The sequence below is a fragment of the Centruroides vittatus genome, unplaced genomic scaffold (assembly GCF_030686945.1).
Source record: "Centruroides vittatus isolate TY-2023 unplaced genomic scaffold, ASM3068694v2 scaffold_769, whole genome shotgun sequence".
In the NCBI taxonomy this organism is placed as follows: Eukaryota; Metazoa; Arthropoda; class Arachnida; order Scorpiones; family Buthidae; genus Centruroides; species Centruroides vittatus.
Window position 1 is genome coordinate 1,730,751 of NW_027122717.1, and position 235,691 is coordinate 1,966,441.

At 30.8% G+C, this 235,691-nt stretch overlaps 5 protein-coding genes across 6 annotated transcripts; 3 read left to right on the forward strand and 2 right to left on the reverse strand.

The window, feature by feature from the left end:
* Nucleotides 1–5,962: 5,962 nt before the first annotated feature.
* LOC136989871 (pre-rRNA 2'-O-ribose RNA methyltransferase FTSJ3) lies at nucleotides 5,963–34,679 on the reverse strand. Its single transcript, XM_067288161.1, has 18 exons — nucleotides 34,548–34,679; nucleotides 31,535–31,687; nucleotides 28,653–28,732; nucleotides 28,476–28,575; nucleotides 28,254–28,384; nucleotides 26,031–26,321; nucleotides 23,264–23,364; nucleotides 23,121–23,186; nucleotides 22,815–23,046; nucleotides 22,510–22,673; nucleotides 22,268–22,449; nucleotides 14,262–14,336; nucleotides 12,378–12,458; nucleotides 10,226–10,334; nucleotides 7,443–7,527; nucleotides 6,398–6,490; nucleotides 6,235–6,329; nucleotides 5,963–6,164 (listed from the first exon to the last, which is right to left on the reverse strand). The coding sequence occupies exons 1-18, from the start codon at nucleotides 34,612–34,614 to the stop codon at nucleotides 5,987–5,989; spliced, it is 2,283 nt and encodes a 760-aa protein (XP_067144262.1). The 5' UTR covers nucleotides 34,615–34,679; the 3' UTR covers nucleotides 5,963–5,986.
* A 173-nt stretch (nucleotides 34,680–34,852) lies between these two features.
* Nucleotides 34,853–41,522, forward strand: LOC136989924 (glycolipid transfer protein). The gene is made up of 5 exons (XM_067288229.1): nucleotides 34,853–35,017; nucleotides 35,141–35,196; nucleotides 39,370–39,494; nucleotides 39,582–39,732; nucleotides 40,593–41,522. Exons 1-5 carry the CDS (start codon nucleotides 34,918–34,920, stop codon nucleotides 40,776–40,778), a joined length of 618 nt encoding a protein of 205 aa, XP_067144330.1. The 5' UTR covers nucleotides 34,853–34,917; the 3' UTR covers nucleotides 40,779–41,522.
* A 1,913-nt stretch (nucleotides 41,523–43,435) lies between these two features.
* On the reverse strand, nucleotides 43,436–124,096 carry rudhira. 2 transcript variants are annotated; one of them, XM_067288159.1, is made up of 22 exons: nucleotides 123,870–124,094; nucleotides 99,784–99,838; nucleotides 96,533–96,608; nucleotides 86,256–86,341; nucleotides 81,914–81,995; nucleotides 78,959–79,019; nucleotides 72,462–72,569; nucleotides 72,309–72,385; nucleotides 72,157–72,233; nucleotides 71,984–72,067; nucleotides 71,755–71,916; nucleotides 71,430–71,660; nucleotides 67,313–67,406; nucleotides 67,091–67,237; nucleotides 66,718–67,023; nucleotides 65,666–65,822; nucleotides 65,479–65,555; nucleotides 65,335–65,411; nucleotides 59,704–59,900; nucleotides 59,396–59,490; nucleotides 59,135–59,305; nucleotides 43,436–44,029 (listed from the first exon to the last, which is right to left on the reverse strand). In XM_067288159.1, the coding sequence occupies exons 1-22, from the start codon at nucleotides 123,935–123,937 to the stop codon at nucleotides 43,890–43,892; spliced, it is 2,628 nt and encodes an 875-aa protein (XP_067144260.1). In that variant the 5' UTR covers nucleotides 123,938–124,094; the 3' UTR covers nucleotides 43,436–43,889. The 2 variants fall into 2 exon arrangements, with proteins under 2 accessions (XP_067144260.1, XP_067144259.1); XM_067288158.1 differs by lacking the exon at nucleotides 43,436–44,029 and adding an exon at nucleotides 54,849–55,385 and having other exon boundaries at nucleotides 123,870–124,096.
* Nucleotides 124,097–131,954: 7,858 nt separating this feature from the next.
* Nucleotides 131,955–178,763, forward strand: vib (phosphatidylinositol transfer protein vib). The gene is made up of 11 exons (XM_067288191.1): nucleotides 131,955–132,111; nucleotides 148,212–148,242; nucleotides 151,474–151,637; nucleotides 153,399–153,490; nucleotides 162,313–162,320; nucleotides 162,397–162,474; nucleotides 166,711–166,791; nucleotides 166,886–166,963; nucleotides 169,243–169,338; nucleotides 177,042–177,164; nucleotides 177,236–178,763. Exons 1-11 carry the CDS (start codon nucleotides 132,095–132,097, stop codon nucleotides 177,281–177,283), a joined length of 816 nt encoding a protein of 271 aa, XP_067144292.1. The 5' UTR covers nucleotides 131,955–132,094; the 3' UTR covers nucleotides 177,284–178,763.
* A 9,600-nt stretch (nucleotides 178,764–188,363) lies between these two features.
* Nucleotides 188,364–213,974, forward strand: LOC136989923 (T-box transcription factor TBX3-like). Its single transcript, XM_067288227.1, has 6 exons — nucleotides 188,364–189,930; nucleotides 190,140–190,407; nucleotides 207,963–208,109; nucleotides 208,199–208,275; nucleotides 212,905–213,023; nucleotides 213,117–213,974. Exons 1-6 carry the CDS (start codon nucleotides 189,563–189,565, stop codon nucleotides 213,668–213,670), a joined length of 1,533 nt encoding a protein of 510 aa, XP_067144328.1. The 5' UTR covers nucleotides 188,364–189,562; the 3' UTR covers nucleotides 213,671–213,974.
* Nucleotides 213,975–235,691: the final 21,717 nt, after the last annotated feature.

Genomic DNA, 235,691 nt, shown 5'->3' on the forward strand with positions numbered 1-235,691 from the left:
TCCGCAGCAACGAAACCACGGACAGCACGGTCCCTCAACTTCGGCGGCTCTCTCCTTCGACTCCTCCCCGTTCCGACTTCGGCAAGGCGGTGGCGTCGCCGTCGCGGACGAACGGGCAGAACGCGACCAACCAGAAAATGTCAGCTCGGACGAGCTGTCATTTTCTAGCATCTTCCACAGCAAGGTCTGTGGCCGGATGACCCCCGAAGACCTTGGCCAAGTGCACTGGACCCAGGGTGTAGCGTCGCATCATCCCGACTCCGGGAGGATGCCACGCCACGCGCACTTGGGGAAGGTCTTCTTCACCCGCTGCCTCTCGCTCGTCGAGCCCCCGCTCCTCCAACGGCACGGAACGACAGACTCGTTCCGCGTCGTCCGAGGAACCCCCTCCCTCCGGCGCCACCCTGCCTCCGCCGGAACCGCCTCCAAAGCCGCACCAACGTCTTCATTCTGTAAAAAAGAAAATTTGCAATTAGTCCAGTGAAAACAAAAGCTTAAATTAATATAGACATAGAAATATAACACCTTAATTTGTTGCTGAGAAGAATATATAATTGAAAACACAAACGTTTTCAGCCCGATTAACAGGCCATCATCAGGTCAAAAACAAAATGGAACAGATACGTTCCATGTATAGAATACAAACATTTAAATCAAAATTTAGAACAAAAACATTTTTAAAAATATCCAAGAGGAACGGAAGAACATATAAAATTAACACAAAATAAAATTGAAAATAAAAAATATCACAAATCTTCCAATAAACTAATTCTAGCTTAAATTAATGCTTAAATTCTTCCGAAAAAAGCAAAATGCTCACCGCAGCTGCTTTTTTAAATCCAAAAGATTCGAATCCGAAGCGCAAACGGACGACCATCGAACGATGTGCCGAGATGTCTTCTGGGACCGATTCTCCAAGTAATATTAAATAAATTCTTACGTCTAGGGTCAATATGCACTAAGACTTACCTGAAAAATCTTTAATCTTCTCCGCAAAAATCTGCAAACCGCAAAAAAAACCAACGCAATTCAAGAGCACAAGAAAAGCACGTCCGACCACGACCACAAACACAATCGAACTGCGAATCGTCATGTGTGACGTTTTTCGAACAAACGTTAAAAGACGCGTCAACAATGTTCGAATTATGTAAAAATTAGAATAAAAAAAATTAATTTAAATTTTTAAAAATTAATTTATAATTTTTTTTTCTTTTAAATTTTGCTTCAATCATTTTCTTGTGTTCGGAATTTGATAAATAAATTATCTTCTGCATTTACACGGTGCAGAATGTCCAACGTGGAGATCTTTTTTCAATTCTACGTCTCGAGGCTTGACCATCTCCGAAAATCGCCCGAAATTCGTTTGTATAAACATCTTTTTCGTCCATTTTCGGCCATGGTACGAAATAAATCAAATTCTTAGGATTTCGCCTAATATTATTTCGCTTTTCGGAAAGATTCCTCGGTCGCCGTCGGGGTTGCGGGTTTCGCGTATTAACGCAACATCAAACTGGATAAAGTTAATATTAAAAATACCGAAAAACCTTTACAATACGGCCAAACGAAAATGAAATACGAGACAACGGGGAAGTAGACACAGAGGTAAACAGACTGAGCTAGAGAGAAAGAAGTATTATATTTTTGAATTTCTGACTTTTTAAAGGATTTTTTTAAATTCTTAATTTGATCGCTTAAATCAGTCTGACATTTTCGTTCGACTTGTTCTGCAAGTGTTGATTAAACATTGAAACTTTCTCTCGTATCTCTCATGCCATGATATTTTATCTCCTGACGGCTGAGAATTATTTTTTTATTGACAACGCGACAGTTTTGCTTTCGGAGGAATGCTAGATTTATTCTCAAATTTTGTCATTGTAGACCAGCGGTTTCCAACTTTTTTTTGACTAGGGACCACTTTGATTTCATTGTTGTAAGAAGGGACCACAAGGTTTATGAAAAATAAACTGTCAATCTAAAAATAAACTTTAATCAAAACTTTTAACATAAGTAATCGTTAAACTCAAGAGTAACATGCTTTAACAGTACTATTATAATAGAAAACATAACATTTTTAGTAAAAATTAATTTCAGTTTGTATCAATGTGGGAATAATAATTTAAAATGAATAAAAGTTTTAAATCTTTCGCGAACCATATTTTAGCTGTTGCGGACCACTGGTTGGGAACCGCTGTTCCTACTGTCGTCCGTCCGTTTGTCTTAACCTCGAGAACGGAGTTATGTGAAATCCGAGACCAGATGTGGAAATTTTAGGGGCAGGAGGCCCCAATTAATTATATATGATCTTCCAATTCAAACTGAAAGTCACGTTTTTTTTCAATTCAAAACTTCATTTAACAGATTACCAGCACGACTCTTTTGTTAACGGAAAAGTGTGATGTACAGGGGCAAACCACTACTAAGTTGTGGTATTTTGAATTATTTCAAAATATGATTAAGAATTGCAACCCGGCATTGTGACCATGTCACAATAAACAATTGCTCGTAGTTATCGTTTGTTTGTGAACGCTTTGGTTTCCACTTGTGAAAATATATACGATAAAAATTACATTTTGATCTTTGTCGTGTTATGAACCAGAATATCGAAGTTAAAATCCTTCTGAGAGGTAATAAGGAGTTAATAATTGTGGGAAATGGCATTTTCCTATCAAAAATAAACAAAGAAAACATGCCAGTAAGTGCAAGTGATATGTAGAAACTACACTATTAATTAACTAGACCAGTATTCTGCAACCTTTTTCTACTTGCGGCACACCCATGACCCAAGACGGCACACCAAAATGTTATTCCCATCAAAAACGTGTGATATGATACTATTAATAAAATTACGTAATGCCACTAACCTACTACTATTATTATTATTATTAAACAGACATTAACACCTGTGAGCAAATTTATTTTACATATAATTTCTTAGAATACATAAAAATGCGTTGCTTGTAATAAAGAATAAATAAACATCTTATTTCACCAGTGCTGCGGCAGAGAATGAAATACAAGCGTAAGAAACACAACAACTGTGATAAAAACATATAAGTAAAACTTGAAATTAACAGAATATGTAATAGTTCACGTCACACCTTTCACCATGTGACGGAACACCAGCGTGCCGCAGCACACCGGTTGCGGAACACTGAACTAGATTGTAAACATTAAGTTGACTTTTTAAATTAGATAGAGGTAACTGAAAACCATATCTTAAAACAATAATCAATTACATAAGATGAGTCAGAAAGATGGCTACATGTTCGATCCCATAGTGTGCCGGCACTAAATTATATATACCGGGAACTGAATAGTAACATTTGCAAGCGAAGTGTGAAATCAATATTAAGTGTTCGGCAAGTCTTTCGATACAGACCAGTCTTTCACTACCCGACCGATCCATAACGAACTTGCTAAAGCAAAAATTAATTCTGGAAACATCTAGATTATTTGGACTCCCAGACTTCTATTTCAGAATTGTTTACTTCGACTCGTTCTATTTTTTAACCATTATAATGCCATTGTCCCATCTGATATCGCCCTCCGCGTACCGTCCCGTCGCTCATTTATATCTTGTATTCACATGAACCGCCACACCGTGTGGCCTCGATATTTCCAGTCGCACGATTTTATCGTGCTTTGTAAAGCATAAAAAAATTCAATATTTTTTTTACATTTAGAATTTAATAAATATACGGAAATTTGTATAAACTATCATTTTATTAAATTATATCCAGAGGCGAATTCTCTGGGCTTGCTTAAGAGAAAGTTTTTACTGTCAATATACTTTTTATATGAGAACAAATATGCCAATAATAATTTATTCTAACGTGTAAACTCTTTTATTATTTGTGTGCGCTTTTACATTGCCAGCGGCAATTACTTTACATTACTTAAAATTTATTGCATTATTAAAATATGGAGGATAAACCATAATAAAGTAACATTACTTTTCTAGCGGCTCCGTTTTAAGTCCAGTACAATGCTTGCGGGAACTCAATCCCTTGCTCATGTGAAGATTTGCCGCAGCAAACAAGTGCGCGCGCATGACGTCATTCGAAGCATTTAACACGGCCAGATTGTGTCGAAAGTTTGCGGTACCCAGTCAGCATACGTGTATCGTGTACAGAGGCGGATCTACATAGATTAATAGGACCCACAAAATTTGAATTATCATCATAAATTTTTAACTTTTTAATTATAATATATTTCATGTGTAGATATAATGGACTTTATAATAGTCCATACTTTTTTATTCACACCAAATAACGTTTCTGTCTATTGTTTAGTGATAGAGATAGGCCTAACTTTCAGCATACCCAAAAATTTTCGTCAGGATTCGCCCGATTATATCATACTTTCCTTTTATATTTTGTACTAATATTGTCTATCTTTTTTACCTTTTCTTTTCATCCTAATTTATTTTTAATTTTCTATTATTGTTATACTTTTTTAGCAAGTATAAATGCTTAATGTTTTTGAAATTAACAATTCTAAACATTTGTAACCTGTAAATTCCCACTGTAGTCCGTTGTCTTTCCTTAATCTCAAAAACAGTGCTAGATAGATGAAAATCAAGACCAGATATGGAAATTTTACAGGTGGGAGGTCCCGATTAACTATATAAGAACTTCTGCTTTGGCCCAGAAGTCACATTATTTCAATTCAAAAATTTTCTCATGAAAGGAGTTAGATATATAACTGGTATGGCTTCATTGTTAACTGGAAAAGTATGATATATAGGGGCAAGACACTTCAAACTTAAGTGCACAAAACATTGTAGTCTGGCATTGTGACTATGTCACAATAAATAACTGCTCGTTTATATTGAAATATTTTAGTAAGATTGATAATCAATACTTGTAAAGTAAATTATTAATGAATGTATGAATTTTTTAAACTCTTTCAGCCCTATCTGCACTAAGAGGGTCTTTTTAGCTAGCCCACAATGGGCAACCAGGGCCTGAAATATCTGCATGGATCACTCTGGAAAAATTTCTGGGATTTTTTGATCCCAGACTGAAAAACTGTCATCTTAACTGTTCAGCCATCTGGTCTACATGAATTAATATGTTTAGTAAGAATCTACATTCCTTTAGAGCAGCGACGGGCAATTTTTCTCTATGTAAGGGCCGCATTTTAAGACTTTTGAACTGATGTGGGCCACATACAAGAGAAAGAGAAAAAAAAATGGTGGTAAATCAAATTATTTATTCATATATAATTATAAATTAGCATAGGTATACTTAATTTAGCTTCTGGAACTGATGTAAACATAATATATTGGAAATATTTGGTTAAATATTTGTCACTGCTAATTTTAAATTAGTTTTGATGTGTCTGTTAGCCGGTTTCTTGTTTTAATTTTTACTAAATTCATTGCATGAAAAACTATTCACATACATAATTTGTAGAAAATAATGTTTGAATTTTTGCTGCATACTTCCTTAAGCTGAGAAATTGATATATTTATTCATATTTTATGCGATGCGGGCTGCAGGTTGCCCATCCCTGCTTTAGAGCTTGGTGCTCTTTGTTTTAGACTATTTTGGGCCAATTGGATAACACTTACACATTGTGCATGTTGTCTAGTAAAGCAGCTTTAAAAACAGTTGGATAAGCAAGCCAGTCTGTTTTAAATGAAACGCATTATGTTATGGGCTTGCTTATCCAATTGTATTAAAAAGTTGGATGTTGGATGAAATGAAGAGATTATTTTGGTGATTAATGTTAATATAGGCATAGACCCAAAACATCAAAAGTGTTAGGGATGGATTTAATTGTGATATTAAATCTATGTTTCCATCTTTGTGAAACAGTAACAAATGATTTTCTCTATCATACTCTCTAATTTATCTGAAAATGTTTCTTTTTTTTATTTTTTATGAATCATGCTCTGTTCGAAGAATCAATAAAGTAATTCAAAAATAATTTTTTAGAAATGAATAAACTTATTAAATTTTACTTAATATAAAAAATATATTTATTTATGTTTTTTTCTTTTAGCATCCAATGAACGTTTGTCCTTCTTCAGGCGCCTATCTACAACTTTAAATCTTCCTGAAACACCTGTTGGTCTTCTGACTTTTCTTCCCATTCCTTTCTTGGCTACTACATAAGTAATTTTGTCTTCTTTCTTCTTTAATGCTTTTTTGTATATTCTACAATTTAAAAATCACAAATTAAAAAATCCAGAAAAAACAATAATAAAAAACTTTATAAGTTACTAACGATTTTAAGTGCTGTGCTTTCTCTTTTTCACTCATATCCAGTGATTCCGTAATTGATTCTGCCTTCTTTCTAGCTTTTTCAAGTTTTCGAAGAGCCTGCGAGATGATAATGATTAAATGCATATGGCTTTACTTAGAGGCAGGAAAAACAATTGATTATTTACCCTTTTCTTCTTTCTTGCTTTAGCTTCAATAACTTTTTTAATTGGTCTGGCATTTATTGCCTTTAAACGAGCTTTGTAATCTTGTACAAGAGACTAAAAAAGGGAAAAAATTTATTGCATTATTAAAATATGGAGGATAAACCATAATAAAGTAATATTACTTTTGTCTATTCAACAATCTTTTATTGCCATATACAATAAATTATGGCCTAATAACTATTATTATATTGATAGCAAAATATATGAATATAGTATTCTTTACTTATCAGATTAAAGAATAAAATTGTAATACACATGGTATTTATTTTTATCAGACTTTCAGTGTTTTCATTGTATTTTTCCTAACATTATTGTTTGGAAAAATATAGTGGAACCCCAATTATCTGAACTACACAGACCAATGCTACCTCATATAACTGAAAATTCTGATAAAATGGATCACCATGACCATTTTGGATTAAAAATTACAAATATAAAAGATTTAAATGGTATCATTATGCCTCTTGTATACCTTAGTGAATTTAATCTAGTCATATATAAAAACAAAACTTTTTATATCATTTACTATATAGCTAATATGTACAATAGTTTTAACCGTAAATCTTTGCATTATTGTAGTTACATTTTATGTGAATGATTTGACTTATATTGAAATCATTTTCTAGTTACATCATTTTGTAATATACATTACCATTTCAAACTTTCTTTTATGAATTACAGCACATGACAAGTAGTGTAGTCACTTACAGGTTCATTTCAGAAAATGCAGAACCTCAGTTAATTGGGGTTGTACTATAATCAGATTGGACTGACATAATAACATAATGCAAACTTTTAGGCAAGAAGGGGTGCCTCCCAGTAAGACTTTCTATAAGAAACTGTGTTAGGTGTTACACAAACAAAAACAACTTAGAAAACTCCAAGTGGGCAGTGATTTATACACTTGACCACTAAAAGTAATTGTGGACATCAGGCCATAGTTGTTTTCACAATATATGCTATTGCATCTAATTTTAAAAAAATTAACAAAAATAATCATACTTACTTCACTAACTGGGAGATTTTTTTTATAATGCTTCTCTTCATCTTTAACAAACCAATCGGGTAAATTTTCATCATTGAAACTATATCTAAAAATATATTTATCTATATAATAAATATAAGCAATCTGATCTTTCTTCCAAAATATTCTAAAATTAAATTCAATTAATTAGTTTATTTATAATTATTAAGTTTAACAAGAGATGACAGCCTAAGCATTTATTTCCTGCCAAATTACTTAGTACTTAGCCTTAATAGCCCAATAAAGAAATCCAGCTGTTCATTTAATGTATTCATTGTAAGATTACTTTACTTTCATTCATTTTGTTCTGTTAATTTATTTTCATTTAAGATCATATATTTGCAATTCAACTAGCAAAAAATATCATAAATTCATAGATCTCATCAGGGACATATTTAACTTGATGTAGCCAAAATAATAACATATAAGTGTCTTTTCATACTCCTCCAAATAGTAATAAGTTTAAAAAAAAATGAGGATCTAAGCTTCATTTTTGCAGATGATGTGTGGCCACTTTAGCAGATGTGCAAATCTGACTCAACCTCTGAACAGTTTTCTCAGCTGTTTAAACTGAAAGAATAGTACAGGATATGGCAAAAGTCTCCAAACACAGTGTTTTCTTTTCCTCTTTTGTAAGCGAATGAATGGAGCAGATGCCATTGTCAAAAGACATCAGGGTTGAGATTATTCACCAGACCTCATCTATCAGATTTCTTTTACTGGGGATACTCAAAGGCCACTGTATATCAGTAGAAAAGACACTATATATCAGCATCCCATGAATATGAGGATTGTCGAGGTTTGTGATTCCATATTACCAGACACAGATGGATAAATAGAAGTGGCTAAAGGTGCTTAAGCCTTCCTCATTGACCAAAAAAAATTAATTTATTCAAACGAAAACACTTTTTAAAAATGTTTATATATGGCTTATTGGACCATCCACAATACAATCATCTTGCACATATTAATAAAAGGTATTGATAATTATTCAAATATTTTTAATTCTTGAGCTAGTTTCCCTTTGGGTTCTTCTGGATCCACCATTGACCAGATATATTGTCCATGTCCAAAGTAAGTGGAAAAAACCTCTCAACATCTGTATAACATGTAATGGTAGATATACAGGTATAGGACAAAATAATAGGAACACCTGTGAAAGAATGCAAAATATTTATTAGTAGGGAGTTGGCCCACCATTGGCCTGAATTACAACTTGTATCCGACGTGGGATTAAGAAATAAAGGTCATGCAGAAAGTTTAAGGGAATTTGCAGCCATTCCTCCTGCAGAGCAGTCTTGAGTTTAGGTAGTGTGCATGAGGAGGAAACCGAGCACGGACTTTGTTCTCTAAAAATCCCCACACAGGCTCAATGATGTTGAGATCAGGGGACTGAGGACACCACGTGAGATGTTCCACTTCATCATTATGCTCATCCAACCATGTTTGAATACAGCGAGCCGTGTGTACAGGGGCATTGCCATCTTGGAATAGAGGACGTTCTCCAGGAAACAGAGTATGAAGCATAAGGTGTAAATGATCTGCGAGAATACTGCAATAATGCTTGCCTCTGACCTTCTCCCTCAGGACTACGAGTGGCCCCAAGCCACGCCAGGATATCACTCCCCACACCATCACAGAGCCCCCTCTGTGCTTCATGGTAGGAACCAACATGTCAACATGAAATGCCTCTGCTGGAGTTCGCCAGACGAACACACGTCCGATGGTCTGAAATAATATAAATAATGATTCGTCACACCAGATGACCTGTTCCCATTGCTGTTGTGTCCAGTTTTGGTGGTCTCGGCACCACTGTCGTCGCTTCATAGCATTCTGTGGCGACACTAACAGCTTTGGGATAGCTACTCGGCCATGATTGCTCACAGCATGCAGCTCCCATTGAATAGTTTTGGTGGGTACAAGGTTCTGGAGAAGGGTGTTCATCTCAGAGGTTATCTGTGGCAGTGTAGTCTTACGTTTTCAGGCGACTATCCTCTTCAACACTCGTATATCCCAGTCAGTCAACTTTGACTTTCGTCCACTATTCTGCTTCGCAGACGACACCTCTTCCAGTTTGTGTAAGCTGTCATAACTCTTGACACAGTGGATCTTGAAACACACATAAGATTGGCTGTTCTAGACACAGATGCTCCAGCAAGGCGAGCTCCAATAATCATGCCTCTGCACGTCAGACAGGTCGGACATAATGGCGCTTTGCTGGAAACAGAATTTTCTCATGCAACTGTCACACCATCAAATGCTCGACTGATACCTTCCCTTTCACTGCCACTGGATGGCAGAGTGTTGCGACATGTGGCGGGGCTGTATTGGACAGTCGAAGTACAACACATTTTGAAAGGGGTGTTCTGTTCCTATTATTTTGTCCTATACCGGTATCAAAACGTATGTAACTTTAGTGCATATTTCCTATGTATGGAAACTTTTGCCACAGCCTGTATATCAAAATTCAAATGTTAATGCTAAATAAAAATAATCCACAATATATTTCTTGTCCGTAAAGATATATGTTAATATAAAGTTTTGTTTTTAATATAAAGCAAAACTTTTTAAGAATAAATGTTTGATCATAAAAGTTCACAAATTTGACATCATCCTTGCAAATAAATAGATAAATGATTGCCGATTTCAGGAAGCCAACTTTTATTAATTACTTGACAGCCTTGATAAAAACTATCCCATTAACTCTAATGTTCCAAGAAATATATTTAAAAATATTAAATGAATGCCAACTATATAACACATACCTGTTGAAAGCATCATCAATGATATCTCTCTTAGTTTTTTGTGATTTAATCATCAAAGAGCCCAGGGCAAGACCTTCAGGATCTAAAACTAATTTCTTTTTCTTCTTTTCTAAATTTAAAAACCATTTATTATTATTTATGTAGACATTATAACTCATTTAAGATGCACTACAAGGAAAAATTAAAGTATTGATGCTTATAAATATATCTCAAATATAATTCTTATAAAATATTTAAAACACGAATGAAAATATTTATAGTCCAAATCAGATTTCATAATTATTGTTATTTATTTCAATTTAAGTTTTAATTATACAATATATTTTTAAACAATTTGATTTACAAATATTGAATTTTCTTTTTGATTTTATATAATTTTATTCATTTTGATTTTCTGGTTGGTTGGTTGGTTGATGGAATAAGGCAATGCAAAATTTGGCACAATTCCAAGGAAATGTGCCTCCTGAAAGGACTTTCTATACAAAACTGGTCCCTATTTAGGAATTAGACACATGAAAAATGCCTGTGAACAGCCTTGGCTATTTTGTTCATGTTATAAGTCTTGAAATATGGTTGATAATTTACAATTGTTATAAGTTATCAGTCTAAACTAGTGCCTTTAAATATAATAATTATTTGCTCACAGTACAATAATTTAAATCTTGAAGAAAAATTAAAGTATTGACAGTAAGCATTTTATACTATAATTTAAATCTTATTTCTTACTTAAATTATATGCCAGCAGTTGTTAAAGACAGAACTGCAATAAAATAGAAAGCAAATAACACTGTATGAGTTAATTAAAATTAATAAATGTTCAAGTTATATATTGTTTTTAGTTATTTCAACATGATCTTTTAATGTTATCAATCAATTATTATCATAAGTACAGATGAGTCCCAAAGTGATTACAATAAAAACTTTAGATTGCATATATCTATATAATATGCTCTACAGTAGTTCATAGATACATTTGATGTATTCCAATCATGAAATATTGTAATATATTATGACTGACTATATTAAATTTTAAATATAAAGTGTGATCTAGAATTGTTTTATATAGTTTAAATTTGTATATAGTTTTTCAATTATACACAATTATTTGAATTTTATTTCATTCTTTTCTCCTTAGAACATGTTTCTCTATAATAATCAATGAAACCAGTATTTAAATTCTTTATCATTTAGAACTGGATGTAATACACAAAAAACACACAATAACCATCAAAATCCAGCAAAAATTTATTTTACCAAAAGAAAATAAACGTTTTTGACAAGTTCAAAATGTCTTCATTGTTAACATTTGTTAAAAAGCAATGAGGAAATAAGATTTCACTGAAGATAACACTTTCCCTTGACTAACTTCTCTTCCACGAAAAACTCACCAAAGGAAGAGATAAAAAAAAAATTGGATTGGACAAAGACAATGTTTTCATTCGATATTGTCTTATTTGGAGATACCTCAACACAGGAAATGGTCAAAAATGTATAAAAGGATCAACAAAAAGGTCAAGAAGGTTATCTTCCAATTTGGCAGTCATCCCTGTGGTCCTGTCAGCCACCCAGTTCCTATCAATCCAGTTACTGCCCAAATTAAAGAATAATGGAGTTAAACCAATCGTGACCATTAATATTATGGATTATTACATCTTCAGCAAAGTAAGAGACTTTCCTCCCCCTTTCTACGATGTCCAAGCCAGCCAACAATCACCGAACCTCAAGGATTCAGGTATTTAACTCAACCCACAAAATTTAGGTTAAACACTCTCTCCCCTGTGGATGTTAGGCACAAATAGATTATAGACTAGTCTGCTAGAATATAGTAACCCCTATAGATAAATGTTATGATGTCATATTTATGGTGCATGTATCTCAGGCTTACATAAATTAGATACTATTTGTTTTATTGTTAATTCAGTAGTTGAGTGTATTACTTCCAGGCCTCCCTATCTCTAAAATATCTTTCCTTCATCTCTTACTCTGTAAAAGTCCTACATACATGGCTGCTTGCGTGATTTGAAGGTTCCTGTCAGCCAGGTGGTGTCAAACCTGACCTGAGAGGGTGCAGCTGTCCCATTCACATTTATTTCACACACACACACACAAAATAATATGTAAATAAATAAGTAAAGGAAAAAACCAAAATTACTTTTTTGTGTTTTGGTTTTCTTATCATCTTCATCATCACTGATATCATCATCTGAACTGCTGGTCTCTGAAATATCACCACCTTAGAAAACAATATTTTTATTTAGAAAAGTTAAAAACAAATTGTTATTTTGATTTATTTTTATAAAAATATAAAAATGGTTCAATGTAAAAATTATATTTAAATACATGTTCTATTCAGAATATGTATTTAAATATAATTTTCAAAATAACTTACAAAATCTTAATCATTATTAAAAGCTAACTTAAAGAATATTTTTTGGAAATGCAGAAATAAAAATTCTATGATATTCAGTTATTTTAAAATATATGGTATATTTTTAGATGTATCAATTGATCTTATGAAAAATTCTCCAATACAATAAATATTTTTATTGCTGGATCAAAAATTATTAATTAAAGAATAAATATTTTTGGCTGCATTTTCTAGCCATCTTCAGGATTGTGGTATACCATAAAAGAAAAATGAGTAATTACAAAGTAGAACATTACATATATACATTTGATTTAATGCATGTCAATCAAATTTACATATGTAATGTTCAACTTATACATAAATATAGATATAAAACTAGTTTTAATATACTTATATTTGTATTTATATATGTAACTTTTTATTTTAATTAGTCTTTTAGCTTGAAAATAAACATTCATTCAATCAAATTTATAAGTATGACATTCTATTTGTAAGCTATTCGCACTTTTTTTAATTCTATTTCAAACCCAAAGATAACTTATAAATATAGCCAAAAATATTTATTATTTAAATTACAATTAATTGTTAGATGAATCTTCTATAGTTTAAAAATTCTACAATTTCAAAACATACTTGTGAAATTTGCATGAAGCAATAAGCAAAGAATATAATTTATCAAAATTATAATATAATATTGTCAATATACTAACATCAAAATCCATTCTAAATTTGTTTATTTTTTGAAAATTAAAATGCATTTCTATTATACAGGATGTTCACTTTAATATTTATCCAACCATAAAGGAGATCTTACCAGAATTGGACAAGTGTATGCATATGATTCATTAGTTCAATTGTGTATGAATGACTGATGACTTGCCATTGGAGGAACTGAAACATGCTTGGTACCAGCACTATGCTACCTCATTTCCAGCCAGATATGGATCAGTGGCTCACAGAGCTATTTGACAATCAGTGGCCAAGACAACATGGCCATCACATTCCCCACACTTGACTCCACTTGACTTTCTCTCACGGGATCACCTAAAACATCAACACATGACACATACCTAGGTAGCCTCAAGTGATGTTGATGAGCTGGAATACAAGAGGCACGCACAACAGGAATATTATGTATCATCCATAGTGTAGCCTTAACTGTGTACACTTTTGTATTGCCATTAAAGGCAATCATTTTGAACATGTACTATAGTAAAATAAAGCTAAGTGCTTTTGCATTAATTTAAGCAATGTTAATTTTTGTCCTTTACAGTTAGAGATTTAGCATAACATAGCAATTATATGTTATGCTAAATCTTAAAATGCTTCTCTTCCATTATCCTTGCCCTTGAGAGAGATGAAAAAATTTATGTATTGACTTGGACATACCATATGATTTAAACATGTCCTTCTTTTTGAATTAATTAACTTATTTTATTATAATTTAAAATTTATTTTGTATACTAGTACTTTTTATATATTAACAGGACATATTATACTGGAAAATATAAATTAATTATTTTATTATAAATAGCACAATGAAATCATATGCATATATCTATGCATTGCTGGAAAGATCTTTTTTAGTTGAACCTAGATAAATGTTAAAGTGAACACTCCATACAGTTTATGTATAATATAAAAATATTTAATAAGAAAATAATTTACTTTTATCAAAGGCAGATTTCTCATCTATTAAAACTTCAGATTCATTTTTAGTTTCATTGGAAGGTTTTTCAAATTCTGAAAATAAATGTTAACTATTTAAAATTGCATCATATAATATAATCTATTAAATATAAAAAATTTTTAAACTAGTGTAGATAAAAATACTACATATTACAGTTATCATCATCATCTTCATTATTAAAACTGTTTGCATCATTTTGAATATAATAATAATAACTCTCCCGTGATCACCACCTGGTCATGGGAGAGCCCAGTAATTTTACTGATCTATAGAGGAATTCAGAGTGGAGTACAAGCTCCTGGTAGGGATCCATGCCAGTAAGTTCTATGGGGAGAAATGAAGCTAAGAGTGACCACACCCACATTCTGTGGAGATATTTACTATGGTAGTAATCAGGTCTAAGTGTGATACCGGTTCAGATGTTGCCTGGATTAGAAGGTCCAAGTTTGTGGGTTAGGCAGGCTCACATTCGAAAAATAGGCCCCAGTCTCTTTTGGTCACCAGTGGCGAAAGCAACACCGGCTCAAGCATGGCTACTGCAATGTGTTCAACAGTTGTGAGGAACCAACCTAGCCTTGGTGTTTGTGGCAATGCATCCACAGACCATAAAGGCTGGAAAACCATGCCAACAGATAAAATGGACAATAGAAATAAATGAGTTTATCACCTGTACTTACTACACCAAACATGACAGCATACAGACAACAACTACACCATGAATTCATACAATTCCCTCCCTCACTGTCACTGAACAAAGAATTGTTGATCAAAAAAGAAAATTATACACAACAACCTTATCCCAGAAAAAAACACTTGAACTTATCAAACAACGGGTTGCTGATCAAATACAGTAGTGAACCGAAAATCGGAATCAATTGGGGACTGGGGTTGTTCAGATTAGGGATTTGTTCTGATTACGGTTTATGTATGAAAAAATATATTAACCTGTCCGATGTTCAAATTTTTCTCCGTTGCATGTCACTTCGTGTTGAATTTTCGTCGATTTTAAGCCTAACAAAAATTTTTATAATAATAATCGAGGCTATCGTATCGTTAAAAATTATTTCTGCATTTTGTACAAACAAAATAAATATATTGAAGAATATAAAAACATGAAAATTATACTTTAGAAGTAAATTTAGTATCAAAAACGTTCGATTCAGCACGACACAGTCCGACTGAAAATCGTGCCGATTACTGACGATTCTGATTACCGGGGTGCTGATTTACGAGTCTCTACTGTACATCAATAGATAGAAACATTTAACGTTAATGAAGATCACAAACCTGCCAGGATAATCCAGCAATAAGCACTGATAATAGCACATGCACAACAACTACCACTAATAATACTACAGACACTTCATCATCCACCACTGATAACCTAGACATAGATTTAGTTAATACACTCTCACTTTTATTTCAGGAAACACTTACTAAATATACAGGTACAGATCCTATGCAAAAACCAAATATCCAAAAATCAACCTGTCCAAGGTAGTAGGAAAAACACTAAATTATGTAAACACTCACTACCGACTACATTCACTTAACTTCCACTCAAAAACATTCATATATTAGTTTATGCTGGGGCAGTAACAGTAGTGACACACCATGGACTGAAAATACAATTGCAAGCAGATACACACAACACAATTATATCACAAGCCTACCTGGCAGAGAAGAGTAGAAACACAAATAAATGACATTAGACAGCAATTAGGCAGACTGACACAATACACTAAAAACAACATAACACCCAAATTAAAAAAACTACTCAAAAACATTTTTAAGAAAATCAAAACACTCACAAAACATGAACATCACAACACACATATTACAGAAAACATTGATACACTAAAACAAAAACTCACAGCCAAAGCACATACTCAAACAATACAAAACATATTTTCTATGAAAACAACAAAATAAATTATGTACAAACAATGAAAAACTCTTTAAGACAAATTAGAACCAAAACAAACACTGATACACAGCACAGTGGCACACCAACAAAAGAACAACTCACAACTTATTGGTCTTTTCTTTGGTCCAGTGCTGTCACACACAATACTGATTCAGGTTGGATTGAGGAGAACAAAAACTTTGCATAACATACCAAGTATGCCCTGTGTGAAATAAATGAACAGTACATGACATCTGATATGCTGTTAACAGAACATACAACTGGAAGAACCTGGTGCAGACAACATTCACAATTTCTGGTACAAAAAGTTTATATAAGTGTGCCAGGAACCAACTAAACACCTAACACACATATTCATCAATCCACAAGCCAAAATTTCTTACTCGGGGAATCACCTTCATGATACCTAAAAACAACAATACCACAGACCCCACACAATACAGACCAATTACATGCTTTCCAACACTCTACAAATTATTGGCATCCTGTATTGCAAACAAAATATACAAACATATTGTAGAACACATCTTACAGAACAACAAATAGGCAACCATAGAAATCACAGAGGATGCAAAGAACACTTACTCATAGATTCAGTCATTCTATGGCAAGAACACAAACAACAAACATACACATAACATATATAGACTACAGAAAAGCATTCGACAGTGTTCCATGCAGTTGGCTGCTACATATTCTACACATGTACAACATACATCATCACTCATTGCATTCTTCCAAAACAATATACAGCACTGAGAACAACACTAAGTCTCAGGATTCATAACATTCTGTACAAACAAATCAAATGTTCATTAGGCAAGGGATTTTTCAAGAAGATTCCTTGAGTCTTCTCTGAACCCATTATCTAACATGTTAAACAACACACATGATTACAGTATCAGACATCGAAAAACAACAGTTTACACTGTCACATCTCATGTACATGGATGACATAAAATTTTATGCATCAACACAAAAACAACTTCATCAAACAAACAAATCACACAAGGACATACAAATGGAGTTTGGCCTAAACAAATAAAAACACTTCACATAGAAAAAGGAATCCTGAAAAAAGGAGATTGTGCACTTGAAAATGGAGATATTGAATCCATGAAAGAAGGCAAGTTCTACAAGTATTTAGGATTCCAACAGGCTAAATTAACAGAATATACACAAATAATGCAAAGATTAATTAAAGAATGCCAAAGTAGGTTAAACATTATTTTCAGAACACAGTTAAATGCAAAACACCTAGTTAAAGCATAAACACATACATATGTTGTCCCAGTACTTGCATATTCTTTTGAAACTACACATTGGACTCACACAATCTTGAACAATTCTAACAGAAAACAAGAACAACACTTACTAAGCATAAACATAAGCAAATACATCATCCTAAATCTGTCATAGAAAGATTAACCTCTATATGTAAAGATGGTGGATGTGTCCTGATTGTCATAGTAAACCTCCACTACAAACAATAAAGACACTGAGAGTTTTTCTACAAAAAACAAGAAACATCACAGTTATATAGCAGACTCAAGTAACACACCATTAAACTTACACTTGCATCATATGGACATGACACAACATATAAAAAGCATAGGCATCATTAAGCAATCGTGGGCTCAAAAGGCACTCCAAAGTAGTCATCCCTACAACCTGACCCAGAATTCTGTTGACAAAACTGAATCAAACAGTTGGTTAGCTTGGGGATACCTCTTTGGGTAGACGGAATGGTTCATGATTGCGATACAAGATCAGGTCATAAATACCAAAAACTACAGAAAACACATACTCAAAGATACAACACTCACAAATGACACATGCAGAAAAGATCACATCATGCCAGAAACTAAACAACACATCACTTCTGGTTGCAAGCTCCTGGCATAGACAGATTATTTACTTAGACATAATCAGGTAGCAAATATAATAAACCAAGAGCTTGCAAACAAACATAAATTATTAGATGTCTACAAATCATATTAAAAACACATTCCACAGACAGTATCGGAAAACAACACTGATAGAGTACTAGCACACAATACACCAGACAACACTTGTCAAGAAGAAAAGTGTGGATTGTTGATGTCACAATTATTGGTGACAGCAGGGTTGATGATAAAGAACAAGAAAAAATTACAAGATACATGAACTTGAAGATTGAACTCCAAAGATTGTGGCACAAAGCAGCTGCAGTAAAACCAGTGATTATAGGCACACTGGGTGCCATTCCCAAAAGCCTGAGGCAGCACTTCAAGCAAATCAATTGACAAAATTAACATCTGTCAACTTCAAAAAGCTGCATTGCTTGGGTCTGCAAACATTCTATGCCGTTACATTATGACAGGGATGGGCAACCTTTCTCTACGTAAGGGCCGCATTTCAAAACTTTTGAACTGACGCGGGCCACACACAAGAGAAAAGAGGGGGGAACTGTCAGTAAATCACAATTCTTTATTCATATATAATTATAAATTAGCATATATATACTTAATATAGCTTCTGGCACCGATTTAAACGTAATACATCGGAAATATTTGGTTAAATATTAGTCACCGCTAGTTTTAAATTAGTTTCAATGTGTCTGTTAGCCAGTTTCTTGTTTTAATTTTTACTAAATTCATTGCGAAAAAACTTTTCACAAATATAAGTTGTAGAAAATAACGTTTGAATTTTTGTCGAATATATCATTAAGCTGGGAAATTGATATATTTACTCATATTTTATGCCATGCGAGCCGCAAAAAATATTACTGCGGGCCGCATGCGGCCCGAAGGCCGCGGGTTGTCCATCCCTGCATTATGACATCCTAGGTTCTTGGGAAGAACCTGATGCGAATGTTAATCAACACCAACATGTGATCTATTTGTTGATTCATCTAATAGAAATAAATCAATAATAAATTTAAAATTGTAATTATTAAGCCAAATATATTGACTGAAAAGCTGGATTTCTTTTGGTGTAGAATTAAGCTAATTATTAATTAAATTATGGATTATAGCTTAAAGATAGGACAAAATGGCAGCTTACCCGTGTAAGATTAATAATTAGAAATTAATTTTGAATTTTAAATAATTTTAAAAAATTTTGGAAAAAATATATGTTTGATTATTAAAAAATCAGAAAACGATTTACTGTATGTTTATATCTATATATATTGAGTATTGGTTTTTTGACCTGTCTGGATTCATTCCTGGGTCCCCAAGAATAGTTGGCTGATATTTTAACCATTTGGCCATATGACTAGAATGAAACTTTACAATATAACAGTCTGAAGAAGGAGCAAAAGACTTCAAAAACATTTATGAGCAATTATTAGCCATGTTAAAGTGACTTTTATCATAGTGCTTACTCAATTTAATTTTTGATTACATCAAGAATTCTCAGTAAATTAATTAATTACATATAATGAACTGAAAAAATTAAAACAATATATCAAATCTATATATATATATATATATTATATAAAAATGGACATGTTTGTGCCTATATTTCACTCTGCAGCCAAAACTACACATCGCACATGAATGGTGTTTGTGTGTGGTAGTAGTCCCAAGTCTCCCATCGTGCACTATGGTGGTTGCGTCCCGATAGCTATAAGGGTTTTGGAGATATGGGGGTTGAAAGTGGTTGACTTTGAAAATGTGTGACGCTTCAATGAGAATGTTCCAGTTTTTCCTAGAAAGTTCCAGAACCTAGAGGCGAAATTTGGTACACAGTTAAGGTACATCATGAAAACGCACACTAAGAAGGGATTTTTCGAAATTCCCCCACGGGGAGAGGGAGAGCATTAAGTCTTAACTTGAAGAATGGCTTCTACTGTACTATTTTAGATGCGATTTTTTGTTTTTAATTACATTTAGTCTTCATTGAGTACTTAGGGGTATTAAATTGATAACATTTCAGACATTGTTATAAATATTTTTTATATATTTCGATTTTTTAACCAAATGTTTGAGCCGTTTTAAATTCAAATTTCTTTTTGCATATTGGTTCGATTATAGAATGATTGTAAACGTTCCAGAAAATTTATCAAATTAAAAACAGTTTGTTTGATTCTCAGCAGTAGGTGTTAAATAACAATTACTATGGCTGTTGAAATATTGAATGTAAATAGGGTGTGCTTGCAAAATCTGCACGAGCGAAGCTGTGGGTAACAGCTAGTTTTAATATATAATAATTTGAAACTGAATATAGTGGGTGATCGGTTAACAAACATAATCCATTCCAAGACTTTATTTGTTATCTGAACTGTTCATTAACCAATTATTGATTTACCATAGGATTTTATGGAAATTTGATTAATTCGTTCTGGAGACCCCAAAAAATATAAAAATATATACTTTCTTACTATGTTTATTTATATGTAATAACTAACTGTTACCCGTGGCTTCACCTGTGTGGATTTTGCAATTTGATAGAAATAACCCTTCTTCAGTACTTCACTAAGATTCTCAATCATTAGTTGTCACTAATTTGGTAAAATTACTGATTTTTGTTTGTTTCAAACTATGGAATGCTAATGCACCTAAATTCAAGTTTCAAATATTATGGAATTCTGAGATATGATAAATCTGAGTTTAATTTTTTTTTGAAATATAAATGATGTTATCTAAAAATTCCTAAAGTATAAATAATTACAGAAAGATAGAGTTTCAGTTACCCCAGTAGCTCTCTGTAAACCATGTTTGTGGTACTCCTTTCAGGGCTAAGACTTTTTAAGCCTTAAACCTCTCCCTCTCCTCTCTGCAAGGGAATTTTCAAAAACCCCTTCTTAGAGTGCATTTTCATGATCATATCCTAACTGTGTACCAAATTTCACTTCTTTAGGTTCATCGGTTTGCTCTGGGCAATGACAAATCAATCAGTCAGTCAGTCAGTCAGTCAGTCAGTCAGGACATGTAATTTTATATATATATAGATAGAAATACGTATATACACAGCGTTGCATTTTTATTAGTCATGTTTTTTCCGTTTGTGGGAGTTAAAGAATCTATCTAATGTCAATTGCTTTTCTCTCTTCTTCAGCATTTTTCAGAAGTAATTAATAGCATTGTAATTGTAGAGATCCCCAAGCCTATTAACCTCAACTTGGTTTGGATGCCATTCTAAAACTATTGTTATGACATCTTCCCACTTCTTCAAAAGATCTTTAAATAGCAGATATTGGCATTAATCCTCTTGGTGAAAACATATCTCACCAAGTTTCTTGGTGTTCTTCATTCAAGAGTTCTTGGCATTCTTCTGTCATCAGATCAGTTTTAGGTTCCATTATGAGCTCTTCAATGTTATTTATTTCTCAGATGCGATTTTTATTACTCCTTTAGCTGCTTGAGTCTTCTTGATTATACTGTATCTTTCTTAGATAAGATTGAACTGTGGCCTACTGTAGACCTGTTCAAGCCATACTGCCCAGCAACATCTACCCACTCTCTACTTTTGCTATTATACTCTCACCTTTCGAAAATAAAAACCAATGCAAAACTTAATGAGCACCCACCCAACAGTCTCATGAATACTATAAAAGAATTGTTTCTGTCAGAAAAATAAAAGGCTGGAATTACAAGGGAGAGTTTCAAAGTTAAGAGGAATACTATCTGATCAGTATATACTGGGTTGAGCGTCAATGCTGACATCTGCACTCTAAAAAGTTTTGAATTGCTGCCTGAAGACAAGGGAAGACCAATCAGTATTCATTATTTTACATCACTTCTTCTTGTGTTTGTTCTGTGAGGTGTTCATTGTCTGAACATAAAAATCTTTTGTGAAAGTGTTCTTTATCCGATCAACCACTGTATTCCATAATTTATTAATTGAAACTCAATCTCAACACATAGTGAAGATCTGATAACCAGCATTAAGGTGTTAACTCTAGTTTATCAGATTACAGATTTAACTGGTGCCTAGAAAATAAGTGGGAGTGTTAACAGGGAATTGTTATATTTGGGGTGTTTAACGGCTGTTGAATTAACAGAATTGCAAATTGCACTTAATAAAAATAGTAAATTAAATAAACAGAAAAAACTTGATTTACACACAAACCTGTCTTTTTAGTTTTATCAGAAATGAATTCAAGTTCTAATTCATCATCGTCATCATCCATCTCTACACCTGTAAATATATCCTTTTCAAACCATCTTTCAGCAGCATTTTTCTTTTTATCTTCTAAATCCAATAGAAGAGGATTATTTTCTTCAATTTCTTCATTGCTTTCTTCTTCTAAGCTGTATGAATTGTGTTTAGTTAAATTGCAAAGTTAAAAATTACAAAATATATAAAATTACCTAATAACAGATCCATCATCATCTACTATTTCATTTTCTATCCAATCAGTTGGTTTTTCATCTCGACTATATACAGACCATTTTCTTTTCAATCTATCTTTTTTCTCATTATCAGGATCATCTGCTAATACAGAAGGATCATTCTCTTCAAGTTTATCCAAGTCCTGTGAATTAAAATTAATGTTATCATTTAATGACATGTTCTTCATGTGCATGTATTATATAAATATTATTAACTATGTATCATAAATTCATAAATAAATAAAAATAATTTTTAGATTTTATGACATTTCCTTAATGCATACATCTTTCTTTTTAATTTTGTTGAGTCGAAATAATTCAATATCTTCTTGTACAAGTGGTTCATCATTTTTAATGACCATTTTCAAATTAATTCTTTCATTTAATTTTCTTTTCTGTTTAAGTATATTTTTCTTCTTCCTTTTCAATTCACTTTCTTGTTCTTTTTGAAGTTTAATGGTCTCTTCTAAAATTTCCTCATCTGCATTTGGAATTTCTTCTTTTTCTTGTAATTCTCTTTAAAAATAATGCAATTATATTTGTAAATTGAAGCAATGAAAAAAATAACAGTTAATTATAATGAAACTTACTCTACTAATTCCTTCCCTTCTTTTTCTAAATACTCTTTCATCTTTTTTCTCCAATTTAATAGTAGTCTTTAAAAGAAAAAAATCATCATCATTAGCACCATATTTATTATCATAACTAATATATTAATAGAAAAATTACTCACTTTAAATCGCCTTTCCCTAATACTTTAATATCTTTACAACACTCTTTGATCTCACTTGTTGATAACAGATGATTTTCAATTTTTGGATCATCAAAAATAATCTTTTAAATAAAAAACATTTTTAAAATATATCTTATAATAGAATTCAGTGTTTATTATTCATGTAAAGCAGATTTTCCCAAACTTTGGATCATGATCTGAAATAGGCTTTTAAATGAATATATAAAATTTTTGGAAGATTAAGATGTCTATAAAGTACATTAATATTGTCCAATAATTACAAAAAAATTATTATTATTTTCTTATTCTTTGCTCTTTTCACCTCAAAAGCACTAATTACATTTATGAAAATTCACCAAGAATCCAATCCTGACAAGTTCCAAGTTCCTAAGTGACAGGTACGGTACATGTCTCAGTCATCTTGACCATCCAGCATCAAGAATTAGTTTAAAATTCCATCTTAAAGATGTTTCTTGATAGTGTACTGATGTAGTGACAATAATACAGTTTAACCCGATTATAATGTCATCAGATATAACGACAATCATAATATAACGTTAAATTTTATTGGTCCCACAATTTTACTATACTAGATAATGTTAAAAAAACCCACTTGTAATGACATAAAACCCTGTTTTAATGTCATATTTGAAGCACTCCCAAATTTTATTTAACAAAAAAAATACTACGTGTTCATTCCTAGGGTCAGAGTTCACTTTCCTAGAACGACTGTGGGTGGTGCTCTTTCCACCTGACTTTGGTGGGATGAAATTCGCCACTTTTAAACGACAATCGGTTATTATGTGCTCACTTTTAAATTACTTTATGCTAAATTGTTAAATATTCTATTATTTTTAATATAACATATTATATCAAATAGTTTATAAAGAAATAATTGAATTATTTTTAATTGGCATACATTAATTTAAACTGTATGTGTTATATGATGAGGGCTGTCAAAAACTTGGAATAGACTGGGGTAGAACATAATCCTTTTGCCCCTTAGCAAATCCTCTTTTTAAAGCATTTCCCTCCCACCCTGTGAGCACTAAGAAAATCTTTTTGTAGCAAGTCCATTAAGGGTCTGGCTAGGCCCACAATGGGGTAACTGGATGGTGAGGAATGAAGCTAGATGCATTCCAGATAAACCACCCCTAAAAACTTCCTGTGGTTTGAAAATTTTTAACCCTTCTGGATTCAATCCCATGCAACCAAAATGGTAGACTGCTGCTTTAACTGCTCGAGCATTTGGCCATTTCTTTTCACCTTGTTTTTCTTTTTTGAACAAATGAAATATGTAATGTTTTTTTTATTAATAAATAGCAGTTGTAAAGATTTTATTTTTTGTTAGTAAAAATTAATATTAATTTATTAGTAGGAACCACTATGAGTCTCTAAGTTTTCTCTAGGTCTGGGAAAACATTTTCAGCTCCTACATGGATTTGTGTATGATATCACTTGCAGCTCATAGGTTTTTTTTTTATTTTTGGCAAGACTATGTCTTGTCTATAAAATCGTACTGCCGTTTTTGTTACCAGCTTAGAGGTATGAAGGAGTACATGTCAAGAGTTGATATTTGGCAGAGTATTAGGTGCCCAAATGATTTGCTAATAAATAAAATCCAGACTTGTAGGTAGTCAGGGGACCGACAACAGAGTCAAAATAAAATACAAAATGGTGACCCTCTTCTACAAACAGGCAAAACAGGCATCTCACCCCACTGAAGTCAGGTGGGGAGAGTACCACCCACAGTCATTCTAAGAAATGAACTCTGACCTTAGGATTGAACACACAGTATCTTCTACATTAAATAAAATTTGTAATCTAATTTTGTAAATTTGGGAGTGCTTCAAATATGACTTTAAAACAGGGTTATAATTATATGTCGTTACAAGTGTTTTTTTTTTTTTAACATTATCTAGTATAGTAAAATTGTGGGACCGATAAAAATTTGACGTGATGGGGCAGAGGGCACTATGTGACTTTTGCCCTTTGACCTCACTTTGCACCTAAACTCTAATATTTCCCTAACAGTTCTATATGATTATTTGATTTGATAAATTCTGATGCTTTTAATTTATTAAAAGACATCTTTTCATTTCATTTAGTTAACCTTTCGATTCGACAGCCGATCTTGGATTTATATTATATCTCAACACTATTGTAAATATCGCGTAGCCGATACAAATTAAGTAAATTATTGGTTTCTCAGTTAATTTTTACTAGCAGAACAAAAGACGCAGAACACGTGGTCGAGGTCAACAGACAAGGTAAGATGCAACCCAGTATTGTTTGTGCAAAATAAAAAGTAATTTCGGACGATACAATAGCCACGATTATTTTTTTCAAAACCAGAAATTTTCATTAGTCATTGACAAAAATTCAACCTGGGTCGACATGCAACGGAAAGAAATTTCGACATGGATAGGTTAATTTCACCGAAAATGCATCGTGGATGACCTTGTGGTCTTGGCCAGCGAAGTTTGAATGATCGCACTCAAAACCAACAATATCAAAGAAGATTGGAGAATGAGAATGAGATCCGCCTTGAGCGTCAAAGTGATCCTGCTTAGTAGTGAGTCTCCGAGACATAGTCTTGTTTCAAATACGGTTTTGCTGTTTTACTTGGTTTTTATGTGATCAGACTTTTGAATTATGTATACAAAATAAAAATACCAAAAAAAATAATCTTTAACTATTTCAAGTTTGAAAAATTCTGCATTGGTTCATAAATATAAAATTACATAATAAACCATAAAAGGGTTACCTCATTATATTTCCCTAACAGTTCTATATGATTATTTGATTTGATAAATTCTGATGCTTTTAATTTATTATAAAGTGTATAATCTCCTTCTGGATAACCTTCTGCTTTTTTCTTTTGTTTTTCAGGATGGAGAACATTTAAAAAAGCTTTAGGTTCTGCTTCAACTTCTTCAAATAAATATTTAGGATTGAAAAATTTTGGATCAATTTTTGCAGGAGCAATATAGTTTTCACACACAACAAAAATCTCCGCTGATTCATGACGAGATGCTTGTGGCTTGGTGGCATGAACCTGTAATGTGAATTTTAACCAATCAGAATGGGTTAATTATTATTTTATAGATTATAAATGTAGATATAAATAGAGGATGTCCCAAAATTTAAAACCACAGGAGTTATGTTGACCTTTGTTACAAAGTTTTACAGTAAAACAAAACACTGATTAAGGAAGGATGAGTTCAAGTTATTTTTAAGGTGAAAACCTGCAATTGGTGAGAAGTCACCCAAAGATTTTAATAGGCTGCATCCAGACTGATGTGTGTGATTGGTGAGAAATCTGAATGCAGCATGTTAAACTATTCAGCAACTTTACACTGAATCTGCATCCTCACCATCAAAATAACTGGAATTTGATCCTTCTTACTCAGCACCATGCTTATAGAAGAATAAACAAAGATCAACATAACTGTTATGAATTCAAACTTTCAGGACACCTTATATAATTATATAGTGTCCTAAAAGTTTACTAGAAACTAATATTAAAGGAAAATGTTACTAGAAACTCTAAAATGTATTGATTCAGTTTATATAATTATAAACTGAATCAATACATTTCAGAGTTTCTAGTAACATTTTCCTTTAATATTAAACTAACTGTAAATATGCACTTATTATATTTGAATTATTAAATTTCTCTCTCTGATAAATGAAAATATTCTGCTGTCTTTAGTAGTTCAGATTTTTCACTTTTACTTGAAAATAAAATAGTCTATATTGTAATTAATAAAATTTGTATGTATTATTCAATTTCTTAATTATGTATTTATTTGAAATTTTTATGATAATGCTTAGTTATATTTATCTTGTTTTACATAAGACAATTATAATCTATCATGATAGTTATCTTGTGTAGAAGATAAAATAAGAATAATAATAAATATCTAATACATCAGAAAAAAATAGATTCAATAACATACAAATATAACATTTCTAATTTAAAACAAACATTTTCATAGCAATTAAAATTTTTTTTTAAATTCTCTTTCTATCTTGTGAATACCAAGAGGGCTTTTTTCAAATCCCACAATGGGACTTTTAGCCAAGCCTACAATGGGGCAATCGGGTGGTGAGAGACGGAACCTGACATATTAAAGACAGATCATCCACAAAAAATTTCAGGGATTTTTTGGTTGCTGGATTCAAATCCCAGGTCCTCAGAAAGATAGGTTAATGTTCGTAACCACTTCAGCCATTTGGTCTGGTTTAAATAGTTAAACTTAATTTGTCATTTACAATTGTGAGGATCTGAAATTCTTAATCAAGCTACTACTTCATTTATTCTTTAATTCTGCTATCTCATCTAAACTCAACATCCTCTTGGATGACATTTTCTGTTATCTTCAAGATTTTCTCACAAGACAACATCAATGCATAATCTCTCTTCCCCATAAACTAGGAACTAATCACCTAAATTTTAATTGGCCATACAATCAGAAGATTTTCACTCTGGTTGGTTTAATTTCATAAAACTCAATCCATATAAAAAATGAGATTGGAAGCTTTACATCATTGAGTTGAGGGCAAAAGGAAATTTGTAGTTGTAATGCAAGTTGATAAATATATAACAATTGTCAGTCCTAACCAAACCAAAATCCTTATTGTGAACATTACTTATTGATAGACCACTATACACAAGTAAGACAATTTGTCATTCTCTCTTCACATGTCCAAATTGTCAAGCATGAAAGTATGTTTAGGTGCAAAGAAATGCTTGATGTAAATCCTTTAATAATTTTTACTTTAAATAAATGTATTGTTGATAATAACATAGAATTATCATGGTCCACTCAACACTGGCTTTCAACAAGGCATAAGTTATCCTGATTTGTCTAACAGAGTTTGTAAAGGCCAACCACTCAGACCTGACTACAATTGTCAATAAAACCACAATCTCTCACAATTTAAAGCTTATTTACAAATAATTTCATCAATTTTAAAGACATACCCTTTTAAAAAGTAACTTGAACACCCATAACAGTGCATGATAATCTTTAGAACGAAATACTTTTGTTATAAACCAGCCACCTTTAGTTAAAAATTCTGAAGCAAGTTTCAGTGCACTCAAAGTTAACTGATCTGAAAAACAAATTACGTTAGAATTAAACAATAAAAAAGGAACTTTTTGTAAAAAATTTAAATATTGAAAAAAGAAATTAAATATATTTACTTTGAGAGAAAGCATCATGAATCCAACTTTTTCCAACATTAGGGGCTCCATCGTGAAGTATTACATCCGCTTTCCATGTTTTCAATTCAGTTTTTAAAAGCTAATAATTCAGACAATAATTTCCATTAAAAATAATTTTAAATAATCTCAGAATATAATATATTAAACGAATCTTACATGTTTGCATTTATCAGAAGTAATGTCTTCTTGATGCGTAGTCACATTAGGAATTGGTTTTATTGGGACAAGATCAATGCCTAATAATGTAATTATTTTTTTTATTAAAAGACTTATATAGTATCTTATATATGAACATAATCCAAAGTGCATCTAAACTTAAACCAAATAATGCTGGATTCCTTGGGCTGTAATTTTAAAATTGTCATAAAATTACAGCTATAGAAATTGAGCAATATTTGGCTTATGTTCAAAATAACTAGCTAAAATATCTAATTTATTATTAAATAAATAAATCAGTTTTCAAACTTATGTAGTTGCAAACAACTTAAACCAAGTCACAAATGAACTAAGACCAACTATGCCTTTGTCAATTTCTTTATCCAGTAAACATTGCCTTAGATACATGCCAAAATAGTTTGTCTAGTCAATAATCTAATATGACAGATAAGTGGCACATAAAAATAATCTTTCTACTGGATAAACAGCATATAACTGCAATTTAGAAAAATAATTAGGTCAGTGCACAGATCATCTAGCAATGCTTGTGATCACCAATGGTCCATGAACCATACTTTGAGAAACACTGACATTTGAAATGGAGTTTAGTAAAGTTTTGTCTATGTGGTTTATGGAACTGAGTTAGGCCGCGACTCCACTAGCCGTAAAAGGGCCGTAAAACCCCTCACCGTAAAAGCTTTTAATCACGTGACCATGATATTTTACACCTGAGCAGGTCGTAAAACCAACGTAAAAGCGAGTTGAACACTGCTCAACTCGCTTTTAACGTTGGTTTTACGACCTGCTCAGGTGTAAAATATCATGGTCACGTGATTAAAAGCTTTTACGGTGAGGGGTTTTACGGCCCTTTTACGGCTAGTGGAGTCGCGGCCTTAGTTCTCAAAATTTGATTGATCAATTCTGATTAACTTTTGACATTTTACAAAATATGACATAAGGAAGTTAAAAATATAATAAAAATGGAGAGTCTGTGATTTTGTTTTCAAGATACAATGGGGGGAACCCCATTGTATCTTGAAAACAAAAAGCCGAAGAAAAAAATGGAAGGATAGCAAAGATGTTCGTGAGGTTTTTATAATAAATTTTATAAATCTGCCAAGATTTTAAATATTTACTTTGTTTGATGTGTTTTATTGTAAATTTGGTTAATTTACTAGAGCAGGGATGGGCAACCCGCGGCCCTCGGGCCGCATGCGGCCCGCAGTAATATTTTTTGCGGCCCGCGTGGCATAAAACGTGAATAAATATATCAATTTCCCAGCTTAATGAGATATTCGACAAAAATTCAAACGTTATTTTCTACAAACGTTTATATTTGTGAAAAGTTTTTTCCCAATGAATTTAGTAAAAATTAAAACAAGAAACCGGCTAACAGATACATCGAAACTAATTTAAAACTAGCAGTGACTGATATTTAACCGAATATTTCCGATATATTACGTTTAGATCAGTGCCAAAAGCTATATTAAGTATACCTATGCTAATTTATAATTATATATGAATAAAGAATTGTGATTTACCGACAGTTTCCCCCTCTTTTCTCTTGTGTGCAGCCCGCGTCAGTTCAAAAGTTTTGAAATGCGGCCCTTACGTAGATAAAGGTTGCCCATCCCTGTACTAGAGGATACTGTTTCCATTTACATGATGTTGTGGGGCCATAGCCTCAAAAGAAAGATTGTCTCTGCATATAAGAATTCAGTTTGGACAGAAGGATAGCAAAGATGTTTGCAAGGTTTTTATAATTTGTAAAAAAAATAATAATATGTTTTGAATAAAAATGTTATTGCTTAATTAAAGTTGGGTTAGGTACAGTTACCTATAGCCTACTGAAAGACATTTAGGAAATTCAATAACCTGTGGAAGATCACAGTTTCACATATAATATGCATGGTGACTTTTTTAGCCTTCTTTTTCAACCATGATATATTTATTTCTTAGAAGATAGTTTTTTGCTTGTAGCGTATAACATATGTAATAATTTTTTTATCATTTATAACAATTTCTCAAGCCATTCCCACAATATAAATAATTTGCAATATTTAATAATTGATTTATTATATGCTATAATATATATATATACCATATTTACTCATGTATAAGACTATCTTGCATATACAATGAGGTGTGATTTTAAAAATCGAAATTTAAAAAATTTGATTTATTAATACAATTCTAATTTTATTTTGTTTAATCATAAATAAAATATCAAATGCACATAAATGCACACATTGTCCCGCTAAAATTACTGGCATTTTAAACTTTAAGGAAAAATTTTGTGAAATTGACAACATAATTCATTCCTGCAAAGCTGGACAATCGGGAACCTTTCTGCCAGTTCTTAACAGTCAAATCTATTCTCTGTTGATTATATTTATGAGTTTCTCCAGATTCTGATTTCCGAATAATCATCTACTTTCACATGGGAATGGATTAAAACTTATATTGCGCTCCCGTGTTATTTCGGAATTTCAATTTGGAATTCAATTCAAAAGCTATTGCTATTCATCTTTACTCCTGACAATACACAAGATCGATTCAAACGACCCAGATAAAATACTTGTTTTTAAACACTAGAGGGTGAGCATTTGGTAAAAATGCAAATACATAATTCACAAAATTATTGCAAAAACGCAAAAAGTTCTTCACTCGCATGTATAGGTATGTACTTAGGATAAATCAATTTTTGAAGGAGTGAAAATAAATAAAAACCTCGTCTTATATGCAAGTAAAATGGTATATTTAATATTACTGTAATTAATACTATAATACTAAAGAGATATTATATTATTCTAATCAACTAAAAATCTTTTATAATAGTTACAAAATTCAATTAAAATAAATACAAAAAAATTATTATTTACCTATTATAAGACTTGAAACAGGCATATATTTCTGTGAAACTTGTAGCCATCCCCCAGGAGCAGCGCAAAGATCAATTAGAATTCTAGACTTTTGTAAGAATTCAAATTTTCTATTTAACTGAATCAACTTGAAAGCAGATCTTGATCTAAAACCTAAAGTAGAAAAAATTATATTTTGGTTTTGCATTATTGAACACTAGCAGATGAGCCAAGCATTGCTCAGGCAAAAAATAACAACAGCAAATATTAAGATTATTAGATTCTTTCATACTTCTAACCCTTCTTTTATATTATATTACTTGATTTATATAACTATGAATGTTATCTTACGTAAGGGTTAAAAACACCAAGTGTCTAATGTCACACAGTTAAAAAATTCTTTAAATTGTGTACAGTAGAGAACAAAAATTTTTAAAATATGTTAGATTGGTCACTTGATGTGATAAACCCTTACATAAGATAATCTTTGTAGTTATATAAATCAAACACTAGGGGATACTATAGATTATGGAATTTCGGAACTTTAAGTATATATTTGACTCAGGGGACAAAGACGAGTTCAACGATACCTACCTTTGGACCAGAGACCAAAAATAAGAAAGTTAATCATATTTACGATTTCTTGTCTTTCAGAATGCATTCTATGCCATTTTAGAGTTTTCCACTAGGTGGTGCTGCTTGTAGTTCAGTATATGTTTCCTTTTTTTTTTTTGTTCAAGAACTACTATAAATCAATAACTAGTGATGTTAAACACTCGGCAGTCTGCTGGCAGCTCCCCTCCGGGAGGAGTCTGTCGGGAGCACGAACAGTCGAACCTAGTGAAAAACTCTAAAATGGCGTAGAATGCATTGTGAAAGGCAAGAAATCATAAATATGATAACTTTCTTATTTTTGGTCTCGGTCCACAAGTAGGATATCGTTGAACTTGTCTTGGTCCCAAGTTCAAATATATACTCAAAGTTCCGAAATTCCATATGGAGCAATCTATAGTACACCCAAATACTATAATATAATGAATATTAAAATGAAAACCATATAAAGAATTTGGTTATTTCAACCTACCATTGTCATATGTTTATCATGATACTTAGATGGTATGAAATGCCACAATTTCATTGGTCAAGTAGACAGGAATTGAAAATATATGCTAAATTTTCCATATATAATATTTTCTAATGTTAACTCTAAGAAACTGCACCATTCACAGCCGAATATCAAACAGTAATCTGCAAACAAATCAAATTTTGTGTAAAACGGACCAAATATTTAAACTTGGCACCCTCGAAAACCACTTAAATCATATTTTGTGCTCGCTGGTAACATTGAATTATGTAATTTTCCTATTCAAATGCCACCATACTGCTGGTCAAATAGAAAGGGACCATTACAGAAGAGGGTTGAAGTAATTCAACCAAAAGTAGTCATTCACCTTTTCCGGATGACAGGATAGTCAACTACTACTAATTAATAGTGGTCTACTATTAATATTTAAAAAGTTATCCATGTTGGATAGGTTGTGATGGACCTGCATGTGATCCAAGTTGCTAACCTTAACGTCTGAAAGACTTCATATACAACTTGTTTAAATAAAAAAATCTTGTAAAACTGCATGAATTAAAATTTTTTAATTCATGAAAAACTTTAATAACTTTTCAACTATACAAGATAAAAATGAAATTCAAAAAGCATATTATACAAAATTTATTGCCATTTAATGAATTAAGTTTCCAAAATGACTACTTTGTTATCAAAAATAGTTTTTAATCAATTTTTGAAACATTCAATAATGATAACTTCTTGGAATCATCATTATTTCTTTTTTGTTTTTTTATTGTGTCTATCAACACTTCAATAGTTGTAGGAACATTGTGATATACTCTGTTTTTAAGATAGCCCCATAAAAAAAAATCACATGGATTTAAGTCACCCACTCCACACCACCACCAGTATATTTTTCATAATCTAATCTGATAACATCCTTTTCAAACAAGCTGTAAAGGCTTTTGTAGACTTGCTTTGTACGATGGGGCCTTGTTGCACCATCTTGCAAACCAAGCAGGACAATGTTTATGCCCAACAAGCATCTTGGGATAAAACTTCTTTTCCAATCATTTAACATAAGGAGCAGAAGTAACTTTTTTGAAGAAGAAGTATGGTCCAATAACTCTGTTAGCACTGATAGCACACCAATTGAAGAATTAGAATTTTGATGATAATTTTTTACAATAAACACATGTTCTAAAGTGAGTGCCACCATTTTGAAAATGACTGTTAACATTAATCAATCTTTGACATTAAAATTGTAAATACTTAGTACTTTTTGAATTTTATTTCTATCTCATTCAGATGAAAAAGTTTAAAGTTTTGCGTGAATTAAAAATTACCCTTTATATATATATATATATAAAGGGTATTTTACCCTTTATATATATATTATAAAAATTACCCTTTATATATATATAAAAAAATTACCCTTTATATATATATGTGTGTGTGTGTGTAGGGGTTCCTCGAGACAAAAATGTATAATGGTGAAAATCCATTGCTACTTCAATCTGTAAGATTCTTAAATGACAAACTGCTGATATTTCATTCTATTCTATTTTATTATTATTTTTTAAATCGGTTAATATTACCCTAGGTATCGAAGAAGGCGGCTCGTCTCCGATTCCAGCAATCAGAAGACAGGAAACAGTGGGGACGCACGTTCTAACCTAACCTATTCTAATAATTTCGTTGCTAATAATTATGATAATTTATTAGAATAGGTTAGAACGTGCGTCCCCACTGTTCCGTCTTCTGATTGCTGGAATCGGAGAAGAGCCGCCATCTTCGATACCTAGGGTAACATTAACCCAATTTATAAATTCCAAATTATTCAATTTAAAGCATAAAAGAAAGACGAGTGACAATTTTTGTCTTGCCATTGGACATACTGTGTGAATAAATCAATCACTTTCATCTTCATTAAAACAGTTAGCAACGTAAAATAATTGTATTAATATTACTTACCTGTTTCTTTGGCAAGAAAATAAAATTTATCTCTTCTTTGCTTTCCAGTTTTAAACTTTTTACCCATTTTTCTTATTTACTAACGTACAGACACGTGCAACACACGCAAAAGAAATATCAAGTAAAAGCGCCACCAAACTTTGCAAAACGTTTTAATAATCAAAACAAAAATATTTACTAACTTTATTAAATTTATTAAATTTTAATTTAAAACAACGGAAAAATTATTAATTAATTTAAAATGATAATAATAAAGTTCAAAATAAAAATTTGTTATTTTCAAAAGTAATTAATAGCTCTGAGGTATTTAAAGGCAGATGTCGCTTTTTTTCGTAAGAGAACTCGTGTTAGTGGTGTGTTTGTTGTGATTATGTTTTTCGGTCAATATCGCTATCCGGAGGTAAATGCCGAAGGAAAAATAGATTTATTTTTATTCCTAGAAGCTTCTCGTGGCATAGAAAAATTTGTAGGTAAGTGGACTATTTTAAATCGTCAATAAACCATCCTAAAATTAGTAAAATTCACTTCAACTCAAAATAGTTATGGAGGATGTAAATTGTTTTCTAATGAACGTTCGAATTTTTTGCTCATAGAATTACTAGGAACTGCTTTTTATCCCGTCAAGAATGACATCCACGGAAATATAGAGGTAATTTAATAAGTATAATGTATTTATCAGTATTTACTCTAATTTAATTATAAATAATCATTAAAAAAAAATGTACTATATATATGTACTGTGATGATTGCCAAATTATAAACTTTTTAGACTCTCTGTGAAGATATCAACTAGTTCAGTTATTTATAAATTAATAAATAACTGAACTTCCTTATGGGCATTAAGAGGTCCTTTTTTTTATATATAAGCATTGGGTTCTGCCAGCTTCGCAAATGGGAGGAACGGTCCGGGAAAAATGAAAAATTACTGGGGTTTGTCTACTTCCCACATTTTGTATCGGGTCCTCGTAATGGCTGTAATCACCTAGTCTGTCCAGTTGTGTCATTTCTTAAGTATTGGAGGTTTCTATTAAAAAAACAAAGTTTGAATTTAGAGTTATTGAAATTGCATTATATATACATTTGTTAGACATTATATATACAGACAAAACTGATTTTTAATAGAAAATTTTAAATTAATGAAAGCATATTTACAACCAAAACAGAAAACTAATTAAAATAATTTATTTTTATTCTATTTATATTCTAATTTTCATTTCCCTTCTATGACATTTTATTTTTATGTCTTTCCATTCTTTGAGCATTAAGAGGGTCTTTTTTTCCCAGACCCATTGTTGTTTTAGCCAGTCCACAATGGGGGTGATGAGGGATGGGACCCGACTGCCCCCTCAAAAAATTTTTCATTCAGATTCGATCCCAAGTATTACAGATCAATAGGTTGATGCTTTAACCCCGGGGTCGGCAACCTTTTTTTTGTAATAAGCCATTTTAGGAATTATATTTACCAAAATAATATTTACGGAGCTGCAAGTCAGCAACTTTAATTATGAAATATACATTTTTGAAAATTGAGCATAAAATGTATTTTTTTTTGTTAAAGTGGGTTTATTTGTGCTTTGCTTAAAGGTGCTGTAATAAAATACACTGCAATTCAGTTATTTATTATCAATGTTACAATAGTTGTAATTATAAAATATAATTATTAATTTAAAGTAAAAAATAATAAGAGTTTTAAACAAGTAATTTTAAACATCCTTACATATCAAAACAGAAAATATTAAAATAATTCATTTTTATTCTATTTATATTTTAATTTTTGTTTCCTTTCTATGACATTTTATTTTTAAGTCTTTTCATTCCATGCAAGCAGCAAGTTAACATTTTTCTTCAGTCAAACAGTATGCTGGGAATCGTTATTTGTAGTTTAGCCTAGTGACAAGTGAATTTGGAAACGAGTAAATTCGATTTAAGTCGCCTTTCCTGGAACCAATTACCGATGTAAGGTGAGGTATACCTGTAGGCTCCAACACACACACACACATTGAATTTTTTTGCCATCTTTTTTGACTTTTTTGGGTTCAGTGGGTCTCAAAACATAAGAGATTTGCAAAAAACTAGGTCAAATTTGACATGATTTCAATACTTTCTCTTGTTATGTATACATAAGTTTGTTTGTTTGTTTTATTAAGTTATGGCAATGCAACACTTGGGTGATCTGCCTAGGGAAATGCCTTCCAGGAGGTCCTTTTAAGGATAACTGGCCCCTATTCAGGCATTACAGATGTGGGGAAAACCCAGGAAACTTCATGTGGCCAGCCAATCCAGGTGAAGTGCAAGCCCGCAACCAAACTCCCAGTGTTCAGGGAATGCAACTGCTTGGCCACTGGTGGGCATGTATATATAAGAGCCAAGAAAGTAAAAGGAATGTTTGCGCATGTTCTGGGTTCAAGTGTCATATATAGCAGTATACAATTAATTGGTTAAAGCATCAACTTATTGCTCTGTAGGACCTGGAATCGAATCCGAATGAGAAACTCCGAAGAAATTTTTCAGGAAAAGTTGGGTCCATCCCTCATCACCCCCATTGTGGCCCATATTTTGTTTATGTATTAGATGTATGCATCATTAACATATAAGAGCCAATCTCTTCCATCAAAGTAATTTTCTTTTATATAATCTTTTTGTCCTGTGAGCACTAAGATGATCTTTTTTCTAAGCCCATTGAGGTTTCAGCCACTATCCAATCGTCCCACCTTGGTTCAAACTCTTCAAGCCTGGAATATATTATACAGTAAAACCTGTCTATGGCGACCACTCATGGTTCCTTCAAAAAGTGGTCATCCAGTACAGGTGGTGCTGTAATACTGCATTTCTGTATGTATTTTGTGCACTTTTTAGCCATTTCCACTAAGCAAAACTCAAAGTGGGCAAAAATAAGCACATTTTTTCAATGATAGAGCTACATTGGTATTGTATTTTATTCTTATCGGATAACTTGATTAACAGGAATTGTAATGATTTTATAAGACAGATTTAATATTAATATTTTAAAGATTAATACAATACTCGCATTTTCTCGATTATAATGCACACTCTTTTTTCCGACTTAATTCAACTTTGTTCTTTTCATTTGCTCCTCAGTTATGTGTATTATGTCATTGATATACAAGCATGTCGTATCTCTCCATCACTTTGGTTTTGGCTTTCGTTAGTTTAATCTTATTTAACTTTAAAAATACTGTATTTGTTTAATATTTAATATTTTCTTATGTACAGCAAGAAAAATTATTAATTAATAATAAAACAATTTTATTATTTTTTCTCATAATATGATTTCATTACATTCCGTGATTTCCAATGACAATCGCGGAATCGAAAAAGGAAGGTTGCCTGTAAAACTGACTTTTGCATTAATGTGTTTATTGTTTTTGAATATTTTGCATGTGAAGATTACTTGGATATTATTTTTCTAAAAATAAAGTGGAAATAAGGTAGGTTGATACAGAAACTGTTTATTGTACACGTACTGTATATGAGCTTCAAAATAAATAAATAAATAAGATAAATTTTATCAAATGACGAGATCAGCCGATTAATTGTATTGTGTACAATAATTTATACCCCTAAGGGAAATACTGTAGGTCTACGGTAAAATAAATTTTGTCTTCCCACAGTTTCCTAATTGCCGTTCTGATAAACCACTTTCACTTTCTCTGATAACACAATCTTCTAATGACAGCACTTTGCATTTCTTTCGTTTTTCAGACAATTTTGAACAAACTGAAATGAATTTCCTTTGTTGCTAGACTAATTCATTAATACCTGCACCTAATTTCAAGGGTGGGAGAGTGGGTTCCAACAAGAATTTAGACTAATTCATTATATTAGGAGGGGGAAACGTTCAGATGGGTTCAAACAATAGTTTAGACCTGATATATTCGCAGAAGTGATCGCTTATTACAGTTGTTATATGTTGTTTCGGACCAAAAATCGATGCCCATGATCGCATTACACAGGTGATTGTTTAATACAGGTAACTTATATGAAGACTCTATGCATAAACTATTCCGTGCCAGAAATTTTTGCCCATTTTGACAGGTGCCTGTCGAATGCAGGTGGTTGCTTAAGTAGTTTTCACTGTACATAATAGCAATGAATTGAATTTTTAAAGGTTAGGATTCATCCCACTTTGGGGTTTTTTTTTTTAACTCTTTTGTCCTGTGGGCATTAAGAGGGCCTTTTTTTAGCAAGCCCATTATGGGTTTGGCCAGGCCCACAATGGGGCAGCTGGATGGTGAGGGATGGGGTTGACATATCTGGTCGGATCACCCCTCCTCCCTGAAAAATTCCTGGGGATTTTTTGACCCATTCAGATTCAATCCCTGGAGCAGTAGGCTGCCACCTTGACCGCTTGGCCATCCAGCCCCACTTTGGATCGCCCAGATTTAGGATGATGAGAGATGGGGCTTGACATATCCGGGAATGACTGCCCACTTATCTGATTTATAATCAAACGAACTCGTTGAGCTGCCATCTCATTTTAAATTTAATAATAAAAAGAAATAAATTTAATTTAGAATATTCTGGAAGAAAATTCTTAATTAAATTAGTTTACTTCAATTTATTAAATTTAACACGAGATATAGGCAGTTTAACAGCCTACCTCTAGCCAAATTGTATATTGATTGATTAGCCTTAAAGTAGCTGGATAAAACATCCGGTTTACAGATCTGTGATCTGGCTGTTTGTATAGTATTGCTTATATTCATTGTTTTTTGTAGTTATATAAATTATGTAATATATATATATATCTGTTTTTTAATAAAATTTAAATTATTATAATCCTATTTTCATTTTAATTTAGAAATTGCTTAATATTTACAATAAGGACAAGGAGAAATTTAAATATGTAAATAATATTGTTGAATCTGAAATCAGTTTAGAAGAAGAGGAAAAAATAGGGATAGATGCGCTTTTATGGTTGAAAAGGTATAAAAATAATTATTTTGGTGTCTTTAATAGTAGTGAAATTTTAATTTTACAATGCTTTGCGATTAAAATATTTTATTGAATTAGAGCCCTTGAATATATACAAGTGTTCTTAACATGTTTTGTCGAAGATTATCAAGAGAAAAAGAATACAGAAGATCTAACCCCATATTTTAAGAAAGCGTACGAGTTAAAATTAAAGCCATATCATGGATGGTTTGTCCAACAGCTATTTGCGGTGAGTTTATTATAATCCATTATTATGAGTAGGGGATCATTCAAATATTACGTTACCAGTTTTTGGGATAGGAGACATTCTTTTTTATCTGACAGTTGCTAACAATGGGGAGGAGGGTGGATGAATCTGATGAGATTGCACTCTTCTGTTTTTCTCCTCTGATGTAAAATTATCTGAAACCAATTTCTGTGTATTTTCAAATGGCTTTAACTTCTGTCTTGACGAGATAATTAGTGGGTGGGGTACCTTGATTTCTGATGACTGATGATGATGGGGAGATCAAAAAGGGCAAATTCTTGTTGATGTAATACTTGAACAACTCCTAGGAGGTCTTGGATATAAATTTTTAACATTTGTAATGGTGGATATTTGGATTTTAGTACTCTTAATCTTCATTGTCAGACTATTCTGTAGTTTGTATTCTATGTACTTGGATTTTTCAGTGTGGATAATGGGGAAAAAACAAATTTGTATCTGTATCTAAAAAGTTGATGAAAGAGATTAACTATGTGAGTATTTGGTTCATCCGTTACTGAGTGGATAAAACCACTGAACATTGGTAGTTAGTCTCGGGGTTGTGCCTCATCATGTTGGTTGTGTGAAGTTTTCTGAATTTTGTTCACATGTATAAATACACAAAAAAACCCGCAAACTCTATACGGTTAGTCCGTTCATCGGTGGAGTGCAAACTCACTATCAGCATTTAAAGTTTTTATTTACTCAGTTATTTGTGGATATAATATGGATTGCAGTGGCAATTCTCAGTTCCATTATATTTTTTCGTTAAATATAATTATTTGTAATAATGACAATTATTATTGCTAATATTTTAATTAAAAATTAATTTTTACATTTTTTAGCTATGTATAAAAGTGGCTCCTTTTAGGAAGGATCTAATTAAGTTACTGGGTACAGGTATGGAAAATTTCAATGAAGAAATCATTATGAATGACATAGAGGAATTTCTGAATTCGCTTAATTCTAACTTAGAAATTATAGTTGCTATGTATGACGAAAATAATTTGAATTCTACAAAAGTTGTATAAATATTGTAAAATTTTCACAAGTGCCTCCTCACTCATCAAAATGCTTCATACAATATTTTCATACCAATGATTTTATAATGGCCATTAATTATTGTTGTCAAATTTTTAATTTATGAACATATACTTTCTCAATGTAATTTCATTGTTTCAATATTATTTATTGAAATTTTAAATGTCAAATGTATAATAAAAATTTTTGTAATTCTAGATAGATGGAAATGAAACATGATTTGTAATTATTTGGTTATTTATGTTGTATGAAATTTAATTTCACATATTTAAGTTCAAATTAATAAAAGAACACTAAATGAATTTCTGATGATCTCACTTTAATAAAATATATCATATCTAATATCATATACAAGTATGTTCAGAGAATTAAAATAAAAAAAAGCAGCAGCTTCACATCACTATGTCCCTCCAAAAAATCCAAAAAACAACCATAAGTAGGCATAACACTTCTAGTGCCACCAATCTAATTTATGTAAGCAAACTGCTGCTTCGGCTTCTAGCACTCTGAAACTGAGAACTATCAAATCTGGTGAGAGAATCGTTTTATCTAGATTCCAAGGTCTGTAAGATATTTGCTTAAAGGTTGTGTGTGTTGTTAATTTTATCATCACTGCATTTTAAATCATTTAAATATTCATGATTGTACAATTAATTTTAATCTATTTTGAATATATTCTATAACTGTATTTATATTTATATATAAAAATAAAAATTTTATTTTATTAGTCTGAATTTTGTAATATTTTATCAAAATGTAAAATGTTTCCTACAAAATTAGAAGACTAATTATCACTGAGATATGCAATTTTGTGTATAAATTTTGCTATTTCAATGTAAAAATTCATTTTATAGCAATGAAATGAATGGATAGTTTATAAATAATGAAATCTTTTATTTTCATTATAAACAAATTTCCAGAATTAGTAGAATAGTAGATAAAACCACTAAACACTAGTTTTACAGTATACATAGGATTGCACCTCATCAAAGAATTGGGCATATGAAGTTTTTGGATTTTCCTTCCATTAGAAAGTTGTCCTGAGAGGGATTTCCCTTGGTAGAAGATCCATGTGTTACGTTGCCTTATCTCATTAATTCTATAATGCTGTAAATAGACTTTAAGAAATGTTTATTGCACGATTTAAAATTTTCTATATAATAATTTTTGCAAATTTAATTTTTATCTGTAAAAAAATTCTACTTTATTATTTGAATTTACTGTATGCAGCTTTTAACAGTATTCAACACGATTTATGGGATTTACATAAAAGTAACACTTGTCAATTGTGAATGAGAAATTTGTTGGTGGCATTTTGATTTAACTTGAAACTCTTTTTCAAAGGCATTCAAATATTATATTTACTAAGATAAATACATTAAATTTTCCAATTGCAAAGTAGTGGGAATGCTGAAATTAGTCCAAATCTTGATTTGAAAGATCTGGACTAATTTCAGCATTCATTCAGAGTTCTGGATCACTTGATTAGTTGCAGAGGATCTATGGATGACCACCACTCTCACCAGATACAATTCCTACAACCAACATTGCAAATTTGCAGAGTAAAAAGAAGCAGCATTTGTAAAGTTACTGCAGACATCATTCAAACCAATTATGATTCAATTGCCCAATTGCCTCCTGGGCTCAGTTGTGTACTGATATTGGACAGCATTTTGTGCTCTTCATTAATTTGGATGCAATTTTTTCTTTTTTTGTTATATTAAAGAAACTTCTCTGCATAGTATACAGAAGTCAAGCTACTCTGCACTGCTTTAAACATAAAGTTGAATTATTGTTTCATACCATTTTCTTGGAGAAAATTGATTTGAAGCAAGATTTAGACTAATTTCATCATTCACTACAACCTTAAAATTGGAAAATTTAATGTATAGCATATATTTGAATGACCTTGAAAATAAGTTTTAAGATTGTTCATGTTGTGTGCCTTATTCCAAACAAATAAACAATCTGCCATGCCTCCCTTGGGGACTTCTCATGGGAAAACTGGACCATGTTTAGGTGTTAGATACATGAAGAAAACCCAGAAAACTCCATGTAGCCATCCCATTGATCATCTATAAACCTGAGACCAACTACCAGTGTTCAGTGGTTTTATTCATTTGGCCACTTGTGTAGCATTGCTATTTTCCCACAAATCAAGTTTCAAAGCATTAAGGCTATACAGAAATTACTATGACCAATATCAAAAAGTTTGTAAAATTTTAAATTTTTCAGCCCTCAGGATCTGTTATGGAGGCAATTTTGATATGCTACATGACAGATACCTTTTTAATAATCCCAGAGGTTTAATCATGCCAAAAATAGCACAGTTAGGAAGTGAAGATCAAGGCCTGACATATCCATGCTAGACCACCCACAAACATTCTAAGGATCCAACTTAACCTAAACTCAGATTTCCAGTGAAAGGCCTTTGCTTTAGTTAGGTCTTCTAGAGCAAAGACATAGACAAAATTTAGCTACTTTATCTTAACCATTTTGATTATCCAGATACAACAAATTCTAAATTTTATTTAAATTTTTTTTAGATAAAAATTATCTAAAAAAACAATGTCCAAATTAATACACTAATAACTACAATTAGAGTATTTAAATAAATATAAAAAATAAATTATTAAAAACTCAGTAATACTTATCAAGAAATATTTATTTTGCAAAAATTATTAAATATGAATTGATAAAACACAAATCTTTTTTTATTTACAAAAAATTTACAATAATAGAATTTTCATATGGAGAATGACACAAATATTTAAATTTTTTTTTCTTCCAAAAATTTGCAATAAAAACATCGTTCTGCTTACGTTTAAAATACAGTGGTCCTTTACATAATGTACACTATGATAATTTATCTTTTAATGAACTGGAATTCATTATTTACTTTGATCTTTTTGTATGATTTTTTCTTTAAAAGAATTTTATTTACATTATTAAAGACAATTTGAAATCATCATTCTTTTTGTTTTTGTTTTTTTTTCCTTTAAAGAATAGCTGTTATATACAAGAAAGTGGAAAATTTTTTGACTATTTGACAAAAAAATTTATATGAATTTTGTTAATTTTGAAATGCGTATAAATTTAAATTAAGTATTTTCAAAAGATCCGGGAGATGCAGGAAAAACCAAGGGATGATCCAGATTATGTACAGATGAACTCCTCGTCAGATTTAATGATCCCGAATGTGAACTGCTCGAACTTAGTTCTTCGTAACTGCCATGAAGTTCTATAAAGAAACAGAGATGGTTAGTGGCAAAATAATAATAATAATAATAAATATTTAAAGTTTGTTTTTCTTACAGCTTTTATGTTAAATAATTGATAATGAGAAAGTTATTCCAGTTCAGCGTACTGTTAAATAGTAAAATTATCAGAAAATATTGCCGTTTGATAAATACTAAATAAATCTATTTGCATAAAAAAAAGACGTCTAGTAAAACGTTTTTATTTCACTGCAGAAAAACCCAAAGTTTCAACATGATGATTATGAAGACTTGATGTACTGTACATTAGGGTTTGTCGGTTTTGAAAAACTGGATTTTTGAAGAAATTTATATAATTTGAAAACCGGATTTTCCCATTTAAAAACTGATTTTTGAACCCAGACTTAATCAAATATGATGATGTTTTTAAACATAAAAATTAATTAACTTTTAGACAAAATTGTCTCTGGCATAAAATGGGAATATTGTTAAATACCAAGTTTTATAAAACTGACTACAAAACAAAAATTTTCTTATGCCTAAAAAGTGTCCAATTCTCCCTATAATATGGAGAAATCTTGTAACAACAGAAAAATGATAGATTTCTGCACTTAAAAGAATGTGTTGTTTTAGCTTTGAATGACATCGGTACTTCTCATACGTGGAATGAAGCAGCATATTGTAAAATTGTAAAGCTCCTTAAAGTTTTAGGACCAATACATTTAGCATCTGTTGCCTTAGGACAACACTATTTGCATCTTGTCGTCCTATTTATTAACAGAAATTCAAATATGCCGTCCCTTGTTACGTGAATTGAAAAATTTGAAAACTGAAATTAGTTCCAATTTGTTACATGCTGTAGAGGTACGAATTGAAGAGAGAAGACAAACGGGATTAGTAACACTTCTCCTTTATTTACAAAATCCACAAAATGTTTGGACAAAATCGTCTAGTGTATTTCTTCCACTAGCTGCAAAATCTGATATTAAGTTATCTGGACAAATATTATCGAGATTATATCCAAATTTTTCTATAGAAGATGACTTCGATGATAAAAAAGTGGCAAAGAAGAAAATCAAGTCATAGCTTTAAAACCTGCTAAGGAAAAATAAATACATAAATATCTTCACAAAACCCGAAGAAGTGACTTTGTCCAGCCCTAAGACACTAAAAAAAGGAGATTTTAATATTAGAGGGTACAAGCAGAAGAATGAAAAATTTAGATTTATTATTTAATGCTTTAAAGGACGATTAAACCCAGCTCAGTAGAAAGCGAGAAAGTTTTTTCTATTTCTGGCAATTTTGTGTGCAAAATAAGGGCACTGTTGAGCAATAGATCTGTAGACATTCTTTTCTTTCTAAAATCATAGTTTCCTAGGAAAAATGCCTAAAAATATTATTTTATTTCTTATTCGTTGTTATTTGTTTTTCTTTATGGTTTTCTATGGAATAAATTGTATAGTTTAATGTGATAATCTAGCATTTTCTTTTTTTGTTTTGTTTTGTGTAGACATTGGTTGATTTTATTTTGTTATATTTTTGAAATTTTATAAATATATTAAATAAATCAAAAAGTTTTAAAATAAATTGTAAATATTTCTTATCTCCAAGTTTTGGGGGTGAAAATTCAAAAACAGATTAAAATCGGTTTTTTTTAAATAAACCCTAATGTACATTTTGATATGTTCTTTTCTTTTTTTTATGACTCAAAACTTCTTGAATGCAGGATGGCCCAGAAGTCTAGAACAATAGGGTCTTTGTTTATTCTTCTGCTGGTAAAACTTGACTCAGAGTAAGGAAAGATGAATTTGAGTTATTTTGATGATGGATTTGTAGTCAATATAAAGTTGTCAGAGTTTGACAGGTTGCACCTTGACTATCATGATGATTAGTGGGAAGTCTGGATGCAGCCCATTAAACTTTTCAGTGACTTCAATGACTTCAGGTCCCCCACCATCAAAATAACTTGAAAATTTGTTCCTTCTCATTTGCTGCCATGCTTTACCTGTAAAAGAATAAACAAAGAACAACAACTCATATGGTTCTATACTTATTAAATACATCCTGTATATACATTTTTATGTTATTAATTACACAGATAATGTATAATGCTCAAATTCTAAATAAACATGACATCTGAAAATCAAGGATTGCCTATACACCCAAAAATTACAAGTTTCTTACATGTAAATATGATATACAGTATACTTCTGATTATCCGGGCTAATCATTGGTAATGGAGGCATGGATAACGCAGAAACATGGATAATCCGCAAGTCTGTTTTAATAAAAGCTAACTGATTTTTTTTATTTAATTTATTATGTTAGATTTAATATGAAATTAAAGTTTCTATATTATGAATAAAATACATTTTGAAACTTATAATTAATTAATTAATTAACTTTAGATGTGATCAGAGTTGAATAAAACTTTTGACATAAACAGAAAATTTAGAAAAGTTTATTGAACTAGCATCTTGCAGTTCATTATCAATTTCTTGTATTATTAACTGAGAATGACAGATTGCTAGCTAGATATCATAGTAAAACATCATTAATTTTGCAATATTAATGATTTATTGATAAGGAAATGATTCAAAATATTTTCTTCACACAATTTTACAACTTATTTAATGTAAAAATACATATTATACTCATAAGTAGAGGGATATTGTTCAAGAATAAACTACACCTAATGTACTTGTTAGGACATTTAATTTATGCCTTGATGTTCTGGAAATAGTTCTGATGCTCAATAAATCTTCTTGTTAACTATTGCTATTTAAAATATACCATTTTATATAGCAAAAATAAATCTGTGTTGTTAATTCTAATATTTGTATTCCTGGTGTAAATTTTATTGAGACATAAGCAAGCACAGATAATCTGCAAATGGATAATTGAGAGTATACAGCATGTTATAAAATCAGTGTTATGTGTTCTGAAAAATACATACAACTCTGTAGTATAACTTTTGTATTATAAAATGAATTATAAAATCTCTCAAGTTGAGGATAAAAAGTAAAAGTTTCCTTTTACTTTTTTTTTATAGTGAATATGCTTAATGCTTAAAACATTATTTAAAATGCCAAACTGCAGATTAAACAGAAAACAAAATAATTTTCATTGTTTATAGGGTTAACATTTATTTGCAGAATATTAGTTATTTAAATATGCTTATTAATAAAGTTTTATCAATTCCACTTGTTAATACTGATGTATCAAAGTTTATAGTGGTTAAGATGCTAGACCATAATCAATCTTTGGAATCTGGGTGTGCAACCCTAGAAATTTTTTGCATGGTAGTCTGTCCCAGATAAGATGGGCCTGTTCTATTGTAGTCCTGAAAGAAAGCCCTCTTATATTCACAGACAGAAAGAGTAAAAAAAAAAAAAAGTTGAGGACTGCTTTTATATAAATTATGCCAAATTATGCTTGTATCCAAATAATTGGATATAATAATTTAATTTATTTAATAACCAACTATTAGAGTTTTACATTAATATATTTTAACAAGCAATTATTTATTCATATTGTCACAATGCTGGACTGTAATTTTTAATTAATTAAATTTAATATATATGCTCTTGATGTTAGTAGTACGTCTTGTCCCTATACACCATACTTTTCCTGTTAACAATAAAGTCAAGATAGTCATCTATCTAACTCCATTATGGAAAAAACTTTGAATTGAAATAACATGACTTCCAGTCCAACCCAGAAGTTTGTACGTAGTTAATCAGGCCTTTGGATCCTAAGCTTTCTATATCTGGTTTTGATTTTCATCTATCTAACTCCATGTTCAAGATTAAAGAAGGACAGACAGGCAGTTGACACAATTGGGAATTTATAAATCTGCAATTTGAAAATTGCAACCCAATGAGAGATGTTACTCCAATTGTAATTTTATGTTATGTTCCAAATCAATTATATATATATACATACACACTGTATTTACTTGCATATAAGATAAGGTTTTTATTCATTCTTCACTGCTTCAAAAACAGATTGTCCTATACACATAAGCAAAAGAATCTTTGTGTTTTTGCAAAAATTTTTGTGAACCGCGTGTTCGCAATTTTTACCAGATGCTCACTCTCTGGTGTTTAAAAACAAAAGTATTTTAACTGGGTTGTTTCAATCGTTCTTGTGTATTGTCAGGAGTAATTTTGAATTGAATTCCAGATTGAAATTCCAAAATCACACAGGAGCCCGATATAAGTTTTAATCCATTCCCAAGTGAAAACAGATGATTATTTGGAAACCAAATTCAGAGAAACTCATAAATATAATCGACAGAGAATGGATTTGACTGTTAAGAACTGGCAAAAAGGTTCCCAATTGTCCAGTTTTACATGAATGAATTATGTTGTCAATTTCACAAACTTTTTCCTTAAAGTTTAAAATGCCAGTAATTTTAGCGGGACAATGTGTGCATTTATGTGCATTTGATATTTTATTTGTGATTAAACGAAATAATATTAGAATTATATTAATAAATCTAATTTTCTTTATTTTGATCTTTAAAGTCACACCTCATCCTATATGTGAGATCATCTTATACGCAAGTAAATACTGTATTTACTCACTTATAAGATGATCTCACATATAGGATGAGGTTATATATATATTTATAACATTTCTCACAATTTAAAGGAGTTTCAAATAAATTCTTTAGATTTTTCTATTTTTATCCTAATTATAAATCCAAAAATTGTCAATAGTACTGTACCAATAACAGATATATCAAACCGAAACTAATGTTTACAATATCAATATCCTAGATAAATACCAAAACTGATAAAATATTCAACATTATCAATAAAAGTTGCTATCAGTATTTGTTATCAATGATGAATATAGGTAATTTGATATTTATTAATTAACAATAATAAATACAATAATTAAATAATTAATTATATAAAAATAATTAATTACAATAATTAAAGTCAAAAGCCAAGTGATTGAGTTAATAACACGATCTTGTGTTTAACAATTCAAATAAGCAATCTAGCACAACACGGTTTCTCTACGACTGACAATTACAATAATTTCCAACTGTCAGAAAGTAATACTAGTGTTAAAAATTTTGAGGGGGTTTATTGCAGTTCTTACAATTAGTGCTGTGACAATAACAGACATAACAAACCAAAACTAATAAATGTCTGCAACATCAATATTAACTTCTGTATCAATTTTGTAAAATAAATATTTATTAGTTTTGATATCAATATCCTAAAATCTAAAATATCAATGTCATAAACACAAATTGATTTCAGTTTGATATATTGGTTATTGGCACAGCACTCTATACACTGACATGTGACAACAATGAAGATTACAGTAATTAGAATGAACAATAATAATTATAGACTGATCAGAAGAGTGCATATAGCAAAGACTAAGCATACAGTAAACTCAATTCAGTTAATTTGCAATTTCAATAAGTGGCATTCAGCTATTTTTACAAATGCATTCAATGTAATAAACTAGATGAATAAAAATGTGACTCTTTTCAAAAAAATGAAATTATTTCAATATTACAAAAATATTTCTAAATTAAGCAAACATTTTCCCTTAAGCACTCAAGCTCTTTCAAAGCATATAAGGAAGTTTTAACAGTTCAAGCAATATGTCAAATTGAAAATAAATTATTGTATTTTACGACATATCAGTCACTCTCCCATTTCATTGCAAAATATTTAGGAAAAGCATTTAGTGTATTTAAGTCTTTCTGTACCTTTGCACTGTGCTTCAAAATTCTTTTTGCTGTATTCTGGTTTTAAAAAAAAAGTAAAATTAGAATGTATATTTATCAGGGAAAAAAGCAGTTTGAATGAAGTTATTTACAATTAGTATTTACAATTAAAATATTCTACATGAATACATGCAAAATCTGCTTAGCAATAGTAGATAATAACAATAATAATTGAACACACGTCACATTGTTAGACAGTTTCTAAATGTTAACACATACCAATAACACAGAAACTTAATGTAACACTTGTTTGGGTAGCTGTGCTTTGACTTTAGTCTGGCACTTGGAACCAGTATCAGCTGAGCATAACATTTGCAAAAAATAATAATATGATTATTTAAACAATAACACTTTTTTTTCAAGAGTTGAGTTAGATAGAAGTTACCTGTAACCTACTGAAGGCTGTTTTAAAAATTCACTATCTTATGAGAGATTGCAACTTAACATATACATATAACTGTAATTATCTGTAATTTAACTTAACTATATAATTATCACATAATTAATGTTACTGGAATATAAAAGAAAGGATAATCTCCTGTCTCTTCCTTCCTATATGGTCATACAAAAATAGATTGAAAACCATGCATACTTGAATTGAGTTTGTCAGTTCATAAATTTTTCCACTTTTATCTAATGTTTGTCAGTCTTTAAAAACAACATTACAATTCCAAAAACATAAATACCGTGCATAGGTAATGTGTGTTAATAAACAGATCAATAAATATCTGCTTGAAAAACTGCTTCATAAATTAAAATACTTTCATTTTACTGTTAGTTGCTAATTGTTTTAAATTTTTTCAAACTTGTTATTGTTGCATTTAAGTTAATTTCATTGTTTTATTCTAAAATCTATATTTCAGGAATAATATCTTTAACAAAATTTCAGAGGATTAAACTTCTGGAAAAATATAAAACTTACTTAAATTGTTGAATTGAAGCACCAGAGGGAAAAGACAAACATACAAACAATTTTTGACAATTGTACCCGAAATGCATCCTTACTTAAATTTGAAAATGATTATTAAAGATTAAATTTTTTGTAAAAGATCTGGTCTTTTTTTCTGTCAGCCTTGGTGTGATAAAGCCCTCCAAATTGTTAAATCCTATTTATTAGGCTATCAAACTCTATCTAAATTTTTGATTAATTGGCCATTTTTGGGCATTGCAAATGAAAGAAGGACCAAATGGTTTTTGGGCATTATTCCAGATGGAGAGTTTCAAATAGAGAAACTGAAACTATAATAAAAAGATTAGAAGTTGTTGCTAAGAACATAACAGGGAAAGAGGCTGAAACAATAATGAATATACAGAAAAGTTTAAAAACTTCATGGTCCAAAAATGATTTCAGAAAGACTTAATACTGACAAAAGCCAATAAATCAAAAGTGGTAGTTAATATTGAGAGAACACAATATGAATTTGAATTTATAAACACATTAATCAGAGCTGTTATTCATTTTTCTTTCAGGGATGGCAATCATTGTCTTATGGTACTGCCCGTGTAATTTTACAATGAACTTTGCTGATGTGTGCTTTAAGAATCTGACAAGATAACATATACAAACATACTCGATACAATGAGTGACCAGTATGGTATATCTAAAATTAATTAATTAATTGGTCTGGAAGTGAAGATTGGAGGTCTGGGTAGTGTGCATCTGCACAATACACAGGAGTTGAGACTCTGGGCCAATCTTTTCTTCCAGAATAGTCTAAATTAAAATTTTTTTTTTCTAATTATTAAATTTAACACAAGATAATGACTTAACTGTCTACTTCTAGCCAAATTGTTTAATATCATATTAATTTAATATATACAGGGTGACAATAATTAACCCGTACAAAGTTTGTAGCAATGCTGCACCTGAACTTTTTTACTGTCACCAATTTACATAATATTGTTTAATTCTCCATGGTTTCCTGCCCGTGTAGATATACTTTCGATGTAATAAGGGTTAGTTCTTTATTTTTTTAATGGTGTCGAACAAATGTTGTGCAATTTTAGAGCTATTCCGGCAAGGAAAGCATCAATGTGAAATTGTTCGTCTGCTCGGTGTTCCAAAAATGACAGTCTCAGATGCAGTTCGGCGATTCAAGGAGCTTGGCCACAATAGTGACCATCCCGGACGTGGAAGAAAGTGCACTGTCAACACGTCTAGGAACCGCAAGATCATCACAAAGCGAGTTGACTGACATGCGAAGGTCTCCATGAGAAAAATTGCTCGTGAGATCAGAATCAATCGCAAATCGGTGAGGTTAATGGCGAAAAAGGAACTCGTACTCAAGCCCTACAAGTTCCAAAAGGTTCAGCTCCTCACCGATGAAAACAAGTGCGTGAGACTCCAAAGATCCCGTTAACTCAAGCGTCGGGCCACAGGTCGACAATGGGAGTGCATTCTCTTCACAGACGAGAAGCTTTTCTCCGTACAACCATCAAAACGACAGGAACTGGTCCGCAGGGGCTCCTGGACGCTTAGCTGTCATCGAACATCACAAAATCCAATGTCAGTCATGGTTTGGGGCAGAATTTGTGCGAGCGGCAAGACACCCCTTGTTTTCGTCGATCAAGGGGCCAAAATCAATCAAGATGTGTACCACCATGACATTCTCGAGGCTGTGGTACTTCTGTGGGCTCAGCAGCATTTTGGCAGTGCGAAATGGACGTTTCAGCAGGACTCGGTGCCGACACACAGGGTGAATAAGACTCAGGAGTGTGCAAGGCTCATTTTCCCGATTTCATCTCGTCTGCGGAATGGCCACCGTACTCACCGAATCTGGACCCAATGGACTACAGTGTGTGGTCCATTTTGGAGGCCAGGGCCTGTTCTAAGCGCCATGAAAGTTTGGAGTCGCTGAAGCAGTCCTTGCGCTGGGAGTGAGACAAACTGTCTCCAGAAGAGCGCGGCCCATCGCTGTAAATTTCAAAACGCATTTGGGCTCTGCATCAAAGCAAAAGGAGGCCACTTTAAAACTGGCTGAATATCTGATTAATACGTAAAGTATTGTCACTGTTATATGCTGTTGTTTTGCTAATTTTCATTTCTTTAATAAATTTATGATACAAAAAACTTGTACGGGTTAATTATTGTCACCCTGTATATTAAATTAACTAGCATTAATCTAGCCTGATACTAATTCAACAAAAATTCCTACAGATTGAATAGCAATTTAACTAAATTACCGGTAAGCTGCACTCAGGCGTACTGGAGTTCTTTTTCGTACATAGCACCAATTATTTTTGGTTTTGTTAAAATATGCAAAAATCATTGTGTTGGACAGCTACCATAAGAATTCAAGAATATGTTCAAACATTTCTTAATATTTACAGAATTATATATACCATCATAAATAGCATGCACTTAAAAAAAGCATTTTTAGCTGAATTGTCATTAAAAAAGAGAACATCTTTTTACAGCTTTGAGAAAATGCATTCATCAGTAAAAGTGAAACATGTTTTCATATTCCTCAGAGATGTGCCATCTTGAAACTTCTTGTTTCTTCTTCCAACTTGTCAGATCTCCATTTCATAGTACACAAATCTTATTTAAGCAAAACTTAGGCATTCTTAGACATCCTGAACATTTGGAAGAGTCAGCTAAATCTACAAGGCTCTCGTATACAATTTCTCTTCAGAACAACTGGATCTACAATTGAAACTAACCCAATCTCATCAAGATATATATATCCCAGAAACAGTCATTTCTAAAGGAACAAATAGAGATTTAAATCCGTTTTTTAATCCTCTCTTTTTCAAAAATCCATTTTCATACGAAATAATCCTTAATTAACATAACTTATAAAAGATGCTTAACTTCTTGATGGAGAATTAAATCATATTTGGCTCCTAGCAACATCTTACATCTTTAATAGTTCAATTTTTTTATAGTTTGAGTAAGAAAGTGGATGATTTTAAGTAGATAAAGTTGCAAGACCACAGTTGTAAAAAGAAAAAGCATCCTATCCAATTTCATCATCCTGTTATTCTGAAAAAGTTATAGTAGTACACACAATGATATAACTGTAATGTGCCAGTTAAACATAATTTTTTAACTCTCCAAGCTAGTAGAAATAATAAACCTACAGAAATGGAAGAGGAAAACATTGTAACTTGTAAGATTCTGATAGGAAACACTATCAATAGCTAGCTTAGCTTTTTTAGAAGCAATGACATCTTTGGTGTAGAATGAAAGCATATAAGTACAGTGTCCAATATGTTAATTCATCATACTCCCTATTGTAACAATACAGACAACAACAGAAATAAGGAAAGATAAGACAGAGCTGTTAAAAAATTCTACATGTTGGGAATAAAGCTTGGAAGGAGCTTTAACTGTAGAGATACTGTGTCATTATTAAATACATGGAAATGACACACTTCACATTTTTTAGAATGTTTCAAATAATTATACTGTATTTATTTATATTATTGAAAGAATGAAATTCACAGCAATTCAGTCAAATTGTTCTTTTTCACAATATTCCCAAAGATGATTGATTAGCCAAAAACAATTGCACATTGTTAGTACTACAATTAAACAGATCAACACTCAAAAACTGGAAAAACAAATTATCAGTATTGGGCTGAAATTTGAAAAAATTGTAGACCTATAAATTCCCACTGTTGTCTGTGCATCCTTAATCTTGAGAATGGAGTTAGATAGATGAAAGTCAAGACTAAATATAGAAAGCTTAGGGGCAGGAGACCCCATTTAATTATATACAAACTTCTGATGCAAACTGGAAATCATATCGTTTCAATTCTAAAATTTTCCCCTGAAAGGTGTTAAGCAGATGAGTGGTATGACTCTATTGTTAAAGAAAATGTATGATGTGCAGGGGCAAGCCACTACTAATTTGAGGTGGAGAGTATATATTTTAAATTAAAAAATTAATAAAAATGTTTAAAAATTGCATTCCGGCATTGTGACAATGTCAATAAAGAATTGTATGTGATTAAATTTATTTGTCAGTAACTAACAATGTCAAATTCAAAATATTGTACTGTACATGTTAGTAATAAGCAAAACGGTTATTGAAAAAGCTATAAACATAATTATTGTATGAATAAATAATAAACAACTCTTGAAATATATTCATTTATTAATGTGAAATGTATACATGTAAATTTTTCACAATGCAAAGTTTCTCAAATTTAATTTAAAAATTTTGAAAATTATATCTTTTGAGTATAAAATTCATTTATTGACTAATCATCTTAACAAAAATATGAAAAACAATATATATTTTGACGTATATCACATTTAAAATCACATTTTTGGTGTATATCACATTCATTTAAATTTAAAAAAACTAATTCAAGGCAAACAGAATATATATTTTACTTTTTGACATTTAAAATCTAAAAACAACAAATTTTTAATAAAATTATCATAACAGTCATGCAGATAACAAAATTTAAGTAATAAAAAAATTTTGTAGTGTGCAACAAAGTTTAATATACAAAATATTCAAAAAAATAAATGACTAAAAGTATAATGAATGCTGACGTAAAATAGATCAGAAATGTCCAATAAAACTGAAAAGAATCGTTGCTTTTGAAATAATCATAGTTGAAGTTTTGTGACATCATTTCCAGATGCTGATCATATAAATCATTTCCTAATACATAAAAAGAAAAACAAATAGTGAATGAAATCTCCCTAATTATTTGAAAAACTAAAAATTAAATGTTAATGGAAACAACCTAATCTCAAACTGGCAAGTTATTTAATGAAAATGGACATTTTCCATTAAATAACATGTTGGATATTTGGATGAAGACAAAATTGCATCTCGTACATTGATACGGTTACAAGACCACTTATCTCTGCACAAAAAATAGAATGTTTAATACCAGATTACATTTGAGCTATATATAACCAACTTATTCAACAATTAACTAAGATTATTTAGTAGAAAGGTCAGGCCACCTGGTTTGTTCCAAAATTCGTAGTTAGAAATTATATTTGAATTAAAATTTAGACCAAATTATCCTGTTTAATCATTCAATAAATAACCTAATTATAGCCAGCATGTAATCCAGCATTAGATGTTTGACTGATAGAAAATTTAGGCTGGTATTTGAATATGTAGAAGAGGCTCACTGATGGATTCAAAGTTTTTCTCAAGCATTAACATGTTAAAATTGCAATGATTAATTGTAAGAGTTGCAATGTATATTTTATTTTTGTTCTTTGCATCATGTATACATGAATTTAAATTTATTGTTTTTATGAAAACCTAATGATGATTACTCAAAGTGATAAAAACCTTTTATTTTTTCCATTTTATAACTTGCTGTTTGGAAATAGGTTGTTTATTTTGTTACATAACTACCAATTTCATTTAATACATATAAAATTAAATCTTATGTATGATGAATATCATTTCAGAATTAAAAATACTTTCTGATTGATAAACATAACCTTAATTACTTTTATATTGAAAATTTTAATTTTCAGACTTTCTACAGTAAATCACTGTAAATATTCAGGATAGTAAAATGGACTTTTGCTGAATTTAACTATTATCAATGATTATTTAAAATAAATATTATGATGATGATAGATTACCACCCAAATACTTTATTGAAATTTAACTACTTCTAGAACAGGCCTGATCTACTTTCATGAATAAAAAGTATCATATTTTAATTCCTTTGTTAAAGTTAATTTTATAAGAATGAGTTAATAATGTTGCAAATGTTTGCTGGACACATAGCTGAGTCAATTAAGGCATTCCAAGGATCTGAGATCAAATCTGTGCAGTCAAAAAATTCTAGGAATTTCTTAGGGATGTGGATCCATCCTGCATGTCAGACCTATCTTTCAATGCCCAGCCAAATCACAATGGGCCCAATAAAATGCTCTCTTAGGTCCATTGGGCAAAAATTAAAACCATGCTGCAAATGTAGATATATTTATGTATTTGAAATCCATCACTGTACTGTACAAGTTATGTTTTTTCTTTCTTTGGTAAATATATTGAAGTGTTATAAGTTATTTTTCATCATAAGAAAAAAGTATTTGATTTCTCATTCATCATGAAAATTAATTTTTCTCTTTTTTTTCAGTGCATGCTTTTGCATGAAACTAGAATTTTTAAGAGTATAACAAAGCAATTTCTAAAACAACAAAAGCTAGCTACAACCGTTTATACATATTACACATCCTCCCATTTCTCATTCAGTATATGCTACAAAGAATGACCACACTATCTCAGAGCTCAAAACTACTAACTCATAACAACAGTTTTAAAAAAGTGTGTGTAAAAATATAAAATTAATATTTCTGTAAAAATCACATATTTTTGTATCATGTTAACCATGATTGATCACAACTGACCTGCTTGCCAGACCTATGCTACAAAATTTGTTTCTATACCCAAATATTTTCAGACAAATGCATAAAATTCATTAGATTTTATCCTTGCAGAGTGCACTTTTGATGTTAAGAACTTCAAATTAAAGTTCCTAAAATTAAAAGTCACTCCAAAAGGATGAAATCTAATGAATTGCACTTCAAATAGAACTAAGGGATGATTGTGTGTGAAAAAATGTAAGCATTGAATCCAGTGTTGATTCACACTGCCTAACATGGAAAGTGAAGAGGTGTCTGATTTCAGTACCATGAGTGACAGTGACATATAACTTAATTTATTGAGCAATAAATTTGTTTTGAGTTGTCTATTTTTCGTATATGTGAGCATGTGGAAATTAAGGCATGCCTAGATTCGATGACATCTTATATTTGAGTAAATATGATAATAAAAGTCATTGCCTAAATGTAGATCAATGTCAAGTTCTCCTAATTTAAGTAAAATGATTTATAGCTTGGATTTTGATTTCTCAACTAAATTAAAAAGATGCCGTTAAAAATGAGCTCTTCAAAGAGATGCAGTTTTTAGACTTACAGATTTCATTCTCTAAAGGTTTATTTTAAAGATTCTATCATTATTTAAAATGCTTACATAGAATGGAGAAATTTAAAACCAAGCAGTAAAATTAAATTTTGATTTAATTTTAGTGCTTTGAATGTGGATTAAAACACCAAAGCCAAAAGAAATTTTTTTAAAGTTGTAACTAATGTGAAAATAAAACAAATAAAAAACCATAGCTGGCTTGGTGCTGAATATGTAGTGAACCGTGATCCATACAAAACATTAGTCTGTTGATATAAAAATTAAAATTATAAAAGAATTAATGGCACTTTCTTTTTTATTATTAAATATAAATATCTATTTATCACACATTTGAAGATACAATAATATTTAAATCAAAAAAACAACTTTAAAGTATATTCTTATTTGAATTCTTTCTGTGATCATAATAATATTCCCAGTGACTGTATTTTAATGATAGTGGAAAAAAAGATGGGTAAGTTTACAGAATAATTCAGGAAAAAGGTAAATTTTAGTAAAATTGGTTAGCATCATCAGATCAGTTTTCCAGTGGGTTTATTATTGATGAGCAAATTAGATAAAATATACATACATATATACTATTTTATTATTCTTTAATTATTATTTACAATCAGTGAAAATATTTTTAAGAATTTAATATATCACTTTCAAAACTTTCCAAATATAAAAAATAACAAAGGTTGGGAACCTCTGATCTACATTTTCTAAATCTGAATCTATACGGAAAATCAACAAAGTATTTTCAAAGTAAAATGTCAATTTGTTAAGTTGTAAATATGGAATTCATACATTACTGTTTCAGATTATCATTTAAAAATAGTATTATTTTGTATTAATAAAAAACTTTGTATAAAGACATTTTTCTGTATTCAGAAAACCTTACAATAGATTATCACTATAAATGAGCATTTCTCAATGTTAAAGCTATGTGTTGTTCAAAGCTGGAACTTAACAATAATTTCACACATTCCTCACATCTTCCAGCAATGTTTTAAAACAGAAATTACAAGTTATTGTGATGTTTAACAAGTAAATCTCCATTTAACAGTTTTGGTACATAAATATAAATATAGTTGGACTTGATTTAAAGAGAGAACTTTTTAATAAAAGCAGAATTTTATTTCTTCAAATTACTCATAAAAAAAATTTTGTTTTATACATCTAATCAGTGTAATTTATATAACCAAAAAATTAATAATAATTTTTAAATTTATAACTTAATTAATAATTTTAATAATGGTTATTAGTTAAAGGTATATTTTCAATTTATCATGAATATTTTCAAATTTGAAAGTAATTATTTCAATTCAATCAAAATTTAGTTATTCATTTTAAGTAATATTTTGAACAAATAAAATTGAATTTTTACTTTGTTTATTCTTAATAGTTTCTAAGAAGTTGTATTCATAATATGTTCATATAAAAAAAACCCATTATTATTGTAATACCTGTAATCTCTGCTTGTAAATGTTTATCCTTAGTACTGCTTTCTTGCATAGCATCTGCCAGACATTCTTTCAATTGATCTTCTATGTGTTCTCTTTTTGCAGTGTGTGTTTCAGTAGTTTTAGGCCAATCACCAAAAACTTCAAGAATTCCTGGAGATTGTTCAAAACTCCCTTAAATAACAAATATAACAGCATATGGTTATTGTCATATCACAGAAATAAATTGACATAATTGTAAATTTTTTATCATTTTTTATTTACCTGAACTTGCTTCGATAAGTAACAGAGTTGGCGATTCTGAATGCGACTGATGAGATGAAGGCATGGCCATGGGACTAGATCGGACCGGATGAGTTCTGAATCAAAATTATTTTCAACGTTAGAAATTAAAAAACAAATTTAAAATCTTTTTTATAATATATATTATAAATGTATTACCATTAGATGTGTAGGCATTAAAACAATAATTATTAAATGAGTTTTATATATCAATATTAAATCTATAATTTTATGTTATAATAGTGAATACTTAAGATACTATAGAGAAATTTATATAATAAATGGTTTACCTAATATTTTCTATATCTAGTTCTTCCGTATAAATATCTAATGGTGACGAATGAGGTACTTCTGGACTTTGTGATAAAAGAGCAGATGATTCCGGAGACAAAACTGTCGTGTTTGCCATGTGTTGAAATGTTTTAAAAGTAAATTGTGGCCCCATCCATAGTCGACGGTGAGGACCAGCATGAGTAATGATTTCAACCTAATTTACAAAATTATCATTAATTTCTTAGTTTGATTAATAACAAAAATTAAATAAAAAGTGTTTATAATTTGCTTTTACCACATGATATATCAATATATCAAAATACAGTAGAGCGTCGATAAGTGGAACGTCGGTAAGTGGAATGACCGGAAAGTGGAATGATTTTCAGTCGGACTGTGTCGTGCTGAATCGAATGTTTTTGATACTAAATTTACTTCTAAAGTATAATTTTCATGTTTTTTTTATATTTTTTTAATATATTTATTTTGTTTGTACAAAATGCAGAAATAATTTTTAACGATACGATAGCCTCGATGATTATTATAAAAATTTTCGTTAGGCTTAAAATCGACGAAAATTCAACACGAAGCGATACGCAACGGAGAAAAATTTGAACATCGGACAGGTTAATGTATTTTTTCGTACAAAGTCGGAAACTGGAACAAATCATTAACTGGAAGGACCCCAGTCCCCAATTGGTTCGACTTATCGACGCTCTACTGTATATCAATTGTAGCATCTTCAAGGGAAGAACTTACAATGAGCAAACATATTGTATGTTGGAATTAAATAAATTCATATTAATTGATTATTTTTTAAATATTTCAATTTCAGATTTGATAAAAATACAATACTATTGATTATGCAATAAATTTCAAATTAAAAAATCCAGAAAAGCTTTGTCTAACTTTCCTGGTTGTTATGTGATTTTGTTATAAAAATCTTTTTATATTATTAATTATTATAAAATGCAAGAAGCTTAATTTTGAGGGCAGGGATGAGTTTTTATAAAAAATTGTAAATGCTAATAACAAGCAAAATTTTAATTATGTCTGACCCCATCTCAAGACCCCGATATGTGACCCACTTTATCTCTCAAATCCCTTGACCTTTAACCACCAAAATTTAATAGCTTCAATGCCCCTTATACACAAGCTACCATGCCAAACATCATTTCTTAATCATTACCTTATCCTGAGATATTAAACAAAATAGATGACAACACACACGATTTTGGATTTTTTTGGTTTAGAAAGATCAAATCATCATGATTCTAAATACCTGGAGGGTCAAATGCGACACAATTACAATATTATATTATAACAGTTGGGAAGGTAGGGGGAGTGGGGCTAAAAGTTCCTGGGGTAAGTTGTTCCGATTGAAATAGCTCCATAAGGAAAAAAAAGAAATATAGTTAGTAAATACGTCATGAAATTGAACGTTTTTGCGCACGGATGGCAGCCATCTTAGTCAGGCCGATGACATGCAGTACATTGGAAAGGGAGCCTGTACATTGCTGATCCACATAAGTAAATATTTTTGTTTTTGATATTTTTGGTATATCTGGCAAATTTAAATAATTAGCGATCAGTTATTTGGTATTTTTATTCAAAAATATATTGAGTATCTTGATATGCTATGCTGAAACAGTGTATGTCTCATAACCTAATCTAGTAGTTGCTGTTTTGAACCCATGTGTTATTGGGGCTAGATGTTCCCTTCTTTGGGGGCATGTTGTGACCTTGGAACAACTTGCCCCAGTTCATCTGTACCTGTAATGCAGTAAAAATAATGTTTTTTTTCTTTTGCAGTATGCGGACTTATATTCGAAAAATAACATGGGGTTCTGTATCTCAGGAGTTGATGCAAAGAGCTCAGATGCAGTTATTATACATGGTAAAAAAATAAAAACTGTTGCCAGAGAATTAGATATTTGTCATATGACGTTATACAGATTTGTAAAGAAGTTGAAATCTGGAGTAGAAAATGCTGTGGTTGGCTACAAAAAAACAAGATTGGTCTTTAGTGAAGAACAGGAAAACAAGTTGGCAGAGCATTTGTTAAAATGTGCAACAATGTTCTTTGGTCTTCTACCAGAGGAAGTGCAAAAATTAGCATATGAATGTGCACAGAATTCAATGCCTCTGCTATTCCACCATCTTGGCATGAGAATGGAAAAGCTGGTCCAGATTGGCTGACTGGTTTTTTAAAGAGAAATCCTCAACTCTCGATTAGAGCCCCAGAATTGACAAGTGCTAGCAGAGAAACATCTTTTAATAAACACAATGTTAATGAATTTTTTACAAAGCTAGGCACAGTGTTGGATAAATATAAATTTCCACCATCAAGAATATATAATTTAGATGAAACTTGCATTACAACTGCGCTAAAGCCAAAGAAAATTATTGCCAAAAAGGGAACTAAACAAGTTGGAGCTATAGTATCGGCAGAACGAGGTACTGTACATACATTAGTCACTGTAGAACTGGCAGCAAATGCATTAGGACACACAGTTCCTCCAATGTTTATTTTCCTTCAACTTAAATACAAGGATTTATTTATCAAAGGCAAGCCACTGGAATCCATTGGTGCAGGAAATAGCTCTGGATGGATGACAGCTGTGGAGTTCCTCATATATATGGATCACTTCATCAGACACACCAGACCATCACCTTCAGATCCAGTTTTGTTATTGCTTGATAATCACCAATCTCACGTCGATATCAATGTGGTAGAAAAAGTAAAATGTAAGTCCATTGTAATGCTATCATTCCCGCCTCATTGTACACACAGTCTGCAACCATTGGACATTGGAGTGAATGCACCATTTAAAAATTATTGTGCAAAGACTCAAGACAACTGGCTACGCAGCAACCCTGGCAAGACAATGTCAATATATGAGATCCTTGAAATCGTAAAACATGCATTGCCAATTGCAGCAACCCGTATCAATATAATGAACTCTTTTTTAAAAAGACTGACATTTGGCCATATGATCCTAATATTTTCAGTGAAGACGACTTTGCTCCATCTTTCGTCACAGATCGCCCTTTGGCTCCAATGCACGATAGTGTCTCTGCAGGCATCACACCTATAAATGATATTGATATAATTGATATGGAAGTTTCAGAGACAGAAACTAGAATAGACAAATCCAACAATGCACGTGAAACTGTAAGCATTACTGACGAAAGACAAATCTTGGGTCAGCCAGGGCCATCAGGAGTTGTAAATTTGCCTGCAACTTCTGGTGTTATACAAGAACATGGAAAGGATGTTCCTTTCTCCCCAGAAACAATTTGTCCTTTTCTGAAGGCACCACCACGGAGTGGAACGACCAAGAGACGGCATAGAAAATCTGCAATTTTAACAGACATTTCTGAGAAACAAGCCCTGGCAGAAAAGCAAAGCAAGAAAAGGAAGGTAAACATTATCAATAATGAAGTAAGAAAAAATAAAGGAAAAGGGAAGGGTAAAAGAAATCAATGGAATAAAATAAAAGGGAACAACAAGAGAATGCTAAAAAGAAAAGGAACCAGCGGTCCCCAACCATTTCATCGCCACGGACCAGTCAACGTTTGATAATTTTACCGCGGCCCGCTGTGGGGGGGACGTTGATTGTTTATATTTTAGATTGTTTTGATTTAATAATTTTAATTTAATTTGTATTTAAACATGCCTTCAAAATAAAATACAGTTACACCAAAAAATGAATATAAAGTTTATAATAAATTTAAGAAAAACAACTAATTATTCATAAGATATTATTGATTAGTCCTTAAATACATACTTAGTTAAATAAATTATTGTTTTTTTTTACATATTACACCTTCCATAGATCTTGTAACAACTTGACCCACCCTGTTAACAACTAGCCCCGAACTGGGGGTAAGTTGTTACTTTCCGACTTTAGGTATTGTATTATTAATTATAAAAAAATCTTACAAAAAACAACCCCAAAAACTGTATTTATAGCAAAGTTAGATGTATTACTAAATTTTAATCTCTTAATACTTATGCTAGAATTATGTTTTCTTAACAAAATATGAAGTTGATTAAAAAATGGAACTTGTAGCCCCGCTCTCCCCTAACCCATGTTACATTAAAACTGCCAGGAAAGTAACAAGAAAGTAAAAATTTGAGATGATTGCAATACTTTCTTGTGTTATGCTATAGCAGTCAGGAAAATAAAAGTTCAAAGTTTTATAAGGTAATAATCTGACAAGTGACCTGGGAAACTTGGGAAATCAACAGGGAATTTTACTTGCAGGGAAGAGTCAGAGAAAATGTAGAATTTTATAATTTCAATAGTGTGTCAAAGTGAAATTTCCATCATGATCTCAGAATCCAATTATGCAGCATAACCAAACCACAACTATACTGCTTTTGACAACCATTTTTGACCCCATTTTGGCTGAGATATCGCTCCTCTGACAATGTAGAAATAAGAAGTTACTTTTCATATAGGAACTGTTATTTTTTAACATAAGGCTTTATATAATTGTCCAACCTGGGACAATTCAGAAAATTGAAAGGTTCCTTACAAGATAATCTATAAAATCACTTATGGTGTGCATATTAAAACCAGGTATCTATTATAAGTGCATTGGTTTAACTTTAAACTGTTGCTGTTTGACTATGTTTAGTTTCTGTGAATATCTAATTTTCATACTTAATTTTTCCATCATAGAAATTACTTATACTTTTAAATTCTTTATTCTATTTTCATGTGAATGTAATTCTATTCAAACTCAGCTGCTTAACCATTTAGAAACACTATTCTAATATCGAAGACAATGGAAACATGTCTTGTTGAAAGTACTTGCACCTTTTTAACAAATGGAGAGCCTATAAATTGGTTAAAGATATGTCGGATGCAATTTTCAAGAAATGAATCCTATAAAATGTTTTATAAAACATCAATGGAATAAGATGCTGAATTCAAAATTCTTCATTTATTACTGCATCAGGAAAAACCAAGAAAATTTAATAATATTGAGCTAATACCATTATATGGAAATTAATATTGACATACAAATACAAAGACATGATGGAGTTATTAGATTTATACCTACTGCACACCATGATTATTTCAAAATTCTCACACTTATTCAAGATGAGAAGACTGAATTTTAGATTATCAATTTAAATTTGATCTCTTAAAAAAATGAATGAATATTTAACTCTATGAAATGAAAACATTATTTTCTTGTTGGGCTGCAATTTGAAAAGACCTATAAATTCCCACAGTCGTCTGTTGTCTATCTTTCCTTAATTTCAAAAATGGAGTTAGATAGATGAAAGCCGAGACTGGATACAGAAAGCTTAGGGGCAGGAAACTCCAATTAACTATATACAAACTTCCAATGCAAACTGGAAGTCACGTTATTTCAATTCAAAAATTTTCCCCTGAAGGAAGTTAGATAGATGACTTCCTGGCAACAGAGCATGAGTCCTGCTAGCAACAGTCATGCCAGTGACCTTGTTGCTAGCAGGGAAAGTATGATGTACAGGGACAAGACACTACTAATTTGAGATGGAAAGCATATAATTTAAGTTAAATAAATTTAAAATATGATTAAAAATTGCAGCCTGCATTGTGATACATTCTAAAATCCAGAATTAGATATTCAATAATAAAATTATTTACCTGAGAGAGCCAGCTCTCTTCTATCTCTTCTGTTTTTGCTTGGCTGTCTTGCATTTGATTATTGGTTTCAGCATGACCTGTAAATTAACTTTTTAATTCTTTTTTTGGAAAATTCAAACTATTTTTTTATAAATTATCAACTACCTGAAGATGAAATTTCATAAGCTATTAGAGGGTTTGTTGTAGATAAAGGAGGTTTAATTTCCATTGAACTTAAAAGACTGTAATAAAAATAAAAAAACTTAAAATCTTCTGTAATGCTAATAATAATAATGCAAATTAGCATTTTATAAATTAAAAAGAATGTTAATTTGGTATGTGAATATTTTACCGAAACAAGTTCCACTGAGCATGCGCAGTAACATCAAGTTCGATGGGAGAATCTTCTCCCACTTTCCCAATACCAGAAGGTAGTCTTGGTTCAAGAATGTATTCTATTAGACAACCTTGACAGCCCACAACAAAAAGTGAATCAACTGGACGTTTTTCTAACAAAGTAAATTATAATTATGAATTTTATATACCTTTCATAAACTTTTCCTTAATTTTTTAATCCTATAATATTAACATTGAAAAAATATATCTGAAATAAGCAGTTTCTACTTGTTTAAAAAACAACTGTGAAAATTTTAATTTTATATCTTAAATATTAATAAATGTGAAATTCTTCATAATTAAAATTTTCTGTAATATTCTATGACAAAAATTTTTTTAATGTTATTGAATAAATTGTTAAATAGATATTGAATATTGATGTATTTTAATCATTCTTTATATATGTGTATATATGAGGTTCATTCAAAAAATCCATGGCCTAGCTGACACATAATGCTAATGTAAGAAAATTTTTATTACTGTTTATTACTATTGTTTGTTCTAATATCAAATATAACAGTAAAGTGTTATTCTGATACTTTATTGTTATACTTTGATGAACAGTCATTGTTTGAGATTTATCAAAATATACATCTGGAGTGATTTTGTAAACAAAAATATTGAGTTATGAATGACAATAAGTTACTTTCATCTAAAAAGGTTCTTTGATTTCACCAACTGAAATCAAAGCAGAGTTGGATTTGACACTTTCAGAGTCTATTTTTTCATTTTCAACGGTTAAGAATCAGGTTGTAGAATTTAAGCATGGTCATGTGAGCTCAATTAATGAATCACAAAGTGGATGTCCAAAAATGACCTATACTCCCAAAATGCTAAAAAAGTTCACTGTAGTAGTAGTGGATGGTCATAGAAATGAAAAGTAGCATCTAAATACTATTTAGATGCTACTTTTCATTTCTATAATTTGTTATCAAACTATTGAATTTCAAAATGTATTATATATAGCATAAACTTTATCATTTTACAATTTTTTTACTACTTCCTTACCTCTTTTGTCACGTGCTAAATTAGGACTACCAACCAACCAAGCTCTTGGCGGAGCAAATATAGAGACTACATTCATGCTTTCTAAACTACCAGACAAGCGCCTTCCACTTCTATCCTTGCCAGGAGAATTTTTCGACTGAGATGTGCTCGGAAGTGGAAAACTATGTGGTTGTCTCACTTGAGCTAGAGCAGAGATTGTTAATGGATGAGGATATGGAGGTAGTCGAGGATTTCCCATTCGTCCAGAAATAGTGGTCTGATACAATACACTCGGATGTGAATCGCAAGTACGAGCAACTGATATACCTAAAATATATAACAATATTCAAATGCTTACTTATATTTTTAATTTCAATAAATTTAAATTATATACCTGTAGAAGTTGGACTGCCTGAAGGAATTGGACTATTCCTTCCAGTTGATGGTGATGAATAACTCTCTTCTAAACCGGCACTCTTGTGAAATCTACTAAGCCTATTTACTACACGAGGAGACGTATGCGTTCTCACACTTATAGGTCCTTATATAATAATGAGTTAAATATTAAACACATAGAAAAATATAAATGCATAAGTTAAAATATTTCATTACATACCTCCATAAGGAGTTATAGGAAATATATGTGTTGTTCCTCTAAGTGTACTGACCGCCACCCATCTACTATCTAAAGAAAATGTAATGTCTTGAACCTAAAAGAAAATATTAAGACAACACATTGAAATTTTTATCTAAAATAATTCTACAATACGCATTTAATTTATTGTATTAATTTAATAAATGTTTTTGATTAAATGGCCAAAAAAGTTTTATCTTTAGCATACATATATTAAAGGATATGTAAAAGAACTGATAATTTGGAATTTTATGCTAACATACTAAGAATTTTACAAGTTTATCAACAATCTTTACATAATAATGTAAAATAAAAAGCTATAAAATTAACAAAAATTATTTTGTCAACTGTAGAAGTTTCTGAAGTACAAAAAACCAGGCTCTACACAGAAAACCAAATGCATAAATTTAATATGTTCTAACTTGGGCCTTGCCAATCTAAATCTTTGTCACAGTTACAGACAGAGAAGGGGGAACACCATCTAGGACTATTAGATTCAGTAGAAAATCTAACTTGATAACACTAGATAGGCCTATATAAAAAGTGCATAGTGTATCATTCCTTGTCTGAAATCCTTCTTGGCAACACTAAGATGCTGTATGATAAAGTGGGTCACTACAAGTAACATTCCTCAGAACAATAATTATATTTAAAGCTTCATACATATGGTTATTATGTTTCAAATCTAAACTGTTTATTAAAACTATTGATAGTGATGATGACATATCTATTTTAATCTTGCAAAACAAACATTATTTGTCTGGATATTTAATCAAACATAGTGCTAGTAAGAACTTTCAGAGGCTATAGGTTGGCTAGGCCCATTCTAACTCACACTTTACACAAATCAGAACAAAATCAGAAAACACTTTCTTCATTTTGCTTCTTTGCATAGAAAAATTATGAAGAGTTTTTAGTATGAGTGAATATTATTCCAATTTAATGCTATTTAATACCAATATTTTTATTTTTCTTTATCATAGTCATCCATAATTATTATACTAAACTAACATATAGTTAATACTAAAGTTATATAGAAATTTTAATTTGAAATATATTATTTATATAATATATATATAATATAATATAATATATTATATAATATATATATATATATATATATATATATATATATTGTTTATTTAAAATAAATGTAAATTGGTATGTAGCTATTGATTCATGGTTTTATTACAAAGAGGAATAATTAAGGTATTCAACATGAAATAATAAATAATACAGTATGATTAACACTTACCATTTTAAACTAAATCTATACAGAAAGCACTTAACTAATAATAAATTATATATGTGTATTCAATGGCAGACTGAAAGATTTTACCAGCTCTCGCAAACTGAAATAAACTGGCCCCATAAGTATATTAATATGAGTATATAAAAATATGTAAACAATTTTTTTTTGGAGGAGAGGGCGTTAATTAATAGTTAAGGAATTAGAGTAATAAACATATAAATATAATGAATATATTTGAATATTTTAATAAACTATCCCATTAAATATTTTTTATCCCAGGAACATTTTACAAATTTCATGTATAATATTTTCTTTTTTTTAATTGTGATAAATTTTTTCAATTGACATAATTATTAGTGCCTTTAAATTGTCCTAAAGATAATGAAGATCTCAACCTGCCTTTAATAATATTTAATTTTGGAAAGAGTTGCTCACACAGTACCTGTGTAATGATAGGGTTAAACAAAATTTATAAGCCATATACAAATTGCTATATATTTTAGAATATGAATTATAATTTGAGAAAACTTTAAAACAGCAACAAATGCAATTTTTGCAGTTTTACAAGTTTGATTCTCCTCTCTCATGGATTGTATCTATTGCATCTCTGTTCCTCAATATTATTTTCCCATTTACAAATTAAATCTCTTAATTTGTCCCATAATTAGCAGTATTACAATATTACAAAATCAGCAAACTTACGTATTTAAACAATTCTCTGAGCATAGAAATGAATTAAAAATTTACAAGTCTAAAACAGTTAAATTTTCAAATAATATTTCATGTCCTTCATATTTTTTTCAATTGAAGTTCTGATTGTATAATGGTGTTATTAAAAACATTTATTTTAAAACTTTCTAAATTACTTTGGTTAACATACTCCTCACAAGTGTAGTGAGGCATTCCTCTTCTCTTTCTTGTCCTTTGTTCCAGTAATTCTTCTACAATTAATTCACAATTTTCTTCTATTAATATTTTATTTGCATTTTCAATGGAAAATGGTTGTCTTTCTTTTAATTGAATTAAAATCTCTAGATGCTTCATGATTTTAATGTATTGACAGCCATTTCATAAGCTGTTAAATAATTCAAATTTCTGGTCTGCAAATATTACAATAAAATACCAGTAAATTCAAAAATTCTTAAATATGTGCAGTTAAGTTTATTTTAAATTTCAATAAAAAGTCCTTAATGTTCAATGCATTTTGATGAATCTGCACATTGAAAGACTTATTTTTGTAACTGAATGCAATAAGTAACAAGTCAGTATATAATGCACTTTTCTTTTCATATAATGCATTCTTTTCCAAATATATATATATTTTTTTTAAACTGTTTCTTTAGAAGTCTATCTCATTTCACCAATGGCAAAAGGCTTTGAAATCTTGTCCATTCACCAATATCTCATAATATATGATAAATACACTGGTAAGATTTTTAAAAAAATACTGAACCAATATTAATTAAAATAAAAAGGTTTGAACAATCCAGTACAGAATTTTCTGATTCATAATGTCAAGATTTTGGCATTCATTCAAGTACATGTGTGGGCATGATATCACACATGTACTTGATTTTTTGTACGTTTTCAGTCAACTATTTTGAAAAATAGTTGTAAGGTCTTTGCATATTTGCTCCATCATCTGTAGAACTTCCAATACAATTCTTTAAATCTAGACCAAAACTTTCCAAAAATTCAGTTATCGTGTTACATATTCCTTACACAATTGAATTTTTACAGTCTAATACTCCAATAAACTTCATTACTTAAAACATATTGGACAATAATTGAACTTTTTGTCATTTTGTGTAATATCAGTTGCAGTGTTGATCTGCAGTGAATGTAAAGTGGCCTCTGTAATTCCCCTTACTATTCTGTTTCTAATTAAATTTTTAATTTCAAAAATTACATAACTAATGGTGGTCTTTAAAAATAATGTTATAAAAAAATAGATACAGTAAGTGATCTTATAAGTATCTAACTTTTCTTTTCAGCTTTGAGTGAATTTTGTCACATTTGATAAATTTATTTTAAGTACTAAATTGATTTTTTTTTTTTTTAGATGCTAGAACCAGCTATAAATAGGCTAGGGACTTGACAATGGGTGAGAAAATGTATCTTTGTTTTTAATATAAAATGTCAGATCCTCCAATAAAAGGCTGACGTTTGATATCATTTTTAAACTTTGTGAATTTTTATCTATTATTATATGTCTTTTTAATGAAGTTTTTCTTCCAGCCAATTTTACTGTTACTTCTGTGGTTGTGTTAAAGGATAAAGAAAAGACTTGAAAATATTGTATATTTTTGTAAAGGGTCTTAACTTCAATATACTGGATTGTATTTGGAAAGTAATAAAATTATCTCTAGGAAATTTCCATTGTCTGGTTTGTTGGTTTCTGAGCTCATGGTATGTTAAACATAAGTTTGGAAGTTATTTTGACACTAATGTCAATTTTTTTCATACGGTGTGGCAATACTAGTCTTCCTTTTTGCACCTTTTCTCAGAGAGCTAATATGTTATGATCAATGTGCAGTTTAACAAATAGGTAACAATTAGCTTTCCACTTGTGTCTCTCTTCCAAACATTTGTAAAAAGGTAATATAAGTGTTTTTGAACCAATGAGCTCAAAAAAGCATATCGTCTTTTACCAATTAACTTAACATTTATTACTCTTTCCATAACTTTTTTATTTCCTGGACATTTTTTTGTTGCAATATTGAATCTATGGAAAATAATGCATTATAGATATCTCTATTTTTTAATTTTAACATATGACTTTCAATATTTTTACATGAGATTTGCTTTCTTCATGTTTCTAGACTGCCAATTCACTCTACAGTTTACCTTAGCAGTGGTGTCTCCTCGATGCAAAGTATAGAGATGATGTACAGCACCCAAGGTAGAACTGGCAGGATGAGGAAATATACAATATATGTGAAAATTATGTCCTAGTCTACAGGCAGTGAACAATAATCTTCCACTTGGATCAAATGAGAGAGCGGAAATTGGTTCGTTAGCATGAGCTGGAAAATGAGCAACAATGCCTTCACCATCTGAATCTTCATCTATATTCACCTAAAATAAATTAAGTTTCTCATAATTATAATGTTTAAAAAAAAAAATCAATTATACAAATTTGTACTTTATCTAGACATTATTCTATACTTACCTCCTTTCGAGTTATAGATTTTATGTCTAAAATAGTTACAATTCCAGGTTGCAAATGTTCTGTGTCCTTTTGATCCTTTTTGCTGACTGAAGGCTGACTTTTATGACCAGTCAAACTGCTTGCTACAGTCTCCCCAAAAATAGTCAGACCTTTTGTAATTGTCTAAAAAGAATTAATTATTTTAATCATCCCAACACCAGAATCTTTCTTTACGTATTAAATTAAATACCTTGGCAGCATGAAGTACTGTAGCAGCATAAGACTGTACCCCATTTCCAGCCATTCCACCACAAGTCTGATGTACAGAAATTAACTAGAAAGAACAGAAAAAAAAAATTAATAAACAAACAAAAATTAATAATAATAATAATAATAATTTATTCATTAACAAATTATACTAACTTTTCTATCTGCAAATGCTAGCCAAGCTGAACCTAAAGCAATTGGATTAACTTGTACTCCAGGACATGGGTAACAACCTAGAACAATGACAATCAAAATATATAAACAGAATAAAGCAAATCTATTCTGATTTTGTAAAAGTTCATTTTTACCTGCAACAGTGAACATAAATTTAAAATTTATGGCATCAAATACAGAAATCTTTTCATGGAATGTAATGACTATTACTCTAAAAAAAAAAAAAAAAAAAATTGCATGAAAAACAAAAGACCTGATAAATTTAGACTTTTAGTTTATAATCTTACCTTCTATTATAAAACATGTCAACAACTGGAATTTTAAATTTTAAACAATGAACAGAATCTCCCGTTCTTAAGGAGGTGAAGTTAATTGCACAAAATTGTTGTCCAGCACTAAAATAAATAAAGATTTTAAAAATTAATTTAAACAGTTAATTTTCTTTAATTATCCTATACAAATTGACTAAATAACTTTATAAAATAGTAATACAACTATCAATTTTATATAAAAATAAAGAATGTAAAAAGAGTAGATTAATTCTTTCTTCCACAAAAACCTTGACAATCCAGTGTTAGGTGTTTATACAACTGCTAACGTTTTCAACCCCGTCGGGGTCTTCAAGGTTTTTGTGGAAGAAAGAATTATAATTCATCAAGTTTACAGTAAGAAGTATAGGAGTAGATTAAGTTTACTTTTCAGGAGTAGACTTGGTGACACCACAAGCTAGTTGTATTTTTTTATTACCCTGCTGTGTATCATGTCTGTGATAAATAAATGTTTAAGGTGTAAAAATCTTAAGCGTGATAGTATAGATACTTTTATCATTTATTTATGATCTTTAGTATATACATTATATACATCTTTATGATTTGATCACTCTGTATTGATATTTTATTTTACACTGTATATATTATATATATATATAATTTATCAGCTTCATGCAATGTAATTTGATTTGGAAGTCTGTACATAATTATTGTATTTTATGGCATATAAAACTTGACTTTAAAAAAATAATTAAAAAATCTCCCTACATCTTATATGTAAAGTTGTGATCATCTTTAGGTTAGTAAATTCCCTAAACACCTTTAGTAAGTTACAGGGTAATCGCTACCTAGTTCAGCTCTTGAATAAAAATGTTATTGTTTAATTAAACATCATATTATTTGTTTTGTATTATGAATTTTAATTGTTTAAAATGTAATTATTTTAAATATTATTTAGATAATAACCTAATAACCATACAAAACATACTTACAAAAAAGAGGTGTACCGATGGGCAGTCCCCTATTGGGGGATCTTTGTGAGATGGTTATTAGGTTATTAGAAAAAACAGTCCTAGCTTCTTTCCTTTCTAGTATTATCATATACAGAAGGTACGTTGATGATATTTTTATATTGTGGAAAGAAAAACCAAATATAGAAAGTTTCATAGAACATATGAATAACAACCCATATGGACTTTCCATAAAATTAGACCAAGCCAGCAATTCAAAGGCACACTTTTTAGATCACAATATCAGTATTATAAACAGTGTTATCTGTACCAATATTTATCATAAACCATCAGTGGCGTGCCGTGACATTTGATGATAGGGAAGCGGTGTTTCTGTAAGAAGCCGACTTAAAGGGGCAATCAATTAATTGCGCGTCGGGGCCCGTTCGTATTTGTTTGTTCAATAAGCCAGTAGAAACCGCATACTTCTTTAAATGTATTTTCAATAGATTATCCGACGTACTTAATAAATAAGAAAGTTCAATATAATTACCTCCATTATTAGATTCAATAAATTCCCTATGGCCCCTAAATGCCAATTCTTGCTTTGAGAAAAAAACATATAACGTCTATTAATTTAGATATATCTATTAATCGTAATTATCTCGTTATAATTTTCAATATTTATTTTATATTGTCTACCAATGTTAAATTCTATTTCGCTTTGATTTCCAAATTGCTTCAATTTTACGAAAGAATCGCCATTCGTCATAAATTTTATTGTCAAAATGTCAAAATTTTTTTGTTGACGTATTTATATTTAATTTAGGTATTGGTCTTTCTCTTTTAATAATGTTTTCTTTTTCATTATATGGTCTTGAACCAAAACTTTTTTAAAATAAATTTTTGAATCACTAGCCACAATATAAGGGCTAAAATTAAAATTATATAAAAAAACTTACTTAGTAAAACAAAATGTGTGATGAATATACATGCGTAGTAAAAAAGTTCTTCAATTGTACAAATATACTTTTAAAAAAACTTATAATTAAATATAACTTTGTGAAGAAATGTACATAAAAATAACAAAATATTCTTTACTTTTTAAATCTTAAAACAATCCACTTAGTCAAATAGCTCCCTACCAGTGGCTTGTGAATGGAATCGGAGAAGGTACAGGTAGGTGTGCCAAATCCCGAGGGTGCCGATACCAGTCAATGTCAAATGCCTCTTTTGTCGCAACACTAGTATATCTCAAAGGACGCGACAGGGTTGTTGTAGATTTTAAATGTTTCTCACCATAGCTGTAAAAATCTAAATATGTTAAACTTAACAGATTGTCCATCGTTCGTTTTCTAACTAATTCGTTTTAGGACCAAGTGTTCGCGGAAATTTCCAAAATTTACAACTTTTCGGTCACTCTCATTGAACTGGAAAAATTTCTGTCTTTATTACATCTAATATTATGAAGAGATCAGACCCCACTGTACTCGGCAAGAGATTGGTTCGGTTAAGCTTCTGTTTAAGTAAAATTTCGGCTCTTTCATCAGGGTTTTATTTATGTTTCTAATTCCCCAATCGCTTAATTATTTAACTACATCTTAAGTAGAAATAAGTCGAAACCGGTTACTTTGTACTTGAATATCTGTAGTCTTGGGAAAGAAGTGGAAAGAAATTTTTATGACCACCGATACATAAATCGTAAATTTAAGAAAAATAAATTCCGGAGCTTTCTTGTACCATTGTACTGTACGTCTCATTCATTAAATTTGGTTGTAAACGATGCTGCCAAAGTAACAGTTAATTTTTTAACACTGCACACGTTTTTTCTCCATCCCCTTACAGATGGGACATACTAAATTGTAATATCACCGGTTTAACATTGAAATCCATAAGTAATATAAGATGGGAGAGCAGAATAAACGCAGAATAAATATATCAAATATTTTAATGGATTTTTTTAAAACTTCTCTCAACTATACAGAACTATCATAAAAACATACCAGTAAATTCCTATCGGTTGGGTTAAGTTATAAATCTAGTCTAGGGTGGACAACCTTTTTTATAACACGGGCCAGAATAAATTTTACGTTATTTCCGCGGGCCATAGTAGTTAATTGACGCCTTCTTGTGACTCGTAATTTTTTTAGTCTGCAAATATGAAATAAATAAATAAAAAGTTAATTACTACATTTATTTCTCTTATCATTTTTGAAAATTACAAAGAATTGGAAAAATAACTATTAATTAGTTATTTTTTCCAATTTAATAATCTATTAAAGATCTCGCGGGCCGGATAGAAACTTTTCGCGAGCCGTAGCTGGCCGCGGGCCGGGGTTGCCCGCCGTTAATCTAGTCTACTCGTGATTCACATAATCGGGCGAGGGCGGCTGAATATCTAGCAGGCGGGCGGGCTAACAGCCCACAACCGGTCCTGGATATAAAATTGGATGCTTTACGTGTGTTGCTTCTACCAGCTAAACCGTGACGTTGGTGCTCTGTAAAGCGCATGCACCAATGCCTATAATCTGGCTGCTTGGAAGTTGACAGGCAGGCAGCTAACAGCTCAGAACCGGTCTGGGATATAAAATTAGATGCTTTATGCGTGTGTTGCTTCTACCGGCTAAACCGTTGAGGTTGGTGCTCTGTAAACCGCATGTGCCAATGCCTATATAATCTTGCTGATTGGAAACTGACCTGGTTTTGACATTCCTTCCACCACTGAATTATTCGAATATACAATAGCAATCTTATCGTTTTTTTCACATGTAGTATAGAAATTTGAAAAAGATACATAATGCAGTTATAATAAAAATTAATTTTAATTAATGCTGTACGTTAAAATATGAAAATTTATATTTTATAAAATACAAGGGAAGGTCATTGGAAGGTGAAATCGGCGCTTCCATCGCTTCCAATGACGGCACGCCACTGTAAACCATCTCACCCTCCATTGTTTATACCAGCGTACTCATATGACCCACATATCTACAAAATAGCTACCTTTCGTGCCTTAACCAAATGTGCTTTTATCCACTGCACATACTACAAGGACACGTTAAAAGAGCTTAAACGTCTTGAGGACATAGCTAAAAGGCATGGTTACAAAAAAACACCTTATCTGTAAATTAGCAAATGCCTATTCCAACAGGGGTACTCCTACGCCCAATAATGTTGCATCACTAAGTGGGAATGTTCACAACATGTGCCGCATAGTTCTAGATTATAACCACAACATGAAAAGCTTATATAAAGAGATTGCCCATCACAGAGGTGATAGATTAGCTTATAGGCATGTTCCCACTGTTTATAACATCCTAAGAAATGGAAAGGACAACACCAACATGCTTAGGATCCCTGGCATTTATAAGATTACACTGAGAGACAGTAGATTCCAGCGTGATCTTGAGTACATTGGCACTACCACACGATCTCTCAAAGTAAGGCAGACTGAACACAAGTATGATATCAGTAAAGGAAAATACAACACACCGCTCTAGCCAGGTATGCCGCAGACAATGACATTCAAGTCCATCTAGACCAGTGTTTCCCAACATTTTTTGTGCTATGCCACACCCAAGCCTTTCTAAAATTCTTATGCCTCCCTAACATATACACTTAATTGCCACACTGTTTTGTCGTAACCACAATTAAACCTAATCCTTTCATCAAAGTCTCTTGCACTTTCCAGTCGCTGCCAAATGCAACCTGGAACACAACAACTCACGTCTGTCCACCTCAAGGTCTGGGCAAAGAATGTCCTTTCTCCTCTTTCACCAGCATCAGGACTTTGTTCATCTCTTTGTTCTCAGTGGTTCCCAGAATTGTTAATCCCACCCTAAGGGAAAAGGGTTATAAAGGAAAGTTCTAGAAGGAAAGGGAAACAAAGAACAAAGAAAACTAAAACTAACTTAAATCGATATTTACAATAAATAGAGCATACAGCAGCTATACGGTTAACTTAAACTCTGGATGAGTCCATTTTGAATTGCCCCACGTTGAGAAACACTGATCTAGACCAAGCTTCCATCATAAGACGAGAAATTTAAATTCAATTTAATCGATTTAAAATATTATTTTAAATTTTTAAGAGAATTAGTTGAAAAGTTCTCGCTTATATGTTTTTAAATAATTTTTTAAAATGTTCCAATTTCTGCATTCCAATTTAATGAATCCTGAGAAAGATCTCCTAAGTAGATCGAAAACGTTAGAGATTGCAATTGATTATCGAATTTGCAACTAATTATCCTGGAATTTCTTTAAAGGTTCAATTCATTGCTATTATGTATAATATATTCCAGGCTTGAAGAGTTTGAGTATTAGCTCCTTAACTTAGCAATTCGACTTTTTTAATTAACTAGACATTTTTTGCTCAGAAACATTTATGGCATATAAACACTTTTCAGTCACTTTTCTCTTTCCTTTTCCTAAAGAATGATACATTCATAACCAAACAAGATAAATAATGTCATTTAGAAATGCTGTATATCTTCTTTTCCACCACATTGTTTGAATATGATATTGCTGGTAATGTTTTGATGATATTCACAAACTCTGACTCTTATTGCACACAGAATTGAGCAGTTTTGAACTTCTTTGAGTTGTAAATAATTTGCTTTTTCTGTCATAAAGTGTATTTTGCTGCTCAAAAAACAACTAGCGTGTCCCTACTTTTACTGTTCACAGAACAGAAATAATTAAGAAGAAACAAAAAATGTAAAAAAAAAAAAAAATGATTTTAGTTTATTAGACTTGAAATAAATATTTTAAATTATTATTTTGTCAAACTTATTAACATTTTAAATAAATCAAGATAATTCAAAGAATCATTTCAAATAACAATTACAATAATGTGTTTTAAAAAATTAGATTGTACTCTATGACTACATATAATGTCACCTTCATCCACAATTATTAATGCACTTTAGGCAAAAATGCTTACTATTTCATTTCAATGATTGCTTGTTCTTTTGAACATTAACTTTTGTAGGAATATAAAATAAATAAATGTGTGCATTATTTGCATTCCATTAACAATTTTGACATATGAACATTCAACTATTATTTTTAATTCTAACTTTGTTGGTTAACAGCTTTTCCATTTACAATTATTGAGAACTACATTAAAAAATATTGTATTTTCAATTACTGACTGAACAAGAAAAATGCTATAATTTCAATCCTCATATATAATAAAAATTAAACAGATATCCTATAATTTTATAATAGCAAAATAAATTTGGGAAGCTGCCAAATTATTGTTTTTTAATTCATAGATATGCAATATCTAATCAATTGACAAATAAGATAAAACTTTATCAAAAAAGATAAGATTTTCTAACAAGATATATTTTTTTCAAAATTTTCAACAAACTAGTTTTACTATTATTAAAACATCTGTCTTTTTTAATCAAATAACACAAGAAAAATTATATAACATAATATTCTTCATAACATATAATTTATATAACATACAATTATATAAAATAAAATTCTACTGTAATTATTATTGATAAATTTTGAATTTATCTGTCTGTAAAGTATTTTTATCAAGTTTAATATTACCTTGTTCCATCACACATGGCTATAAGAGGATATTTGGAAGCCAGTACATCTTGTCTGTTGACTAAAATCAAATATATTAAAATTTTTGACAACATTATTACAAAAATAAATATTAAAAAGCACATATTATACAATATGTAGCCAAATCATCTTAAATTCTATATATTGTAAAATATATTTGTGAATTTTTCTGTTATCTATGAAGATTTATACATTTAAAATGTATTCAATTTAGAATATTTATAGTATTTAAATAATTTCTGATTTTATCATTTGCATTAATAAAAGACATAAAAATAATATTTACTCAATATTACTACTGATATTAAAGTTTTGATTTTAGATGAATAAATAATATACAGCACTGTCTGTCAGTGTTACATAAAAGGACAGCGCTGTATGTTATTTATTTTAATAGTATTTGCTGTGTACAATTATTTAAATTTTATAGTTTTGATTTTATTTGAACTATAGAGAGAATAAAATTCTGGTCTTCAGCAGTAGTCTACGAGAAGTTTGAGATGTTACTTCATCAGTATGGAATTATTTTGTCATGTATGTGAGAACTTTTTATAGTTTATTGAGTTTACATAATTTAGATTAAAGGTAACAAGTAATGTCAGTATAATTAGCCAAATTCTAGTTCAATACTTAATTTGACTATCATTTGATTATCACTATAACTTTGGCTATATAATTCTTCATATATTATTACAAATATAAACATCCATAAACTTGATTCTTAGATTAATGCCAAACAATTGCCAGATTACATCAGACTTAATTAGTAATTAGTAGCATTAATACAATGACAAGTAATTTGGCCTACAGATGGGAGGTAGGCACCATCTCTAGATAAATTTAATTATTATAATTAAATTAATATTTTAATAATTAATTTAGAAAGTTCTAGAAGAAAAGAATCAGCTTGAAGCAGAGCTCAAACCTGTAACTCCCAATTGCTGTGTGTATACATTGCCAGTTATTCTACCTGGACCTCTGTCTGATCTTGCTTCCAGAACTATTAATTTAGATATAACTATATTTGTTACTTACGGTACCAACTGGGAATGACTACAGAGCCCATGACCAATAATTCTCACCATGGCACTCAGCCAGCTATCACTTTACTCTGGCATATAAAAATATAAACATCCATAAATTAGGCCAAATTGCTCAACATTTAATTAGTAATTAATAGCATTAATATAATCCAATGTAATCTGGCAATCATTTAGCATTAATCTAAGAATCAATTTCATTTATGTTTATAAAATAAAATAATCAACCATTCCAACTTCAGCAAAAATTCTTTAATCCTAAGAATGTTTTCAAACGCATTAAGCGTCCATCTTCAGTTACATCTTTAAATTAAATATGAAATTCGAACAAATATTACGTAAATTAACGGTACGATTACAATAAATAAATAAACACATAAAAAATAAAAATAAAATAAAATAAAATAAAATAAACAGGATTATCGTAATTTACAAAATTATGCCAATATTTCATAAACAAATAAAAATAAAATAAAAATAAAACAAAAAATAAAACGAAACAAAAAACCAAACAAAAAACCAACGTGCGGTTTACCAATCACGGATTATCGCAGTATTTCTTTACAATTGCCTTCATCCGTCATTAAAGATTATCGTACTTCTATGTTTAGCCCAAATCATCGCACAAAGATTTCCAAGCTGTGGAAAGCCCATCAGCGTCCCTATAATTAATGCATTGCATACTTCTCTGCGTACTTTGCGTATAATTAATGCATTGTGTACTTTTATTTGTTTATGAAATATTGGCATAATTTTGTAAATTACGATAATCCTGTTTATTTTATTTTATTTTATTTTATTTTTATTTTTATGTATTTATTTATTTATTGTAATCGTACCGTTAATTTACGTAATATTTGTTCGAATTTAATATTTGTTCGAATTTCATATTTAATTTAAAGATGTAACTGAAGATGGACGCTTAATGCGTTTGAAAACGTTCTTAGGATTAAAGAATTTTTGCTGAAGTTGGAATGGTTGATTATTTTATTTTATATTGTCTCTTCAGTAAGGAAATATAGTTTTATTTATTTATGTTTATATTTATGTGTGTGTGCATATATATATATATATATATATATATATATATACCATGCACCATGAAACAAACTCAGCTAGCTATTGCTTTATCCCAGCATAGTATATGCATACTATGCCAGATAAAGAAATAACTGGTTGAATTCCATGGTGGGAGTTATTGTTCACAAGCACTGTAGTTTTCCCCAGTCAGCACTGTGAGTAACCAGTATGATTAAATCAAAATTAATAGTTCTAGAAGCAAATACTAGAGGTCCAGGTAGTGTAACTGGCATGGCAAGCAGGAATTGTAGGTTTGAGTCCAATTCTTTTCTTCCAGAACCTTCTAAATTAATTTTTTAAATATTAATTTAATTATTAAATTTATCAAGAGATGACATCTAACACCATCTCTACGCCAACTTGACATTTAATTAGTAATCAGTGGCATTAGGATAGCCAGATATAATACAACAATCATTTGGCCTTATATTATTATTTATTGCTTTCTGATTATGATCTCTATATCTCTATAATACTTGCAAATGTAGATTTGTTAAATTACAGTGGAACTCTTGACTATATAAAAATACTATAAACTGTATAAACAGTTCATAGTGTTAAAAAGCAAATACTGAATATGACTCAAAAAAAAGCATTACTGCCAGTATTCACATATGGAGACAAACTTTATTGCTTTTACTGAGCAACTGCTAGTACTATGTACAGGCTACTGATACTGATACTTTTTCATGTTATCTGTTGGTACTCCATACTGGCATGATCCAGCTGAAATGTAGCTTGTAATTAATTACAATTATTTGACATTGTAAGTATAGTATGTGCTCTTTAATGCAAAATTTAAAATTTAATTTACGGTTTTCTGGAGTTTGAAGTAATCTCAGAGTTTTTACAGGTCCCTGACGTAATGACAGTATTTCTTGTGCTTCTCCATTTGCCTATAAATATAATAATAAATTAATAATTTAATATTTTCAAATTTAAAAATAAAATTAATATTTTTGACATACCTACTTCAGATCTGCTTATTCAGGAAACTAAAGTATTAGAATATTAAAATAGCACCTCTACATCATTATAATGTACAGTACAGTAGACCCCCCTATAACATGGTAGATACGTTCCGTGTTGTACAAATCACTTAAATACATGAGCCAATCACAACCCGGCACTTGTGCAGTTTAGGGGCTACGGCCGTTTGAAAGGTTTTCTACCATAAATTTAACCGATTCTAGACTAATTTAACTCAACATTTCCAAATCACATATAATTTTTTGGGAATAATCCATATAAACTATACTATAAACAAAAAATTGTAGGATTACTCACCGAGTGTGCACCGTTTGATGACGCCATTGCTTAAGCTTGTTTTCATCATAGAGTGGCTCATCAAATGGCGGGCGTGTGTTTCCTGATAAGTTATTTTTCTGCGAAAAATTCACTAAACTTTGGAGACATCATTAATAAAAATATAATTTTTATGGCCATTGAATAATAAATGTTTTTTACTAGGTCCAGTGCTCGTTTAAACTCAACGATTTGAACAATATCCGTTATTGGTCCAGATTCGTCCAATCATGTTGTGACACTAGTCGGCAATGACGTTTTACCGTGTTATACGAGTCTCTTTTAGTGTGTTATATAAACACGATCGCAATTTTTTTCACAGTGTTATACAAATCCGTGTTATATGAACCCACGTTATAGATAGGGGTCTACTGTATAGCATAATTAAAATTTAAAAACAGAATAAAACATTATGAAATCAATGTTTTATTAGAAGTTAAAAATTTTATTTCAAAAAAGTTTTGGCTAAAACTGATTCGAGAAGAATTGAAAAAGATTTCAAAAATAATTTAAACAACTTTAGTCTTTTGAATAAGCAGATTTGAATTACATACATTAATGAGATAAAAGTATTAGTCTGTAAAACTTGGTAACATTTTAATATTAAAAAAATAATAATATTTTTAAATCCTAAATTTTCTCCATTTGTGAAAATACATAATCATTTAAAGTAGTATATTTTCACGCTTTTGATTACAAAAGTACAAATAAGATTTTTGTTAAAAGTAAAAATCACGAAAATTAATAATTCTTTTCTTATTTTCAGCTCTAAAAACAAGATTATTATTAATTTATTAATGAAATAGCCTTTACTTTTATGTCTGACAGATTATTTTTTAGTTATTTACAACCAGTTACTAAAAGTAATGTCAGACATAAAAAGTGAGGACTGGTTTTCACCTATCTCCAGTTTGGATACACTATAAAGAAGCTTCTTTATACAAACTCTTAGTTATCTCATTTACTATGATATATTTTTGTATTTAAAAATTTGCAATCCCAGTTTTATTTTTTATTTTATTTCATTTCACTTTTATGTTAGAATTTAATTTTTATGTTATGTTTATGTTGGAATTATTTGAAAAAGATGTTACATTTATATTCAAATATTTAAAAGTTGAAATTCTAATATTCTATATTTATTGTATACTATTTTGGAACAGTTTGTAACTGACATTCCAAAAATGTCACCTAAGAATGGCCTATACATTAGGCTGAAAATGTTAGCAGATAGCAAATAAATGTCTCTCAGCAACCAAAGGTATTTAGTGATGATTTTAGTAATTTATTATTATTTTAATCTGTGTTTGAATTATTTTATTTCTATAATTTATAACGGTATCTAAAGAGCACTTTTGTAAGTGAAATAAAATAATTCTAACACAAAAGGTCCTGTACTGATTATTACATATAGATGTGCAAAATATTCTGCATTCAGCAGACAATTCCAGACCTGTTGAGTACTTTTCTGCATAACACATTCTACAAAAAAGCAACTTCAGAATGTATAGTGTGTTGGCATCATATATAGTAGCAGACTTCATTTATGTTACCTTTGTGTAGCTATAACTTATCAAAGATGGCTGCACCCACATGGCAAAAGAAGTATATGTTATTTGTGTGTATGAAGGAGTGTAGTACAGTATTAAAATTCAACATTTTAGGAAAGTGAATAACTTTATTATCAGTAATTTGCTTTCAGTTTACTGCCCATGGGTGTTAAAACAACATTATATTAATAGCCTAAGAATTATAAATCAATTTAAAATATGGAACTATAGTATTAAAAATATATACAATAAGTCTACATTATAATATAAATTAAAACTGATTCAAATAACCATTCATTTTTAGATTCAACATTTAGAAATTTCATATTACTTTATATTTACATTAACTTTTATTTCTTATAAAATAATAACCAGATTTACATTCAATGAAATATATATATATTTCATTCAACATAACACTTTGAGTTTAAAAAATATATACATGAGCTCCTCTACTTAGGAACAGGTTAGGTTCCCAAGGTTTTGTCATAAGTCAAAAATTAATCTAGAACGAATAATTGTACACAGAATAATCTTGTACTATTAGTGTTTGATCCTTCAACATATTTAATAGAATACATTATATTCATTTATCCATTCACTACTACTTAGTAGCAGGTATTTCAAATGTGGTTTTTTCACTTAATGCACTTAGTTTTATAACATTGAGTTTAGTTTCCATGGTAATAGGACAACACTTCTTGCATTTATCACCATTGTTAGATTTACTATTATGTTTTGGATGCCTTTTTGAAGCATTAATCATGAACGTTTATAAAAATTGCAAATATCAAAAAATGCCATTACTCAAACATTACCAAGTTTGATCCACCTCATGAGCAGCAATAGAAACTGAGAATTTGCATGAAAACGAAAAATGATGACACACAATAGAAATAAGCCCACATTAATTAAATTAATGTGGGCTTATTTCTATTGTGGGATGTGTTGTTTATGTGTGGGATTATTTCTATTGCTTATTAATTAATTTTTTATTTATTACTGGCTAAAGACTGACTTCAATGCCACTCCACAAGCACTAACAGAACTTCAGAATCCATGAGAAATTTAAATTTTATGATGTATTGTCAAATTGTTTGTAAATCTGAAAGCTCATAAGTTAAACATTCATAAGTAGGAGAGTTCTTGTCAGGGTTATCATATTGGGGGTTTTCTTTACTTAAAATAAGGCCTTTTCTAGTCAACTGAGAAAATAAAAAATTATATATTCCCTAATTTTCCCTTCAAGAATATAAAATTTCCCCACTTGACTTGAAAAGTTTTCATTTTAGGTAAAGCAAACCCCAATCTGGCAACTCTGGCTCCTGTATATCAGTGGCCATAAGTATTGCAAGACTTGCAATTTCTTTGTTTTTCATAAAATACTGCTTAAAATGATTACAGGTATCCCTTGATTAATGCAGTTAATTAATCCCTTGATGCTACGATGTATATCAAAATTGCATTAATCAAATACAGTATCTATGTTAAATAAAGACAGCTGGTAAAGCTGCATTAATTAAAACTTCTACTGCATATATAAAGGGATTGCCGCAATTAATTTTGTGCATTAAGCAAAACAGCATTAAGTACAAGATACCTGTATTCTGTTGCTTTATTCTATTGCATTAGAACAGGAAATTATTAAATAAACCTTAAAGACTTTTAAAATGCAATGTTTTTATTCATAAAATAAAAAGACTGCATTTTAAAGGTTTTTTAAGGTTTAGTTATTTGTAAATGCAGTTAGAGAAGTGTATACAGGGAATTATCTTATTCAATCACTATACCGCAAGGTTTAGTGAAATCTCTATTGATTTTTGCCAAAAATTAATTGACTTCATACATTAGAAAGTTGTAACAATTACTAAGAATAACGGTGGGCCAAATGATTACCAATTCACTTTTTATCTAAAAAAAGAGCCTGTATAAAGTACTCTTTGCTATAGATAATTGATGTAGTTTGAATGTTATTTCCTTTGATGTGAAACTTACTTAATGTATACAGCACAGAATTTAAATACAAGAAAATTAAGAAACTCTGCTCTTTTATAATTATCAATAAAACAATAAGCTTATTTCATATCCAATTAATATCTTTCTGATATAAAAACAAACAACATAATACTATTATTTTATTCTATTATTCAAAATTACATCATAAAAAAAGACAAATTTTCATGTTTTACAATACTTTTGGCCAGCATATTATTCAAAAATATTAAATTCAAATTTTCTTCTTAACATATTTTCTAGCATTTTAATAATTTCTTAATATTAGCTATGAAACTGTTCTCTTACCAAAATTCCCCATATTTGAATTCCATTAGAATAACCCAAGATTAAAAATATTGGTGGATATTTTTCTTCAGAAACTATTGAAAACTCTGAAAAAATTTATATTTATATTAATTTTCTTACGTAATAAATTTCATTGCTAACACTACTAACTTAATCTATTTTATGTATGAATGCAATAATGAAAATAGGTATTAAAGTTTGTTTTCTTGTTATACACTAATGACTTGATATAACATGCTTTGATAGTATATGAATCTGATAGAATGTAGACACACTGCAGACCTCAATATATACAGATCCTGCTGCTTTTATTTTACCTTATTTAAGCAGGTAATATTTTGCCTGTTATGCATTTTCTACTTTGTAAACACAACTCAACCCTTGATATGGTAAAAGCCAGAGCAAATAGAATAGTTGGGAGTATCTGTGTAGGATGAATGGTAAGTTGGTAAACAATAACTGCCATGTGATATGGGTTGTTCATTCATGTAGGAAAGAAATTTTTTGATAAAATGAAGTCTCAGTACATAGTTGGCTTTTTTGGGCCAGAAGGACTGCATTATATTAAGTCACCAGTTTATTTAACCTTATCCTCTTTTTTTTTTATAATAAATAATTTCGGTACTTTTCACTTATAGATATGCTAATGACTTTTTTCAAATTATTATTCAAATTATATTAAATTTAATTTAAATAAAATATGAGTAGATATAAACATTGACACTCCTTTTTATTCAATACATTAAATAAATACAAAAATAAACATGACATTAAAAATTTTACTGAAACAATTTAATTAAATGATTCATTTTTAAGTTAAATGCAGTTACTTTCTATTTAAAGATTATTTGAAAAAACAGCTATGTTTTATTAAAACAATCACTTCATTAAGCTTTAGATTTAAGTCAAATTATACTTTCTGAAAGCTGGAACTTATACCTAGTTCAACCAAGTCAACCTATGTACTTTTCCAGCAATGAAATAGCCAAAAAGTCTATAAATCATCTATCTTACAAGTCAAAAATGTTTATAAATCACCTACTTCACTACTTGAAAAGTATGTAGGTTGACTCAGTTAAACATAGATTTAAGTCATATTGTTAATATTGTTTTATATTAGTAATTTAATTTTAAACCAAAATTTTCACAATTAATGCATGATTTGCATAATTTCATTTATGGTTGGTTGGTTGAGGTTTGTGGCACAAGGAATGAGATAGGCCAAAGAGTGCCAGGTCTAGCCAGTTTTGTGGCCAAATCTGCTAGGTTTTGATATGTATGTTATATGCTTCTGTATATAAGTTTAATGTCTTCAGATATGCTATTATAGGTTGAATTTGTCCGTTATAATCTAGTATATTCTGTAGAGTTTGGTCGTGTTACTGTGACTTGTATTCCTGTGAAACTGGTTATTGTCTAGAGTTTTTTACTATGTTTACTGTTTTCAGTCTTTAGAAGTAGATCTCCTGATCAGAGTTTTTGTACCATTATTGGTGGACCAGCTGTTTGGCTGAGGGTCTTATAAATCATAAAAGGGAGATAACTCAGATAGTTTCTTTCCACCTTCTGTGAATGAATAATCAGGTATTGTGGTCTAATGGGTTCAGGTTGCATTTTGAGAGAAGGTCATGATCTTCCCCATGTCCTCTCTTTCTGAACTGAGGATTTGGGAGGTGTTGTGTCATTTCAGTTTCCATATGTAATTGATTACAATTTGTTTGCTTTACTACCTCCGGCTCTACTGACCCCAACAAGGAAAGTGGGGTTCATTGCAAGCATTTAAGATGCTGGCTTCCCCATCCAGGGCTTCAAAGTGAGTATAGTCCAGTAACAGAGTGACATCAAGCAGAGGATGACCTCCAGCCCCCAAAATCCAGAGAGGTCATCCCCTAAACCACTCTGTCCAAGACTCACTCAGCTGACAACACAGCAAGCTGATACAGGAGCAGACATCCTCGATGCCCAGGCTGGGTTAGGCATGGCCATCCAAGGCAACCTATCTACAGGGAAGCAGGGACCAAAGAGGTATGTTAGGCATGGTCTCCCATTTTGATCGTCCTTTGTAGCCATGACCTCAGACTCCAGGATCCCCCCCCTTATGAATCACTGCACTTGGCCAACATGCAGGTAGGCTCATACATATGAGACACCTAGCAGTCTAGCAGGCCCAAGCAGAGGGTGTTCTGATAGATTGGTCACCAAAGTCTAGAATATAAAACATCATAGATGTATATCATTGTCCACCACTGACATCAGTGTCAGGCATCTTGAGATGCAACCAACGACTTGGGCCATAGGGGTGCCACTCCCCAAACAGTTGTTTAAACAACTGTCCCCATGTAGAGTACTTTCATTTATTAACAGAATCATTTAGCAATATATAAATAGTGTGCTTTTATGACTCTGCTGAATAGACTTATGTACTATACATCTCATTTTTGTCTTCAGCTCTTTGTAATCTCCACAAAATTACTGGTATAAAGCAAAATAAATTATGTAATTACTAACAACCAGCACAAATTAGATTTAACTAATTAAAAAACAAACATTTTCCTCCATTTTTAATGGTCATTATCAGGTTTAGAACTAATAGAATGCTTATTAAAAGAACAAAAATTTACAAATTTCCCATGTCATGAAAACATGCACATGCTCAATGTCGCTTTTAACAAGGTTCTTCAAAGTGTGTTACAATTTTAGAAAATACCTGGTTTATATAAAATATAAAATCCAAACTTAACTCAAGATCTGTTGCAAGCCAAAACATGTCCTTCACACAGTTGCTAGGAAGTCCTCAACTGCACCCAGTCATCAATAAATTGAGATCTCCATCTATTCTCTTGGAGCAGATACTCAACTCTTTTCTAATGAACAACATGGAAGAACATCTGTACATTGTGTCCAATCCGATGGAGTTGATTTGCAGATTAAACAGCCTTGGCAACTTGGATGGCATCTACTTCATGGTATGTGACTTTGAATCACATGTTCCTTTCTATTTGTATAGAGCAGTGTTTTTGTGAATTGTGGAACTTTCTCATTTGTAATATTAACAACTCTTCCAAATACATTTCCAACATATTGGAGTTAGCACACCTGATATGTTGCTTAGCCTTTTTTGTATTTGAAGGGATACTTTCCTCCAGGGAAGAGATATACCCATGGGTAGTCCCATCTCAGGAATGCTTTGTGAATTGGTGGCCAGTCACCTTAAACGATATTTTTTATTTATTTATTTTATTTATTTAGACATATTGTTCAAGGTCCGCATCATGGAAAGAACCCATGATGCGGACCTTGAACAATATGTCTTACCTGGCATTAATGATGACATTATGTTATACACAAGATACGTTGATGTGTTGATTATTTGGAGGAAAAAACAAAACCTGTCTGTATTCATCAAGGCTTTCAACAATAACGTTTATGGCCTCTCTTTGCAGGTAGAGCAACAAATCTCCAACCAGGTACAGTTTCTTGATAGACATTACATTACAACATGGTCGATTGAGAACAAAGGTCATCCATAAAAAAACTCATGCTCTGCTCTTCATCCATGCAAAATTGCATGATCCCTTCAATTATAAAATCTCTGCCTTTAAGGCCTTTGTAAGAAGAGCTTACACCCATTGTTTGATGGCAGAGGATAGGAAAATAGAACTGGATTACATTTCAAGCATAGCCAAGCAGCTTGGATACCCTGCACACCTTATCAATGCCCTTATTATATAAAGAGCATCCAACAGAAACATTACAATTGAAAGACGGGCCCTTTTTACCTATTACTTATAATAAGGTCCTCGCCAACATCTACAAGGAAATATCCCACTTTATGAGTAACAGGATCACTTATAGCAGATCTCCTACTCTTTTTTCTAGTATTAGAAATGATAAGGACTGATTGGACCAAAATTGTATCCTGGGAGTCTATACTATCCCTCTAAATGATCATAGGGTAAACCATCCATATGAATATATTGGAGCTACTGCTCATGGTCTAAAACTGACGACGAAGGAGCATAAATACACAATTCAGAAAGGTCTTTCCACTACCGCATTAGCTCCTTGCTGTTGATAACAATGTGCAGGTTAAATCTAAAGATGCCCGATTACTACAATGCTGCAATGACCTGGCCAATCTGAAACATCTTGAATGACTAGAAATATTCAAAGCATTTAAAAGAGGGACAGCAATTAATGTTAAAGTAATGGACTCACCAGAACCGTGTGAAGGGTGTGCTTTGACTTAACTCAAGATCTATTGTAAGTTTAGATTTTATATTTTATATAAACCAGATATTTTTTAAAATTGTAATCCACTTCGAAGAACCTTGTTAAATGTGACATTGATCATGCCCAAGAAATTTTCATGATGTGCAAAATTTTTAAATATTTGTTCTATTAACAAGCATTCTATTAGTTCTAAACCTGATAATGACCATTAAAAATAGAGGAAAACATTTGTTTTTCAATTAGTTAAATCTAATTTATGCTGGTTGTTGGTAATTACATATTTTACTTCAGCTCTTTGATCAGATAGACATATTCATTTGAGTTTCTGTTTTGAGCTCTGACAATGCTTACTATCTTTCCATTAGAAATCTGTTGTCTTTCTTTAAAAAAAATTAGACTTCTAAAATATTTTCTTTAAGTAGGGAGAACAATAGATCTTTTGTCCACAATGCTTCAGGCTTTTAACCCCACTTCTATCAGGTTGTAAAGGTAAAATTTAAACATTTTGAAAAAAACTTTAATGACAATTAACTCAACGATGATTACAGTTCAATTTTAAAGGTAATCACTATTTATATCAATCACATTTCAACATCTTTGCTGCAAACTTTCAATACCATGAGAATAGAATGACTAGGATTTTTCTTTGAAGAATGTCTATAGCATCATTCTTACATGGGCATTGTAATTAAATTGTATATTGGCACAATATGGTTCTGCAAAACACGAAATAGATAATAGTCAGTTGATACCAAGTCTGAGCTATAAGGTGGATGAGGCAGAACCTCTCGACTTAGAGTGGCCAGCTCCTCTAAAGTCATCTTTGCCATGTGTGTTAGCGCATTGTCATGGTGATATTGAAGTTTATCAATTTTTGGAGTGTAAAGAAAACTGAAGTTTTAATAATTCTCTGATGGTCAACCATGAATTATTGTCTATCACTTGTAGGAGATCATCATCATCAATGATGGAATACCTCCTGGAATGGAGTTCATCTTGAAGTGAAAAATTGACATCCTTGAATTTCTTGAACAAAGTGTAGCAGGTCTGCCTGTTGACTTTGTCCTTGCAAAATACCTTACAAGTGAGATCATGAGCCTTTTTTGCATTTTGCCAACTTTTGAAATGACAGAACACCAGACAAATGTGTTCTTTTAAAAGTTTCATATTGTTAAATATTGCTGATGTAGCTTCTGGAAGAAAATTCACTGAGTTCGGCATTAAAAATAGTTCCTTTAGCATTAACTCAAGCATTTTCGACAAGTTTATAATCGTCGGCCTCAAGTGAAAAGAACGATTTTAATGAAACGAATGTGCAGAATGTTCCGAGAGGAACAGAACTTTTAAATTCAAAACAGATGTCCGGTAATTCCATTAAAAACATGCAACTAGTTGACAATTATAAACTCATCGAAAGTGCTTGTGTTAATGCTAAAAAAACTATTTTAATGCCAAACTCAGTGAATTTTCTTCCAGAAGCTATATAAACCTTGGCATGAGTTTTTTAAGTTTATTATTGATGATGTATCTATTACCAATGAAATCTGTGATGAAATGCTCCCTGGTTACTCAATATACCCAAATCAAATGTTCTAGAAATATTTTTTTCTGGTGGTTTCTAGAAAAAATTGAAAAGCTTAAATTTCAAGTTTATAACCTGATACAATCTATAATATATCAATAAACAAAATGCATCTTGGACTGTTCTTCTTCAGATATAAACTTGCACTTCCACTTTCCAATTTTTTTGCCATCATATATATACAAATAAAAACACTAATCAGTAGATTTACTGATTTTAGCTTTTATTTGTACATATGCAAACTAAAAAGTTATGCTTTTATATCTGTTATATTAGATTAATGTTTAGTTAGAATATGCTTAGAAAGATTTTTAAATTTGTGTAGAAAAATGGTTCTAAATTTACACTGAAGAGGAGCACCTGTTTGAAATTGCATTATGTGTAGTAGCAAGTAGTTTTTAACTGTTTATAAATAAAAGTGCACAAGTCATTCATTGATTGTAAAAATTTTATTTAAAATTCATTTACTAAAAAAACATTTAGCAATAGATGGGAAAATGAAAAAGTCATCATGACTGCCAGCAAGCAAATATGCCATTAACAATGCCTTTTATTGTGAATTATTTTTAATTTTATAATTTCTTGCCAACTATTATGGCTCAGAATTATGCAAATAAAAACTGCTAAAAACTGGTTATTAACCTTAAATAAACTACCATCACAACAATATCAGAGCATTAGAATACATGGATGCGCAAAATGGCACACCAACACCTGCATAAACAAGTATCAAAGTTCTATAAATAAGGGCCTAAAAAACCACTGCCTTGGCCATCTATACCAGTGACCCTACATTTGAGGTATATTTTAATAGTACCTGAATTCTACACTTCACAGGCAAGAAAGCTGTCAGAAATTTATAAAGCTGCTGTCAGCCATTAACTTCAAAGACACAGATTCCAAATTCATTTCCATTAGCTTGGAACACCTGCTTCTCATAATCACGTGCTCTACAAGACTGCCGAGGCATCCAGTCCACCAATAAATGAGCCTCTACATTTTGAATCGAGGCATTCCATATCATGCAGTTGTATTTAGAATATTAAGAGCCTGAAGATGTCCATTTAATATGAAGAAAACATTTGCTAATGAGAGTATTTTTTTTATCATTTCTGTTTGTTTTTGGTTTTTGTGATGGTAGTTTATTTCAGAACTATGTTTATCAAAATATTAAAACTGAAACTGTTTTTTTACAAAGAACTTATTATTCAATAGAGTCAAAAAATAAACCAAATGTATTACATTAATAGTACAAGAATTTACAAAAGACCATCTTCAAAATAAGTAGTTCTGCAGCTACACACTTCTGTCAACATTTACATTACTTATTAAAAATTCTTGTAACTGATTCTGAATTACCTCAAGTACAACCCCATTGCAATACTTTTTACATCTTCTGTTGATTTGATCCTTCAGTAGAGCTTTCATTTTGGTAAAGACATAAAAATCTGCAGGTGCAATGTCCAGTAAGGAGACTGTAGAAATATAGGTATCTTGTGTTTTGCCAGATATTCACTAGGAGAACAATGCACAATGCAACTATTTGTCATGATAAACCTACCTTTTTGCTTGCCAGAAATAAAATTGTTTTTATCTTACATGTTACAGCGATGAATGTAAATGTCAAAGTAGGACTCCTTGTTAATAGAGAGAATGTCTACTCTCAGGAATAAATTCATAATATACCAGGGCTTTCACAGTAAAATTGTTGCAGGCCATTTTTAACAGTGACCAATACCAGTGACCGATTCCAGTAAGTGTTGCAGTGATATGAAAAGTGCCCTAATAACTGCTCTCAAGGAGGTAATGCAAAATAAACTACAAGACTTAAGTGATACAAATGTAGCAGTCTGAATATTATCTTTTTTTTCAGGGTTTTTACTTTAGATATTGTTATTATTTATTTTGTTTAAAGGACAAACTCCACACCCTTCCTATACAAAATTCAAAAATAATAATAAAAACCTTACCATTAACATGACTGACACCTGTAAAGCTGACGTTGCCAATCTATCAATGGCATCTCAGATTAAGTGATCTCTGATTGAAATTAAAAAAATTGTCTCTTTATCACTTTGTTACTAATTTTTAAAATCAGAACCTTTTTTATTGGAAAGATTGGGTATAATAGTCTTTTCAGACTATTATACCCAAAAGATTGCAAAGAAAAAATAATTGTGTTAGTTTGTATTTACTATACATAAGAGTTACAGGGGTACAGTTAATTGTGATGTCACACCAAAACAAATGAAAACTCCAGCAAAGCTGAAGACAGTGCAGTGTAGCTCCTGCAAGCAAGGAGAGTTTCAGAGTGAGTTTGATTAATGAAAGGATTTTCTGGTGTTTTGGGTGTGACAGTTAAGCAGTTTAGATTGTAAGTTTTTATTTTGTTCGTAAGCAATATAGTTCTGAGTTACTTTGTTGATTTTGGTGAAAAATTAATTTTAAGTTAGATTTAAGTTTCCCTGCTTTGTCAAGAAAGTTTTGAGAACATTTGTTTTATTTTGGTTTTGATTGGATTAATTTTAGTTCTGATTTTTTATAACTTTCTGTGGTTTATTATTGTTAACATATTTTCATGCTTTTTCATTAACATCTTGTACTTTGTTTAAAAAAGATCTTTCTTTTAAAGAAAGATCTTTTTTAAAGAAATTGGAAATGGGCAAAAATAACACAAATGTGTTATTTTTGCCCATTTCCAAAGTCCAGGTCTGGCAACTGACCAACTTTAAGTCTTTTGTTGTTTTATGTAATGCCATTTTGTTAGGTTTAGTTCCAGGCTAATAAAAAGGTACATTACACAAATGTTGGTTTAAGTGTAGAGCTACAGAAGATGCTTATTTTGAAGATGGTCTTCTGTAAATACTTACATTTTTTATTACATTAATAGTACATTTTAAGTTCAGTTTATTTTTATACGCTTCCATATATTATGATATACAGGATGTTTATAGTCTCAATCCATTTTAGAGAAAGCATTAATGGTTTTTGTTATAGGTGTTAAAAAAAGTTTAAAAGAAAGAATAGCCATGTTAAGTACATGTTTGTGTGCTTTATCCCACAAAGAAGTCAAAAAAAGTTTTGGCATTGATTTTTGAAACTTTATCCCACAAGGGCAAATATTAGAGTTTTTGTGAATAAATTTTAGCAAATAGGAAATGTAAAGGACTAGGAATGTTCAGATAAACTGCCTTATCTGCAGACACTGCAGAAAATGTTCCCGAAGCAATTGAACAAATTTATATCACAGAATCTCAGTAAAGAACTTGGTTTTCCACATAACACTGTGTGGAAAATCTTATGTTTTGCATTAAGGAAACAAGATTATCTTAAAGCAGGGGTCGGCAACCTTTTTTTGGCTGTGGGTCAAAATCAACAAAAGGTGTGTATTAAGAAGACATTTTGGGTCAGCGGTATTTTTATTTTAAAAACAGTCTTTTTTGGTGAATAATGAGATAAATTTTATTGAAAAAATAATTACAATATACTTTAAACTTTAAACATAAAAATTAAAATTTTAATTATAATTATTATAAAAACAAACATAACTAAATGAACTTTATTTTTCTCTTCGATATCAATGGCTACCCTGATGCTGAACTTGTGACGTCAATTTAGTCAAGTCTGGCTTATAGTTCGTCGTTTTAAGACGAATACAAGCATCTGAATTTTCGGTAGTTAAGCTGCTCCTGTTCTTACTTAAAATAAATTTCATATGTGAAAACATTTGCTCACATTTATAAGTTGAACTGAATGCAAACAAAATGGCAAAACCAATTTTTTTCAGAGATGAAAACTTTGTAGGAAGTGAAGCCCAACATGCTGATATCATGGAAAGATGATAATCTTCTGATTTTTCCAAATCTTTCCACAATGTCTTGAATTTGTGGAAAGTGAGTCACTTGAAATTATGAAATGAGTCACTTGGTGACCCACAGGTCACCAAGTGACCCATTTCATAATTTCAAGTGTTGCCAAGGCCTGTCTTAAAGTATTTAATAAACATAATACTAAAGATTGTGCAGTTCATAAGCAATATATTATAATGTTGTTTAAACTGCAAATTGTAAAAATTTGATGATAACATTTTATTCAATGATGAGGCTACTTTTAAATTTACATTTATTATATTATGTTTGATAGTTCAATAAAACTTTTATGATTATTTTATTCACTAAAATGAATTGAGAGTTTATAAACACCCTGCATAACATTATGATATAATGTATAATTATTAAACATTTTTTGTAATCATAATTTAGATGAATTTAATAACATGTATAAAGTAATTAAACATTAATTTTATGAATGTTAATGGGTTTCATTAATGGGTTAATGGGGTAACATTAATTAATGGGTTTTATCAATTATGAAGTTATGTGAGAAGTGATTTAAAAACTTTTCAAATACTTATTATTATAAAGTAAATTAAGAATAATATCAAATAGAAATATTAATATACCTTCATTATCTAGATATTCAAAACGAACCCACTGAATAGTCTCTCTCTCTTCTTGTTTACCAGATCCGCTATAAGCCTATAACAAATATAAATTATTAAATTATAAATGTAATTATAATCAGAAATGATAAAGATAACAAGACAGCTTAGAGATACCAAGCTTGTTGTAGACCAATAGTGGATGTAGAAGAATCCATAAAGGGACTCAAAATAACTCAAAATTTAAAATATTTGAATAATTAATAAGGACATTTTATTAACATGTGTACAATGATTGAATTGCAGATGGTCTAATATACAGTAAAACCTGTTCAAAACATGGAAACCTGCCTAAATGGGAAAAATTTTTTAGAATACAGCAATTTCAGTGTTAAAAAAAAAACCTGTTCAAAACAGAAACCTGCCGACTGGAGAAAATATTCAGTACCAAGTGAATCCAATTTACATCAATTTTTCTGTACTGTATTTGCTGTCATACATGTTTTTAAAAACGTTTTAAAGTTAAAAAAATTAAAGTTTTTTTGTTTGATGTCAATGGAAAAGGTTTAAAGCCTCTTTAGCCCTCTTTGGATCTGCTCAATATAGACATTACTGAATCTCAGCAATTGAATCATTAAATTAAAAGTGCATTAAATCATTAAATAACTTGCACCACAGCTGTCTCTATTTCCTCATATCTGTAGACACTTATTGGGATAGAAAATGAATGATATAAAACAGAGTTGAGCAGGTACTGAAGAAAAATCTAATATCCATTAACACATTAACTATCATTATCTTCCTGAATGATTGATTGGATATCATATTACTTTTTATTACTTTAACTATTCTTGGTCCAATCAATAGTAGCAATATAAACATAAAATTAACATTTTTAGTTAATTTCATCAAAATTTTACGTATAGAGTCCTTCTCAAATTTTTGTTTTAAATTCCATGACTTTGATCAACTTTATATAAATTCCTTGATCCTCAAGTCTCTTACAGTATGGCACATTGACAAAATAAAACAGCATTTAACTTATTACGCATATACACTATTGCTTCTCCAACATTTTAATTAGTTATTTTTTCTAATTGACAGTTATATTTTTTTTTATAATTGCCAAATTATTAAAATTAAAAATAAAATGTTTTATTAAATTAGAATAGTTTATTCTGTCATTAATCCACAACCATAAATCTATAAGGCTTTGAAAAAAAGCAATTATTTATTTATTATTCATTAACAAATCCTATATAATCCATGTACAAAAGTACATATTTATTAAAAATTTATTTCTTATTAAATTTCCTGAACTTTATAAATTATTAATAAACTAAAAAAAATCATAAGTTGTTTTGTTATGCAATCAAAATTATTAAAATGAAAAATGATAAATAACAACATTTAAATTAAAATTATTTATCATTTTTTGTACTTTGTAAATTTTTGAGAAAATTTTGTGTATGCTTGAGAGAAATTTTGGGTCCTGAAAATATTCTGCACCCCTTTTCATAAGTTATATATTGCACCACATAACTTGTTGCTGACTGCAGATGGCTACACTTAGTCAAGCGTATTGTCAGTAAACAATCAACAAGGCAGTCAAGGAGACAAATTCCCCGACTTTTCGACAATTTTTGACAAATTCCTTGACTTTTCATGACTTTTTCTGAATGCCAATGTAAATCCCTAATTTTTCCTGATTTTCCAGGTATATTGGAACCCTGTATGTATATAATCTATGGCAATATATAATATGCAAGTTTGAAAATACAGGTGTACTCTAGGTTACTTACAGTAAATAATGTGTTCCATCAAATAGTAGTTGTATCATGAATGGTCAGATCATGAATTGCCTTTCCCCCCCTACATTTTTTTCATTTAAAGAAAATTTCACTTCCTGGAAAGTTTTTGAGCAATGACCAATATGGCTTCACACCCCAGCATTCCACAGAGGATGCCCTTGTTATACTGTGTGATAGTCTATAGCAGGGATGGGCAACCTTTTTCTATGTAAGGGCCGCATTTTAAGACTTTTGAACTGATGCGGGCCGCATACAAGAGAAAGAGGAAAAAAATGTTGGTAAATCAGAATTATTTATTCATATATAATTATAAATTAGATTAGGTAAACTTAATTTAGCTTCTGGAACTGATGTAAACGTAATATATTGGAAATATTTGGTTAAATATTCATCACTGCTAGTTTTAAATTAGTTTCCATATGTCTGTTAGCCAGTTTCTTGTTTTAATTTTTATTAAATTCATTGCGGGAAAAAGTATTCACATACATAAGTTGTAAAAATAACGTTTGAATTTTTGCTACATACTTCCTTAAGCTGGGAAATTGATATATTTATTCACATTTTATGCGTCGCGGGCCGCAAAATATATGAATGCGGGCCGCATGCGGCCCGGGGGCCGCAGGTTGCCCATCCCTGGTCTATAGCAAGGAAAGAAGACATTGATGTCTCTTTTATTATTTCTAGATATCAAATGCATATTTGACAATGCATATTGGCATTCAATTTTAAAACTTAGTACCAAAGTACCAAAGAATATTTTCTACTTGCTCAAGGATTTCTTAAAAGACAAGACAGCTAAGCTTAAATTAAGCTTTGTTTAAAAAAATCTGCTTCCTAATAAAGAGCATCCCCAAGGCTGAGTATCTGGATTCCTACTCTGGAATATTGTTATAAATGACTTGCTAATTAAATTATCATACTGGTTCTGTTTGTCAGTTATAAAATCAGCTCTATCGTTAAAAAATAACTAATTATTGACAATTTTCCAAATTTTCTTAAAAACCAGACCTTTTCGGTCTTCGCTTAAAACACTCAGACACACAATGCAAAAACTAGACCAGTGGCAACACTTTGATAAAACTCTTCATTTGTTCCATGAGGATAGCTAAGTTGAATCATGGTAGGGATAAAAATATATGGGGGTCATATCTGCAGTTTGTTTTATTGTGAGATGGTCATGACCTGGGGTACTCCTGTACTTAAAATTAAAATACAGTGTGATCCTAATTTACAAGTATTCAATATATTATATGAGAATACAATACAACAAGCTGTTTTTTTTTTAATCTCTCTTTCCTTTTATGAGATCAAATATTTAATACAATGAACCCCAAGATGATCCCTTAGACAGGCTTTATTGTATATTTAATGTATGAAGAAAATTTTTCCATCATATCCTACAATATATTATTAAAGTTAAAAAAACTTTAATACTAACTACTGTTAAAAAATAGTACTTACTTGAGGAACAACTTCATGTATAAAGCCAACTACACTTTCCATATAAGTTTTATCACTAAAAATAAATTATTAAATTATATTAAACAAAAATGACAGACAAAAATGTTTTTGAAATACTGACAAATCATTTTAAATAATAATTTAATAATTTATAAAAAAAAATTTAACTTCATTCTGATCCAACACTTTTAAAAAATTAATGTTTTAAGGAAAAAAAAAATATATAAATTATATAATATATATATTTAAACATACATATATATAACATATAAATTATATGGACCAAGTAATTAATATGGACATTATGAATAATGACAAACAAAATCAGGCATTTAATAAATTTCAGGTGTTTTAACATAATTTTTCAAATTGACCGGTTGTTATGAATACTGCTATCACCTAGTCGGGCAAAGTGATAACAATATGTTGAGGAGTGATCATCCAACATACACTAGCCAATCAGCACTCACATCCGAGTTGAACGTGCATATTACGTCTAGTAATGAATTTTAAATTTATGCAACCAGTAGTTAACCATGTGCGACATTTTAAATTTACTGGAGGCCAAGGCTATAGTCAATGCTGCTGCAACATTGGTTGTAAATCTAATAGATGCAAATGCTACAAAGAAAAAAAATTATGTAATTTCAAATGTCACCAAAATCTTAATTGCTCGAATAAATAAACTAAAAAACATTTAATTTTTAAAATAATTTATACCAAAAATGAAATTCCAGAAGTTTCCTGTAAATTGATTTTTTGTTAATATTAGTCTTTTTAATTGGTAAAATTTTACCTGTGTACACCATCACGGCAGGTTGCAACTGTTTGTGCTCATAACAGACTCCTCCCGGAGGGGAGCTGCCAGCAGGCCACCAATTGTTTAACATCACTAGTTACTGATTCACGGTAGTTCTTGAACACATATCAATAACTAGTGACGTTAAACAATTGGCGGTCTGCCAGCAGCTTTCTTCTGAAAAAAGTCCGTCAGGAGCACGAACAATTGCAACTGCTGCAATGACGGTGCACATAAGTAAAATTTTACAGTTTAATTAATATAGTTAATAGTACTTAGTTTTAAAAAATTATGTATGCTCTTTAAAATACTTTGAAATAATTCACAAAAAATAAATATTTCTAAATGAAATAAGTGGAGTTTTCTTAATCAATTTAAAATGTCACACAAGATTAACTAGTGGTCGCATAAATTTAAAATTTGGTACTAAACACAATACATACATGCAACTCAGATGCAAGTGCTGATTGGCTAGCATATGTTGGATGATCACTCCTCAACATATTGTTATCACTTTGCCCAAATAGGTGATAGCAGTATTCATAATGACCAGTCAATTTGATAAATTAATCAATATTTATCAGACTGCATGCCCATTTTAGTCATTATTCATAATTCCCTATTAATCACTTGGTCCATGACATATACACACACACACACACACACTTCACTGCTAGACCCTATATAATCATATACAGTTACTGTATTTGTTTATGGAGTTTATGAAAGTAAAATTTTATTTTTTCAACAGAAACAAAAATATATACCATTTAATAATGTAAAGAAAAACTCTTCATTGACTGCATTATATAAATAAACAACTCATACAACCTTTTAAACCACAGCCGTTTTTATTACTATTCAAATGTTTTCAGTCATCTTTAATGACCTTTTTCAAGAAGAAACAAAAATTGAACGCTGACAGATTTGTATCAACGATAAAATTTGCTTTTGGAACACTTTTTAAAAATTTTTTCAGTACGCATACTCATAAAAATATATACAATATAAGTGCCAATAAAGGAGAAAACATAATAAAATGATTATATAAAGACAAATTTTTAAAAAGTGTTCCAAAAGCAAATTTTATCATTAATACAAATCTGTCAGTGTTCGATTTTTGTTTCTTCTTGAAAAAGATCATTAAAAATGACCAAAAACATTTGAATAGTAATAAAAATGGCTACAGTTTAAAAGGTTGTATGAGTTGTTTGTAAAGAAAAAGAAAGGAAAATAAGCTCATTAAGTTCAAAAAAATATCAACATTCAAATAACATCTGTCTTTGTCAATGCATTCCTGTAGCCTTGTGAAGAAGTTGATCATTGCTTGCTGAACTATGCTTGTACAATGATAATTTAGCTCTAAATATAAAATTCTTCAAACTGATCTCTCTGACATCTGTAGAGCACGAGCATGTCTTAACACTGAACAATGATGGCTACTCTCCATAGCTTGTCTCACCAATTCTGAGTTTTCAAGAGTCCAAACTGTTCATTCATTTCCACAAGCTTTCCTTAGATATGCTGAAGTTGTCATTCTCAGGTTTTTGATCTATTTCAGAATAGTGTTCCAGCTTGGAACTCGGCCATGATATCCAACATTAAAATGAGTTTGAAACTTCCTCCAATCAGTCACCAAATCACCACTTTTAAAAAATGTTTCAACAACAAAAGCACAATGCACAGCAGTCCAAGGCTTCATTGTTACTGAGAAATGGCATCATCTGATGAGTAATCAGCACCCCAAGCAAATGTTATAAATCAACCTAAAATCATCATCATACATCCCTGCCAGATCCTGGACACACACACAGTATGTCAAAAAACATTTTCTACTCTTGTAATGTTATATGAAAAAGGCTGAATGTCTTAATTGAAAAAAATAATAGTTCAGATGTTTACATGCAAAATTGAAAGATTAAAAACTACTAATAAAATACACTGACACAGTTTTCTAATACTTTACAATTTAGATTAAACTAATTTATTTACAAGCACAAAATTATACCTCAAGAAAAAGAATCACACTGATGTTTTTCTCTGGTTTTAGGATTTCGAACAAAATATATAGATTAATATTTTATATAATCCTCCTTGACCTTAAGGACTGCATCAACTCTTCTTGGCTTTAATTTTGGGGCATTCTTCCTTAACCAAGTTGTAGAAGATTTGAAGGTTACTGTTTTGCAATTTTTGTCTTTCATATTGACCATAAGTGTTCAATTAGGATTAAATCTGGCAATTGTGGAGGCCAGTCTAGTGTTTTGATCTTTTTTGGAACAAGGATGTAATAATCCTAGCTGTGTGCTCGAGATTTCTGGCTTGTTGAAAAATATACTTTTTTCCAAGATGCAGTTTATAAACTGATGGAGAAATATGCTGCTTCAGGATTTCATGTTCATGATTCCATTGCTTAATTCAAAATTTTCTACACCTCTCCAAGACCAAAATCATTTTGCTACCTTCCTCCATATTTAACAGTTTTGATAGATTTTTTAAAACTGCTACTATGTGCCTCCAAACTCTGACAATTCAATCAGATTCAAACAGATTAACTTTTGTCTCATTTGACTACAAAGCTTGTTTCCAGTCATTCACAACGATGTTTTTGGCATTTCTTTGCCCATGCTAGGTGTTTCATCAAATGCACATTAGAAAGCAATGGCTTTTTTCTAGCATGACAACTTGTTAGATCACAACTATGCAATTGATTTCCAACTGTTTAATCACATACACATATAATACTTGTTAATCTGTTCATAAAATATTATTTAATTTTGAAGCTGATAAAAATGGATTACTCTTTTTTTTTTGCTCTATGCAGCATTTTTCTGTCTTCAAAACTGATTTTTTCCCTTGGCTGTCCAGAGTTTGGCAAATTTGTTATAGTTCCATAGGTTTTGAACTTTTCCACAATATTTCTAATAGTGTTTATATAAACACTAGTTAACTGGTGGATCTACAGTAAATTTCTTTTCCACATTAAAAATTGTATTTATACAATTTTTATAGCATGTGATTCTTTCTTTGACTTAGGAATCTACGCTTGCAAATTTAAAAAAAATTCAGCAACGAGTTTTACAACTCGCTGAAACTCGTTGCCCAGCAAAGAAAATAAATTAAAATTGTATGTCACACCATCTGTTATGAGATTTTATTTTAAAAATTTTTATATTATTAATTATTATAAAATGGCAAAAAGCATAAAATTAGGATAGATGTGAATTTTAATTTTATAAAAAATTGTAAAGGCTAATAACACACAAAATCTTCATTAAGTCTGACCCTCTTGAGATATGATATATGACCTATTTACAATTACATAAAAAAAAAAAAACCTATTTTACAACTTACACTATAGGTATAGTACAGTATATAGCTCTGTTTTTTAACCTTTTACTCATTTTGCACTGATAAAATTATGGATAATTTTACATAGACCAAGTAATTATATGAACTATAAATTATGCTTATTTATTAAGCTTATATATGCTTATCTACAGTTACTGTACATAACACAAAACATAACTCTTAGATTATTATTTAAATGTCACTTGTAATCAACTGTGCTGGCTTCAGTATAGTGAAATATTTTAACAGATCAGCACTGGTCCATGGACCAGTGGTTGAAAAACACTGGTATATAGATAACAAAATATAGTAGACTAAGGAGGAACTGAATAGGTACAAAATAAACATAAGTTACATACAATACACTGTTTAATTAACATAGTAACATTTCTGTTTAAATTGGCAAATGGAAAGTATTAAAGTCTCTGAGCTCTATGACATGATCTACCCTTGTAAGATATACAGACTAGAGAGGAATCTGACTTTCAACAATTAAGACAAATTCATTAGATCAAGGCTGTATCCAAGGTGCTTATGGTGCTACAGTACTCCATGACACCAAAGCAATCAGTTTTATTACTTTAAAATAAAAATAAATATAATTATGCATATCACATGACTTCAATGGCAAAAAGTAATCTTGTGAAAAAAAAAAAAAAATTTCAAATTGATATTTCTTGGAAACAAGTGTCAGTTTGGAGCACACAAACATTTATATTAAATAAAAAAGTAAAATTAATGATAAAAAATGATGTTTCACAATACAATTTTTTTTCAATGAAAATACTATGAAAATGACTAAATATTTTATGATGCCTGGTGATTAATTTAAAACACAATTACATATAAATTCAAAATAACTATAATTTCAATAATTTCTAGTGAAAATAAGAAACCAAATGATTTCACACCTTTTCTATTTCTCCTTTTGAAAACATGCTGAGTATAAATCGTACTTAAATTGATTATAATTTACACAAATTAATCATTTCAAAACTATCAACTAACTATTTTCCACCTTCCATTTAACAGCTTAAAAGCTAAAACACAAAAAAAAAAAATTGCCAAATGATCTGCAGATTTTATCAGGCTGTGTTTTAAAACTATTTAATAATCAGAAAGTTGAAGTATGAGGTTGATGTAATCTACATTTAAAAAAAATTGATCTAAGAAGTTAGATAACAAGATAATTCTAAGGTAATTGAGTAACATTCTCTTAAAAATAGCTTGGTACTTCAAAATCTACCTTGAGAAGCTATATTCTTAAAATCCTGGATACACCATTGGCCTATGTTGTTAGAATTTATAAATGACATTGTGAAAAAATAACGTACTTTTTTAATATCGCAACCTTTAAAAAATCTTGTGTTTGGGCCTGTTTTTATACTCTTATATATATTTAACATAAGAGTATTAACAATATTTTATAAAGCTACTTAAACTTGAAAAGTCTACAAATTTGTTTTGTAAAATATAATGATAAGTCAAACATTTATATTAAATAAGTAAAATAATGATAAAAATATGATGTTTCACAATACTATTTTTTTCAATGAAATAATCTTTAATATCTGTTAAGAAATTTTATATAAATACTATGAAAATGACTTTAAATATTCTCTGATGCCTGGTGACTTTTTTAAATTTGCAATTTACCAGAAGAGCTGAAAAAAGTTTTTATTTTTTTAAAATCATTAGTCCGCTCTCTGTATAATAAATTACTGATGCCAAGTCAAATATGATTACTCTGAAGACGTTGACCTATTTACTTCAAGGAGAAAACAATCAGTAAATTTTTTTACCAATGAAGCCAAGAAAAACAATTAAATAACTGATCTTATTTTACAAGTTTTACTGTATAAATTAACTCTTGCTTCAAGCTTAAATGCAAAGTTATAAAAAAATAAGTTTTTTTTTTATAAGGGATACTCAGTACTTACAAAAATTTAGGAAGGCATACAGACATCAAAACTTTGGGAAATACTGTTGTACTGTTAAGGTTTACACAAAAGCAATATGAAATCATGCAGAACAGATAGTAAGACCAAATACCACTAAAGTAAATATCAGAAAGCACTTTTACCTATATATTTAGACTTCTTCAGCTTAGAATGCAAAAGCTAAAGAAACACAAACTAAAATTTAAACCTTAAAAAATTTTAATTATCATAATTTCATGCAAATAATCCATGGCAGCATATAACGTACACAAATACCGTATTTTACGGACTATAAGACGCACCTTAATTTTTAACCTTTTTTTTTTTTTTAAATACCTATAAGATGCTACGGACTATAAGACGCACCTGAATTTTGGAGGCAATTTTTCAAAGAAAAAAGTGCGTCTTATAGTCCGTAAAATATAGTATATATCCTGCACCTCTGAAGTGGCCATTGAAAGCATGATACTTTCTGTACACTCAAACCTGTTTTTGTGCGGTCTTTTTTTCTGCGATTTGTTTTGTGCAATTCTTTTTTTGCAATAACCAATTTGATTGAAATTCATATACCGCACACAAAAATCACACAAAACAAATCGCACAAAAAAAAAGACCACACAAAAACAGGTTTGAGTGTATGACATTTAACTTTAGATGTAATTATAAAATAAATGCAATAGAAAATGGAATACTGAGTCAAACTACTAAATTTCACAAATGCAGAATACAAAACAGCTGAAAACCATCAATCAAACACTGTTGTACTGTTAAGGTTTACACAAAAGCAATATGAAATCATGCAGAACAGATAGTAAGACCAAATACCACTAAAGTAAATTAAACCATCAATGTTTTTTATATCCTATTGCTTTGTTTCCGATTTATTTATCAAAAATATTTCATTAATAATTTTATAAATGAAAGAAAATAAACTAGGAAAAATTAAAAAAATAATTCTAATTAATTTGAGTTGAGAGTTAGCTTTTAACATCAGCTCTTATTCACTATATTTGTTGAATGACATAGATAACTATACCTGGTTTAGCAAAAAGATCTTCCTTGAGTTGAAGTACAGACTCTGTTTTAAGGTAGTCAATGTATATAAATGTAAAATTATTACAATATTAAACATAGCAATAAACAAAAAGACAGAAAAGCTGTTATACAAACTAGATTCCTGGAATCCTTTCCGTACAAACTTAATTGTTTGATATGATTCATTCTCATTTACTTAAATTTTTGATAAATTTTAGTGTAAATACAAAATTTGATGCTTTTGACAATTTGGTAAATAAGACAAAAGATATAAACATTACTATGTGCATACTACAATTGCATAAAAATGAGCAATAACAAAAAGTGAATTTCCATTCAAATATGGGTACAAACAGAAAATTCTGTCATCATATACCTTTAAGTCAAAGAAATAAAATCAATATGTATACATAAAGATCTGAACAAAACTTATCCAGACACATACTTGAATGGCATATACTATTTTGAAAAATATATTTCAAACATTTTCTATAAACATCCATGGTTATGACCCTCCCATATCAAAATGTTAGGGTGGAAGACGGGAAGAACTTTTTGTCAAGGAGACTGATCACCATCTCACAGAGATCTCCTGAAAGTGAGCTTCCAATAGAAACTCCTCTCTTCTGAAACATTATTATTAAATTGAAACACAGAAGAACAACATAACATCTTAGATAGTTCTAAAATGTGCTGGTGGATTTTGATATATGAGATATATTCATTATGTGGAAATCAACCAGATTTAGGTATGTTTGTACAAACAATGAATGACAATCCATACAGTCTGACACTGCAGATTTACCAAAAAAATAAAGTTGAAGTACATTATTTGGATCTTATCATCAGATACATGAATTCTCACATTGAAACAGCGGTGTATTATAAACTTTGCTATACCCCCCTCATACATCCCTGCATGATGAAACAACCCTATTATTATAAAACTGCTGCTTTCAGGGTCCTAATCAAGAGGGCATACACAGGTTGTTCTAACCCCCTTGAAAAAAAAGCAGAATTGTCACATATCAAGGAAATAGCAGATTCATTAGGATACAATAAAAACCTAATTAACCGTATCTCTAACAAATACTTCTCATCAACGAGCACCTATATCTTCGTAGCTGACAACATTACTAATGTCACAGAAAAAGCAATGGTCAATTTCGACCACAACCTGCACTTGATATATACTAGAATAGCAAGACGCAGAGGGTTGAGTAATATATAAAGAAGGAACCCTACGATATTCTCAATATTAAGGAATGGGAAAAACCCCAAACTGACAGAAACTCCCGAGAGTGTATAAGGTTCCATTAAAGATACAAAAAGTTCAGGAGGGATCTAGTCTACATCAGCGCCACTAAAAGATCATTAGAACAGAGGATACGAGAACACAAATATGACAAAGCATTCAAAAATCACCACCAGCCTATCTAGGTTTGCCTTGGAAACAATATAGAGGCAAAATTAAATCAGGCTCAGCTCATAAGATCCTCTACAAATTAGAACCATATCAGGCTTTGAGTCCACTGAAATATTTAAAGCCAGCCTTGGCTCCAATTGCATAAACTCTAAAGATGAGATTCAACTGTTGAAAGCATAGAAAACATGGTACATAACATTGTTATAACCTGGATAGATCAGCTCATGTTCAAATTCAAATACTACACGAATATTCTATTCAGTTCCTTTCAATTAGAAATGAACTATTTCAACCTAAAGTTGGAATTAGGTGTATTCCAAAAACATTTGTGATCTTCCACATTTTAATGGAGGCAGAAGTGGTTCTGTGATTAGATGTTAATACATTCTCAGTAATAGAGAAGTCAATTTTTTGCTTTTTGGTTATTCCATAAAAATAAAACTAAGAAGAATATTAGAAGAATATTGTAAATTAAATAAAAGCTATAAATCATAATGTAAAGCCAAAAGAAAAGCTATTTAGGGCCAAAATTAATCTACACTTTCAATGCACTAAAAGTTCAAAAGAATTTTGATCGATAGTTAACAAATTCAGAACCAAGAGGAATTTCACAAGTGTAATATCAAGCGAGTTCTCAGTTTCCTCATAGAACATTTTTCTAGTCTTTTTGCAGTTATTTTTTTAAGAAAACTTTCCTGCTGTATATATTCCTCTTTTAGATGATTCAATTTCTCAATCAGAATTAGGTTATGCAATCAGAAAATTAAAACTTTGTACATACATCACTAGGTCTAAATAATATTCAAACTGAAATGATTAAATATCTTCCCACTGAAATACTAAATGATATTTTAAATGTGTTTAATTTATTTAAATCAAACTGTGAATTTTCTGCAACTTGGAAGCAAATTAGCTTAAAAATGTTATACAAAAAAGGCTATAGATCAGTTCCAAGCAATTATCAGCCAATAGCATTAATCAGTATACTAAGAAAACTGTTTTCAACTATATTGGCAATTCCTTCAATTCTAATGATGTCATACTCATCCATTCAAAGAGGTTGCAGCCAAAGTTTTCATCTCTAAAATGTGACTGTTGAACGTTGAGTGCCGCCATCTTGTAAGCCTAGAAGTTTGACAATAGCATTTGGAAGAATGTCATTTAAATCATGCTTGATGTTCCAAATGCCATTGCCAAACTTCTAGGCTTACAGGATGGTGGCACTCAACGTTCGATAATCACATTTTAAAGATGAAAACTTTGGCTGCAATATCTCTATTAACTCTTTTCAAGGAGCTTTTGTAAAGAATACAGGAATAGAATATAATCTGTTTATTTTAAATAGAATTATTCAATTCACACTTTCAAGAAAATAGAAGAAATTGTATACAGGTTTTATAGACTTGTGTGCAATTTAAAAAATTTATAACTATTAGTATTTATGATAGAGAAATTATGTAGGATGCATTGGAAATAAGAAAATCTATATTTTTCTATACGTTTCCACATGTCCATCATCATTAGTAATATAAAGGGTAATATGATTTTGTAGTTCTCTAAAAACATTTGCCAATTGATTCACAGTAATGCCTGAAATCGCATTAGTTATTTTAGCTTTAAAGTCTTCTAATGATTGAGGTTTGATTGCATACACTATTGTTTCACATGTCCCCATAAAAAAAATCTAATGGAGTCAAGTCTGGCAAAAGTGAAGGCCAAGAAAATGGTTCACCTCTTCCAATCCATCTGTTATCCAACTTTATTTAAAACTAGATGCATTAAGCTTTCTAATACTTTTTACAGATTTTTCTATCACAAATACTAATAAACTTATAAATTTTTTTAAATTGCACATGGACTTTATGGACACCCTGTATGTTGGCATTATGTTACTGATAGAATCTTCTAGCTTTGCTGTGTATGTGGTTCTTTTCATTAAATTAATACGACCACTCTGCTTTTGTTCACCTTGTGGAGTGTAACCCAGTTACTAAGCCATCAATTCTTCCTTTCTTTTATGTTGTTCCAAGAATTTATTTGTTTGTTCTATACCTTGTTTTTAAAAAACATTCCAAGTTCCAAAAAGTTTGGCTAAAAAAGAAGTGTCTTCTATAGAAACCTGATGCTGGCCCCTGCATGTGGCCAAAAATATTTACATTTACAATGCTGTCACTGCTGGAATCATACAAAAGATCAGTTTGTTATCACTTATATAGTAGTTCCAACTTTAGGAATAATTTAATATGTAATAAATAAGTATTACCATATTTTCATGGAATGACTGGCATGCCACATAAAAATGGGGAGACTAGCATGCTGAAAACTCAAAGGTTACAGTCATGCCAGTTAAACTGCTACTAAAATGTAAAATTAATCAGATCTAATAAAACTAGTTGTTAATTAAACATTAAAGGAAACATTCTTCCCAGTACAAAAAAATAATAACATTGTAATTTGACTGAATTAAAATCAGGAAGTGTGTTTTCGTTTACAAGTTGTCAGTCAGTGCTACACTGACCATCTACCCTGACCTTTAAAAATAACACCTTCCTCTCAAATTTCACACAAAGCTGTTGTTAATTGGTGTAAGTGGAGATAATTTACAGGGAGTTTCTTAAATTTAGTATGTTTATTTTTGCATTTTTTAATCAAATAACAATAAAATACACATTAAAAAAGCACTGTCAGAATTCCACGAGTATTTTACATCTAGAAAGAAGACAAAATGAAGAAATTAAACATATAATCATAGTTTATGATGTAATGCTGACAGTTTCATAGTTTAAGAATAAAAAGTTGTTCATTTTTACATGACGTAATTCATTCATTTTTTTAATGTACCCTCTAGAGAGGGATGTATAGCCTCATTTAAACTGGCATGGCATTCCCCGAGATAAGCCAGCATGCTGATTGCAAAACAAGAAATAGCAATTAGAATAGCCAAGGCAAAAACAAATTTGTAAGCAATGGACAAAATCTGGAAAAGTAAAGCAATTAGTTTGCAGACAAAATTAAAAGTATTGAACACCTACATCTCCTGCATGCTGTATGATTGTAGACATGGGTAATAACAAAAGATATGGAAAGAAAGATATTAGCATTTGAAAGACACTGTTACAGAAAGATCTTACAAATAGGATGGATGCAGAAAGTCACAAACGAAGAACTCTATAATAGGATATATATGAAAAAGAATCTCTTACAAAAAATTATACAACAAAAACTTCAACTGTTTTCATTCATTCTTTGATGTTTCCAAACAGAAAAATTAAGACTAGTCTATGGTATTATGGATGGATCTAACAAAAGAGGCAGACCATATAGAGAATGGATTGATAATGTGAAGAAGTGTATGGAGCAAATGTACAGGAATTGAGAAAATTGACAATGGATAGAGAGAAATGGAAGGAAATAGTGGAAAAGGCAACGAGTCCAGCATTAATGATGATGATGATGATGAACCAGGAAGTGAGAGGACTGAAGTACACAAACAAAACTGCCCCAGTATAACTGACAACATGGAAAGATTATTTAAAACCTTGCTATTATTAAATGAGTAAAATAATCTTTATTTGAAATTAGATATTATTTTGACATAGATTACTTTGAATTAAAAAACTTATTTTGTTCATTAGTAAAATAATAATTGCTTTCCTCTTTAACCTAGATCACAGATCAGCAACCTTTCAACGGTGTTGTGCCAAACGTAAGTTATAGTGTTATTCCGAGCGCTGACATGATTCTACCAAGTTTATCATATATGTTATCAAAATTAGTCCAGTTATAACAGACTTCAAAAATGCATAATTTTGAAGTTAAGTTGTTAATTGAATTATGTTCTTACATGTGAAGTAATTGCATAACACATAGATGGCAACACAGAGTGTAAACACATGCACTATAATAGAAATATACAAACAAGAGATTCATTTTTAATGTACCACGACCTTCGCTAAACTATAACTTCCATTTAAATGTATAATTAATAATTAAAACATGATTCTTACTATATTTCTATTCAATCAGAGTGCCACTGAAAATCGTTTCATGTGCCATGTTTGGCACGTGCCTTAGATTGCTGGTCTGACCTAGACTATCAATGAAATTGAAGAAGTGATTGAAAATGTGTGGTGTATAATAGATGAGGCAACTTACATATGTGGGAGGAAGTTTCAAAACTATCTACAGTAATTTCATCTACAGTAAATTTCATAAACCAGAAAACCATATTTGCTGGTTACAAAAGTGACAAGACAAGGCCAACCATGCTACTTTTGCTTAATTTATTCAAGATTTACTTACTATTTTTCAAATTCAAGTGTACAGAAATACTTTGCTGATCTACTACTTTCTCCAGATTCAGTACTTAAACACTGGGGGCCTGGATCACAGCAACAATTTTTTATACTGAAAATTTTGCTGTTATAAAACAGGATGAATGTTTAGAAGTGCAGTGTACAAAAGCTAATTTTTCCTTATTGTCTTAGTTTTTTACTGAAACAGGTTTTTTCAGTATTTGATGAATTATCTGCATTCTGTGTTCACAAAGTTAAGCAAGTATTTCTTTCTAAAATTCAATGTATTAAAGTAAATGTATGTTTCTAGATAAAAGTAATGACTAGGTTCACCACACCAAAATATTATCCACTTAAAGAATAAGATAACTACTATCTATTAGCATTAAATGATTTTCATTACTTATAATATCATTGCAAGCACTTTCAATGTTTTATAAATGTCATCTTCAGACAAAAAAGAGAAGTGAATATAATTTGTTATATTCTTTGCCTGAAAATGACATTTATAAAACAGTGAAAGTGCTTGCATTATATCCATTTTTGTAATTAATTCATTCATTCAAATTCCTAATGAAAAAAGAGGGAAAAGATTAAAGGAAAACTTAACCAAATATTAAAATGCCCAAATTATGATACAATTGTTGTTTTGAAACAGTATCTCAGGAAAATAATTTGATTGTTTTTTATTTTCTCCAAAAGAAATTTCAGTTTTCAGTTTGCACATGTAACATCCCATGTTGAAAGACAATTCTCTATGTTTAAATACATTCTAAATGACAGAAGTCGTCTAATTCTGGAACATATGGAGCAGATCCACGTAATAATATACTGTGCAAAAACTATGATACAGATCATTTCATATATCTTGACAGCAATGGATGAAACTTTGTTAGGCTCTGGAAGTTGTTAAACTTCAGGAATCCCTTTTTGATAACATACAGAAACCTTGTCACAGATTTGTTCCCTTCACCAAGTAAATAGACTAATCCCTGCAACTGAACGTTTTTAGTCTGGTCAGAATTTGTGAAATGAGTTTTACTGAGTAAACTATCTCTTAACCCTAGATAACTAATCATTTGTCCATGCGACAATGCACCTCCACTTGAAAGTGAAGTTCACATACTTCCCCGTGCCCTTTGCTGGTCATTCTTTTTCTACCTTAATAATCTGAATAAACAGTTCAGTGTGTGATGCAATTGTGTTCACACATAGCTCCTCGTTGTGAGTAGCTCCTCAAAGTCTGACAATGATCGCATATGACCTAGTAAGAGGCAAATAACTCAAATAATAGAATCAGATGACTCTCAAGGTGAGGATATCAGCATAAATAAGATTCAAAACTCAAATACTTGTTAATAGAATCCATGTGTTTCCAGCCAACTACCTGATTTCTGTATGGAAAAATTAAACATAAGTGGTTGTCTGCACCTAGGTCTCTAATAAGATTACAAACAAAAAAATCCGATTTCTCAGCAAGATTTCTTTATGAAGATGGGAAACCAACTCATGGAGCCCTGGCTATGACAGCAGATACAGACAATGAATTTGAGGCATGATATCAGAACCATGATACAAAATATTCTAGGTGATATTCTCAGTGTAGAAGCTCCTACTCATTCTGCATCAAATCTGTATAAAATATGCTATTTATGTCCATCGAAAGCTCGACGAATGACAAAACACCATTGCATGAAATGTAAGAATGCAATTTGCAGCCCCCATGATGTGGACATAAGTAGCAACTGTGTGTAATTTTATTTCCTAAATATTTTGTTCTTATTTAGTTCCTACTTATCCATACTATTGTGCCATGTAACAAGTTCCTATTTTTATTAAATAATTTTTTTGATATTAATGCTTTTTAATGCGTAGTCTGCTCAACGAATGTGTAGTTATAATGTAACTAGAATTAAGTTTAGTTATCTAGGGTTAAAATACCGTGCATATTCTTGTATACTTGGAAATTATTGTTGCATATTTTTGACATTTTTAACTGCACAATCACATAAATATTTTGGAATATTTTCATACTGCTCTTTAGTGATATATTTGAATGTTTACAAACTACATATAAAATATCTTTTAAGTCCAGGTAGATTTTCAACAAGTTTTAGTAAGTTACCTAAAACTTTGATATTTGCAATTTTAATCTACAGTTATTTGATTCATTGAAAGAAGAAAACAAGCAAAAACATTTTTCTTAAAATAAATAGAGAGAAATAAATCAAAGTATTTACTTTCTTGACAGCATGTCTCATTGAAAACAATTAATTCAAAATGTCTGACATATTTTTTCTGATAGTCAACAAGATAACTATATTGTAAAATATTTCCTTATTGTTCTGAAAGATCTAGTTTCAAATCTTATCTGTACTCTGTCAATTTAACAAAGTTCAAGTCAGCTTGACATTCTCAATCCACAGCTGACCACATTATAGATCAGTTTTACTTGTAATATATGACCAGCTGTATAGTTCACTGTTTGCTGATGCTTGATATTAAGAAACCAAAACCAAATTTTTTCAGAGAATGCCACTAAATTAGTGTCTTCAATTAAATCTAAAATAAAGTACTTATATATAAAGTACTTAAATACAGTTTTGTTGAATATTTTTTAACTTATTGTTACAATAAGATTTTTATTTTTTAAAGCATATAATATAAAACTGATACATCTTTTTCATTAAACAGTAACAACAAAAGATAGTCTTATTGTCTTTTTAATTAAATATTTACTTAATTGTAATTTACAAAATTGCTTATTTTAAAATTTATCATTAAAAATGAAATAACCATTAAAAAATTCCCCCTGAAAGTTCAAAATTAAATATAACTCTCTTCATCTTTTTCATCCATAATAACTGTCCAATTTCAATAATGCTCTAATTTTTCTTCACTACATAATTAATCTTAAATCCTGAAAGATTCTCAAGTTTAAAATTCAAATTAAAATGATTTATTCAAATATATTCAGTTCAATATGTTTTGGTTGATAACATCTATCTTATCTACAAGAAATTTGAGAATGTTTTATGTAAGACAAAATTAAACAAGAAAACAAAAAACTTTGAAAACATTAGTTAACTATGAGATTATTTACATAACTTTAATACAGTAAGACCCTGCTTAACATGAGGGATGCATTCCTAGACGATAAGCACTAAACGAAACAGCATTAAACAAAGTCATTTTAACACAGAGGAAATAGGGAAAGGGGAACATGTGACTAAAAATAAACAAATTTTAGTTTAATTTTAAGTTATTTTTATATTAATTTGCATAATAATATATGTTAAATAACACCTGAAATATGTACACAGAAATATAAAGTTCAGTTTTTGTGATGAAGGTCCTGGCTGTTTTAAAATTCTTGATTTTTTTGTGATGAAATCATGTAATGTCATTTGTTGCTTTTTTTTCTTTCCTTAAGCAAATGTTATAAGGAGATTGAATCCAAAATGCCTCATCTTCCTTTTGCTCTCCTTTCAAAATCTGGATCATTCACTACAATTTGATCAACGATTTCAGTTACGTTACCAAACTTTTACTAAGGAAATCTGTAGCAAGTTCTTTGGGTACTTTATTTTCAGAATCTCTATATTCCAGTTCTACATAAATTCCTTGTTCTGCCAGTTCTTGAAAGTCATTGTTGGTAAGGATCTCACCAGAAACCTGCAGTAACTCCTCAATATCCTGCTTGTCTACATCTCCTAGTCCTGCTGTATCGATTAGGTTGACAATTTGGTCAACACTAGGGTCTTCTCATTGAGAATTCTTGGATACCTTCAGCTATAACTTCTTCCACACTTTGTTCATGCATTTATCAGTTAATTCTTGCCAAGTGAAGTTGATATTGTCTACAGCATTCATGATGTTATATTTTTTCCAAAAGTGCACCAAACATAGATTTAAGGAAATTACAGCGCTATGCTGAATTGTCACCTTTTGCTGATTGGTTCATGTCTGGGAATAATCTTATTTTATGCAAATCAAATGCCCAGTGTAGAAGCTCCTACTCATTCTGTGTCGAATCTATAAAGCTCCTCTGTGCTTCTTTGAAATCAGCGTAAATTTTGAGCTTTTTTTAAGGCTTCGCAGACCACATTGTATGGAATCAGTGTTAATCAAGGCAGTCTTAAGCGGGGTCTTACTGTATATATATACAGTCAAACCTGTTTTTATGTGCTCTTTTTATGTGCGATTTTTATTTGTGCAATTTTTTTAATGCAAATTTTTAATTTGTGCGGTATAGTTGGCGACTAGTCTCGTGCGATTCGTCATGTCTCACGTTGACTTATCATAGCTAAATAAACTTATTATAGCATAAATGCACTTATTATAGTAATATTATTGCATGAATATGCGAAAAATGAAATTATTTACTTTTTAAGTCAACAAAACACCACCTGGACAAAAATATGTAAAACAGACGATAGATCAGACGATGCAGTCAAGTGCTGACATCTGTTGTCAATACAATTCTAGTTATTTCGTACGGTTTCGAGTTATTTTCTACGTGAGACTTTTTTTATGCGGTCCCTATTCACCGCATAAAAAAATATTTTTTTAATTGTGTTGCGAAAAACTATTTTTTATAGCCCTCGTGAAGTTTCGTGCAATTTTTTTTAATGCGTTTTTTTTAATGCGGTCCCTATCCCCCGCATAAAAACAGGTTTGACTGTATATATATATATTATATTAATTCCCTTTAATAATAAAAGGGATAACAAAATATATTTGATCTATGATACATCGATATGTACAGGATGGTCTAATGATGTGTTCACTTGTTTATAATCGATCAGTGCAAATCGCAACCGTCAATCTCGTAACGGTCAAATCGTAACGGTCAACTCTTTGATAACAGGTGCGTGTCTGGGAATTGTAACGGATAAGTTACGGCGGCGCTGATCGATTATAAACAAGTGAACACATCATTAGACCCTCCTGTACAGTATATATATATATATAAACGAGATGGGTTAATAATAATCAGCGCAGAGCCCAAACAGTTAGGAGTTGAAAGTTGAAATTTGGTATACAATTAGGGTACATCACAAGAATGTATACTAAGAAGGGATTTTTGAAAATTCCCCCAGGGGAGAGGGACAGGATTAAGGCTTCAACAATGAAAATGTTAACAATGAAAGTGTTAAGAGAAAGTGACATGCAAGATTTACAGATGCAAATACATTTTTTTTTTTTTGTTTTGCAGGAAATCGAACATATTTTTAGACCCATCTAAAAATTCTCTAATTAGTCTGGAAACAGGGGGACCTAATTCTTGCATTCTGTGAAAACGGGTAAGATTGACTATAACGTAATGATCTTAATCTTCACTATCGTTACTTTTTGCCCGAGCAATGCCATGCCTATCTGCTAATATATATATACAGTAGAGCATCAATTATCCGACCCCCGATTAACCGACTGCGTTCTAGTCGGCAAATTCAAATGTCCGCTAGTGACGTGGCGCTACAATATTTGGTTATGTCTTGCTACTTTAATATTATTTTTGTTAAATTTTTGCATGTTTTAGCTGGCAGCAGTGGCTCGACCATGAAAGAGAGGCTAGTATTTAAACCAAGCCTAATACACCCCACTATGCTAATAATGTATTTTTTCATACTTTTCGGTTATCCGACTTTTCAGTTATTCGATCAACCCCAGTCCCCAATTAAGTCAGATAATTGATGCTCTACTGTATATATCTCTTAGATCAAATATACCATATCTGATATTCAACTAATTTCTTCAAGCAAAAGTTTTATTTGCTTGAAGAAATTACAAATGGCTTAACAATAGAAAACCATCTGTAAAAAAATATTATGTTCATATGACTGTTGTTTACATTACTAAAGATGGAGTCACTGTATTACCTGGAGTAATGTGACACACGCAATCACAAATGCATAAAATCAGTCATCATAAGTCTTTTGAAAGTGATAATACATTTGACTGATATGAATTTGGAAAAATCAAATATTTAAGTACACATTATATCATTTTTAATTAGGTATATGTTATTTATATGCATTTCAGTTTATAATTAAAATATATACATATAGAAATGTGTTACCCCATAACATTAAAAAAATGCAGTTTCAAAAATGTTTCCATCAAGTCCCAAGCCTGATCTTTGATTTTATTGAATATATGACATTTCATGGTCATATAAAATCAGCAGCTAATATTTGACATTTTAAAAGTTATAGTTCTTAACTGATTAGGTACCATCATATTGGCTTAGTTTTCATATTCTACATCAATGGTTCCCAAAGATGGTGATACCACTCCCCTATGGACAGTGAGCAAATTTACAGGGATAAAAGAAGCAAGTGGGTAGCAGGGAGTGCTGGAAGAAAGGTACTGACCAAATGGTGACCATAGGTAATGGTTGTGGTCACTGACAACCTTTTTCCTTTCCTCTGATAAAATGGGTAAGACGAAACATTGTGTTTAATGGTTTCCAAATGTGGAAAACAATGTATGTAAGGACACAAAGTGTGAGGTGCATAGAAAAGTTTTACTATTTTCAAACCTTTCTCACAGAACAGAAAATGGGTTGGGGGCATTAAGTATAAGTTTATGGAACCAACAGGTGATGCACAGTGTAAGATTTCGCAAATCTAGCCAGACAAAATTATGTTAAGAATGGAACAGTTTAATTGTAATCAAAAAATATTTACAATAATTAGAATAAATCTTAAAACATAAAAAAAAAAACAGTTTTATACATTACATACTATCACAACTATTTCTATTGTCAGAATTGGTAGACTCCCTACAAAGAGAATCACTATCATTTTCTCATGTATTTGCTGCTGTTTTTATTTAGATATTTGGATCCTGTATCAGCTTCATAACCTCAGGATTAATAACTACTTTTATAAGCTTTTCTTGTTTTCTTCTTGTAGATGTAATTATTGGGTCTGACGTTATCAAAAGATCATTTAGTAAATCTTTATTTGCTTTGATTCTTCACACTTTTCTTGCCTGTTCTAGATGCATTTTCTGGAATTCCTTATGGCAAGACCTCTGTGCTTCTTCAGAGATATGTCCAATTGGAAGCAAAAAGTTTTGTATTACTTTTGGACCATGTATAAGTATTTTGTAGAGAGTAACTGGTATTGGATACCAATTATACAAACAAACAGATTTGTAGTCACATCACAATACTCTTTAAAAAGGCATATATATTTATCTTGTACCCACAGGTCAAATATTACATGAAATCACTCAATTAACAACTGATCAACCCATTATATTAGAAGTCACATCAACATTTTTAAAAAATCTTCCAGCACCAGTATTTTCTCCTTGCTTTGGAGTGTCCAACAATAGTCCTGTTTCTGACTTAAATTTGTCTATTATGAATTGCTTTCTAACTGTGACATTTTGTTTTTCTACAGGCATAGGATACTGCCATTTCTGTACATCCAATCTATACCCAATATATAAACATATTCCATTAATCTTATTTGCATATGTAGCATAGATAAACCCCAAGAAAATGTCTGAACATCACTATTACATCATCAAACCATTTTTAAATTATTCATATCTTTCAATGTTGCCTGTCAAATGTAACATTTTTTGGTTGCCTTATTTTATCATCATATTATATTGTTTTTCAACGTTTCGTATAATTCTTGTCTTAACACTTTCATGATGGTACCTGTAAAAAGTTCATTATTTTGTAAAAATGCATTTTATTGCATTAAAAATTTCATTGTTATAAATCTTCAAGATTTATTAAAATACAAATCTCTATGTATAAACTTGTAGAAAATTTTTGGCAGTCTGTTACAATTGTTAATTATAATTAATTTCTGATTAACTTGCCAATATAGAGGTGGTATTTTGTTACAAATCTAAACGGTGTGAGAAACCATTTACAAACTTAAATTTAAACTACTGCATATACTCTGATGTAATCATTCTACAGTGATTCAATGAAATACCAATAAAAGATTTAATTTTGCAACCGAACATTAGAAAGCAACTGTCACCATTTCAGCATTCTTTTCAACTAATCAAGTTGAAAGTGGTTTTTGAATAGCTATTAACAATACAAGCAGACTATATCATGTTCCAGTTGTTTTGTGGATGACTTGTTTGATGTATCAGCTTTGTTTTTAAAAGGAAGTGACCTCAAAGAAGAGCCTGGGGCATGCTACATTGGATGAAAGTTCCAAGCGTCCGGGAAGAAGAGCAGATACAATCGGAAGCGATGTTATTTTCTTGGTCTTCCCTAATATGGTAGGAGTTGGGTCATCCCGAAAGACTACCGCATGGAATTGGCTGAGGAAGTCCACGGTTCTGCTTAGAAAGTTCTCCTCCCTGCATAAAATAAACTTCTCCTTGTCTGAGATCAATAGCCTTAAATTGGCCATCGCAAAGTACCGCCTTATGAGTTGGCTGTTCAAATAGTTTTTGTTGTTATCCGTGGATTGCTTCTGCAATGCAAACATTGAGACAATGGATAGTTCCATATCTGGGAATTTGGTTGCCACTTGACAATTCTTGAGCATTGCTAGGATGGCCGGGATTTCATCGGAGGCACTAGTATCACATGGTGGGGGATATATTTAGGTCCCCTTTCTATGATCTTGGAAATCTGAGAAGGAATGTGCTCCTGCATGTAGTTGTAGAATGAACGGGATTGGTTGCGGTTGTCTACATTGCTTGCATGTAGTCTCAATAGAGCCATCGGAATTTCTTGTTTAAATTAAAGATCATCTTTTGAGCAAATAATGATGCAATACTTTGTAGTTTCCCAAGCTAGTCATAAAGAGATGCCAGGTGGCTGCTTTTTCAAATCGTAGGTAGGCGAGATACAATTTTAGCTCCACTTCAGCTAGAAATTTACGTTTATTTTTTATTAACTTCGAAACAAGAGATTTCTCCTGTGTGCAGGGCACCTCGAAGACATTCGGGGAAGGCTTTTTGGTTGATGATGATGCATTTTGGGACTATACTGTGTCCTCTGCACTTCAGTAGGAAGATCAGCTGGGCATGTAACTTGTGCCACTGCTTCTCCAGGTTTAACACGGTAAAAAAAAGAACATCCATTGTTCAGAGAGTTCATCTTGTAAGATAATTGAGATTTGAGGGTTAAATATGCCAATCTTTTATTTAAGCAAGAAAGGGAGAAATTATCACAAAGGTGTTAATTACATGTACATGTGGCTATTTTTGCAAAAGCTTTCAACATTTTATAATTTATCATCCTCAGGCAGAACATAAACTCAAATAAATCTTTGGAACAAAATATTTCATATTAAAACTAACAGTATTTAATAAAAAGTTATAAGTGAATATATTGTACATTATTTTTTGACTTTTGTCCTACTAGATTCACAAAATCTTACATTGTGTGGTGGCTCAAAAAAGTTTGGGAATCACTATTCTTCATGGCATTTGAAACTTCATTCAACTCATTAATATTAAAACAAATATCAGTCTTTCTCTGCTTTGGCTAAATATGAATAATTCTTTTGGAAACCGATGATTCATTCAGTTGTATTGAATTATTTAGCATTTTATGTAAAAGGACAGGCTCAGACTAATCTGATCAGGCAAAGTATTTACAAAATGGATATCAATGAAGCATTGATCAAACACTTTGCTACAAATTATCAAGTATGCATTTCTTGCATCGAAAGCTGCACAATCAGAAGAGGCCCAGGAAGCAAGAAACAAAGATTATAGGTAATTTTGTCTGTCACATGCTCAAAAAATTCTAATGCAATACAAATGAAGATCTTATTCACATGTTACTTATAGTATTTCATCCAATCCGTCGATATCCTCCTTGAGGGTTTTACCAAAAAAAGAAGCAAAATGGCTACCCACAAAGGTATTAAATCAAGAAATGGCTTAATACCTCTTCTGATTTAATTTAATAAATCTTCTGAGTATACGAGATTTAATACAGGAATCCAATACAAAAGGAATGGAGATAAGTTCTGAAATTCTGATAAAGATTTAATTAATTTCCAAACCAATTTTTTAGAATTTTCCAGTATTACATAATCTAAAAAATTTTTTAAGTACTTAATTTAAAAATATTTTTATTGGATGTAAATAGTTTAATTTGTGAAACAAACATTATTTAAATCATATAGAATTATGTCTGGTTTTTTCTGAAATAGTACAACTGTGCAATGATTAGAATTAGCAATCACCAGGCCTGTCAAGGTGTGGTACAGAGGATTTTCCCTTAGGCTCGGAGAAGCATTAAGAGCCCTTAGTGGTTCTTACCTCTATAAATTAATATTATTTTTACTAACAAAGGAAAAAATCTTTAAGTTGCTATTTATTGATAAACATTTTATATATTTCATTTGTTCAAAAAAAAAAAAAAAAAAAGCCTGCTAAGGAGCATAAAAGGGCTGTACCCCTGGGCCTCATACTAAACTTTTGATCACCCTGACAACACATATTTAAGAATATTGAAAAATTTATTCATCACCCTACTATTACACCCACAGTAGACTTTGTACCCTAAGATAGGTACACAGATGAATTTATGAATCCAAAATTAAAGAGATTCCATTTAAAACACATTACAGAAGAATTTAAGCAAAATAAACAACAGAAATTTGGTCTAGTTCAATCTTTCCTAGTTAAATAACATAATACTATATTTTTAAATGACAGCAAATCTCTTTAACAGAATATAAATGAAAATAAAATTATATAAAAATTTCAAATAAGGTGTACTGTATGTAGTACATATTATGAAGCTTTCATTGTTAACATAATGATCTTTATTCCACAATACAAATATTTACTGTGTTAAAGCTTCATACTTTTATATAATTATATAAAACTTTAAACGCAAATATATCAATAATAACATTTTAAATCACAATAAACTAGCATGGTTTCAATAAAACCAACTTTTCTATTTAGGGTATATTATTCTATTGTTGGAACGTCATCCTCGTAATTATCACAACTTCGTCATAACCAAAACAATACGTTTTGTGTTTATAAACGCTTATATAATTGGTCCAAATTTGAATTTCAAATAATGAAACAACCAATATATTAATTTTTAACAAAAATTATTAACAGACTTTAAAGCAAACAATCGTGACTCTGATTTTAAAAAATCAGAATGTTTTTCGTCATACATAACATTGCTTAACAAATCATTTTAATATATTAAAAATAATATTTATACGATTTTAAATAAGTAGAACATTTTCTATCCATTAAATACTTGCCTAAAAGCTTGAGGTCTGACAATCAGACCCGACGTTTTGACGTTACGTCGATAACTTTCGGCAGCCATATCATCATCTGATCGAAAGTGGCACAAGGTCCGTTGTTTACAACGATGCAGTATGGTAAAAATACGTAAAGTCGACGCTATACCTTATCACTATAAACATAGGAAAAAATGATGAAATCGACGATATATATACTTACGTCACGACACACGTCAATATTTCATCACACAAGATATAAATTTTAATTTGTTTTAAGTATAAAATGTATATATTACAAAATTATGTATACAGTAAATTGATTTATTTCTGTAATATATTAAAGGAATTGTTTTATAAATGAAATTTTCACTTAGGTTGTAGATTTTTAGAAGATAAATTATTAAAATGTAGCGCTTTTAAATCATAATGTTAAACTTTGTGTATTATAATATTAAATAGTGAAATATTTATAAAGTATTATTTAGTTTAATGATAATTTATAAGCTTTTTTTATTTGTTTTTTTTTCTAAACAATTTTTTTTTGAATAGTAAAATGTGTTATATTTTTATAAAAGAAAATCGGGTAATGAATAATTCCGCGCATTTTAATAATTGAAAAATATAAAAAAATTGCCGATTAATTGTTGTTATTTTTAAATGAAACAAAAGTCTATTTTATCTTATAAAATAAGAAAAATTATTAAATTAATTTATGTGTTATTTTACTCTTTAAATAATGGTAAATAAGTAGACTTTTTTCCCTATTTTAAGAAAAATTTTATATTTTAATATTGTAATTATTTTTATTAATAGAACATAATAGGAAAGAACATGACTGCAGAATAACTAAAGAGAGTAACGAGTCTACCTGCCGTTCTGGGAAGCTGCGAATCCTAATCAAGAATTTTTCTGGGTGATTTCTCCCGATATGTCGAGACTATCCTGTCTCCTAATGTGGGCCTAGTCGAACCCGATATGAGTATGAAAAAAGTCCTCTTAGTACTCATGGGTTTTTTTTTCTTTTACTCTTTCCGCCCTGTAGGCACACACTAAGAGGGCCTCTTTTAGCAAGCCCATTATGAGTTTGGCCAGGCCCACAATGAAGCGGCCGAGTGACGAGAGACGGGGGCCGACATATCCGGTCGGACCACTCTCTGAAAAATTTCTGGGGATTTTTCGACCCGTCCGAATTTGATCCCGGGTCCTCCAGAGCGGTAGGCTGCAACTTTTACCGCTCGGCCATCCGATTAGTGCTTATGGGGTGGAAGCCCACCAGTGGCCAAGTGGTCTTCGTTTCTGAACACTGGGAGTTCGGTCGTGGGTTCGCGCCGCGCTCAAACAGGCTGGTCATGTGCAGTTTTTCGGGTTTTCTCCATGTCTAACGCCTAAATATGGGCCAGTTTTCCTTAAAAGACAACCCGGAAGGCATTACCCCCGCGCTCATGTATGGCCAAGCAAATAAGATAACTTCGGCCAGCTTATCGGACACATTCGAAGAAACGATGATGGACGAATGCGTCCATCATCGTTTCTTCGGAGTCATAGCTTCATGTGCTGCATACTCCATATGAACAGAGGAAAATAAAATAGAATAGAATAGAATGAGGTGGAAAAAGTTTAAAAAATAACTCGGGCGTCCCCATTATAGACCTGAAATAAAGACTATTAATGCTTACAGGGTAAAAACAGCAAAAATTAAAAAATAAAAATAAGAAAAATATTTTTTATAAGGGTAAAAATTTTGTTGTGAAATAAACGAATTGATTGAATTGAATCTGAAATGTAAGTACAAAAATGCCGTTTCATGAACTTGAGCTCTTCAAATATTTTCAGAAAATTAATAAGTAAATGAATTAATAAAATTCGCGAAATTTTTACTCTTAAAATTTCATGAATACATAAGTCTATATCACACACATGAAATATATAAATCTCAAGAAATTGAATTTTGTCGTTTTTCTCGAAAATTGTTCCCTGAGTATTGAGAATTTAAACCAAATAATCACAATTTAATTATATTTATATTGTATAATTAAAGCAAAGTTTAATAAGTAAACAAAAATATACTTTAAGAAATATAGTGAGCGATAATACATATAAAAGATAAAACATAAATATAAATTATAATACAAAAATCAATATAACATTTCAGACAAGGGAACATAGTAAGGGAACAAGCTAAAAGAACATAGCAAATATAGGCTAAAGCTAATATTATTCCAGTATCTGTCATGCTTTCCAAGACTGTGCCATAATTTATGCACAGCAACAAGTCTTGTCTTGAGCAATGAGGAGAGGACGTATTAGGAAGTGATCCATTATCTGAACTGGATCAAAAATAGTTGCCAGATCCCCCAAGATGACTCAAACGAACACGATTGTATTTACACCAGCCTGTTTTGATTCTGAGTCTAAGTTCTCCGAGATTCATAATAGCGAGGTTGAGGCCAAAGTTTTAAACGCGAAAACGTGTGCGTCGGACGTTCGGCGCCGCTTTCCTGTAAGCCTAGAAGTTTGACAATGGTGTTTGGAAAGTCAGTGGAATCATGCTCGACAATCCAAACGCCATTGTCAAACTTCTAGGCTTACAGGAAAGCGGCGCCGAACGTCCGACGCACACGTTTTCGCGTTTAAAACTTCGGCCTCAACCTCGCTAATGTATTGATATAAGCGCTTTAGGGCAAGGGTGAAACTACTGGGAGCTTCTCACGTTTCATTACGCCGTAGCCAGATACAAATATGAGTCCATGGTGCCTCGCTATTTGGGAGGGAAATGTGTAATCAAGCACATGCTGTTAACAAATTTTCTCATTTCCGATTGGCAAATTAGCCTAAAAGCTGGCAGTCATCTTATGCGATGAGTCGCGATGTGAAATAAAAGCGGAAATTTCAGTTTAAATGTATTTATACCATTGTAAATACAATATAATCCCTTACAAACTTCCATGTCAATTTCCATGTTAAACATACTGTCTCAGTCGAACCAGTTCATGTAGCAGTCTACCTCTCTGCGAGAACCAAGATCAAATCCGAGCGGGTCGAAAAACGACAGAAATTTTCTGTGGTGGTCATCCGGATATACTGGAACCCTGCCCTCACCACCTGGCCACCAATTGTGAGCTGGCCGAACCCATAATGGACTTGCTAAACAAAAAAGACTCTGTTGTGCCACAAAACGGAAAGAGTAAAAAATTTTGTCTCAATAACACGCCTTTTGATCGATTTTAGAAATTCTTCGGCTCACCAGTGGCCAAATGGTTTTATCCACTTTGACAATTCATCACTGAACACTGGTTCAGTGTGTAGTTTCTTCACGTGTCTAGCAAGTCCTAGTTTCTACAGAAAGTCTCCCGGGAGGAACCACTTTTCATAACATATCGCCCGTGTGTTGCGTTGCCTTATCCTCTTAATGCTGCAATTCTAGTGCTTCGCAGGGCCCCCAGTTTTGCATTTCTTCATTTTTTATTATTTCTGTTCTATAAAAGAAAACCTTTATTAATCCATACCCGTTGAAATTCGGCAAGACCACGTAGGGACAGTCGTGTGGTAAAGGACGAGGCTTGACATAATCTAAACGCACTCATAAAAAATTCTAGAGTTACTTGCGAGAGTTAATTCGACTCCTAGAGAGAGAGGCTGATGCTTTAATCGTTTCGGCCAGCCGCCCTTTAATCGTGTGTTTCAATATGATCATCTAAAGCAATTTTCTTTTAGTATTCATTAAATGATGAGAAAGAGTATACAGCTATTAATCTGTTTTGCATTCATTTATAAAAATTTGTAAGCGTAAGAAAACATAATAGTAAATAATTTTTTGTGGTCTGAAGAACACGTGTTCTGTTGCGTAACCAGCTCCTTGGGTGGGCCACAGGGTAAAGAAGAGATGGGCATTCTCGATTACAACCGAAAAACCCGGATCAAGGAGGAAGAGAGGGAGATCGCTCATGCTCAACGAAAGAAGCGGGACTTTTCGGAAGAAAAAAAGGAGAGAAGACGTGTAGACGACTCGCGAAATTGCTTTGTGTGTGTGTGTGTGTGTGTTGTTTCCTTTGTTTTAGTGTCTGTTATAGCGAAGGGACAGGGTAGCAGTGGCGTAGCGTAGTGGGTGCGGCAGGGGCGGCCCGCCCTGGGCGGCACTTTTAGGGGGCGGCAAAATTTCACATTAAATAATAATAATATCTTGTAAAAATTTTTGTAATAAATGTGATTATTATATTGCAAAACGTGTATGCATGACTTTTTTATTTGTAACCTGTGCAATACACAATAATGATGATTGTTCTTGCCGAAAAGTTTTTTAGAATTACTGTATATTTTAGTCTTTTAAATTGAGATACCTAAATAAGGGGACGGCGAAATTTTCTCCTGCCCCGGGCGGCTGACTCCCACGCTACACCACTGCAGGGTAGTGATCGGAAGGACTAAATAAACTTAAGTTAAGAACTTAAATAAGTTCCTTGCATTGGAGTCATAGAGTGTGTAATTTATTTCTTTGAAGTTTCTTTTTGTTTTGTTCCTGCACGGGGAATACTCTAAAGATCGAGTACTTTTCCACATTTTTTATTTTGCAATATCAAAATATGTATTTTGAAAATTAAAGTTAATATTTAAATAGCACGGAGGAGGAAGAAAACTTTACATACTAATTCCTTTCCTTAACAAGCATCATCAAAATGACAATTTCATCTTTTGGCCTGACAAAGCTTCATCTCACAACGCAAATTCGACAGTTGAGATCCCGAAAGCCAAAATCAGTCCGTTTGTACGCAAAGAACGTAATCCGTCAAATCTGTCATAATACCAGTTAATTGAGGATTTCTTTGAATATTTGGCACAAATAGTGTACAAGAAAGGTTGGCGAACAAAAAATGCTACACAACTGATCCTAAGAATCAAACTTTCACTTTAAAAAATTGACACAAAGACCGTTCAGAGGAATTGCGAGTCTATCAAAACAAACTTATGGCACATCGCCAACCGTGGGCCATATGATCGTGTTCATTAATTCTATACTATTGTAAATAAAATTTATTTTAAAATGATATTTAATAGTTAATTCAATTTTTCGATAAAATATTATACTTTAAAAACAGTTCAGATTTTTGTCTCACCCGTTATAATAGATAGACAAAGTTTCCAATGATGAAAAATGCAATCGAAGTTAAGTTATTTCTGGTAATTTAAAAAAAAAAATTTAAACATAAAATGGTTTAAATTAAATGTATATATTAACTCTTAGTTGAAACAAAAATAATGTAAAATCTAGATTAAATGGCCGAAGCGATTAAGGTGCCAGCTTACCGCTCTGGGAATCCGAAATCTGAACCAGGCGGTCGAGAAACGTCAGGAATTTTTCGGAGGTGATCAATCTCGGATGTATTAGGCTTTGTCCTTCATCACCCCGCCGTCCTATGACCTAGCTGAAGCGATGATGGGTGTGATCCAAAAATCTTAATGCCTACAAAGAGAAAAGAGTAAAAACAAAAAAAAAAAAGAAAGAAAAACCCATTCAGATTGGCAAATATGAGTGAAAATATGCAACTAAAAAAGCCTCTTAATAGAGATTACTTTGTATGGAATTACAATACCTTTTTTTTCGTTCATCAACGCGAAAAATGATATTACCAATGTATGATTTAAATTTTCCCTCTCTTTTTCCATCCTGTGAACACTGTGAGGACTTTTTAATCGTAGCCTACTCATCGCGTTTTCAGCCAGGCCTACACTGATAATGGTCAGGTGGTGAGGACGGGGTTCAACATATCCAAGACGTACCATTCCCAAAAAATTCCCGTGGTGTATCAACTGCATACAATTCAGAAGTTAAATCTTGTACTTTATGAGCATTAAATGAGTTCGAGTTATTGATTTACACCATTGTAAAGGCAATATAATCCCTTACAAAGATAAAAAGTTGCATAAACTCTCAAATTTTAATGCAAGTGTTCCTGAATCACAAAAAGTACTTTCGTAATGCACTATTTTAGTCTTTTTCCGATTGTATGCAAATGATGTTTTAAGGGTCGTCTAGATTTCTAGCAGCTAAGTAAACAAGTTAATGACTTACTTGACTTGCTTACTTAGCTGCTTATTACCAAGAGGCATCTTTAGTCATTGATTACAATAATATAGCCTAGGAACGCAATCTCAATATAAAATATTGAGATTGCGTTTCGTGATTGCAAAAAATATCAATTTATTCAATACTGCAATTGTTTAAAAAATCAAAAAAATTTGCCAGGTTTTTACATAATTTCGATTTTTCGTATCTTCCAATGCACTTGTTTTCATTTTTGACTCGTTTTCCCCCTTAATTAAGGACATCAAAAAAACCTTTCTAATCACATCTTTCACGATCTAGATCAGACTCATAATAGAAACGACTAGATGGTGAGGGACGGGACCAATATATTCGAAACAGACCACCCCGAAAAATTTGTGAAGTTTCCACAAGGATTCGATTCTGGTTCCCGAAAGAGTGTGGGCTGACACCTTAACAGTTTCGGCCGTTCGACCGCCAAATACACTGTACTATTGAAAAAAATATAAATAATAAATTAAAGCTTTATACAAAAATTTTTAAATAAATATTTTTATTACTTATAAAAACATAAGATCAAATTTGTTTTAAATATAAAAATTTATTGTTATTTTTAAATTAGGAATTGAATTTTTAAATTATCTTTAGCCCTCTAGTGGTCAGGTCAGACATCGGATAACCGTTGGCCATCTGACCCGACCACTAGAGTCTACCGCTTTGGAGGACCCGGGATCGAATCCGGACGGGTCGAAAAATCCCTAGCAACTTTTCGGGGATGGTCCGTCCGGATATATAGGGCTAGGGGCCCAGTCCCTCACCACCCGGCCACCCCATTGTGGGCCTGGCCGGACCCATAATGGGCTTGCTTAAAGAGACCCTCTTAGTGCCCACCGGACGGAAACAGTTAGAAAAAATTGGTCAGGTCAAATTTAACTTAAATAATATAATCTTATATATAAAATTCTCGTGTCACAATGTTAGTTACCTTACTCCTCCGAAACGGCTTTACCGATTTTTACCAAATTTTATATGCATACTCAGTAGGTCTGAGAATCGGCTACTATCTATTTTTCATACCCCCTACACCATTTCCTTCCTTTCAAAAATATATTTATATATGGATTAAGGCTTTTATGTCCAACAGATGGCGCTAACTTCCGACGACCTAAGTTCGCTTTTCTGTGAGGCATTATGCTTTTCTGTGAGAATGGACTGAAGCAGATCATTTTCTATCTATCTATATCTATATAAATAAAATATAACGTTCGTTTGTTCCTACCGATTCCTTTGAAATTTTGACACAACGTTGCATTCGAATACGCACGTGTTTTTATATAATATACATGTCGAAATTCCCCCCAGTGGGGGGAGATGGACGGGATTAAGGCTTACCGTGAAGAACTCGGCTTCTATTATACTATTTTACATGCGGTTTTTTGCGTTTTTAATTGCGTTTTAATAGGTTACGTCAACAGAATATACACTAAAAAGGGATTTTTCGATATTCCCCAGCGGGAAAAGTGACGGGATTAAGGCTTACTGTGAAGAACTCGGCTTTTATTATACTATTTTAGATGCGTTTTTGATTGCGTTTTAATAGGGTACGTCAAGAGAATGTACACTGAGAAAGGATTTTTTGAAATTCCCCCACGGGGGAAGTGTTATACATTTATAATAGATACATTTTGAGCCACAACAACGCGTGGCCGGGTCAGCTAGTATAATATATATATAAAGGAAATTATAAACACAGACAAAAATACGTTCTACAATTTTCTGATTTTTTTTTTTCATATGAGAATTATATCATGTTAAATTAAAATAACACAGATATAAATAAATTTATTCTAATTAATAATACATAATTATTAAAATAATGTAAATTAAAGGACAAGTAATCAGATTCATAAATTAACATTTCTAAAAATGGCAACTGAAGCGATATAAGGAGGGGGAAACATTTAATAATTAAAAACAAAATTTAAAGTATAGATAATTTTATTAAGTGACGGCAATTAATTTCGAAAATAATTAATATATTATTAAATTATTAATACGATAGTTAAATTTTGCTCATTCGAATTTTATTAAAATCCCGATACACTTATATATAATCGTTGGGTGACGTCATCGCTTCCACCCCATGAGAAGAGTTGATTAGTACGGAAGGTGTTTGGAGTAGAAAGAAAGGTGTCTAATTATGATAATTAAAGAATAGTAAGTGTCATTCCCTTGTATAAGTATTTAACAAAGTGTATTAATCGTAATACATCCTTAAAAACCGCATAAAATCAATCAGTTTTCTAACATCGTTGATATTGTAAAATGCCGGCTACCATCATATGAGAATCAAGTGGGTCAGAATTGATAAAAAAAAAAAAAATCAAGAAATTATCCATTCGAATTATCATCGTGTTTTCTCCCGAACGTCTTTATAATTGTTGTTAATTTCGGTTTAAAATTTCTAGACAAACTCTCAGTTTCATTTGTCTGTTTTGTTTTATTGTTAATGAAGTGTTAAGAGATGTTTCAGAGTTTTTTTAGGTACTGGAATAAACCTTGAATTGGTTTCTCAATCATTCTATTCTTGGAAATGATTTTCGAATTGATTAGTTCTTTATAAATTACACATTTTTATATGTTTGGATCATATTAAAAATTCAACCAATACCTTGAATTTTTTTTCTTTTAATTCCTTTGATTTTCCAGAATATTTCCTTATAATAAATATAGAATAAAGGAAATTCTAATTAATTGTTAAGCATTTTGTGTTCCTCTGTTTTAAAGATTTTCTTGGGTAATTTTTGTTTACATAATTTCTGGTTTTTCGTAAATTGTGCTTTTATTTACAATTTAGATAAATGAAATACATATAAATACATATTTCAAGAAGAATAAAATAATTTGTATTTCAGTAAAGAAATTTTATTAAATTGAATGTTTACATCATCTTTTTGTATTTCAAGTTGGCATTTTTTTGGGGATATTTTATTCTTGTAAAATGCTATGAATTTGAATTTTAGGAGGAAAATATTAACTGAAACAACTAATTTTAAGGAATGTGTATTCAGATGTTATAAAATATTGTACACTTTTTAATTAGTAGCTATAAAATAAAGGAAAGTTATTTCAACATTTAAAACAAACTAGTTTGTTTTTATAGCTGAGAATTCGGATGAAATTCAGAATTAAAAAAAAATTTTATTTAAAATTTCCTATTTATAATTAGTTGGTGCTGGTACCATTATTACTCTTAGATGAGAGATTTTCACAACTGTCATATGTAAGTAGTGAATAGTCAATGATCATGATCAGTGATCAATCTCTTGATGTAAGCAATCGATATTAAATGTATTTGTTTTTCATTTTAAGACTAATTTTCTTTCTAAAAAGTGTAATTTAAAATTTTATTGTTATTTTCTAACATATTCACATACTCCTGAATTATTATTATAATAGTATTTATTTCTATTAGGTATAATATAAGTTTAAAGCAATTTTTATAATTAGCAGAAATGAATAAATTATAGCATAAGTTCATATTCAGATTAATTAATCTATCATATATACATACAGTTTGGCATATTAGTGTTTGATTTTTAATTTTATCTTTGCAAATATTTTCAGATAATGTAACTTCAGCAGGTCAAATATAAAGTTACTCTTGTTTCATTTTCTCTTTAGTTGTTGTTAATATCTATAAACAAGTTGTTTTGGATTTATTTACTTACAAATTGATATTCCACAAATAAGTATTATTTTATATGTAAATTAAATATAATTAACTAGAAAAAATGCCATCAGAATATTTTTATATCAAAACATGTGAAAGAAAAGATTTTTTTTTTAAATTATGATGGTTTAGAACAGGGGTGGCCAACTTTTGTGCACATAAGATCTACTTTTTATCGTAAAAATGTGTCGCGATCGACTTGTTGTCATAGGCATAGTCTAAGTGGGGAGGCGGAAGTGTGAAATACACACTATGTTTATACACTGTTTCAGTACGAAGTGCACTCACTGCTTACGAGTCGAGTCATAACTGCATGCATATAGTTGCGTTCGGTTACAAATATAATACATTAAGTCAAGACATCGCTAGCGATCGACCAAAATTGGCTTGGCGATCAACTGGTCGATCGCGATTGACTTGTTGGCCACCCCTGGTTTATAAGAATAAACACAACTGATATTTTTTTTTTGGCAACATCATTTAATCACTAAGAACTACTAGAGTTGTAATGATAATATTTAATAAAACATACTGTAATCCTATTTTACTTTTATATTAAAGTTTTTTACTTTTTACAAATAGTTTATTTTTGTTAAGAGAGGGTTTTTTTAAAGAATTTTTGGAAAAATAATCAGAAATGTAATGTTATCTGCTTATTATAGAACTTCAATATATCATTAATTTGAGTTAGCTTAATGATTTGTTTTAACATTTTAACATTTCACCCTGAAGGTAAGTAGAATCTAAACATATTAAAATTTTAGATATAAAAGAAATGAAATCTTAAACCATTATAATTCTGTTTGTTTGTATTTTTAACATTTCATTATTTATACTTAAATTTAATGGTTGGAAAGGTTAAAAACTGGTTTTAATTCTACTGTTAAATGACATAGGGTAGATGTACCAGTTTTGGCCAGTGTACCAGTTCTGGCCAGAAAACAAATTTAACTTAAAAATATAATCACCACATATTCAAATCTGCCCAACAAAACAAACTTTTATTGTTAACTATCCACACAGTTAACAATAAAAGTTTGTTTCATTTGTGATTATATTTTTAAGTTAAATTTGTTTTTTGGCCAGAACTGGTACTACACTGGCCAAAACTGGTACATCTACCCTACATATATTTTTGACTCTGGTTATTTAACTAACTTTTACTAGCATAAATACTTATGAATCTACATCAAAAATAAATGTAATCATCTTAGAACAATGTTTTATCATTTTCATACAATCATTATTAGAACAAATTGATGAAAGCTTAATAAATTTTTTATTGTAATAAAATACTAGCAGCAGCAGTATGGTTTTTGCCAACAAATAACTTATATAAAACACAAGTGTTATAAATGTAATATATGTATAGTATATTTAAACATTGTTACTGGTTTTGTTGTGGATTTGAAAGAATTATAATCTATTTACTTTCTTTCAGCAATCAATCATACAAGGAGCAGTTGTTGATATAGGCTTTATAGATGGAGGAAATGTGTTTCGGGTCTTAATGATCCCTCTTCAGACCTTATAATAGTTGATTATTGGTTACAAATTGACATTAAAAAAAATATTGGTAAATTGACTGGGTAGAATTGTTTACAATGGTTGCTGTAGATGGGTAGAAAATAAGATGTGGGTGGTGTTTAAACATTTGGTATTTTAAACACCACCCACATCTTATTTTCTACCCATCTACAGCAACCATTGTAAACAATTCTACCCAGTCAATTTACCAATATTTTTTTTAATGTCAATTTGTAACCAATAATCAACTATTATAAGGTCTGAAGAGGGATCATTAAGACCCGAAACACATTTCCTCCATCTATAAAGCCTATATCAACAACTGCTCCTTGTATGATTGATTGCTGAAAGAAAGTAAATAGATTATAATTCTTTAGAATATATTGTATACTTTTAACTAATAGAAATTAATTCAAATATTATAAAGAATGTTTTCAAATAATGAGCAATTATTTATTGTGACATTATCATAATGCCAGACTGCAATTTTTAAACATTTTTAATATTTATTTAACTTTGAAAATATGTTCTTCATCTCAAATTAATAGTGACTTGCCCCTTTACATTGTACTTTTCTCTTAATAATAGTGTTGTGCAGGTCATCTATCTAACATCTTTCAGGGAAAATTTTTGAATTGAAATAACATGGCTTTCAGTTTGCATCAGAAGTTCTTATATAGTTAATCAGGTCCTCTTCCTCCTCCTTCTCCTCCTAAGCTTTCCATATCTGGTCTCGACTTTCATCTATCTAACTCCATTCTCAAGATTAAGAAAAGACGGACACAGATGGATAATAGTGGGAATTTATAGGTCTGAAATTTTTTCAAATTGCAGTTCAAAAATCTACTAATCCAATTTTTATATTAAAGCCAAACAGTTGCTGGATTACATTGGACTTTATTAATACTACTAATTAAACACCAGGTAATTTGGCCTAGAGTAGGTATTAGGTCTCTTGATGAATGTAATAATAAATTTAAAAGGTTCTGGAAGAAAAGAATTTGGCTTGAAGTAGGACTTGACTCAGAATCTCCAGTTTGCTATGGAGTTACGTTGCCAGTTATGCTACTAGACCTTTTGATCTTCTCTTCCAGAACTACTAATTTTGACAACCATACTAGTTACTCATGGATGTTTATCACATTTTTATGTAATATAACAGGGGTGGGCAAGCAAGAGTTCAGTGGGAGCTGAAATGTAGGTTTTGCAAAATGCATGGGAGCCACAGTTCTGTACTGTCGTGGCGTATAGTATGGTAAGGTGTGCGATTTTATTATATAATATAAAACAAATATTGAATTTTTTTTAATGAACATATTTTCACAAAATTATAAAAATACAGTTGTAAAAATAATAATAAAAACCAGAAATGAACACTTTCAGCAAGAGCCACATTTGCCCATGCCTGTAATATAATGAAAAGCAGATGGTAATCAATTGAGCTTGATCAAAATAGCTTAACAATCAGTTATGCAATATTGAAAACATAAATGTGACTGTAAATTTACATAATCTTTCTAACAAGATTGTGGGAGTGAAAAAATTAAGGTAAGGTTTAATTATTAAAATAATAATTATGAATGTCACTGTGGCATATGAGTAATTTGTATGTAAGTAAGAAAAATGCAGCATTAATTGGTTTTGTTTTCATAGTTAATCTTTTAATACAGATTGATTTTTATAATTGTTCTTCAGTTAAAATCTTACTGACTATTTCACCTCTAAGCAAACATTAATACAGATTTATGAATTTTCTACTAGACTGGTAAAACAATGAATAGCACTCACAAAACCAAAAATCCAGCTCATAGATCAAAAAGTGAAAGGAGAGTGAACATTTTCCTTTCACTTTTACCTTGTAATGTAGCTAATCAGTATCTGTTTATCCTAAAATAACTGTTTCTGCTCTAAATTTTCTTTGGGTTTCTAAACAAAATTTTTTAATTTTAAAATTTTAATAAACTGGTACTAGTCTGTAATTAACCAATGTTGAAAAATAATTCTTATATAACCTATTGCAATATCATGCTGAACCCAATTAATTTTTATTTTTAAACAACTTTATTGACTTTCTAGCTTATTTTAAATTAAAATGGATTCATTTAATGTAGTCATATTTAAATATTTCTTAAAAGCAAATCTTTCTAATTATATTTTGATAATTTTCTGAATAAGGAAATTCATCTAAATATTTTCTAAGAAAGTTTGTTGAAACTTTAAAAAGTGCAGCAAAAGATTGACTGTATTCTAGTCATAGTTAGAAATGCCTTAGGGAACAAAACATTAACATTGCATAACTGGATGTCTAAATGTAAAAAAGAAATGTAACACCTGATGAGGGGTGCAAGTTACACCAAAACCTTGCACCCGAAATGCATAGTAAAATAAAAAAATAACTAAGATAACGCATAGTAGTCTTTTTCTCTGATGAAATGTGGTCCAGGTAAAATAACAACGGTTGAACTTATCGTTCTTAACTGTGAAGTTTCATCAATTATTTTTTAAAAGAAAGATCTTTAAAGAAATTGATTTTTAAACAATATAAAGAAGCTGCACCATTGATATTATACATATGTTACTTATAGAAGTAATTCATTTTATTATGTGAGACCAAAACAATGTCCTTACATAAGTTTGGATTCCATATTTATGGCAATGGACCACTTTAGTTTAAATTTAAAAAATTTCAGTATGTTCAATGAGAGATGTTTTTGTTATGAAATTTGTACTGCTTAGGTCATGCTTGTATCAGCAGTTAAATGCTATAATTTTGGAATATAGTAATTATACTAACAAGGATTTATTTAAGCTTTGACTCTCTGATTTTGCTGAAATTTTAATGTCTTAGTATAGCCCTTCCACTAATTCATGGCAACAAAATTTGTGCCTGTGAACAGTAATTTGCAAGAAATCATTATTTAAACTTCTGTGTGAGGTATATATATTTATATAAATATCTATCCCTCGTACAGTATGGCACTTGCAAAACAGTTTCACTTTAACCTGGTTGGAAAATTTGGGATATTTCTTTTACAACACTATTTTCAGTTTCGCTCTAACGTAGTTTGAGAATTTGGGAAATCCTCTGTACAAAATTTCACAACTTTTTTGCATGCAAATTCCAATATTAGATATTTTTATTCAAGTAGTCATATTGTCTCAAATTTGCCCATAGATTTTAGAATATTGAATTTTTTTTTCCTTTCGTCAGGTTTACTTTAATGAGAATTGATAGTACAGTTTTTTTCTTATCTTAGCTTTCCTATCAATCAAATGTCATCATCACTGCTTTCATACTTTAGCCTTTAAGACCTTGTCACTGTTTTGCTTTTTATAGATTAATCTTATTTAGTAAAATTTATTTAAACATTTTTAGGTAAATGGTGTTAAGCTTTTTTTTAATTGTAGGTAGGCAATCATTCATAAAAGGATGAATGAAGTGCAGCTGTATCTCAGTACTCGCTGTTCCAACTCAAACAATTTGGTATTTCTAGAAAAACTTTTAACAGTGACTTTTCTCGAATGCCTGAATAGTGGGTCCTGTGGCTTTGGTAGAGTTTAAGTATGAGTAAATACTATATGTCCACAAAATTTTGTCAAAATTGGTGATGACAACCTTCCACGTTCCCCTTGTATTTTTTAAAAAAATCTTTTGGAATGTGTTTTGGCTTTGAAAACAAGGGCCAAATGCCATTCTAGATTTAATATCCTATCAATTACTGTTATTGTGGAAGTATGTATTCTTTTCTATCTTTTTAAAAGTAAAAACTTTTTCAAAAGAACAGTAATTTTTAAACTGATGTACAAAACTTGCTTTATTATGCAAAGAAATAATCAGTATCATTACTTTTTTGGCTGTTACTCATATATAACAAGGGAAAGTATTGGAATTGTGTCAAATTGCAAAAGACAGTAAAATTTGTTTTGAGACTCCCTGAATCCAAAATGTCAAAAAAAGAAATTCTACGTGTATGTTGGCATATTTTGTTTAATATTTCAGATTGGGTAAAGATTAAGAAACAAAATTTGGCATGCTAGCATGTGTATAAGGGGGTATTGATTATATGAAATTTTGGTTGTGAAAGATCAAGGGGATAGAGAGAGAGGATGGTCACATGTCATTATCTTGTGTGAGGTCAGACTTAATGATATTTTACTTGTTAGCATTTAATTTTTATAAAGCTCCCTTCTACCCTCAAAATTAAATCTTTTTACCATTTTATAATAATTAAAAATATAGGAAGTTTTTATAAAATCTCAATGATGCCCTCCACAATTTTATTATGATTAAAAAGTTATATTGGGAATGTTAAATAAGATTTTATTTATGTAACTCATTGCTAGATGTTTTCCTATTTTGGATTACTATTCCTATGCACATATGCTATTCTGTTTTGCTAGTTTCAATACAATATAATAATAAAAACAAAAACAGCATCTGTGTTTTTGTTTCCTTTCATTGTAATTTATCATTGTGAACATGGTGATAAAACATGTTAAGCTGTCACTTAGAAACAGGAATCATTTTTGAATGAATAATTCCAAAAAACACATTTAATCACAGTGTTTAAACAGTATTTCTCAGGTTCTGTTATGTCAAATTTTTATTCTTTAGTCTACTGAAAAAAGATTAATGAGAAAAAACTTGCCACTCCAAAAATTTTTCCACATTTTCTGTCAGTCCACAAAAATTTGGAAATGCTGAGCAGCATTGCATGAAAACTGCCTTTTAGTTCTCAATGAAAACTGCCCTTTAGTTCTTTTAGTTACTTCTTTCTTTCCTGTTCAAACTTACTGTGTTATGTCGTGACATTGTTAGATGTGTGGTGCATGGGACTCCTATTACACACACTTTTTTCCTAAAGTACTTTGTGATTCAGTTTCATGCTGAATGTTGAAATAAGTAGACTAGTTTTTATCGCCACTTTAATTAAAATATTGCCAAGTCGTGATTTTTGATGCTATTCAGTTTGATCCCTCTATTTTAGTTTGAGGAATTTAATGTGAATCTAAAGATGTACTTTGTCTGGTCAAACTAACCATTATAAAGTCCAGCAGTGGCATGCGGTGACATTTGATGATAGGGAAGTTGTGCTGGTCCTGGATAGAATCGTTGGAAACGTTATACAATATTTTGGTGTGTAGCATTTTTTCCCCCTTACCCTCTGATTTTGTTCATCTTCACTACAGAACATTAAATGAATGCAAATAGTTTTAAAGTTTGTTTAAACTCCTATTGACAGCTATTTTAAAAAATTCTATCATTCTACTATGTGATGTCTAAAGATGATTATAGATTTGATTCTTATAACTATATTAAAAAAGTGGCTTAAATTCATATTATTCCTATTTATAATAGTGAACTAATTAAGATTCTTGCCAAAATTTTTCAAAAAAATACAAAAAATGTAAATAAGTAGGTTAATGGAATTTCAAGAAGTGAAAGAGAAATATTGATCAAGCAATAGCTTTCTGAATAAAATTTATTACCTGTGAAAATATATTAAACATGAATGAAAAGTTAATTATATGTTGCTGCATTTAGCTTTTGGTAAGATAAAATGCCACAATTAACAGCTGTAACAGTGACTTTTTAACTTAAAATTATTTCCATCTTCAAAGAATTCAAACATTAATGGGGAATATTATTATAAAACAATTCCATGCAGTGAGAAGTACTTTTGTGCTTCTGAGGCTTGTTTACAGGGATGAAAAATGCACAGTTTGACTTTTGGTATAATTTCCTAATGGAAATAGTAAGTCAAAATTTTCTCAGCATAAAACTAAAGATTTTCATTGTATAAAACAAATATAGTTCAATTTCTTAGCATTTGAGAATATTTAAAGATTTAACAGAGTCAAATATTTATGTATAGTTGTAACAAATAGGTTAAATATGGTTACCTCTTTTAGATTTTTAGTACAATATAGCTATCAAAATTTTAGGAAGTGAAGTATATGGAAAATTTTTTATGAAGGAATCATATTGAGTTGTGAACTACACAATGAGCTATAGTCTTGACTTAATCTTCTTATACAGTCAAACCTGTTTTTATGCGGGGGATAGGGACTGCATTTAAAAAAACGCATAAAAAAAATCTCACGAAACTTCACGAATGGCTGTAAATAATAGTTTTCGCGACACAATTAAAAAATATTTTTTTATGCGGTCAACAGGGACCGCATAAAAAAAGTCTCACATAGAAAATAACTCAAAACCGTACGAAATAGAATTTATTGACAACAGATGTCAGCACTTGACTGCATCGTCTGGTCTATCGTCTATTTTACATATTTTTGTCCAGGTGGTGTTTTGTTGACTTAAAAAGTAAATTATTTCATTTTTTGCATATTCATGCAATAATATTACTATAATAAGTGCATTTATGCTATAATAAGTTTATTTAGCTATAATAAGTCAACGTAAGACATGACGAATCGCACGAGACTAGTCGCCAACTATACCGCACAAATTAAAAATTCGCATTAAAAAAATCGCACAAATAAAAATCACACATAAAAAGAGCGCATAAAAACAGGTTTGACTGTATTAGTGCAATTTATATTTATACTCTTTAATCCAATCTTTTTAGCATGCTCTATTTGCAAGTAGACTTTAGTTTTCCTATTGGACGACAACTATTAAATTTGTTTTGTCTGTTATATCAGTCTTTATTTACATCAAGGGTATTTACTGTGCTTGTATTTTAATTGTAAAAAAAAATTTTTTTCTTTTTCTTAATTACAATTGCTAATTTATTATAAAATGTATGATCTTTCTTACTTTGAATTTAATTCATTCCAGGAGGTTATTCAAAGTCTGAATAAATTTTTTTCTTTTATTTTTATTAGAAGTAATGGAAAGTGAATTAATTCATTCTCAGACTCTAAACAATACTCATTTTGATGAACTTAAATTATGCATATTTGCTGTTTTTTAAGGTAAAAATATATGCAAATTCCTGAAATAATAAAGCATGAAAACAATAAGTAAATACTGTGTAATAAAATGAAAATCACATTTATTGGTCATGCACTTTCGACTTAGCCATTGTAAACATGGCTGCCAGATCTGACACAATGCGTACCACTTAGACTTTGTTGCTTTCACACACTTCATGCCATGTTTAATAAGAAAGTTTGTTGGGTTGAACAGAAAGTTTGTATTTTTTTTTTTTAAACAGTTGTCATTGCTTAACATTTCTATGTGATTTTAATTAAACAGTTGTGAAATTTAATTGCTAATGTGAGATGATTATATTCTTTGTTTAAAAGCTTATTTTAAACTTCACATTTTGTTTGAATAAAACAGTTGAAATGTCTTCAGATAAAAAGCATGTCAGGTGCATTATGCTTTGAGTTTTGGAAAGGATAAATGCTGTAAAAAAAGCACTGAAAATATACAAGTGTGTGGTGCACAGCTGATTGTGTTTTATTCTTACAAGTTGGTGCATTTTTCAATGTGCATGAAGTTTAAAATTTGAAGTATTGTTCAAACTCCAAAGCAAAATTTTTATCAAATTTAGTGTTTGAACCTGAAGTATTCAAAAATAGTCTTTTGAAGTACAAGGTACCATTCACTGTACGTTTAGAACTTGAATCATTACTTTTCTGCTTATGATTATTAACAAAGCATTCTTCTGTTCAATGCAATTGCATTTATTTTTGTATTGAACAAGTTTCTATAAGTTAAGTAAAATATATTTCTTTTAGATGTAATTCATTTTAAATAAAAGAATCTCAATTAACAATTTTTCATTTTCTGTTGTGATCCTTTTGACATCTACTGTAATTAAGAAACCTATAAAGATTATTTCTTGCTTCAATATTCATTTGTGTATAACCTTATGGAAGACAAATAACTGAGATTTTTAGTTGATATCTTAGTTTCTGTAATTTCACAAACAATATGGTTTCAGAAGCAATAAAATGGGACTTTGAAAATATAGTTTACATTTATTACTTTATATATATATATATATATATATATATAATGTATAGAGATTTAGGTTAATCAATTTTATTGATAAGTGGTGATAGTATTGCCACCTTTACAAAATCGCTGACCCGGATGGCAGGTCTGGTTTGTTCGAACAGAAGTTCCTGATGCATGCGCAATGTCATTTTACAATGCGAAGAATAACGTGCATGCTGGTTCTAAATCAGTTACAGTTAGAGACTAGGGACTTGTGTAGGAGTAACGTACAAGCAAAAAAGTCGAGAGGCAGGTTGCGCATCACACGTCTGCATAAACAGAGTAACATGGCGGAATAGCAAATAAGTTTCAGTGAGTGTGAGGTCTTTCGTTGTTCAAATGGTGTAAATTTATAACAATATTTGCAAGAACTTTGTTTCATCGTAATTTCACAATTTCTATGAAATTCCCGGACAAAATTAATAGTTCACCCAAACAGTGAGTCAATTTCCAGACTGTCTGGGTGAAAACTGGACGGGTGGTAACACTAAGTGGTGGTATTAATAAAATACAGTACTTTAAAACTATACTTGAAATGACTACTGTTCAGACCAGTATTGTAATGTATTGCTTTAACTTCATGCTGTTAACTAGATGGTTTTATGAAAAACCAGCTAGTTAACAGTATGAAATTTAAAAAAAATATTCTTTAGACATTTCAAACTAAATTTTGTAATAGTATTTTTGCAAGCTTTATTATATTAATAGTATTTTTATTATATTAGTAAATGAAGTATTGAGATATATACTTCATTTACAAAAAAGATTCAATAAAACAAATGAAGCTATATAAGCTTGGTGCCATTTTTTTTTTATACCCAGTTTTGTAGAGACAAAGGGAGAATTCATAGTCTGTTCTAAATTTTTATAAATGATGCACAACTTTGCAATCACAAAGTGAATAGTAATATATACCTGCAGTGTTTTTTTTTTCACATGCAAACTATTAAGACCAGTTTGTACTTTGAGAATGGAAAAATAAAAACAACAAAATATACTTAGTGCATAACACTGTGCATTACTAGTGACATGCATAGCAAAAGAAGTTAACAGAAATTGTACTTTTTTTTACCTGTTGGCAGCCCACAATTCTCCTGCATCTTTCAATGCAGAGACTGAAATGATTTAGAATTCAAATAGAATTGAATTATCTTTGAATTGTAATTCATTTTATCTTTCATGAATTATGATTTACCTAAAATATCAAAAATGCACTGTGGGATCATCATGATTTCTTTAAGATTATAACATCTGCTTGCCTCTTGAATTAATCACATATCATTAAGAATTTGACTCAAATATTCTTTTAAAATTCTTTTGGTTGTAACTAAGAGGTGACATATCCTTAAACTACATGTACCAAAAATGTGTGGTTTTTTTTTTAAAGTAGAAATGCTAATGAGAAGAGACTATTGCCATGCTTGTTTTTCATTTTCTTAAACTGAGAATTGGACTATTTGAAAGATTATTTTGCTTCATTTTACTGTTTTATTTCATTGATCTGGTTAGTCTAGAACAGGGATGGCAAACCTATGGCACGCGTGCCCAAAGTGGCACGTAACAGAAATCATCTGGCACGTAATGTATCATATGATTTCTGTCTTTTTCAATCATCCTTTCTGTTTATTACCTGATCATCTTTTTTTCAATCAGAATTTTTACATTTATTCGAATTAAAGCGTATTCGTTTAATTTCTTTAAATATCATTACTCGAAGTCTAAGATATTGGCACGCATTAACATCTTTAAAGCTAAGTATGCCTACAATATGGCACGTGGACTCAAAAAGGTTCACCATCCCTGGTCTAGAATAATTAAAGAATAAAATTTTATTATCTTTCTTACTTTTGCAAAATTCTTATGCATTTGAATTAAATTAGATTATTTATATTTTAATTAGTAGAAGCTTTAGTTCATTAGTAGAAGCTTTTTTTTCATTTTGAGAATAGTGGAAATATTGGTTCTAAGTTCACATTTTCTGAGAATTTGATGTGGAGGACATGCTATTTTTACAAAAGGAGCAATATTTGCAATATTCTGTAAGCTGTATAGAATTACTGTGAATTGTTCTCAAATGTGTCACCATTTTATGTACTTCTTAAAATCAGTAGCATACAAAACATTTTACTGTTGTCTTTGGTGTATATTTCTTGGTCTCATTGCAAATATAACAATATGTAAATTTTTAATCTCAATGGTTAAGAATTAATGTTCTTAACTGTGCTTAAATTTTCCTTTTTCACAAAATTTAAGATAGGAAAGTGTTTTAAATGCAAACAAAGTTGATATTTTATGATATATTAGAAGTGAATCTGATTTTTTCAACAGTAAAACACAATCAAGGATATATTCAGATAATGCTTATGGTGCTACAGCACCCCTTGACATCAAAGCAATCGTTTACTTTAAATATAATGCATATCGTATGACTTCAGTGGCAGAAAATAAGGGTGTACAAATAGAAAAAAGATTGTTTCCAAGAAATATTGGTTTAAATGTCAGTGTAGAGCACATACTAAAGATAATTATGTTTAAATTCAAAATAAGTAATTTTCACTGCATTTCTTCTTTGATAATTTCTAATGATTTTATATTTTTTTTCTATTATTCATTTTGGAATCATGCTGATTTATAAATGTCATACTGTAGTTTGTATAATTTATAAGTACAGTCTTCCAGTTAACAATTTTAAAAACCTAATGAAGAAGAATGATGCAAAAAGTTACATAGCTAGCAAGGGTCACTGTAGAAAACTTGAAACAGTTGATTTTTTTAATCAGTTTTCAATTTTTTTTCATCAATTTAAATTATTTATTGCCACCAGTTTTTCTTACTAATTAATGCAGGTGCTAGTAGCTTTATCTATGAGTCTGGAAATCAAAAGCAACATGTTAAGCTGTCAGTTAGAAATATGAATCATTTTTGAATGTTTTTAATCCTGAATCTGCCATAATATCTGATAGACAAATTATTAGTGTAGTGTAAAGTATTTCAGGTCACTTTTTTTATGCAAGCCTTTCTCTTGAAGAATAAATTTTGCATATATTTAAAATGAAAAAAGGTATATAGAAATCATTTATGTTTAATTGTCAACAGAAAATGGTGACTTAACTGTCTTTCAGGTCAAATTACACATTTTATTTAATATTTAGTTCAGTCTGAAAATCAAGATTGTTATAATTTTTGTAGATGTTTATTGGGAAATTGGTTTGGTTATTTATGTACATTTTATATTTGAAATTTTATTTTTAAAATGCTAAGATTATACTAAAGATTAAAAGACTGGATTTACAATTAAATTATATTAAGATGATAATTTAGCTCCTGAAGTTTTCTTTTCAGCTTAGATTTAAATTAAAAAATATAAACTATAAAAAAATTGTTTTATAATTCTTATTGATAAAATTTGAGCACAGTTTAATATCATTATATCTAACTTAATCAATTCTAAAGTGGTGTAAAGAAAACTAGCTATAGTTATTCTTGGTGAAACTAGTTTCTTTTAATCAATAATATGGTACATGTGCAAAGATTTTGTATTATAAATGCTTGTAATATATTATTGTATTGTATTGTTTATGATATGAAATGAAATATCTAGAACAATTTTAAACACTAAATATTTTTTTTAAACTAAATTATGAAAAACTCTGAAAATGCAAATTTCTTTGGGAGTATAAATCAAAAGAGCATATTTCAGATAAAGTACTAAAGTATTTGTAAGTAATAAACTTTTGTTTTGTTTTTATCAATATATACAAGTATACCGTATTTACTTGCATATAAGATGAGGTTTTTATACATTTATCACAGATTCAAATTCCTAGGTCGTCCTATATGCACGAGCAAAAGATTCTTTGTGTTTTCGCAAATAATTTTTGTGAACCATGTATTTGTTTGTACTGAGTGACAATCAGTTAATAAAAGTTTATATAAAATGCTTAAATAAATATTTTAAAATTTTTTATCTAGTTTTACTACGCATTTATTTGATGTCTTTTCAAATGCATTTGTAAACTTGACTCTGTCAAATGGTCAACTTGGTACATTTTGGTCTTGTGAAGTCGTTTTGCTTCGTTTAGCCTTTCAAATCTTATTTATTAACTGCATAACAGTATTTTTTTAAATGTTTAATATAAACTTTGTGGGAAACAAAATTTTGAATTCTTTTTATACAAAGATTACTTTAATACTTGACTTGAGTGCTATTGTCATTCCTGAAATTACACAAATAATTCAAAATTCAAAGTCAAAATACTGGCTTAAGGAGACACTATTTAGTCTCCTAGAAAGTGCTATTTGAATTGGCCTAATTCAATGCATCATATCTGACATGGGAAGCTTTGTATGCTTGATCTATAATTTTAAAAATGCTCTGTTCTAAGTTCTATCAGTTAAACATGATGATTTTAATTTATATGTGGAAGAAAACATTACAGTAAAAAATTTTCATTTTGTTGGTTATTGGTGTCAGTATTTTGAATCAAATAAATCAAAATAATGACACTGATAACTTGTAACCAATAAATGAAGTATTTTGAATTGAATAAATTAACTTATCAAATTGGTTTTGGTTTCTTGTATAAATAAATGTGTGTAAACCAGATTTTTGATGCAGAATTAAGATGATTTGTCCAAATTACAAAATAAACAAACAGCCGATTAAATTATTCTTATACAAAAAACTTCTTATATTTTTCATATTAAAGCCAAACGATTGCCATAGCAAATTGGGTTATTTTTATGGTGTTTGTTTGGCTTTGATTAATAACATTTGTCTTTGAGATGTTTATATATGCATATATAAATTTTTTTAAATTTAAAATCTGGAAGAAGAGATTGACCCAAATTAGTAGTTGGACTTATATGCTTAACTACAAAAAGTTTTTCTAACCAGATTGCTGCTTGATCTATGCTTCAAAACCTATGGAAGCAAAGATAGGATCTGTATGATAATGGTCAAATATCCTGGCTTTCAGATATTTGAACTTGATTGTAATTAGTTCAGAATATTGTAATGAAATAATTGACTTTATTGGACTAAAATATAATTTTTAATACTGGATTTAATTTTTTTTTCAGTCGTGTGGTTCTCCCTTTGACTGTGGAAGAGGTAAGTCTCTCTTATTTTTACATACAGTGGAACCTCATTTAACGAGCACCTCACATAGAGTAGTGACGAGGAAAGGAGAAGTTCCAGATTGTGCGCATGCTGCATCAGTCTATTTAGCACTCATTCTGCTAGCATCTTAAGTGTTGTTTGTGATCACACATTTTTCCAAACTTGTGTTCACACACATTATGTATAAACATCAACAAACATAGCTCATTATATAATAAATATGCCAAATTCTTGGGCTATGTAAAGGCTATAATTAAATATTGAAAATTAATTAATTTGACTAGAGGTAGGCAGTTATGCTGCCATCTTGTATTAAATTTAATGACCAATTCCAAATTAAATCTTAGAAATGTCTAAATTAAAAATTAATTATTTATAATTATTAAATTTAATACAAGATGGCAGCATAGCTGCTTACCTCCTAGTCAAATTAATTCATTTTTAATAGAAAGTTTGCAGCCAAAGTTTTCATCTCTGGAACGTGAATGTCAAATGTTGAGTGCCACATCTTGTAAGCCTAGAAGTTTGACAATGGCATTTGGAATGTCAAGCATGATTCCAATGATGTTCCAAATGCCATTGTCAAACTTCTAGGCCAGTGATTCTCAACCTTTTTTTGTCACGGTACACTTTTAATAATCTAAAAATTTGACAACACACATGGTTACTTTGGTAAATACCGCAGGACAACCAGTAACATTATAACAGTGATTTTTAAATGTGGTTGGTTATTTAGGCCACATTTTCTGAATGCCTTGGTAACTACCGGCAGTTACTGGTAACACCAGTTACAATCTCCAGACATGCCCTAGTAAGATAGAACCGATTGAACTACTTGTCTGAAATTGCTTATGTATGGGTATTCGCAGTGGTGACACATTTCAAAAATCTTGCAGCACACTAAAGTGCCGTGGCACAGTGGTTGAGAATCACTGTTCTAGGCTTACGAAATGGTGGCGCTCAACATTCGATGTTCACGTTTTAGATGGAAACTTTGGCTGCAACCTCTAATATTTAATTATAGCCTTTACATAGCCCAAGAATTTGGCATATCTTTTGGCATGTTTGTCAGATGTGTTCCCCCCCACAAATCAAATTCACATTCCAGGTTGGTTCATTTTGCGCTAGAAGAAAAGATGATGATGATTCACACTTCTTAACAATGTTCAAAGAAAATTATACAATATACAAACATTATACATAAAATATTTGAGTATTTTTTCAGCATGGAATGCATTATTGTATTTTACATTAATTTATATGGGGAAAATTGTTTTGCATTACGAGTAAGATTTCGGAACGAATTATGCTCATTAAGCAAGGTTCCACTGTATTTAAAATTTTTGTACACAAAAAATTATTTAACATAATTTTTTTTAAAAACAAAAGTAAAGATTAAAATCTTAAGACAAAAATCTTAGAAATCCAGAGTTATTAATCAACTATTTATTTCTAATACTCACACACTTAAGCCTATAATTTGTAAGAATAAGTGAATCAAATGCATCTTTAACACAAAATTATACAAACACTAAATCAAAATAATATCCACAAAAATAATTTGATTTTTTTTATTAGAAATTGTAGATTGACTTGCAGACCTGGGCTGCAGGTTTTAATCACTAATTTAGATAATTCTGCTTTTCAGGATTAAGATATACTTAAAAGAAAGGCAAATGGGAAAAATATTTTTTTTTCCCTTAGAAGTTAAGTGTTAAATATGAAAGCATATTCAAATTTCAAAGAAATTTGAAGATGACTTTTTTAAATTTCATGGCAAAGGAGTGAGGCAAGACTGTTGGATGTGTTTTTATGTATAATCATTCAGTTAACTTGTAATTTATCTAATTTCAGAAAAATTTTAACATATACACTTACCATTGAGTCTCGAGTCCAAAAACATTAAAAGTACAAGTATGAATATCACAAAAACAATCTTCAGATCACAACAAAAATTAAAATTGTAAATTTTGTATCATAACATGTTTGATATTTGTTTTTATCTGGATATTCTGGATGAATCTGTTGCCAAAAATATTAGTCAAAATTATTCTTTTGAAAAAAATAAAATATATAAACTATGTAAATTTGTTACTGCTGTAGATCCAATATCAAAAGGTTTCAAAATTGTTGCATTTCAAAAATGATACTGTATAATCTTAAATTGTTTTAGTAGTAATGAATCTTTTGATGTTCTTTCTCACAACTCAGGAAAATAAGTCTTAAATTGTTTATTAATTTTTCAATTGTTGTCTTGGCAAATTCATCAAATAATTACTACTGTTAGCAGTTTCAAGTTCTATGAATCTTTTAAGATCTAGCTGCTCAAAGATAAACTTTCTCTATCAGACTACTTAAACAGGATTTTTTTCAGCTGATATGTGTATGTAGTAGCAGCAGTAATTTTTTTGTTTATAAGCGATGCTCTTTTTGTAATGTTTTTCCAAACACTATCAAAATTTTAACAAAGTTTAAATGAATTTAAGATCACTTTCAAAAATTTTTCTCATAGAAATGATATGAGGATGCAGAGAACTAAACATTCATTCAAATACTTTATATTTATTTAGAAATTTCATTGTTCTGAGATTGATAAAATAAATAGGTTCTAGAATAAAACAAAGTACAAATTGAATTATTTTCAAACAGGGTCTAATAATCAAATATTCTTATTGATAATAAGACACACACACACAACCTGCTGCAAACATCATCACTATACTCGCTCCAGGCCGATTCTTTTCTTTCAGAAGTTCTAAATTATTTAATTAAAAATTATTATAATTATTAAATTTAATGGTGCCTAATGCCTCCCTCTAGTACCAAATTGTTTCATAATTTATTAGTATTATAGCCATCTTCCAATCCAATAACATATGGCTTTGATTGGCTTGTAGTTTTTACAACCTGCTGCATTTGATGATAGGGCTTCAGTTAATTTCTTTTCAAATTTTATAAATGATTTAATTTTTTAAATGATTTAATTTTTTATCTTGATGTAACTGTTTGATCTCAGCTAGTCTTCTAAAAATTGTTGAATAAAGCCCATTCTTATTTTTCTTTTTAAGCTAAATTTATTTATAATTCACTTGTAAGTTCTTTAAGAATAAATTTTTGTACTTTAATTCATATTTCCATGATTTATTGTCTAATAAATTAAATGAGATTTATTTATTTAATGAACTTTTTTAATATTCTGTATCATAAACTTCTTACTTTTAGTATCAAGTTGGTCAGTTATTTTCTGTGGCAGAAGCAAGTAAAAATGAAACAGGTGGCGGTGAAGGAATCGAAGTTTTAAAAAATGAACCATTTCATGATGTCCCACTTCTTGGTGGAAAATTTACCACTGGTCAGTACACTTACAAGATTTATCATTTGGCAAGGTGAGCAATTTTATTAATCTGGCAATAATAATTAGCATTAAATATGAATTATTGTTACTATACAAAATTTATTATTCTTTCACTGGAAGAACAAAGAAAAAATAATGTTTGCAAGTCTATGTTTAATATTAAATATTTTGGGATCATCCCATTTTCAGATCTGCATGTTCAAAAATAATGAACAATTAGAAATCCTCCTGAGTGCATAAAATAATGGAATTACAAGGCTATCATTCCATTATTGTACACCCTCGGATGATGAATTACCAATATAGGCTATATAAATATCAGGCTATATAGCCTAATATTTAAGGCAATTGTTGATAATTCATTATATACTCAACAAGCTTAGAGATGTTTATTACTTACCCTCAGGTGATTTTTGAATTGTTTAACATTCTATTTTTGACATACAGTTCTGAAGGTGGAATGGTTTCAATGTTTAATCTTAAATCTGGACTTCAAGTATTCTAGCATACTTTTTTTTTTTTACTTTATGTAAAACCACACCCACACATCTACCTTTTCTAAATATAATAAAAGCATTTCTACTTAATCATCAGAAAAGAATTTAAAAGAATTCATAACTGATACATTTCATATCAGAAGTAATATACATATTTACATTTTTCATTTACTCTAGAAGGAATTTTTTTTAAAGATTATCATTTTTATCACCATAAATCCAATTTAAAGTACTAGTGAAAGAAAATGTTTTTTATCAAATAAATTGAAATCTAAAGTGATTTTTTTTCCATGATTTATTAGACAATAAATCATGGGAAAAAACTTTTAATTTATTGTGTTAGATATTAAATTTATTCATTTTTAGAATAAGTCAAAAACTTATCTAGAAAATATCAGTTTTCTGGCTGCACTTTGAACTGTATTATGAACTGACTCATGTTGAATAAAATTTTCTTTTTTAGGAAATAAATTAAACAATATAATTGCATTTACTAGTTCACTTGACAGATAATTAATCAGCACACTGTATTCAGATTAATAAAGTATTAAGAACAACCCTAAAATGTATTAGGTACATATATACAAACATATGATGACAAATTACTTATGAACTATCATCTTACTGTAGTTATATTGTTCAGCCATTTTATTAGATTTTAAGCAGCTCTAAATATTTTATTAACGTAAAATTTTTATTCTATAGAGCAATAAACAAGCAATAGATTATATAAGAACACTTGCTCAAATGGCCAATATTTTGTTGTTAGAATTAAAAATAAATATGTATTATATTTCAGATTTTATAAAAGTGTAGTCAAACTATTCAATTTTTTTTAACCAATAGACAAAATGAGTAGATTGGAATTTCTGTTCTAATGTATATCATTGATAGACAATCCTAATTGCTCATAACACAATCTGCATTGATTAAAAAGATTAAGGATTTCATGTGTGTTCTTGATTCTTTTTAATTTTTTGACTTTCATCTTTTTTTAAAGTTTTTTTTTTTTTTTTAATGCATGATAATTGAGAGGTTTTAATAATGAATTAATAGTTACAATGTTTAAAGTATTTTCATATTTCAGTTTTTTACGCTAAACCTGACAGACTTCAATAATTACTATAATCTGAGAAATATTTAATTTGAAAATTAAAGTAGTTTATAATGTACCTTTTTTTTATTTAAAAAAAAAATTTTGATTTTTAATTGTCAAAATTTTATTTTATTGGCTATTTTGAACAATTTTTAATTTTGTGATTATATGAAAAATTTACATAAAATATAATTTGCAGTAAAGTTCCAGCATTTATAAGATTACTAGCACCAAAAGGATCTTTAGAAATACATGAAGAAGCTTGGAATGCTTATCCATACTGTAAGACAGGTGAGTTTTTAAAAATATAATCAACGTATATACAGATCACCAATAGTTTTAAGATTTTTTTTTCCATTTAATATATTATACCAAACTTTTTGAAAAATTTCTATTAGCCTTAATACACTTCAATATTCATACTGGCAGGAAGCCCAAATCATAAGTTTCTCACTCCTCTCGTGCATCTACTCCATTAATAGTGTGTGTAAACAATAGACAATGAGGTTCTGGTAGAAAATTCCACTGAGTTCGGCATTAAACTAGTTCCTTTTTTAACACTAGCACTTTCGACGAGTTTATAATCGTCGTCTTCAGGTGAAAAGAATGATTTTAAAAACAAACATGCCGAATGTTCTAAAGAGAACAGAATTTTTGAATTCAAAACAGGCATCCGATAATTCCGTTAAGAACGTGCAAAAAGATGTTGACGTGTTCGAATTCTTAAATCTACGGTGTGAGCGGCGCATGCGTGGAATTGACACCACGATGGCGATACGATGTTAGGCGTGTTTCGTTGTTTAAACGCCGATACAATGCTACCCACACCCTGGGTAGATCTAGGGTGGGGACATTGCATGCTTCCGTAATAGCTGTGAGTAGCGCTTTCCAGATGAACACAAGCTTTCGATTCTAGCCTTGCTCGAGAACTTTTTTAGCGAGCTCTGTAGTATATTTTTCCTTGGCTACATCGTCCTGATGCTCTGCGAGGCAGGAGGCGAGCATTCTTGTTGTTGCTCCTATATATCTTGTGCTAGCTCCCGTTGCTGGATTTTCTAGGTGTATTGCGTAAACTCTTGATTTTTCTGAAGTGGTTAGCTTGTCACGATCATTACAGATGCACCTACGTAGGTTTGGTAGAGGGGTTATAGGTAGATTCTAGTTGTACCGCCGAAAGATACGACTGATGCGTATAGAGGGTGGTCCGAGATACGGCAACAGAACTTGGATCGCGGATGTTTTTTTCTTTTTCGTGCAGCGTGGTACGTGGGAATAGGGACTCCTTTACCCTGCGGAGTACATGCTCATATTTGCCACGCGTGAATCCTGCACGAGATATTGCCACTCTGACGATGTCTAATTCACTTTTTATTGCTATCTGCGTCAACGGAAGCAATAGCGCCCTTCTAACAAGTGCAGCAATGGCGGCATTGATATATTGCGATGGTTGGAAAGCATCTGCTGGGATAATAGACTGTAACTCGTTAGGTTTGTGATGAACTGCAAACTGCGGCCCCTCAACCGACTCTTTTATGCACAAATCCAAGAATGTTATTGATTCATCCTGCTCTTTCTCCCAAGTGAAACTGATCGTGGGGCATATGCTTGTTAGTTGCTGCACAAATTTGAAAAATTCCTTTTCTGTATTCTTCCATATTATTAAGATATCGTCGAAATAGCGCAGATATAGTGATGGATAACTGATGGCAAGAGGGGAGTGGAAAACTCTACTTCTACGTTATATGTTCAACTAGGAAAAATAGAGTATAGCATCCAATTCTACGCAGGCGATAAGAAAGAAGTTGAACAAAAAACTACGGTGATTAATGTGCTCATCACACAAACAAGAAAGGGTGCTAGCAACCACTCCGTATTACAATTACGCGGAAGAGGATTTGCCTGTCGAAGTGCACGACGTCCTACAAAAGGGACCCAAGTACATTCCCCCCCCCAGCAACACCGACCTTAACCGGTTAGTGCGAGCTGCTTTAGCAGCATTGAAGTCCTGGCAGACAGCAACCATGCACCCACAAATGGAATTAGAAATCGTCACAAAGCTTGCGGCGGTGAAGCAAGTATCTGGTGTGCTTAAGCGTTACATGAACCAAAAAGTAGTAATGCAATTCCTAGCTAGGAATGACTTGAGGCTATTAATTTCTGACAAGGACAAACGATTCGTTCTGTGCAGGAAAGATGATTTTATCATTAAAGCCAATGAGTTCCTATCGCAATCACACTCGCAGGTAGTAAATGACGACCTGACGCCAACAGTACTACGAAGAGCAAGAAAAATAATAGCATTACCAGGAGTAGCCTTGACCCTAACTGGGTGCCTCGATCCTCCCACAAACGTAGCATGCCCTAGACTATTTTTCCAACCAAAAACACACAAAACAAACTGGCCATTACGTCCACTGGTAAATAAGAGATTGCATCCTACATATTTCGTAGGAAAGGCGCTCGCAAAGTTCTTGTGTGAACTTCTTCCAGATTCACCGTACGTTACCCCATCATTTGTGGCTGCCAAGTCCTCCATTGTTTCCAGCATAAGTAGAATGCACCAATGCTCCCTATACTTTCTACAAATTGGATGTGGTGTCATTATACTCATCTGTGCCTGTTTTTGAAGCCGTAATGCTTGCCAACGCCTTGATCATCAGAAAAGGATTTAACATACAACAGGTGCTAGACATACGTGACGCCCTAACTTTCATCACCGAGCGCAACTATTTCCTTTTCAACAAGAACATCTACTTGCAAAAGCGAGGAGTTCCTATGGGCTCTCCTCTATTTGCAGACTTAGCTGAGCTCATTATGAGAGAAATCGAGCGTACAGTTTTCCACTCCCCTCTTGCCATCAGTTATCCGTCACTGTATCCACGCTATGTCGACGATATCTTAATAATATGGAAGAATACAGAGGAGGAATTTTTCAAATTTGTGCAGCAACTAGCAAGCATATACCCCATGATCAGTTTCACTTGGGAGAAAGAGCAGGATGAATCAATAACATTCTTGGATTTGTGCATAAAAAAGTCGGTTGAGGAGCCGCAGTTTGCAGTTCATCACAAATCTAACGAGTTACCATCTATTATCCCAGCAGATGCTTTCCAACCGTCGTGATATATCAATGCCGCCATTGCTGCACTTGTTAGAAGGGCGCTATTGCTTCCGTTGACGCAGATAGCAATAAAAAGTGAATTAGACATCGTCAGAGTGGCAATATCTCGTGCAGGATTCACGCGTGGCAAATATGAGCATGTACTCCGCAGGGTAAAGGAGTCCCTATTCCCACGTACCACGCTGCACAAAAAAGAAAAAAACATCCGCGATCCAAGTTCTGTTGCCGTATCTCGGACCACCCTCTATACGCATCAGTCGTATCTTTCGGCGGTACAACTAGAATCTACCTATAACCCCTCTACCAAACCTACGTAGGTGCATCTGTAATGATCGTGACAAGCTAACCACTTCAGAAAAATCAAGAGTTTACGCAATACACCTAGAAAATCCAGCAACGGGAGCTAGCACAAGATATATAGGAGCAACAACAAGAATGCTCGCCTCCTGCCTCGCAGAGCATCAGGACGATGTAGCCAAGGAAAAATATACTACAGAGCTTGCTAAAAAAGTTCTCGAGCAAGGCTACAACCCCCTGTGGTCCAGAACGGAAATAATAAAATGTTGCAACAATCGAAGGCTTGTGTTCATCTGGGAAGCACTACTCACAGCTATTACGGAAGCATGCAATGTCTCCACCCTAGATCTACCTGGGGTGTGGGTAGCATTGTATCGGCATTTAAACAACGAAACGCGCCTAACATCGTATCGCCATCGTGGTGTCAATTCCACGCATGCGTAGCTCGCACCGTAGATTTAAGAATTTGAACACGTCAACATCTTTTTGCACGTTCTTAACGGAATTATCGGATGCCTGTTTTGAATTCAAAAATTCTGTTCTCTTTAGAACATTCGGCATGTTTGTTTTTAAAATCATTCTTTTCACCTGAAGACAACGATTATAAACTTGTCGAAAGTGGTAGTGTTAAAAAAGGAACTAGTTTAACGCCGAACTCAGTGGAATTTTCTACCAGAATCCAGTTAAACTTGGCATGAGCTCTTAATTTTATTTTGAATAGACAATGACATCTCTCCCTCCCTGCCTGGCAATATCTCTTCAGTCTTTTGCATTAATCACTTCTGTTATAATTATCTTATATTCCTTTCTTCAGATACCTGAGGATAGCCTATTAACCATGCTTCAAACATTTAGCACTTATTTTAAATTTTACCAATGTTAAAGGTGCATTAATTGGGCTGTTAAATATTTTCTACATAATTACAATTACCAGAAAGATTTAGATGCTATACAATAACAAAATGCTAGTTATACAGTAAAAATATAACAAATGCCAATTAACAAAAAATTGAAAATTGATTATTCATTATAATGTGTAAAAATGTTTTTACAAATAGTGCTAATAAACATTTCAATGGAAGTTCAACTCTTCACAAATGAATGATTGTAACAAAATCTGGAAATGTAATTTTATTGTCATTGGTTACTCAACATTTATCTGACAATACAAATCTTAATTTTAACTATCAATTAGATCATGGAATAATTGTCTTTTGTATAATTATCCAGTTTCTAAAATGGTAGGCTTGTCTTTGTCTAATGCTGTAGAAGCTGAAATCTAAGATTGTTTTGGATGCAGTTAAATGTCACATTTGAATGCTGTAACAGTTCAGAAATTTGTGGAAAGTTCTGTTTGATTATGTATACAGCAAATTTGAAAAACTTTCAGCATAAACAATCTGTTTTGGAGGATGTGATTGTCCATGTCACTATTTCATGCATTGACTTTTTGTTGACATTGTTTGATTGCCATGTAGTCAAGGCAATAGAGGTTAGCTTGCTACCTTTGAGAAACTATATTCATTGCCATCTGCATTGTCACACAACTTTTTAATGGGTAGTTTGATCAGAATGTCAGGTTCCATGCCTCACTAATTGGTCACCTATTGTGAATCTGGCCAAACCAACAAAAGGTATGAAAAACATTCTTTTAGTGACTACGTGGAAGTCAGATGCCAGAAACTGTAATGAAATCCGTAATTAACTTGTAAAAATTTCACACAATTAAGATTTTATAACTAACAGTACTATAAAAATTACTTTGAAGATCTTTTTGCTCTCAACATGTGTAAGTTTTTTCATTTTTCTAATAACTTCCTAACATTCAGGCTTTTTATTACACTAAAAAAAAAATTTTTTTTATTTTGGTGACACAATATGTTTAGTGACATTTTTACCATATTCAGTTAGCATTTTGATCTTGGTCAAACCAAGAAAAATTGACTGTGGTGATATAATCTATTTTTTTTTTTTTTTTTTTTTTTTTGTGATACTTTTTTTTGGAAACCTTTTTTAATCACATGATTTTAAATGAAACTTTTAATAATAATCTGAACTTTTGTTTCATCTGATCAAACATTATCTGCAATATGTAGCTTCATAACAAAATGATATGTACCAAATTTGTACTGTTTAGATATTCCAATTTAAAATATTTGCTTCAAATTCTCAGCTGTCAATTGTATTCATAAAACGTTTTTCATCATTTTATATAAGGATAACTTAGCTGGATTATTTAATCCACCTTTAACAGTGGATTTTTGGAAGGGACTAATGTTTTTGACCTATGGTGGCCCATTAAAACATTGGTGCTCTTTTTCAAAAATTGCTGTTTAAAGTGCATTAAATAATTCTGTTTATAATACCAAAGAATGTAACTTAACTTGAAAACATCAATCCTATGGTTCTAATTGGTTATAGGTTTTAAATGTTTCATCGACAACTGACTGCTTCTATCAAAATAGTTAGTTTCATCTTACTATGTGATACACTTAGTACCTTAAATTTTTTTTATAGTTAGCTACTATATTTGCTATTTACAGTTTGGATTCTTAAAATATTATCTTGTATTTAGCTTAGTTATTAGTTCTAAAAAGCAGTCCTTTTGCAGACATGCCTGTAAATAAACTGATTTAGTTTTCATAAGTTTCAGAGAAATGATTAAAAGCTTACCCCATAAGACATTAAAAACTGACCATGTTCAACTGAATATAGCAATTATCAACAATTTAATTATAAAAATTTGCTGTATTTTTAAAGAAAAATAAAATTCTGATTTATTTATTTTTTTAAGATAAAATCATCCACCTATCAGATTGATTGATTGAATTTTAGATTTTTAAAGAGTTTTTTTATTAACTTATTGTTTGTATGTCCACTTTGTGCATCATATAAAGTAACAAAATTTTAACTCTTTCCAGTTTCTGATCTAGTTGAAATTTTGCTTGCTTATTTATTCTCAATAACAATACATTATTTACAAATTCTAAAAAAATTTTTTAACAATTTTAGATTTTTAACAGATTTTTTTTAAATTGTATTGTCTATATAAAATCTTAACTTTTTTTTTTCCTCTCCCACTTCCCAATTAAATGCTGAAACAAGAATAATTTTTGATAATTGAGTATTACATATATAAAATCATATTTTTTTAATTTTTGAAGTTTTACTTTATTTGCATAAATTCACTAAAAAGTAAAAAATAAATCTTCAGCTTTTACACTATTCTTAGTTATACTTTATCAATTTTTATGGGTTCTTCATGAGTATGCCATGCTTCTATTTTTGGTTGTGTAATACCAAGAATACTATGAAAGCTAATAAATGCACTAAAAGTAAATTACATGTTCATGTGAAATAGTGTTTTCTTATTAATAATTATTTTACTAAGTCAGTTTTCAGGAAGCCCCAATTCATGTCTGTTTATATAAAATAGTACAAAAGAGCATAACATAACAATAATAAAAATTAGAACACTAAACATCACTCTTCTACTTAACACCAGAGAAATCTATTAAAGAAAAATAAACACAAAAACTGAAATCTAAAATACAACTTCGAAATTAATCTTAACATTCAATATTAACCACTCTGCAGTGATCAACAGACATATCCATCAAGGGCGATCACGTGGCAGTGGTGAATGACGTCTATATCCACAAATTTTGCAGATATTGCCAAAAACTAGCCAAAAATTACCGCAAAAAAAATTCACATAAAAAAGGAATTATATGACAATAAAAAAAGATTTTTCTTTACTAGACATAACTGTTTAAAAAAATTTTTTTTTTTTTTTGAAATGGAAATGAGAAAAACACGTGGGAAAATTCTTTAAAAATTTTCCACGTTTATTGTCCACAACATCATGGTAGCTCCATATCTGACTAACCCACTGTAGAAAGGTTAAACAACTTGAATGATACCTGCCAAAACTCGCTTATAATTTCCATTTTAAGCAATTATAGTGCTGCCAGTTTATTAATAGATATATTTTGAGTAGTATTAAATTTGTACAAAGGAATTTTAAATCTAAAATAGCTTCTAGTAGATACAGGAACTTTCAGATATACTTATTTTAACAAAACTGGAACTTCAATTTCAGATTGTAACAGACCTTAAAAACTGCATACATTGAATATTATAGTGTCATTAAAGGTAGGAAATGTATTAAAGCCTTTTTGATATATATATATGTTCTTGATCTAACATAAATTTCCTTCCACAATATTTTTTAATATGGATATTAATTGTATCTGCTGTGTTTAACTGTTATCAAAAGTGTATTCCAGATCAAATAAAATCTGAATAGACAAAAGCTGAATACAAAGTTTTTTTTAGTATACTTATTTCTACTGCTTCTCAAAACTAAAAATCATTCCCTAAGTTCTAACAGCAGTTGTGATTATCTTTTTTCACATGTATTATAAAGGAAAATCTACATAATATACTCCCAGGTCTGTTTTCAACTCTGGTAATGTCATATTCCTGTATATAGTAAACTGTAAAAAAATTAAATTTCTTTTACCACACTTCTCACTGTTCTGTTGAAGGTCAAGAATAAAGTTCAGAGTTATTTGCTTTCTTATCATTATAAATAGCAAAATTTGATGAGCTTATTCAGCTATTATCTACTTGAACCAATAATTTAGCTATAAGTGCCAAAAGATATATCCATTGGGACCAAGGGATTGGTACTTCTCAACAAAGTTTTACTTGAGCAAATTAGATCCAAACAGATAGTGCAATCTTACAATAAAGCTTCAGGTTTGAGTTTTTTTACTTTATACAAGAATTAAATCTCTAAATTTTTGCAAAAATTATACTATCAGATCTTCAAGTAGTGTAGTTTTTACTATACTGCTTGAAGATCTGATATAATTTGGATGATTTTAAATCTTCCACTAAAAATTTTAATTGCAATTTTTTTGCAATGGAGATTAAAATCATCCGCTAGAATGACTATTTCATCTATACCTTCCAAGAAGATATTTAAATCTTCAAGATATTGACTTCAAAATTTTATAGGAAGTATCAGGAGGGAAATAGTGATTACCAATTAATATTGCTTTACCAGTAGTATAATTCTAATCCATAACTGTTCTTTATATTGTTTCAAATTCAACTTCAGTAACAGGTAAGCACCTTGACACTGCAATTAAAACACAACCTTCTAATTGATCACGTGTATCTGTTTTAGCTTCCTATTAACTTTAATGAATATTTTTCACCTTCCTATAGAGGAAATCAAACCATGTAACCAATTTTATGTTACCCATACAATGTCATACTAATCAAACAAAAATATTACAAGTAAAAGTCCTCATTTGGTTTTTAAGCCATAAACATTTCGTATATAGAACTTAAGTGCCATTATGCATTATCATCTCCTCCTTTCCATGCCACCCAGAAATTAAATTATCATCTTTCTCACTAAAGTTGTGAATTTTATGTAATTTTTCAAAAAGTTGTGTATCAATTTAGCATTTAAGATATTAATTTTTTAAATCTTATCTTCCAGAAAATTACATTACTGGTTAAGGAAAATTTTAAATTTTGTATAATCTTTAAACTCTTTATGCAAATTATGAATGTGATAATATCCTCTGTTTACACTATTGATGTTTAGTTTGATCTTAAATTCATAGATTTTTAATAAGTTCCTTTTTTTCTTTTCTCAATGCAATGTTCTTCCCAGTGATAACAGTAAGTCATTTCTTTTAATTCTCTAATTTTCTGTAAATTCTTAAAAAATTTTATAATAAATATTCTAAAATTACAGAATCCAGATTACATGAAAGGGAATTTTGAAATTTGTATTGAAACAATGCATTGTGGGGATTGTGGTGATCAAGAAAATGTAAGTTATGTTTGCAAATTGCTTTCATTTATATTTAATAAATTTATTTATTTTTATCAAATAGATGTGTAAAATTTAACCAAATCTTACTTATGCAATGAATATTATCTGAATTATTCTACTAAATATGAATATCACAAAACCATTTACAAATAACTTAAAAATAAAAATGATGTATTCAAGCAATTCTATTTTTGAAATGTTGAAATATTTTCATTTATTTCATAAATGATTTCCGATTTCGCATAGCAAATTTTTGAATATATTATAATACTTTTTTAAAAAATTTTATGTTGAAATTTTATATTATTAAACAAATAATTTTTGATTTAGTGCAGACATTTTAAAGTTTTTTCCACCTTTGAAAATTAAAATTTATTTGGGATATCATAATTGACATAATACTATTTACATTGTCTCAGAGACAAGAGATTACCATATGTAACAAAAGTGTTAGAATGAATGAATTTGTTTTATCATATAAACACCTTGGTATAACTGCTCCAGATTCAAATTTGAAAAGGTAAACACTTGTTTTTTCATGTTTTGTGATTTTTAGTATATTTTAAAGTAATCTCATAAGGTTATAAACACTTTTCATATTGTAAACAGTTAAATTTATAATTCCTACTGTTTATATTTTTAATTCTGATATCTATTTTCCATAGTAAATTATAAAAATGTGATTTACATAAACAAATTTACTGTTTTATTTCTATATTGGAAATTTTTGTAGCTAAATTAGTAATTTGTTTCAGTTAATATGTAATGTATTGTAATATAGTTGGCATTTCAAGAACATAGTCTGTCATTTTCAATTTATTTCCATCTTCATGGCTGGCTTTAATTATTTTACTTTATTAACTTTAAATTTAAAATAAGACAGATAACTAAAATTAGAAGTTAGTGCACTAAACATGATTCTAATTTGTGTAGCATTTCTACACGAATTAAAATCATGTAACTTCTTCAATGTCTCACAGTAAGCTGTAGATCTCGTCACCACTTTGCAAGTGATGATGAGATCAAGGTAAACATCCAGAACTGGTTCAGGTTGCAGGCGGCCAAATTCTATGAAGTGGGTATGTTGCAATTAGTGCCAAGATATGACACATGCCTTAATTCACATGGTGAATGTCAAAAAGTAGTTTAAGGTATGTAGATTTTTCTGTAATGAAAGACAAATGAAAGCAATTTGTAAATCTTTTTTAATACCCAAATAGTACTTACTTTCTGGATGAGCTTAGTAAAATTTGCCAAATACAGTGGGTGATCAGTTAACATAATCTGTTCCAAGACTTCGTTTTCTATCCAAATTGTTCATTAACCGATTATCAATTTACCATAGGTTTTTATGGGAATTTGATTAATTTGTTCTGGTGACCCCAAAACATAAAAAATACCATATTTTACAAACTATAAAACGCACTTTTTTCTTCGAAAAATTGCCTCCAAAATTCAGGTGCGTCTTATACTCCGTAGCGTCTTATAGTCCATAAAATACAGTATATACTTTCTTACTATGTTTATTTATATGTAATAATAAAAATACATATATACACAGTCTCGCATTTTCATTAGTCATGTTTTTTTCCATTTCTGGGGGTTAAAGAATTGTCTAATGTCTGTTGCTTTTCTCTCTTCAGGATTTTTCAGAAGTAATTAATAGCATTGTAATTGTAGAGATCCCAAGCCTATTAATTAACCTCATTCTGGTTTGAATGCCATTTTGGATGACTGTTGTTTTGACATCCTCCCACTTCTTCAAAAGATCTTTAATAGAAGATGTCGGCATTGGTCTTCTTTTGTCTTTCTGTTTTTTAAAAGAAAACACATCTCGCTGAATTTCTTGGTGTTCTTCATTTAAGAGTTCTTGGAGTTCTTTTGTCGTCAGATCAGTTTGTTTCATTATGAGCTCTTCAATGCTCTTTCTTTCTCAGATGATGGATTGATTTTCATTACTCCATTAAGTGCTTGAGACTTCTTGATATACCTTTCATAGCTAAGATTGTGTTTACTGTAGACATGTTCAAGCCATAAATACTGCCTAGGAACATCAGATATCTTCTGCCCACTCTCTACATTGGCTATTATCTCTTGCTTGGTTTCTATGGTGAGCAGCACTGTTCTTGACACTATTCTTTTTCAGCTCTATAATATCAGTTTCTTTTTTAAATAAAAAGTTCAAAAAAATCACTTACAAAAATTCAGAAAACAGAAATCAACTAGTGCACAAAAAATTTTTTAAATGGAAGGCCTGGATGAAATTTGGTATTAAAACAATAATGAATATTTGATGGTACAGTTAAATTCTTGCCTTTTGTAAATAAAAACAGACGCATAACTTAATGAGTACCCGCCTGACAGTCTCGCAACGACTATAAAAAAAATTATTTGTCAGAAAGGTAAACAAAAGCTGAAATTACAAGGGAAAGTTTTAAAATTTGGAGGAATACTATCTGATCTGTATCGAGTTGAACGTCGATGTCAACATCTTCAGAGCTCTGAAAAGTTTCAAATTGTCACCTGGAAACAAGGGAAAACTAATTGGTATTCACTATTTTAGGTCACTTCTTTTTCTGTTTGTTCTGTGAAGTGTTCGTTGTCCGAACATAAAAATCTTTTGCAAAAGTGTTTATATGATTTGTTCAGTCTGAACTGTTTGTTAACTGATCACCCATTGTATTACTAAATATTGCTAATACTCAATTAGATGGGTTAGATTTGTTTTCACTCACTATATCCAGATAAAGATTATCATTGTTAAATCTTATTTTTGTTTGCTTTGTATATAGTAGTTCATCATTTTGATGATTGGCTATTCTATCCAATTTTCACTAGGTTTGTCACAATGGTTGGACACTGAAGACAATTCTTACTTTATATAATATCCTTTATTTAAATTGAAATGCATTTCAGACTTTTAGTCCTTCTGATGATTCTACTATTGTTTATCTGAGATTTGATTTCCTTACAATAAATTATCAGTTTAAATATGGTTTCTTGTTGTTTTAAACAAGATTTTAAACAGCAAGAAACCATATTTAAACTGATAATTTATTGTAAGGAAATCAAATCTCAGATAAACAATAGTAGAATCAACAGAAGGACTAAAAGTCTGAAATGCATTTCAATTTAAATAAAGGATATTATATAAAGTAAGAATTGTCTTCAATGTCCAACCATTGTGACAAACCTAGTGAAAATTGGATAGAATAGCCAATCACCAAAATGATAATCTAATGGATAGATTTAACAATTATTAATACAATTAAATTTTGTTCATTCAAATTTTTGAATAGTTCAAATTTTACAAGTTTTCTTTGATCTTCCTATTAAATGTAGTGTATAAATTATCTATTTAATTTCACTTTTGTATTCTAATTTTTGGATCACTTGAAGCTGGAGTAGACTCGCATTTCAAAAATTACTAGTTTGGAAATTCAAAGCTGTAGCAGCTTAGTTCAACTGAGCAAACAGTGAAAAGCAAGTATGAAAAACAAAAATGTGAAACTGGTCTAGACCTAAGTGAAAGGCAGTTTGTGACTTTTGAGAAGCCAATCATTTACAAACCAGAAATGTCATCAATAAAAACAAAACACTTCAGACATGGTTTTTAACCACTATTGCACATTTGTTACAAAAAGTTAAAAAGAAAACTATGTTGGGTGAGAAATGTTTAAAAGGTGTGAATTGAAAGAATATCACTAATTTTGATGTTTACTTTGTTGTGTGACAATTTCCTAACCATTTTTAAAAATCACTAGAAATGCCTGACAACAATGACACTGTAATAGGTAGCAAAATTTTTTTTCACTGCTAAAAGTTTTACAGTCCAGAACTTCTGAACAATTTCATGAAAAAGTTAAAAAAAAAGTCACTTAACATTTTTTGTTGTTTTCAAATAAAATATTAACTTAAATTTTTAATTAAAATAAAACTCACAGTATACAGTGATTTTAATGTATGTACTTTGCATGTTATGTATACACACACTATACACAGTTAGTTCACAATTTATGAAAGTTTTTCTTAACATCTTTCACATTCTGGTTAAGTAATCTTGATTTTCAATTTTTTGATTAAATAGAATTTTGAATACTGTCAACTTTCAAGTCTGCAGTGTTACAGAATTTAGTACTAATCAGTCAACATATTAAAATTCAGATTGAATTATTTCCATGAATTAAATTGTAAATATTACTATTAAAAATAAAAGTTTTTTTTTAACTTCAGGTCCATGAATTAATTCCTGAAAAACTGAAACAGCGGGAAATTGTATATATTGATATTGCTAATGATCCCGTTGAGACAAGAGTGAGTAATTTTATTTTATCAAAATTTAACTTTTTATAATTTTGATATCATAAATGTTCATTTTTTTACAAATACTTTTTAATTTTCTACACAGGACTATAAGCCAACCGAAGATCCAACTAAAATTAAATCTAACAAAACAGGAAGAGGGCCACTTGTTGGTAACTGGCAGGTAATACTATTAGCTTTTATTATTTTATTACTTCATACTTCATGAAAAAAAAAAATTATGCTCATGCATTTAAACAGTAAATAATAGAAACAACCTAACTGTCTTGTTTATAGTTATCACTATATATATATTTATGCTTAAAACTAAAATTTATATTATAATAGAATAAAAAAATTCTGACTTTTTACTAAACTTTTATACATGCTATGGAATCTCTATTCTTTCATCAGTATGTGTTTCTGATATAAAATAAGCTTAGTTTTTCAATCCTGAATTTTATTTGTGGTTATATCGAATTAATTGAAGTTTATGTAAACATCATTTAGCCCATTTAGCATTATTGTTTCTTTAACAATGACATTGAAAGACACATACTGTCGATATAAAAACAAAATATCAATTGCGATTTTATTATATAGTACTATATAAATCGCTTATTAGAAATTCACATAGTTTATATTTTTCAATAAAAATTATAAATGCTGTAATTGAAAATTTAAAAAAATAAATATTGGATATATAATAGAACATCAAAATTTATAAAATTAGAGTAAAAAATTTTTTAAGAAGCAAAATAAAGTCACTACTGTATAAAAATTTTAGAACTTTCCATTCAGAATTAAAGAAATCTTTTCCTTACACCTTATGCTGTGAATTCGACATTTCACACCTTTATATGAATCCACTCAATACTGTTAAGTCACATAAAAGTGTGAAATTTCGAATTCACAGAAAATTGTAAATGAGGAGACAGTACTTAAAACTAATAAATAAACAACTTTTATATCAAAAGGAAACAAATGATAATCAATCTATCCACCTGTTCTGCATACCTGCTCTTGACGAATTTATTGTTTCACCTTCAGTGGTAGTTTCAAGGACAATAGTAGAAATAAAATACCATATTTCGTTGCAAATAGAAATTCAGTGGCAATTAGTAATTTAAAATTTATTGGCTCAAATGTTTTTAAAATTTGAGCCAATAAATATAGGAGGAGTGGCTACTGTATTACAGTATATACAGAAATTTTAAAAATGTGTTTAACCATAACAGAATAAAAAGAAAATAACAAGTTTTACTGCTATTTTGCTGAGTTTTCCTTTGGTGTTTTCACTTTGTTTTGTCACTATTCCACTCACTTTTTCTGTATTTCAACTCACTTTTCTCACTTTTTCAGAGGAGAAATAGCACTCCCAGGCCTGTAAATATACATAGTAGTTTACTTACTCCATGCCAATGTTTTAAAAATGTTAGTTGAGCTGAATTTGACATATGTATCAAGCTCATGCAAGTTAATTTTGGAATCTTGTGTAAGATTACTTTACAAAACATTTAAAACAGTAAACAAGGGATTATTTTATAATTTACTATATGAGACAGCAATCCTTGTTGCTGTGCTTTTTTTTAATAACACTTAAGTCTTATTTTCCCTATTTTCATCATAAAAATATTTATTGGCATAAGAATTTAATTACAAAATTATCATTGTAGTGTTTGTGGCAAGTGTTGATAATGAAAATGATTACTTGATTTGAGTTTTTTTGTTGTTTGGTTTTTGGTATGCAAAAATGCTTCAGAAATTTGAATAAGTTTTTAATGATTTTAACTTTTGAAACTTTCTTTGAATACCTATATTTTTATTCTTTTAAGAGTACTTACATTTTTAAGTAACTTGTCTATGGATTGCATATTTTCATGAAAAACAAGCAGTCATTTTTTTATTAACTTATTTATGTGTGTAAATTCTCACTAAATAAGTAGAAAAGTTTGTTTATTCCTGTTAATTATATTCATTTGTGAATTGATACATTCTGACTGAAAGTTGTACAGTGGTAAAGACACAATTTCAATGTTTTCAGGTCAAAACTATTAATGATCAAAATTTGGGGATCCAAATCAGATTCAAATTTAAGTCCCTACAACTGTAGTGTCTTAATCATATAGTATAAACAAGAATTATTCCAAACTGGAACATTAAAACATGATGTATGATGCCAATTGAAAACAACAGCATTTGAATGTTAGAGTTTAAAATACTCTGTGCAACATCCAATTTTAAAACAGCTTGAAAACCTGAGATGAGCTTTTAAAGAGGCCAAAAAGGTTTTTTCCATTAAAATTTTTGCTAAAAAGAGTAAAAGTGTGAAGTTGCTTATTATAAATTTTATATTTTGACTGAGTGGTGTGGTGATTGATTCCATCCCATTTTAATTAGAAAAAATAATTCATTATACACTAAATGTCTAACCTTTATAACTAGCATTTTGTTTTTCTCTAGAAAACTGCTGATCCAATCATGTGTGCTTATAAATTGGTCACATGTGAGTTCAGGTGGTTTGGATTACAAAATCGTGTGGAATCCTTTATACAAAAAGTAAGTATCTATTGTTTTTTAATTGCAACATACTTTAATCATTTGTGTTATCAGATATTTATTTTACTTTGTAGTGGCAAGGTAGTTTGTAGGATTTTTTAGTTCTGAAATAGTCTTCATCACATCTAATAAATTGTAACCATATTAATTTTTAAATTTTAATTTTTTGGCAAAAAGTTTAATTTTCTTCAAAATTAAGTTGCAAGAACTGGCTTACTTTACTCCTGAAACTGATGCATTATTTAACAAATTGATTTTAAATCAAGGTTTTTAACATACTTGATTTTGCTTTGACTTACAAAATAGCAGATTATTCATAATTTATCAAATACTGTCAATATATATTTATTGCTGCTTTGTTATTAGGACATCTAATGCCTATTTTTTTTACATACTTGAAACATAAATTTCAAATTTCTATTCAAACTGAGATTAGTTTTAAGTTGCCAAGTCTTAAATAAACTACTACTTCGATATTTTGAATTAGTTTGTCATAACTTTGTTAAATTAAAAATATCAAAAATATACTTTTTAGTTTTTTAAACTGTAAAGGATCCACAGAAAAGTATAGATAGTTTAATCATAAAAATTTACTGAAAAGTAAGTTACATAACCTCTTGGCATGCCGTGTGTCATATATGACACACAATTTTCCTTCCAAAGAATGAGAAGCAGCTCTTGTTTTTTGCTTCCTAAACAATTATATTAGTTATTAATTTTATCAGTAGAATTTAGTGAAGCTTATTAGACTACATGCATCCCACTGTGATAGAAAGAAAGGAAAATATGAGTGATTGTCTGAGCACATGTTTTTGGAAGTGATCACAAGTATGACTGTTTCATGTAAGTATTCATTTTTCTCTATTACTATTGATTATAATTTTACACTTTAAATGTGATTTTGTTCAGGAGACTTCTAAGATTATGTAAGAGTATTTTTTAAAAACTATATTAATAACAGTATTTAATGAGATGAGCTAACTTTTGAATGTGTCGTATATGACACGTTGGTTCTTAATGTTACAATAATTACATTACAGCCTATGAACTGTTTTCATATTGGCAAGTTATTTACTTTTATAGTTATTTTGTCATTTAGTCAGCAATATGTATTCTATTATTTATTTTCATTTTTTATTAAATTAATTTATTAATAAAAATAATTATTTATTTTTATTAATAAATAATATTAATTTCTGTGATTTGTTTTTGTATAGTTATTTATCTGGTCTGCAGGATTTTGTTTGTTAAGAATTTATAAATTATTAATATGATAAATCATATATTAAAACTAAATCATTGACATTTATTATAAATTTTTCAGTGTCAACAGATGAAATAAGGAAGGAACATGATAGGACACTTGATATTGATAGAAATTTGTGTGGACTGGAAGGCAGGTCCAGTGATGAAGACAGTGACCAAACATTTAAACCAGTCAGAACATTTATCAACCAAATTGTCCTGAAGAATGTAAGTCATTAGATGATACATTTGACGATGATGAAAATGATGCTTCAGCTATGTAAATAGAGGAAGATTTCTTGATATCAGTGCAGTAACAGACTCCACCATGGCACCATACAAATAGATTTAAGCCCTTGCTACCAGCTCCTGCATTTTAAGAACCCTGAAAGGGTAAGGAGTGTGAGTCTGAAGAATATTTCTTGAATTATATTCCTGAGAATCTCTTTGTCAGTGCTTGATGATAACATGCACAAATCAAATATCACTGATTCACCTGGAAAAACTTTTGAACTTTACTGCTAATGAAATGAAAACAATTTTTGGATAGTCTACAGAAGAGATAGCAGAGCAATAAAAAAGAAAAAGAAAAACCCACTTCAATATTTGAAATTTATAGTAAAAGTGTCAAAATGGTTATTACATTCAGATAGTACAGAAAATAAAAAAAATGAACAGTGAAGATGGCGAAGAAAAGGAAAGTAATAAAAAAATACTCCAACTTTACATCCCAGAAAAATACAATGCAAAAGTGGAGCAAAACACATGCCAGAAATCATTGCAAATGGCAAAAATCACTGCAGCCAAATGCACTGATATAAAAGTGTATGAGCTACAGTGTACTGTATCAAATGCAAAATCCATCTGTGCCTTGTGACAAATAAAAATTGCTTCAAAGCATGTCATATGTAAATATAAAATGTCAATTATTGTATAAAAACAGTCAAATAAATTATTTTTACATGAACAGAACAGTTTGCATTTTGTACAGGTAGAGATCCATTGTGTCATATATGACACACACCATTTTTTAATGATTGAAAACAAAAAAATTGAAAAAAATGATAATTTACTAACAAGTGACACCCAAAGGTCAATAATATAACAAAACTTCAATAAAAAAATTTTTTTTTAGTAGTGGATCTCAAGAGGATAATTTAAATCTTTCCTTCTTAGGAAAGACTTGATTTAAATTATAATTTTCTTTGTTTTAGACCAATTTAAAATATATACAGTGGGTGATCGGTTAGTGAACAAATCGGATAATGAATGCTTTTACGAAAGATTTTTTATGTTTGGACAATGAACACATGTTCGGATTACGAATACCTCACAGAACAAACACAAAAAGAAGCGACGTAAGGGAAGACCAAACAGTATTCATTATTTTGTCTTCAGGCAACAATTTGAAACTTTTCAGAGTGTGGGAGACGTTGACATTGACGTTCAACTCTGTGTATATTGATTTGATAGTATTCCTCCGAACTTTGAGACTTTCTCTTCTAATTCCAGCCTTTTATTTTTCTGACAGAAACAATTCTTTTATAGTATTCAGGTGGGCACTTGTTAAGTTTTGTCTGTTTTTATTTTCGAAAGGTGAGAGTATAATAGCAAAGGTAGGGAGTGGACATATAATGTCTGATGTTGCTGGGCAGTATGGCTTGAACAGGTTTACGGTAGGCTGCAGTTCAATCTTATCTAAGAAAGATACAGTACAATCAAGAAGACTCAAGCAGCCTAAGGAGTAAAAAAAATTACATCTGAGAAATAAAGAACATTGAAGAGCTCATAATGGAAACTGATCTGATGACAGAAGAATGCCAAGAACTCGTGAATGAAGAACAACAAGAATCTCGGCAAGATACGTTTTCTTCTGAAAAAGAGGATTAAAGCTGATATCTGCTATTAAAGATCTTTTGAAGAAGTGGTAGGATGTCAGAACAAGTCTTAGAATTGCATCCAAACCAGGTTGAGGTTAATAGGCTTAGGTATCTCTACAATTTCAATGCTATTATTAATTACTTCTGAAAAATCTCGAAGGAGAAAAGCAATCGATATTAGACAGGTTCTTTAACCCCCAAACAAACGGAAAAAACACGACTAATAAAAATGCAAGACTCTGTGTATATATGTATTTTTATTAGTGAGGTTGAGGCTGAAGTTTTCAACACAAAAATGTGTATGTCAGATGTTTGGCACCGCTTTCCTGTAAGCCTAGAAGTTTGGCAATGGTGTTTGGAAAGTCAGTGGAATTATGCTCGACATTCCAAAGGCCATTGTCAAACTTCTAGGCTTACAGGAAAGCGGCACCAAACATCCAATGTACACATTTTTGCGTTGAAAACTTTGGCCTTAGCCTCGCTATTATTACATATAAATAAATGTAGTAAGAAAGTGTATATTTTTTATTTTTTGGTGTTACCAGAATGAATTAATCAAATTCCCATAAAAACCTATGGTAAATTGATAATCGGTTAATGAACAATTCAGAAAGCAAACAATGTCTTGGAACAGATTGTTTGTTAACCAATCAACCACTGTATTTTGATACTAATGAAGATTTCTCGTATCCAAATGAAACCGAGATGAATTTTGTAAACTGTTAACCATGTCATAATGTACCTGAACTTTGGTGCCTGAAAAAAATTATGCTGCGATTTTTTTTCTTTTTGAAATGAATTTATCAAAACACTTCAAATTTGTATTTGAAGTAAATATCAAGCTATTGATAGTCATCTTGTTATAACATGGTAATGTAATTCTGGAAATCTTTTTCCAAAACTATTTTCCTTATTATACAAATAATTAAATTCTATTAAGATCCATACTTTATCCTGAACAAATGCTAAATTTCAAATAACTATTTCACTTAAATATAAAAATAAATAAATATATTCTAATATATATATATATTGGAAAAATCTCTGATGAACTGAAACTTTTACATAATACAAAATTGTTATTAAAAAAATTAAATACAAAAAATAAAACATACTTTTTCATAATTTTCCATATAGTTTGTGCATGTAAATACTATAGCAAGAACAATGTTTTGTTTTAGTTACACATAATGAAGAAATTAAAGGAAAAAAGAACTGTAAACGAGCAATTATTTATTGTGACATCGTCACAATGTCGGGCTGCAATTTTTAATCATTTTTAATTTTTTTAATTTAAAATATAAACTCTTCGTCTGAAATTAAGTGGTTTGCCCCTGTACATCATATTTTTCCTTTAGATATTGACACAACTATTGTTAAACACCTTTTTAGGGAAAAATTTTTTAAATTGAAATAACATGACTTTTGTTTGCATCAGAAGTTCATATATAGTTAATTGAAGCCTCCTGCCCCTAAGGTTTCCCTATCTGGTCTTGTCTTTTATCTATCTAATTCCATTCTCAAAATTAAGGACAGACTGACAACAGTGGGAATTTATAGGTCTACAATTTTTTTCAAATTGCAGCCCAATAAACATTTTTCTTATTACTGTTAAACTGCAAGAACTGTTAAGTTGCATCTTTTTACATGTGTGCACATTCTTAAAATTTGATAGCTAATTAACAGTGTAAATAACAAGAATTTTTAAACTAAAATATGAGTACAAACTAAACTCTTAAATTTATATTCTGACTAGATTAAACTAGCAGGTGATTGAATGTCTAACAATTCAAACTTTAAACAAAATGGGTTAAGTAACACAATGAACTAGAATGCAGTCTACATAAATATCTTTGATTTATAATGTTTCCTAAAAATTTCTGCATCTTGTGCTGTTCTTATTTTCTTTCTCAGAACAAATCAATCAAGAAATTGCTCAAATTAAAATAAAACTTGTTCAAGAAGATTATATAAGTTTAATTTATTGATTGCTTTTTAGATGTAATTAATTGAAAACTTTAATTATTAAATATGAATAAAATGCCCTTATATTAAGTAAACATGAATTTTTTTTATGAATTACAGTAGTGTGTCGTTTATTCGAATCAATTGGGGACGGGTTGTTCGGATAACTGATTATGTACGAAAAAATATATTAACCTATCCGATGTTGAAATTTTTCTCTGTTGCGTCTCTCTTCGTGTTGAACTTTCATCGATTTTTAGCCTAACGAAAATTTTTATAATAATAATTGAGGCTATTGTATCGTTAAAAACTATTTCTTTATTTTGTACAAACAAAATAAATATATTGAAAAATATAAAAACAAAATAATTATACTTTAGAAGTTAATCTAGTATCAAAAATGTTGGATTCAGCACGACACAGTCCGACTGGAAAGCTTTCGGTTAACCGACTTTCGGATAAACGATGGTCTACTGTAGTTTGAAAAATAGGTTTCTTTGCAAACTTGTTTTTCTTTAATGTTCTATCAATACTCATATTCTATATTTAAAAAAAAAAAACTTATTTCATTTCTGTCTAAATTTCTGTTCTGCCTTGCTGTTTAAGTCAAAACATTTTAATTGAATTTAAAGTTCTTTTAAAAAAATAAAAGATTAATAAGTATCATTTTAACTCTAAAACTTTTCCACATTTAGGTAGAAGAATAGTTATTCCTTGCTGTTCTTTATGTATATATTGAATTCTTAATATAGTGATAATTATAGCTAATTCCCAAAGGATTTGAACTAAAATGAGCCCACTGTATTAAGTAAGGAAAGAATTTGTACTTGCTTTTACCATTTAAAAATTTTTACTGAGTTTTTTTAAAACTGAACTTTTTTTTTCAAATCTTGTACAGTATTCATATTAGTTTTTAAATTATAATAAAAATTTAACTTTCCTGTTCCTTAAGAATTGATTTTAAAATCAGGGATACAAAGTATAATTTTAGTTATTCATATATTTCTTTAACTGTTGAAACTTGCTTCATAAATTACTCAAATAATTTGAAATTTTTTTTACTAGTAATGAGGCCTAAAGTTTACTTAAGATTTAGAAAAATTTAAACCCACTTCTTTTGTTTTCAGATCCATCAAAGATTTTGATTAAAACAATAGCATTGAATTAAACATCTTCAACTGACAGTGTTCAAATTTGAATATTTAGTTAGGTTTTATTTTGTTCTTGCTCTAATAGATGCCAATTAACACTCACAATCAGTTTATAACACTCGAAGCATTTGATTTAATGCTGTTCTATTTGTAAGTTAATCTTTGATCACAAATTTTTTTGAAACTGACTTCAAAAGGATGGATGGATGGTTAGAGTGGCAGTCTACTGTTCTGGGAGACCTGAAATTGAATCCAGATGGATCAAAAACCCCAGGAATTTTTTGGGAATGGTCCATCAGGATATGTTCGACTCACTCCCTCACCATCTAGCCCTATTGTGGGTCTGGCCAAACTCATGATGGATATGAGAGAGAAAAGGCCCTCTTAGTGCCCACATAGCAGAAAGTTTTTCAAAAAAAATTTTTTATAAACTAGAGTAAAGTCACTGACTATCTTATATAGAAGTAGATATTAGCTGAAATCTTTATTTTTACCATGTTAAGACTTTTGAGTCATGCTTTGAGCAAACTCAGATGTAAAGAATTTTAAGAACAGTTAAAATCATTAACGCTTCTCCCACACCGGGTTGTATAAACAAAATTAAATACCTTCTATAACCGATAACGGCGTGAAATGTTTTCAAAATGGCAAACGTTTTCACTGCCCCTCCTGGGCTCTTCCTCAAGTCAATTTTTCTTGCCTCATTAAAAATTGGACGTAACACCGATTTTTAATGAGGCAAGAGTGATCCGCACCACCCAACATCAAGAACATCTGAACTTTGGAAGAGAGAGAAATTTACAAGGCCGATCGCACAACAACATGCATCAATTTCAAAGGAGAAATGAATCTCTCTACTGCTTGGCAATTTTTATTGGAAGAAAGGTCATAAATCGTTAAATGTCACACGTAATCATCATAAGATGCGCGCATCATTTTCCCAACGAAATAAAAGAAATTTAAATATTTAGAACGGCATGCGGTTGCTGCACGTACTCGAACTTTTAGAAGTGGAACACGTTCCATTTATTTAAACTATTCGATTATTGAATTCGGTTCCAGCAAAAAAATTGGCCTGAGGAAGAGCCCAGGAGGGGCAGCGAAAACGTTTGCCATTTTGAAAATATTTCACGCCGGTTATCGGTTATAGAAGGTATTTAATTTAGTTAAAATCATGTTTGAATGGATGTGTGTTGTTTGAGTTATGGAATCATTTAACATGCAACTAATCCAGAAGTTCCAACAGTTCTGAAAATCATTTAAGATTTTTGGATCACCCTACGTATTGAGTAATTTTGGCCTTAATATTACCAGTCAGTTCAACAATATTACTTGTATTACTTTTTCTTCCTGTATAATTTAGTAGCAACACTGATGACATTGGCAGCCATATTTTAAAATATTAAATAACTAATTTTTGAAGTTAGATTACTGAATAAATAAACAGTGTGTTTATTTTTAGACGGAAAGACGTATATTTCTCAACTTCCATCGGCAAGTGTATTGTTGGTTAGATCGTTGGCACGGACTAACAATGAAAGATATAAGAGACTTAGAAGAGAAAACCAAACGAGAATTGGATGAGGTATTTTTTTCAATAATCTAATTTTAAGTAAATAAACCATGCTAATTTTACTTTTTTTGCTCTATCTTTAGCAAAGAAAGCAAGGTGCAGTCAGGGGTACTACTGGAGATATAGAATGAAATCCTCTACTATATTATAATAAAGGCTATGGATGAAATTATTCTTGAGCATATCTATTCCAAATTGAGAGTATTAAATTAAAAAGAAAAAAAAATATATTGTTTTGACAGTATGTTCATGTTGTGTGAAGAAAAACAGAAGTAATTCTCATAGGTAGCTAATTTCCCCATTTTCTCAGCCCACTACATGGCCATCAACCTAGTCAACATATATTTGGGAACCCTTGTTACCATCACACTTCATTTGAAAATCAGAAAAGTGAATCAGTTTTTGTTGAAACATGATTAAACAGATTTCTTAAGTTTTATTCATGCCATACAAAAAACGATAATTTTTAAAGATTCCTTTTTCTAGAATTCAAACCTTTTTCAGGAAGATTTTAATAATCGAACAATTTTCTTTGACGGAAAATTGTAATCCCATTTATTGAAATTGTTAAATGTATATAATGATACCGTTCGATGCCGAAGTATGTCTTAACAAGGGTTCCTATCTGAGTACTGTTAGATTAAATTTGTGCAAAAGAATAATTAGCATTTAACTATTGTATATGCCATTGTACAGATAGAAATCTTAAATGAGTACCTTTGTAAGTACTCTAATAGCAAATCTGTCTGTTGTAGTTTAATTTTTGCTGCAAATTCTGTCACAAAGATGGTATACATTCCTTCAATTTTTTGCTAATTTATTGAATGGTTTTGGCAGAGAAGACAATTAAACGAAACGACGATTGTATTCTTTCACATTATGGAATTTTTGTGCTTCCACTGTTCCTTATTTTGACTGCTGTTAATAATTTATGATTTAATGTGACTTTTTTAATTTTCTAATGATTTAATCTTGGGATGTTTAGAAGAAAGAAGTTTTGTGTGTCCTTTACTGTTCAGAATGAGCCAATAGAAAACGTTTATTTGCCAAAGAAGGGGGGCATGTGCAAAAAAGCAATGATAATCAGAGACGAAATGAAATTGCATTCCAAATGATGTAAGCACATTCATTGTATCCACCACATTTTGACTGTAACTAAAGAATTTGACAACTTGTTTTTTTTGTTTTGTTCGAAGTAAACACCATCCATGCCAGAAAACATAATGGTGTCGTTTGTTTTTCAATTTATTACCAGATTTTTTTTTCTCTAATTCAAACCAAGGCGGCCAGTTCAAAGGCTTGCCACACAAAAAATTAATGCAAAAGTTACTCGAGAATTTAAATTTTAAAAGCTCATTTTCACCTTTCCATTGTGCCTCTGTCACCATATTAATGCCAAATAAAATTTAATGGTTAAATGGCACCTAAGAACTGTATATGTTTATTTTTGGATAGTTAGTTTAGTGAAAATTGTGCTGAAGAAACCAGAAAAATCAAACTTACTGCAATTATTGTATAGACAGCAGTCATGTATACTTGTCCAGAGATGTAATGTAGTTACATCTTCATCGTGACTATAAAAGAAAAAATACACCTCAAATTAATGCCATAGTTATCTTGTTTTATTTTAAAAATATATGTACTCGACACATTTTAATGTTGATAATAGGCAAAACACACAGCAAAAATCTAGCAAGACTTTATATTACTGTATTTTTAAGAATGAAGTTTTCCATTTCTTAAATAAAAAAAAAAGTTAAACATATATTTAAAAAAAAATTAGCAAAATTAATTTTCAATTAAATATTGAAGCTAATCTGATGGTAATATTGATATTAAACAAATCAATATAAAATGAAATAATAAAAAAATGGAAAATTCATTTGTATAGGAAATCAGAAAATGTTGTAAAAGTTACAATTAAATTCTAGTTTTGTGTTATCAAATTAATATTTGTCTTAATAAATTTTTTAAGATTTAACAAAACACTACAGTTAACATTTAGATACAACAGATGGAGCCACATACCGAATAGTTATGTGCATAACAATCGCATGTAGTAGTGTCGAGCAAAGGCCGCGCTAGTAACGTCTCTAGTAGGAAATTTCTTTTAAAATAGGTAAAAAAATAAACGTTTCACGCGCGTTAAAACACTACAGGTGTGTTTTTTGGGAACGAGGGAAAAAACGGAATTAAAATAACTCGTTTGTTATTCAGAGTGGTGAGTCAATGTTAGTAACAATCTTGAATCATATGCTTACTGAACGTGTGTTCCAGGCGAACGACTGCGGACAGAAGCACCAGTTTGGAACTAATGCGATTGAAGTGTCGTCCACGCTTCCATCTTACTCGAACGTTAACAGCTATTAAGTCTTTCTGCTAATAACCCAGCGTCATTTGATATATTAGATGGCTTAATCGAAGCTCTGCTTTAACGACCAAAAAAGTATCTTTGTAGGTAATGCGGTTTTATTATACCTGGTCTTTTTTTAAAATCTTGTTTGATAGTAACAATACCGAAACTTATGTTAATGGCACGAGGTCACACGGTCAATATTTGTTGTTCCTATTATTTTTCGTCGTAACGTTGCTAGTTTCGCTTCCTCCTAATGCGAAACTACGACTGCTGCTTGAATGTAATTTATAGATACACGTGGTGTTTTTAAACAAGGATCTGAAACACGGGCATGAAAACCAGAGTTTAACATCTTGAACAGATTAACATCAAGTCTTATCCTTTATTTTTGTTTTCAAAATTGTTGGATTAATGGCAAAAAAAATAATGCCATAATACATGAAAAGTGTAGGTTTCGTCTGAACAAACAAGGTAAACTCTTGTTTGTTTTGACGTTGATAGTGTGATGCACAAATGAACGCGTTATTAGTTTACTAGACACGTGTGTGCGGATCTAAAGTAGAAAAACCTGTTTTATATGAAATTTTGTCAAGAATTGTAATATTTCTACCATCTGTGTCGATCTATATAAATACTGGGTACAAAAATAAGACGTACCTGTTGTGTACTCTGTACTCTCTCCTACCGATACGTGTATTTTTTTTATACAAATATCTTGTGGGGAACAATTTGCCGGTACAAAAATATTGGAGTATATATCATCTGTCCCTTGTGGGTCGCCGCCTGTGATTTCTACTAAAATTAATAATTTTGCTTTTAGTGAATTAAAATTTAAAGTTTAAAGTTAATTAGAACACAGTTAATTTAAAATTCTTTTACGTTGAAACTTCTCATCCCCGAAAATGTGCTAAGTGCCTACGTGTTTAGGTTTTTATTTTTTTTGTTTAAAATATTAATTACAGCAAATTACTAGTCTTACCGAGTTTTTACTTTTTACAAGAAATGCACATTTATATTTAATATGCCTAATGTGTTACTTGATACAGACCTACCATACCATAAATTAGGAATGTTTTTAGAATGTAAAATAAGAGAAGAATGCGTAATGAACGAACAGTGAAAGACAGGAAAATCTGTAACACGTTTAATTTTAAAAACAGTCTCTAATAATACACAAACTGGCACCACGTCTGTTTGATAGAAAGAGGGGAGAGGAAGGACAGTAATTCAATATTTTATAACAGCTGTTTGAACAATGTCACCTACTTCCCGAGATTACCGTCTGGTATAGCCTTAGGCAAAATCAACAGGAACGTGGCCAGTCATGACCTGCAAACTGAATTATTGAACCTCAAGTAATCAAAGGAGCTAGAAAGTTCACAGAATCTTGTTGAACCACCAACGCCGCCACACGCAGCTTTGTGCTAATGGATCTTGCCCTTGTTTGTGCGACGTGTCACATCGTCCGACGACTAACTGCAAATCTAATTTGATCGTTACCATGCACGGTCGCAGAGAATGAAAGAAAAAAGGTTGTGTGTGACGTTGTGTTTGGTTTAAGTAGGTGGCGAATGTCGCTTTGTTAAAACTAATACCGTTGTTTAAAATGAGGCGGAACCGAAGTGTTCTCCCTCTCTCTAGCGAGTTTGTGCTCTTTTTTAATTCATTAATATATAATGCATGTATATGTATATATAAAATACAGTATCACCTCCTCTCTAATTATATTCGAGTTCGAATTTATGAATTTTTTACGAGGAAATGTCGGATTCGGATTTATGAATTCCCTCCAGAAAAACTAGAATTTTATAAGGAAATGTTGAATTTAGAATTATAAAAATAAAATATTAGGATTTATGAAGTACTATTGGGTGTATAACTACATTTTTATATTAAAAAAAAAAGTTAAGATTTATAGGATCCAGATTTACAATTCCAAAAACTAGGAAATATTGAATTTATATGCAAAATTAGGATTTGGATCATCATCCCACATTTCTATATAAGATTTATATATATATAAATTAAAGAAAAAGCAAGATTTATAAGGATTCAGATTTACGAATTCCATATAAAAAATTTGAATTTTGTAAGGAGCTTAAACGTGATATTACCGTTAATGAAAGAAAATTCAGAGGAATTTAATAATTTTCGAGTTAAGATAAGGATCTTACGTTTAAAAAAGAAATTAAAAAGGAACCTCCAAAATTTAAAGTAGGAATTGCCTAAAAATCCTTAAAATTTTATTGATTTCTTGTGTAATTTAGAGTAAAGATTGGCAAATCCCTAACACAACTGACGTCCCCACGTAGAAAATCTTATTGTAAATGCTAAAAATTGAAGAATAAAAAGAAGAGATGAGCAAATTTGTTAGCAAATTTGCGTCCGAAGAAAAATAATCAAAGGAAAAAAACAGGGAGGGGGATGGATAGTGTATAACGTAAAGGAGATATTGGAAGTAATTGTTGGTGTCAAGGGAGGAAATGGTTTTTTGACAGATCTGTCCGTTTGATGTGAAAATCACTAGGTTGTCGCTGGATTACTGGCAACAGACGACGTTCGCAACGCACTAATACCTTCTAAAACGTCCCATCAACACGTCAAAGGAAGGGAACACTAACAGAAATTATAAGAAGAAAAAAAATAAAATACAGCCAAAACCTTGAACAACTATAAACGAGGTTAAGCGTGATGTCACCCGTGACTCATCCCGTCCTCTACCTGTTTATGTGGACTATTTGTAACTTTATAATTTTTACTCGACAACAACATAGAGATGCACATAAATCAAAGAAGAAATGGTTTTGGAAACATAAAAGAAAAAAAAGACTACTTCATTTTAGAGGAGGCCATTTATATAACTCGTCTTTCGTCCGACAGGTGGTGCGGTGGTCATTGCCTGGAGCGATGGGCGTCCCGCAGCAGGTTTGTGGTGGAGTCTAGTGACAGCGCTACTCCGGAGAAATGATGTAAGGGCAGGTTAAACAAACAAAGGGGCAAGGTGGTTGATCACGATAATATATATAGGGAGCTTTAGGGATGAACTAATTCGTCTGGTAACCACGAACGAGTTGGCGTAGCGTGATGGTGCAATAGATGGCATGAACCGGACTATGACGTCGACATCCGATGCACCGCATAAACGGAATCGTAACAGGCGGACAAACATAGTGATTTTCTAATATTATCCAATCGGAATTTAGAAAAAAAAGTAATGGAGTCCACTTCAGACAATGGGAACGGCTCCGTTCTGTCAACTTAATCATAAACAAACAAAACGAGCCATCTCCGGGGAGAAAGAGACTTTCTATTCCGATGAGCCCTGGCCTGGAGCTAGAAGGTTTATAAATTGCCTGTTGCCTTGTCACGACGTAATTTGTCTTGGGATAATCACGGGGTCTGCGACACTCCCTGTTAGCAAAGGGACCACACTTGGGTTTCTTGTTCCTTTACTGTCATCGTCTACTTAACTTGGCTCTGTCTGATACTGATCTGCTTTGACGTTTTCTTTGTTCATGACTTCTGTTTATTTTCGGTCATATCGATATAGATCTATATCGAATTTTGATATCTTCATAAGTAGCCAGCTCCGCAGCCTTTTCCGATTTCGGATGTAGGCATTTGGCGCGTGGATTTAAAAGCTCGCTCGAATGATGCCTGGCATGATCGAACGTTATCGATATCGACTCAGCTCCGATATTGATCTATACTCGGAGATATTGGCCTACAAAATGAGGAAAGTCGTACGAGAAAATGGGTCTATTATACTAGGACAAATATATGGGATAAATCTAAAACAAATTAATAGCGTACCGCAGCCAGTTATTGAATTGGCTAAGGGCCAAGGTCTAGCACCCGATGCCCAAATAATCATTGTCATCAGAGTGGGTAGAGGGATAGGACATCAGATAGCGTCCGAGAAAAAGAATACTGTTAATTTTTGTTCATAGTAGAGATAAGGAAAATGCCTGGCAGGTATCTACCTACAAATTATGGGGTGAGAATGGAAGGTCAAGTTCTGGCGCCAAAGCTCGATTATGATCTGCGATGAGAATCGTCAATGAAGACGTCCGTACGCCTAGGGGTTGTGGGTATGGTACCTAGCAGGGTCGAACTACCCAAACACGTTGGCTAACCGTAATGGGCTACAGTAAAACAAAACGATCCGGTTAGGTTAAAATAAAAATAATATATATATATATATTTAGTTAAAACCAGACATATATATATATATATATATATATATATATGTGTAATATATATAGTTGAAGTCTCTCGTCTTTTGATTGCTTTTCCAATAATGCATCTCTTGCAAAACAAAATGGCGACTTTTGTAATGGTGATTCTGTCATTACATTTGTGTTGACTCAGTGGCACGAAATGGAAAATTGTTTCTTTCGTGCATCCTACTGTAAAGGAGTGTTATTGTTGCAACAACGACAGCTTCTATTACGTGTATTGACTTCGCAGATTGGTGGTTTCGTAGGTCGTGTCAAGTGTCATCTACTAGAGAGGTGACAATAGAACCTTTTCTGTTATCTGAAACGAAATGGAAAGTGTAAGGTTAAGAAAAGGATACTTCGATTGCTTTCTTTCCGCTCTGAAAAGCCAGTCTGAAAGCCTTAACAAACAAATTTATGCACTCATTTTTTTTTTGTTTACAAGTATCCTTTTTTACCGATTAAAAACATCATCTAGATTAAGTTTAATAATGACTTTTAATTGATTTTTTCCGATATTTTTAAAATGCTAATTAAACAAAAGTTGAAGATAACGCATAAATAGCTATCGTCGTCATCGCCCATTTAAAATAGGGGGTCGACATTATTTATTTTCCCTTCGCATCCATCACTAAATCATCGGGAACTTGTCACTCTACGTCATGTTTGAATAATTCAACTCCCTTTCGAAGAGAGATCGAAGTAGAGGGATTGGAAAAGAGGAAGAAAGAAATAAAAAAAAAAGGGAGAGGTTAGAAAAAACTTTATCCTCTGGTATATAGGATAGTGTGTGCATCGAGCTTCTCATTATCATGTGGCAGGAGTTTTTCCAAGCCAAAATTACAAAGCTTAACAAGACAGAGGCGGTTCAGCCAAACGGACAGTCTCATTAGGATCACGTGATTGAAGTCCCCATGTCTCCCGTTACAATGACTTGTCCGAAAATCGGATGCGATTTCACGGTGGGTTCAGACGCAACTGGAAATCAAGACGAGAAAAGTTTTTGTCGTCATTGGTTGAATACAAATGGCGGATGTTCGTTAGCTATTTAGATTTCCGCCTTGATCGATGGGCGATTATTTTTAAAAGGAAGTTTTTATGGTTAATCTCACCTTAAAACTCCTGTAGGCACATAATACGAAAGTAAATCCTTCAGGTTCTCTTCCATTATACTCTCTATGTCGTAAACGGCTACAGCCGTAAAAATCTCAAAAATTTCAAAGGAAGAGCAATAGGGAATTCCGAACTTATTTCAGATATTTTTTGAATTTTTTATAAATAAAATATTTTACTTGAACTATGAAGAACCCCCCCTCGCATTTTTCTTTAATTATCTTATCTTCCTGAAGAAAGAACGCTCCAATAGAAGATTTAAAGTCGAAATATGGCCTTAAACGAATTTATTTACATATTTAACGTCTTTTGCTTTCGTATTTTGTATATGACTTAGGAAATTGTTCTCTCCATAGGATTTATGGATGTTTCAAGGTTTATAAAGTGGTGAAAATCATAAAAATCGTTAAGAAAAACGGGGAATTTTGAGGATATTTTTAAGCGTTACGAGAAATTTAAAAATTTGATAGAAAATAAAAAAGATTTTAATTTTGTTTACTTTCGGTTTATATATAACAACCTACAAAACTGTTGATGGAGGAAAATAAATAAAAAATATATCCTATTTTCCTTTAATTAGAAACGGTGTTTGGAGTAAAGGCGCCGTAAGTTATGGTCGAATCTCACGATGTAGAAAGCGACGTAGATGGATGTAAAGCGTGTAGGCATAGTGTGAGGCAATTTAAAGATTGTCACGCTGGCGTGTGTCCGAATGCCCGAGCGAGTAATAAAAGAACTATAAGCTAATAAAGACATCCCAAGCGATTTTTTTCCTCTCCCCAATGCACTTGGTGTGGAAAGAATGGAAGAATAGGAGTTGCGAACGACACCAGCTAATCAGTGAAGAGGACACTAGCCAATTGTGTCCGGGACGGAGGAGAACGCGGTTTTGACATTCAAAGAGGGTCTTGTCCGATTGATTTGAATTTCATGGCTCTGGCGTCATTAAGTGGCTGCCGGAGACAAGAGACGAATTTGTCGGCTGGAGTCAGGAAGCCCAGAAATGCATCCGTTCGATCTGAATATAAGGTATTCATGGGACGGGAAGTAGCAGTCATCAGTCGCTTGCACGGGATGGCAAATTTATTAATGGAAGACTGGCGACCGAAATGTCCCGATCGATATTGAAATTATCTTCGGCTCTATTGGGCGCTGTAAACATTAGGAGATGCCTTGTCGTTCGGATAGGTCGATGCTAGCAGAACGACTCTTTTCCAAATGCCTTGCACTTTTCGCCTGACTCTTAAAAACTATCAATTCGAGCACCCGAAACTACAATCGATTACCGAAATCCACAAACAGGACCTATATACGGTTGCTTATTTTCCATCCATTAACCCCGCTAAACTTCATTTGATCCGTAGTTTCTTTACGAGATGTGCGGAGTGCAATCGAATTTTTCTTAACATCTCAAACTTTACTTCCTTCTACATATTCATAAAAACGAATCTACAACGTCTAAACTCCGTGTTTATTATTTAACATTTATAATCCGCATCATTCGAACGGCAATATTCACTCTTAAGACAGGTTTCTTTATGCAAAAACACTCGGGAATGGCGCCTGGGATGCTCGCTATACAAAAATGAATCGTCTAACGAAACAATACGGAGTTTATGAAAGTAAATTAAGCTAAATGTAGGCCTATTGAATAATTTAACGACTCGTTATCGATTATTACATTTCAGATATCTAAGTTATGAAGATATCCAGATTATCTTGTCAATCTCTGAACTGAGTATCCCATTAAGAACTAGAGTAATGTTTTAATAAGATCTCTTCATATTTAAATATGATATAAATGGGTGTAGAATAGGTAATTTTATTACTTTCAGATAAAACTAGTCGCTGTCTTTATTCTACTGTGTGCATGCAAGAAGTTTATATCTGAAAATTCTTCTTAATGATCCATGTCGCTTTACTCAACTTTCTTATAAGCCATACCTCTAATAGATCAGTATCTTAACATTTCTATACGGTTTCTTATATAAAATATACATATAAATTTTAAATAATTTCCATGTTTACATGTAAAAATGTATATTTATTTAAAGATAAAAGTCGGTATATTTATAAAAATCAATTATTAATAGCTAAAAATTTGATATGATTCATAGGCCTAGAGTAATAACTGGAAGTTAAAATAGAATAAAAATTGAATTTCTAAAATAAATTATCTTACAATTTAATGGATAAATTAATATAAAAATTTAGAATTCGTTTAACTTAAGTTACTTGTTGTTTTTTTACTGTATTTATTGTTATTGATTTTATCTCTGGGTTCTTGCTTGGGGAGGTAATTCCTTGCTCTCTCTGAAGTATTACCTTTTATAAATTAAAAATAAATAAAAACAAAAATAACTTATACAATGCTTAAGAATAAATGATATATAACCTACAAGGAGTGGCCTAAAAGCATTAACCGTTCGTAAAGACTGAACTCTTGTCATTTTATACTGATTTTACCAGTTTTGAGAAAGAAAAACACGTTATTCTATGCTCAATTTATGATTCGTGTTCACAAGTTTATCTGGAACGTACTGAACAGAATAACTGATTTTTGACCATTCCGTACATATAATTGGATTTCTTATTAACAAGTCTAAGTGAATTTTTGTTGTTTTAATAAAATGTAGTGTATAAATATCAATTGAGGGAGTTGTTCAGTATTCATTGGAAACTTTTCTGGAACGTTCAAGACAATTATTATTTAGAAAGAAATATAAATATATTGACAATTATTATACGAAAAATATAAATTTTCTAAAATTAACCTACTAATTTAATTACTTTTTAAAATAAAATTTCACTAAATCCTCGAATTCTTAGAGGAAGAAGAGAGGCGAAATCGTGCAGGAACCTTTACGGAAAAGCGTAACTCGTTCAGAATCATTATTCTGGCACATTTTTAAAGTAAATTTTTAATATATATTTTTAAAATTTCAAACAGGAATCTCTTGGAGTTGAGGATTCAAGAATCCACCTCATAAACACGCACTTAAATCCACAAATTATAAGGGTTATTGCCTCCTAAAAAAACGAATTATTAACAGGAATATTTATCAAGTAATCAGATAAAATAATAATAAAAATATATAAAATTATATGTGGAGTAACATAATATAATAGGCCATTTAGTAATATAAATGTTAATATATTTAGACTATTCTAAAAGTTGGACCAACCCATCTCTTGTAACGTTTATAAACCACATAAAACCAGCAATTTTTTTAAAGTTAACGCAATAAAGATTTTATCAATCTCGGCACACTCCGCGGTATATTTTAAAAATTAATGAGATAAACAGCTTCATGTTAGTGTTTAAAAAGAGAGGAAAAAAGTAGATTTAATGAGGAAATGTTTCCGTCAATAATACTTCCATCTTAATTATCTCTCATATTTTTAAACACTTGGTTGAAAGGCATTTTTAGAATTACCTTTAGCATCGAATCTTTATCGATGGCAATCAAATTTATGCACGGTAATCAATCAATTAAGCTCAATTATCCGAAATATATCTTCCATCAAGATAGATGCTTCGACGAAAAGAACGTAAGGATACAACAGATAAGGGTTTCGTTCTACTTAAAAGGCAATGTTCTTATGATATTAAATTGATATCAAAAAGGCAATACTATGAGATTGTTTCTTGTCGTGTTATAAATTGCCCTAAATAAATAGTTTTCGATAAGGGAAGAGGAACCGTTTAGGTTTTTTTCCGAGAGAAATTCAATTATTTCCGCTCGATATCTTTTAAAATTCCTTTTGTTTTCGTAAGCAAAGCATTAAAGAATGCTCTAGATGTTTACGTGTTTGCGCTCCGGGGCTAATTGCCGGGTCTAAATTTCAGCGGTTTTGCAATTTGCCCAGCTTCTGAACACACTTTATCAAATGGGAAAATCGTCTAAGATTTTCGTTATATCCAGTTTATTGAAAGGAAAAGAAAGTTGGCTTCCAGTACAAAATTTTCGGTGTGATTTATTCAAATCGAATACAAAAATCGTGATGAGTTACTTAAAAAATGTACGGCCCGACAGGTTTTCGAGCGACGAATATGAAGAAATTAGAAAATATTTCACGAAGGAAGAAAAAGAAGGGAAAAAAGCCGGATAGTCGTAGACGAGTCACGATATAGTTATATGATAATTAAATATCAAACATTGGGAAAGATAAGAAGGCGTTCGGGATTATTCTAATGGTTAAGCACATATTTATAGAGCGAGTGGCAGACAATTAGGTCGGGACGGTAACGAGTTTGCCGGAGCAAGGATAATTTATCCAAACGGGAGTTGGCAAAAACGTCAAAGAGGGAGGAATGTGTAGACACTCGCAATTTCAATGGCGCCTGTCGGACGTTACAGGCCAGCCACGGGGCGAGCGACGTGTAGAAGCACTCTCGGCCCGGGTAATCGTCGCCCACCTTCGATTATGGAAGTGGCAGATTGCGTCCCGACCGATTCGAAGGTAAGCGAGGCGAGGTGAGATGGATGGCCGATCGCTATGTGAGACGCGAAGCGCCGAAGCATTACTTAGCGTGTCGGGAGCTCAACTCGTCTGATTGGCTGGAGCCGAGCAAATAGCAATCAACAGTGCAGCGAGTGTCAAAGCGACAGCGACACAGCGCCTAGATTCACACGACGGGAGACGCCAGTGTCGGACGGGGAGTCCTCATCCCACCTCACCTCTGTCCCGGAAAGTGAGGCCAGGGCGAATTGGCCTCGATGAGATTCGAACCTGCGGACTTCGGACCGGTGATGGCTTATCACCCATTCCTTCTGACTCCCTCTCGACCGGCCGATTTCAGTGTCAGCTCCCTACTGACGCAGTCGCAGTATCTTGCGCCTACTTTCAACCCCGTGCCTAGGGGATATCCTTCGTTGTTTCCCAAACTTCCGCCACCTCTACCCGGATCCACACACATCGCGCCCGAAGACATCGTAGCCCACCAGTCTCCCTACAGAACTCTCAGGACGCTGGAACCGGAAGAAGACGGCGTCCAGGACGATCCTAAAGTGACTTTAGAATCTAAGGAACTCTGGCAGCAATTTCATTCTTTCGGAACAGAAATGGTCATTACGAAATCCGGAAGGTGAGTGCGATTTTTTCGTAATTTCCATCTTTCGGTCGTCGCCGCCGGGAGGGCGTTGGCCGTGGGTGGAGTGGGTCCGTGCTTCGAAATTTCGATTGCGCCTAACATACTAAACTCGTTTCGTGCAGTCCGATCGCACTCCGACCTTTGGCCTTTTCTTATCGATGGTACCCGAGCGTTAATTTGTGATCGACAATTTCTATTTTCAGGAGAATGTTTCCAGCTTTCAAGGTCCGCGTGTCTGGACTGGATAAGAAGGCCAAGTACATTCTGTTGATGGACATCGTTGCGGCCGACGACTGCCGTTACAAATTCCACAATAGTCGGTGGGTTGTGGCGGGTAAGGCTGATCCCGAGATGCCCAAGAGGATGTACATCCATCCCGACTCGCCCGGTACAGGAGAGCAGTGGATGCAGAAAATGGTGTCCTTTCACAAACTCAAACTAACCAACAACATATCGGACAAACATGGATTTGTAAGTACATTCTTTGAATATTTAATTAGCATAATTTAGACCTTAAATTCCTACTCTGTTCTCGGCAATTCGGGCGTATTTCTATGTTAAGACAACTTTTTGGACCGGGGAAAATTTCACCGGTCTAACGTAAAGGAGCTATTGAAGTATTAAAAATAAAGATCGGAGTCAAACTATTGGATGAAGCTCAAAACTAGTCCTAGTCTCTGATTTTCTTTTCCACAAATCGCCTGGAATGCAATTTGTTCTGTGGCATTACCGTCTGCCACTTCCCACGCGCCCTTCAGACAGCAACATAATCGAATAATATTCTCATCTGTAAAAAAAAAGGGAAAAATATATATTAAATTCCCTAACAATAAACAAAACGAAAATGATTTTAATTGTGGCATCATCAATCTCCTCCCTTAATTGTAATTTGGTAATTTGAACGAGAGCGTTTGCTGGCGAAAAGGCCTAACAGCTAATTGTGATAGCTAATTCTAATCGTTCCCAGGATAGAAAGCTAATCTACAAATTGGCTAATCTTTTTTTTATTAACGTGACAATTATATTTTGGCTCGTAAAAGCGAAATACTTGGTGGTTAATAACTGGAGAGGATATTAATTATGAGGTAGGCCTATGTAGTATTTGTTTTACCTGTTTAAAAAGAAAAAAAAAACCGTTAATCTTTAAAGTAGGCCATGCAAAAGGGGTGCCATTTAAATCAAAATTTAAAGCTCAAAGGGTCTGTAATGTATTTATGTATCGGAGCCTTATGAGGCCTTATTACAAACCCCTGCCCTTTATACTTTTTCTTATGAATTCGAAGATAAAAGGCCTCAAAGTACAAAGTCTTTTTCTGAAGTTCTCAGTAGTCCTTTAGATGTTATAACGACAATCTGTCTCGAGAATTATTTTAAATCTTGTATATCTAAACAAGCTTATTCAATTTCCCTTCTTTGTCGTGAGTAGGATCTATATGTCTAGGTCTATATTGATTAAAGGATAAAGCATAAAGGAAACGTATAAAAAAGAATGTAGAAATTCCGAATTAACTGTTTGCTATTGATAGAATTGTTCAGCATGTCAGACACGTTAGCTGTGTCACAGAAACAAAATAATATCCTACACGTTCATAAAAAAGACCATTTGCATTCTATTTTTATCCAAGAAAAATTTAAGTAAAATACGCCTAAATGTTAGAATTTTTTAAAAATTTATTCTATTTTTCTTCTTTTTAAATTTTATGTAAAAAACGTCGAATTTTCTTGCCATTTTTATGGCTTAAGTAAAACTGGAAATGGTCAATGGTTCCGAATTATCCTTGCTTTATTACCAAACTTACTATCTAATTTTCACTATTACAAGCTTTAAACTAGCTAAATCGCATGCTTAATTACGCTTGAAATCTTATAAAAACGGACTAAACTAGCTTACAGTTCAAGTATGTGAAACTTAAATTGACTAGTCAGGCTTATTAAAATGCTGGGAAAATATTTTAATAGTCGCACTTGAATAATTTATTTTAACGAATATTAATGAAAATAATGATTGACAGTATAAACAATAGCAAAAAATTTAATAATATCGTATTCGTTTTTAAGGGTGGAATTATGTAGTCGGTGAAGATACTAATAAGTTTTGTACGATTAACAATTTATAGAGGATAAATAACAGCATTTAAATTACTTTTTTTTAAGTTCAAAAAACTGATAATTTATTCTGCATAAGTCTGTATTTTTAGTAAAATGAGTACGTTCACACAAATTAATATGTCTCTACGTTATCATCATCCATCCGTTATTTTATCCCGTAGAGACTATATTAATTTTTAATATGGTAGGCAGTGTTAAAAATTGAGTTATTTAGAAGTAGTAAGCTTATTTAAATGGTTATAAGTTTTAAGATTAAAGATCTAGCATCTAATTTACAACATAATAAGAATATTATAGTTAAAAGAATTTTCTAACACTTAAGGAAGCTGAAAATTAATGTGGAAAGATCTAAAATCCCTCGAATAAGTCCTATGATTTTTAATATTATTAGCTTAAAAATAGTTTATTCTATTTTATATCGAACGTGTTTTAAAATCTTATATCGAAGGATGGGTGTGTGAATATGGATTTGTTATAAAGGCTTGCGTATATGATATTAATGTCTGTACTAATTAAATTAGATTTAATATAAAATAGTTTGGCCTGTAACTGGTATATAACGAAATCCTATTTGAAATATCGATAAATCTGTTAGAAAAACGAAATGAGATTAAACTATTTAGGACTTTTATTCAAGAAAATAAATTAATTAATTAAAAATGATGACAATTAAACATATTTATTGAGTATTAAGCCAGAGTTATAAGCATATAAGAGTTAATTTTAATTAATTGTAATATTAATAGGAATGTTTAAAAGTAATCTTGTAAAAATCAGTCCGATTTAAATTTGAGATTTGCCATTAAAGACTTTTTTTGTGGATTTAGTTCGAAAAATAATCCACGTAATTTATTTATATAACGTTTGCCTTAATGATTTTCGGCTAATGTATACGAATCTTATAAATAAATAGTAACGATAATTGAATTAATAAAGAAACGAAGCCATTATAAAGAGAAAAAGATATCGCTACCATATAAAATTTTAATTGAATGCCTCATCATTAAGAAGCAAAATCCGAAAGTACTTTAAAAAGATGAGGTTTTCTATCGTTTAATTAAATAGTTTTTATAAATACCCTTTCGTTCTTTCGTTAAGGATTTTTAAAACCGTTTCCAACCGTTACGTGTATGTTGAACTTGAGAAATTTCGGAATTTCAACATTAAAAAATTAAAAGAAAATTTCTTTTTTTAGGAACTTAAAAAGCATCATTATTGAAAAATAACACTGGATACATCAGTAGAAACGTTAACATTAATCATTTGAGGTCTGATAATACATAATATAGCGCTTAATAGTTGGAATTTATTGGTGATCCGTCACGCTTCGAGCATTTTCTTTTGGTACTTTAAAGTTGGATCTCTCGTCATCTGTTCAACGATGCGTTGTGAATTCTCGTAAATCTATGTGTAATAAGATTAAAAATAGAACAAAATATAATTTGATCTGATATGTTTTAATTCTAAATTAAACAACGAGCGCTAAATCTACGTAGGCCTATGTAAATACGAAGAGAATAGAAAGAATCTTTCTGGGTAAATTTACTACGTTTAATTGAACTATAAAGTATCTATGTATAGACAAATTTGACAAAATCTGAATAACAGTATTGATCTTTGAAAATTTTAAAAGGAAAATATAATAATAATAAAAAGAAAAAGACCAAAATGCTCGAAGGAAAATGGATTTTTGTGAATTACGGAAAAACCCAACACATATTTTCAATTTTATATATGGACTGTTTCTATATAAATTTGAAATTTTACAGGTTTGCCCTCGTATTACATTGCCACCTTCGACGATAATATAATAATGATTAAAATGACTTATAATTATATAATCTAAAATTTATTTCCGATTATATTAAACACGCTTAAAGTTCAAAACTTTGTACTGCGATAGGCCGAATTCGTCATTTATTAATATAGGAATATTGGATTTTTTTACATAAATTTCTATTGATTTGTAAACTTAATACTTTAGTAACTATCTTGTAAGCAATAGATTACTTCGTTGTTATTATAATTACTGTTAAATATAGCCTAAATAATTCTATCTGCTTGTTTTTCAACATGATAGATATTCCTTATATTTGATTAAAAATTTCTGATTATTTTCTAAATTTTTCCCCAGAAGGCCCTCGATATCTAAACTTGGATTTCTCGTTTCCCGGTCTTTTGCTTGTCCCGGGATTCCGGGATAAAAGTGAATTGTTTCCCGGGATAGAAGTAATTATTTTTAAGATATACAAAATATCTTAAATTATTATTACTTTTCATTTTTTAAAGAATTTAATACGTTTGCAACCTCCAAAATCATATTAATAATGCTGTGTAAGATACAGATACATGTTAAAAATTATTTTTGAATTACGTAATGTTCACTAATAGAAAAAATTTATTAAAGTTTGCTGGAAACTGCATACAACGACAACAACAACGAAAAAATGCTTTGAATTGAGTTGAAAATTTAAAAAAAAAAGAACTTAGATCAACTTTCTAACTTAAAAAGTAATTTACGTTTTTAAATAAAACATAATACAAAATATTATTGGAAAATTTTATAATAAGATATTAAAAAGCAAAGATGGTCGATACTCCGATCACTCGATCTGGTTCTTATTTAACTAATGAAAAGCCTGCTACCAAGAATGCCCTTTCCAATTCAATTCATGTGATTGGAATCGTGTTTAATGCATTTAAGAGAAAACAGATGTTATATGTTTTTTCACCTGTAGCCTGGAGGATTTCTAGTTCGTTTTCGAGATTGTAGTACTTCTTTTGCTCTCTAGTATTCTTGATTTGTCTACTTTGGCTACTTTAATAGCGGTATTAAGTTTTTAGCCCGATAATTCGACAGTTCGTTTGTCCTTAATAATTAGGTTTATGAAGAAAAACTTCGTACTTGCAGACTTCGTACTCGTTTGTATCCTTGCCCAATTTGCACAACCTGGCGTTACGCAGTTATTGAAGCTACTGGGCATGATTAAAAACTAAAACAGCGTAAGCACAATTATTCCGGATATTACAAGTAAAGAATTTTCAGAGTCCTGCCACAAATAAGCTACGCATTGATTATTGACCATTTATAACATGCCATAACGAGCAAAAATTAAAAAAAAAAACAAACTAATAAGTAGGTTTAAAATTAATAAAAACAAATTTATTTTGACAGTTTATGAGTTAATTATGCTTTCTATTTTCAAAATTTCCTGAACTTTAACAAAAATAGGAAAAAAGTGAATTTTTAAGAAATTTGCGGGATTTTCCGGGTTAAAAAAACAACCGGGATCCCGGGATCCCGTTTGAGAAACCCTAATCTAAACTATTTAGTTTGATTATTAATGCTATCAACAGTTTGTTAAATGAAAGATAAAAATTATTAAACATAGCAAAAATGCGATCATTTGCGAATAAATTGAGAAAAAACATCGTAAAAAATATAGAAAAGTTTTATCATATAACATGCAATTAGAGAAATTTTTAGTATAAGTGAAGTTCAGTGTTGTGGGTGCCTTTTCCGCTAACTTAACATTTGTAGTTACTAAAAATATTGCTTAAACATGCAGACGGACGGACGAACAAAAGCTTTTTTTTTTTGTTTTTGTTTTTTAGTTAAAAAAACAATGCTCAAAACATAAATTGTTAGTTAATATTCAGAAAAGATGAGCAAAATCTAATCGAATAGAACTCAATATTGTTCAATAATCCAATTTTTATTATTCCAGCCAAGCTTTAAGAAGTGAAATTATAAGCGGTCAAAACATTATAAAATATCGAGCAAATATTTAATTTTAAAATAAATTTTGAAAGTTTATTTATATTTATACATATTTACATTTATAAATTGTTGCCCGATTCCTACAGAAATTCTTAGTCAACTTTATAACAAACAGATGATCATCCTTATTAGGTTAAGGACATAACCCACATCTTAAAAATAATCTTATTTTTAAAAAAATACATAAATTTTCTTAATTATTTTTTTAAAGTAATGGTCTTTTTTCTTATTATTCCGAGTATCTCGTAAATAGGTTATCTGCATTCAAAGAATAGTTAATGTACAGAGAATAGCTAAGTAGATATTACTGTGAATTTGGATTGAATTTAAAATGTGTGTAATCTATTCAGAGAATTTTAAATACTATTTTAAAGAAATATAGACTTTTTGCTATCTGATTTTGAATTTATAAAATTTCCCTAAATAAAGTTTAGGGAAATTTTACAAGTACAAATGCGAAGTTTATCCAAAAAGTCAGTTAATTATAGTAAACTATATTATTGTTTTATTCAATTACTTTATTTCTTAAAAGCTTTACTAAAATAGTTCCTTATAAAGTGTACTGGAAACACGAGAAATGAATGTGTAAAGTTCATCTAAAGGAATGTCGTAGCTTTTTCTCTTTTAAACAAATATAGAACGTATATTTAATTAAAAATAATTCTCATTAATTTAATTAAATTATTTATTACAAAATGTAATTAATATTAATGTACTCTCACAAAATATTAAAAAGATTTTGTATATATTTTTTTCTTTTTTGCATACTTATTAGTACATTAATCTCTTTCCATGACGACAGTCAACAATGCACTGTACAGTACAAGTACACGAACCAATGAAACTGCATGGAATATAAAATATCCTATCTTATGCATACTCATTTGTAAAATTTAAGTTATAAATAAATATATATTAATCTTTAAAAAATGCGATAATGAAAACTGAGTTGTAGAAGAACATAACCTGTGCAGTTTACTTTCGCCAATAGAAAAATTATTGTTGTGATATATAAATTCTACACTTTGTAAGATAGGAAAGTACACTGTAGGCCTCATCCTATATTACGTGGCATAAATCGTAGACATTAGTCAAAGATTGTGGATTTATTTTAACAACATTTTCACGTGGAGTTAAATGTTTTATAAAGCAATTTTTCATAATTACGAAACTTTGATATTTTTAAAATTTATTTTCTTATCTTTTGTCTGCTTCCGATGTAATTTTTAGAGTAAAAATTTATGAAAAAAAGTAAGAAAAAAATCCTTTCAAGTTAGGATTACTACTTCATTATCTAGAAAAAAGAAAAAAATCCCATTCATTTCTATCATTATTTTGAATTATTTCAATAGAAATGAATTGTTTTCATCTCATTAGCATGAAAAAATTTCCTTCAAGTGCAATTATTTATCATAGATAACTATTATAGTTATTGTCTCTATCGATAAAATAAATTTTGATCATTTTCCCTTCGATTATATTCATTTATAAGTATATTTGCGACGGTGGGACTATAATTATAAAAATCTATTATTCCTTTTATTGTCAACATGATTACATTTTTCTCCTTAATGTTAAAAATATAGGCCTATTATTGTTTGTTAGCTACTTACTCTCTCGGAAAGAATCGTTTCTAAATGGGAAAAATATATAGATTTTTCTTTCAAGATTTATACAGATTTAAATCTTAAAAGCTACAATCGTGCGGATATTGTAACTTTAATAATAAATACAATGGAAACAAAAGTAATTTAATTATAAAATTTTAAAAGGATACAAATTAATTTATAATATTGTCCGATCAAAACGTAAAACCTTGAAAAGGAGTAGAAAGAAATGAAGAGAGAGGGGGGAAAAAAAAGATCCTTCTAGGTAACGGACAGAGCCATTAAAGATATGAATAGTGTTTAAGCTTACCTATCATTACTTGGAGTTGTTACCTAAACCTTTATGAGATAATTCAGATAAGTCACCCGGGTTAACTTTTTTGACCGTTTGTGAACAGAATGGACCTAGCAAACCGCATCCAAGGGCTTTTCTGCCTAAGGCAATTCAGGAAGTTAGACCCACTGCTTGTCCATCTGTTGATCTTCTGCTGGGTGATTAGTTCTTGAAATATTGATGTCTTTCCCCGTCTAAACAGTGGATTACAAACTGCCGAAGAAGAAAAAAGAACAAAGAAAACAGAAACAACAAAAACCAATGTTTGTTAAAAACTAACTTTTCGCGAATTGAAAAGTTTCTCCATAACTTTAGAAAGTAAACAAATTTCTTTTTTTCCCTTTCTTTGACTTTTATTTCTTACATAATTTAAATGACATCAGCTTTTAAAAGCAAATTAAGGAAATTATATTTTACTTTAATCTAATTAATTATATTATAATAATTTAAAAATTTAAATCGAATAATATAATATTTTAATATACAGTTTATTAAATTTAATATTCATTCAAAGAAATTTAATAAAATTTTCATCAGAAAACAAGCGATTTTTTTTTCAAATATAATCAACAAAAGTTTAACATAGAATCAATATTTGTATTATAAATATTTATTAAATTAATTTATAAAAACGAGAATCTAGATATGATCATTCTTGAGTCTAGTATGAAGGTTTTATATGGATGGATAGGCAAATACAGGAAACTTGTTTATATAGTGCAATGTATCTCTTAATAATAAAAATATAGATCCATAAAGCTCCAAGAATACAAATAGTAAACCTTTATGTAGAAAATATAGGCTCAGATGAAGGATTAATAAATTTTAAATTCTAAAATATAAACATATCATTTTTTCCCATAAAAATGTTGAAATTTGTTCCTAAGAAATAGGCGTATAGCTTTATTTAAGCTCGATTAACACAATAATTATGATTAAATTATTATAAAATGACTATTAAAATAAGTATTTTTATTCTTTAAATTATAATATTCGCATTAGATGTTACTTATAAATGATTTACTTGTTTTGAAATCTGCTGTTTTTCTCAAATATGATTAATAAATTTAAACTTTAAAATATTTTAACTAAATTAAGAAATAAATTTTAAAATTTAATTAAGATTTTCGTAATCAAATCAAATTAAATTCTATAAACATAAAAATCAACCTAACGGTATACAGTTTACAAGCGCATACATATTATTAATAACTTAAAGCTTACGTATAATTTAATAAATATGGATGTTTTTTATAGATTATTTACTCTTATTTTTTACTAAAAATCAGGAAAAAATATTAAATTATTTAAATATTTATATTAAAAATATCTAAATTATCAATAAGTTTTTAAAATAATTTCATATTATTCACAATAGAATGTTTAATTTGTTAAATCTAAGCTTCGTAGTAAAATATATCAGGCCTATTGTCTCGTGAATTTTGCTAAAGGCCTAGAATTAAATGATTATTATTAAGGTATTCGCGTTGAAATGGGAATATATAGGTATATAACACGTATAATAGGCCTATATTGAATTTTATATTACTTATAAACGGAATAGAATCTCAGGAATAAAGCGATAGTCTGACAAGAAAATTAACGTCAGTAATTTAATAGACTTAATCACTTACCAATGAATAAATGACTTTATGATCAGAATTTAAATGGATTAAGTAAACGTATTTTCTAATATTTATCACATTCGTTTTACATAAATAAATAATAAATATTAGTTTAAAAATCGATTAACAAATTCTGAAAGTCTTCTGGCATTTAGCAATGCAAAATGACATATCAGAATCATAGTTTAATATGGATTATATTTTATGAATATAAATAAATTTTATAAAATAATCAAAATAGGTAGAATTAATTTAGATAAAATTTCATTACGTTTACATTTGATTGAAGTTAAACAAACCACTTTTTTAAAAAAAATCAAAGTGAACCAATGAATATAAAATTAATTTTTTAATTAATATAGAAAACGAAATTTAAATAAACAAGAAATAAGTTAAAAATGTTGACTGAAATTCTCATTTAGTTTGAATGAAAATTCCCGAAAGTTATCGCTGAACTTTTTAAATTAGTTCTAAATGTAATTTACTTATGATTCGAATTAAAATGGAGGGAAATTTGTAGGATAATCACAAACCGAGAACGGATAACGTTTCCAATTTATCAATGTGGATGAAACTGTTAAGTTATAACTTAATAGTCTCATCCATTATATATATTTTTAACAAAGATGAATGAATAATAGTAACACGTACAGAAATCATTCTAGTTTCATATTATTCGAGCTAATCTTGCTTTGATTTATAAATAGTAGTAATATTAAGTTATCCATTCTTCACATCTATGTAAGCACTAAGCGTGGGTCTTTTCTATGGAGAATTTTGCCTTCTAATAATTTTCGAATTTATTCGGGGTCATTGTTAACTGGATTCTTGTTTGCCATTAAGTATTACCTTGTAAACTTTAAATTATATATATGCTATACTGTGTTAGGCATACTTTGTATATACTTTCGACTTAAATTCTTTACGTAGTATATAGAGTTTAAATACAAGTATTTACAATGTATTGTAATTTTAGAGTTTAACTAACAAGTGGCCCTGTTATTTAATTGTGTAAACACAAGTATACACAATAGAAGGTTTGTGTATAATTGTGTAATATACTAAATTAATTGTTTTCTAATGAGGAATTTATTCATTTGGATGTGAAAATTGAATATAATTACAATTAAAGTTCGAAACAAACCGAAAATCTGTAATAATCGACAACATTAATTCCCCGTGTTTCTAACAAGAAGCTTTTGCTTAAAATTTTCGGCGTTTTTAACGATAAATTTGTTTTTTATGTTCAATTACTATCTTAACTTTGAAAGAAACAAGAATTAGCAAATTCGTAATTAAATTTTCTAAAAATTTCTACAGTTTTGAAACTGCCATTTGTCTGTTTTGCTTACATCAATTATTTAAAGACTCCCCCCTTAAATTAAAAAAAAAAAACATTTATCGTATATTAATATATTTTTTGAATTTATATTCTTAATTCTGCGTGAAATTAAACTGAACTTGGTTTTGAATTCGAGGAAGAAAATAAGTAAATGAATAAAATCCCATCGAAAATTTCAATGTATGATGAGAGCATAAACAAGGATGATGATGACGACGCAGGCCGCCCCCTGGTGGGCGGAGATTGCGGCCGTTTTCATTCGTCGCTGAATGGACCACACAACGTCACGAATTAGTTGGAGTTATTGAAGCTGTAGAATGATTTGCTTCCCTCTTCAGTAATGCCCGATTGAGTTTTTTCATTAAAAATAAACGTTTTTTTTCTTTACCATTTTTCTTTCTTTATTTTCTTTAACAGAGTAAAATATTCGCGCTCTGCTTTATTTAGTAAATAATAATAATAAAAAGACTGTGTAATAATCTACGAAGCATGAAGATTACAGCCATTTTTTCTTTACATAATTCTAAAGAGTAATATGTTATGTAAGAAATCTTATACAAGTTTAAATACTAGTAATTAAATATGCTGATTCTTACTCAATGCTTAAAATTATGCGGATTCTTACGCAACTTCCTCGAAACTTTAGATCAAAGTTTTAACGAAAAAGCCTCAAATTCTTTATGCAACTCCTTATTTTGCTTTTTACCCAAAGATTATTATGACTAAGGAACCGCAACTTCTTTACGTTACTCATTACTTCCATGTAACTTCGTGTAACCAAAATTTTAAACCGATTTATAAAGATTAGTTTACTGTGACAATAATCTATTAACATGACTTATTACCCTGACGAAAAGGAGAGATTGGACTAGTCTATTGGTTTAATGAAAAACTTTATTTTGCACCAGAAAGTTTTAAAACTGATAGACTAGCTCAATCTCTCGGGCGTTACATCAGTATAATAAGTCCTATTAATAGATTATAGTAAACTCGGTAAACTAACAATTTATTAATAAATAATATTTAATGAAAAGGACGAGAAGCATTAAATAATACGTGTCGCTCTATGTAAATAAATATTCCCACAGCTTTTATAGAATGATAAAAAGTTTTATTCTACCCGAATTATAACTTGCAATTAATCATATTTTCAGTAAATATATATAAATTTTATTCATATTTTTTGTGGAAAATATGATTAATTGTTTTTTAGTATCATTAATTGTAGAAAATATGATTAAGTTACATTTTTTAAAGCATTTTTAAATACGAGCCACTATAAAATAAATGGCTAAAAATTGTAGAATAAATTTTTTAAATTTAATATTCGGTGAATATAAAAATTATAATAAATTTTCCTTCTATAATAATATACTGTTAGGCCTTATGATCCATACATTAATAGCTTATATTCAAAGCTGGATTTATAATTAAGCCGAATAAGCTACGGATTAGGGCTACATTCCACGAAGGGCCTCGCTCCGTCTACAAAAAAGAATTAATATGTATTAGCTAGTATTATTTAATAGAAAATATAGAGCCTGTTGTATATAATAGGTCAGATCACAGAATGTTTATAGCTAAATAAAGCTGCTTTTGTATCGATGTGTCGCGTAAGAAGAAACATTGTAAAGTTTGATTTTAAAACAAATATATATTTTTTAATTATGGAAATTTAAATAATAATTTATATATTAAACTGAAGAATAATAGAATAAATGGATAAAATAATTAAGGAACAATATCCAAAATATCGATTTAGTATAAATTACGTGATTAAGAAGGAAGAAATTGAGTGTTAGACAGGAAAATTGCTTTACTCCTATGAGAACTAACATCGCACCTTTCTGTAAAACAGTAGCGTAACTAGGGAGGAGGCCCGGGCCCTCTCCCTGGTTACGCTACCTTTTATAAATAAATAAAGAAGAAACAAATCAAATAAGTATAGGAAAAAGATTTTAATGCGACAAACGTACTTATACATACGTATGTACTGTACAGTACAATATATAAGAGTTTATTCTTCATCCACATTGGGTGAATGTAGGTTTGGACGTTCTAATTCGGGCCCCCGAAATATCGATTCTGGTTACGTTATTGCTGTAAAATTATCGTATCTAAGAATGTGGATTCGGATCTAGTTTTGGATTTCTTTATTTGAATTTATGAATATATATGCTTTACTTAATGTAAGCTTCGTTTGGTCGAAATAGTGCACACATTTACGTCATTTTCACGTCATTTTTAAAACTTGTTCTTTGTAAAACTGAAGAGATGACGTTAAAGTGTATACTTTAGCGAACATGACCTACGCCTTCGTTTGTTAATAAACGATAATTTTATAGGCCTATAGAAAAAATAATTAATTTTATTGTTTCAAATTAATTTATTTAAGTTTAAAACTAACAAATTTTCCAAATTTAGATCAATTCTGTAATGAATTATCCATAGATTAAAAATAAAAATCGTTAAAGAAAAGTTATAAATTTTCATTTATTATTGATTTCTTTTACTCTTTCCGCCCTGAGCACTAAGCCGGCCTTTTTTATACCCATCCTGGGTTCGTCCAGGCCCACAATGGGGGCGACTAGGTAGCGAGGAACGGGCCTGATATATCCAGGACAGATTTCCGATGGAAGGGGCTCCTGGATAAAGAAAGATTGAAGGCCCTTCTATAAAATTTTACATCATAAAATAATAACGTTTAAATGTACGTACCTATAGAATTATTTTAAAATTATTATATACAATATACAACTGTAAAATTTCTTTGTTTTTGTTTTCAATTTCGGGGCCTCCGAAACCTACTAAGCACGCGAGTCACATGCCTAGTGGGTAATCAGGCAATGCAGACCGCCCATGAGAAATTCCTGAGGAGTTGCTCTCCAGGATTCGATTCCGGATCCCCAGAGCATTTGAGTTTATCTTGACATAAACATTTAAATCCTTTAAAAAATTCTACAATAATTTATATAAAATTTGTAAATGAAAATAATAAAAATGTTCAAAGATTCGATTTGATTTTATATCCGAAAACGAAATGGAATCATTCTCCCTCAAGCCAAGACAAATTTCATTTCTTTATGGATCCATTCGGTTCTTACAGTTTTATTAAAACTTTGTTTATTATTAAACATCGCTTACGCCGGCACTTTTAATGTACAAAAGTGAAAGAATAAGAATTTTTAAGTAAAAATATAAATTTTTATTCGCCTTCATCTCTTATTTGACAGAAATCCTCAATGGACTGACTCTATGGTAGTCTCATTACTTATTTATAGAAATAAAAGAAAACAAAAATATATGGTTTTAGTTATATACAGATTTATTTTCTTAATTTATTATTATTACATATTGTTTATTTTTTAATATATATAATGTTATATAAACCTATAAATGTTTAATTTTAATATATTTTTGAACTCTTAAAACTTTCAAGTATTGTATATGAAGTATTAATCCATATATTAAACAAAAATTTCTGTTTGCAGTTAGAAAAAAAAAAAGAAATAGGGGAAAAAATAGAAGGGAAGAAGTAGACATGTAGCTTGAGGGTAGCTTAGTCTAGGCTATCACTTAACTGAATTTTGCCTTAGGCTGACAAACTTCTTAGGCAATTTTATCAGAGGGATTCATCCTCTTGACTTTCTCTATAAATCTTAAGTAATTGAACGATTTTGAAATATCACTAATTGAAGAAAAAGTAAAGATTCTTTTCTTATTTTTTCTTAAAAAACAATTAAAAAGGCATGTTGTGATTCAGATAAATAGTAAGGATTATATGCTTGATAATTGGTATAATTTATAACTATTTATACAGTTGTTTAATTAAGAAGGCCTTAATATAACCGTTTTATTAACAATATATCGGTAGTGATATAAGGGAGCCCGAATTAGAACGTACAGTACAAACTTACATTCACCCCGTACCACTTGCGCTGTGGATGAAGAGTAAACTCATAGATATTGAATATACTGTAGATATTTATTTAACATTTCTTAATATATTTATTTAGAAAGTTAAGGAAGTTGCAGGCCCCTGCTTCCCTTCCTGGTTACGCTACGGAACGCTGTGGATGAAAAGTAAATTCTTAGAATGTGTTATTCGCATTCAAATCTTTTTCCTGCATTTATTTTTCTCCTCCATTTATTTATTTATAAGGATTGGCCCGGGCCTCTAGGCCTCCCTGGTTAGGCTTACAGAAAGATATAGAAGGAAAAAAATATAAGCTTACACGGTTCCTTAATTAGTGTAACCACATTCTCATTCTAATGGTGAACTCAATATTGACCTATGACATTTACAGGCAGAGGGGAGGGAGACAAAAATGTGACTGTATCATTAATCCTAATCTGTTAAGTCTACACATGCTTAGTTTACGGTGAAAAGCAGTGGCAGTAGTAAATCTTACCCGCTAAATAATCACGTGATACTACTCTATGAGAATTCAATTATCGGTAGTTTCTTGAATTCCTCTTCTTGACATTTATGTAAATAAGATGTCTGAAGTCTCATCCGATGCCTTCTCCATCCATCTTTTACGTCATCTATTTCTCATTCTCTTACCTTCTACTTCTTCAATACACAATCTTTTCGTCATTCCTTGAGAGATGATCCTTCCATAAATTTAAACTTTTTTCCTATCGAGAATAATAGAATTTTAAATTTTAATTTTCAGATTTTGAATATATAAGATACTATTAAACTCTATTTTTATTATATTTCTATTTATATCTGGCCTAGATTTATTATATAACTTCTCATAGTTGACGCACTCAATTTGCATACAATTATTTTAATCCTTAAATTTATTAGATATGAGGAAAAAAATACCAAGGATAATTGTCAGTGGACTTAGAATTGTGGCCTTAAACTATAACGTATAAAGGCCCTTCTCCTCTACAAGATAATGATGTATGTAAAAAATGAGAGACCCTAAGCTATAGACTTAACGCGAGGCCCTATCCGCAGCTTAGGACCTCGTGTTAAGTCGTATTTGGTAGAGGGGAAGAGCTTGTTATATGTTTTAGTTTAGGGCTATAAGTTTAAGTCCAGACTTAATTGCAATCATCCTCTGCTATCTTACACTAAAAATATAATAGGATACATGTTTATTAGTGTATATAAATGCTGTGTTTACACACACTAATAAATATAACATAATATAAACTTCATAATGCCAGGCCAAGCTCCAACTTGTTTAGCTTATGTGCAAATCAGGCCCTCTGAGTGTCTCGGTTGAGAAAATGCCCCTTTCATTATAAAGATTGCAAATTGGTGGTATAAAAATCATTTTATAGGTCTTATACATCTTTAATTATAGTTACATTGTTTAAAATTAGCATTTATTTGATATTATATATGTAATTTTATTTGTAATTATATATAAAATAACATGGCATTTCACTGATCAATCAATGATTATAGATGTTACTAAAGCATCGAAATTGATCCGCGAATGGTGAAATATTGGAATTAATTCAATAACAAAAGGTCAATTTTAGATTTTATAAAGTAAAATCTGAAATTGTGTGTATTTTATGAAATTAATAGCTATTTAAATGTATTAAACTTTGATATTGTGAGTAAAGCTCTGATACGACTTGGTGTGTCATAATATCAACATTATTAATGAAAAACGGCTTCGAAGATGTTGGAATTTTGGAGAATTGAATATTCAATGAAATGAAATTCTTTTAATTTTAGCATTTTCGATAAAAATATGAACATTTTATAAAAGAATTCTGTACGATTAATTGAGTCATTAATTATAAAATCTCAAAAACTTCGCGCCTGACCAACGGGTGGCCAAGTGTTTTCCGGATTTTCTTTACGTCTGACTGCTAAATAGGGGACCAATAGAAAGGCCTCCCGGGAGGCGCACCACTTGGCAGATCATCCGTATGTAAATTACGTTGCCTTATCCCACCAATTTAATATACAATCCAATCTTTCTTCATTTGTGATTTTTAATAATTTCGTTTTAATTCAAGTATTTATTTAAATTATCGTTAAGACACTGTTAATTATATTCCGCATAAATTTATTCACAAATAATAAGTAAACTCTTAGGAAAATGTAGCGATCGATGATGATTGACAAGCTGATACAGTCGAACCTCTAATAACGGTCACCTCTAAACAGCGGTTACTTTTCAAAAACGTTTCTTTTTGAAATGCATACAGAATAACCCCCGAACGACGGCCATTTTATCAGAAACGCATACAAAATAACTTACCAGCAACGGCCATTTTTTATGTTTCCGTCGGTGGCCGTTGTTTAAAGTTTTAACTGTAAAAAATACAAATCTCTTTTTACAAGCTTGTTTCCTATAAAATCCCTTAGAAGTTTATAAAATTATAAAAATTCTTGTTTAATACGTAAATTACAATGATTTAAATTGTAACTTCTTAAAGTATTTTAGAATGCACACGAAATAAAATGCGATTAACTGTTTTTTTGGGCCGCCATATAGTTAATTGTATATGAAAAGGGTATTTAATTCAACTTATGCAGCTATAGTTACGAATCAACCAACTAGTGAAGCTGGAGTGACTCGTAACCCATAGGGACCAGCTACTGATTATAGATGAAGATATGTTATGCTACTGTTATAGCCGGATTTGCACTTAAACTAAGGGCCTCGATTTACGAGTCTATACCATAGATTCTCACATTTTTAACGTATCACTCGGTGGAAGAGAAGGGCCTGTTATATATTATAGTTTAGGGCCACAACAAATCTAAGTCCAACCCTGGCTACTGGACTAATATATTATATCTACAGCTTCGGACAGTTAATTTATCTCAAATTTAGAGCCATCGAGGGAGAGTTGGAAACTTTTGCCCGTAGTGGTTCTACGCCTATAAATTAAATGTTATTTTTACTAACAATAAACAAAATCCTTAAAGCTGGTATTTATTAATAAAGAAACATTCTATGTATTTCATTCGTTCAAAAAACAAAAGGGCCCGCTTTTTTCCCGGGTTCCATACCAACCTTTCGACGGCCCTGCTAGAGTTTAATTCTTCCTGAACTAAGATTAATTAGCTTAGAAGAACGACATCCTTCATTGGCCATACGAGTCGTAGGAAAGGTTCCATCCTCCATTGGCATGGCACCTTTTCTACGATTCGTATGGCTTTATTTCTCGAAGAATAGTTGAAAAGTCATACTAGATCTTTAGAATTTTATTCTGTTTCTAAGAAATGCTGTTTTTCTTACAGACAATCCTCAATTCGATGCACAAATACCAACCACGGTTTCATCTAGTTCGAGCCAACGATATTTTAAAGTTACCCTACAGCACTTTCAGGACTTACGTCTTTAAAGAAACAGTGTTTATAGCAGTTACGGCTTACCAAAACGAAAAAGTAAAAAATATATATTTATTTATTTCTTTATTCTTCATTTTTATATAAATTTATTTTGTAAAATTTATATATTTTTTGTTTTTTTGTAGATTACTCAATTAAAAATCGATAATAATCCATTTGCCAAAGGTTTCAGAGATACGGGAGCAGGAAAAAGAGAAAAGAAGTAAGTTTATTCTTATAGTTTAGAATCTCTTCTTTTAAATTTAAGCTTATTTAACAGAAAAGAAAGGGCCTCTAGTTTAAATCCGGCTAAGTCTTGATGGTAATTAGAACTGCGCCTTGTAATACACATAGAGCTGAATTTGAGTATAAGCTGTGACTTAGCGCCTCGCATTATGAGTCTATTGGCTACACATTTTTACATGTATCATTATTTAATGGAAGGGCCCGTTATGTGTTATAGTTTAGAGCCACAACAAGTCTAAGTTCAGCTTCGTTTACAGAGGACGAAGCATCCAAATCTGAACTTTCCATTTTTCTTAAGCCCTTAAATTACTGTATTCTATAACGATGAACCAAGGCAAGATTTGGGCATAAGCTAAAGAATTTTCGGTATAGGATTTCGCGTTATGAGGTTATAGCAAAGGGTCTTACATTTTTACGCGTATCATTATTTAGTGGGGGAAAGGGTCTGTTATACGTCAAGCTAAAGGCAAAACAAATTTAAGTCCAATCCTGGGATATGAAGATATTATAGAAAGATTCCTCACACGACATTCTGAAACTTGCCAAATCGTTTCTTTAGGGCCGAATTTATATTTAAATTGAATAAATTTAGGACTCAGATTTACTTTAGAGCTAAACTGTAGGCACATAACTAAGGCCCCAATTAATCGACTACGTAGTTGTCGTAAGCCGTAGCTTTCTGAGTAACTACAGCTTAAGGCCTCTAATTTGGCCTAAATTTGGAACTTTTTAGAACGAAAATGATCAATAATTGTTTAATAATGAAAAATTAAGTTAAAAATATTTTAAATTATTTGTTTATTTATTATATTTTAATTATTTTATCTACAGAAACTCGCAATTCTGAGTTACGAAGCTTATCAAAAGTTGCGTTTGAGGCCCTTTTTTCGCGTCAAACAATGCAATTTCCGTTATAAACGAATAATTTTTATTTTGCAGTTTTAAATTATAAAAATATATTTTATATAATTTAATTAATTCAAATTTATGATGTAAATATTATAAAAATTCTGAATTCTGCGGCCGATTGTTAATGTCGCCCTAAGTTTACAGAAATTTATAAATTTAATGCAGTCAAACATCGATATAGCGTCAGCATTAAATCGAAAATGGCGCTAAACTGAAAGACCTCGAAGAATAAAGATTATATAAAACAATGAGGCTTAGGCATAAGCCGAAATTTGAGTTTGGAAGTCACGTAATTTGATGAAAGCGATGCACATTGTAATGAAAAATCGTACATTTGGAAAGAGTGGCGCTATATAGGAGGTCGTTATATTGAGGTTCGACTGTAATGAAGTGAAACATCGATGCGGGATGCATTGAATGTATGATTAGACGTCAAAAAATTGAGTTTGTGTGATAAAAATATGTAAAATTTTTATAAATTTAATATATTTTTATTATCTTTATGGATTTGGAATGGGGAAAAAATTGCAAAATTTCTATAAGTTAATTGGTTAAACCCTTCAAAAAAGCGAATTTTCTTGCTTATAAAGCACTCGTCACCTCTTACATCGAAGCACCGACGATTTATGTAAGAGAAATTAGATACGAACGGGATTTTTTTTAATGAGATTTATGTATCAGAGGAACGATCTAAATAAATAATTAAACTTCATTCAATATTTATGTCAACGTAGTATGAATTTTTAGGAAAAATCAACAGAGTTTTTAAATATATTATCAGGCCTTCAGGCCCTGAAAATATTAATCAAAAACGTACAAAGATTGATGTCCATTTTTCGGGGAAGTGCACCATCGACTTATAACATACGAGTATTAATGCTTTAATATAGGAATTAAAACAAAATTTCTGACAATTATAAATAATAAACACCCCGTTATAACGCCGAATTAAATTATAATAGAGAAATTAAGATTTTTATTTAAAAACATTATGTAATATCGACTTAATGTAGAGATGGGTGATGAGCTCTCGATCTCTCATTCTTTATCCATTAAAACGAGGGATTTTGCAACTCGATTTTATGTTTGTCTGGTTTTAAATCAGAAATTATTCTTATACAATATAAAATTATACAAAAAGATAATTTAATTTCGACTGTAAGTAGCGGGGATGGAGATATGTGATACGCTCTCAATACCTTTTTTTTTATTCGTTAAAACGAGGGATTTTACAACAGATTTTCCTTTGCTCTTTGATTTTAACATATAGGAATTATCTATATACAGCATAAAATTATCAAAAAGGATAATTTAATTCAGACAGTAAAGAGGAAAAGTTTTCAGATTCTCGTTTGTTTTCTCGACTGGCTTGAACAATCGATAAACTTCATTTTCAAAACCCCCGCATACATTTATCGAAATATTAAAGATTCAACGATCATCAGAGAGATATACTTTTGCGTTTTCGGCGGGAAAATGATCGTCTGTGTCGGTGGAAGAAGCGCTCAACTACACAAAGTACATCGACGAACGAGTTGCTCCATTGATTGCAAAGATGAATAATTTGTGGACCTCGATGTCGCATAAATAATGGGTTAGCTTTGGGATGAATTTGTTTGCCAACTTCTGTCATTTCCAGTGCGAAACATAATAGATTTCATCTTCCTTACTTCGCCATTTTTGTCGTTTTTTTTCCTGGCGAAGATTTCATTGTTAAGAATTCGGGATGCATCATTTATTAATTACGTTTTTACGTTAATTTAGAGTAGATCTTTACTTAAAATCTTTAAATTTAACTAATTAAGATAGTAAATATTCTGTTTAATAGGAGTTTAAATCGGGGCGAAACATCTCCGCCATTTTTTTTATAGTCTCTTGTGCAGACTTCGTGCTTTTGAATAGCTCAAAAATCGTGTTTTTCTTTGGTTTAAAGATTATTTTTGCTTAACAACATAGAATTTAATTAATTAAGGTGATAACTATTCTCTTAAATAAGATTTAAACTTCACTTTTAAGTGCGAAGCATCTTTACTTCGCCATTTTTGTTGTGCAGATTTCATGGTTTGAATCGTTTGTTTAAAGGATATTCGTGCTTAAAAACTTAAAATTTAATTAATTAATAGTGTTAAGATGAAATTTTAAGAGTTTAGAATTACTTCTAAGCGTTATTTCCGGCGCGAAACAAAAAATTTCATCTTTACTCCGCCATTTACGGAATTAGATGGTAGTTTCTCACGTTTAATGCACTCTCGATCACATTTTCTCAACGAATTTCTTCAATTAAACACGAAATTACGAGGAAAAATAATATTTTAAATTTAAATTTGAAAAAAATTATTATTTTTTAATTATTAAATCTATCATTAGATGGCGGCCTAACCACTTACCTCTAGTCAAATTGCTTTATTTCTAATTATTAAATTAGCCTTAATATCGCCAATAAATAATCTGGCGGAAAGTTTGGCGTAATAATAATTGAATCGGGTTGTTGTATATAATATTATTATAAAGAAAAATAAGAAGAAAAATATTTTTAGACTAGAATCATTTCGTAAGGGCTCACTTTAAAGCCCATTTCCCTATTTTAATCACATATTGGGCTTATCTAGTATCCTCATCCCCAACAGATCAAGCTCTGGATCACCGCTCCTATCTACATTTTATGTCCTGTTTATGACGTTTCCTTAATGATAACTTGTACATCTCTTAAGGACAAAGTCGTGAAGTTGAGAGCTCTCAATCGTTACTAGAAAATTGTTTTTCATTCAGTGAAAAGTTGTTTTATTTTTTTTTTTAAAAAAAAGAGAGATTACTATTCCGAGTAGCTGTTAAATGTCGCTATATGGAGAGGAGTTTGTTTCCAGTTTCTGAAATCTACTTCAAGATGTTTCTTTACCCCGAAGGGTCGTCGATCAGGACGATAACCAACGTATTAAAGAAGCTCGTCTGCTATTTATTACCCCAATCACCTAGTCGATGACGTCGATAGATTGGACGATAAACAACCAACACCTGCCTCGACCCGAAAAAATCTTACTTTAAAGTCAGAACATCATTAGGTTGCACTTTTGCACTTTTAACCTCGAATTTACCCGATAAAATTTTAAAATTTCACTTCTTAAACGTTAAAAATATAAACAGAAAGCCGTCGACACGCTCCATTTACTGTTTTTAATTAAATTTTGTGTATCAAAACCGTTGATATTTTACACTTCGAGCGCGGGTTATACACAGAAAAACAAGGATTATTTCGTGTTTCTTTTCATTAAATTCGTGTTTCGGCTTGAGAAACCGCTTCAGAACATAATTCTTCTTCTTTTTAATCTGAAAGCGCCTATCTTCATATATATATAAATATATATCTCCAGCTTAAACAGTAGAGAGACCAATCACATTGCGGTGGTGGCATTCCTCTCTCAAGCTATTAGAGTGCTCGGGAAAAAAAGTCCAATAAATCGAGTTGATAGGGCACTAAATTAGATTCCATACACGCCGAGAATCAGTCAAAAGAAAAGTTTGTAGTACAGAGATGGCAACTGCGCCATGATCGATAGATTGGCAAAATCACGCTATCGTTCTAGGCGTTGAATGACATGGAAGGACAGCTTTCTGCCATCTGTTTAAGCTTAGTCATAATACTTTGTTGAATACTAAAGGGGTTAATTCTGTGCTTAAGAGTCAGTTTATTTATTCTCAGGCGCCAAATGTTGAGTCAACAACAGATATCGACGAAGCAAGACCCCAGGAAGGAGTACAGTGATGACGAAGACAGATTGGATCTTGTGGTCGATATAGCTGAAAATACTAATAGAACAGGTGGTTTTTGCAATTATATCGTATCAGAAGTATGGATAATTAAAGACCCCACCTCTGATAATGCATAACTTTATTTATTTTTATTTTTTCCAGATAACGGAGGAGACGCGGAGACTCGTCAGAGTCCTCAACCCACCGACAAACCCCAGTCACCTCTTCAAGTCAGCAGGGATCCTAAACTACAACTGATGAATCCCTTGATGAGACAGTCGTATATCTATCCACCGTCTTTCTACAACGGTCACTTCTTGCAGGGGGCGCCGTTTTTTAATCCGAATTCCACACCGCTCACCTACAACATGAGTCAGAACTTTCTCCTAAACCCACATTTAGGACTTCCATCTAGTCATCCATTTCTTGCTCATACTACAGACTACATAGAACCTTCGGATACAAGTGGGGCCCTATTAACGTCCAGATTAAAGCAGTCGCGTTTCTTCCCTTATGCTCTTCCTCTCGGTTTTCCATCACCCCCGGTCCATCCCTGCTCACATCCTATTGTCAAGTGTGTAGGATCGCCAGCTTCGGATGGGGATAGCTCGGAGAGTTTACTGTCAACCACAGTGTCCAGCGAACTTAAGAACATCGAGAACATGTTGAACGGTCTTGAAAAACAACCCGAAACCGAAACGCTACCCGATAAATAGTGTCAATGTGTTCATGCCATGCTCAAAAAAAAAAAAAAAAAAAAAAAAGAAAAAATCCTTTACCTTGCCGCTGTAGCCTAGCATCCTAGATACCGTTGTCGTGTCCGTGACGTGACTGTAGTGTTACGTAGGGATTTCGTGACGCGTCACCCATCTTGTGTAGAATTTTTTGATAGTAGATGGGGCCTACAGCCATACTGTGTACATTATGTGGTTGTGTTTTGTGTGTTTTATTAGTGGTATTTATTGATGTAAAATATTGTTGTTAAGAAGTTTTTCGGTAATAAAGTTTTTACAAACCGCACTTGTATTTTTTTCTTATGTAGTTTTTTGTTATTTTATTTTTCGAGAGGGATTTGCCATTTTTATATATTTTTTGAGAGTGGTTTACCGCTTCTTTTTACATTTTTTGAAAGGGATTATTAATATACTTTTTAAAGGATCTTTGTCGTTTTTTATATAAATATTTTTAGTGGGATTGTGGTTTCTTATATATTTTCGAAAGGGATCTTCTGTTCTCTATATGTTTTTAAAACTGTGGTGTGCTGTTTTTTTGTATTTCTGAGGAAATTGCCGTTTCTTTTATATTTTTTGGAGAGGGTTTGCCGTTTTTATACATTTTTGAGAGGGGTTTGCTGTTTTTTAATATATTTTTTTGAGGGAGGTTTGCCGTTTCTTATCTATACGATCGCTGCGAGCGGATCGTTTTTCTAAAATCGATTCTCTTCTCTAACGTGTGGCGGTTCATTTCATGTGGTCCCAACGTCCCTACTTTATTAGTAGTTAAAGGATTGCCGACTGTTCAATTTTCAGTAGTGTTGGCAATCATTTGATTCGATAACTTCCGAGAAATCGCAATTCTCAAAAGAGAAAAGATAACTAAAGAGCAAAAACAGCGGTCATCGACAGCAAAAACCTCTTGTAAAATCGAAGAGGTGTGATGTTTCGCAGTCATTTTTGCCGTTTTTTACTTAATTTTTCATTATTTAACCGCCTTTAACAAAGAAAACAAAGAATATCAAAACGTAAAATCTACAAATTCGCCATTTTAATGCCATTAAAATGTAACCATTAAGAAGAAAGTAGGAGTTTTCTTCGTAACGATCTCAATTAAGAACATTTCATTTGTAAGTAACGGGTGAATAAAGAGCATAGTAACACTTAACATTCACATTTCAGAATAACACTTGAGGTGGAAGAGTGAAGTGTGGGATTTGAAGCGTCTGTTCACCGCGATGTAAGCGTACTAGATCAGTGTTGGGGGAGGAAAATTAATCTAAGTTCTTTGGACATTTTTCAGGTGGCTGAGGTACAAACGCAAACACGCAAGCTTCCCATCTAGACACCATTTACTGGTCAGTTAGTTGCTGTTGTTGTGACACTCCACAATGACAACGTTAGTGGAGAGGTACTCAAATTAACGCATTTGTTAAAGCAAAAATCTTAAAGATTAAGTTTTATAATAATTTATTCGATTATTTATTTTAATATAATAAAATTTTTAGCGTAAATATTGGGGTAGAAGTTAGCCAAATGATTGTTTTATCACGTATAATTTGCTTTTAAAAAAAGGGAATTTGTGTTATTCACTGAAGATTTATGGACAAAAAACTGGTCTAAAGCCTACAATCAGACAGACTTTTCCTCTTTTTTTTTCTTTATAAAGGTAGTAGCCTGTTATTAAATTGAAAAGGTGATATCATCTACACTTATATGATTACGGGAGAATTTTATTTTATACACGATTAAAGGAAAATTATAAGGTTAAGGCTACACAAAAAATAAACTTAAAATCGTTTTTATTTTGATTTTGAATAGGTTTATCGTTGTTTAAAAACGAATAGGCGTTAAGGAATTCTCTGTAGATTTATAATCACTTTCTCCCCTAAATACTGCAATTTTTCGAGATCAGAGCCGGATTTAAGCTACAACTTAGGGCCTCACGTTAGTAAGGCCTCCATAAAGACAGTTTATACATATTGCCCATTATAATTTGACGGTCAACATACAAGGAGGTCCTTCATCCTTCACCTCTTGTTTGTGAAACATATGGAATAAATAACACAATGCAACACTTGTCAAGCAGGGTTCCACCTGGGAGGACTTTCTGTGAGAAACTGGTACTATTTAGATGTTAGACACACGAAGAAAGTCTTGAGAACTCCATGCGGCCAACCCGTTGGTCAGGCGCGAACCCAAGACAGTGTTCAGTAGTTCTATCCACTCGACTACTGATGGCACCCTATTACGAAAGAAGAATGGTCTGTTGTATTTGGTAGCGAGGGCCACAAGTCTAAATCGAGATAGACAAATATTAGACACATTTTTGATCTAGAAAATACTAAAATTAATGAAAATGAATCGTGTAAAGTTAAATTTCGATCCATTTTTATACATACAGATCACAATATTGAATATGAAACCATTGATTCTCAGCATAAATTTACATATCTTTAAATTATAGCAGTAATAAAATTAAATAAAACGCAAAATAAATAATCAATAAAAACTAGAAAATAAGATTTTAAAGCAGTTTCAGAGATAACTTTGTTTTAAATCGCTAATTTGTATCACTATCAGTTACTAACAGGGGCGTAACCGAAATATCTTAAAGAGGGATTTTAAGAATATTCGAAGAATTCTACACCGTTACAGTGCCGAATACTAACTCAAATCTGTGCTTAGTTATGATATATGATTATTAATTATGTTAATAAATTATGGCTGATGCTTTATAAGTACTTTTTAGGGAGAGGCTAGTGAAACCGATTTCCACTTCTCATGGGAATTTAGCAAACAAAACCCCTCCCTTAACTACATCAAGGATTATGTTTCTGTACAAAAATACATTCAGTTAGATTTAGTAATTTGCCAAACAATAAATTCAATATACAAGATCTTTATTGAACTCAGTAATCTCACTCTGGTACTAATTGCAGCGAAGATTTGGTTTGACAGGATATGGCAACGTAACACGTGGGTGATCTGCCAAGGGGAGGTGCCTTCCGGGAGGATTTTCTATGCGAAGCTGGTCCCTATTTAAGTGTTAGGCACGTAAAAAAAGCGGAAAACTACACGTGGCCAGCTCGCTGGTCAGGCGCGAACCCGCGACCACTGCTGTGCCAATTGTATTGAAGAAACTCATTACATTGAACAAAAATAAGTAAAGAAACCAAATAATTTAAAGATATATTCTTTTATTTTAAGAAATTAAAACCTAACTTTAATTAATAGTAGACATTAACTTTAATTCAAGGATTATATTAATATAACAAACGTTATAGAACTGATTGCGCTCAACATACCCACCTCGATGCTCATTGAAGACCAAATTAAATAACAAAATTAAACGATCCAAAGAGGAATTTTGCTGTTTTTATGAAATTAAATAATATATTTTCGATGAAAGAACGAGCAAAAATGTAAATTTCATTGTTATAGTGGCAGGGCTAGACTTAGACTCGTTGCGTGCCTAAGCTATAACGTGTAAAAGGCCCTTTCCCTCCACCAAATATGGTACATGTAAAAATATGAGGCCCTAAGCTATAGACTTATAATGAGGCGAGGCTCCTAGCTTATGCGCAATTCCGGCTCTTATAGCCGCACATATAAATCCACATAGCTGGTCACCAAACAGATGTAAGTAATCGACACGTGGTCCTTTTAAAAAAGGGGAATTAAATTAATTATGGAAAATTAGGAATTGTAATTTAAAGCGATAACAAGCTGATCGGTTGCAAAATTCTCTAATCACTGAGTCATTAACCAAGATTGGAGTCAAGGTCGTTTTTTATAACATGGGACAATTAAAAGGGACAATGTCGGGAGTAATTCATGAAGCAAAATGACGTAATGCAGAGGAGAGAGGGGGATGGAAGAGTGGGGAGCATCGACTCGACCAGATCATATCAATTACTTACAGACCATAGATTTCTTCGACCCACTTTATGCAAATCGTTGCTAAATTTCTTCCTTTCTTTTTACAAATTAAACTAATGGACGCGTTAGATTAATAATGCATTAATTAATGTAATCTAAGTACATTCTCATAGATTAAAAATATATAAAAATAGAAGGATTTTAAAATTTTAGAAATATTATATTGATTAATCTAATTTGTCTGTATATTAGATTATTTTAGTATTTATATTTGAATTTTTAGATGAACTAGATCTATTAGACACGTGATATATAAAGACAAACCTCTGAACAACGGCCACTGACATGAACATAAAAATAGTCGCTGTTTAGAGTTGGCCGTTATTGCAGGTTCGACTGTGTGTTGTTGATATGTACCGTATATATATTTTATAACATTATTCAGATCTACATCTGTATTTTTTTAGTTATATTGTAAAATATTTGTTTTATATGATTCATCTTGAATATTTTTCGTCTTTTAAATCACTTTTCATATAAATTATACATATTAATTTAATACACATATATACTTATATATACATATGTACAGTTGAACCTTCAATAACAGCCAGCTCCTACAAAGGCCATCTCTAAACAGCTGCTTTTTTTTTTTTTTTTTTTTTTTTTTTTTTGTAACGAAAATGCATATAGAATAACCTCTAAATAACGAACATAGAATATTTTTTGTTCCTGTTGATGCTTGTTCAGAGGTTTAACTATATAATATATAGGCTATATATCTGCTTAGATGAGTGTATATGTTATAATAAATATATAGGGGCCTACTTATCTAAGCAGAGTTTTTAAATCTGCATCTAAATCTTTATTATTCTTCTACACTTTTTCAGCATCGTTATCATTATCTAAATCTTTTCTTAAGGCACCACCTCTAAATAGCGGCCATTTTTTCTTAAATTTTTCTTTTGAACAAATATGCATACAGAATAACCTCCATAAAACGGCCATATTTTTATATTTCCGTCGGTGGCCGCGATTTAATTGTATAACACATATAAAACATAATGTAATAACATATATATATATATATATGCAATCATCTTTTTAGGTCTATATGTAAATCTTTTTCTTTTTCATCATCTTCATCATCATTTTTTGTTTTATGCTCTATCTGGCAAGTATGATCAAAGGCCAATTAAGGTCAAAGGCCAGTATAATTAAAGGTCAATTTGACGTCACTACTTTAGTTATACAATGAGAAATTCTAAAAAAATGGCGTCAGATTTACGTAAAAATATGCAATTTCACAACCAATCGAGCAGACTTGTAATTAAAAACAAAATTCATATTAATATTTAATATGAATATTAAAAAAAGACCTTAAATTCATCTAACCTAAACGGTTTGTGGAGTAAGAGAAATCACATATTTGATTTTTCTTAATTCGCCAATCTCCCTCCCATATCATTGGCAAAATATATATTTTGCATATCACAAATGACATGTCTTCCCTCTTTCACTTTGGGTGCATGACTTGATGTATGACATACTCATCGCTCGAATTCTCCATTCTCAAGGGAAGGTTGGTTGTGGCATTAGACGACCGACCACCATTCTATCACTGACAAAGCCTCAACACAACGCTCTGCTAGAGACAAAAGGACAAGTTTCTGTCTAGGATATAAAGAAAAAAAAAGCTTCGTTTCTTATGATCGAAGACTTCTCTATCGGAAAAAATATTAGTCAACTTTATTGTTTTTTCGATCATCAACTTGGAGTTTGTAATTAAAAAAAAAATGGGAGAAGTTAGAATGGAAGGTTGACTTTTCTTATTATTTTTTCGCTGTTTTTTCACGAGTTTGTTTAAATATTTAAGAAAAAACTCGGCTTTAACCTTACATATACATTTTTTAGATATATTTAAAAGTGATTTAGTCTAAATTTAGATCGTTTTAAACTGTGTCGGACACGTCTAACCTCCGCGTGTGGCTATGGCGGCACATTTCAAAGCGCATTTTTTTTTATCTTGCCAAACCTTTTTTTCCCTTCTAATAAATTAATTCTAACATTTATCAATCAGTAGCTATTGATACATTAACCTGATCACTCATTAGTGACAGATAACAACGTTAGAAAAAGCTAGCAAAGATGGGTCATACACCCCGCTCTATAGGAAGTTTCTTTATGTTCGCAATCTCATATAAAGAGTAAGATTAAATTAATAATAATAAAAAATATTATGGATATAACCGGACGTGAAAAAGATACGAAAAACGTGCCATTTTCTGTGATATTCTATAGTTTAAAATTAGCCTAAAGTTCGGGTTATACTAATGCGCATCGAAAATTTAAGTCTCGTCTAGGCAATAAACTGTTTACATGCAGAATAAATAATAAAATAATCATAAGATTACAAGACTTTTATCAAATGTGACGAAAAGTATTTCCCATTTATCATTGTATTTGCCGTCGTCTGGGAATATTTACAATTCAGAAGAGTAAAGCCCCGTTAGGACGTAGAAAATGAATATTTCATGCAAGTGCCCGAAAGAAAAATGGTTGTGGAATGCAGGGAAGACGACCTTCTCTTATCACCAAACCAAAGGAAGTTGGCGACGCCTTGTTAAAGCATCACATCAGTCTCCACTGGGTGAAAGGATTGTCACCGTGGTCGTCCAACGTACGATAGATATGGGGCGGAAATTCAATCTCTGATTGGCCCATTCCTCAAGTCACGCCCACGGATCAATAGCTATGAGGCCGGGAGTGGCAAGGGCCGTTGAGTCTAGTCCTAATGGTTGGGTAAACAGGGAGTATTAAGGAGGAAAAAGAATAAAAATAAAAGAAAAAAAAAACTCAGTATGTTCGTTAGTCCAATTTTGTTGCATTGCTTTACAGTAAAATGTTAAAAGATTCGTTTTGTTTCGTTTCACCGAATTTTTTTTCTTTCTTACGTCAACCGCTACCGTATTCGTTATATATATATAAAAAATTAAATTATTTATTTTTTTAATATTTTTATTTGAAAATTAGAAATATATTTTTTTTTATTTAAGTTGTTCGGTTTTTCCGCCCATCTCGAGAGTTATGTATCGTAAAAGTCTAGGAGAACGACTCTTGCATTTTTTAAGAGAAAACTTTGGCGGAAACATGGCGTCAGAAATCACACGATCATCACAATGTCGAGCGACGCCTGACGACTAAAATCGATAAGACTGTCTTCAAACAACAGCAACTAAATCCTCAACAAACTATATTTGATATGTTATTATTATTATTATTTATCGTCGTCGCCGTTTGAATACTAAATTAAATCTACTTTAAAAAAAAACATATATATAATAATAATAATAATAAACTTGTCAAAATGAATAATTACTCGTTAGCTCATTATTATCATTTTCAGTAAATGATAACTGAACAATCATAATTTAATGAATTATTTAATTTCAAAAATTTAATAAAATAACTTTCTTCTTCTGAAAAATATTAATATTAATATATTTTATATTATTAATATATCTACTTTTATGTTTTTAATAGAAAGGTCATCACTCTTACCGTTTTAAATGACGTCATGCAGTCATTTTTAAAATCATTGAATACATTATCAATGACGTCACGCTAGTAAAATGACAAATATTCGAATAAAAATATGATTATAAATGTTAGATTAAGCGTTATTAATACTAATAAAATTATATTTTATAATTTTAAAATAAACAGAATTCATATGGATGGAATAATTTTGAATACAGTATCGTATCAAATAAGTGAATATATAGGCGTCTTATATTGAATATTTCCTTCAAAAGTATCGGTTAAATACAAGAAAAACAATATCAACAGATTACTGAAAGGAATAACCTTACTCTTAAACTATTAAAAAGGCAGAAAATGACGCGAATGTTGTGACAAGACGCAATCAATTTTACAAATGATGGTTGTTTATGTTCGGCTCGGAGACTAAATGGCAGTTGGGGAATATTAGGATAGAACTCTGTCTCTCTAACTAATGGAATGTCTGCTGTGATTTTTAAATAAAAAAAAAATTAATAAAAAGTTTTTATATCAAGTAAAATAATCTCCGAAAATTATATTTATAATGATATATATAAATGGGTTCTTAAGCTAATAAATTCACTTACGCGATATTTATTTATATATAATGTATATGTTTAAAGTAATAAATTATCATTAAAAAGAAATTAATTGATAATAATAATAATGATTAGATTAATATTTAATGAGTTGTTGATATTTTTTAAATTATCTCATCAGCGCCATCTGTGTTTAATAAAATTATTTAAAATTTGTAACTCTAAAATATTATTAGAATAAATTTCATTATAACATTTTTTTGTTTGTATTTTATATAATAAAAATATTAATTGTTATATCAATTAAATTTAAATTTTGTAGGTTTAATACTCCCCCCTCAAGTTATTACAAATAGCGCCATCTGGGGATGTTTAATTAATTTAATCATTAAAACATAATTAAATTTAATTATAATTAATTTATGACGAAGTGAATTTAATCACACATTTAAAAATGAAATAATTACGTAATAAATTTTAGGAAATTTTTAAAAATATGCTACATAACTTTACAATAAAAATAAAAATTTATTTTGGATTTTCGAATTAAAATTCAATAATTTTAATTACGTTTTTTTATGTTTTGAATTTATTTCTACGCCATTTTTTAGAAATTTATATCTCCAATAACCGAAGCATCCTGTAGAAATTAGATTATTTGAAAAGATCCATTTGTTATTGCACACGATGACAGATCTATACGGTCAATATTGTAATATGCAAGCTTACGGAGCACGTGGTTAGCCACAAGCCACGTGGTATATGTCACCCCATACACTAGTGACAATAGAGGAACGTAAATAGTGGTATGTGTCTCCCAACCAACTTTGTCGCCGCATCTGCCATCCATCTTCGGTCGGGAATTACACCAACAATGAATGGGTTGGCATTTATTGAGTAGTTTGTGGAGATGGATGGAACATTTATCTTGTACCAGAACACAACGTAACGACAAACTTGTCTTATCATATCAAACTGTTTCCATCACTATCTTTTCTTCTTCTTTAGCTTGTACGCGATATTGTTGACGATAGGACATTTAATAACAGCGACTCCCTTAATGTCCACATACACACACACGATTCTTTCATCCATTTCTTTCGTTAAAAACGGTTTTTTTTAGACATTCATCCCGTTGGTGTGAATAGAAAACTGTTTTTTTTACTTGTATAATTACTTTATTTACGGTCACGAACTGTATTCAGAACGTTTAACCATTTTCCCCCTTTTCTTCTTCTTCCTCCTTACAAGTTCTGCCGTATAGGCCGCTTATAAGATCGATTCGCGCATGAAAGTCTGTGGATCAAAATTACTTTGCTTGATTGTTTTCACGTTAGCACCTGTAAGAGAATTATGTCTTGCTAATCTATTAATCTATATGAATCTACTAATTATAAAAATTCATAATTTGTATACGTTTTTTAAAAGATTTTATCTACTTTTATTTGAGTGATGATTGATTAGTTTAATGAAATAATGCAAATGAACGGAATGGAAAATAAGAAAAAAATATATTAAACATTTTTTTTCTTTGAACTAGTTTTACTTTGTAATGCTCGGAAATATAAATATAATATATGTAATTTTAAAATGTATTTTTATATTTCCGTTATAAAAAATTGAGATCGTGATACTTAATGATACAACTTTTCGGGATAAAATTCGTTTCTCACCCTACTTTAGTCCTGAAATTCTTGTATTTAGGGCTAAACATTTTGTTGTGACCTTAAGCTATAATATATAACAGGCCCTTCCTCTCTAGCAAAGCTAAAGATGTGAGGCCCTAAGCTTCAGAGTCATAACGGGAAGCCTAAGCTGCATTTTGTATAGGTTATGCCTGAATCCGACTCTGTATACTATACAACAAATAGTTATTAGCATTAATGTATTATATATATTAAAAATAAGAACTAATTTGTAATTCTTTAAAATAAATATATATATATATTAAAAAGAATTACAAAGTAAGTAATTCTATATTTATTTTCCATTCAAAAGCATTCCTCTTTAATATATAACAGGTGTATCTTATTAATGACTAACGAACCCATTCAGGTGAGAGTGATGGTCGCGTTATGTGAATGATAGAGATCATTTATCAATAAATAGTTATTTTATGGCGTCATCTGTGGGGAGGGGATCGTGTACTCATTCTGTAAGCTTCGAAGATGAACTCGATTCTATCTCTTGTAGGTAACGCCCACAACACGGGGATTTTATCCTCGAAACAAGAGATGTAACTCACACACGTGTCATACCACTGGTATGTGGATGGTATGCCCACACTTCGCTCGTATTAATACTTACGCCATGTTTTATAAAGGGCAATGAGGCATACCACTCGTTCAATTAATACGTGTATTGTTAGAACTCGGTAATTGGAGGGTGATGTATCATCCTTACATTTTCTTAATGGCTTATTATGATCCAGACGCGAAATTCCACACGTTGCCTATCAAATGGCGTAGAAAGCGAACGCCCCTTTATTATATGGCATTTTTGTTTTTCTGTTTTATGATCTTCAAAGCTCTATCAATTATACTAGCGGATTATAATCAAGTATTTTTTTAATCGCGTTTTTAATTAAACTAATTTTTAGTTGTGCCCTTAAGATAATTGCTATGGAGCGTTACACGAGATGAATTTTAATAATTTCGGAGAATCTATCAAATTTGTGGTACTCCCAATGAGAATTTTCAATAACCATTCCGATCGTATATAACCCGCTACCATTTCATTAAGTAATATTCATAATTTTTATATGAAAAGTCAACATTTCTTTATTGTCAGAAGATAAATTATACAATAAAGTAAATAAAATTTAAATATTTTTTAAAACTAAAATATAAAATTTAATATTCAAAACGCCTGTTTTCTCATAGATAAATTCTGTAAAGGAATTTAATTGTATTTTTTACATAATTTTAATCATCATTAAATTCGTCTACGTCATAAAAACTTTTAACTTGTTAAGACGGAAACTTAATTAGACAATAAGAAAAATCATCAGTTTATCATTCAAAAAATTTTTCTGGTATTATCTCGCAATAACCACATCTGTTTGGAGCAATAAAACACTGCGGAAGTAATGTTCCAGCACACCCAAGAGACAGGTAACTGTAATTCATGGCTACAGTTCCTAAGGAGTCAAACTTCATCAACCCTGACAAAGCTGTTGGTGAGAGAGAGTCTGTCACAAATTCAATTGCCACCTTTTAAATGGGCAGACATCTAATCGGGTTGAGTGGAGTATGTCCCTTGTACACCTGAATAATATATAATGTAGGATGGTAGAAGACCAGGCGGTAACTGCACTCGAGAGACGTTGGACTGATGTTACCTTGACAGTATGAACGCCTCATCTGCCCGCCCTCTGTGACTATATCTGTCAATTAGTGTCTTGAGCGTGTTTCACCTTCCCTTGTATTGTGACTTAACCTCCGTGAAATATGGTTAATGTCTTTTGAAGTGTTGTCAGTTAATTTCTAACTTTTTCTTTTCTTGTTTAAAAAAAAAAAAAATTCTAAATTGTATCCGATTACGATTGTATTTTTATATCGGAGTTTACATCGTAGGCCTTCCATTTTTTTTTAAAACGTAATTACTGGCAACACTGAACGTAAACAACTTCAAATAAATTTTTTAAAATATTAAAAATTGCAAAGAAAACAAATTCTGTTATAATAAAATATTCTAAATTTTGAAAAGCGATTAAATAAAAAAGTATTTAAATTAATTTTAAATCAGTTTTTTATTTATATATTTTTTAAAAAATAATGTTTAATTCAAAATACCATTTTTTTAAGGTAAAAAGAAATTGAAAATAACAATTATTTCGCTTCAAATTTTTACAATTGTTTTATGATTTTAAGTATTATTTATTAATTCTATACTTAATATTTATTTTAAACAGGAATTAATAAAAAATTGAAAAATCTGCCAGAAGCAGACGTAAATACTCTTTAAAAATTACAGATTTAAAAAAGGAACAAATATTATTATTTGTTTTAAAAATATTAATCATATTTAAAACGAAAATTTAATCATAAAAATTGCAATAAAAAAATATATATTTTATACATTTATAAAATAAAGTAATAACAATCTTGATAATTTAAATTTTTTAAAAATAATAATATATATATATATATATATATTATTTGATAATATTTTATCTGCTATTTGATAACACTGTTACAATTTGATAACTATTTGATAACTGTTGCATCATTGTCGTAATGGTATTTATTTTAAATTAATTTTTAAAAATGTGTATGATATTAAAACAAATCCTTTAATTTTTAATTAATTTCTTTTATTATTTTGTTTTTAAATTTTTAATATAATAATTAAAACAGAATTTATATTATAAAAATTAATATAAATTACAATTAATAATTAATCTTTATATATTTCTAATTAAAATTTTAAATTATAAATATAAAAATTAATCATTAATTGTAATTTTTTAATACAAAAAAAATTCACAAAGACTATCCTGACCTCTGGTAGAGAAATATTAAACTAAAGTTTATTAATTTTTTTTTCTTTTGATATTTACTTAGAATAAATTAATTTTTTTGTTTCTGAAATTAAGTAATTTTTCAATTGTATATTTTTCCAAGACTTCATTATGAATTATATTTATGGAAAAATAGGCTTTAGATAATATTTCCCAACCAGAAGACCGCGACCTCCATGGGATCTTTTCAAATTTTTATCTTAAAAATATTCTTTTTGAATTAATTTTTCCTAAAAATAATTTTTAGTTACTAAAATATTTCGGTTTTACTAAATTTAAGCTTTAATCAATTACTCTCTATCAGATTAATGAACACGAGAAATTAATGGACGAAAGGAGGATATTGGACTTCGATTTGAATAAATGTTCTGTCTTAATTAAATTATGATGTTCGTTAACATCATCGGAACAAAATTAACACTGGGCAAGACCAGATTGGTGCATAAACATCGCCAAGGGCCTCATAATTTAAAAAGATTCATTTGTTTTGATGCAGAAGTGCTTGTGTTATGTTATAGCCTAGGGCCACGAGTCTTTAAGTCCAGCCCTTACATCAAGAAAGCAATAATGCAGATTCATGAGTGATTGTGAGAGGCCTTCTATATATATATATGAGTTTATGTAATTAAAGCCTGTATCATATGATACTAGGCAGGACCTTTTAAATGTCCAAAGAGGTTTTTTTTTGAGGCTTCTAGCATTAATGCATTATTCACTTTGAAATAAAAGATTTAAAGTACGACACATTGAAAATGTTTGCTTTCCACGTTTTGTAGTGTGAACCAACTTCGCTAAGCGAATAAATATCGCTTTCTGGTTTCTCACTATTTGCTGTCGATGTGACCTAACTTTAGATTGGCTCTTCATCCTTTTAAGTGTCTGCTAGTGATGGGCGATGCATCGATGGTCGATGGATACGAACATCGATTCCAAGATGGTGTCGTATGTTCTATGTGCATTAGTTTTGCCGCTGTCAGCAGGCGCGTATTCAGAATATTTTATCACTATTTATCTTATATACTTAAGTGCGAAGAGATACTTTAGTTCTTTTTTGTGATATAACTATGCTTTTTTTAGTGATCAAGAGTAGAAAAACTCAGAAAATTAGTGCCTGGAATAGAGTAATCAAATACTCGGAGCGTTTAGTACAGTATATAGTAATCGACGAAATATAAGAATATTATTATATAAAACTGTAGTTATATATTTTCTTTATGAAATTAATTAGCTATTCAGGGCATATTCAGTATTTTGAGAATATGGTTGATGCTCAAAGCAGATTTGAAGAGGTTAAGATAATTCCTTAAAAAATTGTAAGGAATTATTATAAAGTTTTTAGGGCATTATCTTAATATTTTATAGGGAATTTATAGGAAATTGCATGTCAATATTTTCAAATATTTTCAAGCATTAAACATTAAAATATACTAAAATACTCTCTATTTGCGAACATATACAAATTAAAATTTTAAAACTAATATATCCAAATACGACATTTAATATATTTTCACGTACTATTTACAAAATAAAATATGTAAAACAACTAAATCCGAATTTATTTGGTAAGGGAATGAGAAAGTATGACTTCTTGTAGACTTATATCAATATTTAAAATGTAAATTTAAGTTGTTCGACATTTCTTAGTTTATCGTCAAAAAACACTGATAAATCATTCAATAGTATGTGTGAAGTCAGTTCTCATTCTGATTTTAGGAAACAATCAAAATAGTTGCTTTAGGTGTATAATCAGCATTTAGAATTTTGAGAGAAGTGATGTAAATCTGATCCAGTCAGAAGTGGAGGCGAAATTGTTCTATAAAAGAGGCTATTAGAATTGTGTCTGAATACAGGGATGACATTTTTTTAAGGTTAAAATGGAGGATCTATCTTCCATACATAAGAATGACACGTTGTCCTTTAGGATACTACAGTATATGGTAACTCTGCCTACATCTCTTCTGAAAGAAAGACCATGGAGAGCGATTATTGGCTCTTAAACTCCTCTATACTATCCCCTCATATGATGATTGCACTCTTTATTCTTTTTTCTCTTCGAATGCACTTTGAATTGTATAAATTAATTTTATAACTTCATAATTAAAATGTCATTGTAAAGAGCCCAGATTGCACGGATCTATGCTCAGTTTTCGTCCCCTCTCAACAACTTTGTCTGCAGGTTTCGCAGAACCATTTAGCTTGAATCTCGTATCTAAAGGGCTTCCAAAAATATTTGTTACAAATTATTCGTTGCAAATTAATTTATAATAATAATAGTTGCTTCTAGACAATAATAGATATATCCAATAAAGATTTTAATTTAAAAATTTAAAAAATACGAAAAAAATTAGCCCGGGCACATTCCGAGAACTGTCACCAAAAGTCCAGGACAATTGATCCACGAGACAGAAGAAGCGTTGCCTGGAAAGTGGCATTAAAGCCACTTTCCAGGCAACGCTTCCTCTATCTCGTGATAAGCAACCTAATGACAATTCGTTTGAAATGAAACATGCTATGTCGTTGGATCTTTTATCCAGCTATATTAAAACTGTTTTAGCAGACAACACGCATTATAAGCATACCCACTATAAGCGTTATAAAAGTATATACACAATCAATAGCGAGGTTGAGGCCGAAGTTTTAAACGCGAAAACGTGTACGTCGGACGTTCAGCGCCGCTTTCCTGTAAGCCTAGAAGTTTGACAATGGCGTTTGGAATGTCGAGCATGATTCCACTGACTTTCCAAACGCCATTGTCAAACTTCTAGGCTTACAGGAAAAAGGCGCCGAACGTTCGACGTACACGTTTTCGCGTTAAAAACTTCGGCCTCAACCTCGCTATTATTTCTAAAAGTTTCTTAATTACTGAGTAAATTAATATAATGCATTATATTATCATAAGTTATAATTTTGTTAATTAAGAAAATATTTTTAATAACTTCAATTAAAATAAATTAAATTTAATATAAAAACGTATTTATTACACTAAGTTATTTGTAATTATTTTGATTTATTATTAAAAGAAGTTTCTATACCTTCCAAAAAGCCGTGGCCAAACGGTTCCGTTCCCTGAACACTGGGAATTGATCGTGGGTTCGCGCTTCCCCTGGACGGGCTGGACACGTGGAGTTTTCAGGGATTTCTCCACGCCTATAACGCCTGAATATGGACCAGATACTCTTAAAAAGACCCTCTGGAAAGCACCCCCCTAGGCAGATTGCCCAAGTGTGTCCGTTGTCATAAACAAACAAACCTTCCAAAAATATCATTATCCTTTAAATATAATAATTTTTTAAACTCTTTCCACATTGTGAGCACAATGAGGGCATTTTTAGCAAGCCTATTATAGTTTCGCCATGGCTGCAATGAGACGGTCGGGTGGGAGGGATAGGACTAGACATATCCAGCCACTCCCGAAAAATTTCAGGAGTTTTTCGATCTGTTCGGATTCATATCCCGGATTTCCCCAGAGCAGTGGGCTACCATCCGGCCGTCTGTATAGAATCATTTTTGCAAATTTTCCTTACTTGTGCACCTAAGAGTTTTGATGTTTCCATTTTGACCCAAAGATACGAAATACAGAAAATTGTTTTAACGAGACTTTTACACTACAAATATAGGCACAATGATAGCTTTTTAAAGGCTAGATTTATTACACCGTTTTAGGAATACGAGCTAGGAACTCATACGTCACTTTTATTAAAGTTTTCTTTGTTGATATACATTTCGGACAGAGTCGCTCTCAGTGTAAACTAAGCTCAGCTCTTCAGCCAACTTATTCTATCAGAGCTAATAAAATCATTTTATTAGTAAACAGATATCAGTATTGAAAACATTTCGGAACTGGACGTCAAACTGTTTATAATGAAGTAAAAAGACTAGAATGACCAACAACGGATATAACTCTAGGATCATATCGAATCACGAAAAAGTGACGTGTTTTTTTAACAGTCGACACATAGACAAAATTGAGCGTAAAATTTGTTCAGAAGTATAACATTTCTTATTCTTATGCAAGAAAAATTATGTAATCAGCCATTATAAAGTATTATCGTCAAGTTGACGCTTCAAAATCAGTAGTTAACAACTGCAGCGATAAACGACCAGCGAATAATTTCAACATGTAACCGGTTCAGACACCATTATTTTCTAGGAATTATCACATCTGCAGGCTCCAAAACTACTAGCCAATCAACAACTTTATTTTATCCAGATGCATTTCGGAAATTACAGTATTTCCCCTTCTTAGTAGGCTTTCTTTCATAGAAGCTAAACAAAGCACAAATACTTATTCAATACTCTTTTTTTTTTAACTTTTTCCACCCTGTGGGCACTAAGAGGGCCTCTTTTAGTAGGCCCATTATGGGTTCGGCCAGGCCCACAATGGGGCGACCGGGTGGTGAGGGACGGGGCCCGACATATCCGAACGGACCACCCCCCGAAAAATTCCTGGGGATTACTCGACCCGTTCGGATTCGATCCCGGGTCCCTCAGAGCGGTAGGCTGCCACCTTTACCGCTCGGCCATCCGGCCGTGTTATTGCAGTACTTGTGTTATTTTCCTTAACCATACATATTCACAGTCCTTGCCGTCATTACTTTCATTCGTTATTTTTCGGAAAGATTAAAAATCATGGCATCAATACTGGCGAAATATTCAATTCGTTACATTATTTATGACAATGAACCTTATTTTCCGCTTAAAAATTCAGGTAAAACTGGATTATATACACGAAATGAAGAAAGTATGTATTATAAAATAAAATATAAGCGCCGAAAAAGTTTTCGAAACAATTGCTCATCTGCACATCTATTTTTCAACCCGTCCGGATTCAGATCCCCCAACGGCAATCGAAACGTTGCATTAGTAACCTTCTACCATAAGGCCTATTTGATATGCGATTTGACAACGATGATTTATTTTTCACAAAACAGAACAAATTTTAAAAAACCGAATGAAATAATAATCGAAGTACTGTACTTTAAAATTCAGATGAAATGCGTATTTCCATATATAAATGAGGATGTTTGTTTGTTCGCTATTCGTTCTGAGGCCGTTCGACCAATTGCTACAAAACACCGCAGACACGTGTACACAGGGCCGGATTTACATAAGGGCATTTGGGGCCTATGCCCAGGGCCCACCAAAAATAGGGGCCCACACAAAACTAAAAAAAAATTATGTTTAAACATAATTTTTTTTTCTATTAACCGCGACAGCCTAGTGCGGCCTAATCTTTTTTTTTTTAGCTCTTTCCGCCCTGTGGGCACTAAGAGGGCCTCTTTTAGTAGGCCCATTATGGGTTCGGCCAGGCCCACAATGGGGCGACCGGGTGGTGAGGGACGGGGCCCGACATATCCGAACGGACCACCCCCGAAAAATTCCTGGGGATTATTCGACCCGTTCGGATTCGATCCCGGGTCTCCCAGAGCGGTAGGCTGCCACCTTGACCGCTCGGCCATCCGGCCGTCAGTGTGGCCTAATCATGAGGGCAACAGGCAGAGAAAACCAAACCCGGGAAAAAACCTATGAAACATCGGAAAATTTCGGGAAAAAATTTCACATAGGTATTTTTCAGTTAAATTAAAATAATTAGTTTTACACAATAAAATATATCTATGTTTACAATAACCTTATTTTTAAATGAAATTTACAACTTCCTAGTTCAAATCTAATTGAAAGTACAGTATTTTGTGTAAATTCTCTAAATCATCAAATTTGCCTACTCTTAAAGGGGGGACCCCCACCGAATTTGTGCCCAGGGCCCCTGGATTGGTAAATCCGACCCTGCGTGTACATTTTTCTAACAGATAATGTCGTACATGCAATCCCAAAATATCCATTGAATTTCTGTAAATCAATTAATTTCTATCCATATTCGATTTGCTGATTCACAAGTAGTACCATCTATTGGTAAAAATTTTAACAAAATAATAAACTAAATATAATTCTTATAAAAAAAGGATATAATTTAGAAAAAATATATATTATATTCATTTAATTACTGCGAGAATGATATAGCGCGAAATAGACGTCAAGTAAATATAACATATGATATATATCATAAATGATACATATTATAACAGTCAAGTAAATATATCATATAATATATATCATATATCATATAATATATCATTACTGAGACAGGTAGTACAGCAATGCTGCGTGGAATCGAAAGTGTTTCCCTATGAAAAGTCTATAGTAAGTATATAAGTATTTAATTTTCCACGTCTAATCAGGTTTTTTCATTTCTGAACGGTACTTCCTTAATAAGTGCCCTCCAGTACCCGAGTGTATAAAACCATCGAACACTGGTAGTAAATTAGTTGTGAGTTTGGGCATGGCCAACGGGCTAGCCACGTTTTCGGGGATTTCTTCACGTTAGTTACACCTAAATAGGATTCAGCTTCCCATAAAAATCTTCCCGGGTTGCATTTCCCTCGGCAGATCGCTCATGTGTCGCGTTGCCGTAACCAAACTAATATAACCAAACTAAATCTAACGTGCGGTTATTTATTGTGACACCGGCACGAAAAGTTGCAGTCCGGCATTGTGACGATGCCAGGCTGCAACTTTTCGTCACAATGTTCTCAATTCTTTTAGTGGTGTCTTGTCTCTGCACAACATACTTTTCCTGTTAGCAATAGAGTCGAGTCGGTCATCTCTCTAACTTCGTTCGGGGGAAACTTTTTAATTCAAGTAATGTGACTTCCGATCTAAACTGGAAGTTCATATATAGTTAATCTGAACTTCCTACTCCAAGCTTTCCATGTTTGGTTACGATTTTCATCTTGCTAATTGCTTTCTCGAGATTAAGGAAAGACAGCTAATCAGAGAAGGGACAGTAGAAATTTATTTTCAATTTTTATGTATCAGTCTATTTCAGTTACTATCATGTTTTATTTGTCTATTTTTGATGAACAAACGCAACACTTCTTCTATTCCCCACAATTATTAGCTTTTATTTTCTCTTAGAAGGATTTTAACTTCAACAATGTGGTTCATAACGTGACAAAGGTCAAAATGAAGTTTTTCATTGAAAATATTTTCACAAGTTGAAACCAAAATTTTTACAAGCTATGACTATAATGAAAACACAAGAACATCACTTATATCTTTGAAAAAGAAGAAACACTGTCCGAAAAAAAAACTCAATAACGTACTAACTATGGTACATATCAGACTGATCTGATTACACTATAACTTACACTATAAATAAACAATCATATGGCTGAGAGTAAAGCCTTTCAAGACCTGGTTCGTACTTAGATTATAAAAATATTGTTATATTGAAGGTTAAGTACTACACTTACCTCTATCTTACCTTCTTTATAAAAATTAAATAAAATCTAGAAATCCGCTACATTCGAGAAGAAACAATCTAGAATCCTAGAAAGCATAAGGGGGAGCTAAAGGTCAAGCTTATCTGTCTCACTGATTGTCAGTTACAAAAATTATTATTAACAAATATACAATAAATGAAAAACAAATGCAAAATTTTAAAAAATGTATTAAAATAGTTAAATGCTTTGTTTTGCTTGTAACACAAACTTTTTGGTGGGGGTCGAGGTGAGGTTTCGAAAACTTGTAGGGGATCGACGATCAAAAACGTTTGACGACCCTTGATCTAGAGTGTATATATATATTAGGGTTTCTCAAACGGGATCACGGGATCCCGGAATCTCAGTTGTTTTTTTAACCCGGAAAATACCCCGGGAAATTTTTCTTATCCCGGGAAATCCCGCAAATTTCTTAAAAATTCACTTCTTTCTTATTTTGTGTTAAGGTTGAGGAAATTTTGCAAATAGAAAGTATTATTTAACTCATAAACTGTCAGAACACATTTGTATTTATTAATTTTAAACCTACTTATTAGTTTTTTTAAATTTTTACTTGTTATGGCACGTCACAAATGGTCAATAATCAAACGTAGGCTATTTGCAGCAGGACTCAAAATTCCTTACCTGTAATATCTGTAATAATTGTGCTTATGTTGTCTTAATTTTCAACCGTGCTCAGTAGCTTTGATAACTGCGTAACGCCAAGTTGTGCAAATTGGGCCAGAATACAAACGAGTACGAAGTCTGCAAGCAGGGCCGGATTTACATAAGGGCATTTGGGTCTGTGCCCCGGGCCCCCACAAAATAGGGGCCCACAAAACTAAAAAAAATTATGTTTAAACATATTTTTTTTTCTATTACCGCGACAGCCTAGTGTGACATAATCATGAGGGCTACAGGCAGAGAAAACCAAACCCAGAAAAAAATTTCACATAGGTATTTTTCAGTTAAATTAAAATAATTAATTTTACTCAATAAAATATATGTATGTTTACAATAACCTTATTTTTAAATGAAATTTACAACTTTCTAGTTGAAATCTAATTGAAAGTACAGTATTTTGTGTAAATTTTCTAAATCATCAAATTTGTCTACTCTTAAAGGGGCCCCGCCAGCGTATTTGTAACCTGATTATTAAAGACAAACGAACTGCCGAATTATTGGGCTATGATGTTTCTACTAAAGCAGTCGAAGTAGACAAATCAAGAATACTAGAGAACAAAAGAAGTACTACAATCTCGAAAACGAACTAGAAATCTTTCAGGATACTGGTGAAAACACATAATATTTGTCTTCTCTTAAATGCATTAAACACGATTCCAATCACATCAATTGAATCAGAAAAGGCATTCTCGGTAGCGAGACTTTTCATTACTGAAATAAGAATTAGATTGAGTGATCGAAGTATTGACAATCTTTGCTTTTTAAAATCTTATAAAAATTTACAATATTTTGTATTATATTTTATTTAAAAAACGAAAATTCTAAGTTAGAAGTTTGATCTAAGTTCTTCTTTTTCTTTTTTTTATTTTTAACTCAATTCAAAGCATTTTGTTGTTGTTGTTGTACGCAGTTTCCAGCAAACTGTAATACATTTTTTCTATATGTGAAAATTCAAAGGAAATTTTTAATATATATCTTACACAGCGTTATTAATATGATTTTGAAGTTTACAGAACATATTAAATTACTTTAAAAAACAAAAAATAATTATATCATTTGATTTTATGATATTTTGTATATCTTAAAAATAATTAATTTTGTCCCGGGATTTCCCGGGATCCCGGGAAACAGTTCACTTTTATCCCGGAATCCCGGGACAAGCAAAAGACCGGAAAATGAGAAAAATCGTTTATATATATGTTATGGACAAAGTGATTAATACGGGCATTATGAATAATGACCAACAAAATCGGGCATTGTAATAAATATTGATTAATTTATCAAATTGACCGGTCATTATGAATACTGCTATCACCTAGTCGGGCAACGTGATAATAATAAGTTGAGGAATGATCATCCGACATACGCTAGCTAATCGGCACGCAGTTGCGCGTGCTTATCGCGTTTAGTACCGAATTTAAAATTTGATTAAAAAAACCTCCACTTATTTCATTTAGAAATATTTATTTTTTGTGAATTATTTCAAAGTATTTTAAAAAGAACACGTAATCTTTCAAAAC

Bases quoted from the DNA above. Each gene is read 5' to 3' on its own strand.
- LOC136989871 (XM_067288161.1), bottom strand. From the start codon at position 34,614: ATGGGTAAAAAGTTTAAAACTGGAAAGCAAAGAAGAGATAAATTTTAT. The intron at 28,733-31,534 runs GTAAATAATAAT...TTACATTATTAG, and splicing joins TGTTTCAAGTCTTATAATAG to GCATTGATCTTGTCCCAATA. The intron at 28,385-28,475 runs GTAAATATATTT...TTTGTTTTTCAG, and splicing joins TCATGATGCTTTCTCTCAAA to ATCAGTTAACTTTGAGTGCA.
- LOC136989924 (XM_067288229.1), top strand. From the start codon at position 34,918: ATGTTTTTCGGTCAATATCGCTATCCGGAGGTAAATGCCGAAGGAAAA. The intron at 35,197-39,369 runs GTAATTTAATAA...ATTTTAATTTAG, and splicing joins ACATCCACGGAAATATAGAG to AAATTGCTTAATATTTACAA. The intron at 39,495-39,581 runs GTATAAAAATAA...TTATTGAATTAG, and splicing joins GCGCTTTTATGGTTGAAAAG to AGCCCTTGAATATATACAAG.
- rudhira (XM_067288158.1), bottom strand. From the start codon at position 123,937: ATGGCTGCCGAAAGTTATCGACGTAACGTCAAAACGTCGGGTCTGATT. The intron at 72,386-72,461 runs GTAAGATTATAA...TTTTTTTTTTAG, and splicing joins GACATGTTTTATAATAGAAG to AGTAATAGTCATTACATTCC. The intron at 71,917-71,983 runs GTATTTAATTTA...AATTCTTTTTAG, and splicing joins CAGTACTTCATGCTGCCAAG to ACAATTACAAAAGGTCTGAC.
- vib (XM_067288191.1), top strand. The intron at 162,475-166,710 runs GTAAGTTATGTT...TTTTAACTTCAG, and splicing joins ATTGTGGTGATCAAGAAAAT to GTCCATGAATTAATTCCTGA. The intron at 177,165-177,235 runs GTATTTTTTTCA...CTCTATCTTTAG, and splicing joins CCAAACGAGAATTGGATGAG to CAAAGAAAGCAAGGTGCAGT.
- LOC136989923 (XM_067288227.1), top strand. From the start codon at position 189,563: ATGAGATTCGAACCTGCGGACTTCGGACCGGTGATGGCTTATCACCCA. The intron at 189,931-190,139 runs GTGAGTGCGATT...TTCTATTTTCAG, and splicing joins GTCATTACGAAATCCGGAAG to GAGAATGTTTCCAGCTTTCA. The intron at 208,110-208,198 runs GTAAAAAATATA...GTTTTTTTGTAG, and splicing joins CGGCTTACCAAAACGAAAAA to ATTACTCAATTAAAAATCGA.